The 288,358-nt window shown below is 34.1% G+C and overlaps 1 long non-coding RNA gene and 4 pseudogenes across 1 annotated transcript; 4 read left to right on the top strand and 1 right to left on the bottom strand.

Moving 5' to 3' along the window:
• The first annotated feature begins 87,448 nt into the window (after positions 1 to 87,448).
• Positions 87,449 to 191,949, top strand: LOC126184078 (NADH-ubiquinone oxidoreductase chain 4-like; annotated as a pseudogene).
• LOC126184806 (NADH-ubiquinone oxidoreductase chain 4-like) lies at positions 181,464 to 182,686 on the bottom strand (annotated as a pseudogene).
• Positions 191,950 to 200,946: 8,997 nt separating the features above from the next.
• LOC126184811 (uncharacterized) lies at positions 200,947 to 222,527 on the top strand. The gene is made up of 2 exons (XR_007536884.1): positions 200,947 to 201,203; positions 222,417 to 222,527. It is a non-coding gene; the product is annotated as an uncharacterized LOC126184811 (long non-coding RNA).
• Positions 208,428 to 209,761, top strand: LOC126184805 (NADH-ubiquinone oxidoreductase chain 4-like; annotated as a pseudogene).
• Positions 222,528 to 225,892: 3,365 nt separating the features above from the next.
• On the top strand, positions 225,893 to 227,016 carry LOC126184807 (NADH-ubiquinone oxidoreductase chain 4-like; annotated as a pseudogene).
• The last annotated feature ends 61,342 nt before the right edge of the window (positions 227,017 to 288,358 follow it).

The following is a 288,358-nucleotide window of genomic DNA, read 5'->3' as shown; positions in this document are numbered from 1 at the left end:
ACAAATAAAATAAATATTGTTTAGCAAATAGAAAGAAAGAGTATTTGCAAAACACTAAATATGAAGTTTTATAAACGATTTCATACATTTTATTAAGGATTTGCGCCAACCAAATGGCTCAAATGGCTCTGAGCACTATGGTACATAACATCTGAGGTCATCAGTCCCCTAGAACTTAGAACTACTTAAACCTAACTAACCTAAGGACATCACACACATCCATGCCCGAGGCAGGATTCGAACCTGCGACCGTAGCAGCAGCGCGGTTCCGGACTGAAGCGCCTAGAACCGCTCGGCCACAACGGCCGGCGACACCTGGCTGAAAATTACTGACAAGTTCGGGGCGCCCACCATGGGTAACGCTGGAGAACTGCACTGACGAAAAATATCGATGTCGGTTGGTGAGGTCTGGCACAAAGTCGGCGTTCCAAACATCCCAAAGATGTTGCACAGGATTCAGGTCAGGACTCTGTGCCGGCCAGTCCATTACAGGGGTGTTATTATCGTGTAACCACTCCACCACAGGACGTGCATTATGAACAGGTGCTCGATCGTGTTAAAAGATGCAATCGCCATCCCCGAATTGCTCTTCAACCGTGGGAAGCAAGAAGGTGCTTAAAACATCAGTGTAGGCCTGTGCTGTGATAGTGCCACCCAAAACAACAAGGGGAGTAAGCCGCCTCCATGAAAAACACGACCACACCATAACACCACCGCCTCTGAATTTTACTGTTGCCACTACACATGCTGGCAGATGGCGTTCACCGGGCATTCGCCATACCCACACCCTGCCATCGGATCGCCACATTGTGTACCGTGATTCTTCACTCCACACAACGTTTTTTCCCTGTTCAATCGTCCGATGTTTTCACTCCTCACACCAAGTGAGGTATCGTTTGGCATTAACAGGCGTTATGTGTGCCTTATGAGTAGCCGCTCGACCATGAAATCTAAGTTTTCGCACCTCCCACCTAACTGTCATAGTACTTGCAATTTATCCTGATGCAGTATGGAGTTCCTGTATGATGGTCTGGATAGATGTCTGCCTATTACACATTACGACCCTCTTCAACTGCCAACGGTCTAACGTTTTTTCCGCTGTGTACTTTTTCTAAACAAATAATTTTTGTATGTGTATCGGCTAGATTTCTTTTAACAATAACATTGGGCAGCTTTTACTATCCATTTGTGGCCAGATTTTCTTTGTTTCAGATTCCTTGGGATACTTTATATGTTACATACCTTATTATGTACTAGCAATTCTTATGTAACGATTTCGTCGATTTTTTTATTTTGACATAATGCACACAACATTTGAGAATGACCGTTATGTAAAGTGCTTTGTACACATGGAGCCAAACCTCCAACTTTCGTGAACAGAAACAAGTATTTGGGAGTGCACAACGAAACAACCCAGCAATGGAATGGGAAAGTAACGTATTGCATTTTTTTCAATCCAGATACACTTAATGCAGAATATTGGGATTTCTTACAATCGACATCGTCATATTCGAGATTCAGACACTACGAAAGCCATACATAAGTACAAGAACCTTGGTCAGCTGAAATTAATAAAGAATGTAGTAGATAACTATAATAAAAATTAAATTGAGCCTCACGACGTGGCGGCGACGTGTGGAAGTTGCAGTCACAACCCTGAGGTGCATATGTTGACTGAAACACTACGAGAGGCCATGGCCACGGCCTGTAGTTTTGATTAACTTGTAAAAGTAAAACTTTATGTACGAAATTTAAGTACATAAATTAGCGAGAAAATAAAGTATGTGTATCCAATTGTGGGCATAAAGAGTAGCATTATTGCAAACAACTCTAATATGACAGTAGAGGTGTGCACTGCACGCCCTCTTCCGTTCTGTGCGGAGCAGCTGATCCACGCGGTGACGTCACGGCCTCGTATCGTCCGACAGCCTTTGCCCAGTGCGGTGTCAGCCCGTGGGCCGAGCCGATTTCAGGGGCTGACAAGGGAAACTCGCTATCGAGCTCCCGTCAGATTTAGTGGTAAGACGGCTCAGTGGACAGCCCGTCAAAAACTGGACACAGATGAAGCATGACAATGGGAAGAAGGTGTACTAAACTGTGAAAAAAGAAGAAAAATAGAAACAGTGGACGGTCCAAGCTCAAGATGTGCAATATTGAGCGTATTTGAATGGCAGCAGCGTCGTACCCCTTTTTTTGACAAAATTATGAACTGCCCAGCCGGTCATTGACTTGTCTATTCGCCGTATTCAAATTGTGTCTATGTCCTGGTGTAGCATACGTTTGGAACAGCGAAGTGTACAGAAGGGACCTCCAGACGTAGGTCCACAAGGGACCAAATTGGATCTCCAATTTGTTCAACACAAGTACCACATGTTATGAGTTGCGTTCCGTTTTGGAAGTTTTGACTCTTGAATTAATGAATGTATCATTAATAATTGGGCCGGCCTCGGTGGCCGTGCGGTTCTCGGCGCTCCAGTCCGGAGCCGCGCTGCTGCTGCGGTCGCAGGTTCGAATCCTGCCTCGGGCATGGGTGTGTGTGATGTCCTTAGGTTAGTTAGGTTTAAGTAGGTCTAAGTTCTAGGGGACTGATGACCACAGCAGTTGAGTCCCATAGTGCTCAGAGCCATTTGAACCATTTGAACCATTAATAATTGGACAAGGGAATACAACTCTAAGTATATCCTTGGGACATGTGGTTAGGGACAATAAAACAAAGTCAAGTTAGAACTTAACAGACATGACCAGTGACTACGTAAGCTATTAATTAGATGCAGATAGTACACTGCAAGGTAGGAACAAACACCATTAGATTCCAGAAAACGTGCAATGAAATCAACAAGCTGGATGTCTGATTTTAAGATTGGATACTCGGCTCCTGAAGGGGGCGGGTTAGATTTGTTCCTAAGCTGCTTCGGCAGCCATAACGGTGTGCCATCTTACCAATCGGGCAAGGCGTAAATAAACGGCCTGGCCGCAGCAGCAGCTGGAAGACGTGATGTCGGCTCCCCTTTTGCACTTAGTGCTTAAGCATAGACATCTTTTCTGCGGTAGAGAGGTTCGTTTCGTTCATCATCTCACCAGTCCTAACCTGAAGTGTTTATGCTCTACAAGAGCCTGAGAGGTGTTTGTACTCTACAAGAAATGGCTCTGAGCACTATGGGACTCAACATCTTAGATCATAAGTCCCCTAGAACTTAGAACTACTTAAACTTAACTAACCTAAGGACATCACACACACCCATGCCCGAGGCAGGATTCGAACCTGCGACCGTAGCAGTCCCGCGGTTCCGGACTGCAGCGCCAGAACCGCTAGACCACCGCGGCCGGCGTACTCTACAAGAGCTTGGGAGGAAGTATTTTATAAAATCGTAAATCAAAGTGAGTTCTCTAATAACTGTATTAAACTCAACTACCTTGCATTAGAACTTGAAATCGCCGCCAATGAGCACAGAGATTCCGAGTTCCGAGGAATGAAATAGTGTTAAACAATCTGCTACGCTTTTGTATTTCATTTTGTTTGAGCCAATCGCTCAGAGGTGGTTAGAGCCTTGAGTCTACTCCCATTCTATGAGATGATTCTGAAAAGGAAGAATGAAAGTCTCTGCATGGAAACACAGCGCAAAAGTGCGGGTTCTGCTGAAAATGACAGCGGAGGTTGTACTCTGAAGTTTAAACTGGACGTTCCTCCGAGGCATCGTAATGGACATTCAGCCGCCTCAAGAGAAACTACACCTGGATAAAAGAGCTCTGCGAGGAATTCGTTGTTTTCTTCGACAGAGGAATGTGTGTTCCCCGTCTCTTCTACAGCGGGGTCCGTGGGAACGAGAACGCCAGGCTTGCTGCCTGCGGCCGGGCGATTGTCTAGAATACAGCGGATTTCGAGCGGCAGATTCCTTTTAAGACGGACGCTCATACCGCCCATCCATTTTGTGAGCTTTCACGTCTACGAAACGTCCTCCAACAACATAAGAAACGCAGAAAAACACGCAGTGAAGCAAAAAACCGCCACTGATAATGCTAATCCAGATATGTAATTGCGGAGCGGTCTAATGAACGATTACTTGATCAAGGGAATTAGCATTTCACCCTCTGAAATATGTTAGTGTGAGACAAAATGGCCACGTTACAGTATCCCACCTTTCCTTATTATCAAAGATGCTGCTTACGTGTTGTGTATGATCGTTATCCTTTAGGTGTTTCGTCAAAGAAGTGTTACAAGTCAATAATTATGTATCTGCTTTAAAATAATTCTAAAAAGCTGTTATGAAACCTCGTTCCGTTGTCTTTCTTTTTTACATTAAGATTATTTTTTGCCGGTCGGAGAGGCCGAGCGGTTCTAGGAGCTACAGTCTGGAACCGCACGACCGCTACGGTCGCAGGTTCGAATCCTGCCTCGGGCATGGATGTGTGTGATGTCCTTAGGTTAGTTAGGTTTAAGTAGTTCTAAGTTCTAGGGGACTGATGACCACTGCAGTTAAGTCCCATAGTGCTCACAGCCATTTGAACCATTTGATTATTTAGTGTTTATTTTCATCTAAAATCTTCCACGAAGTCAAGTTTTCGTCCATTTTGTTCCATGTGCAGAATTTATCTGTCGTCTTCTTGTCGCTTAATGGGATGGTTCAAATGGCTCTGAGCACTATGGGACTTAACTTCTGAGGACATCAGTCCCCTAGAACTTAGAACTGCTTAAACCTAACTAACCTAAGGACATCACACACATCCATGCCCGAGGCAGGATTCGAACCTGCGACCGTAGCGGTCGCGCGGTTCCAAACTGTAGTGTCCATAACCGCTCGCCACTCCGGCCGCCTTTAATGGAATGGTCTGTTTCGTACTCATCGATCACAACAGCTGATCTGTCTCAGTTACTTTAACTGAATGCATCTTTATGTTCATTGCATCTGAAAAAAATGTTCTTCCCGCGTGTCCAATACACTTTGAATTGCGGGATGGGCAGTGTACTTTATAAATTGCCGACCTTCCTATCTTTATATGTTTTTGTTGACATGATTCTCGCTAGATCTTACTACTCATAGAACATTATTTGTCTAAAAAATTATTTTGACACGGTGAGGTTTAAAAGTTTTTGCGACCTTTCTCGAGAATGTTTCGTATTGCGTTGTAGTGACCTAATATAATTTTTCCTCATTAAGGTTACTGTTTCTTAACTCCCTTTTCTTTATTCTTCTGGCTCATTGGTCCATTCACTGGCCTGTGTACTGAGGTAAGAAAAGTAACCTCCTTATAAGCCTGTAGATGGCATTAGTGTACCGGGAATTAGAGTATTCGTTCTTATCAGTTTCCTTTAGACGGTAGAAGCATACTTATCCTGTACTGCCTCTTAATGTTCAACTCAAGGAAACGTAATTTGTTATGCATTTCGCACTCCGTGGAAAACTCAGGTTTCCTCTGGCACTCGCCAACCACATTTATTATTTCTCCTATATCTTCCTCGGAACCTTTGTCAACTTGACACACCTGAAGACCATAGTGAAACAGGAGGACACGGCCTGATGTGGTGTGCGGTGTCAAATGGGACGACTATTGACAGCAGTCGACGATTTTAATTAAAGACGAGGGCTCACGATCCGACGTGCAATTTTCTATTTTAATTTATGAAAGCCGCAAATGTGTTGATAAGCTTTTCAGCGGTTAACTTCGTGAGCTAAGTTTCAAAATATCGAGGTATCATTGTCTCTCCAAAGGCGTTATTGAGTCGTGTGTAGGACTAAAAACGGTTGAATGCTAACTTTTAAAAATGGCTCTGAGCACTATGGGACTCAACTTCTGAGGTCATTAGTCCCCTAGAACTTAGAACTAGTTAAACCTAACTAACCTAAGGACATCACACACATCCATGCCCGAGGCAGCATTCGAACCTGCGACCGTAGCGGTCTCGCGGTTCCAGACTGCAGCGCCTAGAACCGCACGGCTACTTCTGTCGGCTGATAACTTTTATAGCTGAACGTAATTCATACGGGAAAATGAGCAATTGATTTTGGTGCCACATGTAGCAGACATATTGATAAAGTGGAGCTACTTAATGAAACAGCTACTATCAAGTTCCGTTGAGACGGCTTCCCATTACGAAGGTTTTTTCAAACTAATGGTCAAAAAAAGCTTTTACGATCATCGATACAGCTATGAGAATATTTACGATAGCGCCAGTGATTGCAGAACCTATTGTGAACACAATTTCGACAAATTGAAGAACATAAAATACTAGTTAAGGTCCACTGCGAGTGAAATCAGAGAGTCCATTTAGATTTCTTAAGGACAGAACATAAAATACTAGTTAAGGTCCACTGCGAGTGAAATCAGAGAGTCCATTTAGATTTCTTAAGGACAGAATACGACGCAGCTGAGTAGCTGGACGTAAATGACGTAGTCAATGAGTAGGCTTCGCTAAAAGCAGACGTGCGATCTGAAGCGCCTTACCACGGTTCACGCAGCTCCCCCCCCCCCCGCCCCTCCCAATCGAAGCGAAGGTTCGAGTCCTCCCTCAGGCATGATGTATGTCTTGTCCTTAGTGTAAGTTAGTTTAAGTTAGATTTAGTAGTGTGTAAGCCCAGGGACCGATGACCTCAGCAGTTTAGTCCCACAGTAACTTACCACAAATTTCCAGTTTCCCCTCAAAGCAAGGAAATGCAAAGCAAAATCATAATAAAAACACACTTTCAGGAAAGTGATACATTCTTATATTTCTAGTTACTAATGTACAGGGTGTTTCGCAATTCATGATCAAAAAAATGTTGAAATGTGTGTGAATTCCTAAGGGACCAAACTGCTGAGGTCATCGGTCCCTAGACTTACACAGTACTAAAACTAACTTATACTAAGAACAACACACACACCCACGCCCGAGGGAGGACGCGAACCTCCGGCGGGAGGGGCCACGCAATCTGTGACATGGCGCCTTCAACTACGCGGCCATTACGCGCTGCAACAATTCATGTTACACTCTTCTAGAGGTTGTAGAGGGGACTTAGATCAAGTTTTACATAGGAACTCATATCGAGAAACGTCATCCAACGACGCTACAGAGCAACAATTTTACAAGCGCCGGCGCCTGTAGATGTATGTATATACAGGGTGATTCCGTGATGGTGTTACATACTATGAAAGATGATGGAGAAGGGTAAATATATCAATTTGAGACAAGTGTGCCTGTGCCGGAAAAGAACCATCGAAAGTTACAAGCGAAAACCGTTCTTATACCTCTGATAGTGGAATAGTTGTACTGATACTGTCGTTGCAACTTTCATATGTGGTGGTATAGGTGGTGGTATAGACCAGTGTAAGAAAAAATAGTAAATATGGGCCTAAAATACAAAGCTGAGGAACTCAGAGCACTTGTTCATCTTCGCTAATGTGAAACATGTCTGCTCTATTGAACAAGTGCTCATAACTCTTAAGCTATGCATTTTATAGTCCATGTTTACTAGAGATATTTTCTTGTTTTGGTACATAATATCACCTGTGGAAGTTGCGTATCCTACAACATTACCAATAACAGTACCGGTACATGTATTCCACTGTCTGAGGTATTAGAATGGTTTTCGCTTGTAACTTTTGACTCGTTCGTTTCCAGTACACGGACCCTTACCTCAAACTGATATATTTATTCTTCTCTATCATCCATGAAAGTGTATAACATCATCACGGGATCATTTTGTATTAACACACACTTACAGGCCCCGGCGCCTACAGCTTTGGCGCTCTGTGGCGTCGTTGTATGACGTTCCCGGATATGGGTTCCTATGTGAAATTTGATCTACTAAGTCTCCTCTCAACCTCTAGATGCGTGTGACATGAATTGTGAAACATTCTGTATACACTATTAACAATTTATGAGCAAATAAAAACTGTTCTTCATCATACTTCATACTATTACCAAGGTATAGTAGCTTCTATGAGCTATAATATATAGAATTTTTACTTTCAATTTTTTCAGAATATCTGTACAATTTTAAATTTATTTATTGCAATAATACATTTTATTTGTTGTGAGCAAAACATCTTGTCAGTGTACTTCATTCTCCAATATTTTCCTGTAAAGTCTGATTTTTATTAAATCTTCTAACAAAATTATAGCCTTACAGGACGAGAGGAGGGGCGCCATTATGACATTTCTGCCAGGGGTGCAGGTTAACCTCAGTATGCTCTGCAAAACATTAAAACAAAACATTATATACATAAATTTTATTTTTTTCGAGTTTATAATTAATTTTTTAACACTGCCTGCGACGTGTGTCCGAACCTATTTCGCTTTGGCCGGTTTCAGTACAGTGAGATGCGGAATGAAAGAGCGGACTATGGCGCCGCCCAGACCATACCCTCGGCACGCCTAATATCTGTGATTACCCTTTGGGATTCGAAGATGTATTTTGGCCACTAGCAGCTCACATCTGTGCAAACTGACGTTAGTTACTATACATTAAAAGAGAGGAGGTCAAATAAATTCGTACAATTTTCATTCAAATACTTTGTTCTTACTTCATGCACTGTTCATGCCTGTGCTGCGATCTATTGTTGGCGCTTGCGCAGTCACCACACCCTAGTAGCTCATTAGATATTTTAGGAAAATCACCATACTTTTTTGCCCCATATAGTGGTCAGCCCTCAAGATTTCCAATTAACGCTCTTGTTTTTCAACAACAGTTTCACTCGCATACTGTGTGGATGGCTTTTCATTTCCGCATATGGTGTTACATTGACGTTTCTAACATACAATGAAGCAATGTTACATCGCTTCCTCTTCCCACTTTTAGCTATATAACAAAATGAACTACAACCCATTCGAAATCGAGATGCAGAATCTCGAAATCTGTCACGTTTGCAAATGTCCTTGCAGTGACCGTCGAAATATAATTTATTGTCTCTTGAAATATCACAAACGTTGTTATGTCGAAGAAAATCTTGACATTGTGACTATCACTCACGTCAGTCTGGGTATTCTGAATGATACTATGAACCTATGCAACTTTTCGTAATTTGATAGTAAAATGAGGGTCATATATATTAGTTTCTGATCTGTTTTCCTTTCTTTTTCACTTAACGCCATCAAACTGTTCTCAAATTTGTGGAAGGCCAAATTTCAGTGCGTTTTGTTGCCTGTCCTTCGCCACAGTGTTGAGAGCGTTCTGCCTATTTGCCGCGACGAGTGACAGAATTCGAAGAATCGCCTTGTCATTACATCCTTTGTATTAAACTAGTAGGTGCCGTTTTGACTTTTTCATTAAATCTTCTAACAAAATTATATAATTTGCTATATTTGTGAAAAGAGTTGTTACTAAGCTTTTACGAGAACAGTTCATCGGATAATAAGTCAAAGTTAAGATTTTTTTGTCAACCTTGCTGACTAATAGCATACAATGTAGTAGCATGTAATACGGTTGCATGGGTTTATACAATAGAATTTGTGGCGCCTTATTTACTTCCAGGGTAGCGGCTAGGTTTGACTGCTCCTGTACTGAATTCCTCAGTTCCTCATATTGTTGCATTAGTTCAATAGCTACATTACGAATTTGTCCGGTGGTAGACAGAAGTTTGACCTCAATTTGAGCGAGCCACACACGCTGGCGTGCAAGGGTTTCACGGTGTTGGCCAGTAAAAGAATAGACTTGTGGAAGAGTTTTATCCCAACGACCAGCGTCAGCTTGCTCGGAGGTGCCGGATATTATTTTCATTACAGCACTGCCCTCGTTGAAGCAATCTGGCTTGGTGCGTTGCAGCGATACGGCGTCCGAAATGCTTCACAGTTGTCCCTGGGTGGTAACAAGCACCTGTTTAATGTGCCTTAAATGAAGCGTTTCGGCTTAGCCCTAGCTTCGCAAAATTGTTTCACATGCCATTCATCGATTGTTAATTTTTTGTAGTGCTACTTCTTCTTCTAAAACGGCCAAGTCCAAGTCAGCCACTATATTGACCTAGTGAGCGGTGTATAGCTTATTATCCAACGGCTCAAACATTAAACCTGATGACGATGGGTGGTTTTGGAACGGTGGAGCATTTTCAACACTGGTAAGTAGAGCAAACATAATACAGCACCTGTCGGTAAGAATCTACAGCAGCTGATTCAGAGCGCGACCGTGCTGAAGTGTCTCGGTGAATGTAGCTATCACTTGTTTATGAGGATTTAGTTACAGCACCGTCTGATACTAGTCAGGATGCATACAATAGTACACACCGTGTTACGTTAGTTCTATTACTATTTCAGTTAATGAGCTTATAACGCAGAAGATTTATTTCGCATAAGATAACTAGCAACGGGAAGAACGTTGGTATGTCGTTGAACGAATTGGTGAAGTATGCTGTGTGGACCGTGTCATCGTGAAACGCTGAACTTGGACAACAGCCAATAGAATGGGCCACGTTCATGTGTTAATAATAATACTCCCCGTCAACCCAGAAATGGAAAAGAGGAAGGAATTATATGGCATTGTGCGGACCTGATGGTTACCAATCACATGATTTGGTGTTCGTCTGTAAGCAGGTGTAAGCTGCATATGAAATTTAGCTAACATATTGAAGTTTTCTTTAGACTTTGTTAGAGGTCTCTGTCACCGATCTCGAGAAAACTGATCTGACTTAGCGCACTCTGCGATCGCTCCACGCCAGCGATAAAGCCAGAGTGAAATATCAACAACATTTCTCATATTTCATAAAAGGTTTGAGACATCCAAATGAAATTTTGGCAAATGATAGTACAAGAAGACGATGCATTTTGCCTTATAGTTATTATGCAAAACTTCATTATCTACCGTGTTATTTAACTAACTACAGTCTTTTTTGATGAACGAATGTAATTTTTAAGGGCTATTGATAGCCTGTGTTACGAGAAATGCTATTAGTTTTGGAATAACGTAAATGAGGTCACTGCATATTTTATTTTTCGTAAAATGCTGACTGTACCTTACCTCAGTTCCTCACCTGATGCTGGCCGCTGTGGCCCAGCGGGTCAAGGCTCTTCAGTCCGGAACCGCGCTGCTGCTACGGTCGCAGATTCGAATCCTGCCTCGGGCATGGATGTGTGTGATGTCCTTAGGTTAGTTAGGTTTAAGTAGTTCTAAGCTCTAGGGGACTGATGACCTCAGATGTTAAGTTCCATAGTGCTTGGCGCCATCTGTTTTGAACCTCACCTGATAAACTTAATAAACCACTGTTTCCGAATTCTCTCGCTACTGCGTCTGCACAATGTGTTAGTGAGGTGAGACTATAAAATCCGCTGAGTTTTGGCAAAAGAAGTAATTTTTAACATGACAACAAGAGAAACGTGTAGTTTTCACTCGAAATTGCCCACATATGAATCTTCTCTGAAAGTTACAAAATAACAAACTATGCGAAAATAAATCACTGGATTTTCGGCAGAATTCTTTTTAAATACTAACCAAAGAAGAGATGACAATTGTTTCTGAATGGTCACCATACAAGTGTGGCTGTGGAGGGGCCCTGCTTAATATTTACCAAAAATGTGATTGTAGGTTTCAGTTTAGAATGGCGATTCCCCTCCAGAGCTAGGCATTTCCCCTACAACGCACTGAACGACCCCCACCACTGCCGCTCTCCCATGCTTCCCCTGCCGACTGCGCATCTATTGGGCACGGCATTTTGCGTGCACTGTAGTATGGGAACCCATTATTAGATGTGTTCTAACCCTGAGGAGCCATAAATTCAATTTTATGTATTCTTAGAGGTAGAATTATAACAACAAAGCCAAATTATTTTCTCTGATCAAAGTTGTTAGTGTAAAGTGTTGTGCTGTGTACAAAGCATACTTGGTAGGGTACTAAGAAGTTAAACAGCGATGTTATTAATAGGATCACTCATCATAGTCTTCCCTTGTCGCAGGTGACTACTGCCATTTCTCATGGAAATAACCTACGCTAACTTCCGCTCAATTAGAATTGTTGCCGTAACCCAAATCAAAGGGCAATATGGCAATTCGCGTTAGAGTACGCGTATTCCATCTCAAATGCGCTTCCACAAGGGAAAATAGTAAATCACTGAATCAGTCACAGCAGTGGAAATGACGCTGACGTTAGAGGGAACCTTTCTCTTAACAATGTTATTAATAAATGAACTAATAAGAATTGCCAGACTTTACGTACTTTCATCAAGACATGTTCGCTCATACTAATTACATATAGCTGCAATAAGACAATTCCCTTATTTAATTATCGGCGTACACATGGCACAAAATGTACTTAAGTCTATGGCCAAGCTCAGAGGGTAGGAAAAACTGTCACTCTTTATATAACAAAATAATAAAATCTAATATACATAAAAACTGTGGGATGGAGATAAATAACCTTGTGCTAAACACAATAATCATTATTAGTAGCTAGAGCAGCGTGGACAGAGTCAACTCTTCCATTATCAATTCTGATGCAATCTCCAATATCTTTTATTTCTCAGTCTCTTGAACTTGTGAAGGTACTTTGAAAATTCTACCTCCTGTGAGGGTACTGATTGACGTCTTTTAATCTCGTGTTATCATTGCTCCTTGAGTCTTGTTATTAAAGAAAAACCGTTTCCTCTCATCTGTTTAAACTGTTACTGGCTCTCTCCTATGCTTACTTCTGGAACCTTCTATCGTCGTCAATGGTACTTAGAGTGCCACTATTTCAAATGTGAACCCTCATTTGTTTTGACACCTCAGTCACTTGTGATCAACTTACCTGCGACAATAATACACGGCTGTGCTGGATCGACGACTCTCGTAGGCACCATCGATAGTCCTTCGGTGACGAACTTAAGTGTGTAGATGCGTCCAGCAATGGGATCTCAGCAATAAAGGTGATATACGCAGTGTGGCTTTTTAAAGTAGCATTAGACTGGCTTGGTGCGAAATATGTAAGTTGTATGTGTCTTTAGGCGAATAAATTAAAATAACTTGCTTCATGAATATGTAGATCGTAATCCGTGTTCAAGTGCAGAGCGTGTCATGGTATTACCAATAACATGAGAATCAGTTTTTCACTATTGGGTTTACGTGTAGTGCTGCAACATATGATTCATCCTCAGGGTTTGCAGTGTCTTCTAGTGTCATATTGTACGATGTAATAGAGCAGAATGTACAAACGTAAAGTAGGATACATTGCTAATTATCAAAAATTTGTAACAGCTTTAGTACTGTGTTTCATCGCTAAAGGTCGACTATGTCTCCAAATTCTATATTCCAGTGTGTCGTACTAGTGTTCTTTCGTTCAAAAGGTCGATTTAACCCGACGAGATTGTCCAGTAGGGACTGAGTAATTCCGTCCGTAGGAGGCAGGTTCGCTATGGGCTCAAACCTCGTAAAACTTCTTTAGTCGTGGTTTCTGCTAGTAAATACAGTTCTGTAAGGCGTGTAGCAGTAAGCATATTAAGAAGGAATGTTGCATCACTTGAGTATTAAATAGTGTACAATGGCTTATATTATCAAAGTTCTTAAAGTCGATTGTAATGGGTGGAGCAGTTTGTTGCCTATCGGCACCTGGTATGTGCCATCGTTGCGGGGTCGAGTTGCGCACCCGCCCAGGCGGCTTGTCGCGGTGCGTCGCTTCAACTCCTCAGATAGTAGTCACGATGAATATTCACGGCAATATTCCATTTTATTAGGCTGCATCAACACCTATATTGATTCACAGTACACGCAGAAGGTATACGTGGAATTCCTGTTTGTGCAAATTCAGAAAGATACAATCAATATTTAGTAATTTCTAAGTTGAAAATCGATAGTCTCAGTGGCTTCGTAGACTGAATACACAAAATTGGTTCCGGAAGTTCAAAGTTTTAGTATGGAACTAATCAATACTCACACTGTTTCATCTTGGTTTGATTTCGAAATCAGAGATGTTAGTCTGGAATAAGTACTGGTTGGACTGTAGCTCGAATAAGATTTTATCATAACCGTAATTTTACTTATAATGCTGTTAAGGTCAACTGTTTCATTCATGGTTCGGACACTGGCTTATCTTTCTCTTAACAGGTGAATCACGAAGATGCACATAGTAGCAGGGTCCTTCCCAATATATGGATCTCTATTAATCACCCACGTCAAGATGATAGGTAATAAATACCAAGTCAAACGTTGGGGTGGCAATTAGGATGGAAAAGTTAAATTGACCATAATATTAGTTCCTGGGATTAAATCGTGAAATCATATTACTTGTGGAAACCAATAACATCTTTTCAAAGAGGCTTACAAGAAAGTCTAGAAAGAGCACTGAACGTCTCCAGAAATGAGCCATGAATAGTTTGTTCGGTATACGACTATGTAACAAGCTATTAATGTGATGCCTATGTGTTGAACATAGCTCTAAATTTGTGACTATTTCACCATTAAATATTTACCTTGTACTATTTATTTTCTATTCTTTTCTAAGAAGAACATTACGATGTAACTGTAATGGAATCGAAATCGTGTAAAAACACGAAATCGTGTTTTTCCTATCGGGTGGCAGGATTAGCCATGGGTGACAGGGTGACTTAAAGGTTGCTTCACAGTTTGTTTTCCTCGTAGTCGCACATGTGTGAATTTACGGCGTGGCCTAACAAATACGCGCGCCGTCCATTGTGTGGAGATTGGCTATATTCCGCGTGAAGCACACACGCTTCATGATGGCCGACTTGCGATAGAGAAGGGGGAAACAAAATGAAATGATCTTATGGCAATGTAGGCCGGTAGGCCCCATACGGGGAACTTCGGCCGCCAAGAGCGAGTCTTATTTCAGTCGACGCAGCATTGGGCGACTCTCGTGCCGGTGATGAGGACGAAATGATGATGATGACAACACAACACCCAGTCCATGAGCGGAGAAAATCTCCAACCCGACTGGGAATCGAACCCGTGCCCGCTGCATAGGAGGCAAGCAAGTTACTTTTTTTTTTCTTGTTGACATAATTTTCTTCATGGTTCAAATGGCTCTGAGCACTATGGGACTTACCATCTTAGGTCATCAGTCCCCTAGAACTTAGAACTACTTAAACCTAACTAACCTAAGGACATCACACACATCCATGCCCAAGGCAGGATTCGAACCTGCGACCACAGCAGTCCCGCGGTTCCGGACTGTAGCGCCTAGAACCGCACGGCCACCGTGGCCGGCTAATTTTCTTCATGATTGTTTGTTCTATTTGTTCGGGGCGGTTGTCCTATAACGCTTGTTCAAGTTCATCGCCGTTCCATTAACTCAGGTTTTTTTTTATTTTTATTATTACAAAGGGCGCCTAACCCAACATTCAGCTAAGCAGACGGACGGGGAAAGGGAGAACCCGCGCAATAGAAATTCTCGCTTGGTGTGACATACCTGTGTGGCGTCCCTCACGAAATTTATTGGTATTCTCGACATATAACTAGGTTACTGTGTCCTAGTGGGATATCATTATGACGTTCTCTAGGTAATCCATGGGTGAACAGCGCGGACACATATTCTCGTAAAATTCCTTATCGTACTTTACTACATCTCTAGGACTGGCAGAAGTAAACTTACCTAGGTTGAGTCCCTAATTCAAAAACAGGTTCCTATTATTGCAAAGACATGGATTACTGAGTGTGGAAAAATTGATCAAAATTGATTCCTTGCAAAACAACTCGTTAAAAGGGTGTAAAGTGGTTGACAATTATGTCACCCTCTTCAGAATCGGTTTTCTAAATAATTTGAACAAGTGTAATTACCTTACCTAGCAGTAGTTGTTTCAGCGACTGTACTTCAATTTAATTGTAAGTCCTCCTAACTGACGCTGCCATTTAGATGTTGCTGTCTGCATATCCGATTTATGAAATATACCAATTCAGCAATATAATCCAATTTTGTCGACGTTCTACTGTGTCCAATAGGTCGTTGCTTGCCTGGGTAGTCCATTAACTGGGTATGAATACTTAACTGTGCAGTGGTATAGTGTCACGCGTGTTCTATGTCAGTGGTACCAGTGTGGAAACTCAGCATCCTATCTTTCTGGATGAGTCTTATTCAACCAGTTCATTATAATACATTCGGTGAGTTTCACTTAGAACTACATGAAATTTAAAATCGGATACTTCCTACCAGAAAATAATTAATATCCTCTGCGCGTACACAGTCACTTAGGTAACACTCATATAGGACCTAAGTGTTATTGTGAAATAAATTACTGGTAAGCATGTGGAAGGCACTCCGTAACACTTGAGCAACTAATCTGTTTTGATTATGTTCATCAACTCTATCTAATATTTGTCTGTAACAAAATTGTATTGTTTTCAATTCAAAGTTATTTAAACTAAACGGCGAAAACGCAGTAAAACTTGTAAAAACCTATCTTCCTCAGTACGGAGCTTTGCTGCATACAGTCTTGGTCATTCATAGTTTAACAGTTGATATCCGTTTGACTGGACAGTTAATGTTCCCTAGGGCCTAATAGTACCTTCACAGTTTTTTCTCGACTACTTGGTACAAATTGCCACAACTGTAACAAATTTTACTGTTGAATAGTTCATCACTTTACTCTTTTTCTCCTTTAAATCTGCACAGTCCATTTTCCACTGCTCTAGTTACTAATCCTTAAAGCTACAACTTACTCTAAGGATAGCGCACTTACATGTGATAAAGTGGCGCAAGCGTCTTTTTCTATCGTTTTAGGGGCAGAATGTTTCTCTATTGCAGTTAAAACTGTCTGTCTCACACATGTTTGTACACGCAATTCAAATGACAATGCAGACTGGTGCTCCAGACTTCCTCATACCTGTACATAAATTATTCCCTTCCTCATAACTGTACATAAATTATTCCTCACATTTTTATACTCTAATTAATCTGACAATGTATTTTCTTCTCTGTTTACAGAACAAACCTAGTCCCTAGACCTTCTGGCATAGGGGTGCCTATTTCTTAATGCGTTCGAAATGGTTCAAATGGCTCTGAGCACTATGGGACTTAACATCTGAGGTCATCAGTCCCCTAGAACTTAGAACTACTTAAACCTAACTAACCTAAGGACATCACACACATCCATGCCCGAGGCAGGATTCGAACCTGCGACCGTAGCAGTCACGCGGTTCCGGACTGAAGCGCCTAGGACTGCTCGGCCACCGTGGCCGGTTCTTAATGCGTAATGAGGAGACACAGGCAGTGGTTTTTCCTTCATTTTCTTTACTTTTATTGCAGTAACACCTTTTCTTGGAGCAGTTCTAGGTGGTACCGCTGGCGGTGGCACAGCTGGGTCTTGGTACGGCTTAAGCCTGACAAAATGAACTATCACAGTAGGATCAGACAACTAAATCTCCTCGTTTACGGGGGATGTCACCCGTAAAACAGGGTAAGGGTCCTCATACTGACGAGTGAACTGTTTAGTTCTTCATTTTCTTACCACTAGATTTCAGAACAGCACAGGATCACCGGGTTTACTCTGCGGAAGTGTAGCACCATTGTTACTTCATTGGAACTTTGTTTGAGTAGATTTGCATTTTTCTGCTTAACGCGTTTGCGGATTGACTTAAGACTGCAGATCAATCCTTTTACTTCACTCATATTTACTCTAGCTGGGAGTTTATCGAGTTCAAACTGGAAGTTCATGGGCCTTCCGTAGATTGCCTCGCAGGATGTATACCCAGCTGATTCGTGCATAACTTCCTGCAATAGTCTGACAGATGGGGCACTGCTGAGACAATGTGTCATTTGCTTATTGTCCACTGATACGTTGTGGAGCTAGTCTGTAGTTTTTGAATGTGTAAAAGTGTGTTTTTACTTGAATTGTGGTGAAAGGCAGTATGAATTCCAAAGATCCGGGTATGTACCGTTATTCATAATTATTTTCATACATATTATTTATTACTTTTGTCAGTAATCATTATGTTTGTTACAGTTTAGGGTTTTTCCTTACAAATGTATTAATACAGTGTGACAGAAAAATTATTCCTCTACCGGAAATTTGAAAAAGTTGCCGCTGTGTAGTGCAATTTGATTTTCTACTATTCTTTTATGTTAATAGGTTACCACTTATAAAAAATGTCATTTACGAAATTAATTCTGAAAGAATTTTTTTATCCTAGGTCCTTCAAAAGTCAAAATTATGATAAGAAAGCGCCTCTATGACCTTATGAAGAGATGTTCTGAAAAAGAGTTTCTAAAAAGTTTGGACTTCATGGAAAATCAGTTGCTGCCATCCCTGATTAAGAAAAGAATGATTTTAAACGTAAACTGTCTTCAGCAAAGTCGCAATTAAAGAAATGATGGTGTGGTGTACAGAAAGTTGATAGCACTTTCTCAAAAAATAAGTATAATTAGCTGCAAGGTACCATTAAAATCCCATGTTGCAAAACTTGAGTTGCTAGGCCATCAAAATCGTTCATAGACTTGAGAGAAAGCAGTAAATGGCGTAAGACACAGGGACTGCGAAACAGATTTAGAAGCGCAGAATTAACGTATGCAAGTCAAATGAAGCTATGAGAATCTGGAAGTGGTGAGGTTTTCAAAGTAATTGAAGGCAGTACTTCATCTGCTACACGAGGAGCCAAATACAGACAAGCCCTATATCGGAGTCATAGTGTAAGTAGGCTGTTTAGGTTTTTATATTGGTAACGCCACGTAGCGCTCTGTATGATAATCACTGGCTGTGCTGTGTGCAGTCTGTGGCTGGTTAGCATTGTTGTAATATTCGCTGTTGTAGTGTTGGGCTGTTGGATTTGAACAGCGCGTAGCGTTGCGCAGTTGGAGGTGAGCCGCCAGCAGTGGTGGATGTGGGGAGAGAGATGGCGGAGTTTTGAGAGCAGATGATCTGGACGTGTGTCCATCAGAGACAGTAAATTTGTAAGACTGGATGTCATGAATTGATATAATTATATATTATGACTTTTCAACACTATTAATGTAAACACATTGTTTGTTCTTTATCAAAATCTTTCATTTGATAACTATGTCTATCAGTAGTTAGTGCCTTCAGTAGTTAGAATCTTTTATTTAGCTGACAGTATTGGCCTCGCTGTATTGCAGTAGTTCGAGTAACGAAGATTTTTGTGAGGTAAGTGATTCATGAAAGGTATAGGTTATTGTTAGTCAGGGCCATTCTTTTGTAGGGATTATTAAAAGTCAGATTGCGTTGCGCTAAAAATATTGTGTTTCGGTTTAAGCACAGTCATTTATAATTTTTCTAAGGGGACGTTTCATATGTCGACCCTTAGTCGAGAAGACCTCACTGGAATCTGATTTTTTCGTGTAGTTTGTGTAATTAGTGTGGCTATTGATTATTGCTAGCGCTTAATCATAGAGACAATTTACTTTGTAGTTGTCGTTTTTCATTGTCGTACAGTAAAACAGTTGTGGCATTCATGTAGATTTGTACCAAGTATTTCGCAGCTGCGCTTGCGATTAACTAGATATTTTCAGTGCTATGTTAATGTGTTTTCTTATTTTCCTCTTCAAATTGTGCTTTTCTGTGTTATCGTGTGAAATATTGTGACAATTATGGCGTGTGAAAAACGTAATACTAGGCTCCAAAGTAAACTGAGAAATGACAGTGAAGACGAAAGCAGTGTGTTAGCGCCACCGTGTAATGAATTAACTAATGTTCAACACAGTAATTTGGTAATTGAGCATAGGGAAATGGAGTGGGCGGCAAACAATGGTGTAGACAGTAAAACAATTAGTGAACGGGGAAGCATTATCGATCGATCGGTCGGCAAGAGCTCGCCACAGGAATCCGGAAGGACAGGACACAATCTTGCAAATACTGCAGATTCAGGTTTTGGGTCCTCACCGTTTTCTCAAATGAGTCAAGATACATTTTCTGCTTGTGAAAATGTGAATGTTGCCGGTGAAAATGCACTGCCAAAAACCATAGAGAAACAGATTCCAGACACTAATACATTATATTGCAATTAATGCAACAAATGAAACAAAATCAAAGACAAACACAGCAAAAGTTAGACACAATGGAACAAAATCTTCAAAAGTTAGATACAATGGAACAACACCAGAGACAAACACAGCAACAGCGTCAAAAGTCAGACTCAATGGAACAAACGTTTGAACAAACTCGTGAAGATTTAACTGCAGAGTTACTTAAAATCAAATACAAGTGTCGAAAAGTCTGTAATGACGCAAAAACACAAATTTGTGAGAATTTTCAACCTATTTTTTCGCGTCATGAAAATGCATTACAGAATCACGAAGTAGCCGTAAAAGAACTGCAAACTATTGTTCATGAAAATCACGACACCTTGCAAGCTAAAATTGACTCAGTTGCATCTACCGATTCGATTACGCAACTTGCAAAAACTCAGGAAAACTTAAAGGACACAGTAGATACGATTTCAACACAAATGGACACTCATCAACTTGGTTCAGAAAAATACACTGAAGAAATTAGTTCATTATCGGAGAAAGTAGCCGAACTTTCGGATTAGTTCACTAACTTATCTACAAAGGCAGATGATGATCTGAATGACAGAAGACCCGTAGCCTTCACTGACACAGAAGAGTATGAACAAGTTAGGAAATTCAAACAAAATCAAAATCAAATCAATACACAGTACAAAAGAGAAATCCGGGAATTACAAGATCAGTTGACACAGGTAATACAAGAATTACATATTTCACAGGACACTCGCGCTCCAATACGGGAAGAGGAACATAGAAATACGGAACAGCCACAAAATGATAACACAAGGCGCTTCGGAAATTATGAAAGAAATTGGCAAGATACACCGAATTTTGAGATGGATCCGCCGAAACGACGTAACAGTGACCGAAATACGACTCACCGACATGATGATTTTGACGATAAGCTGTTCATTATTACACGTAAATTCAAAACATTTAAGAATTCTGACAACGAGATTCAACCACAAGCATGGCTTCATCAATTCTCTCATTGTTTTCCTCCCAACTGGTCATTAGAGCACAGATTAGAATGTGTGGCTATTTAGAGAATGAACCATCTCTAAGAATGCGATCGGTCATTCACGATTGTCACAGTGAAGGAGAATTTTATCATGCCTTCCTCTCAGCATATTGGTCTCAAGCTACACAAGACCGAGTAAAACATAGCATCATAATGATGAAACATTTCGAACAATCTGAATTTTCAAGTCTTGTGAAATATTTTGAAGACATGTTGCACAAGAATCAGTACCTGTAAAACCCATACAGCCCCTCAGAACTCATCTGCATTTACTTAATCAAATTGCCTGAACATTTATGACACATTATTTTGGCAGGACGTTGCAAAGACGACATTGAAGCTTTTCAGGGACTCTTACAAGAATTGTAAATTGACACTGACAATCGTGGGACGCGAAAACAGGAACACAACAATTACATGTCACATCCGTCACAATTGCACGGTGACAGAAATAATAAATGGACACGACAAGGCTATTCTTACAACGTAAATCGTGACCAAAACAGACACCACCCAAATGACAACCGTTGGCAGAGTAGTAATAATTACAGGGAAAGATCACCTCTCTGCAGTAATGACCATCACAGAGACAATCAGAGAAACAGACAACATGGAAACCAAAATAATTATTATCAAGGGAGACAGAATACCTTCAGACGCAACGGTCCATTGCACAGTTACGATTCCGGGAGAAATTCTCCACCATATGACCGACAAAAAAGAAACTATGTAAACTACTGACAAAACGACAGACCTGAATTTCATCAGAACTGGCGGGATTCAAACAGAGCAAGGCCCTCTCGACAAGGTGAATTTGTAGAATTTAGATCTCCAAATCCCAATAACGACGCGTGCCAACAAACAGACTGACAATGACTCGCATCGCAGGCAGCCACGTGCGCCAGCTGGCTCAGAGAAAAATAACATAGACACTAACCTTGAGAAAAATTCCAGTATTCTTTAAGGTTTTCAGAAATTACTGCAACCAGTCGCCTTTTATGTAGATGTATTTTATTTAACCATGACCGGTTTCGAGCTGCCTAGCAACTCATCATCAGATGGTATATACATTTAGTGCTTTTTTGTACCCATTGTGTGGGTGGTTGAGTATCTGTGGAGATAAATCTTTCTGCAGATATATATATCTCTTTTAGGACGTATTTCACATCTAGTGAAAGTTTTAACTTGTGTAATTGTGAAAAACAAGACACAATGGTTTCAAAAATACGTCCTAAAAGAGATATATATATCTGCAGAAAGATTTATCTCCACAGATACTCAACCACCCACACAATGGGTACAAAAAAGCTCTAAATGTATATACCATCTGATGATGAGTTGCTAGGCAGCTCGAAACCGGTCATGGTTAAATAAAATACATCTACATAAAAGGCGACTGGTTGCAGTAATTTCTGAAAACCTTTTCACACCATAGTCGCAATGTTCCACATCCACAATGGATAAAAGCCCAGTATTCTTTACCGACGTGTACTGCATGATAATTGAGTTCAAGTTGAAACTCTGAGTACTATGAAGAGTAAAGGATTGCACCATATTTCACATGTAAAACCGTTCATTGAGATATAATCTGCTTCTTAGCTTAGCCTTTGCTATAAAATTTTTCACTTCACGTTACTAGTACTCTTTGTCACACTTAGAAACTGTTAACATGCAACTATGTTTTAAAGTTAACTATCCAGTCAAGAACCTAGGGAACTTATTTAGACAGTAATTACGAATGCATTGTTATAGTGAACAGACGACACAGTGTTGTCATTTCTACATTCTTGCTTGTTCATTGCACGATTACGTAACGACTACAAGGCTTACATACTTAGAACATATACTTCTAATGAGATTTTACTGCAACATTTTGGTTTACTTGAAAATACATTATGGATTTAAAGTGCTTTCTGAGAGATACCACAAGACACAGTGGTTAGTTTATTTGACAGCTACACGACTATATCATGACGCTACTAATGTGTGACACAATTTACATTGTTGCTTTTGTGGTGTATCTGTTTTATATCTGCACAGTTTTTCTGAATTCTTCTGGAAAGGAAAACATGTTTTAGTAATAACTTTTGTGGTATAGCTGCAATGAGACAGCCTTTTCTGCAGCACAACAATACGTTACTGTATAGTCCTTTCTTGATCACGGTACTGTACATAATAACTACGATATCTATATGCATAACATTTCGCATTTGTTCATTACGAGGTAAGTACATTGATTTCCATAGAACTTTGCTTACGGACGACGATAATTACGATACTTGGCATATTTTTTACCCTTAAGTAATGACAGAGATTATGTTACAACAAGACAAACAATTTAGCGCGGCAGTACACATATTTGAGTGATTGATTTTGTACTTAAAACATTTATGTTTAAAGATTAGCCGGCCGCTGTGGCCGAGCGGTTCTAGGCGCTTCATTCTGGAACCGCGCGACTGCAACGGTCGCAGGTTCGAATCCTGCCTTGGGCATGGATGTGTGTGATGTCCTTAGGTTAGTTAGGTTTAAGTAGTTCTAAGTTCTAGGGGACTGATGACCTCAGATGTTAAGTCCCATAGTGCTGAGAGCCGTTTGAACCGTTTTTTTTTTTGTTTAAAGATTTTTGAATTACAATGATACAAAGGTTTTCCGTGATACATTTCATTCCATTGCTGTAATCTGTAACACCTGAGGGTATAATTACATTAATCCTCAGGGGGGTACACGCTTACTTCGTGTACCATGTGTTTGGCAAGCACAAGGAGCCCTAGCTAATATGGTATTTGCTTATATAACTTTACACATCGGTACCATATTTCTCTAACACAGAATTACACAGCTATCTGATTATTTAACAGAGAAACAAACATTTTTTTTTTACTATGTCAGTGACACATGTTTACGCAATTACACAGTTGGATAATTTCACACTTATGAAATTGTATTTTGTCTGCACTTTGTGAACTGTTCATATTTTTTCGGAACCATTGTGATACTATGAGAGCTTTGAATGTCGTATTTGGTAAGGGAGCATGATTTTTGAAGTACGTTTGAGGCAGATGACTTTATTCAAGGTCTTGAAATTATTGAAAGAAGCTGTGACGATTTTGAGGTGTGATTGATCTGTTATGATGTTATTATTACGATGACGATGTGTATTATGCTGTTGAGGTATGTTTATGATCAATAAGATGATGCTACCGTATATGTGGGTTGTGAATATGAATATGAATAATGAGTAGTGGTTAGGGACTCTGATTTGTGGAAAAGGATGTTGGAAACCAAGAATTGTACTTTAAGAATTATGAAATGTGTGTACATGCGTGAATGTATCACAATGCCACCGAAATTTATTTAACACTGTTATATTTATAGAATTTTGTTTCTACACATTTGTAACGCAAATTCTCCACCTGTGAAATTTTTTTATGAGAATGTCACTGTAGCGCAAACTGCTGTCGTAAATATTTCGGTAAGAAAGCTAAGTAACCTTGACGTAATGCATTGAGGACGCCCAGTTGTGCCAGTCGCCTGAAAAAAAGAAAGCCATTAGGTGGAGAAAAAAAGAGGCCATTATCCTCACAATTGTCATTTCTTTGTAGGAAGCATCGCAAATATGACACGCCCAAACTTGAAAACATATGATTACACTGTGGAGCTCTTAATTTATGATATTTACTAAAATGCCTAATGAAATGATGAGAAACATTTCTACATCTATTGTCTTTCTAATTGAGAGATTTTCTTACTGCCTTTGGAGACGCCATTTGCCTAGTGAATGACGTTTCACGCATTGCTTTATATATACATTCGCCTATTTTGTTTAATATCTAGTTTCTATCTGCATTGCAGCATTGGTTAGATTAAAATTTAATAGAGGTACTAATATAGATATTTTATGCCAACAGACCCAGTAAATAATAATTTAATGATCTACTTCCGAAAAAAACGAGGGAGCACAAAAAGACATTTCCCTTCACAGGAATTGCATACATGATTTTTGTCAATGACTGGGTAACTTGTTTCGTAGAGTAAGTCAAGGTGATGCATCACTCTAGTGTTAAGATGTGACATAGGTATTAGACATGGCCATCTTTACTGTAATATTTTTCCTGCTTGAGTTTGTCATGTTTAGATATAAGTTATTGTATTTGCTGCTGCTGTTTGCCAGGCATAGTGCTACTGAATTTTAATTTGTATTACTCTGTTAAGCCACTTTTACTACTGATTTATTTTTCTTGTTGCTGCACATTGGCTCATATCAGTTGTAATGTTGCATTTTCTCTGCTAATTTAGATATACTGCTGCTTACTTTGCCAATTTGCATTTGTTTGGTATTCCTGTTTGTGTTAATTTGTTGTATGTTGCTGCATTGCTTCGTCCTTTAGTACATATGTCTGAGCTCAGTAGATTTAAGTTAGCTTAAGAGGGGGTAGACTATGTAAGAAACTAACTATGATGAATAGGGAAAGAAGGCATTGAGAAGTTATATGAAAAAGATTTGGGCAAAAATGAGTACTGTACAAGGAAAAATATTTATTTAACAGGGTTAGATAGGATTTATTTTTATTTTATTTTATTTTATTTTATTTTTTATTTTTTTTTTGCAGGAGCAAATGTTGAAACAAGAGGAAAGATCTATGTAATGAAGTTTTGGGTTGGACTGCAGCACCAAATGTTACACTGAAAACTAACCCTGTCTTTTTCCTTTTGTGTTATTCCGCTATGTGTTTGTGTACCCTTGTGTACTTGTGTTTTTCCTGTCTTTATTTATTTAGCTAATAAGATTTATGTTGTATAATTTTTCTAGTACTAAGCTACATTCACTATGATGAGGAATACTGTTATCCTCAAATATAATTTGCATTAATAATATGTTATTTTCTTTGTAAAGTTGTTTATAGACATTATTCTGTTCTATTTCAATGCTCATACGTGAAATTAATGTTTCGAGAACTATTCTCCTTATTTTATATATTTACTTATGTCATAATTCCTGTAACACTGATGTATATGTTTATTTCTATTCTTTTGTAAAGCCTGTGTTACTACAAATCTGTACTGTTATGTTCTTTAATGATGTATTTTGTACCTTTGTAATTGTATTCTTGTGTTGTAAATTTATAAGTGTATAGACACCAGTTCTTCAAATTAAGTTTCATTTCAGTGCACACATTTCTGTCAGTCATAATATATGAACAGTATGTGAGAAGTTGGGACTGTTAGTGCTTGCACGTGTGTTAATAAGTCAGCAAGGGACTGGTTAACAGCATTGCTGGTTCTAAGGACAATTCCAAAAACTTTGTGAGTGCACAAGTGGTGGTTATGGACTTGCTATATTGTCCGCAAGACTCTTCGATGGTGATTGGTCACCTGCACAGTCGCAACAGATGGCTGCTGGCCATCTCTACAAGGACTGCAGTGGGTCTGCACCTTTGATGACTCACCAAAACCATTATTTCTACAAGGACTGCAGTGGGACTGCACCTCTGGTGGCCCACCAATACCATAATCTCTACCAGAACTACAGTGGGTCTGCTCTGTGATGACGTACCTACCAATGTTCTTCAAAACTTCGAGTGACTCTGCTGTGGGTTTGATCTGTTGTGGCCCATTACCTGTCTGCATGTCAAGAGTCAGCACTGTCTTTCCCTTGGAAGGACAACACCACTTCTTCAAGACTGCATGGAAATCCACTACTTCCGTGTGCATTTTATTTTACAGCTAAGACTTCGAGAAAAAAAACACTGCAATTTTACTGTGATGAATGATAAGGACTGTCTTTATTAACTGTGAGAAAATTTTATCTTTTGACCAACAGTGCATCAATAAGTATGTGCATTTGATTTCTTTGTTATTGTAACTATGAAAAATTTTATCAAATCATTATTGGCCACTGTCCAAACCAATTTGTAAATTTTTTGTGGGGAGCATGGGGCTATGTAAGTTGGCTGTTTAGGTTTTTATATTGGTAACGCCACGTAGCGCTCTGTATGATAATCACTGGCTGTGCTGTGTGCAGTCTGTGGCTGGTTAGCATTGTTGTAATAATCGCTGTTGTAGTGCTGGGCAGTTGGATTTGAACAGCACGTAGCATTGCGCAGTGGGAGGTGAGCCGCCAGCAGTGGTGGATGTGGGGAGAGAGATGGCGGAGTTTTGAGAGCAGATGATCTGGACGTGTGTCCATCAGAGACAGTAAATTTGTAAGACTGGGTCCCATGTACTGATATAATTATATATTGTGACTTTTCAACACTATTAATGTAAACACATTGTTTGTTCTTTATCAAAATCTTTCATTTGATAACTATATCTATCAATAGTTAGTGACTTCAGTAGTTAGAATCTTTTATTTAGCTGACAGTATTGGCCTCGCTGTATTGCAGTAGTTCGAGTAACGAAGATTTTTGTGAGGTAAGTGATTCATGAAAGGTATAGGTTATTGTTAGTCAGGGTCATTCTTTTGTAGGGATTATTAAAAGTCAGATTGCGTTGCACTGAAAATATTGTGTGTCAGTTTAGTGATGATCAGAATAAGTAAAGAGAGAAATGTCTGAGTACGTTCAGTTTCGCTCAGCTGTTGAAAATCAAATAATGTGAGGGGTTTACCAGCACAGTAATTCACTTATTTTTCTATGGGAACGTTTCAATAGAAGCTTACAAGAAGAAAAAATGCTTTCACTTATCAAAGCCTTGTCAAACTTCGTGGAAGCCTCACTGGCCAGATGCAATACGAGATAATCCGAACAACTGAAAAGAAGGTCTGTCCCTGTTACAGCTTCCTTCAAAAGGCACCCTGTGACTGCCACATGAGATTCAACTACAAGCCTTGATTAATCACAAATGTGAGGGATTAATATTATATTTGGAAGTGGATTTAAATGATCTTCCAAATGATTACTTACCTCTTATCTCTAAACGGGGTTGTCGTGGAGCCGGCCGGTGTGGCCGAGCGGTTCTAGGAGCTTCAGTATGGAACCGCGCAATCGCTATGGTCGCAGTTTCGAATCCTGCCTCGGGCATGGATGTGTGTGATGTCCTTAGGTTAGTTAGGTTTAAGTAGTTCTAAGTTCTAGGGGACTGATGATCTCAGATGTTAAGTCCCATAGTGCTCAGGGCCATTTGAGCCATTTTGTTGTGGTGGATCACAACAAATTCAGTTTACACAAAAGTTTGAAACCACGCATTGCTGATTACTATGATAGATGCAAACGTCTGTAATGCAGCAAGAGAGTCATCATCGAGAATGAGATGCCACATTTACAAGGCTACTTCAAAAGACTTCAGCAGCCAAAGTGGTAAATACAGAAGCTCTTCATTTGCTTCTGTCTATACTCCATGCCCGAATTTTCGGATTGTTGTTGTAGTTTCCCTATAACGTAAACATCAAGAAGTGGCAAATCAGCTCAAAAGAGAAAAAGAAACTTGCTCAAGATAGGAAAAAATGTCACACAAGAAATGTTTAGAAATCTATTGGGATTAACTATAAATGTTCCCGAGCAAGAGTATGGAAATACCAATGATGGAAATACCAGTAGAAGAATTTTTGGAGACCTCGAAACATGAGCAGAAATAATACATGTAATTTTGTAACTCATCTATCGATTCGGGGATATTCTGAAAGCTATTTCCAGTGGACATAAGATACACACATTTTCTGCGTTAACTGTTTAAACAGCAACACTATATGTTGATTTATATCTATGGCATCCTATGTCTCCCACTGTGCACAAGATTTTGGTACATGACCCAACTATCAACGAACATGCCCTCTTACCCACAGGCAGTTTACCAGAAGAAGCAGCTGACGTCCAAAATAAGCAGACAAACAGACAAATGTTTGCCAGGAAATTTTCATAAGAAGAACGCAGTCTGGACATAATAAACAGGCTACTACTGACAACTGATCCATTAATAACAGGTATGAAGAAAACCAGCGAATCTTTGTTAAAACAATCATTACGTTTACTTACATGAATGTGTGGCGTCTGTTGTTTCAAACATGTCCGAAAGAACAGACACCACGCATTCATATAATTGATTCACCTAGATAGGCAGTGGATCAACCTACTTCAGTGTGAAAGAACAGATACGTCCGACCACCAGCGAGAATCTGTGAGTAGCGAGCATGAAGGAAATGGGCAAGGACTGTGGATAGGTGGCGCACAGTGGGAATGTGGATCGGCAGTCAGTCGTGGCAAGATAGTCCACGAAGGGACGAACGTTATTGTGTCACGTGTGGTGCAGTGGTTAACGCACCTGCGTTGTATGCAAGAGCACAGTGGTTCGAATCCTGATCTGGCACATATTTTCACTCGTCGCCGCTGATTCTGCGTAAAGTCCCGCTGCAGCTGAGATCAGCAATCCCTTCACTTTACTTTCTCTCCCCTCGACCTTAATTTTAAATATAATTGCATTTACTGCCCTCAAGCGAAGGATGGATCTGGCAGATTCCTCAAGCTTAAAATTACGATGAAGAGGAGTCTCCAACAAAACCAGACTGCTCCGATAAACAAGACTGGGAGGCATCGAGTGAATTATACATGTTATTGTCGCTAAGAAATAAAGAATGTAATAAAATGCCAATGACGTAGTTGGAATATATGGAACTCGAGATGCATATTTGACGTCGTGTTATCATTCATTTCAGTCTCACATACATGGACGAAATTTCACTAAAATAGAAACGGCGTAATATTGTTTCAGCATTAATGACGCGATAGTGTACTATGTACGACATAGATACGCATTTGAACTGATTATAAGGTACCACACTTAAGTTGTTTTTCCATATATGAATGTATAACATGAACAAAAAAACGACATTTTTCACATTTGACTGTTAAACAGTCGTTAAATTTAAAAGTAGCATACTCAGACCGTGAAGCAGAAACTATATATTGATCCGACAATCATAATTAGTTTTCAAAGCAGCAGTACACTTGAAAGGTATTCCTGAAGGCACTACGTATACCAACGAACATAACACATCATAGACTTGGTATTGAAATAATCATTTACAAAGTGAGAGAAATGCATTTATTCAATTACAGACATACATAGAACGCAACACCACACTCAACAACGACCTACGAGTGATTACTAATGATCATGTGTCTGTTTCGCATCCTGGGAAGTCATTGTCTGTCGCAGATGCATAACCTTCGACAATATTCTTCAGCATATCTGAATTGTTGTCTCGAAGGAACTTTAGTAGAAGCGAAGATATCTTTCTTCTTCGCATCTGTAATCCCAGGACGAGACGTCTTCGTCATCACCATATCCGTCTTCCGCACTGGCAATGTATATCCTCGTTTCTTTATTTCGGAAGGACTGAATGTTCCTGTGTAAGTAAACGAGTCGAAAAATGCGTTTCCGTTGTCATACAAAATGACACATTTCTATCTTCCAGGTAGTGTCTTTCCTTTGGGTTCTGTTACGTAGTATGGTGATAAAGGTGATGCCCAGTCTTTCATAAGGTCCACTCCCTTCACCACCTCAAAGGGTGCAGGGTTCTTTCTGAAGCTCTGAAGCACTGAAATATATTGGCGCACGTTCTCAATGTTTTCAATATTCCTTAGCATTTTTCCATATAAGACGAAGTTACGGTCTCATTGGAGATACGAATTCTATGGTTACGTTGTTTGTTTTTGAAAGCTAAGTACAAAATCGTACCACGCTCGTATTTTATTTTGTCCTCCATACGAATCCAATAGAAGTATAATAGTCTTAATATTGTTTAGCGCCTAGAGTTTTCTACTTATGAAGTCATATAAAAAGGAACAAATAGAATTTGAACTTTCTTCGCGGAGCCTTCGAGATACCAATAAAATGTACTTGCTTCGTCATTGTGACAGTGAACATTAAATACATAGAGCCACAGTAGTCTTTTACAGAATTGCGCAGTAACGCTCAGTTTAGGCTGTGGCATGTTCCGTGCGTAATCAAACTCTAGCATTAAGGTATCTGTGTTATCAAGTTTGGCCCACCCTAAATACTTGTCCTTGGGTTTATTGTACTCCGCAGCGTTTAGTTTGTGTTCTTCACAAACGTTTTTACTAGGATCATTTGCACTGACACTCAATATAGCTTCACACTCCCGATAAAAATCACAAGTATCAGTTTTTTACTTTCGAAACGAATACACTCTATTTTCTCTAAAGAACTTATAAAAAGATTTATACTTGATATGAAGTACCTATTCATTTAATGGAGAAATTGACCTCTGATCGAAGTGAATAATACTATAACACTAAGGTAATGGTTGTCAAAATATTTCCTTTTCGGCTTGCCTTGACAGCCTTCCCTCTTTTGTCATCAACTGTAGCAGCAGTAGCATTCAACGCCTATAGGACTGTTTTCAAACGGTTCTCGGTAACTTGCAAAACACTTTGGAATTGGGATTTAGAGGATATTGTCTTATTATTGTTGCATTTTCAATGACATATAAATGTGGAGTTAGGATTCCGACAGATCTACTGTATTAGATGTTCTAGACGGTGTTTTCTCTTCAATTAAACTTAACATGAATGTATCTTTTGTGTTCTTGTCACCTAAAGCCCAAAATCGTTCATGGGTCTCTTCTTGATCTGTTGGGCATATTATTAGATAAGATTCCTTTGCACAGCATTTCTTACTGACTCTAAAATTCTTACAACAGACTTCCTTACCGGTTTTCGGCCAAACATAACACTTCCCTGACTTCCTCTTCTTCTTCGCGACCTCTTTTTCCACTTCAGTTTCTGAATTTTTCGTTTCCTTCCAATTAGGTTCTTCTCATAATCACACTCCGTACTGGATATACGATCACAGTCACTTCCCATATTTTGTTTACAGTCACTGTTTACTTTCTATGTGACGTTGGAAAACGTAAATTCCACGTTACAGGCATCCCGTCTCTGACTACTACGTCTCAGCACGTCGCACATGCAGCAGTGATACGAGCGGCGTGGAAGTTGTCTAGAGGGTATGGCGGTCGCTGGAACAACGACTTGGAGCAGCATGGCCGTCAAATCATTCTAGAGAGCGTTGCGTCTGTCGGAGACTAATAATAATTTGTGAGCACAAAGACTGTTCGTACAGATGCAATTACTGCAGGAAACGGAAAATCGACTTAATGTACGTTAATTCGTTTTTCCAGGGAACGTCTCAATTATATAGATACATTATTATCCTACAAATATGTTCTCTAGGACCACACAGACAGAAAACTCCAAACAGTAATTTTGGCCAACTTTTAGCATGAAATTACCCTTATGAATCTATTGATTCACTACCATAAAATGTTGTGCTGCAAGTCTATATTCTCAGAAATTTCTTCCCCGAATTAAGGCCTATGCTTTTTTTCTTCTTCTTGATACCAGTAGACTTCTCTTGGTCAGGAATGTCCTCTCTGCCTGTGCTTGTCCCCTTTTTATGTCCTCCTGGCTTCGTTCTTCGTAGGTTATTCTGCTTCCGAGGTACTTCGTGATCACCGATTTTGCTGTAAAGTTTCTCAATGTTCTCATTCCTGCGCTACTTCTCATTACTTTTGCCTTTTTCCTGTTCACTTCCAATTCAAATTCTGTACTCATTAGACTGTTCATTACATACACCATATTCTGTAATTCTTCACTTTCCGGGAGGATAGTAATCTCATCAGCCAAACTAATCATTGACATCCTTTCACCTTGAATTTTAATCCCACTCTTGAACCTTTAGTTTATTTCCGTCATTGCTTCTTCGATATGTAGACTGAATAAGAGTGATGAAAGACTGTATCCTTTTCTTACACCCTTTTTAATCTGAACACTTCGTTCTTGACCTCCCAGTCTTATTGGCCCTCTTGATTCTTATACATGTTGCTTATTACCCATCTTTTCTTATAGCTTACTTCTATTTTTCTTAGAATTTCGAACATCCCCTACCATTTTACATTGTGAAACGCTTTTTATAGGTCGATAAATTCTTTGAGCATGTCTTGATTTTTCTTCAGTCTTGCCTCCAATATTAAGAACAACGTTGGAACTGCCTCTCTGGTCCCTTTACCTTTCCTAAAGCCAAACTGATGGTAATCTACTAGATCCTCAACTTCATTTTCCGTTCTTCAGTACATTATTCTTGACAGCAACTTGAATCGACAGCTGTTGTGCTTATTGTTTGATATTTCTCTCAGTTATCTGCCCTTGCCATTTCCGGAATTGTGTGGATGTTATTTATTTTTTTTAATGTCCGATGTTCCGTTGCCAGAAATTCAGTTGAAATGTTATCTATCCCTTCTGTCTTATTTGGTCTCAGCTCTTCCTGATCTCTTTGAGCTCTTCAAATTCCGACTCTAGTACTGGATCCGCTAAATTTCCCATATCGATTACAATTTCTTCTATCATTTCATCAGACATTTCCTTCTTATCATATAGGACTTCCTCTTACTCTTTTAACCTACACCCTCTCTCCTCTGCGTTTAACAGAGAAATTCACATTTCGCTCTTAATGTTGTCACTCTTGTCTTTAATTTCATTGAAGGTTGTTCTCACATTTCTGTATCCCGAGTAAGTCATTCCGACGATAATTCATTTTTCGATTTCTACACATCTTCCCTGCAGCCATTTCACCTTGGCTGGCCAGCACTTCGTATTTATTTTATTTTTAAGGCATTTATATAACTGTATTCCTGTCATTCCCTGAATATTATTCTACTTCCTTTTTTCGTTGCCAAACTGAATTTCTTTTGACGACCATTGTAACGGAACAATTATATCCAAACACATTAAAAATGTTTCTTTCGATACAGCTATCGATTAATCTTAAGACAATGTGTGGAGGTTCGCAATAGATGCATCTTTGCAATCTTGTAAAGTGTATTAATTTTTACATATGCTTTTATTTAAAATGATGAAAAGATGTAACATCTATTCTCTAATTGTAAGCGACGCCCCTACTCCAAAGATTTAGACAACAAGTTAATTAAAAGTAAAATTAATACCGAAAAATTAAAGTAATCGGATTGGACGATAGGCTTGGTGTGTACCGTTGTGACATGCACAATAGGAGACGTAAGGCAGACAGTTACGAGGCCTTGAGTAGTGAAGATGCTTTGTGGCTGCCGTGTATGTAAAATTGTTGTGGTGCTACATAGTGTGTCGAACCTTCATCTAAGTGGTGCGACTTTTCACTTACACTCTGTGAATACGTCTCTGAAATCATAAAATCATGCACAGAATAATTTCCGGACTTATGACGCTGTCAAAATCTGTGAGCCATGGCTGCTGCTGCAACAATGGCTCTGGGAAGTGTCACGTTGCTTGGCATGTTTTAATTTATCATACACGTGAAGAGGTCATAGATCGCTACCGTTCTAATGACGCAACCACCATCACACATCTGACGACGTGAGCTATGACAAGGCAAGATTTTCATTTTTTTTCAGTAAAGCAAAATTCTCAATGGAGTAACACTCAAGAAAGGGCAAGGTGAAACACCAGAAATTAATTGTACATTACAGTTCACTAGTAAGATCGACCATACTTTTAGTTGATTATTTGATCACTATTCTATTCCAAAAACTGTGTAACTTATTGTACATAATTACTCCCATAAAAACTACGATCTTTAGAATCGTAATATTGTTTTCAGAACATTGTACTTCAGAATACAAAGCTAACAATGCAGAACATTTAAACTCGAAAAATTTAAGCTTTACGCATTCGTCGCCTTAGTTTTATATTTGTTGACGAAAATTTGGTAATTGAAAGTTGACAATTAAATTAAGAATTTCAGTAATTCATTACGTAGAACAGTTCAGAGATGGCTGCCACAACATGGTATAAGAATTAATATGGCTTACTTCCATCTTAGAGTTTTGAGGATAAGTCACAGAAAATAGATTAGCTTTTAAATTCACAGTAAATTTCAAAGTTAATTATAACTAAAGTAGAGCCTTCAGAGTTTGGCGACCATGAGAATCTAGACGTAATATTTCTTTACTAAGGTGAGACTCAGTCATCTCTTTCTCTGCGCTTGCAGCGTAAGTTGTTCAATAGATGGCTGTATTTACAGAACCAAAACGATACTGAAGGTAGGCAGTGCTATGTTTAAGATAGGGGCTATATAACAGTGGGTGAATTTTACGATCGAGTCCCTGCGTCCATCAGTTACTTCGGAAATGGTAGTCGATCCTCTTAATTTTTCAATAACAATCCGTTTAGTGAGCACACGGTTCGGTTCATGAAGAAAGGTTTTATTAATTTTGTTATTTGTACAAATAAATAGAATGCAAATACTGTAGTGAGTGATAGCGCGAATTTGTGGACACTGATAACTTTTGCGAAGGCAAAAATTACGATCTGTGCTACAGTCAAGGTCACTCACCACGGCTGTGCGGACGACAGCTACAGTGTCCGATTTCGCGTACAGCAGCCGATGTCGCAGTACAATACCCCAGTGTAAAAGTTTTAACCACACTTGTTGAATTTAAATTATATTAATATATCCAACAAACATTTACAAGATTAACTGTTCCCAGAAACATGAGTTTTTTGGTAAGTGTCAAATAAGAAACGTGAAGCGATTTTACGCAGTTAGTTGCCACTTAAAAGCACAATGTGAATTTATGTAAAATCTCAAGGGTTCCCTCACACATAGCTTTCTTATGACAGGACTTACAAGAAACTCTGTGTCATAAACTGTGACGTAATAAAGAAAAAGTTCAGATGCTGCATTTGTCCTTGACAGGACATCCCTAAATTTTAATTGCATGAACAGACTACGTTTCGAAAAATTCCAGTCACATAGCCTGACGTGACGGAAAATTTCATTGCAAATCATCCGCACAAACAGGTGAGTGTTTAAACAAGACAAAATGTTTATTCTAGATTTCGATGAAGTGTAAGGACGTGAAGTTGCAAAATAGTGACGGCAAATTATTCCAAAACGTTGCGAAAAATTTTATTGTAGTGCATTTACGCAACAACACGCAGGAAAAAGAGTAACGAAACAGGATGCTAAACCGTGACGAAGACGTACGAAGTCAGAACCAATCATTCCACATCCAGTGGATATGCAACGGAACCTGAAACTCGCGAACCAAAAAACTGTTTACTAGACCAGAGCGTAATAGAGGGGCAACAACCTTTCAAGACCAAAATAAGGGAAATGTTTAGGCACCTGAGCGGTAATATAGATGTGTTAAACAGTTGTCTGCGTGTTTTACATAATTATTTCACAACAAACTTAAAAGAACGTAACAAGAAAGTGAAGGCTAATCTGAAAGAATTGTAAACTGATTTTTCTAGTTAGTTTAAAGAAAATAATAAGAAACTGGAAGACAAACTGAAGACGAAATTACCTAATTTGACGCAGCAAAGCAATAACCTCACAGAGCTTGATAAATCTATGAATTCAACGGAAATGAAATACACTGGCGGAAAACAATTTGTACAGCCTCTTAAAGATTTCCAGTTCACTCAAGATTTATTGTTGCAACCCTGTATATGGAGTAAATGATATGATAGCGTATACAGATCAATAGCACAATCTGTTCTTGAGTAGCATGTGTCGACCTGTGTGGTAACAACCATATTAGTACGTGGTGTAGCCTCGACATGCGACAATACAGGCGCTGACTCCGGCATCCGGTGGATCGTACAGACGGCAAATACTGTCCTGCGATACGTTATGCTACGCCTGCCCCACATCACATGCTCACTTAGTCGCTGGTTGACGAGTCGCACTAGTCACTTCTCATTCCATCACATCCCACACGTGCTTGATTGAAGACAAGGCTGGAGACCGTGCTGGCCAGGGAAGTTGCTTCACATCTTGCACAGCACGTTGAGTTTCACGGGCATAGTCCTACTGCTAATAACCGGTTCGCAAACAGTTTGTGTTGACACGTCTTGCTTGAGAAGCCATCGTAACTGTTCTCTGGTAGACATACGATCTGCCACTGCTGCCCTTATTATGCGACGAACCTGGCGGGCGTCTGTACTGCGTGGACATCCAGAACTTTGTCTAACGGTGTGAGAATGTTCACGTGACCACTGATACCAGCATCGTTGCACTGTTGACGCAATAGTCCAGCCTGGGTGACAGTTCTCCGAAAGGTTAATCCCGCCACGCGGAAGACCATAGTTTCACCCCCTGCAAACGTAGGAAGCACCAGTGCGATTCCGTGACATGGATACCTGTTTGTGTTACACGTTTGCACTAAACTGAGCCTTCTGGCTGTGAGCATTCCCTGTTACAGGGTAGACACAGACGGTGCTCTAGTAGATGTGCCACTACGTTATCTGTTGGCGGACGACGTTGAAACTATTAACAGTACATCTACCATCCCCCGGTGATGCATACCATCGTCGGATCAAAATCGAAGTCATATTTCCAGGTGTACTTTCCGGCAGTGTATCAGATGTTCAGATGCAGGTTACTGACATCGCAGCTAGATCTGATTCCGAAATACAGCGAATCAAAGAGAGGGTTGAACCGATGATACATGGGAATGATGCAGATATTAGTTCCGGTATTAAGAACTGAAATTTCTGCAAAAACTAATGTGGATATTTCATCGTTAAAAGACACAGTTTCGACTATTCAAATTTATTGTATACTGCAAGAGACATTAAGTAATGCTACCACAGACATTCACAATGAAGTGAATTCGCTGCGACAACTGTTACAGAATAAGACGAGCAATGTTCCACTAGTAGTACAAAAATCTGAACTACTGAGCACAGAAGGGAAGTATGACACACTGAAGAAACAGGGGGTTGGACCCCTTAGATTTTATAAAGAACTATGAACGAGTACTACCAAATGATGTGACCATTAGGGAGAAATTCAATATAGTAATTGATCCTCTAGTAGGTAATACAAAGAAGTGGCATTTTTAGTCTACCACCACCAAGATGACATTTACAGAGTTCAAGGGCAAGATTTTGGAAGAATCAAAAACAAGACAAATTGCGCCGCGAATTTGTCATCACACAAATGCCAAAAAATCGTGGTAGAGATTCCATGAAATGAGTTCGAAAACTCACATTCCTGAAAGACAGAAAGTCTGAATCTGAGATAGTGTGGGGTGTCTGGAAAAAAAACTTCCATATGACTCAGAACGTTATGTAGGGAGTAAACGTAAAAAAATCGACGAATTTTTGGAAAACTAGATAATGAGGATCACTGGCATGAAACTCTGGGCAACGAAATTTCAGGCAAGTGAATGTGTCTGACGGGGATGGCCGAAATGGATAACAAATTAATACAATGAGAGGACGCAGTAGAAGTAACTTCGCTAATCGTAGAAGAGGTAACTTCCATAGTAACAGAATGCACAATGATGAGGAAAACTAACTTGCATGTAGGTCGAGGGCCTGGTGGGTGCTGGTAAAAGTAGTCGTCCCAAACACGATAGGAAACCTACAATAAGGTGACAAAAGTCACAAAAGTGGCCATTAAGGAGCCACCACCAGCTGGCACAGTGGGGCTTCCTGGGGTCTGCGCCACACTCGAACCCTACCATCAGCTCTTCACAACTGAAATCGGGACTCATCTGACCAGACCAGGGTTTTCCTGTCATATAGCGTCCAGCCGATATGGTCACGAGCCCAGGAGAGACGCTGTAGACGATGTCGTGCTGTTAGCAAAGGCACTCTCGTCGGTCGTCTGTAGCCAGAACCCATTAACGTCCAAATTCCACTAACGGTCCTAACGGATACGTTCGTCGTACGTCCCCCATGGATTTCTGTGGTAATTGCACACAGTGTTACTTGTCTGTTAGCACTGACAGTTCTACGCAAACGCCGCTGCTCTCTGTCATTACGTGAAATGTCCTCGGCCACTGAGTTGTCCGTGGTGAGCGGTAATGCGTGAAATTTGGTATTCTCGACACAATCTTGACACTGTGGATGTCGGAATATAGAATGACCCAGCGATTTCCTATACAGTACGTCCAATGCACCGACCTCCAGGTACCGTACCACCTTTAAAGTCTGCTAATTCCTGTCGTGTGGTCATAATACATCAGAAACCTTTTCAGATGAATCACCTAAGTACAAAAGGCAGCTCCGCCAGTGCACTGCCCTACCTTGTGTGCGCGATACTGTCACCGTGTGCGTATGCGCATATCGCTATCCCATCACTTCTGGCGTCTCATTGTACGTATTTCCAAGTGGGGGAAGGACATAGCGTTGTCAGAATGGAAAATGGTTACCAAAGAGAAACTATTATCGGAATACAATAGATGTCCAAACGTTCGATGTAAGAACCAGTTCGAAAGAAGAAAAAACACATGGAATTTGAAATAGATGGTGATCAGCAGATTGAAGTAAGGGATCTGTATGATGATAAGCCGGAAGTACCGATAGAAATGCTCGTTGTCGTTTCGGGTGACAACTTCTGCCAGGTTCAAATTAGAGATGGGGGATCCGCTCCTGAACTGATTCATAGAGTTCAATCTCTCAAAGGAGTGAACAATCAGTGATTCAGAAAAAAAGAACGGTTGCTCCAAACGTTTACCACAACAGAGAGAGAGAGAGAGAGTCGAAGCAGATCAGCGGGGCCTCTGCTGGTCAGAGCACACTGCACGCCACACAACACAGCCAGCGCCCGCCTCTGCCCTGCTTCTGCCTTGGCTGCCTGCATTGTGCAGTGCCCCATTGGATTTTGTGTTTCACATATGGCGTGCCGTCTCTGTGCTTCCTCTGCCGCGTGCAGTGTCTGGCGCACCTTAACTTAGCATCGCACTCCATCGGCGATCGTTTCAGTTGCATGTCCTGCCCCCTGGGCAGTGATGCGAGCAACAGGACAGAGAGCCTCCTAGCGGAGAACATAAGAACTACTTGCAACAACATGCTCGCAAGAGAACGGACGATTTGTCTCCGAGCGGGTGACTGGTGGCCATTCACCGCTGCCCACACCCTCGGAACTCGCCCGCTCAACGCTCACCCCACCGTTCTCGACTCTAGCCAGAGCGTTGTGCAAAGCAAGTCAGGTGTCACTCTAGTCTCTGCGGTCTTAGCTCACGCAGTAATACAGCTCGTGGCTCGACCAGCTTGACTCAGCGCCTCTGCATCGGAGTTCGTCTCTACTGGATATTGTTCTTCGTAGTAATACTGGTATATATTTTACATAATTATGTTATGTATACATCATTTGTTTTTATTTTATTTTTATTTGGTTAAACTGATCAGATTAGGTTCCACACGACTCCCCTTACTATAGGATTTTCTATTATGGACACACAAATTTATGCTTATTACGAGCAAACCGATAAACATATCACACAATGTATACACCAATATTTTCCTTGTTTCGTGAGGCACTCAAAAGTGTCGTTATCAGCATGCTATTTTAGCTTTGTAGCCATTATCATGGGCAAAGGTGAAATATTTATTACATATCTGACATGTCTGAATGATTGTTGTCACAATATTACAATCATTCAGACATGTCAGATATTTTATGACTATTTCAACTTTGACCATGATAATGGCTAAAAAGCCAAAACCACGATAGTGCAAAATAAGTCAATAATCAAAAACTTTGTCATATCGTGGACATTTCAATAAACAATACAAAATTCTTACTCATTACCTGTGTTACTTCAAAATAGGATCAAACAAGATCAAAATACAGGTATACTACTGGAATAAACCAAGTTTAAAGGGCAATGTGCCTTCCATTTATTTTCTATTGTGAATGAGTGGTGAGTCATGAAAAAGAGCTAGTTCATTTCAGGGAGTAAACAGTTCTGATCTGATCTCTGAAAAGAACAGTTTGGCCCATCTCTAGTTCAAATGGCTCTGAGCACTATGGGACTAAACAGCTATATGGTCATCAGTCCCCTAGAACTTAGAACTACTTAAACCTAACTGACCTAAGGACATCACACAACACCCAGTCATCCTTCCGCCAGGTAGATGAGGTAGAAAGTATTTGTGAAGGAATTCGGTCAAAAATATGACATGTTTCAAAAATGGGCAAACGAAGAAGATAGTAACACGAAGGAAGCTCTTCTGCCATTATAAGGTAGTAATGACGGAGAGGGGCATAGCGCAGAGACGGTGGCAAAGATGATGTGCAGGAATCAGTCCCATTCACAGATTCTGCATCTGCGTGACTACTCTGCAATTCAAACTTAAGTGCTTGGCAAAGAAATCTTCTAATCATCTTCAGACTATTCCTATACTGTTCTACTCACTCACAGTAAGTGGGATCAATGAACATCTAAATCATACTGAACGAGCTCTGATTCCTCTTGTTTTATTATAATGATCATTATTCTCCAGATGTGATGGCGACAATAGAATATTTTTACATTCAGAGGAGAAAGTTTGTGATGCAAATTATGTGAAAAGTCCTCGCCGCAACGTAAAACGTATTTGCCCTAATGATGCCATCCCAACGCAGTTATCATATTCGTGTCACTGTCTCCCCTATTTCGCGATAGTACAAAACGAGTTCCCCTTCTCTGAACATTTTCGATGTCCTCCGTCAATCCTATCCGGCAATTATCCCCTTCAGCACAGCAGTACTATAGCAGACGACGAACAAGGGTAGTGTAGGCAGTCTCATTATCTTTCCCAATTTTGTCTTTGGCTTGCATTCCCCACAACATTTTTAAGTGTTCATTTCATCTTAAGTTGTTCGTAATTGTAAATCGTAGGTATATAGTCAAACTAGCAGCCTTTCAGTTTGTGTAATTTATAGTGTAACCGATGATTAACGGATATCGTTTTGTACTCATGTGGATGACATCACACATTTTCTTATTGAGAGACAATTTCCACTTTTCCCACCAGTCAGATAACGTGTCTGAGTCGTTTTGCAATTAGTTTTGATCTTCTGATGACTTTACTAGACGGTAAACGGCAGCTTCATCTGCAAACGATCTAAGAGAGCTGCTCAGATTATCTCCTAAATCGTTTATGTAGATTAAGTACAGCAGAAGCCCCATAGCGTTGCTTGGGAAATGCCGCATATCACTTCTGCTTTACTCGATGACTTTTTGTCGGTTACTACGTACTGTGACCTTTCCGAGAAGAAATCTCAGATCCAGTCACACATCTGAGGCGGCATTCCATAGGCACGCAATTTGATTAGAAGTCTCCTGTGAGGAACAATGTCAAAATCCTTCTGGAACTCTAGAAATGTGGAATAAATTTGAGATCCACTGTCGATAGCACTCATTATTTTGTGAGAATAAAGAGCTAGGTGTGTTTCACAAGAACGATACTTTCTGAATCCGCGCTGACTCTGTGTCAATAGACCATTACCTTCGAAGTAATTCATAGTGTTCGAACACAGTATATGATCCACAGTCCTACTGCAAATCGACGTTGGTGATATCGGTCTGTAATTCAGCGGATTACTCCTGTTTCCTTTGTTGAGTGTGACTTGAGCAACTTTCCAGTCGTTTTGTACGGATCTCTCGTCGTTGGAGCAGTTGTATATGACTTCTAAGTTTGGGGCTACCGAATTGGCGTACTCTGAAAGGAACCTTATTGTTATGACACGCGAACCGAAAGATTTGCTTTATTAAGTGCTTCAAGCTGTCCGCCGCTCGTGGTCTCGCGGTAGCGTTCTCGCTTCCCGAGCACGGGGTCCCGGGTTCGATTCCCGGCGGGGTCAGGGATTTTCACCTGCCTCGAGATGACTGGGTGTCTGTGTTGTCCTCATCATTTCATCATCATCCAGGACAGTGGCGAAATTGGACTGAGCAAAGGTTGGGTAATTGTACGGGCGCTGATAACCACGCAGTTGAGCGCCCCACAAACCAAACATCATCATCACTCTCAATAGCAAGCAAGCAAGATGCTTTGCCACACCGAGGAATCTACACCTAAGTTACTCATGCTGGCAGTTTTTCTCGATTAAAATTCTTGAATAGCTGCTTCCTCTTCTTCGGCGAGGAAATTTCGGAAAACTGTGTTTAATACTCCGCCTTAGTGGCGCTGTCATTTGGAACCTTACAATTGGAATAGCGGAGTGAAGGTACTGATTGTGTCTTGCCGCTGGTGTAGTTTACAGCCGGCCGGAGTGGACGAGCGGTTAAAGGCGCTACAGTCTGGAACCGCACGACCACTACGGTCGCAGGTTCGAATCCTACCTCGGGCATGGATGTGTGTGATGTCCTTAGGTTAGTTAGGTTTAAGTAGTTCTAAGTTCTAGGGGACTAATGACCACAGCAGTTGAGTCCCATAGTGCTCAGAGCCATTTGAACCATTTTTTTGTAGTTTACATACGACCTCAATCTCGTTGGATTTTCTGTCAGATTTCGAGGTAGAGTTTCATTGTGAAAGCTATTAAAAGCATCTCGCAGTGAAGTCAACGCTAACTTTCGATCTTCAGTAAAACATCGCACAATCTTGGAGATTTTGTGTTCCTTTACATTTGGTATGCTTTCTTCGTTGCTTCTGCAGCAGTGTTCTGACCTGTTTTTTATACCATGGGGGGGGGGGGGGGGGGGTTTCGCCTTAATCGCGCAAAACAATCCATCTCCTGCGCACACTCTTCAGTTCATAAAGAGGGGTTTTATTAATATAGTTACTTGCCCAAATAAATACAATGTGAATGCTTCATTGAGTGATAATGCGAATCTTTTGTGTACTCCGAAAACCTTTGCGAAGGTAAAGATTACAATCTGTGCTACAGCCAAGGTCACGCGTCACAGCTCTGCAGATGGCAGCTACAGATTTTGTGTGCAGCAGCCGATGACGTGGAACAACAGCTTTCGTAATTCAGTGTATAACTTTTGATCACACTAACTGCATTTACGTTTAAAACAACTATGAGACCAAATGAGCACAAAAATATCAGTTTTACAATAACTGTCAAATCAGAAACGTGAAGCGATGTTACGCAGTTAGTTGTCGCTTGAATGACAAACTGAATTTGTGTGAAATCGTGTGAGTTCGGTCACACCATGGTTTCTTCGCAGTCACTATCCGTGTACCTGTGTTTGTCTGTACAACATCTCTGTCCTTTTAAGAGATGTCCGCTCCAGTTCACCTCAGGTGCCCACCCTGGTATTCCTTATCGCAGTATCCACGTCCTTAACGCACGGTAAATGCATTTCGTTATTTCTCAGTACTTCAGTATCCCACTTCCTCTCACTCTCGTTCTTCCGAATGGTTCTCTTAATCTCCAATGTACTCTTCGTCATTGCTAAACTGTGATCTGAATCTATGTCTGTACGTGGAAACTTCATAATCGAATGACTGATTTCGGAATCTCTGTCTGGCCGTGATGTAATCCATCTGGAATCTACCCGTGTATCCGAGTCTCTTCCAAATATATCATCTTCTCTTGTGATTCTTGAGCACAATATTTGTTTTTACCATTTGTAATGTACTGCAGAACTCAGTTAGCCTTTCTCGTCTCTCATTCCTACTGCCAGTTCCATATTCTCCCGTATTTCTCTCTTCAGTTCAGTTCTCTACAGCCGTATTTCAATCCCATGATTATCAGATTTCCATCTTTCTTTAAATACTGAATTACTCGCACAAAATCGTAATATACTTTCTCTGTCTCTTCATCTGCTACTTGCGACGGTGGCGTGAATAACTGAACTGTCGTTTCAGCGTTGGTATTTTGTCGAATCTGGTGAGAACATCACTATCACTGAACATGTCTTACCCTAATTATACCGTTTTCCGCTGCAGTTGATGTTATACCGTATTTGTGTGGGTGGAAAGACTCATCTTTTATCCATTTCCATTCACCGGCCACCACCATATCCTGACTGAGGCTCTGCATTTCCCTTATCAGATTTTCTACCTTCTGCATTCAAACTTCTTTCATTGTAAGCTCCACCCCGTGCAACCTTATCCCGTTGTTGGCTATTCCATATTTTTCTCGTGATCAGCTCTCCATTTGTAATCCCCTCCCGGATACCCTAATATAGGACTAATATGGAATCTTTTGCCAATAAAGAAATCATCATGACACTTTTTTCAATTACAACCCACATTTGGTGTTGATAAACATAATGTGTATTTATTGCATTGGTTTCTACTGGCTTTTGCATCCTCATACCATTTAACATTGCTGATTCTTCCGACTTTTAGTGGCAGTTTCCCACGCCAAGGCAAGAGAGTGCATTGAACCTCTGTCTGCTCCTCTGCGCTCTTTGACATTGCCCATGGGGGTGACTTATTATGCTCGAAATCTTCGGCTACTGTTGCTGTTACTCAAAATTTAAGCAATATTTTAATTTGGTGTTAAAGATGTCATCAAGCAAAGTTTTAAATCACCCAGATTTAGATTTATCATGATTTCCCTAACGTACTTACGGGAAATCTTCCGATGATACAACTGTAAGGACACTGCCAGTTCTCTTCTGGATTCTTCCTGCCACATCTCCAACGATCTCGTTGTCGATGAGAATTTACATATTCAACTTCTTTATTTCTTTGCCCTTTGAAACCTGTCCGTTGGATATGATGAGTAATTCAGACCAAAACAATTCTCCTTGAATCACCACAAATGACACAATCCGCATTCACCGCCTAATTCCCTCCACCCTATCCGTCATCGGTTTCAAAAGCAAACAATATTATACGAATGTTAAACATTTCCATTTGGCGCACGATTTTCGAACCATAAACAATACTCTTTTTAACCATCAAAGGTGCAATATACGGTATGTCACCGCAAGTAATTCTTATAACCTTAAAAAAATGACACTTAATAAAAACACCTGCAGTAATCTGTGAGGCAACACACCGAACAAGAACGCTGCGAATGTATGCAGGAAATCTGCTTCTTTTTCAGAAAAAAACTTATTGTCGCAGTGCTGTTGTTACTACACGTGTTTCTCTCGGTTTGCCGAATATTTTAGCACTGAAAGTCAAACCACAATAATAAACAATTTTATGCTTACAAAGACATTATACTCTGGGCAGACGTAGCTATGAAAATATATCTTGGTCAATGAAGAACCGCAAAAGCTGTTAAATGTTACTTCATCAAACCGACCACTTTCTCATATTGTAGGTGCAGCTTTAGGTACATATCAGAGACGAAAAAATGGGAAAAATGTATCCCAAGTTAAACTATGATGTAATAATTAACGGCTTAAAATTCTCACAGTCAGTTCATATCAAATCCAAGCTGCGATTAAATCGATGACCCAACATTTTCAGTCAGGTCAAAATAAAACGTCCGTCGAAAGAGCGGTAGTCAGGTAATAAAATCGGCAGAACGATGGAGTCAACCACACCAAATATCAAGGGCTCCTGCAATGTAAACCAAGAGAACTGATAGGGTCTAAAATTAAAAGTTTGACAACGTGGAATTAGAATTACGGTAATTACTAAGAAGGGAATAAAGAAACTCAAAGTTGGGAGGGTAACAATATGACAATAGCATACGGTGGTATGCACACAGAAACCAGACGAGTAGCAACCGCAATAAAATTGAAAGCCTAAAATATAAAAATTGAGCATTAGTAGCCAACTAAGGTAGGTTGGGAGGGGGGAGGGGGAGGGAGTGGATATAGAGAAACACACTAACTAAACTAATACATTGTGTTCTGCTTACGGCAGATCTTGTCATGGGGGAAGCCTCGCCAGAGAGTTCCTCCGCATGAGCGTCTAGGGAAGTGATTCCATTGGTGGTTTCTAGTTGCCTTCCACTGATGATGATGAAGTGATAATGAGGGCAACACAACACCCAGTCCCTGAGCGGAGAAAATCTCCGACCCAGCCGGGAATCAAACCCGGACCCTTGGTGTGACAGGCCACCGCGCTGACCACTTAGCTATTGGGGCAGACACACTAACCAAAAGACACTGAGAAATTGAAGAAGGACGATATTAAAGGAATTAAAAGAATGTAAAACCCAGAAGCATGAAATCGGAAAAAAGTCAGGTGAGACCGGGCAGAACACTGAGCTTAGCGGCAAGGAGCCTGCCGGGTAGGTCAGGCACACGGACTTGGTAATAAGCGACAACACTCAAGCATGTTCGAAGTAATAACTGGTAGGATATAAGGGGACAGAGAAAGTTGGGTAGCTTTCTTACACAGCTGATTAATAGAAAGGTGACAAAATATAATAAAACCTGTAACATGAATAATCTTGATAGAATGTAAAATACATTACATACAGCCAGTATTCATAACCTTAAAATAATTATGAAAACTCATAATTATAGTGATGAGAGAGGCGAAAGGGATCACAAGAAGAGAGGGGTTGTAGGAAAATAAATTAGTACTAGGATAACACTGAGAAGATAAACAGGAGTGAACGGAGCATAAGTGGCAGGAGAAAGAAACACAAGGTCTACAGAACAGGACGAAAATATGTAACAAAAAATAGCGTTTCAATAGTAAAAATACGTATATAACTAAGTACCCTTACCTAGACAATCAATATTCGCAACAGGGTTGTGATGTCTCAATTCAGTTTCACTATTCAGTGCGCATTGTGGGAATCGATACTTAGAACGTATTATCTCCGGCTCATCCAAAATATTTAGGGTTTTACCTTCATTTCCACCGTATAAAATTTTCACATTGTTCAGTAGATTGGTAATGGAATGCCTTTGTTCACAGAAGTGTGTACTCGAAGCCGATTCTGAATTGGTTAAATTCGGATGTTCTCGAAATCTGATGTCGAAACCTCTTCCTCTGTGACCAATGTACTACTTGGGACAGTTGTCACATCGGATACAATATACACCTGTGGGACAGTATTTTTGGACGGTGATACACTATTTGCGTCTGTATCTGCTACGTATATTATTGGGTATAAAGTACGTAGGTTCATATATCTTCTCCGATATTGTACCGAACCTAATGATTTGCATTCACCAGCTTTATATAATCTCAGCTAGAACCACGAAAGATGGAGGGCTTTAACTTTATTAATATACCTTTGTTAATGTTATTCACAAAATTAGCGTGCTAGCCATTACTGTATGCTATGTATTGAAAGAGTTCATATTCTCTTTCTAAGGCTTTCTTGGACAAGTGGTTGTTGTACAGCATATAAAGCAGTGACCTGAATGAAGCCATTTTGTATGTTGAGAAATGATAAGAGGTATTGTGAATCACAGTACTGGTAGTAGCGGCTCTCTTGTATATGTCGAAATCAAGGTTAAAATTGTTTATCGTAATCAAAAGATACAAGTAAGGAAGTGATCTGCCTTTGCATTGTTGTATAGTGGAATGGATTTGGTGATGTAAACTGTTTAACTCATCCAAGAAATTGCAACTGTCATCCTTGGTTCCTTTGCATAAACAAAAATATTGTTCACATTTTTTTGGGATGATCTTACTCATCTTGTTCAAAGGTAGTCATAACCATAAATTTCACATTTTGTAACCTGTCTAAAAGAAAAAATTACAGATTTACATGAAAAGTAAATTGGCAGATTATGTGCCAATGACCACCATTTTCTTAGTTATGAGGTGGCCAACAAAAATTTTAAATTTTATCTGAAAGTACGAAATCTTACTGATACAGTTTTTAGTAGTGAAGAAATGTAATTATAGCAAAAAGGTTTACCTAGTAATGTACATGACAGCCCGCCCGGCCAGCCGTGCGATCTAATGCACTGCTTCCCGAGTGGGAAGACGTGCCTCTCCCTGACATGAATCCACGCGGTGGATTAGTGTCGAGGTCCGGTGTGCCGGGCAGCCTGTGGATGGTTTTTAAGGTGGATCCCCTTATTCCACCTCAGTTACACTAAGTCGGCGATTGCTGTGCAAACACTGTCTCCACCTCCACACCCACCATAATTACTCTACTATGCAAACATTTGGGGGCTACATTCATCTGGTGCGAGACGTTCCCAGGGGGGTGGGAGGGCGGGGGGTGCGGTGGGTGTCCACTGGGGGCTGAGCCCCACAATAACCCTGGGTTCGGTGTGGGGCGGCGGTCAGGTGAGTGGACTGCTGTAGCCTGTTGTGGGGCTGTGAACCACTGAGGGCTATGGCGGGGCGAAGTCCCTCCGTCGTTCCTGGGTCTCCAGTTCAATACAATACAATACAATGTACATAATAGGTTATTTTATCTATAAACAAGAATTTTCATTAACGTTAAACATTAATTATCCAGGCAGATAAAAGTAAAACTTCCATGATAACACAAGGGAACCATTATGTTGAATAAGTGCAATAGCTTTTAACTGAAAATCATATCCTCAGATGTGAAACTGATTTTACTGTAGAAAATGTAGTCAATTTAAACAAAGTACACAATAATATTAAAATTTTCCTAAAAAAATTTCGGGAAAGAGACTCATTCCAGTGACCCCAACAGCCCATAAGTCAAGGGAACAATTTAGCTTCATAAGAATAATCTGCTGTCAGACCTTTAAGTAATACAGAAAGGTTAGGAAATTGCATCAACATTTCTGCAATTACTATGTTCAGTACAGAGAGGATCTAATTGAAACCCTGTCAACTTATCCATTACGACAGGGACATATGTCACTGGACGTTCAGAATATGTATCCCAATGTTCCTTTAGACCAAGTACTGGACATCACTGTTTAAAATTTATATACAAAACTAATTCGCCCGCAGACGAGATCAATGACATCCTCACGTTACTTGATACTGTTTTTGAAATTTAACTACTTTAAGTTCGGTAATTATGCTTTGATTCTGAATCAAGGACTGGCAATGTAATCAGTATTGGCATGCTATCTGGCCAATATTTTTATGACTACCTTAGAATATGACGTTATGGCAAATTTTCCAAGTCATCCCAAAAACTTGTATTGTGGAGTAGATATGTGGACGATATCCTGGTTTTATATGAAGGGCCAAGGAATGATTGTTGAAATGCCGTGTATCAGTTTAACTGTTTACATAAGAAAATCCATTTCACAATCCAATATAACGAGAGTGAAACACTTCCTCACTTGTATCTTTTGAACACTATAAACAAAAAAATGGTTCAAATGGCCCTGAGCACTATGGGACATAGCTGCTGTGGTCATTAGTCCCCTAGAACTTAGAACTACTTAAACCTAACTAACCTAAGGACATCACACACATCCATGCCCGAGGCAGGATTCGAACCTGCGACCGTAGCGGTCGCGCGGTTCCAGACTGTAGCGCCTTTAACTGCTCGGCCACTTCGGCCGGCAACTATAAACAATTTTAACCCTAATTCGATATATACAGTATAGCAAGTACTATCGATCTTGTTATTCATACGGTTAAAGGCGCTACAGTCTGGAACCGCACGACCGCTACGGTCGCAGGTTCGAATCCTGCCTCGGGCATGGATGTGTGTGATGTCCTTAGGTTAGTTAGGTTTAAGTAGTTCTAAGTTCTAGGGGACTTATGACCACAGCAGTTGAGTCCCATAGTGCTCAGAGCCATTTGAACCATTTTTTGTTATTCATAACACCTGTACTCATCAATGAACATACAAAACGGCTACATTCAGGTCACTGTTTTATATGATGTAAAACTTTCCCTCGAAAAAGAACGCCTTAGGAAGGGAATATAGTTTCATTCAATGCATAGTGTACAGCACTGGCTATAATGCTAATTTTGTGAATAACATTAATAAAGGTATTTTTAAAAAATTAATGCCACCCACCTTTCGTGGCTCTAGGTGAGATTATGTAACCCTGATTAATGCAGACCATGGGATTGTGGATGAAGATATTTATTGTTGGTTTCAATACTTCAGTAGAATATCGGAGAAGATAGCTCCAACCACCATGCTGAAAATATAAAGCCCACCTGTTTCATAGCCGATAGTATCAGTAGCAGATACAGACACAAAGAATGTACCACGAAACGAAAATAATGTCCAAAATGTACACTGGCCAAACAGGAAGGGATTTTGACATCAGATTTCGAGAAAATCTGAATTTAACCTATTCAAAATCTTCCCTCGGGGAAGATCAGTTTGGATTCTATAGAAATGTTGAAACACGTGAGGGAACACTGACCTTATGACTTATCTTAGAAGGAAGATTAAGGAAAGACAAACCTACGTTTCTAGCATTTGTAGACTTAGAGAAAGCTTTTGACAATGTTGACTGGAATACTCTCTTTCAAATTCTAAAGGTGGAAGGGGTAAAATACAGGAAGCTAAAGGCTATTTACAATTTGTACAGAATCCAGATGTCAGTTATGAGAGTCGAGGTGCATGAAAGGGGAGCAGTGGTTGGGAAGGGAGTGAGACAGGGTTGTAGCCTCTACCCGATGTTATTCAATCTGTATATTGAGCAAGCAGTACAGGAAACAAAAGAAAAATTTGGAGTAGGTGTTAAAAACCAGGGAGAAGAAATAAAAACTTTGAGGTTCGCCGATGACATTGTAATTCTGTCAGAGACAGCAAAGGACTTGGAAGAGCAGTTGAATGGAATGGACAGTGTCTTGAAAGGAGGATATAAGATGAACATCAACAAAATCGAAACGAAGATAATGGAATGTAGTCGAATTAAGTCGGGTGATGCTGAGGGAATTAGATTAAGAAATGAGACACTTAAAGTAGTAAACCAGTTTTGCTATTTGGGGAGCAAAATAACTAATGATGGTCGAAGTAGAGAGGATATAAAATGTAGACTGGCAATGGCAAGGAAAGCGTTTCTGAAGAAGAGAAATTTGTTAACATCGAGTATAGATGTTAGTGTCAGGAAGTCGTTTCTGAAAATATTTGTATGGAGTGTAGCCATGTATGGAAGTGAAACATTGACAATAAATAGTTTGGACAGGAAGAGAATAGAAGCTTTTGAAATGTGGTGCTACAGAGGAATGTTGAAGATTAGGTGGGTAGATCACGTAACTAATGAGGAGGTATTGAATAGGAGTGGGGAGAAGAGAAGTTTGTGGCACAACGTGACTAGAGAAAGGGATCAGTTGGTAGGACATGTCCTGAGGCATCAAAGGATCACAAATTTAGCATTGGAAGGCAGTTTGGAGGGTAAAAATCGTAGAGGGAGACCAAGAGATGAATGCACTAAGCAGATTCAGAAGAATGTAGGTTGCAGTAGGTACTGGGAGATGAAGGAGCTTGCACAGGATAGATTAGCATGGAGAGCTGCATCATACCAGTCTCAGGACTGAAGACCACAACAACAACAAAATCAGAGTCGAGTGCCCACCTCCATGGATAAAGGCATTCCGTTAGCAGTCTCTCGAATAATGATATCATTTTATACAGTAAAAATAAAAGGGAACCCTGAGTATTTTGGAAGAAACTGAGATGGTACTTTCCAAGAATCATTTCCCACAACATACACTAAATGGTCCAGTTGATATGAGACATCGAAATCCTCCTCCAAATTTTGAGTGTCTTAATACAGTTACTTAACTTTATTCATATTTTTTCTGTTACAGTACCATGTTTTATATTTTCGCCCCATTTTCTATGCCTTTTGTTTCCTCCCTCCCACGCACGTTTCCTTCACTTGCCTTTCCCTTATCAGCATTATCCAATGACTGTTTCATCTTCTTCCACTTCTTGTGATATTCTTTGCGTTTATTACCACCTTAATCTTGAGTTTTCATCATTATTTTAAGCCAGTGACTATTGAATGGGTGTTAATTTTGTATTGTTGGTACGTTATTCATGTCCCACATTTTTTATATTTTGCTGTCTTTGTGTTAATCAGCTATATAAGAATGCCACCCATCTTTCCCTGTCCCATTACACCGTAGCAGTGATTGCGTCTGCCACATTCATGTACTGTCGCCACGTACTGCAGGCGTTGACCTTTCCGTCCAGCTTCTTGCCCAAAATCCTCTCATTGTTCCTCCCACTTTCACCTGAGTTTGTTCTGGCTAAGTGACTGTCAGGAATTTACATTCTGGAAATTTCTTTAATACCACCCTCCTTCAACTTTTCAGTGTCTTTTGGTTAGTAAGTTACTCTATATCTGCCTCCCAACCCCCTCCCCCCCAAACTGCCTTTATTAGCTATTAATGCTTCATTCTTATATTCTAAGTTCTGTATTGTATTTTGCTTGCTATCTGATGTGTTTTGCTGCATATTGGGTCATCGATTTAAGCCCAGTTAGGGTTTTATACGAATTGATTGTGAGTACTTTTATCCGTTATTCACTACATTTTTGAACTTAGGGTATATACAGTACTGTTTATTATAATTTTTTTCAGTTTTTCTACTCATATGTATGCTTGAAGATTCAGTTATAAGCTTCAAAACTGGTCTTTTAATATTGCATCACTTAACAATTGTTTTGAGTCTTCATTTATCAAGATAAATTTTATGCTTGTCAGTCCTAATGTTGCAACATGTGGTATTGCTGACAGGCGCGAAGCGCTAAGTATTGCCATCAGCTGGGCGAATGCTGGCTGTCATCAGGAGTCTGGTGGCTGTTGGCCATCACCTGTTTCATCGAGACCAACAATGGTTCTGATAACAGCAGGAGCCATGAGCCCTTACGTTAAACTGTTTTTTGAAATATCTTCATGTTTTCATCAGCCTGATACTTTTATAAGTCAAACTGTGGTCTGAAATGCAAAAGAAGTAGCCTGCTCGAACTCTCGACTTATTTCAATGCAGGTTGATCTTGTCCGAGTCTGTGTTTCTTTACACCATTTTTGTGGATTCAGGTGGTCTTGTGGACTGGTGCTTGCACGTAATATGAAGGTCTCGTGATCGACTCTCACCACTGCAACAAATTTTAACACTCATAAAAAGGTATCCATTACTTCCGGCATGGCCATCTGAGGTACACCAGGCTCGATCGTTGCTCAGAATTGATTGTATGACAATCTCGACCGCTGTTAACTGGGCTGATGTTGGTTTAGGTTAGACATCAAATAGGCGGATGGCACGGAGAACGAATATTCCTACACAAGGAATTGTTGTTTTTGTGACAGTATTGAAACATAAGTCATTTAAAAAAAACATCATCCTCTTTGGAACAGATGGCTTCGCCAAATTCATTAGGTGATACGCAGTTCAATGTTTCTTTTCTTAGCATTCACACTCATACAAACTTATGGAACAATACCGTGCATGACCACAATAATATTTCGGGCGTGGTGGTCTAGCAGAATCGAAACCCTCATCCCATCCTCTGCTTCACGGTGACGGTCGCGACATTTTGAACCCACTCTGACCCATATCTCCAACTTCATTGTAGAGTACAGCTATGCACATGTTGGCCTCCCGACCACGTGCCCACCGAGGACAATTGATTTTTCCCAGATGCTACTGCGAAATGTTCGATGTAATGACATAGAAGCCAAGCACCCAGAGGTACGATGGCCAACAGTGTGGCAGTCGATTCACATGCCCTTTCTTCTCACCACAGTCAGATCATTATGTTACCTTGTTATTAAGCACGAACTTGGGATGTAGCTACGTCTCCACAATATGAGACTAACCAATTCGCCTTTGTGCCAGAATTGTCTTCGTCTGTGTACTAACGAACACTGAATGACGTGCACAAGTGCGGAAATTGGTGACACATATCCTTGCATATTACCTTCGCTCTCCTACTGCAGTTGCTGAACCACAGATGTTTCCCTATCCAGCAGAATATCACTTCCCCCCGGCAAAACATAAGAAACTCACGTGGTTTAAATGAATTTCCGCTGTGTATCTCTTCCGGGATGAGAAGGAAACGGAACTTGGTTATTGGTAATATGTCCAGGACACCCACGACATCCTCAAACGCATGCCATGATACCGACACATCCCTGCCCATCCTTCTCCCCTAACCTCCTGGCAGACCGCTTTGTTCATTTTTGTGGAAAAAATAAAAAAATAGAAGGAGATAAGGATGAACGTTCCTAGAAATCGAGAGCTCGTGGGATCGAATCTCCGTTTGACAACGAATAGTTCTGTCTTAGTTTTAACCTCACTCTTACCTCTCAACGATGGGAAGAGTCGCCAGAAACGAGACGTGATTCGGACTCCACCTTGAACAGTAGACCTCGTCTTCCCGGTTGGATAACTGTAGCCGTTCTGAAGTAGCGCCAACTGAAAGACTTACAATAGCCCATTTCGCCATACGAAATAATTATTATTATTACCACAATAATTTCCATGTGATCCATCAGTATTATAACAATTACTTTATCATCTTTCATTCAGATAGCCACATCATATTGAACAGTGTGGAGAACTGCAACAAAAAGTGATAATGACAAGACACAAACCATCGGAATTTATTTTTATTGATAAATGTTACGTCAGCTGGTCAGAGTTACTAAGTAAGCGTAACTTTGCAGAACAGGTGACTTACTGGTCGCACTGTTGAGAAAACTAATTACCAGGGGAACTTGAGACTCAAAGGTTTGTTTTTGCCTGGCTTCTTTTATAACTACGTTTCCACATTGAGCCAAGATGCTTGGTAGGTTATTGTGTTGGTAATGTATTTATAAAAAATTATCATCAAACATATCACAGCTTTTATTTTTCGTAGATTTAAATTAATATTTTACTTACTGCATATACTGTAAGTTTTAAAGCGTAACTGAGATGAGAATTAGAATGAAACTGTTGTCGTCATCGTAGCGCCTGATAAAGGCAATGGGTGGATACTAAGGTGACCAGACAAAAATTAATCATCCCAGTACACACACACACACAGACGAATTGTAGAGCCTTTTCAGATGATGTAGCAATCAAATCACGTGCTCAACCATGTGAACAGTGCCCCTACATAAACCTAACGAAGTGGCGATCAGTGAGACATTTATTTTGCAAGTGGATATTGTATGTAAACATGGGCAAATGTAACGACAAGAAAGAGTGGCAAAAAGGACAATCATGTCTGGTGGTGCCAATGGTCTTTGGGTGTGTGAAGTAGCTGGACTTGTTGGCATTCCACGACGAACAGTCCAACACTTCTAGATGCTGTGGTGCACCGCAAGTGGCTACGAAACTCGACCTAAGAATTATAGTCAGAAAATGATACTGGCTGAGACTGACCAGAGACGCATTTCATGGCCTGTGATTTAGAAGCATTTCCAAATTCGATAGGCAGAGCTACATGCAGTGACCTAAGGCCCATCCCAAACTTTAGCAAGAGAACATTGCGACAATAACTGCTTGCAATGAACATTTGTGTTCGCCACGTCATAAGAGGCCACTGCTCACACAAGCACATAAAGCTGCACATCTTCAGTGGACTAGAAATCATTGAACATGGACAGTAAGTATTTCTAACTGACGAATCACATTTTTGCCTAGATTCAAATGATGCATGTCGTCGAGTACGCCAAAGGCCACATGAAACATTTCAAGCTAAAACTATATAAGGTCAGGTGCAAGCCAGAGGTGGGTCTGTGATCTTTTGTGGGTGTTTTTCTCACCATGAGTGGGACTCATTCACTGATGTGAGCACTGCCAGGTACCGAAATTTTGGTTTAAACGTTCTGAATGTTCAGGTGTTTCCTTTCAGTGAACAATTAAATGATAAGTATGCTATTGATACTCCCATTTCTCTAGACAACAATAGTGAAGTTCATGGGACTGAAAGAATATGTAACTGGTTCTTCAAACAGTCCCCCACCCTACTACATCTCCAACGTCCTACAAAATCACCTGACTTGAAAATCATCGAAAATCTGTGCAGCGTATTGGAATAGCGAGTAAGTCAACTGCATCAACATCTACATAATTTGGTGGAATTACGCGTTCAAATTCTCAGCGAGTGGCTTAACCTGGCTATGATGTACCTGCATAGCGTTACTGAGTCACTTCCCAACCAAATCCAGGTGTTTTCAAGTCCGGGGCCTAATTATACGGTATTTAATGACCCCTGTGACATGTGTGTAGCGCACATTGGAGTTTTATTAGGTCAGTGAACACGCCCTTCCCCGCCTCCCACTGGGAAAAGAGACGAATTGCCTGCCAAAATCAAGGTCTCAACATTGGTATCGCTTGTTGAAAGTTATGCTTTTCTAGTGGAGGGGTGGGGGGGTATCAACTTGCCCTAATATAGATTTGGAGAGTCATGCTATCAAAACTGGAGTCAAGGACAAGGATAGTTGTATATGTATGAGAGTTATGGACCAAAGAGAACATTTTTTAAAAATCTCTCAATATGAAATCAAAATTTTTCTGTTGCTGTCCCCATTTAAAACTCTATCTACATCTGTGAACGAGATTTTCATTTAATTGCCAAAAAAATGTAAAAATTCTAAAATTTATCAGATTCAATAACATGAAGTGAACCATCTTTATTTTGTTTTATACCTCAAAAAATAATATTTAATCCAACCATTTTCTCCAATGTACCATCATATTCTGAAAATACTTTAGTATAATGAACTGGAAATGTAATTTTATATTTCCCATCTGTAAGTAATAAAACTTTTTCAACATTTTAGTTATTAAAATTTCAGCTGTCGAAATACTGTAAGATTTATTTATTTTAAGTACTGATAATTTAGTGAAAACTTCCTCACAACCTTTACTATAACTGTTAAGTTTGCTTACTAGATTTTCTAAATTACCATTCTTGTTCGTTTTGTTTTACTTTTATTTATATACAAATATGTAAGTTTCCAAAAATTAAAATGTTTGATAAACATTTTACCTTCTGTATCACTCTAAAAATATTTCATAAGCAAATGTAAAATTCAAGATAACACTTTATAACTTTTTAAATTTTTTATTCATTTGTTGTTGTTGTGGTCTTCAGTCCACAGATTAGTTCAGTGCAGTTCTCCATGATACTCTACCCTGTGCAAGCCTGTTCATCTTCAAGTAACTACTGCAACCTACATCCTTCTTAACATACATACTGTATTCCTCTCTTGGTCTTCCTCTACGATTTTTACCCGCCACGCTTCCCTCCAATACTAAATTAGTGATCTCTTGATGACTCAAAATGTGTCCTATCACCCGATCCCTTCTTCTAGTCAAGTTGTGCCACAAATTCCACTTGTCCCCAATTCTATTCATTACCTCCCATTAGTTATGTGATCTAGCCATCTAATCTTCAGCATTCTTCTATGACACCACATTTCGAAGGCTTCTATTCTCTTCTTGTCCACACTGTTCACTATGCATCTTCCACTGTCATACATGGATACACGCCTACATATGTTTTCAGAAACTACTTCCTGACACTTAAATCGATACTCGATGTTAACAAATTTCTCTTCTTCATAAACGCTTTCCTTGCCATTGCCAGTCTATATTTTACATCCTCTCCACTTCAACCATCATCAGTCATTTTGCTTCCAAATAGCAAAACTCATATACTACTTTAAGGATCTCATATACTAATCTAATTCCCTCAGCATTGCCTGATTTAATTCAGCTACATTCCATTACCTTCATTTTGTTTTTGTTGATGTTCATCTTATATCATCCTTTCAAGACAGCTGCTCCTCCAGTTCCTTTGCTGTCTCTGACAGGATCACAATGTCATTGACAAACTTTATTCATTTATGTAATCAAAAATTTTCAGTTCAAACTTTATTTTCTGAATCATAAGTTAAATTATTTTTACCATAGAAAATTATACATGCAATTCTACCATCAGGTATACTTTCATTAAAAATGCACATAATTTCATTTTTATTTTTGAGGAATCAAAACATTCATTCTTCTATTCCTATTTATGACATACATAGGATAACTTTGAATAAAATGTAATGGATTTACGTTTACACTGTTATTTAATTGTGTAATTCTTTGTGAATCTGTAAATGTATCATGAGCTTTTAAAAAGTTTTTCAGAGGATCAAGATTCAATAATTCTTGATGCAGAATTTAATTTCTTCAATTTTTAATATAAATAATTTGTAATTTAACATGATCAAATCAATAAAGATCATTTAACTGAAATTTTTTTGGATTAGTTTGGTAAACAACGAAAATGAAGTAAGATTTATCAAATTCTGCAGAATTATAATTATTAGTAATATCTGGTTGAAAATTTCTTTTTCCATATAATACAATAAATTAAGTTGCTTGTAGTTCAGAGAAATGGTTGGAATTTTTGGGTTTTTAAGTCTTTCTTCTTCTAGGTCCAGTTTCATATTTAACAGCAGGAACACGAATTTCGATACTTTTTACAACATTTTTACATTCTTTTGAAAGTGTGCTATTATCATTATTAATAGTACATGGAAGAACAGAATCTTCTTGACCTTTTCTGGAACTCCAAGTGAAAAGTAGTCTAAAATCTCCTTCCCAAATAAATGCTTTAAACTCCTTAAAAATTTACCAATTAATTGTAATATATAAGGTACTTCATTCTGTTTGTTTTTACTTTCATCACAGCTAAGAATATGTCCTTCTACAGCTAATTCATTTGACAGAGATGAAGTTAATTGAATAAGAGTTAATGAAGAAATAAATGGCTGTTCTATTGCAGGTAAAATATTTTCATTTTTAATTGTAATAGCATCAAACAATTTTAACAGATATTGATCAATTAGTTTAGAGATTTGATTTAGCATCACATTCTGAGAAATCTAATCCATCTCTGTGAATAATATATTAATTTCTATTTTCGATAGGAAGCTTTAAATTGTTTATTGTTTTGCCATTAACAGGAAATGAGTAAAATTGATAACTCTCGATTTGATTCATGATTTAGAAAGGAAAAATTTATTAATTCATTTTTAAAACACCTTGTACATAAGCAAAATTGAAGTGAATCAAATTAGCATTTCCATCAGTGATAGTAATAATTCAATTTTGAATAGTATCAAATACTGGAATATTTTTTGGATAATTTAGTTCTTAAATTATTGGTCCTCCAAATTAAATGTTTGGTTTAAATGAAGAAATAATGTTATATTCTCTATGAAAATGATAATTACACTTAACAGTAAAATTTATTTTTATTAATTGGAATGCAATAATTTTAGGAAAGTTATTAACAAACAATCTGTCAATAGTTTCAATAATTTGATTATTAAATCCTAAAATTTTCACAATATAATCTTCTTTATGCATAAATAATTTAATATCACTTTCAATAATAACTCTATTTACAAATGTATCTTCTTTAATATGCATGTTAAGTTTTTTTGAGTGATCAACTTTTTCCACATTTCTTAAACTACGTTCACCAACAGAAGTTTCTATCATTTCTCCATTCATGTATAATTTATTACTTTTTGTTGCAATTTTACATTAAAAAGTTGAATAAGAAGCAACTACTGAAGCACTTGTATAAGTTTCTTTTATTGAACAGTATGTTACTTTTGAAAAGATGAATTATCACTCTATCAAAAAAATCTAATCATTTATATTAGTAAAAATTATGTAAAGAATTCCTGAAAGCAAATTAAAAAATAATCATTGTAAGCTTTTACCAAATTCTATTCGATGTTTAATAATAGGACTATGCGGTTGTGGGAAACCGACATTGATGATTGATAATTATATTCTAGCTCCAGGATGATTAAACTGGAAGAAATTAATCATTTGTACATTTATTCTAAAAGTTAAATCAATCAAAATGTCAAGATGTGAAACACTGAAGATAAAATTAAGGAACAAATTGAAACTTCCTGGAAGATTAAATCTGTGTGGCAGACCGAGACTCAAACTCAGGTTCTTTGTCTTTTGTGGGAAAGTGCTCTACCATCTGAGCTACCCAAGCACGACTCACACCCCGTCCTTACAGCTTTACTGTTGCCAGTACCTCGTCTCCTACCTTTAAACTTTACAGAAGCTCTCCTGCAAACCTTGAGGAACTACCAATCCTTAAAGAAAGGATACGTGGAGACATAGCTTAGCCACAGCCTAGGGGATGTTTCCAGAATGAAATTTTCACTCTGCAGTGGAGTGTGCGCTGATATGAACCTTCCTGGCAGATTAAAACTGTGTGCCAGACTGAGACTCGAACTCAGGACCTTTGCCTTTTGCGGGCAAGTGCTCTACCATCTGAGGAACAAATTGCTAATTTTACTGCAAATAATAATGAAAATATTCCATTAGATGTAAAAGACACAGTATACAAACGATACTAGTTAATGAATTAAATAATCAGCTAAAGCTGAATATACATTTTTTAATGCAGTTGAATAATTATGTCAGTAAAATGAATTTTACTCAGCCCAATAAAACTAATCTGAACGATTACTTTACAAAAAAGGAAATAGAAAAGTCTTTTTCACATTATTTCTCATAAATGGATTAACTCCATATTTAAACAAGTTAGGTAATCTTAAAGATAAAGTATATGGTAAACAAATTATTGAATTTACAATTGTGCCTGGAAGTGAACAAAAAATGCACAATTTAAAATGTATGTTATTTAATTTTTTTAAAGTTATTACTTTTGGTAAAAATGTAAACAGAAAGGTAATAATTATTTATTTTTATCTTTCAATGAGTGTTTTTGAGCAAATTTACAATCTAACTACTGATATCCAGTCAATAAAAGTAGTCCACAAATCAAATTTTCTAACTGCAGAATTCAAAGCTTCTGATAAAACTGTACCAGTTGATGTAAACTTAAATGTAATTGATGAAATAATTTAAATATTTTTTTATTCTATATAAATGGTTAACCAGCACCACATCAAACATTTGAAATGTCAATGTTTACCTAATCCTCATAGAGTAAAAACTAAAAATGGAAATCTATGTGATTTTTTCAAAATTGGCTTGCGCTATTCTACTCACAGATAAAACAGGTAAAACATAGTCCATTCTTTTGAATACTTCAGTCAATAGAATCAAAAATGTTAGAAATAGTCAGGGTACAGAATTTTATAATAAAAAATTTCAAGAATTAAAAAAAATAATATTAAACATCAATCAACTTTTGGTGAATTAACAGCATCTGTTCTTGAACAAGTAGGTTGATTAATAAATTTTATATGAGGATGAATATTTTTACATTGAAACCTTTCATTGTTTTTGAAATTTTCATGTTTTAAAATATTGATCCTTCACAAAATCTTTACAGCTTCTTGAGAACATTTAAACACTTAGATATCACCAACGTTATTTGCACAAATCCAAATTTTAGAGAACTTATTTATAAAGAAAAAATTATGAGATATTTTTTAATGAATGTTTGGTTCATGGATGTAGATAAATCCTTAAATGGGAGACAGGATACAATTTTCCAGGTGTTGGAGGGGTCAGTATCAAATATTTAGTGATGAGGATGAAGATGTGGCACCCAGATCGAAAAAATTCAAAAGTATTGTTCAATGTGCCTTAGACAAGTAAGTTCTGTGCAAGATCTTCAATGATGGGAAGGTCCCACCATACTGCAATGGCTGTAATAGAATACTTTACATAAACAAAGATGGTTGCATCGCAGATTCAAGACAATTCATAACCTAGCTGACAAGCAAAACCTGATAGAAGCAGTAATCAGTGTAAGGAAATCAATGAGAGAAGCGTTCAGTGACTTTGAAAGTAAAATGTTTTCAGCTGATCTGAGAAAAGACCCTAAGAGGTTTTTCGTCTCATGTAAAATAAGTAAGCGGTTCGAAATCATCTGTTCGTTCATTCAGATACTGTACTGGCACCGAAACTGGAGATTACAGACAGAAGGTCGAAATACTGAATTCAGTCTTCCAAATTTACTTTACCCTGAAAGATCATAACACAGTCTCTCCTCTCAATCTTCGTATGAATGTTTAAGCGACAGATACTGAGACATACGATCGCTGAATGGAAAAACAACTACAATTATTAGTGGTAAGGGATCAGGACTTGCTTCATCAAGCAGATGTTTATCGTAGATCGCTGGAGCAACAAAGGGTACCTAGCGACTGGAAAAAGGCACAGATCATTCCCACTTTTAATAGGGGTCATAGGATAGATGCACACAATTATAGATCTATATCAGTTTTTTCTAGGATTATGGAACATGTTTCATGCTCAAGAATTATGACGCTTTAGGAGAATGGAAATCTCCTCTATAAAAGTCAGCATGGATTCCGCAAAGAGATATCTTATGAAACTCAGTTCGCCCTATTCCTCCATGAGATCCGTAGTACAGTAGACTACGCACTCAGGCTGATACAGTGTTCCTTGACTTGAGAGAGGAATTTGACATCGTATCGCACTACCGTTTAGTTTAAAAATTCGTGCTTATCGAATATCGAACCAGATTTGACACTGGATTCAAGACATACATGCAGGTGGAACTCAGTAGGTGGTTCTTAACGGAACAAAATCGACAGGTGTATAGGTAACATCTGGAGTACGCCAAGGAAATGTGATAGGACCGTTACTGCTTACAGTAACACTGGGGGAATCGCACTGGTTATAAAAATGCCAAACTCTCGGTCAGGTACACACTGTGAAGAGTGCTCTGCCAGCCGAATGTAGCAGAGACGACAAGCGACAGCGACACAGCCCGTTATGTTATGCTGGTACGTTGGTACGTAAGTTCTTAGCGATTTTCAATAAGTTTAATGAAGACAATAGATACACATACTAGAGAATTTAGTCATCAACAGTATGTTCTCCATCACTGTTTACAACAGTGTGTAACTTTATAATTCCGCAACCGTTGAACTTAACGTGATTTAAGGCAATGAACCCGTCGACCTATGAATGGAGCGTATTTTCATCCGAAAAGGAGGTTCCTTAAAGGTTGTTCGATAGAGAACGGAAAAGGTGACAAACTGAGAGTACAATATCAGGTGAACAAGGTGGAGGCGGAATGATTTCATAACCCAACTCCTATATTCTGATTTTTTGTCAGTCTGGCAAAATGCAGGTGGTCGTTATCATGGAGTATCATCAACTCACGAGTCTCCTTGGTCGTTGTCCTCGAACTGTCTCTGCGAGACGTCTCAGTTATTGACAGTAAATGTTAGCAGTAATGATTGTACCTTGAGAAGCAATTCCTGGTACACTACACCATCGATGCTCCACCATACGCATAACATTTCCTTTTGTGAATGCGAGCAGGTTTTGTACGAGGAGTTGCTGTTTCATTTTGGGCTCATCCGTGCCTTTCTTTTACTGATGTTAGGATCAAGACTCCATTTCTCGTCACCAGTAACAATACAGGGTAGGAATTCCCAGCGTCGTTCACGAGTCAGTTGATGACGTGCAAGCAGAGAAGCACATATGGCCAGTTGCTAATTTTTGTGATTTGACTTAGAGCATGTGGTACCCATACATCCGAGTTTAGAACCTTCCACATTGCATGGACGTGTTGCACAATGGTGGTATGAACACAGTTCATCAGACTTGCCAGTGCTCGACTATACTGGCTTGGATCATAGTGGATTAATGCGAATAAATTATCCTCAACAAAACCTGAAGGTCTTCTTGAACGTAATAGTCACTAATCTCAAAACAATCCTCCTTAACATGAGAAAAGCACTTTCTGGTCGTGCTCTGTGCAATAGCATTATCGCCATACAATGTGCAAATGTTTCTGGCTGCCTCCGCTAGTGTCAGCCCTCTACTGAACTCAAACAGAAGGATATGTCGGAAATGTTCCTATTTTTACACTTGGCACTCTATTTTCTAAAGTCCACAGATCTACTCACTATCTCGACATTTACAAAATGTCAGTATGTAAATTCAAATAGCAACAGTGAATCACAGATAAAAACTGACAGTCGATAAATAAACCCATAGAAACCGGAATACCAACAGGCAAAGCAATATGCTTGGAACTTGTATACCAGACTAATAATAACGGTTATCTGTCTTACACGATCCACGTAACTCTTCACAGATTCTCCATGTCTTTGAGTTATCCCATTAAGGTTTTGCTGATATTATTTAGATGTGTCCCTTTTTTTATACCTTTCCACTAGTAATTCTTGAAAATTATGTATAATCTGGTATCATCTGCCAAATTACGTTAAGCCAAGCTTAACAACCTTCTTCATTGCAGTTCCATAACTTTGCAGCCGTATGTACATTATACAAAAAAAGAAGATGTCCTTTCTAGATATACCCCAGCGAAGAGTGACTTGTATTGTGGTGATTGCATCTAGGAGAGACGACGTTAGGTCAGGAAGTGACAGGTCCCTTCTTTCCTCTCTTACCCAGCACACCTCTCAAATTAAATCTTCAATTCATTCTGCATAACTGATTCGGCAGGTGCTGATTTGTTTCCTGAGTTGGCGCTTTTTCATTTACTGCCATTTTGCTTATCTCTTGTTACCATAAGCGTAAAATATAGCCCAGAAATGACGAAGAAAAATACAGGAAATTATCATACATATTTAAACAGAAAAAACGGAAAATCAGTACATACTTACGCAGTGCCGTAGAAAGCCACTGCTGTACTGCCACTGTCATTGCCATTATTGCAAGTCTCCAAAAAATCTTCTGACATCACTTTTAAAGGTGTGCGACAGACACTGACAGATGCCAGTGATTGTAGCTGAGAGGACATTATGTCGACGCCTAGCACATCCAGGCTGCATTTGAAACCCAGCAGGAAGTCCTCATCAGATGGAAGAAGGGTGTTTGCTACCACATGGCAGAAGCCACCACAGCAGATGCCAGTTCGAGCTCTCCCTGAGTCGACATGCCCAGCCTGTCTGGACAGCCTGCTCTTATACAAGAAAAGTCAGCCCCTGTTGTGTGTGGATGAGGTCATGTACACTACCTGCCAAGTGTCATCGGAATGTCTAGAAACTTCAGCTATTGCCCCAGTGCCCAGCTCATGATCGTGAAATTGTTGGCTTGGGGTAAGTGCTGAGCTTGTGGCTGCTGGGGAGTACTCACATTTCGGCACCAGGCCCCATCTTGTGGCAATGAAGCTACAACTGGAAGAAATGGGCAGCGTATTGGTTCATGATGGAGCATTGAAAAGGTGAGAAGCAAGCTTGGGCATCACTCAGAGGATGGAAGAAGAATTGGTAATTGTGTGTACGTCAGAGGATATCAACATACAAGAAACTGAGGATGTGGAAAAAGAGCAAGGTGCCTGCAGTGATTCAGAAGATGTCTGAAAAATGCACGATGAGATTAATATTTTGACAAGTCATTTACAATATATGGTGAACAAATGTGGAAGTGAGAGGCTCGAAGCAGAACAGCTATGTGAAGAAAACGATTGAAATTCAGGTGACCTGAGACAGAAAGGGAATTACAAAACAATAAGATGATGGTAGAAGAGTGGAGAAGAGAAATTTTCATGAACAGTACCTAGTAGAATAAACCAGAAACACTATTTCAGATGATATTATGCATAGTGCTGAAAGTGTGAATCGACAGTCAGTAATAGTGCAATTATAACTAGAACAAGAAGGTTTTTGTATTACTGCTCATAAGGAACACTTGGTAAGGGATAATATTTCAGTATCAAATCAACATGAAAGGAAGGTAATTTTCTGTCCAGTTATAATCATGAATGTGAATAAGATTTGCACTGAAGAACTAATGGACACAGCAAGTATGGCTTATGTCATTTCGGAAAAAGCTTTCTATAAATATGTAGAGGAGTGTTCCTGTCAAATAAATCCCCTCAGGAATATGAAGATAAAAAGTGTAATTTTGAAGAGAAGCATTGATTGAAGAAACAAGCGTTTGCAATGGTAGACTATTGTGGTCACATTACAAAACTATGTCTTTTAGTAGTACGGAACTTGAAATGTAGATATGACTATTCGAATGAATTACTTGCATGTGAATCACTGAACAATGTCAGTAAGGGCACCATTGAGCTGGAAATTGATATCAGAGTTATCGAATCAAAATCTGAACCAAGAGTAAAGTATCCAAGAAAGATGAAAGACTAACTTTCTGGAATAAATCTATGCTGAGCTTGCATTTAACTGCACGATACTATGAAGTGGAATTATCTGAGTGCTCTGGAAATTATACAGCTTTTTGCTGTTTTGGGTGGCGTTACCAGTTTGGCAGGGAACTGTTGGGAATCAGTATATTCACTCCGACGTTGATATATGTCCCGGATTTATTATTAGAGGAACAGCTCGAGAACAGATTTACTCTGTACATAAATGATTTAATCATCACTGGATGTAATTTAAACGAACATAATATGGTGATTGAAGAGATAATTTAGGCATTTGAGAAGATGGGCACAACTGCCAATATATGTAAGTCAGAATTGGACAAGAAAACAATAGAAATTTTAGGTCACATTATCTCTGAAGACATAATTGAACCAGATCTGTACAAACCAGATGCAGTCTGAAAGTTTCCATGTTCATGAAACGAGGAAGAGACACAAGCATTCCTATGAATGGCCAGTTTTTGTAGGGAATATTGTTATTGACAACATATTGATAGCACCACGTATTTGTTCACTAACCAGTGAAATGGGGATGACTGAACAGAATAAGAATTCCTTTGCAACTAATAATTCCTTTTGAAAGGACCTATACTGGCTCATTGAGGTGTATGTTACAAAATTTTTATCACAACAAACAGTTTCCAAGTTGGCATCAGCATGGAATTGTCCCAACAATCTGAAACAATTGATAAACTACTGCACTGAACGACTAATTTTGCGAAAATGTGAAAACAGCTATCCAGTATTACAAGTAGAAGCCTTGACCATCATTAGGGGTTTTACAGAATTTCATTACTATTTGTATCGGCATCATACAAAAGTCTATGCTGAGCACAAAGTACTGTAGATTTTAATGACCACATTGATGACGTTTGATCACCTTGCATGTTGCTGCTTCAGGAATATAGTTTTGAACCTACTTATATACATGGTCCAGTCAAAGTCACAACTGATTTCTTGTCGAGATTGTCAACTGGTGCAAGACGCTGTTACAGGTGGGGAGAAGAGGGAAGGTACAGATTAATTATGTGTTGAAGGTACCATTCTATAAATACATATACAATGTGTTCAAAAAATGTACACACACTTTTACAGCTAATAAACACACTTTTCCCCTTTTTCTAGTGTAACAGCTTGAAAAATGGATAAAAGCAGGCGAAATCTTGAGAAAAGAAAGTTCATTCTGAAATGCTACTGGAATACTGAAAACGTATGTAAATTGCAAAGACAGTTCAGAATAAAATGTCAACAAAATCCACCAACGCGGCTCACAATTACTCTATTGCAAGATACATTAAAGGGAGAAAGAGCTGTCCAGAATACACAAAAGGCCATTCTGAAAGACCACAATCATCCACCGGGCCAACAAGAGAAATAAAAGTTGTACAAAGGTTTCAACGACCTCATAGAACGTCCGTGCAGTAAGTGGCTCCTCGTGGAACAGTAGTTCCAAAAACAAGGGTCTATCGCATTTTGAAGCATGTCTAATGAAACAGATTTATTCCTAGATCACCTCACGCTTTGAATAAGGATGATCATAACTGGAGAATTGAATTTTGTGAATGGTATCAAGTAAGAAGAGCACAGGACAAAAAAATCCCATACAAAGTTGTTTGGAGTCATGAGACCACCTTCAGTTATATAGTTCAATTAATCGTCACAATTGTACAGTCGGAGACGTTGCCAAGGCTCTGGTCTTCCAGCCTAAGAGTGTTCCACCAACGTGCACACAATTTTCAAGTTCCACTGTTTACGTCAAAAGGGACTTAACAGATTTGCTGCAACTTTTCTATCGACTCTCTGTCTATGTACATCTCTATTTTGCTTTGACGCATCGTTAATCGACGTTTAGTATTATTATTTTGATAGTGTGTTCGATAGCCTTTTTGTGTCTGACATTGGCTATTCGGTCCACCGTTGGAGTATGTTTACAGATGTCTCACCAGTCTGCACGAGAGTATAGTGACATAAGTGTTAAACCTGGCGAGAGTTTCAGGAATGAAAAGAGAAAAAATAGTGCGAAATATGGCCTGTGCGCGAAATATATTTCGCTACTTTAGTTTCTTTGCCTGCTATCTGCGTTTGCGAGTAACGTGCGTTATTAGCAAGTTTCATCCTGTTAGCAATTTTCTTTTTGTTATGAGTGTATTATTCATGATTTCAGTGAGTTTTACTTTCTTGCGAATTACTGCAGCGTATCCTGAGTTCGGAAACAACACAATATGAATTCAGTTTACAATGTATCAGATAAAATCTTGGAACGTACGGTTGAGATGAAAGTGAAGGAAGTTGGAGCATCAAGACCCGATCTAAACACCAATCAGGGACAAAAACAGTGTTAATCCAGGCAAGAGTATACCCGCTATTTTAACAGAACATTGTACAATGCAGCCGACTAGTTGTGTGGTTGTGACATGAAAAGTGTATTTTTTCGTTTCACCTGTCTTGTAATAAGCAATAGTGATAGCGACCACAGACTTAAAGAATCTTCATGCAAATGTGAAAAAACACAATTCCAGTGAATAAAATTGAAATTGTTTTTATTGTATTTTCAGTGCTAGGGAGAGGAGTATGGAGTAAGCTGGTGACTGCATTAAATTTTGCTGCAAATTCGAGCTTGAGCCATGATGAAACATAAAACCCCAAGAATCCTGGAATTTTTCGAGGTCTGCTTGATCTGATTTCAGAACCGGACGGCGTTTTGAAGCAGCATATTGAATAATAATAAATCCTGGGTCTCGTTGGCCAGTCCAAAACAAATCAAAATGAATTACTGGAATCATTGTATGAGGTATGCCTTAATCCCATCAGAAGTGAACAGCCGAAGACAAATTTCCTCGTAATTGAAGTTGACAAAACCACTGGCTGTGCAAATTTGTCAAATTGTACATAATAATTCGGAAGGAAGATTGGGTTTAACGTCCAGTGGACATCGAGATCATTAGAGATGGAGTAACAATTCGATGTGCGTTACTAGGGAAAACATATGAAAGATTTATTTCCTTTGTACGACCAAAAAAGTTGCACTGCAGGTTATGTAACTGCAGTTGTTCTTAGTGAACTAGAGGAAAAAATGGAACACCTGAAAAACTGATAGCTGAGTGTTACGACGATGCTCCTGTTATGAGTGGCCACAAGGCCACAAATGTGGAGCTCAAATCAAAATTAAAGAGATGTATGGGAATACTCGCTTCATTCACTGATATACGCATTGGTTAAATTTATTCGTTGAACGTTGTGTGAGACAGGCAATAAGCAAGCGTGGAAATCCTTCAGAGACTCTGAAGCAGTTTCTAGCTTTTTTCCCAGTCTCTTAAAAGCACAGCCGTCCTTGACGAGATATTGAAGAAATTTTTTCGTGTCTATACTCAGTACATGAGATGGAATTCCAAATCACGGAGTGTAACTACTATATTTAAATACCAGGATGAAGTTGTTGAGGGCGAGGGAAAAATTATTGATGATATTAATGATTATAGGACAATAAACAAGGCTATGGGAGTGAAGGGTTTCGTGCAAGACGAAGATTTCCTATTCTTGTTATATTTTTCTTTTGATAAAGTCATGCCTCACTGTGACATTCTGTTCAGTCAACTACGGATGATGATGCAGTGAAAATGTTGAATTTTTGTATCACATTGCAACTTCTGTCCAGCAAGTTGCGGCCTCACTTGACACTGACGATCACTGGGGAGAGGCAGAACTACCTGCAAATCTGGGACATTTCAAAGAATCAAGAATTGTGTGTACACAACACTTCTGCAACTGCATCATGACTCAGATCTGCGATGGATTCACTTTTTAATGATCACTTGTCAATTGCACAATTGTCTAAACCGTCGTTGTTTTCGAAATATAATTTTTTTCCCAGTAGTTGATTGTGAAAGGGAAGGTAGATACAGTATGTAAACGTTTGGCTAGAATGTGGTCAAACTGATATATGTTAGTTCCGATCGATAAACGTTTCAGCCTTTGCCAGTATGGAAACCACGAGCCCAGCGTGCCCTCGCCTGTTTGTTAGGCTCAACTGCGACGCTTAGCTGTCTGCTTTGGAGCATAACAAGCTAGGAGACACAATGCAACCAACATACTGTCAGTCTCATGACTACCTTGTATATGTTACGCGAAATGAAAGCTGAGAGGAAAACAGTTCTTTACGAGCATAACAGCCAATAGTAACAACTTACGCGCTTCGCTTTGCGACATAAAGTGGACGTCGCAAATGCATTTTCAGACTACTTTGATTTTTTCCCACAATGTTTTCAGCTATTCACAATGCACATTATTTTCTCCATACCTTTTATCATAGTTTCAGTGAACGAAGACGACAATAGAAATTGAAATTGCAGTTCAGGAACATTATTGAGACTTTTGTGACACATTAGAATAAAAAAGCTGCTTACGTAACATGAAATTCAGTGAACTGGATGATTGGTAACAAATTGTCGACAGTATGTAGTATTTAAAGTAACCTTGATCATACCAGATCGAGTAGACAGACGTTTTGTGAGTGTTACACCGGCACACTTGCTGGCCTCATGCAACAACATTTATTCGTGACAGGACGAATAAAAGGGGTCCTACTATACAACTTCCGTTACGAATCTCTAGGAACCATAGTGTACCCCATGTTCGGACCGGCCGTGTGACGATTTCCGCCCACCAGATCTGTCGGGCGCTAGAACTCTGAAAACTGTATGGCATGGCGGATCGCTGGTGATGTTCCCGAAAGTGAAAATTTCATTGCAGTTGTCGTCTCCACTGGTTTTAACATTTTCGGTTGAGACTGCAAGTAAAATACTAATATAAATTGAACAAATATAAAATGGCTGTGTTACCACAAACGACATTTCCCTCAATACGTGCGTTGTTGATGTAAAATGTTACCGGGCGTCGTGGATCGATCTCGAAAAGAATTCTAACAGTACTCAAAGAAAAATAAACCACTGAGTTGCAGAATGCAGTGGCTTTTAATTTGATTAACAGCATATCTTAAGTGAATACGTAATAGAGAAACGAATTTTGTAGTTACTCGAATAAGAGTGGCTAACTCAAGTCCATTTCTTGTTTAGTACCCAAAGCTAAGAATTTCGACGATCGACTGTGACCCGTCGCAGCTGCAGCTTAATAATCAAAAGTCGCTATCTTCCTAAAATAATTAATGATCAGCGTACGATAACTTATTGGGGCCTAATGTTAGTATATACGATTATTTGAAACGAAAAATCACAGAAAAGAGCAGTGCCAAAACATAAGCTTCTCTATCAATACTCAGCAGTTGACATACCCCTGGTCAGCAAAAAGACGTCTCGAGTTCTGTTTTTTTCACATTGTTCTCTAATTTCATTATGTATATTCCTCTCGCAAAAACAAACGTATATAAAATTTTAACGAGAATGACTACCACAAACAATACGATGAAATTATTCTTGTGATTCATAGTCTTGTTTCACAACTATGAAACAATCTGACTATTAAGAAAAGAAATATGTGCAACAGAGGACAGTGTTGCAGTAGTTGAGTTTCTTGAAGCCATCGTATGCGATCGTATAATGATGATTCAATTCCTTATTTTTCAGTAATCGCACAAAGTTACATTTTGTGAGTAAATAATTTAAGGAATTTTAAACTGCCATGACATCTGCCTGTGCGACGGTCTAATCTAATCCATTTTCACGCTAGTCAGTAGTGGGAGTACATCATGTTTGACGAGACTTCTGAATATGTCCGGGCTCGTCTTTCTTCAGTTGGTATTGCCAGAGGTGAATGATGCCTTTTGGTGTGACTGAAAATTTTTGTCGCTGGTGTGCATCGATTTCAAGACTTCTCACTTCCTAAGCAAAAGCCAAGCCAGCAGACCACCCGTACTCGCCATGCCATTGGGCAGAGAGCCGACTTCTCGAGTATTACCTTATATTGAATTCTGACACCTTTTCTAAGAAGCAGGCATTAACTTGTGAACAGTGATCCAAAGAACTTGAATAACTTGTGAAATGTAAAATACCATGCCTAAGATTCAAATTTTCGTTTGTCTTCTTCTCAGTGGCACTCGTACTGTGTGAAAATTAGGAGAAATCGAAAAAAAATTAGGATTAAATGCTTCGTTCACCGATCTCTTCAATTTAGAAGCCGACACTTATTCTGGGACGAACGGTGATGTGGAAGGACAGCATTGTACTGAGGTGGGTCTCAGTTAGTATGCAGAAATCAAACGATGGTTTCTTGTCAGCGATCAAAGGATGCTATGTTCTTACAGAAGTTCGAAAATCGGTAATGACTTTCTTCTCATTTGAAGGAGGGTGGAAGTGCTCTCACCCGTTTGATCCATCATGATGCACACTTAAATTGGTCGAACATAAAATACCATTTTGGGCCAATCTGACGCAGATGGTATTCAATAATCATGGATGCTGTTTGTAATACATAATACCTTCCGATTATATTTGAGGATTCGTGGCGCAGGCCCACACACAATGATTCTTAAAATCGTGTCCCAGGATCGAGCCCATCTCCGAGTAGGTTTAACTTTTAATGTGCACACATGTGCTTGAGTAAAAGAAATTGCAGTCTGTATATTTGATATACAGAAATATATAAGTTATGTGTCCAATAACCACTTTTGAAGAGAGTATAGTGTCAAAGACTACTTGGCGCACCATATGCGGAGGTGCACTACCACCATGCAGGCACTCCTTGAAATCCTCAATCATAGAGACTGTGAGGCCACACGATGCACATCCCTAGCCCACCTTTGGGTGTCACGTGCATATATATGGGATGCATGCATTGTGGGTCTGAGTCACACAAACTGCACAGTCTGCCAGAAATTCACCTCTTCTTTCATCAGGCCAATACACTTCTTCTTCTGAGATGTTAAGCCATAAGTCTTATTAGCCATCTATCCAGACGTATCGAATTCCTCGAGATTGTAGCTAACTACTTCTTGTGCATTGTAGCCTTTCGCCCAGTAGATGAAGCTGTATGTACACATACAAAGTAACTTGACATAAACGAATTTGGATTTTGCGAACTCATAGTGGAGCGGTAGATGTGGAGTTTGGAGAGGCCCAGTGTACATATAGTGATGCAGACAGGCATTGTAAATCCATTGAAACCTTAGCCATCTCCATAATGACTTGTGTTTCATTGGAGATAGTGGCCCACTTAGAATTTGGCCTGATGATACACTACAATGGGCATCCCAATGGTAAACTAAATTAACTTCATTAATTTATAAAAATCCTTTCCAAAATCACACATTGCGGTAGCCCTCTTTCTATTATTAACATCAACATACTCCTTCAACCAAGGATGCTGGTTGAAGGACATGCCATGGATGGTTGTAATAAGTCTCATCCAGAAACTGAGACATTGCTTGGGGTTTCTGAATCTCTGCTAATTTGCCAGGATTGTCTTCAGATTGGGTTGAAACCATTTCGCAGAACTAGGTGCTCTGGACGCAGCAGGGAGTCGCTCTGCATGTCACGGGATATATCACATATATTTATGGAGCTCTGATCAAAACCGTATGTATCCTATATAGATGCAGGCGCCATCCAATTGCGGCCTAGGGATGTGCAATGTTTAGCCTCACAGGCTCTCACTATTGAGGATTACAAGGAGTGCCTGCACAGTGGTGGTGCATTTCAGCATACGGTGTGCCAAGTAGTCTTTCGATTGCAGCATCATGAGGTACATACTTGAGTGTAGCTGTCACACCATGTTGTATATGTGGATGGGATGGGAATCCTTCCTTTCTCACACTATTTGCTCAAATATGATTGACACCGCACACTGTTTGTACATATATGCCTGTGTGTGTGTGTGTGTGTGTGTGTGTGTTGAATGAAACTTTTGACATATTTCTGTTTATCTGCGTATGTATGTGAATAACTGAATTTGATGTGTGCTTCTTTCCAGCCTGCCGATTTTCTCTTTCAACAGCCATCAGAACCACACAGCAGCAGAGTTAGTTCTATGGCGTACCTGTAGACATTGTTAAACATCCAAGTAAAGGACTTAACTTGAATCATCACATGGCCTGTAGCTCTCCTCACTCACTCGCAGATCGTTTGCCTTTTGATACCTGTGCACACACTGGCAGGCCTCGCAATCCCATGTTGATAAAAAGCAACATACCAGGGTCAGTTAACAATTCGATGTTACATGCATTTTCTCACATTGTGTCACATAATAGCCCTGGTGAAATATAACAGAATGCAGGCTCCAGAAAGTATGTTCTCATCTGTACATTCCAGAATTTCTCAGAAGTGTCTGCAACCAAGTGCACATCTGTACAATTTACCATATCCCTCTAAATGAAAGGTGTAGAACTATGGCCAAACGTTCACTTCCTGTGTGTACTCTGCATCAGTTATAGCAGTACTTTCAAGTTTGCTGGTGAATGGAGTTATATCAATCTATGTAGTTTGTGTGGAGTCTTCACACTGAATATTTGTAAGGATAGATCCCTTTCTTTATCACAAGCTGAAACTTCACATCATCAGGCTATGTGGCTCTCATGATATGCATATCATCCTGATGCATTTCTTTGGCAAGTTTCAGAAGAAGCGTGTGCATGAATCTTAATGAATTCAGGAAGTGGAGCATTATACACAGTGTAATTCACTTGGATAATGAAATGTAGTTTCCTACATTCTCTGGTATGACATTAACCTTAGCACCCTTCAATCCAAAATCACCCAAATGCTGAACAAGAAGGTATGCATCATACCCACTCAAATTAAGGAAAAAGATGAATATGTTTCATGGTAGATTATATTTAAAGTTTCATGCATTGTGAGCTGCAAAATGGAACTTACTCATTAGATGAACTTTTATACCCAATGGAAAAACACGAATACGACGTTCAGCTGCCTGTTCATAGAAGATATCATTCTCCTGTGACTAGGTCATTGAAATTCTGTTGTTATAAGCAACATCATCACTCAATGCAAGGTTTTTAGGCTAAGGGAGCAACAAATTCACAGGATTATCAATTATGTATAATTCAAATTTCCTGAGATTGGAGTCATATGAGCATACGACTAAGTATGCTGCCACATAAGGAACATGCATTCTGTGAATGTGGTGTCAGAGTCATCGGGATGACTTTCACATAGTGCCACAGGAACTAGTAAGCACTCAGAGTCATTGTATACAACGAAGGGTCAGCATTCCTAGTGGTGAGCATTCTTAAACTTCAAGAACTTTTATCCACAAAGCACGTTTTCACATGTACCAGCTCCTGGTTTGAGCAGTAAATAAGGTATCTATGTAAATACTCACACTCAGTGAAAGAGCTGAGGCTTCTATGCTTCTATGCCTTGCCCCATTATATTTCGACAGTTGGGGGGAAACTTGGCAGAACATGTTTTTGATCCCGATATAGTGGTGCTTCTCACCTTTGGAAAATAACAGTAACGCTACATATCTTGGTAGCGGACTGGCTACTTTGGAAAGGTAGAGTGTCCCAACCACATTATGTTTTACATCTCCTCGCTCGCTTTTTTCACACCTGCAACCAAGTCTTAGACATGAATACCATGATCTGGTTTCTGCATTTAGAATTTTCGTAGGTCTGGATTTGTGATAGAGAATGAGGTGCCTTTGAAGTTATAATATTTGCGAACATAAGTTGTTTCATATCCATAAGATCCACGTGTTTTAGGTAGATTCAGTTGCAAGTTAGGAGCGACCATTCAGAGCAATATCCATCGCCCTTTTTGGGATTCTGCAGATTAATGCATGCCTTTTTTTACCGACAATACCATCGAGAAGAGAGATGAAACTGTTCCCCCCCCCTCCTTAACTGTATCACAAAAATGTGACTGCACATAAAGGTGGAGTACCCCACAGAGTGCCGTATCATACCCTCTTTCCTGCATATCAGAAAGAACCCTTCATTATGACATCCTTGATAAAAGTTCCATACTGTTTTGCAATGACACATGTTCTGATATCATTCCATCCTTCCCCCAAATTTTGACAATGCTTTCCTCCTGAGCATTACTGCTTTGTTTGGCAGGTGAGTCACCTCACAGTCCTGAACTGCATTGCACCTAATGGCAGGATACCACACGTTATTAATTATTATGGCATCCTCAGCAGTACTGTTCAGTATGCATGTAGAGGATCTTGATACCTCACTTAAGTGATTTCAATGTGGGATTACAAGGTTCTGTTCGAGAAAGCACCAGCAACCACAGAGTAGTGCATATGGTTGCATGATATATGTGGTAATCCATAACAGAGCAGGCTGAATGACAGTTGTTACTGCTAGGCCCAGGATGTTGCCATTCTGATAGATTGAAAAGTGAGCACAGCAGACAGGATGCCTTAGGCAGGGGTGACAGGGTTGCATGTAGTGACCATGACATATGTGATGGTCCAAGGTGGGGCGATGACTTCAGGTGCAGTGTTTGCAGTTCTGGTTATGGGGTTGCAAGCAATGACCACAATGAGTGTGAGGACTCAACCCATGGTGACAAGGCTACAGCATGCAGTGTTTGAGGCTACCAGTTTCATGGCCTAGTCTGAGGTGGCGATCAGCACATCATAGGTCTGAACTAGAATGACGATTCCGCACATGATGCCCACAGTGTGAAGACCTGGGATGCGACTTATGTGGCTGACAGTTCCACAGCCCAGGTTGAGGAAATGATGATGAGCACATCATCGTCATCAGGTCCAGCTGCAGTGAGGAAAATCCACATCGAGACTGCTGCAACACTTCTGCAAAGGAAGAAATGACATTGATAAGTATCTCTCTCTCTCTACCACTCACTCACTCGCACTCGTACACACACACACACACACACACACACACACACACACACACGCACACACACACACAAACGCAATAGACATATACATCTATCAATAACACTAATTTATCATACTTATGTGGTGGTTGAACAATGGCAATAAGTAATTTTGTCACTCATCATACTCTTTTATTCACCATGTTAAATATAATTCAATACTTTTTTGCTAAATAAAGCTTTCAGATTTGTGGTTTTTTTTAAATTATGTTCATCTAAAAAATAAGACAAGTCCACCCTAATCACTCTATGCAATGGTAAATTACAATAATAATAATAATAATAATAATTGGTGGGCAGAGAGCAGCATTAAGTTCTTCAGGTGAAGACCATTGTCTGGAATACATCTTTGGCTAGTTCATAGACTGTACTGGAGGGTCTAGGACATAGATTCACTACAGTATCATGATCATGAAATCGAATACTATTACTGTGAATGCCATAGAGCCCAATGATCAACAAATGACGAGATCTGGAGAGCTGGGATATTTTAAGGGAGCTGGCATGAGGCTATGACGTAATGCTCGGTTCGTAGTGGCCGCATGTGTCCTCCTTATTTTTCTATATTTCTTACCAGGCTGTCAATTGCCGTGTCAATTCCTCTGTCTCTGACATGACTTGGGTTGGCTTGTGACAATGCGAAAGAGTTTCAAATTTTTTTCTTATTTCTACCCATTACAATTATGTGCCGTAACAACATTTACATTCTTGGAAATCTTTCTCAACAAAACCATAGTTTCATTGTCAAAGACGGGTGACGGTTTGTCACCATCACCTGTTAAATAAGGACACTAACCCGTAACATCACCATTAGCATTGTCAGACTGACTCTTCATATTCCAACTGTAGTCATTAATGATGATCGAACTGAAGTAGGCAAAAACCATTCACGCCGTTTCTTTATAGAGGGCAGCAGCATTCCTTTTCAAGCTTCTGATGATGCAACTACCTGCTTCTGCCTAGTCTTGCGATAGGAATTATGTACAGGTATAAATGTGTGTAATAAGCAAATAATATTACGCTATTGCCAGTCCCAACTCACTGTCAGGACAGTGATGGTGATGCAACTGCCAACTTGTGCCTATTAGCAGAGTGTCCCTGAAAAGCATGTAATGTTTCACCACCATCGCTTGGTGGGCATGCATAATAAACAGATATAAAATTACACTGACGGAACATGCAGTATTCTCTGTGTGTGGGCGAAACACATAATATTTCACCAGCAACGCTTACTTTCACATGCGAACAGAAGTTGTCACATCACACATCAGTACGACACTGAAGAGCCAAAGAAACTGGTACACCTGCCTAGTGTCGTGTATGGCCTCATCGAGCTCGCGGGAGTGCCGCAACACGACTTGGCGTTACCTCGACTGATGCCTAAAGTAGTGCTGGAGGAAACTGATACCGTGAATCCTGCAGGGCTGTCCATAAATCTGTAATAGAACGAGGGGGTGCAGACCTCTTCTGAACAGCACGTTGCAAGGCATCCCAGATATACTCAATAATGTTCAATTCTGGGGAGTATGGTGGCCAGTGAAAGTCTTTAAAGTCAGAAGAGTATTCCTGGGGCCACCCTGTAGTAATTCTGGACGTGTGCGGTGTCGCATTGCCCTGCTGGAATTGCTGAAGTCCGTAGGAATGCGCAATGGGCATGAATGGATGCAGGTGATCAGACAGGATACGTACGTACGTGTCACTTGTCATATTAGTATCTAGACGTATCAGGGGTCCCATATCATTTCAACTGCACGCGCTCCACACCGTTACAGACCCTCCACAAGCTTGAACAATCTCCTGCTGACATAGAGCGTCCATGGATTCATGAGGTTGTCTCCATACCCGTACACGTCCATCCATTCGATATAATTTGAAACGAGACTTGTCCAACCAGGCAACATGTTTCCAGTAATCAACAGTCAAGTGTCGGTGTTGATGGGCCCAGGCGAAGCGTAAAGCTTTGTGTCGTGTAGTCACCAAGGGGCACACGAGTGGGCCTTCGGCTCCGAAAGCCCATTCGATGATGTTTCGTTGAATGGTTTGCACGCTGACAGTTTTTAATGGCCCAGCATTGAAATGTGCAGCAATTTGCGGAAGGGTTGCACTTCTGTCACGTTGAACGATTGATTCTCTTCAGCTGTCGTTGGTCGCTTTCTTGCAGGATCTTTTTCCGGCCACAGTGACGTCGGAGATTTAATGTTTTACCGGATTCCTGATAGTCACGGTACACTCATGAAATGGTCGTACAGGAAAATCCCCACTTCATCGCTACCTCGGAGATGCTGTGTCCCATCGCTCGTGCGTCGACTGTAACATCACCTTCAATTTCTCTTAAATATTGATAACTTGAAATTGTAGCAGCAGTAATTGATCTAACTACTGCGCCAGACACTTTTCGTCTTATATATGTGTTGCTGACAGCAGCGCCGTATTCTGCCTGTTTATATATCTGTATATTTGAATACGAATGATTATACCAATTTATTTGGCGCTTCAGTGTATATACAACGTTACGATGATAGATCACTCTGTCTTTTTCTGAGAGTGTGGGGAAAACATGTACTATTACACTGTCGCCGCTCCATTGCAAATGTGAAGTGAAGTAGTCATGTATGATTCACATATATAATATTACATTAATAGCTTAGGTGTCCTTTCTTTATGTGGAATTAATGATATGCATACGTGAAGTTGCTGTCGTGTGTCGTGCGCTGCTTGCTGATACACGTGCCGCTGGCGTCTGTTGCTTTAATGGTCTGTGCTTTGGGACTGGCCAGCCACCAGGTAATGTAGCAGGAGCGATGCACCAAATCAGTACATATTAATGCATGTTACTCTTAGCAACAGTTTCTTAAATATGAAGATATGTACAGTGAGAGCTGATTAAATAAACACAGGTTTTAGAAGATAAAATTATTCATTGATAATCCTATTTAAAAGTGTTTGTACATGTTCGGAAGCACACATGTAACTGCTTCTGTACCGAGCAGTCAGCCTTAGGCGTTTGCACTAAACACATGTTGCGTGTGCTTGCGCCTGCCAGCATCGAGCATCGAGGTATGCAAAGAGTGTATTAACTCACATATTACATGAATAAAAAGTTCTCAGGTTTCCAGCCTGGTCGAGTAATTAACATCACATGGGTTTTCGGTCAAGCTCTCCTTGCCCAGTGTCAAGTGACATGACAGCGAGTGGGCTCCTGGTAAGCCCCTTATACACAATGACTGCTGGTTGTGACTTCACTGGTGCCCGCAACATCGACGTATACAGGTATAAGTTGACTCGGCATTTGACGCGCCCGCTACAACGGCGCGATCGCTGGATCGCACGCCGTGCTGAGCTGCAGGCCACCGTCCCTATTTTGAGTGTTGTCGATGATTTTTATTTCAATGGTTTCTTTAATTATACAATCCTAGAAGTTGTTACGGGACAATGAGTGTCACGCAGCATTCCTCCAAGGAATGACCTGTAAGGCACATGATTTTATCACTGATTTTACTGTTATTGCAAATGTAGACCCGTGAATGGAGACAGGCAGTGCTATTTAAACATGGCTAGATATTCATATCAAATACGTTGAATTCTTGCTTAAAGACCACGTGACTGCTTGCACAATAAACAACATTGTCTGTGTAAAATTTTACGCCCCGACTGACGATAGGCAGGTAAGAAGGCACTTTTGTACTCAAGAACTTTGTCAACTTTTGCACCGCAACGATGACCAAATTGTCATCGGTGGTGATTTTAATGCAGTGTTCAGTGATATCAATCAAATGCCACGGCCAAACCAATCTACCGAGCGTTGTGCTCTAGTCGACATTTTCCGGCCTAAAGACATGTGGCTTATCTTGAATCCAGACATAAGCCACTATACCTATTTTTACAACATAGGCCATAGTCGGCTAGACTGGATGTAATTCTCGCCTACACTTCGCCACAGAAATCATACCAGTCATCTTCTCGGGTCATTGCAGTTACTTTTGCCAAATAACGTTGCCTCGTGATCGGCCCCCATGTTGCAAAATCACCTGGAAGCTTATTGTAGTCTTTTGAACGACGTCATTTTAGCTGAAGAGTTTAACATCACGTGGAAAAGATTACTCCATGAGCAGCACTGTGCGACGTGTAGACTTGAATGGTGGGTCACAGCAGCCATGTCTACCATCGAATGTTTCTGATCAATTACAGTCGTCAGAAAGCTCACTTGCGCAGGACAACAGTTCAGTTTTATCGGAGCCGTTTACAAGTTCTAGTTCAGCAGGTTGCGGGACAAACCTATCTACTTCTGGTTTTTAAGGGATTTAAATCTCAGATTTTAAACGACGTGAGGTCCGTGAGGAGTGGTTACAGTCACTAGCGGTCAACCCGTTTGTGCTGTACATGGGGAGTCGCTCTCCATATATCATTTGTACGGTGAACGCAGGCGTCGCGAAAAGTTATACATAAAAGACTGAAGGAAAATGGACGGTCGGAAAACCCGTGAAATGAAGGAGATGCGGCGAGAAATTTGCACTTATTTTGAACTTCTTTTGAACTTCTTTTTCGCGCCACCGACGTAACCTCCGAAGCGTTAGCAACTGTTCTGCAAAACGTTCCCCATGTTTTAACGAGGGCTCGCCTATTACACATCAACGTGATTTCTACACACGTCGACCTGGAGGATGCAATCAAAGGGAGTCCCAGGGAAAGCCTTCAGGACTTGATGAGATCCCTGTTGAATTTTATGCTAAATATTTTAACACCTTAAGTGACACTGTCATCCACGTTGCCAATGAAGTCCAGAATGGAATCGAAATACCACCAACATTTAAGGAAGGCTGCATTACGCTCGTTCCACAGTCAAACGCGACGCTGAACATTAACAGTCTATGACCAATCGCATTGCTGAACAGCAACTATAAAATAATGGTGCGGTGTGTCGCCAGTAGTTTGAAGCATGTACTGCCAAAGTTTGTCAGTCAACACCAAACGTGGGCAATAGGGATGAAAATACATTCGAGGCTGTTCTGGCATACAGACACTGTATCGAATATGTCAAAAGTGAAAGGATGAGAAACGCAGCGATCTTACTTACCGACATTCAAAATTCGTTTGATAGAATTAATCACTCTTATCTGATGAAGGTAATGACCGGACTGGGATTTGGGATGAAGTTCATGACCGTTATTCAGAATATGTTTGGGAATGTCATTGCGAGAGTCATCGTCAATGGCTGCCCTAGTGACAAAATCCCGATCTTAGGTCAATAGGGCGAGGATGCCCACTGTCGATGCCTTTGTACGCCATAGCATTAAATCCGCTTCTCCGACATATATTCCACGAATGCCAGAGGATCACGATAAGCAACGACCAGTTGATTTGCAGGGAATATGCCGATGACCTCGCCGTTTTCGTGGAACAGCTAGCAGATGTAGACAGGCTATACACTATAATCCACCAGTTTGAGAAGGCAACAGGAGCGATGGTAAGTCCTACAAAGACAGAGTTACACCCCCTCACACGTCGCGGGTGGTATATTCAGCGGAACTGGTTCTGTGCCCGGACACAGCACCAAGTCTTCGGAGTGGTAATGACGGATAACCCGCGGAGAATGGAGGCGCTCAAGTGACGTACCACGCTGCATAAAATCAGTGCGGTAGCCGGAATACACTCTGTCACAACATTGGAACTTCACGAAAGGGTGGAGATCATGAACACCTATACCATAGCGAAGGCCTGGTATCAGGCTCAAGTACTGCCCGTGTCCAAACAAACTGCGTGTGCGATTAAGCAGAACATGTATTGGATGCCGTGGAGGGGGAACATCTTCGAAGTTTCTGCTCAAACTTGCACCCTGATGCAAGCTGGAGGGCTGGGGTTAATAGACTTACATGCCAAATGCTCAGTGCGTTTCATCAAACGTACCAAAGCCATGTCTGAAAAAGGTTCTTGCAGTCCAACAGCAACATTATTTCATAAATTCCAGCCAAAATCACCCGATGCCCCAGTCCAAATCAGTAGCAACCCCTATATGCTGAACTTCCCGCGTCGGTTTTACCTCGACACCAGCTACCTTCTACATGGTGACCTGAAAGTGAACAGAGTCAACGATATCGCTACCACACTTCGTGGGTCTCCAGTCGGGAGTAAAAGAGTGTTGAACGGTCATAGTACTACTGGAAAACTGTGTGGGAAGATCTAGCCTCCAAAGATCTATCTGGGAGTGTACACGCAATGTGGTAAAAGTTCATAAATCGCCCTATTCCGACAAACTCTAAACTCTATTCAATCCACCTACTCCGATCAAGTGACTACGACATACGAGGTGTTTTTGGAAAGTTTTAAAAATGGGCTTGTAATTGTTCAATGGTGGTACCTACATGATACCTACATGCTACTATCCTAAGATTATTGATTCATATTAGTACGAAAGGACCATATGGTTAAAATATTTTTTATTTTATTGATTAATATTAATTAAATTACTATTTTGACAGATTAATGTGTTGAATTTAGAATTCATTTATGTAGATTTTTTCTACAAATAGTATTGATACTTTATGATTTATTTATGTTTATTTTGAATTTTCTTTTATTAGTTATTTGTGTTTTAATTAGTGTTGCTTTTTTAACTTTATTAGAGTGTAAGGTTTTAGGTTACATCCAAATTCGAAAGGGTCCAAATAAAGTAGGTTTTGTAGGAATTCCTCAGCCCTTTAGTGATGCTATTAAGTTAATTTCTAAGGAGCAGCCAATTTCTATTGTATCTATTTATTTACTTTATTATTTTTCTCCTGTTTTTAATTTAATAATTTCCTTGGCTGTTTGAGTAATTTTCCCTTACTTGACTTATATGTGTTCTTTTTCTTATAGATTTTTGTTTTTTTTATGTTGTACTAGATTAGGTGTTTATACTGTTATAATTGCTGGTTGGTCTTCTAATTCAAATTATTCTTTATTAGGTTCTCTTCGTTCTGTTGCTCAAACAATTTCATATGAAGTTAGTTTGGCTTTAATTTTATTATCTTTAATTATTTTAATTGGTAGTTTTAATATGTTTGATTTTATAAATTACCAGCTTTATTGTTGATTTATTATTATTTCTTTTCCTTTAGCTTTAGCTTGTGTTGCTTCTTGCTTAGCTGAAACTAACCGTACTCCTTTTGACTTTGCCGAAGGTCAATCTGAGTTAGTTTCAGGTTTTAATATTGAATATGGTGCAGGTGGATTTACTTTAATTTTTTTAGCTGAGTATACAAGAATTGTTTTTATAAGAATATTATTAGCTTTAATTTTTTTAGGTGGTGATTTTTATTCTTTTATATTTTTTATTAAGCTTGCTGTAATGTACTTTGGGTTTATTTGAGTTCGGGGAACATTACCACGTTTTCGTTATGATAAGTTAATGTACTTAGCTTGAAAAAGTTTTTTGCCTTTATCTTTAAATTTTTTTATTTTCTTTGTCGGTTTAAAGATTTTATTTATTTCATTTATTTAGTGAAATTTTTTAAGAAAAGTTAATAGAAGAGTTAAACTTCTAGTTTTATGTTTTCAAAACATATGCTTTTCCTAAGCTAATTAACTTATTATTCCTTAATTATTTTAACTCATGTGTTTGCAATATGTACATTAATTAAGAAGTATGTAAAGTAGATAATTGTTAAGATTTGTCCTGTTATAATGTAAGGTTCTTCAACAGGTCGTTTACCAATTCATGTTAATAAGCATACAACAACTACTATAATTCAGAATAAAATTTGATTAATAGGATAGAATTGAATACCTCGAAATGGTGTTTTATTATAAAATGGCAAAATTATTAAGATTCTAATTGATAAGAATAGTGCAATAACACCCCCTAGCTTATTAGGGATTGATCGTAGAATTGCATATGCAAATAAGAAATATCATTCTGGTTGGATATGGACGGGAGTTATTAATGGGTTAACAGGTACAAAATTATCTGGATCCCCTAGAAGGTAAGGATTAATCAAGCATAATATAATTAATAATGGTGTTATTAATACAAATGTAATAGAGTCCTTGAAAGTAAAGTATGGGTGAAACAGGATTTTTTCAATATCTCCATTTAGTCCTAAAGGGTTATTAGACCCTGTTTGGTGGAGGAAAAATAAATGAATTGCTGCCATGGCAGCAATAATAAACGCTAGTACAAAATGGAATGTAAAGAATCGGTTTAATGTTGCATTATCAACAGCAAACCCTCCTCATACCCATTGAACTAAATCTGTTCCTAAATATGGAATTGCTGATAATAAATTAGTAATTACTGTCGCACCTCAGAATGATATTTGAACTCAAGGTAAAACGTATCCTATAAATGCGGTTGCTATAACTAAGAATAGAATTACTGTACCAATTATTCAGGTGTGCATGTATATGTAGTATCCGTAGTAAATTCCTCGTCCTACATGTAAATAAATACAAATAAAAAATATAGAAGCTCCATTTGCGTGTAAGGTTCGAATAATTCAATCCTTATTTACGTCTCGGCAAATGTGAACTACACTACTAATCGCTATTTCAATATTTGATGTATAATGTATAGCTAAAAATAGTCCGGTTACAATTTGAATTACTAAACATAGTCCTAGTAGGGACCCAAAATTTCATCAAAATGAAATATTTGTTGGTGCAGGTAAATCAACTAAAGAGTTATTAATGATTTTAATTAAAGGATGTCTTAATCGTAAGGGTTTATTCATTAGTAAATTATCTTATTTTACGAATAGGCCCCTGGTTAATATTGGTGATTTTAACAACTGCTAATAGTGCCAAAAATAAATAAATTATTATTATTATTGTAATAATAAATGTTGGTCTATTATATAGTTTTTCTAAAGATATTGTTATTTCTTGATAATTGATTGAATTATCAATATTTATAGTTTCAGTATTTTTGAAAAAGTCTATAAATATTGTTATATCTAGAATAATTAATATTGATATAATAAATACTCATATAGTTAAGGTAATAATTATCGTAATTGCTTCAAGTTGAAATACTTCGTTTGATGCAATTCTCGTAATATAAATAAATAGAACTAATATACCACCAAGAAACGTTAAAAATAAAATATATGATAATCAATATCTTTCCATTATTGTCCCTGTTATTAGCCTGACTAAAAGTTTGTAGGATAATGAAAAGCATTGTTGATATTGGGTGTCTTAATTTAATAAAATTAATATTTATTACGTTTGATAGTGATATAATTATTATTTTGATCATTTCAGGGGTTAGTTTATTAAAATATCGGTTTTGGGGACTGATGATGGAAAGCTTTTCCACCTCTGAAGTTTTAAAAGTGGGGGCTGAACTTATTTCCAGTTTACAAGACCGGCGTTTTTTTTAAACTATTAAAACTAATGTTTATATTCTCTGTCTTTACTTCTTTATTGATTTATTTTGCTGGTGTTTATGTTTTTTCCTCTAAACGTATGCATTTATTAATGGTTCTTTTCAGATTAGAACATATTGTTCTTTCTTTATTTATATTAATTATTGTTTTTCTTATTGAGTTTGATTATGATTTTTTTTTCCAGTTATTTTTTTGGTTTTTTCTGTTTGTGAAGGTGCTTTAGGTCTTTCTATTTTAGTTTCAATAATTCGTTCTCATGGGAATGATTTTTTTAATTCTTTTGGTCTATCTTTACGTCGAAGTATTTATTTATAACTATTTTTTTGATCCCTCTTTGTTTGGTTAATAATTGTTGATGATTGGTTCATTCTTTAATGTTTATGTCTAGTTTTGTTTTTATGGCTTGTGTTTATTCATATGCGGATTTGAATATGATTAGATATTATTTTGGTATTGATTATTTTTCTTTTAGTTTGATTTTGCTTAGTTTTTGAATTTGTTCTTTAATAATTACTGCTAGAGGTTCAGTTTATTTAAGTTCTTATCATTCTAATTTTTTTGTCTTTATAGTCTTAATTTTAATGATTATGCTTTATTGTTCTTTTGCTAGATTGAGTCTTCTTTCTTTTTATATTTTTTTTAAAGGTAGATTAGTTCCTACTTTACTTTTGATTTTAGGTTGAGGTTATCAACCTGAACGTTTTCAGGCTGGTGTTTATTTAATTTTTTATGCTCTGGTTGCTAGATTGATTTATTATTAGTTTTATTTAGGGTTTATGATTGTTCTAATACTTTGTATTTTCCTTTATTGGTTGATTTTGGTTCTTATTATTTTATATTTTATGTGTTTATAATTCTTGCCTTTTTAGTTAAGATGCCGATATTTTTGGTTCATTTATGGCTTCCTAAGGCTCATGTTGAGGTCCCTATTTCAGGTAGAATGATTCTTGCTGGTGTCTTTTTAAAGTTAGGTGGTTATGGTATTTTTCGTGTTATGAAGGCTATTTCTTATTTGGGTTTAAAGTTTAATTATTTTTGATTGTCTTTAGGCTTATCTGGTGGGGTTACTGTTAGATTTATTTGTTTTCGTCAGGTTGATTTAAAGTCTTTAATTGCATATTCTTCTGTTGCTCATATAAGAATAGTTATTGGAGGATTGATGACTATGAATTGATGGGGTTGTATAGGTTCTCTTTCTTTAATGGTTGGTCATGGTTTGTGTTCTTCTGGTTTATTTTGTTTATCTAATATTATTTAGGAGCGTTTAGGTAGACGAAGATTATTAATTAACAAGGGTATAATTAATTTGATACTAAGAATGGCTTTATGATGATTCCTTTTGAGCTCTTCTAATATAGCTGCTCCTCCTTCTTTAAATTTGGTAGGTGAACTTAGATTATTAAATAGAATTATGTCTTGATCTTCTTTTAGATTTTTTGCTTTAATTTTTTTGTCTTTTTTTTGGGCTGTTTATACTTTATACATGTATTCTTATTCTCAACATGGTAATTATTATTCTGGTGTTTATACTTGTTCTCTTGGTTATTTTCGTGAATATCATCTTTTACTTTTACATTGATTGCCTTTAAATATTCTTTGTTTAAAGGGGGAGTATTTTTTCTTTAGGTTGCTTAAGTATTTTAATTAAAAATGTTGTTTTGTGGAATCAATGATATGAATTTTTTCATCTTAGGCCGTGAATTTGTTTTCATTTTGTTCTTTGAGTTTTTTTTCTTTATTTTTTTCTAGAACTGTAATTTTTATTTTGGGTATTTATTATTTAATAATTGATTATAGAGTTTTTGTTGAATGAGAACTTTTTAATTTAAATGGTTCTTTGGTTGTTATGACTTTAATTTTGGATTGAATGTCTCTTATTTTTATGTCTTTTGTTATGTATATTTCTTCTTTGTTTATTTATTATAGAGAGGACTATATATCGGGAGAGAAAAATATAAATCGTTTTATTATTATTGTTTTAATATTAATTCTTTCTATAGGTTTTTTAATTATTAGTCCTAATTTGATTAGAATTTTATTAGGATGGGATGGTTTAGGTTTAGTTTCTTATTGTTTAATTATTTATTACCATAATGTGAAATCTTATAGTGTGGGTATATTAACTGCACTTTCTAATCGTATTGGTGATGTTGCTATTTTAATTTCTATTGCTTGAATATAAAATTTTGGTGGTTGAAATTACATTTATTATTATGATTTTATTTCTAATTCTTTTGAAATAAAGCTTATTACTATATTAATTGTTTTAGCAGCTATAACTAAAAGAGCTCAAATTCCCTTTTCTTCTTGGCTTCCTGCTGCTATAGCTGCTCCTACTCCTGTTTCTGCTTTGGTTCATTCTCCTACTCTTGTTACTGCTGGGGTTTATTTATTAATTTGTTTCAGACCAATATTAGATATAATTGTGGTTGATTTTTGCTTTTAATTGGTTGTATAACTATATTTATGGCTGGTTTAGGGGCGAATTTTGAATTTGATTTGAAGAAAATTATTGCTCTTTCTACTTTAAGACAACTTGGTTTAATAATAAGAATTTTTGCTATGGGTTACCCCAAACTTGCATATTTTCATTTATTAGCTCATGATTTATTTAAGGCTTTATTGTTTATGTGTGCAGGTTCAATAATTCATAATTTAAAGGATTCTCAGGACAATCGTTTTATAGGTTCTATTGTTAATTTTATGCCTTTAACTTCAGTTTGTTTTAATGTTTCTAGTTTGTCTTTGTGTGGTATACCATTTTTAACTGGTTTTTATTCAAAGGATTTAATTCTTGAAATGGTTTGTTTAAGATGAATAAATTGTTTTATTTTTTTTCTTTATTTCTTTTCTACTGGCTTAACTGCTTCTTATTCTTTTCGTCTTTTTTATTATTCAATGTCTGATGATAATAATTTTTATTCTAGATTTTCTTTTGATGATAAGGGTTATTATATTTCGTTTGGTATAATTGGTTTATTATTTGTTGCTGTTTTTCGTGGCAGTCTTTTGTCTTGATTAATTTTTCCTATTCCTCATGTTATTGCTTTGCCCTATTATTTAAAGTTTGTAACTATTACTGTAGTTGTTTTGGGTGCTTATTTAGGTTATCTTATTTCTAATTTTGATTTTTCTCAAAATTTATTTTCTTTAAGTATACTTTCTTTTGTCAGATTTGCTGGTTCTATGTGGTTTATACCTTTTCTTTCAACTAAGTTTATTAGATATATTCCTTTAAAATAGGGTTATTATTCATCTAAATTATTTGATTATGGTTGGGGTGAATTATTTGGTGGTCAAGGTTTATATAGACTATTTATTTATTTAATTGGTTATATACAAGGTTGATATGATTCTTATTTTAAGATTTTTCTTTTAACTTTTATTTTTTGAATGTTTATTTTGGTGGTATTATTTTTCGTTTACTTAAATAGCTTATGATTAGAGCGTAACACTGAAGATGTTAAGGAAGTATTTTTACTTTTAGGTATTTATAAATATACATATATTATTTTCACAGTGAAAATGTAATGTTTTATTTAAACTATATAAATTTTAGAAATGTTAACGGAATTTAACCGCTAATATAAAAAGTTAGCAGTTTTCATATTGACTTTACATTTCCTTAGTTGGAACTTTATAGTTCAATTATATTATTAACAGTAATACGCCTCTTTTTGGCTTCAATTAATAAGAATAAGGGTATTTTATTTACCAACCTTCCAGCGCGAAACTGACTGCAATATATCGCTTCTTATTCTATTTAAGGTTGATTGATTATATCAATACTTTTTGAATGCAACCCAAATGTTATAGTTAACTACAACCCTTTATTCTGCTCATTGTAAAGCTCCTTAATTTCATTCATGATATAGTCCTCCTAGTAACACTATAATAAAAAATATAGTTGATATTGTTCAGATTATAATATCTGAAGTTTTAAAAATAATTACAATTGGAAGGATTAGTGCGATTTCTACGTCAAAAATTAAGAAAATTACTGCAATTAAGAAGAATCGAAGAGAGAAGGGTATTCGTGCTGATCTTATTGGGTCAAATCCACACTCAAATGGTGATCTTTTTTCTCGGTCATTAATTAATTTTTTTGATAGTGTTGTTGCAAGGATTATAACAATTATCGGATTAATAATTCCAATAAAAATTCTTGTAGATAAAATTACGATTGTTTTCATTGATTAATATCAAGGTTTTTGATTGGAAGTCAAATGTACTATTTATACTAGAAAAACAATTATCTACCTCATCAATAAATAGAGATGTATAAGAATAATCACATACGTCCACAAAGTGTCAATATCATGCTGCTGCTTCAAATCCAAAGTGGTGTCTTGGTGAGAATTGGTTTATTGAATGTCGAAGTACACATGTTGATAAGAAGATTGTTCCAATAATTACATGTAGCCCATGGAATCCTGTTGCAACAAAGAATGTTGATCCATAAACTGCGTCTGCAATGGTGAAGGGTGCTTCTCAATACTCATATGCTTGAAGTATAGTGAAGTATAGTCCTAGTAATACTGTGAAGAATAGTCCTTGTAATGCTTGAGTATGATTAGATTCTATTAAACTATGATGTGCTCATGTTACTGTTACTCCTGATGCTAAAAGAATAGCTGTATTAAGTAATGGAATTTATATAGGATTAAAAGGTTGGATTTCTATTGGAGGTCATAATATTCCTAGTTCAATAGTAGGTGCTAGTCTTCTTCTAAAACATGCTCAGAAAAATGAAACGAAGAATAGGACTTCTGATGCAATAAATAAAATTATCCCTCATCGTAATCCAATTGATACAAATCCTGTATGTAGTCCTTGGTATGTTCCTTCTCGTACTACATCTCGTCATCATTGGATTATAGTTAGTAAGGTAATTCCAAATCCAATTATGAATAAGTTAATGTTAAATAGGTGAAATCATTTTACTAATCCTGATACTAAAACTATTGCTCCAATTGCTCCTGTTAATGGTCAAGGTCTGTAATCTACTAAGTGGAATGGGTGGTTTGAGTGAGTTGTTAACATAGGTTTAGTACACTTCTCTAGAGTATAAAGTTCTTAAAATTGAGAAAACATAAGCTTGAATTATTGCAACTGCTGATTCTAGAATTAATAGAAGTATTTGTCCAATAATTAATAGTGAAATTAAGTTTATTTCTATAGATGGTCCTGTATTTCCTAGTAATGTTAATAGTAAGTGTCCTGCAATTATATTTGCTGCTAGTCGTAGTGCTAATGTACCCTGTCAAATGACATTTCTAATTGTTTCATTAATACTATAGATGATATTAATGCAGGCGGTGTTCCTTGAGGAACAAGGTGTGTAAATATATGATTGGTATGATTAATTCATCCAAATAACATAAATCTTAATCATATAGGTAGAGTGATAGCAAATGTTAATGCTAAATGTCTTGTTCTAGTAAAAATGTAAGGGAATAATCCTATGAAATTATTAAATAGTATTATAATAAAGATTGAAATGAAGATGAATGTTGTTCCATTAAATGATTTTGGTCCTAGTAATGTTTTAAATTCATTGTGTAAGGTTAAGTTTAGTTTATTTCAAATAATATTAATTCGTGATGGTGTAAGTCAAGACATTGATGGGATTAATAATAATCCTAAGAATGTTCTAGTTCAATTTAATGATAAATTGAAGATGTTAGTTGATGGGTCAAATGTTGAAAATAAATTTGTTATCATTTTCAATTTAAGTTTTTTATATCAATTGTTCTTTTTTCTGCTCTTTTAATAAGATTTGGTTTAAATGATAAAAAGTTTATTTGATTAAATAAAATTAATGTAGCCGAAAATATAATGAATAGGGAGAATCATATGAGAGGGGATATTTGAGGGATTTGGATTAAATTTCCCCATCAGAAGTAGTCGTTAATTTACTATTTTTTGGTTTAAGAGACCATTACTTACTTTCAGTCATCTGATGTATTTCAAGGTGTACTAATTGTTTAGTTATTTTAGATTGCCACTCTAATGTTATATATTTTAACTAACTCCTTAGATTATCTTAGATAATCACATGATAAATAAGTATACTGAAGTTCTTTCAATTACAATTGGTATGAATCTGTAGTTCGCTCCACAGATTTCTGAGCATTGTCCAAAGAACAATCCAGGTCGGATTATTGTAAATGTTCCTTGGTTTAGTCGACCTGGCGTTGCGTCAATTTTAACCCCTAATGCAGGTACTGCTCATGAGTGTAGAACGTCTGATACTCTTGTTAATACTCGTACTTCCGTATTTATTGGTAGAATTGTTCGGTTATCTACATCTAGGAGTCGAAATCCGTCATTTTCTAGGTCTTATTCTGGTGTTATATAAGTGTCAAATTCTACATCTATAAAGTCTGAATATTCATATCTTCAGTATCATTGTCGTCCAATTGTTTTAATTGTGATTATTGCATCTACTGAATCATCAAGTAAATATAGTAGTCGTAATGATGGGAGTGCAATGAAAATTAGTGTAATTGCTGGCAGTGCTGTTCAGATTGTTTCAATTAAATGTCCGTGAAGTATGTTTCGGTTTGTATAGGCAATAAATAATATATAACTTAGAGCATAACCTACAATTACTGTAATTAATAATAATACTACTATAGTATGATCATGGAAGAATGATAGTTGCTCCATTAATGGGGAAGCTCCATCTTGAAGGGATAAATTTGATCATGTTGCCATTAATAAATTTTCTAATAAAAGGTCAAACCTTTATTTGTAGAGCTTAAATCTACTGCACTAATCTGCCATATTAGAATCTAGAAATTAATGGTAGTTCTGAGTAGCTGTGTTCTGCAGGCGGGTTATTTTGTAATCATTCTGTTGATTTTCTTATATTAGCTCTAAATATGATTGCTCGGTTTGTAACCATTCTTTCTCATATAATTACAATAAATATAATAATTCCTACAATAGAAATTGTAGATCCAATTCTTGACACTACATTTCATGATGTATATGCATCTGGATAATCTGAATATCGTCGTGGTATTCCTGCTAGTCCTAGGAAGTGTTGAGGGAAGAATGTTAAGTTTACCCCAATAAATATAATTGTAAATTGGATTTTTAATCATGTATTATTTATAGTTAATCCTGTAAATAATGGGTATCATTGAATAACACCTCCTATGATTGCAAATACTGCTCCTATAGATAATACATAATGGAAGTGGGCTACTACATAATATGTATCGTGTAATACAATGTCAAGTGATGAGTTTGCTAATACTAACCCTGTTAGTCCACCAATTGTGAATAGAAAAATAAATCCTAAAGCTCATAATAGTGGTGGATTGAATTTGAATTTAGTTCCATATAGTGTAGCTAATCATCTGAATACCTTAATTCCTGTAGGTACAGCAATAATTATTGTTGCTGATGTAAAGCAAGCTTGTGTGTCAACGTCTACTCCTACTGTAAATATGTGGTGTGCTCATACAATAAATCCTATTAGTCCAATTGCTAATATAGCATAAATTATACCTAGTGTTCCAAATGATTCAATTTTTCCTCTTTCTTGACATACAATGTGAGAGATAATTGCAAATCCTGGAAGAATTAAAATGTAAACTTCTGGGTGCCCAAAGAATCAAAATAAGTGTTGATATAGAATTGGGTCACCTCCTCCCGCAGGGTCAAAGAATGATGTATTTAAGTTTCGATCTGTTAGTAGTATAGTAATCGCTCCTGCTAATACTGGAAGTGACAAAAGGAGGAGAAGAGCTGTAATAGCTACAGATCATACAAATAAAGGTGTTTGATCTAGAGATATACTTTCTGATCGTATATTAATTGCTGTTGTAATCTTTAAGATTACGTTAAAGTTCATTATTTTTTATTTTGATTTTATAATTATTTTAGGTTTTTTATTAAGATTATTTATTTAAATTTAAAAGTTTTGTAATAATGATAGAATTAGTATATTTATTTGTATATAATTGTTACCTTGTGAATTTATTATGGAATGAATGGCTTGACGAGAAATCAACAGTCTCTTAATAAATTTTTGAATTTAACTTTTGAGTCAAAAGGCTTAAATTTTTCTTTAGGACGAGAAGACCCTATAGAGCTTAACATTTTATTTTTATATAGTTTTTTGTTTGTCTCTCTATATTTAATGATGATGTTTTGTTGGGGTGACATGAAGAATAAATAAACACTTCATTATTATATCATTTATTTATGTTTGTTGTTTTGATCCATAATTTATGATCATAAGATTAAGTTACCTTAGGGATAACAGCGTAATTGTTATTGAGAGCTCACATGAGTATTGAGAAGCACCCTTCACCATTGCAGACGCAGTTTATGGATCAACATTCTTTGTTGCAACAGGATTCCATGGCTACATGTAATTATCGGAACAATCTTCTTATCAACATGTGTACTTCGACATTCAATAAACCAATTCTCACCAAGACACCACTTTGGATTTGAAGCAGCAGCATGATATTGACACTTTGTAGACGTAGTGTGATTATTCTTATACATCTCTATTTATTGATGAGGTAGATAATTGTTTTTCTGGTATAAATAGTACATTTGACTTCCAATCAAAAAGCTTGATATTAATCAAGAAAAACAATCCTAATTTTATCTACAAGAATTTTTATTAGATTTATTATTCCAATAATTGTTATAATCCTTGCAACAACACTATCAAAAAATTAATTAATGACTGAGAAAACAGATCACCATTTGAGTGTGGATTTGACCCAAAAAGATTAGTACGAATACCCTTTTCACTTCGATTCTTCTTAATTGCAGTAATTTTCTTAATTTTTGATGTAGAAATCGCACTAATCCTCCCAAATGTAATTATTTTTAAAACTCCAGACATTATAATCTGAACAATATCAACAATATTTTTTATTATAGTATTACTAGGAGGACTATACCATGAATGAAATCAAGCAGCCTTACAATGAGCAGAATAAAGGGTTGTAGTTAACTATAACATTTGGGTTGCATTCAAAAAGTATTGATATAATCAATCAACCTTAAATAGAATAAGAAGCGAAATATTGCAGTCAGTTTCGACCTGGAAGGTTGGTAAATAAAATACCCTTATTCTTATTAATTGAAGCCAAAAAGAGGCGTATTACTGTTAATAATATAATTGAACTATAAAGTTCCAATTAAGGAAATGTAAAGTCAATATGAAAGCTGATAACTTTTTATATTAGCGGTTAAATTCCGTTAACATTTCTAAAATTTATATAGTTTAAATTAAACATTACATTTTCACTGTAAAAATAATATATGTATATTTATAAATACCTAAAAGTAAAAATACTTCCTTAACATCTTCAGTGTTATGCTCTAATCATAAGCTATTTAAGTAAACGAAAAATAATACCACCAAAATAAACATTCAAAAAATAAAAGTTAAAAGATAAATCTTAAAATTAGAATCATATCAACCTTGTATATAACCAATTAAATAAATAAATAGTCTATATAAACCTTGACCACCAAATAATTCACCTCAACCATAATCAAATGATTTAGATGAATAATAACCCAATTTTAAAGGAATATATCTAATAAACTTAGTTGAAAGAAAAGGTATAAACCACATAGAACCAGCAATTAAACTTTAAACCCAAATAAGAAATAACCTTCATAACACGAAAAACACCATAACCACCTAACTTTAATAAAACACCAGCAAGAATCATTCTACCTGAAATAGGGGCCTCAACATGAGCCTTAGGAAGCCATAAATGAACCAAAAATATCGGCATCTTAACTAAAAAGGCAAGAATTATAAACACATAAAATATAAAATAATAAGAACCAAAATCTACCAATAAAGGAAAATACAAAGTATTAGAAAAATCATAAACCCTAAATAAAACTAATAATAAAGGCAATCTAGCAACCAGAGTATAAAAATTTAAATAAACACCAGCCTGTAAACATTCAGGTTGATAACCTCAACCTAAAATCAAAAGAAAAGTAGGAACTAATCTAGCCTAAAAAAATATAAAAAGAAAGAAGACTCAATCTAGCAAAAGAACAATAAAGCATAATCATTAAAATTAAGACTATAAAGACAAAAAAATTAGAATGATAAGAACTTAAATAAACTGAACCTCTAGCAATAATTATTAAAGAACAAATTCAAAAACTAAGCAAAATCAAACTAAAAGAAAAATAATCAATACCAAAATAATATCTAATCATATTCAAATCCGCATATGAATAAACACAAACCATAAAAACAAAACTAGACATAAACATTAAAGAATGAACCAATCATCAACAATTATTAACCAAACAAAGAGGGGAGTTTAAAAAAAATAGTTATAAATAAATACTTTAACGTAAAGATAGACCAAAAGAATTAAAAAATCATTCCCATGAGAACGAATTATTGAAACTAAAATAGAAAGACCTAAAGCACCTTCACAAACAGAAAAAAACCAAAAAAATTACAGAAAAAAAATAATCATATTCAAACTCAATAAGAAAAACAATAATTAATATAAATAAAGAAAGAACAATATATTCTAATCTCAAAAGAACCATTAATAAATGCTTACGTTTAGAGGAAAAAACATAAACACCAGCAAAATAAATCAATAAAGAAGTAAAGACAGAGAATATAAACATTAGTTTTAATAGTTTAAAAAAAACGCCGGTCTTGTAAACCGGAAATAAGTTCAGCCCCCACTTTTAAAACATCAGAGGTGGAAAAGCTTTCCATCATCGGTCCCCAAAACCGATATTTTAATAAACTAACCCCGGAAATGATCAAAATAATAATTATATCACTATCAAACGTAATAAATATTAATTTTATTAAATTAAGACACCCAATATCAATAATTTTTTTCATTATCCTACAAACTTTTTTAGTCGGGCTAATAACAGGAACAATAATGGAAAGATATTGATTATCATATATTTTATTTTTAACGTTTCTTGGTGGTATATTTGTTCTATTTATTTATATTACGAGAATTGCATCAAACGAAATACTTCAACATAATCAATTACGATAATTATTACCTTAACTATATGAGTATTTATTATATCAATATTAATTATTCTAGATATAACAATATTTATAGACTTTTTCAAAAATACTGAAACTTTAAATATTGATAATTCAATCAATTATCAAGAAATAACAATATCTTTAGAAAAACTATATAATAGATCAACATTTATTATTACAATAATAATAATAATTTATTTATTTTTGGCACTATTAGCAGTTGTTAAAATCACCAATATTAACCAGGGGCCTATTCGTAAAATAAGATAATTTACTAATGAATAAACCCTTACGATTAAGACATCCTTTAATTAAAATCATTAATAACTCTTTAGTTGATTTACCTGCACCAACAAATATTTCATTTTGATGAAATTTTGGGTCCCTACTAGGACTATGTTTAGTAATTCAAATTGCAACCGGACTATTTTTAGCTATACATTATACATCAAATATTGAAATAGCGTTTAGTAGTGTAGTTCACATCTGCCGAGACGTAAATAATGATTGAATTATTCGAACCTTACACGCAAATGGAGCTTCTATATTTTTTATTTGTATTTATTTACATGTAGGACGAGGAATTTACTACGGATACTACATATACATGCACACCTGAATAATTGGTACAGTAATTCTATTCTTAGTTATAGCAACCGCATTTATAGGATACGTTTTACCTTGAGGTCAAATATCATTCTGAGGTGCGACAGTAATTACTAATTTATTATCAGCAATTCCATATTTAGGAACAGATTTAGTTCAATGGGTATGAGGAGGGTTTGCTGTTGATAATGCAACATTAAACCGATTCTTTACATTCCATTTTGTACTACCGTTTATTATTGCTGCCATGGCAGCAATTCATTTATTTTTCCTCCACCAAACAGGGTCTAATAACCCTTTAGGACTAAATGGAGATTTTGAAAAAATCCTGTTTCACCCATACTTTACTTTCAAGGACTCCATTACATTTGTATTAATAACATCATTATTAATTATATTATGCTTGTTTAATCCTTACCTTCTAGGGGATCCAGATAATTTTGTACCTGCTAACCCATTAATAACTCCTGTCCATATCCAACCAGAATGATATTTCTTATTTGCATACGCAATTCTACGATCAATCCCTAATAAGCTAGGGGGTGTTATTGCACTATTCTTATCAATTAGAATCTTAATAATTTTACCATTTTATAATAAAACACCATTTCGAGGTATTCAATTCTATCCTATTAATCAAATTTTATTCTGAATTATAATTGTTGTATGCTTATTAACATGAATTGGTAAACGACCTGTTGAAGAACCTTACATTATAACAGGACAAATCTTAACAATTATCTACTTTACATACTTCTTAATTAATGTACATATTGCAAACGCATGAGATAAACTAATTAAGGAATAATAAGTTAATTAGCTTAGGAAAAGCATAAGTTTTGAAAACATAAAACTAGAAGTTTAACTCTTCTATTAACTTTTCTTAAAAAATTTCACTAAATAAATGAAATAAATAAAATCTTTAAACCGACAAAGAAAAAAAAATTTAAAGATAAAGGCAAAAAACTTTATCAAGCTAAGTACATTAACTTATCATATCGAAAACGTGGTAATGTTCCCCGAACTCAAATAAACCCAAAGGACATTACAGCAAGCTTAATAAAAAATATAAAAGAATAAAAATCACCACCTAAAAAATTAAAGCTAATAATATTCTTATAAAAACAATTCTTGTATACTCAGCTAAAAAAATTAAAGTAAATCCACCTGCACCATATTCAATATTAAAACCTGAAACTAACTGAGATTCACCTTCGTCAAAGTCAAAAGGAGTACGGTTAGTTTCAGCTAAACAAGAAGCAAAACAAGCTAAAGCTAAAGGAAAAGAAATAATAATAAATCAACAAAAAAGCTGGTAATTTATAAAATCAAAAATGTTAAAACTACCAATTGAAATAATTAAAGATAATAAAATTAAAGCCAAACTAGCTTCATATGAAATTGTTTGAGCAACAGAACGAAGAGAACCTAATAAAGAATAATTTGAATTAGAAGACCAACCAAAAAAACAAAAATCCATAAGAAAAAGAACACATATAAGTCAAGTAAGGGAAAATTACTCAAACAGCCAAGGAAATTATTAAATTAAAAACAGGAGAAAAATAATAAAGTTAATTATTAGATATAATAGGAATTGGCTGCTCCTTACAAATTAACTTAATAGCATCACTAAAGGGCTGAGGAATTCCTTCAAAACCTACTTTATTTGGGCCCTTTCGAATTTGGATGTAACCTAAATCCTTACGCTCTAATAAAGTTAAAAAAGCAACACTAATTAAAACACAAATAACTAATAAAAGAAAATTCAAAATAAACATAATTAAATCATAAAGTATCAATACTATTTGTAGAAAAAATCTACATAAATGAATTCTAAATTCAACACATTAATCTGTCAAAATAGTAATTTAATTAATATTAATCAATAAAATAAAAAATATTTTAACCATATGGTCCTTTCGTACTAATATGAATCAATAATCTTAGGATAGAAACCGACCTGGCTCACGCCGGTCTGAACTCAGATCATGTAAGAATTTAAAGGTCGAACAGACCTAATCACTGGGCTACTGCACCCAAAATTTTTTTTAATCCAACATCGAGGTCGCAATCTGTGTTGTCGATATGAGCTCTCATTAACAATTACGCTGTCATCCCTAAGGTAACTTAATCTTATGATCATAAATTATGGATCAAAACAACAAACATAAATAAATGATATAATAATGAAGAGTTTATTTATTCTTATTGTCACCCCAACATAACATCATCATTAAATATAGAAAGACAAACAAAAAACTATATAAAAATAAAACGTTAAGCTCTATAAGGTCTTCTCGTCCTAAAGAAAAATTTAAGCCTTTTGACTCAAAAGTTAAATTCAAAAAATTATTAAGAGACAGTCGATTTCTCGTCAAGCCATTCATTCCAGCCACTAATTACGAGACTAATGATTATGCTACCTTTGCACGGTCAAAATACCGCGGCTCTTTATAAATCTGCTCAGTGAGCAGGCCAGATCTCAAAGTATTTTCAAGAGGACATGTTTTTGATAAACAGGCGAAAATCAATTTTGCCTAGTTCCTTATAATAAATTCACAAGGTAAAAATTATATACAAATAAATATACTAATTCTATCATTATTACAAATATTTTAAAATTAAATAAATAATCTTAATAAAAAACCTAAAATAATTATAAAATCAAAATAAAAAATAATGAACTAAAACGTAATCTTAAAGATAGCTGGTTTAAAGCTCACTATTATATTTTATAAAACAAATTATAGGTTATTAACTTCAAAGCTTATCCCTTAAAGAATAAATAAGTTAATATTTATACTTAAAAAATTAAATAAAAACAATTAACTTCAGAAAATTAAATTTTTTCTTAAGAAACTAGATATCTTGGGAAACTATTAACATCTCATTTCTATAAATAATTTAATAATAATTATGATACATTAACTATAAATTATTTATAAATCAACCCAAATCGAGACAAGTAAAATAAATACTAAAATTTTGATATACCCTGATACAAAAGGTACAATAACTAAAATCTACTTTTAAAAATTTAAAATAATATTTCATAAAACAATTACATTACCAATAAACTATAATCTAAAAAATCAATTCTACAAAATATACTAAGACAAAATTCGACAAAATTATTTTTATTAAATAATTAAATAAACAAAAAATAAATATAATAAAATAAATAATCAAGATATCCTGATTTGCACAGAAAAATTTTCAGTGTAAATGAAACACTTTACTAATAAGTTATATCTTGAAACTCTTACTAGATACACTTTCCAGTACATCTACTATGTTACGAATTATCTCATCTAAATTGAAGCTAAATTAAAACAATAAAATAGAATAATCAATAATGAGAGCGACGGGCGATGTGTACACACCTCAGAGCCAATATCAGTTAAATTAAATAAATTAAATTACTATCAAATTTTCCTTCATTAACAGTATTTCACCATCAAATCCGTTATAAACAAAAATCTATTGTAACCCACCTCCTTTTAACTATAAGCTGCACCTTGACCTGAAATATTTTATATTATAAATCTTGAGAATTATAACTCTAAAAAGATTCTCTGATAATGGAGATATACAAACAAATAAATCAAGTAGAGTAAATCGTGTATTATCAATCACGGGGTATGTTCCTCTGAATGGAATGAGATACCGCCAAATTCTTTGGGTTTAAAGTCCTTAACTAATAGTACCCTGGTAAATATAATTAACATTTAAAATAATAGGGTACCTAATCTTAGTTTATTATTTAAATTTCACAGATTCATAAAAAGTGCTATAAATAAATTTTAACATTTCACTTTACAAATTTATATTTTAACACTAAAAATATAAACAACTGTTTTAACCAATAATATTCACTTGTATCAATCGTATAACCGTGGCTGCTGGCACGAATTATGCCGATACTAAATCAATTGCTAAATCCAAAATCACTTCATATTTAAATCAAATTACTGCAAAATAGAACATTTAGTTTAACAAAACTTACATATAATACAAAGAAAAAGTGAATAAATAAGCAAGAATAAAACTTTTGGAAACAAAATAAGGAATTCAAAAATTTTAAAAATTAAGAAAAAATAAAAGATTCAAATATTTAAAGAAAAAAAAGAAAAAAACACAAATAGTGAAAAAAAAGAAACGCGCCCTCGTATGATCACAATAACTTCTCTATTATATATAAATAAAGATTAATATGGAACATTTATTGGTATACTTGTTTGCCTTAAATAAAGCATGAGCTAATAAATGAAAAAATGCAAGTTTGGGGTAACCCATAGCCAAAATTCTAATTATTAAACCAAGTTGTCTTAAAGTAGAAAGAGCAATAATTTTCTTCAAATCAAATTCAATATTCGCCCCTAAACCAGCCATAAATATAGTTATACAACCAATTAAAAGCAAAAATCAACCACAATTATAAGTACCTAATATTGGTCTGAAACGAATTAATAAATAAACCCCAGCAGTAACAAGAGTAGAAGAATGAACCAAAGCAGAAACAGGAGTAGGAGCAGCTATAGCAGCAGGAAGCCAAGAAGAAAAGGGAACTTGAGCTCTATTAGTTATAGCTGCTAAAACAATTAATATAGTAATAAGCTTTATTTCAAAAGAATTAGAAATAAAATCATAATAATAAATGTAATTCCAACCACCAAAATTTAATATTCAAGCAATAGAAATTAAAATAGCAACATCACCAATACGATTAGAAAGTGCAGTTAATATACCCGCACTATAAGATTTCACATTTTGTAAGTAGGCTGTATATGTTTTCTTGTTTATGTTTTCTTATTGGCAACGTTACGTAGCGCTATGTATGAAAATCACTGGCTGTGCTGTGTGCAGTATGTGGCTAGTTTGCATTGTTGCCTGCCATTGTTGTCATGAACTGCTATAGCTGAATGTGAACAGCGCGTAGCGTTGCACAGTTGGAGGTGAGCCGCCAGCAGTGGTGGATGTGGGGAGAGAGATGGCGGAGTTTTGATAATCTGTAAGACTGGATGTCAATTATGAATATTAAGGTAAATACATTGTTTGTTCTCTATTAATATCTTTCATTTGCTAACTTTCTCTATCAGTAGTTAGTGCCTTCCTTAGTTTGAATCTTTTATTTAGCTGGCAGTAGTGGCGCTCGCAGTATTGCAGTAGTTCGAGTAACGGAGATTTTTGTGAGGTAAGTGATTTCTGAAAGGTGTAGTTTAATGTTACTCAGGGCCATTCTTTTGCAGGGATCTTTGATAGTCAGATTGCGTTGCGCTAAAAATATTGTGTGTCAGGTTAAGCACAGTCTTGTATAAATTATTCCAAGGAGACGTTTCATATGTCGACACTTAGCCTAGGATACCTCACTGGAATCTTCTGATTTTTTCTTGTAGTTTGTGTATTTAGTGTAGCTTTTGTTTATTGCTAGCGCGTAATTGTAGAGAGAATCTTCTTTGTAGTTGCAGTCTTTCATTGTTGTACTGTAAAACAGTTGTGGCATGCATGTAGATTTGCACCAAGTATTTCGCAGCTGCAATTAACTAGATATTATTTTCAGTGCTATATTAATGGGTTCTCTTATTTTTGCTATTCAAATTGTGCTTTTCTGTGTTATCGTGTGAAATATTGTGACAATAATGGTGTGTGAAAAACGTAACACTCGGCTCCAACGTAAATTGAGAGATGACAGTGAAGACGAAAGCAGTGTGTTGGCCCCACCATGTAATGAATTAACTAATATTCAAAGTAGTAATTTGGTAACTGTGCATAGGGAAATGGAGCGGGCGTCAAATAATGGTGTAGACAGTGAAACAGGTTGTGAATAGGGAAGCATTATCGATCGATCGGTCGGCAACAGCTCTCCTCAGGAATCCGAAATGATAGGACACAATTTTGCAAATACTGTAGATTCAGGTTTTGCGTCCTCACCGTTTTCTCAAATAAGTCAAGACACATTTTCTGCTTGTCAAAATGTGAATGTTGCTGGTGCAAATGCACTGCCAAAAAGCGTAGAGGAACAGATTCCAGACACTAATGCATTGTTATTACAATTAATGCAACAAATGGGACAAAATCTTCAAAAGTTAGACACAATGGAACAGAATCAGAGACAAACACAGCAAAAGCTGCAAAAGTTAGACACAATGGAACAGAATCAGAGACAAACACAGCAAAAGCCGCAAAAGTTAGACACAATGGAACAAAATCAGAGACAAACACAGCAAAAGCTGCAAAAGTTAGACATAATGGAACAAAATCTTCGGAAGTTAGACACCACACTTGAAAAACAGCCTATTTTTTCGCGGCATGAAAATGCATTACAGAATCACGAAGTAGCCATAAAAGAGCTGCAAACCATTGTTCATGAAAATCATGAGACCTTGTGGGCTAAAATTGACTCAGTTGCATCTACCGATTCGGTTACGCAACTGGCAAAACTCAGGAAAACTTAAAGAACACAGTAGATTCGATTTCAACACAAATGGACACTCTGAAACTTGGTTCAGAAAAACACACTGAGGAAATGTGTTCACTATCGGAGAAACTAGCTGAACTTTCGGATCAGGTCACTAACTTATCTACAAAGGTAGATGATGATCTGAATGACACAAGACCCATAGCCTTCACTGACACAGAAGAGTATGAACAAGTTAGGAAATTCAAACAAAATCAAAATCAAATCAATACACAGTACAAAAGAGAAATCCGGGAAGTACAAGATCAGTTGACACAGGTAATACAAGAATTACGTATTTCAGAGGACACTCGCGCCCCAATACTGGAAGAGGGACATAGAAATACGGAAAAGCCACAATATAATAACACAGAGCATTTCGGTAATTATGAAAGGAATTGGCAAGGTGCACCGAATTTTGAGATGGAACCGCCGACACGACGTAACAATGACCGATATGTGACTCGCCGACATGATGATTTTGACTATAAGCTGTTCATTACTACACGTAAATTCAAAACATTTATGAATTCTGGCAACGACATTCATCCACAAGCATGGCTCCATCAATTCTCTCATTGTTTTCCTCCCAACTGGTCATTGGAGCACAGATTAGAATTTATGTGTGGCTACTTGGAGAATGAACCAGCTGTAAGAATGCGATCGGTCATTCACGATTGTCACAGTGAAGGAGAATTTTATCATGCCTTCCTCTCAGCGTATTGGTCTCAAGCTACACAAGACCGTGTAAAACATAGCATCATAAAGATGAAACACTTCGAACAATCTGAATTTTCCAGTCTTGTGAAATATTTTGAAGACATGTTGCACAAGAATCAATACCTGTCAAACCCATACAGCCCCTCAGAACTCATCCGCATTTGCTTAATCAAACTGCCCGAACATTTGAGACATATTATTTTAGCAGGACGTTGCAAAGACGACATTGAAGCTTTTCAGGGACTGTTACAAGAATTAGAAATTGACACAGACAGTCGCGGGATGCGAAAACAGGAAAACAATCACTACAGGTCACATCCGTCACAATTCCGTGACGACAGAAACGATAACTGGACTCGACAAGGCTATTCTCACCACACAAATCGTGACCAAAATAGACACCACCCGTATGACAACCGTTGGCAGAGTAGTAATAATTACAGGGAAAGATCACCTCTCCGCAATAATGACTATCACAGAGACAATCAGAGAAACAGACAATATGGGAACCAAAATAATTATTATCATGGGAGACAGAATAACTTTAGACGCAATGGTCCAGCGCGCAGTTACGATTCAGGGAGAAATTCTTCACCACATGACTGACAAGAAAGAAACTATCGAATCTACCGACATGACGACAGACGATATGATCGTAACGACAGACCTGAATTGCATCAGAACTGGCGAGATTTAAACAGAGCAGAGCACTCTCGTCACGATGAATTTGTAGAAGTTAGGTCTCCAAATCCCAATAACGATGCGCGCCAACAAAGAGACAATAGGCAATGACTCACTCCGCTGGCAGCCACAATACGTACTTATGAAACTGACGACGCAACTGCCGTAGCTAGTAATTACGTAAAAATGGAAGACATTAGGGACATCTTACTCCAGGAACACGACGTAAAACATAACAACATTGCATATCCTGTGATTCACATTACTGTAAATGACGTAAAATTTACGGCAGTACTTGACTCTGGCAGTCCCATTTCAGTAATTAGTGAAACAGCTTTTAGCAAATGCAACAAATCGAACGATTGCCCCACACTTCCGTCACGTAAAATTAAATTACAAGGTGCAATCTTTGGAAAAAGTGTAGATGTACGTCAACAAACCAACTTAGAATTCTTTTGTCAAAGCCACAGCTTCTCTATGAACTTTCTTATTGTTCCATTATTGTCGACGGAAATTATACTGGGAGTAGACTTTTTGAATGAATACAAAGCAATCTTAAGCTTTCACGATGCTGAAATAAGTTTAGAGAAAGAAGGTAAGTCAATAGCTTTGAAATTTGAAGATTGGCTCTCAAACCATGACGAGGAAATTAATCGGCTTTACCTTCTGTTAGACAACAGTTCGGAATTTTCTACGGAACTAGACACTAACAATCACTCTGCAAGTACTGACAGGGATGATATCGACGGCATGTTTGAAATTAATGAGTTAATTCAGAATAAAATTCAAACAATTGAGAATTGTAATGACACTGATAGGCAGGACCTTTTTGAGATTTTACAAGCACATTCCACAGTTTTTACTCACAAAACAGGAACAATCAAGGGATTTCAATACCAATTTCGTGTTCGTGAGCATACTAAATTTTGTGTTAGACCATACGTAATTCCGGCGCATTATAGGGACCGTGTTAGAACAGAAATACAATCTATGCTTAATGAGGGCATTATTGAGCCTGCAGTAAGCTCATACAACAACCCATTACATGTTGTTGAGAAGAAAAATGGATCGATCAGGCTTGTTTTAGATTCGAGACAAATCAATACTATCATCATTCCTGAAACAGACAGGCCGCAGACGATGGAAGAACTTCTTCAAAATTTTAATGGTGTAAAAGTGTTGTCTTCCATTGATCTCAGATCCAGCTTTTATCAGATCGAACTTCATCCAGAATGCAGAAAATACACAGCTTTCCTTTGTTTCGGCGTTTGTTATCAGTTTCTGAAACTTCCTTTTGGTTTGAACATTTCTTCGGCAGCATTCATTCGCGGGTTAAATTCCATATTACCTGAGTTCTTAAAACGTCACATCACCTTATATGTGGACGATATTCTAATAGCAGAAGCTTCATGGGAACAACATAACCGCATCCTCGACAGTTTGTTACGTATTTTTGCAGAATCTGGAATTACAGTTAACTTGGAAAAGTCTGAATTCGGTAGGTCAAAGGTGAAGTTTTTGGGACATATTATTTCTTCTGAAGGCATTCAGCCGGATCCTGAAAAGTTAGAAGCAATCAGAGCCATTCCTGTTCCATCCACAAAAAGACAAGTCCGCAGTTTTCTAGGTCTCGTAAATTTTTACCGTCGTTTTCTGAATATGCAAATTCTTGTTACACCAAAACTTTGTTCTCTCACTGGAAAAAATACTATTTGGAACTGGGACGAACAACCACAGTTGGAATTCAATTCTTTGAAAGAAGCGTTACTTCACGCGCCAATACTAGCTCATCCAGATCTGTCACAAGATTTCTACCTTAGCACGGATTCTTCTAAAGTCGGTCTTGGTGCCCATTTATTTCAAGAAGCCATAGAAAATGACACTACCATTCAGAAAACCATTGCTTTTGCTAGCCGAGTGCTAACAAAATCTGAAAAAAATTATTCCATTACTGAATTAGAAGCTTTAGCTATCGTTTGGGCATTTAACAAATTCCGTTTCTTTCTTTCTGGTAAGCACGTAAAAGTATACAGTGATCATCATGCATTACAATTTCTTATGTCTTCAAAATTAAATCATGACAGGCTAAAACGTTGGGCATTGTTTCTGCAAGAATTCCGCTTCACAATAGTCTACATTCCCGGCAAGGAGAACATTGTTGCGGACGCACTGTCACGCGCACCGGCTGGACTTGAGAAAAGTAACACAGAAGGCAACCTCGAGAAAAATTTCAGTATTCTTTACATTCAGAAAGTCGCCTTTGAGAACTTCATCACCACATCTTTAAAGGACATTGCTCATGAACAAGATAAAGATCCGATTTGGAAAGACATCAAAAGTAAATGGCATGAAAAGACACACACTCAGATTCGGCATTATTACCTGGTTAGAAACAACATACTCTTCAAACGCTGCACTGTTGATGACAAGCTATGGGTACTTTGCATTCCAGACGATTTTGTTAATAAGCTCATTTGGTACATTCATTTCAACTACACACATTTTGGTCCACGAAAATGTTATCATATTCTTCGAACGACTTGTTATTTTAACAATATGGAAAAGAGAATTCGAAGAGTCTTGTCTATTTGTAAACTTTGTCAAAAGGCGAAACCATCTACTGTCTCACATCGTGCTCCGCTGTTTCCTATCATTCCTTCTAAATTAAAAGAATTTGCTGCTGTTGATCTCTTGGGACCGCTTGTCAGAACATCTAATGGATTTGCGTACGTTCTAGTCGCTGTTGAACTTACTTCAAAATTTGTTTCTTTCACTCCGTTACGTAAAGCCACTGGACGGTCTGTATCCAACGCCTTTATTAAAAATTTCTTACGTGAAGTTGGACACGTTAGTAAAGTCATTTCAGATAACGGACCGCAATTCAGATCTGCTGTTTGGTCACGCATGCTTCGGAATCATAAAATCAAACCTGTTTTTATTTCATTGTATTCACCACATTGTAACCCGTCTGAATGGATTATGAAAGAAATCAATAAGCTTTGCAGACTTTATTGTCACAGAAAGCATCAGAATTGGGACAGATATTTAGGCTTATTTCAAAATGTGCTGAATGAAATGCCTCATGATTCCACTGCTTTACCTCCTACTCTTGTACTGAAGAATGTAGAACCTCCGAACAGAATCAGAGAGCTTGTACCTTTCCCGAATACTCGTAAACTTCGACACAAAGACATAATTGATTTGGCTCTTAAAAATATAAAATCTGCAGCAGACAAAAGGAGAAAACTAAACGGTAAAGCAAATGCAAAGAAATTATGTATTGGTCAGAAAGTTCTCATTAAAGCTCATTCATTGTCACATAAGAAGAAACACTTGAGTCACAAATTCTTTCTAGTTTAGAATGGACCTTACAGAATCCGGCGTATACCACATCAATTGCGTTGAAGTTGAAACTCTGCGTACTAGGAAGAGTAAAGGTTTACACCACATTTCTCATGTAAAACCATTTATTGACAGATAATCTGCTTTTTAACTTAGTCTTTGCAATTTTCACTTCACGCTTCTTGTACAATTTGTCACACTGAGAAACTGTTAACATGCAACTATGTTTTAAAGCTAACTAACCATCCAGTCAAGAACATAGGTAACTTAGACAAGTAATTGTGAATGCATTGTTATTGCGAATAGACGACACAGTGTTGTTATTTATACATTCCTCCTTGTTAGTTGCACGATTACGTAATGAATATACGGCTTACATACTTAGAACATATACCAGCACTGCTAATGAAATTTTCATGCAACATTTTGGTTTGCTTGAGAGTGGATTCTGGATTTGAGGTGCTTTCTGTGAAATGCCAGATGACACAGTGGTTAGTTTATGTGACAGCTACACGATTTTATCACGACGCTGCTAATGCGTGACAATTTACAATGTTGCTTTTGCGGTGTATCTGTTTTATATCTGCACAGTTTTTTCTGAATTCTACTATAAAGTGAGACATGTTTTAGTGGTGACTTTTGTGCTATTGCTACAAGGAGACAGCCTTTTCCGTAGGACAACAATACGTTACAGCACAGTACTTTCCTCATCACGGCAATAAGCGTAATAACTAAGTTATCTATACGCAAAGCATTTCACTCCTCTGTATCATGAGGTAAGTACATTGACTTCTGCAGAACTTAGCTTTCGGAGGACAATAACTACGACACTTCCCAGACATTATCTTACAGCAAGACGCATATTTAGCGCTACAGGACACGTATTTGAGTGATTAATTTTGTACTTAAAACATTTATTTTTAAAGATTTTTGAATTACAAAGAAAGTTTTTCGTGATACATTTCATTCCATTGCTGTAATCTGTAACACCTGAGGGTATAATTACAATAATCCTCAGGGGGGTACATGCCTACTTTGTGTACTATGTGTTTGGCAAGCACAGGGAGCCCTAGCTAATATGGTATTTGCTTATACAACTTTACACATCGGTACCATATTTCTCTAACACACAAATTACACAGCTATCTGATCATTTAACTGAGAGAGACAAACTTTTTATTACGTCAGTGACACATGTTTACGCAATTACAGAGTTGAATTACTTCACACTTAAGAAATTGTATTTTGTCTGTACTGTGTGAACTCTTCATATTTTTTCGGAACCATTGTGATACAATGAGAGCTTTGAATGATGTATTTGGTATGAGATCATGATTTTTAAAGTACGTTTGAGGTAGATGACACTACTGAAATGAGCAGAGAATTTTGTTAGGTTTTGAAATTATTGGAGGAAGCTACGACGATTTTGAGATTTGACTGAGGTGTTATGATGTTATTATTACGACGACGATGTGTATTATGCTGCTGAGGTATGTTTATGATTAATAGGTTGATGCTATATGAGTTATTTGATTATGCTACTTATCTGTTATGATGCAATATTGAAGAAGTGTCGACGAATAAGGTAAGGAGTAATGAATAGTGGTTAGGGACGCAGACTTGTGAAAAAGGATGTTGGAAACAAAGAATCGTACTTTAAGAGTTATGAAATGTGTGTGTAAATGCGTGAATGTATCACAATGCCTGCGAAAATTTTTTGGACACTGTTATATTCATAGGATTTTGTTTCTACACATTTGTAACAAAAATTCTTGACCTGTGAAATATTTTTATATGAGACTGTCACTGTAGCGGAAACTGGTGTCGTAAATATCTCCGTAAGAAAGTTAAGTGACCACCTGCACGTGCGTCGTGGGCACACAGCTGTGTCAGACACCCAGAGAACAAGCCTTTCCAGAGGCACAGGTGGAAGAGAAGGACAAAGGGAGGCCATTAAACTCGCTGTTGACATTCCTTTGTAGAGGGCATCGCTAATGCGACACGCTCGTTACTTGAAAACATATGATTTTTGTAATGCGTTGTGGGCACACAGCTGTGTCAAACACCTGGAGAACAAGCCATTAGGGTGTGCCTTTCATCGCTAATGCGACACCCTCGTTACTTGATTACTCGCACTTTGTGCTAATTACTGAAATGCTTATGAATTGATGGGAAATATTCGTACATCTGCACACCTGATTATGACAAGTGTCTTTCTCCGAGAGTTGAGTGCTACTGACTTACGAAATGCCACATGACTATTGAATGATATTTTTATGCTTTGCTTTTCATAGTTGCTTATTTCATTTGATGTCTGGTTTCCAGCTGTGTTGCAAAATTGCTTTTATAAAATGAAATTCATTTGCTAATGTGAACACTTTCTGTCAACAGATCTATTAATTAATTATTTTATGATCCATATTCTTTAAAAAAGGAGCACTTGGAAAGGAAAGAACAATAAGAAGGAACTAGTAACAGTAACACATAATTTTCTTTTCAAGTACATGGTAATATTTTTTTTACAATAAGTTATTGTGGTGCACCACTTTAATTACATAGACATTAAGATGTGAATATGCATTTCCCTTGTCTGCATTATTGTCTTTAGAGTAATGTTTTTTTATGCTTGAGCTATGTCATGTTTAGATATAAGTTATTTCTGCTGCTGTTTGCCAGGCATAGTGCTGCTAAATTTAACTTTGTATTACTCTGTTAAGCTTTTCTTGTTGCTGCACATATTAGTTGTAATTTTGCATTTTATCTGTTAATTTAGATTTACTGCTGCTTGCTTTGCAAATTGGCATTTTTTTCCCTTGTGGTTTGTGTTAATTTGTTATGTTCTGCTGCATTGCCTCGTCCCATAGTTTAGCATCTGAGCTCAGTAGATTTAAGTTAGCTTAAGAGGGGGTAACCTATAAGACAATGAGTTATGATGAATTGGAAGAAATGCATTGAGAAGCTATACGAAAAAGGTTTGGCAAAAAAAAAGGGTAGTGTACAGTGGAGAAAAACTATTTTTGACAGAGGATGTGAACTGAATACAGAAAGCAGGCTTAGATAGGACTTTTTGAGAATAATGATGAACGAAGGGAGATCTCCATGCAAAATACTGCAGTAAAACAAACCCTGTCCTTTCCTTTTGTGTCATCCCTCTATATGTTTGTGTACCCTTGTGTATTTGTGTTTTTCCTGTCTTTATATGTTTATCTGATAAGACTTATGTTATAGAATTTTTCTAATACTCAGCTACATTCACTATGATGAGGAATACTGTTATCCTCAAATATACTTTGCATTAATAATATGGTATTTTCTTTGTAAAGATGTTAGACATTATTTATTCTGTTTTGTTTTAATGCTCATGTGTGAAGTTGATGTTTCGCAAGTTATTCTGATCTTTTATGTATTTACTTATGTCATAATTCCTGTAACACTGATGTATATGTTTATTTCTATTCTTTTGTAAAGCCCCTATTACTACAAATGTTATCTGTATTGTTATGTTTTTAATGATGTATTTTGTATCTTTGTAATTGTATTCTTATGTTATATAATTGTAATTGACGCCAGTTAATCAAATTAAGTAACTTGTAAGTTACATTTCACTGCACACGTTTCTGTTGGTCATAGTATATGGACGAGAAGTAGGGACTGATAGTGTTTGCACGTGTGTTAATAATTCAGCAAGGGACTGGATAACAGCATTGCTGGTTCTAAGGACAATTAGAAAAAAAGAAAAACTTTGTGAGTGGACAAGTGGTGGTTTATGGACTTGCTATATTCTCCGCAAGACTCTTCGATGGTGAATGTGCACCTGCACAGTCGCAACAGATGGCTGCTGGCCGTCTCCACAAGGACTGCAGTGGGTCTGCACCTCTGGTGGCCCACCAATACCACAATCTCTACAAGGACTACAATGGGTCTGCATCTCTGATGGCCCACCAATACAATTATTTCTACAAGGACTGCAGTGGGTCTGCACCTCTGGTGGCCCACCAATACCACAATTTCTACCAGGACTACAGTGGGTCTACTCTGTGATGACCTACCTACCAATATTCATCAACTTCGACTGACTCTGCTGTGGGTTTGCTCTGTTGTGGCCCATTACCTGTCAGCATTTCAAGAGTCAGCACTGTCTTTCCATTGGAAGGACAACACTACTTCTTCAAGACTGCATGGAAATCCACTACTTCTGTGTGCAATTTCTTTTACTAATGAGACTTTGTGAAAAACAAAAACTGTAATTACTATTATGATGAACAATCTGGACTGTCTTTATGGACTGTGAGAAAATTTTAGCTTTTGACCAACATTGTATAAATAAGTGTGTGCATTTGATATCTTTGTTATTGTAATTATGAAAAATTTTTTCAAATCTGTATTGGCCAGTGCCCAACAACATTTGTAAAATTTTTTGTGGGGCGCATGGGGGCTATGTAAGTAGGCTGTATATGTTTTCTTGTTTATGTTTTCTTATTGGCAACGTTACGTAGCGCTCTGTATGAAAATCACTGGCTGTGCTGTGTGCAGTATGTGGCTAGTTTGCATTGTTGCCTGCCATTGTTGTCATGAACTGCTATAGCTGAATGTGAACAGCGCGTAGCGTTGCACAGTTGGAGGTGAGCCGCCAGCAGTGGTGGATGTGGGGAGAGAGATGGCGGAGTTTTGATAATCTGTAAGACTGGATGTCAATTATGAATATTAAGGTAAATACATTGTTTGTTCTCTATTAATATCTTTCATTTGCTAACTATCTCTATCAGTAGTTAGTGCCTTCCTTAGTTTGAATCTTTTATTTAGCTGGCAGTAGTGGCGCTCGCCGTATTGCAGTAGTTCGAGTAATGGAGATTTTTGTGAGGTAAGTGATTTCTGAAAGGTGTAGTTTAATGTTACTCAGGGCCATTCTTTTGCAGGGATCTTTGATAGTCAGATTGCGTTGCGCTAAAAACATTGTGTGTCAGGTTAAGCACAGTCTTGTATAAATTATTCTAAGGGGACGTTTCAATTTTGGTAATAAATAACTAAACAATAAGAAACTAAACCTAAACCATCCCATCCTAATAAAATTCTAATCAAATCAGGACTAATAATTAAAAAACCTATAGAAAGAATAAATATTAAAACAATAATAATAAAACGATTTAAATTTTTTTCTCCCAATATATAGTCCTCTCTATAATAAATAACCAAAGAAGAAATATACATAACAAAAGACATAAAAATAAGAGACATTCAATCCAAAATTAAAGTCATAACAACCATAGAACCATTTAAATTAAAAAGTTCTCATTCAACAAAAACTCTATAATCAATTATTAAATAATAAATACCCAAAATAAAAATTACAGTTCTAGAAAAAAATAAAGAAAAAACTCAAAGAACAAATAGAAAACAAATTCACGGCCTAAGATGAAAAAATTCGTATCATTGATTCCACAAAACAACATTTTTAATTATAATACTTAAGCAACCTAAACAAAAAAATACTCCCCCTTTAAACAAAGAATATTTAAAGGTAATCAATGCAAAAGTAAAGGATGATATTCACGAAAATAACAAAGATAACAAGTATAAACACCAGAATAATAATTACCATGTTGAGAATAAGAATGCATGTATAAAGTATAAACAGCTCTAAAAAAAGACAAAAAAATTAAAGCAAGAAATCTAAAAGAAGATCAAGACATAATTCTACTTAATAATCTAAGTTCACCTCCCAAATTTAAAGAAGGAGGAGCAGCTATATTAGAAGAGCTCAAAAGGAATCATCATAAAGCCATTCTTGGTATCAAATTAATTATACCCTTGTTAATTAATAATCTTCGTCTACCTAAACACTCATAAATAATATTAGATAAACAAAATAAACCAGAAGAACACAAACCATGATCAACCATTAAAGAAAGAGAACCTATACAACCCCATCAATTCATAGTCATCAATCCTCCAATAACTATTCTTATATGAGCAACAGAAGAATATGCAATTAAAGACTTTAAATCAACCTGACGAAAAGAAATAAATCTAACAATAACCCCACCAGATAAGCCTAAAGACAATCAAAAATAATTAAACTTTAAACCCAAATAAGAAATAACCTTCATAACACGAAAAATACCATAACCACCTAACTTTAATAAAACACCAGCAAGAATCATTCTACCTGAAATAGGGGCCTCAACATGAGCCTTAGGAAGCCATAAATGAACCAAAAATATCGGCATCTTTGATAAAAACTGAACCTCTAGCAGAAATTATTAAAGAACAAATTCAAAAGCTAAGCAAAATCAAACTAAAAGAAAAATAATCAATACCAAAATACTATCTAATCATATTCAAATCCGCATATGAATAAACACAAACCATAAAAACAAAACTAGACATAAACATTAAAGAATGAACCAATCATCAACAATTATTAACCAAACAAAGAGGGATCAAAGAAATAGTTATAAATAAATACTTTAACATAAAGATAGACCAAAAGAATTAAAAAAATCATTCCCATGAGAACGAATTATTGAAACTAAAATAGAAAGACCTAAAGCACCTTCACAAACAGAAAAAACCAAAAAAATAACAGGAAAAAAGTAATCATAATCAAACTCAATAAGAAAAACAATAATTAATATAAATAAAGAAAGAACAATATATTCTAATCTCAAAAGAACCATTAATAAATGCTTATGTTTAGAGGAAAAAACATAAACACCCGCAAAATAAATCAATAAAGAAGTAAAGACAGAGAATATAAACATTAGTTTTAATAGTTTAAAAAAAAAACGCTGGTCTTGTAAACCGGAAATAAGTTCAGCCCCCACTTTTAAAACTTCAGAGATGGAAAAGCTTTTCATCATCGGTCCCCAAAACCGATATTTTAATAAACTAACCCCTGAAATGATCAAAATAATAATTATATCACTATCAAACGTAATAAATATTAATTTTATTAAATTAAGACACCCAATATCAATAATGTTTTTCATTATCCTACAAACTTTTTTAGTCGGGCTAATAACAGGAACAATAATGCAAAGATATTGATTATCATATATTTTATTTTTAACGTTTCTTGGTGGTATATTAGTTCTATTTATTTATATTACGGGCATTGCATCAAACGAAATATATCAACCTGAATCAATTACGATAATTATTACCTTAACTATATGAGTATTTATTATATCAATATTAATTATTCTAGATATAACAATATTTATCGACTTTTTCAAAAATGCTGAAACTATAAATATTGATAACTCAATCAATTATCAAGAAATAACAATATTTTTAGAAAAACTATATAATAGACCAACATTTATTATTACAATAATAATAATAATTTATTTATTTTTGGCACTATTAGTAGTTGTTAAAATCACCAACATAAACCAGGGGCCTATTCGTAAAATAAGATAATTTACTAATGAATAAACACTTACGATTAAGACATCCTTTAATTAAAATCATTAATAACTCTTTAGTTGATTTACCTGCACCAACAAATATTTCATTTTGATGAAATTTTGGGTCCCTACTAGGACTATGTTTAGTAATTCAAATTGTAACCGGACTACTTTTAGCTATGCATTATACATCAAATATTGAAATAGCGTTTAGTAGTGTAGTTCACATCTGCCGAGACGAAAATAATAGTTGAATTATTAGAACCTTACACGCAAATGGAGCTTCTATATTTTTTATTTGTATTTTTTTACATGTAGGACCAGGAATTTACTACGGATCTTACATATACATGCACACCTGAATAATTGGTACAGTAATTCTATTCTTAGTTATAGCAACCGCATTTATAGGATACGTTTTACCTTGAGGTTAAATATCATTCTGAGGTGCGACAGTAATTACTAATTTATTATCAGCAATTCCATATTTAGGAACAGATTTAGTTCAATAGGTATGAGGAGGGTTTGCTGTTGATAATGCAACATTAAACCGATTCTTTACATTCCATTTTGTACTACCATTTATTATTCCTGCAATGGCAGCAATTCTTTTATTTTTCCTCCACCAAACAGGGTCTAATAACCCTCTACGACTAAATGGAGATATTGAAAAAATCCTTTTTCACACATACTGTACTTTCGAGGACTCTATTACATTTGTATTAATAACATCATTATTATTTATATTATGCTTGATTAATCCTTACCTTCTAGGGGATCCAGATAATTTTGTACCTGTTAACCCATTAGTAACTCCCGTCCATATCCAACCAGAATGATATTTCTTATTTACATATGCAATTCTACGATCAACCCCTAATAAGCTAGGGGGTGTTATTGCACTATTCTTATCAATTAGAATCTTAATAATTTTACCATTTTATCATAAAACACCATTTCGAGGTATTCAATTCTATCCTATTAATCAAATTTTATTCTGAATTATAATAGTTGTTGTATGCTTATTAACATGAATTGGTAAACGACCTGTTGAAGAACCTTACATTATAACAGGACAAATCTTAACAATTATCTACTTTACATACTTCTTAATTAATGTACATATTGGAAACGCATAAGATAAACTAATTAAAGAATAATAAGTTAATTAGCTTAGGAAAAGCATATGTTTTGAAAACATAAAACTAGAAGTTTAACTCTTCTATTAACTTTTCTTAAAAAATTTCACTAAATAAATGAAATAAATAAAATCTTTAAACCGACAAAGAAAATAAAAAAATTTAAAGGTAAAGGCGAAAAACATTTTCAAGCTAAGTACATTAACTTATCATAACGAAAACGTGGTAATGTTCCCCGAACTCAAATAAACCCAAAGGACATTACAGCAAGCTTAATAAAAAATATAAAAGAATAAAAATCACCACCTACAAAAATTAAAGCTAATAATATTCTTATAAAAACAATTCTTGTATACTCAGCTAAAAAAATTAAAGTAAATCCACCTGCACCGTATTCAATATTAAAACCTGAAACTAACTCAGATTCACCTTCGGCAAAGTCAAAAGGAGTACGGTTAGTTTCAGCTAAACAAGAAGCAAAACAAGCTAAAGCTAAAGGAAAAGAAATAATAATAAATCAACAATAAAGCTGGTAATTTATAAAATCAAACATGTTAAAACTACCAATTAAAATAATTAAAGATAATAAAATTAAAGCCAAACTAACTTCATATGAAATTGTTTGAGCAACAGAACGAAGAGAACCTAATAAAGAATAATTTGAATTAGAAGACCAACCAGCAATTATAACACTATTAACACCTAATCTAGTACAACATAAAAAACAAAAATCCATAAGAAAAGGAACACATATAAGTCAAGTAAGGGAAAATTACTCAAACAGCCAAGGAAATTATTAAATTAAAAACAGGAGAAAAATAATAAAGTAAATAATTAGATATAATAGGAATTGGCTGCTCCTTACAAATTAACTTAATAGCATCACTAAAGGGTTGAGGAATTCCTACAAAACCTACTTTATTTGGGCCCTTTCGAATTTGGATGTAACCTAAAACCTTATGCTCTAATAAAGTTAAAAAAGCAACACTAATTAAAACACAAATAACTAATAAAAGACAATTCAAAATAAACATAATTAAATCATAAAGTATCAATACTATATGTAGAAAAAATCTACATACATGAATTCTAAATTCAACACATTAATCTGTCAAAATAGTAATTTAATTAATATTAATCAATAAAATAAAAAATATTTTAACCATATGGTCCTTTCGTACTAATATCAATTAATAATCTTAGGATAGAAACTGACCTGGCTCACGCCGGTCTGAACTCAGATCATGTAAGAATTTAAAGGTCGAACAGACCTAACCACTGGGCTACTGCACCCAAAATTTTTCTTAATCCAACATCGAGGTCGCAATCTGCTTTGTCGATATGAGCTCTCAAAAACAATTACGCTGTTATCCCTAAGGTAACTTAATCTTATAATCATAAATTATGGATCAAAACAACAAATAAAAATAAATGATATGATAATGAAGAGTTTATTTATTCTTCATGTCACCCCAACAAAACATCAACATTAAATGTAGAAAGACAAACAAAAAACTATATAAAAATAAAATGTTAAGCTCTATAGGGACTTCTCGTCCTAAAGAAAAATTTAAGCCTTTTGACTCAAAAAATAAATTCAAAAATTAATTTAGAGACAGTTGATTTCTCGTCAAGCCATTCATTCCAGCCACTAATTAAGAGACTAATTATGCTACCTTTGCACGGTCAAAATACCGCGGCTCTTTAAAAATCTGCTCAGTGAGCAGGCCAGACACCAAAGTATTTTCAAGAGGACATGTTTTTGATAAACAGGCGGAAATCAATTTTGCCTAGTCCCTTATAGTAAATTCACAAGGTAAAAATTATATACAAATAAATATACTAATTCTATCATTATTACAAAAATTTTAAAATTAAATAAATAATCTTAATAAAAAACCTAAAATAATTATAAAATCAAAATAAAAAATAATGAACTAAAACGTAATCTTAAAGATAGCTGGTTTAAAGCTTACTATTATATTTTATAAAACAAATTATAGGTTATTAACTTCAAAGCTTATCCCTTAAAGAATAAATAAGTTAATATTTATACTTAAAAAATAAAAATAGAAACAATTAACTTCAAAAAATTAAATTTTTTCTTAATAACCTAGATATCTTGGGAAACGATTAACATCTCATTTCTATAAATAATTTAATACTAAGTAGGATACATTAACTGTAAATTATTTATAAATCAACCCAAATCGAGACAAGTAAAATAAATACTAAAATTTGATAAACCTGATACAAAAGTTACAATAAATAACATCTACTTTTAAAAATTTAAAATAATATTTCATAAAACAATTACATTACCAATAAACTATAATCTAAAAAATCAATTCCACAAAATATACTATTTTTATTAAATAATTAAATAAACAAAAAATAAATATAATAAAATAAATAATCAAGATATCCTGATTTGCACAGAAAAATTTTCAGTGTAAATGAAACACTTTACTAATAAGTTATATCTTGAAACTCTTACTAGATACACATTCCAGTGCATCTACTATGTTACGACTTATCTCATCTAAATTGAAGCTAAAATAAAACTATAAAATAGAATAATCAATAATAAAAGCGACGGGCGATGTGTACACACCTCAGAGCCAATATCACTTTTTATTTATTAGTCCTAATTTGATTAGAATTTTGTTAGGATGGGATGGTTTAGGTTTAGTTTCTTATTGTTTAGTTATTTATTACCAAAATGTGAAATCTTATAGTGCGGGTATATTAACTGCACTTTCTAATCGTATTGGTGATGTTGCTATTTTAATTTGTATTGCTTGAATATTAAATTTTGGTGGTTGAATTACATTTATTATTATGATTTTATTTCTAATTCTTTTGAAATAAAGCTTATTACTATATTAATTGTTTTAGCAGCTATAACTAAAAGAGCTCAAATTCCCTTTTCTTCTTGGCTTCCTGCTGCTATAGCTGCTCCTACTCCTGTTTCTGCTTTGGTTCATTCTTCTACTCTTGTTACTGCTGGGGTTTATTTATTAATTCGTTTCAGACCAATATTAGATACTTATAATTGTGGCTGATTTTTGCTTTTAATTGGTTGTATAACTATATTTATGGCTGGTTTAGGGGCGAATTTTGAATTTGATTTGAAGAAAATTTTGCTCTTTCTACTTTAAGACAACTTGGTTTAATAATAAGAATTTTGGCTGTGGGTTACCCCAAACTTGCATTTTTTCATTTATTAGCTCATGCTTTATTTAAGGCTTTATTGTTTATGTGTGCAGGTTCAATAATTCATAATTTAAAGGATTCTCAGGACATTCGTTTTATAGGTTCTATTGTTAATTTTATGCCTTTAACTTCAGTTTGTTTTAATGTTTCTAGTTTCTCTTTGTGTGATATACCATTTTTAGCTGGCTTTTATTCCAATGATTTAATTCTTGAAATGGTATGTTTAAGATGAATTAATTGTTTAAATTTTTCTCTATTTCTTTTCTACTGGCTTAACTGCTTCTTATTCTTTTCGTCTTTTTTATTATTCAATGTCTGGTGATAATAATTTTTATTCTGGATTTTCTTTTGATGATAAGGGTTATTATATTTCGTTTGGTATAATTGGTTTATTATTTGTTGCTTTTTTTCGTGGCAGTCTTTTGTCTTGATTAATTTTTCCTATTCCTCATGTTATTGCTTTGCCCTATTATTTAAAGTTTTTAACTATTACTGTAGTTGTGTTGGGTGCTTATTTAGGTTATCTTATTTCTAATTTTGATTTTTCTCAAAATTTATTTTCTTTAAGTATACTTTCTTTTGTCAGATTTGCTGGTTCTATGTGGTTTATACCTTTTCTTTCAACTAAGTTTATTAGATATATTCCTTTAAAATTGGGTTATTATTCATCTAAATCATTTGATTATGGTTGGGGTGAATTATTTGGTGGTCAAGGTTTATATAGACTATTTATTTATTTAATTGGTTATATACAAGGTTGATATGATTCTAATTTTAAGATTTATCTTTTAACTTTTATTTTTTGAATGTTTATTTTGGTGATATTATTTTTCGTTTACTTAAATAGCTTATGATTAGAGCGTAACACTGAAGATGTTAAGGAAGTATTTTTACTTTTAGGTATTTATAAATATACATATATTATTTTTACAGTGAAAATGTAATGTTTTATTTAAACTATATAAATTTTAGAAATATTAACGGAATTTAACCGCTAATATAAAAAGTTAGCAGCTTTCATATTGACTTTACATTTCCTTAATTGGAACTTTATAGTTCAATTATATTATTAACAGTAATACGCCTCTTTTTGGCTTCAATTAATAAGAATAAGAGTATTTTATTTACCAACCTTCCAGGTTGAAACTGACTGCTATATTTCGCTTCTTATTCTATTTAAGGTTGATTGATTATATCAATACTTTTTGAATGCAACCCAAATGTTATAGTTAACTACAACCCTTTATTCTACTCATTGTAAAGCTCCTTGATTTCATTCATGATATAGTCCTCCTAGTAATACTATAATAAAAAATATTGTTGATATTGTTCAGATTATAATATCTGAAGTTTTAAAAATAATTACAATTGGAAGGATTAGTGCGATTTCTACGTCAAAAATTAAGAAAATTACTGCAATTAAGAAGAATCGAATTGAGAAGGGTATTCGTGCTGATCTCTTTGGGTCAAATCCACTCTCAAATGGTGATCTTTTTTCTCGGTCATTAATTAATTTTTTGATAGTGTTGTTGCAAGGATTATAACAATTATTGGAATAATAAATCTAATAAAAATTCTTGTAGATAAAATTAGGATTGTTTTTCTTGATTAATATCAAGCTTTTTGATTGGAAGTCAAATGTACTATTTATACTAGGAAAACAATTATCTACCTCATCAATAAATAGAGATGTATAAGAATAATCACACTACATCTACAAAGTGTCAATATCATGCTGCTGCTTCAAATCCAAAGTGGTGTCTTGGTGAGAATTGGTTTATTGAATGTCGAAGTACACATGTTGATAAGAAGATTGTTCCGATAATTACATGTAGCCCATGGAATCCTGTTGCAACAATGAATGTTGATCCATAACCTGCGTCTGCAATGGTGAAGGGTGCTTCTCAATACTCATATGCTTGAAGTATAGTGAAGTATAGTCCTAGTAATACTGTGAAGAATAGTCCTTGTAATGCTTGAGTATGATTAGATTCTATTAAACTATGATGTGCTCATGTTACTGTTACTCCTGATGCTAAATCAATAGCTGTATTAAGTAATGGAATTTGTATAGGATTAAAAGGTTGGATTCCTATTGCTGCCATGGCAGCAATAATAAACAGTAGTACAAAATGGAATGTAAAGAATCGGTTTAATGTTGCATTATCAACAGCAAACCCTCCTCATACCCATTGAACCAAATCTGTTCCAAAATATGGAATTGCTGATAATAAATTAGTAATTACTGTCGCACCTCAGAATGATATTTGACCTCAAGGTAAAACGTATCCTATAAATGTGGTTGCTATAACTAAGAATAGACTTACTGTACCAATTATGCAGGTGTGCATGTATATGTAGGATCCGTAGTAAATTCCTCGTCCTACATGTAAATAAGTACAAATAAAAAATATAGAAGCTCCATATGCGTGGAAGGTTCGAATAATATATTTCCCATAATTAAATTATTTATTTAATTAATATTTAAGTTAACTTAATATAAAGTTAATTTTATATTAATAACATATTACATTAATTTACATAATTGTATAAAATATATTTATTATATTATTTAATCTTTCTTTATTATTAGTGAAAAGAAAGATTAAATAAGAAAGAATATAATACATTTATTGGTATACATGTTCATATTAATCTTTATTTATATATAATAGAGAACTTGTTGTGGTCATTCGAGGGCGCGTTTCTTTTTTTTTGTCACTATTTATGTTTTTTTTCCTTTTTTTTCTTTAAATATTTGAATCTTTTATTTTTTCTTAATTTTAAAAATTTTTGAATTTCTTATTTTGTTTCCAAAAGTTTTATTCTTGCCTATTTATTCACTTTTTCTTTGTATTATATGTAAGTTTTGTTAAACTAAATGTTCTATTTTGCAGTAATTTGATTTAATTATCAAGTGATTTTTGATTTAGCAATTGATTAGTATCGGCATAATTCGTGCCAGCAGCTGCGGTTATACAATTGATACAAGTGAATAGTATTGGTTAAAACAGTTGTTTATATTTTTAGGGTTAAAATATAAATTTGTAAGGTGAAATGTTAAAATTTATTTATAGCTCTTTTTATATTTCTGTGAAATTTAAATAATAAACTAGGATTAGACAACCTATTATTTTAAATGTTAATTATATTTACCAGGGTACTATTAGTTAATGTCTTTAAACCCAAAGAATTTGGCGGTATCTCATTCCATTCAGAGGATATCTTGATTATTTATTTTATTATATTTATTTTTTGTTTCTTTAATTATTTAATAAAAATAATTTTGTCGAATTTTGTCTTAGTATATTTTGTAGAATTGATTTTTTAGATTATAGTTTATTGGTAATGTAATTGTTTTATGAAATATTATTTTAAATTTTTAAAAGTAGATTTTATTATTTATAGAAATGAGATGTTAATCGTTTCCCAAGATATCTAGTTTCTTAAGAAAAAATTTAATTTTTTGAAGTTAATTGTTTTTATTTAATTTTTTAAGTATAAATATTAACTTATTTATTCTTTAAGGGATAAGCTTTGAAGTTAATAACCTATAATATGATTTATAAAATATAATAGTAAGCTTTAAACCAGCTATCTTTAAGATTACGTTTTAGTTCATTATTTTTTATTTTCATTTTATAATTATTTTAGGTTTTTTATTAAGATTATTTATTTAATTTTAAAATTTTTGTAGTAATGATAGAATTAGTATATTTATTTGTATATAATTTTTACCTTGTGAACTTATTATAAGGAACTAGGCAAAATTGATTTCCGCTTGTTTATCAAAAACATGTCCTCTTGAAAATACTTTGAGATCTGGCCTGCTCACTGAGCAGATTTTTAAAGAGCCGCGGTATTTTACCGTGCAAAGGTAGCATAATCATTAGTCTCTTAATTAGTGGCTGGAATGAATGGCTTGACGAGAAATCAACTGTCTCTTAATAAATTTTTGAATATAACCTTTGCGTCAAAAGGCTTAAATTTTTCTTTAGGACGAGAGGACCCTATAGAGCTTAACATTTTATTTTTATATAGTTTTTTGTTTGTCTTTCTATATTTAATGATGATGTTTTGTTGGGGTGACATGAAGAATAAATAAACTCTTCATTATTATATCATTTATTTATGTTTGTTGTTTCGATCCATAATTTATGATCAAAAGATTAAGTTACCTTAGGGATAACAGCGTAATTGTTTTTGAGAGCTCATATCGACAAAGCAGATTGCGACCTCGATGTTGGATTAAGAAAAATTTTCGGTGCAGTAGCCCAGCGATTAGGTCTGTTCGACCTTTAAATTCTTACATGATCTGAGTTCAGACCAGCGTGAGCCAGGTCGGTTTCTATCCTAAGATTATTGATTCATATTAGTACGAAAGGACCATATGGTTAAAATATTTTTTATTTTATTGATTAATATTAATTAAATCACTATTTTGACAGATTAATGTGTTGAATTTAGAATTCATTTATGTAGATTTTTTCTACAAATAGTATTGATACTTTATGATTTATTTATGTTTATTTTGAATTTTCTTTTATTAGTTATTTGTGTTTTAATTAGTGTTGCTTTTTTAACTTTATTAGAGCATAAGGTTTCAGTTTACATCCAAATTCGAAAGGGCCCAAATAAAGTAGGTTTTGTAGGAATTCCTCAGCCCTTTAGTGATGCTATTAAGTTAATTTGTAAGGAGCAGCCAATTCCTATTATATCTAATTATTTACTTTACTATTTTTCTCCTGTTTTTAATTTATTAATTTCCTTGGCTGTTTGAGTAATTTTCCCTTACTTGATTTATATGTGTTCTTTTTCTTATGGATTTTTGTTTTTTTTATATTGTACTAGATTAGGTGTTAATAGTGTTATAATTGCTGGTTGGTCTTCTAATTCAAATTATTCTTTATTAGGTTCTCTTCGTTCTGTTGCTCAAACAATTTCATATGAAGTTAGTTTGGCTTTAATTTTATTATCTTTAATTATTTTAATTGGTAGTTTTAACATGTTTGATTTTATAAGTTACCAGCTTTATTGTTGATTTATTATTATTTCTTTTCCTTTAGCTTTAGCTTGTTTTGCTTCTTGTTTAGCTGAAACTAACAGTACTCCTTTTGACTTTGCCGAAGGTGAATCTGAGTTAGTTTCAGGTTTTTATATTGAATATGGTGCAGGTGGATTTACTTTAATTTTTTTAGCAGAGTATACAAGAATTGTTTTTATAAGAATATTATTAGCTTTAATTTTTGTAGGTGGTGATTTTTATTCTTTTATATTTTTTATTAAGCTTGCTGTAATGTCCTTTGGGTTTATTTGAGTTCGGGGAACATTACCACGTTTTCGTTATGATAAGTTAATGTACTTAGCTTGAAAAAGTTTTTTGCCTTTATCTTTAAATTTTTTTATTTTCTTTGTCGGTTTAAAGATTTTATTTATTTCATTTATGTAGTGAAATTTTTTAAGAAAAGTTAATGGTTCAAATGGTTCAAATGGCTCTGAGCACTATGGGACTCAACTGCTGTGGTCATAAGTCCCCTAGAACTTAGAACTACTTAAACCTAACTAACCTAAGGACAGCACACAACACCCAGCCATCACGAGGCAGAGAAAATCCCTGACCCCGCCGGGAATCGAACCCGGGAACCCGGGCGTGGGAAGCGAGAACGCTACCGCACGACCACGAGATGCGGGCAAAAGTTAATAGAAGAGCTAAACTTCTAGTTTTATGTTTTCAAAACATATGCTTTTCCTAAGCTAATTAATTTATTATTCCTTAATTAGTTTATCTCACGCATTTGCAATATGTACATTAATTAAGAAGTATGTAAAGTAGACAATTGTTAAGATTTGTCCTGTTATAATGTAAGGTTCATCAACAGGTCGTTTACCAATTCATGTTAATAAGCATACAACAACTACTATAATTCAGAATAAAATTTGATTAATAGGATAGAATTGAATACCTCGAAATGGTGTTTTATTGTAAAATGGTAAAATTATTAAGATTCTAATTGATAAGAATAGTGCAATAAAACCCCCTAGCTTATTAGGGATTGATCGTAGAATTGCATATGCAAATAAGAAATATCATTCTGGTTGGATATGGACGGGAGTTATTAATGGGTTAGCAGGTACAAAATTATCTGCATCCCCTAGAAGGTAAGGATTAATCAAGCATAATATAATTAATAATGATGTTATTAATACAAATGTAATAGTCCTTGAAAGTAAAGTATGGGTGAAACGGGATTTTTTCAATATCTCCATTTAGTCGTAAAGGGTTATTAGACCCTGTTTGGTGGAGGAAAAATAAATGAATTGCTGCCATGGCAGCAATAATAAACGGTAGTACAAAATGGAATGTAAAGAATCGGTTTAATGTTGCATTATCAACAGCAAACCCTCCTCATACCCATTGAACTAAATCTGTTCCTAAATATGGAATTGCTGATAATAAATTAGTAATTACTGTCGCACCTCAGAATGATATTTGACCTCAAGGTAAAACGTATCCTATAAATGCGGTTGCTATAACTAAGAATTGAATTACTGTACCCATTATTCAGGTGTGCATGTATATGTAGGATCCATAGTAAATTCCTCGTCCTACATGTAAATAAATACAAATAAAAAATATAGAAGCTCCATTTGCGTGTAAGGTTCGAATAATTCAAACATTATTTACGTCTCGGCAGATGTGAACTACACTACTAAACGCTATTTCAATATTTGATGTATAATGTATAGCTAAAAATAGTCCGGTTACAATTTGAATTACTTAACATAGTCCTAGTAGGGACCCCAAATTTCATCAAAATGAAATATTTGTTGGTGCAGGTAAATCAACTAAAGAGTTATTAATGATTTTAATTAAAGGATGTCTTAATCGTAAGGGTTTATTCATTAGTAAATTATCTTATTTTACGAATAGGCCCCTGGTTAATATTGGTGTTTTTACAACTGCTAATAGTGCCAAAAATAAATAAATTATTATTATTATTGTAATAATAAATGTTAGTCTATTATATCGTTTTTCTAAAGATATTGTTATTTCTTGATAATTGATTGAATTATCAACATTTATAGTGAAAGGGTACAGTACCGCCCGACATTGAATATAGGTACAACATACTTCAGTATTTTTGTCAGAACAACACTTTTTTTTGTAAAATAACTCAATTTCAATTAATACAGAGAAGCCGGATACCAGTGTAGGAAAGAATGACAATTTATTTATTTAATTTATCATATGTGCACTCCCACAAAATAAATCCCTACATCCAGTTTGGTGAGATCTTTTGAAATGAATGAATGTATGGTCGTCTGCTAACCACAGATAGTGAATGTGAATATATGATCACCTTTGAGTCGATCCTTTGGCCACCTTTGGTGGAACCAAAGAGATGAAATTTACCAGAGCTTTGAGCGCCTGAAATGTAGCTGGCCAATAGGGTAGTAAGGTGCTCCCCCACTTCAGCAGAGGTGGAGAGGACCTCGAGAACGGCCATGTTTTAGGCACTCTGCCGCTGGATCCTGTGCTGTTAACACCTGTTTTAGTTGTGCTACGTAATGACGAAAGAATGGAGGCATGGTATGCATGTGGAATATTTAAGAGTAGTTTGAAATAATAATTTCTCTATTTCAGGAACTTTTGTGGGGAGAATTAAATGTCAGGCAGGTAATATTAATGGGATTGTAGTAATCTTCGGAAGTGACCAACGGTCACAAAGAAACCACGTGTAGCAATAAGTTGAAATACTTCCGTGTGCTTAAGCTAAGCTGAATTACTAGCGTGTGTACAATAAGTTGAAATATTTAAGAAATAGCGTGTGTACCATAAGTTGAAATATTTAAGAAATGGCGTGTGCAGGACTTGAAATTAGAGACGAGTACTTCCACGTGGTGAGTACTGTGTGAGTCTCAATCTGTGTATGAGACAAAGGATAATGAGAAGTACTCGTCCATGGCATCAGTTCGCGTGTGTGATGAATACATTAATACTACATTGCGTGTGACGCTAGATTCAAACTCTGAGAGAGAAGTAAGGTGAGTCGGCCGTCTATCCAGCAACGCCACATGGCTTGCATTGCACAGGAAGACGTGCATTTATCTCCAGAGTTCACAGTAGGAAAGTAGAATTACAAAGTGGGGCAGTGTCGTGTGAAACTGGGATCAATATTAATTGAAGTGGGAAAGCTGAAAGTGATAATGTTGTAACCATTCTCTGTGTAGTATTTCATATTGTTGTGTAGTGTATGTCATGTAATTTGGGTATGTGTGGTTTCCATGGGTGTGTAGCGAAGTAGTTTCAAAAGATTAGTGGGTTATGCTTGTTCCTTCTGTACCGCTCGGTCTGGAGGAAAGTTTCGTGATGATGATTGTGAGAGTCGAAGTGTGAGAGATAATAAAAGATCCACCATCCTATCCAGAAAGTGCACTGTAGCGTTAAATAAATTACGAGACCATAATATAGAGATTCACTAATGTAAAGCCATGCCCACTGGGCGGAATTTATCATATGTTATTCTTGTAGGTTATAGAATTTGTGTGTTTAGGTTAGGGAATTTATCAGAATAAATCAGATAGTGAAAAGAAAGAGATTGGTAGACTATTCCTTCAAATTGTATGTTGTCATAATGTCCCGAATTTATGTGTGCGCCATTCATATTCAGTGGGATGGCCACGTGTTAATAAAAGCCGTCAAATAAAAGACAAAAAGAAAATGTGGTACTGCCAGTGCGTAGTGTACAGTCAGAGTTCTGTAAATCACTGATAGTCAGATATGCGTTTCCGTTGCGTAGTAATCATATAGGAGGATAACTTGTAACTTAAGTGAGAGTACTAGAGCTAATATTACTCGATAACTAAGAATGAATCCACTCGCTTGGCAGACCACTCATCTTGCAGGCCTGACTGCTTGATGCCACAGTATGAGCAAGGCATGTGGGTGCCTCTCATAATTTCCAGCTTCATGTGTTATATGGTTGAGTATAAGGGAGCGAAGGTATGGTATGTTGTCGTGAGAGTGGTGGTGTTATGAGTATAAGGGAGCGAAGGTATGGTATGTTGTCGTGAGTGTGGTGGTGTTAAGGTTAGCTGACTTCTAGACCTATTCTGTTAGTGTATTAATGGATTGAATGAGAAGGAAAATGTGATGTCTGGTGAGTGAGAGTCGTAAAACTTAGTGTGATAAATGCGCACACTCATGTAAAGGGGATGCTACCAATCCATAACTAAAACATTATTGTGTTTTATTGTTTGATTGGGATGAACCTCGATGGCAGGTCAGGATCTGATATGTGGATGGTACATACGTGTCCTAGAAATGTTGTTATATATAATAAAATGTAAAATATATAAAGAGATACTAATTTCAGTCTGTCACATGCACAAAGGTGCATTGTATGCTGTAGATTTAGAGTCATCAGTTTCTAAAATGTTTATTGTGTTAGGATGTTAAAGTAGTTTAATATTTAATAACCTGTGGTAGGTAATTGTGAGCTGTGTAGATTATTTCTTATTTTTTTGTTAGAACACTTTCAAGGGGTATTAATTTCAGTCTGTCACAAGCACAAAGGTTCATTGCATATTGTGGTTTTAGAATCAACAGTTTCTAATATTTTCACTGTGATAGGATGTTAGAGTAGCCTACTATCTGATATTGTAATTATGGGCTGTATAGATTGCTTATTATTCCTTTTGTTTTTTATTTTACACTTTCATGTTTTGTATGAGGGACGAGATAAATGTTGATGTTGTATGTGTAGAAAACTAGGGTGTATAATTTTATGTTTTTTAGAACAAAGATTCTTTTATTACCAATGTATCTAATAGATAATACATGTAATCAATGAGTATTTAAATAATGTAAGAATATCCTTTTGTATGTAATGTTGCGAGATGCACGGAAGGATCTGACTGATTGGGTGTCGTAACGCCCATACCGCTAGCGGGCCGAGCTGACGTTGCCATGGCGACGGGCGACAGAGCCGCGGCACTCCCCACTCCACTGCCGGTCGAGGTACACTCCACGCGCCCGCTACAGCAGGTCAACGGCCTGGGGCGACACGCACGTACCACTGGCCATTCATAAGTTCCGCCACCCTTTCGACTAGGGAAAGTATCCCGCGGAGGTTGCAGCGGGTGGTTTCTTCTGCTCAACGGGGCGCGCAGCGGCGCCACGGCAGAGTGGACGACGCGCGGGAGAGCCCGGCGGGCATTTGTTCCCAGCAACTATTAACTAGTACTGGACTGTGGAGCCGTGAAACAAGACGACTGCTCGTATGTCTCCATAAGGTGGAAAGTGAAGGACTGGTGTTTCCACGTTGTGAGTGGTGGAAAAGATTTTGTCTTTAGCAGACAGGACGATCGTTTTGTTTTGTCTTGACCACTGAACGGTGGGATCCATAAACTTTTGGCAGTGACTTGTTCAGTGTGCTTTGTGAATTGCATGTGGGACGCTTGGTATTCTTGAAGAGGACAGTTGTCGTTTGGTGACTAATTATTGTATGAACGCAAGAAACTAGAGTGGGACATTGACATTTGCGTTTGTAGTGGGAGACATTTCCTTAATTGGTGCGGGAATAAGTGCTGTTTGTTGGAACTTACGACTTTTAATTACACCATGAACTGAAAGGACAGAACCGTGGGTAATAGTAGTTGTAGGGCCATTTCTGGACGACCAGATTCGTGTGGATGGTACGCTGAGAGTGACTATGGCATTTGTGTTTAATATGAGATACAGTTTACTGTTCAGTGCGTGTTCAAAATGCCGATTCGAGTGACTTAAAGACTTTCGTCCGGGTAACCATGGGAGAGCTTTGACACCGAAACAGTCTTTCTAGGGAACCTGTCAGCAACTTTTTCGACCCCAAGAAAATCACAGAATGAAATGATTCCGTGTGACTCGCAAGATAGGGAATAATGTATTTGTACTTGTAATTGTGTAAATTTTTTTATATGTTTCATTCCTGAAGGGACAGCAAGTGTAATTGTATTTTATCAACATTTGTGTGTAGAATAGTTAGTGTGTGTTTTTTTTGTTTGTTTGTTCTGGGTTATCAAGTACACGTAACATGTTTATTAGAATATTTGGTACAATGATGCTGTAATTATTAGCCAGTGGCGCAATACTAACGTAGCGGCTCTTGTTGCATTGGTCAGTAAGGTTGTCACAGGGGACAAGGGTTTGCATGGCACAACAAATATCGGAATTAACTGATGCATTTTGATGTCGTGGACAGTATTGACCTTGTTGGTGTGTTGACTGAAGCCACTTATTTTCATTATCACAGTGGTGATATTTCACATTAAAGTGTAACGAAGGCTAGTCGAAATGCAAGTTCTTGTCGTCTAAATGTGTGACAACAGAGAAATGAGCAGTAGAGTAAGATACAAGAGCTACTGGTGGATTCAAGCACTTATTGCTAAACTATTTACTGCGTGTATTGATCAAAGTTGATGGACTGACTGGCTCAGCAGCAGGAATTTGTACTGGTGGATAAGGATAAGGTTAAACTCACAGTCGAGTAGTTGTGGCAATTGCCTAAGTGATGATAGTTAATTAGGTAGGACATGATGTCTTAGACGAACTATATTACGTAACCAGTATGTAACTTGTGGTATATTTCATTGTTTTTCTTCTCAGTTTTATTTCTCTGTAGGTTTGATGTATATTTTAGAGTAATGGTATGGAGCCTGACATTCTACATGTAACTAGTGTACGAAATTTTTTCTTTTGTTGATTTTGTTTTGTATTTAGACATTGCCGTGTAAAGATTATTACAACGCAATTTATGAATGTCAGATTACTTGTTCTGTGTTTGGACGGTGAGCTACTTAAAATTTCATGAGTACAATTAGTATTTTTTTATTTGTCATAGAATTAGTGAAGTTTGGATTACTCGTAAAAATAACGAAGATCCCAGTAACTAAGCAAATTTTTATCTCACCATTATTTTTTATTTGTATGATGTGATGTTTTATCTGTCATTTGAATTGTTGTAAATTTGTATGTGTACGTTACTCCGGATTGTGGAGAGTACAATAATGCAACAACTGTGTCAATAATTTGCTAATTTGGTCGTCAATTTGAGGTGACCAGGGGCTAGGGTCTCCTCCTGGTTACTTTGATGACTTGCTATGTTTGTTCTAATACAGTTTTCTTAAAAAAATGTTCGGAACTACCCTCGCATTGCAAGGATAGTACCGTGCCATTTTTTTCTGCATGGGTAGCCGGTGGTGAAAGGGTACAGTACCGCCCGACATTGAATATAGGTACAACATACTTCAGTATTTTTGTCAGAACAACACTTTTTTTTGTAAAATAACTCAATTTCAATTAATACAGAGAAGCCGGATACCAGTGTAGGAAAGAATGACAATTTATTTATTTAATTTATCATATGTGCACTCCCACAAAATAAATCCCTACATCCAGTTTGGTGAGATCTTTTGAAATGAATGAATGTATGGTCGTCTGCTAACCACAGATAGTGAATGTGAATATATGATCACCTTTGAGTCGATCCTTTGGCCACCTTTGGTGGAACCAAAGAGATGAAATTTACCAGAGCTTTGAGCGCCTGAAATGTAGCTGGCCAATAGGGTAGTAAGGTGCTCCCCCACTTCAGCAGAGGTGGAGAGGACCTCGAGAACGGCCATGTTTTAGGCACTCTGCCGCTGGATCCTGTGCTGTTAACACCTGTTTTAGTTGTGCTACGTAATGACGAAAGAATGGAGGCATGGTATGCATGTGGAATATTTAAGAGTAGTTTGAAATAATAATTTCTCTATTTCAGGAACTTTTGTGGGGAGAATTAAATGTCAGGCAGGTAATATTAATGGGATTGTAGTAATCTTCGGAAGTGACCAACGGTCACAAAGAAACCACGTGTAGCAATAAGTTGAAATACTTCCGTGTGCTTAAGCTAAGCTGAATTACTAGCGTGTGTACAATAAGTTGAAATATTTAAGAAATAGCGTGTGTACCATAAGTTGAAATATTTAAGAAATGGCGTGTGCAGGACTTGAAATTAGAGACGAGTACTTCCACATGGTGAGTACTGTGTGAGTCTCAATCTGTGTATGAGACAAAGGATAATGAGAAGTACTCGTCCATGGCATCAGTTCGCGTGTGTGATGAATACATTAATACTACATTGCGTGTGACGCTAGATTCAAACTCTGAGAGAGAAGTAAGGTGAGTCGGCCGTCTATCCAGCAACGCCACATGGCTTGCATTGCACAGGAAGACGTGCATTTATCTCCAGAGTTCACAGTAGGAAAGTAGAATTACAAAGTGGGGCAGTGTCGTGTGAAACTGGGATCAATATTAATTGAAGTGGGAAAGCTGAAAGTGATAATGTTGTAACCATTCTCTGTGTAGTATTTCATATTGTTGTGTAGTGTATGTCATGTAATTTGGGTATGTGTGGTTTCCATGGGTGTGTAGCGAAGTAGTTTCAAAAGATTAGTGGGTTATGCTTGTTCCTTCTGTACCGCTCGGTCTGGAGGAAAGTTTCGTGATGATGATTGTGAGAGTCGAAGTGTGAGAGATAATAAAAGATCCACCATCCTATCCAGAAAGTGCACTGTAGCGTTAAATAAATTACGAGACCATAATATAGAGATTCACTAATGTAAAGCCATGCCCACTGGGCGGAATTTATCATATGTTATTCTTGTAGGTTATAGAATTTGTGTGTTTAGGTTAGGGAATTTATCAGAATAAATCAGATAGTGAAAAGAAAGAGATTGGTAGACTATTCCTTCAAATTGTATGTTGTCATAATGTCCCGAATTTATGTGTGCGCCATTCATATTCAGTGGGATGGCCACGTGTTAATAAAAGCCGTCAAATAAAAGACAAAAAGAAAATGTGGTACTGCCAGTGCGTAGTGTACAGTCAGAGTTCTGTAAATCACTGATAGTCAGATATGCGTTTCCGTTGCGTAGTAATCATATAGGAGGATAACTTGTAACTTAAGTGAGAGTACTAGAGCTAATATTACTCGATAACTAAGAATGAATCCACTCGCTTGGCAGACCACTCATCTTGCAGGCCTGACTGCTTGATGCCACAGTATGAGCAAGGCATGTGGGTGCCTCTCAATAGTTTCAGTATTTTTGAAAAAGTCTATAAATATTGTTATATCTAGAATAATTAATATTGATATAATAAATACTCATATAGTTAAGGTAATAATTGTCGTAATTGATTTAGGTTGAAATATTTCGTTTGATGCAATGCCCGTAATATAAATAAATAGAACTAATATACCACCAAGAAACGTTAAAAATAAAATATATGATTATCAATATCTTTCCATTATTGTTCCTGTTATTAGCCCGACTAAAAAAGTTTGTAGGATAATGAAAAGCATTATTGATATTGGGTGTCTTAATTTAATAAAATTAATATTTATTACGTTTGATAGTGATATAATTATTATTTTGATCATTTCCGGGGTTAGTTTATTAAAATATCGGTTTTGGGGACCGATGATGGAAAGCTTTTCCACCTCTGAAGTTTTAAAAGTGGGGGCTGAACTTATTTCTGGTTTACAAGACCGTCGTTTTTTTTAAACTATTAAAACTAATGTTTATATTCTCTGTCTTTACTTCTTTATTGATTTATTTTGCTGGTGTTTATGTTTTTTCCTCTAAACATAAGCATTTATTAATGGTTCTTTTGAGATTAGAATATATTGTTCTTTCTTTATTTATATTAATTATTGTTTTTCTTATTGAGTTTGATTATGATTATTTTTTTCCTGTTATTTTTTTGGTTTTTTCTGTTTGTGAAGGTGCTTTAGGTCTTTCTATTTTAGTTTCAATAATTCGTTCTCATGGGAATGATTTTTTAATTCTTTTGGTCTATCTTTATGTTAAAGTATTTATTTATAACTATTTTTTTGATCCCTCTTTGTTTGATTAATAATTGTTGATGATTGGTTCATTCTTTAATGTTTATGTCTATTTTTGTTTTTATGGTTTGTGTTTATTCATATGCGGATTTGAATATGATTAGATATTATTTTGGTATTGATTATTTTTCTTTTAGTTTGATTTTGCTTAGTTTTTGAATTTGTTCTTTAATAATTACTGCTAGAGGTTCAGTTTATTTAAGTTCTTATCATTCTAATTTTTTTGTCTTTATAGTCTTAATTTTAATGATTATGCTTTATTGTTCTTTTGCTAGATTGAGTCTTCTTTCCTTTTATATTTTTTTTGAGGCTAGATTAGTTCCTACTTTACTTTTGATTTTAGGTTGAGGTTATCAACCTGAACGTTTACAGGCTGGTGTTTATTTAATTTTTTATACTCTGGTTGCTAGATTGCCTTTATTTTTAGTTTTATTTAGGTTTTATGATTTTTCTAATACTTTGTATTTTCCTTTATTGGTTGATTTTGGATCTTATTATTTTATATTTTATGTGTTTATAATTCTTGCCTTTTTAGTTAAGATGCCGATATTTTTTGTTCATTTATGGCTTCCTAAGGCTCATGTTGAGGCCCCTATTTCATGTAGAACGATTCTTGCTGGTGTTTTATTAAGGTTAGGTGGTTATGGTGTTTTTTGTGTTATGAAGGTTATTTCTTATTTGGGTTTAAAGTTTAATTATTTTTGATTGTCTTTAGGCTTATCTGGTGTGGTTATTGTTAGATTTATTTGTTTTCGTCAGGTTGATTTAAAGTCTTTAATTGCATATTCTTCTGTTGCTCATATAAGAATAGTTATTGGAGGATTGATGACTATGAATTGATGGGGTTGTATAGGTTCTCATTCTTTAATGGTTGGTCATGGTTTGTGTTCTTCTGGTTTATTTTGTTTATCTAATATTATTTATAAGCATTTAGGTAGACGAAGATTAGTAATTAACAAGGGTATAATTAATTTAATACCAAGAATGGCTTTATGATGATTCCTTTTGAGCTCTTCTAATATAGCTGCTCCTCCTTCTTTAAATTTGGTAGGTGAACTTAGATTATTATATAGAATTATGTCTTGATCTTCTTTTAGATATTTTGCTTTAATTTTTTTCTCTTTTTTTAGAGCTGTTTATACTTTATACATGTATTCTTATTCTCAACATGGTAATTATTATTCTGGTGTTTATACTTGTTCTCTTGGTTATTTTCGTGAATATCATCTTTTACTTTTACATTGATTACCTTTACATATTCTTTGTTTAAAGGGGGAGTATTTTTTTGTTTAGGTTGCTTAAGTATTTTAATTAAAAATGTTGTTTTGTGGAATCAATGATATGAATTTTTTCATCTTAGGCCATGAATTTGTTTTCTATTTGTTCTTTGAGTTTTTTTCTTTATTTTTTTCTAGAACTGTAATTTTTATTTTGGGTATTTATTATTTAATAATTGATTATAGAGTTTTCGTTGAATGAGAACTTTTTAATGTAAATGGTTCTATGGTTGTTATGACTTTAATTTTGGATTGAATGTCTCTTATTTTTATGTCTTTTGTTATGTATATTTCTTGTTTGGTTATTTATTATAGAGAGGACTATATATTGGGAGAAAAAAATATAAATCATTTTATTATTATTGTTTTAATTATTAGTCCTAATTTGATTAGAATTTTGTTAGGATGGGATGGTTTAGGTTTAGTTTCTTATTGTTTAGTTATTTATTACCAAAATGTGAAATCTTATAGTGCGGGTATATTAACTGCACTTTCTAATCGTATTGGTGATGTTGCTATTTTAATTTCTATTGCTTGAATATTAAATTTTGGTGGTTGAAATTACATTTATTATTATGATTTTATTTCTAATTCTTTTGAAATAAAGCTTATCACTATTTTAATTGTTTTAGCAGCTATAACTAAAAGAGCTCAAATTCCCTTCTCTTCTTGGCTTGCTGCTGCTATAGCTGCTCCTACTCCTGTTTCTGCTTTGGTTCATTCTTCTACTCTTGTTACTGCTGGGGTTTATTTATTAATTCGTTTCAGACCAACATTGGATACTTATAATTGTGGTTGATTTTTGCTTTTAATTGGTTGTATAACTATATTTATGGCTGGTTTAGGGGCGAATTTTGAATTTGATTTGAAGAAAATTGTTGCTCTTTCTACTTTAAGACAACTTGGTTTAATAATAAGAATTTTGGCTATGGGTTACCCCAAACTTGCATTTTTTCATTTATTAGCTCATGCTTTATTTAAGGCTTTATTGTTTATGTGTGCAGGTTCAATAATTCATAATTTAAAGGATTCTCAGGACATTCGTTTTATAGGTTCTATTGCTAATTTTATGCCTTTAACTTCAGTTTGTTTTAATGTTTCTAGTATGTCTTTGTGTGGTATACCATTTTTAGCTGGCTTTTATTCAAAGGATTTAATTCTTGAAATGGTTTGTTTAAGATGAATTAATTGTTTAATTTTTTTTCTTCATTTCTTTTCTACTGGCTTAACTGCTTCTAATTCTTTTCGTCTTTTTTATTATTCAATATCTGGTGATAATAATTTTTATTCTAGATTTTCTTTTGATGATAAGGGTTATTATATTTCGTTTGGTATAATTGGTTTATTATTTGTAGCTGTTTTTCGTGGCAGTCTTTTGTCTTGATTAATTTTTCCTATTCCTCATGTTATTGCTTTGCCCTATTATGTATAGTTTTTAACTATTACTGTAGTTGTTTTGGGTGCTTATTTAGGTTATCTTATTTCTAATTTTGATTTTTCTCAAAATTTATTTTCTTTAAGTATACTTTCTTTTGTCAGATATGCTGGTTCTATGTGGTTTATACCTTTTCTTTCAACTAAGTTTATTGGATATATTCCTTTAAAATTGGGTTATTATTCATCTAAATCACTTGATTATGGTTGAGGTGAATTATTTGGTGGTCAAGGTTTATATAGACTATTTATTTATTTAATTGGTTATATACAAGGTTGATATGATTCTAATTTTAAGATTTATCTTTTAACTTTTATTTTTTGAATGTTTACTTTGGTGGTATTATTTTTCGTTTACTTAAATAGCTTATGATTAGAGCGTAACACTGAAGATGTTAAGGAAGTATTTTTACTTTTAGGTATTTATAAATATACATATATTATTTTTACAGTGAAAATGTAATGTTTTATTTAAACTATATAAATTTTAGAAATGTTAACGGAATTTAACCGCTAATATAAAAAGTTAGCAGCTTTCATATTGACTTTACATTTCCTTAATTGGAATTTTATAGTTCAATTATATTATTAACAGTAATACGGCTCTTTTTGGATTCAATTAATAAGAATAAGGGTACTTTATTTACCAACCTTCCAGGTCGAAACTGACTGCAATATTTCGCTTCTTATTCTATTTAAGGTTGATTGATTATATCAATACTTTTTTAATGCAACCCAAATGTTATAGTTAACTACAACGCTTTATTCTGCTCATTGTAAGGCTGCTTGATTTCATTCATGGTATAGTCCTCCTAGTAATACTATAATAAAAAATATTGTTGATATTGTTCAGATTATAATATCTGAAGTTTTAAAAATAATTACAATTGGAAGGATTAGTGCGATTTCTACGTCAAAAATTAAGAAAATTTCTGCAATTAAGAAGAATCGAAGTGAAAAAGGCATTCATGCTGATCTTTTTGGGTCAAATCCACACTCAAATGGTGATCTTTTTTCTGTCATTAATTAATTTTTTTGATAGTGTTGTTGCACGGATTATAACAATTATTGGAATAATAAATCTAATAAAAATTCTTGTAGATAAAATTAGGATTGTTTTTCTTGATTAATATCAAGCTTTTTGATTGGCAGTCAAATGTACTATTTATACTAGAAAAACAATTATCTACCTCATCAATAAATAGAGATGTATAAGAATAATCACACTACATCTACAAAGTGTCAATATCATGCTGCTGCTTCAAACCCAAAGTGGTGTCTTGGTGAGAATTGGTTTATTGAATGTCGAAGTACACATGTTGATAAGAAGATTGTTCCGATAATTACATGTAGCCCATGGAATCCTGTTGCAACAAAGAATGTTGATCCATAAACTGCATCTGCAATGGTGAAGGGTGCTTCTCAATACTCATATGCTTGAAGTATAGTGAAGTATAGTCCTAGTAATACTGTGAAGAATAGTCCTTGTAATGCTTGAGTATGATTAGATTCTATTAAACTATGATGTGCTCATGTTACTGTTACTCCTGATGCTAAAAGAATAACTGTATTAAGTAATGGAATTTGTATAGGATTAAAAGGTTGGATTCCTATTGGAGGTCATAATATTCCTAGTTCAATAGTAGGTGCTAGTCTTCTTCTAAAAAATGCTCAGAAAAATGAAAAGAAGAATAGTACTTCTGATGCAATAAATAAAATTATCGCTCATCGTAATCCAATTGATACAAATCCTGTATGTAGTCCTTGGTATGTTCCTTCTCGTACTACATCTCGTCATCATTGGATTATAGTTAGTAAGGTAATTCCAAATCCAATTATGAATAAGTTAATGTTAAATAGGTGAAATCATTTTGCTAATCCTGATACTAAAACTATTGCTCCAATTGCTCCTGTTAATGGTCAAGGTCTGTAATCTACTAAGTGGAATGGGTGGTTTGAGTGAGTTGTTAACATAGGTTTAGTATACTTCTCTAGAGTATAAAGTTCTAAAAATTGAGAAAACAGAAGCTTGAATTATTGCTACTGCTGATTCTAGAATTAATAGAAGTATTTGTCCAATAATTAATAGTGAAATTAAGTTTATTCTATAGATGGTCCTGTATTTCCTAGTAATGTTAATAGTAAGTGTCCTGCAATTAAATTTTCTGCTAGTCGTACTGCTAATGTACCCGGTCGAATGACATTTCTAATTTTTTCAATTAATACTATAAATGATATTAATGCAGGCGGTGTTCCTTGAGGAACAAGGTGTGTAAATTAATGATTGGTATGATTAATTCATCCAACTAACATAAATCTTAATCATATAGGTAGAGCGAATGCAAATGTTAATGCTAAATGTCTTGTTCTAGTAAAAATGTAAGGGAATAATCCTATGAAATTATTAAATAGTATTATAATAAAGATTGAAATGAAGATGAATGTTGTTCCATTAAATGATTTTGGTCCTAGTAATGTTTTAAATTCATTGTGTAAGGTTAAGTTTAGTTTATTTCAAATAATATTAATTCGTGATGGTGTAAGTCAAAACATTGATGGGATACCCTATTATTTTAAATGTTAATTATATTTACCAGGGTACTATTAGTTAAGGTCTTTAAACCCAAAGAATTTGGCGGTATCTCATTCCATTCAGAGGAACCTACCCCGTGATTGATAATACATGATTTACTCTACTTGATTTATTTGTTTGTATATCTCCATTATCAGAAAATCTATTTAGAGTTATAATTCTCAAGATTTATAATTATAAAATATTTCAGGTCAAGGTGCAGCTTATAGTTAAGAGGAGGTGGGTTACAATAGATATTTGTTTATAACGGATTTGATGGTGAAATACTGCTAATGAAGGAGGATTTGATAGTAATTTAATTTATTTAATTTAACTGATATTGGCTCTGAGGTGTGTACACATCGCCCGTCGCTCTCATTATTGATAATTCTATTTTATTGTTTTAATTTAGCTTCAATTTAGATGAGATAAGTCGTAACATAGTAGATGTACTGGAAAGTGTATCTAGTAAGAGTTTCAAGGTATAACTTATTAGTAAAGTGTTTCATTTACACTGAAAATTTTTCTGTCCAAATCAGGATATCTTGATTATTTATTTTATTATATTTATTTTTTGTTTATTTAATTATTTAATAAAAATAATTTTGTCGAATATTGTCTTAGTATATTTTGTAGAATTGATTTTTTAGATTATAGTTTATTGGTAATGTAATTGTTTTATGAAATATTATTTTAAATTTTTAAAAGTAGATTTTATTTATTGTACCTTTTGTATCAGGGTTTATAAAATTTTAGTATTTATTTTACTTGTCTCGATTTGGGTTGATTTATAAATAATTTATAGTTAATGTATCCTAATTATTATTAAATTATTTATAGAAATGAGATGTTATTCATTTCCCAAGATATCTAGTTTCTTAAGAAAAAAATTAATTTTTTGAAGTTAATTGTTTTTATTTTTATTTTTTAAGTATAAATATTAACTTATTTATTCTTTAAGGGATAAGCTTTGAAGTTAATAACCTATAATTTGTTTTATAAAATATAATAGTAAGCTTTAAACCAGCTATCTTTAAGATTACGTTTTAATTCATTATTTTTTATTTTGATTTTAAATTATTTTAGGTTTTTTATTAAGATTATTTATTTAATTTTAAAATATTTGTAATAATGATAGAATTAGTATATTTATTTGTATATAATTTTTACCTTGTGAACTTATTATAAGGAACTAGGCAAAATTGATTTCCGCCTGTTTATCAAAAACATGTCCTCTTGAAAATACTTTGGTGTCTGGCCTGCTCACTGAGCAGATTTTTAAAGAGCCGCGGTATTTTGACCTTGCAAAGGTAGCATAATCATTAGTCTCTTAATTAGTAGCTGGAATGAATGGCTTGACGAGAAATCAACTGTCTCTTAATAAATTTTTGAATTTAACTTTTGAGTCAAAAGGCTTAAATTTTTCTTTAGGACAAGAAGACCCTATAGAGCTTAACATTTTATTTTTATATAGTTTTTTGTCTTTCTATATTTAATGATGATGTTTTGTTGGGGTGACATGAAGAATAAATAAACTCTTCATTATTATATCATTTATTTATGTTTGTTGTTTCGATCTATAATTTATGATCATAAGATTAAGTTACCTTAGGGATAACAGCGTAATTTTTTTTGAGAGCTCATATCAACAAAGCAGATTGCGACCTCGATGTTGGATAAGGGAAATTTTTGGTGCAGTAGCCCAGTGATTAGGTCTGTTCGACCTTTAAATTCTTACATGATCTGAGTTCACACCGGCGTGAGCCAGGTCTGTTTCTATCCTAAGATTATTGATTCATATTAGTATGAAAGGACCATATGGTTAAAATATTTTTTATTTTATTGATTAATATTAATTAAATTACTATTTTGACAGATTAATGTGTTGAATTTAGAATTCATTTATGTAGATTTTTTTCTACAAATAGTATTGATACTTTATGATTTATTTATGTTTATTTTGAATTTTCTTTTGTTAGTTATTTGTGTTTTAATTAGTGTTGCTTTTTTAACTTTATTAGAGTGTAAGGTTTTAGGTTACATCCAAATTCGAAAGGGCCCAAATAAAGTAGGTTTTGTAGGAATTCCTCAGCCCTTTAGTGATGCTATTAAGTTAATTTGTAAGGAGCAGCCAATTCCTATTATATCTAATTATTTACTTTATTATTTTTCTCCTGTTTTTAATTTAATAATTTCCTTGGCTGTTTGAGTAATTTTCCCTTACTTGACTTATATGTGTTCTTTTTCTTATGGATTTTTGTTTTTTTTATGTTGTACTAGATTAGGTGTTTATACTGTTATAATTGCTGGTTGGTCTTCTAATTCAAATTATTCTTTATTAGGTTCTCTTCGTTCTGTTGCTCAAACAATTTCATATGAAGTTAGTTTGGCTTTAATTTTATTATCTTTAATTATTTTAATTGGTAGTTTTAACATGTTTGATTTTATAAATTACCAGCTTTATTGTTGATTTATTATTATTTCTTTTCCTTTAGCTTTAGCTTGTTTTGCTTCTTGTTTAGCTGAAACTAACGGTACTACTTTTGACTTTGCCGAGGGTGAATCTGAGTTAGTTTCAGGTTTTAATATTGAATATGGTGCAGGTGGCTTTACTTTAATTTTTTTAGCTGAGAATACAAGAATTGTTTTTATAAGAATATTATTAGCTTTAATTTTTTTAGGTGGTGATTTTTATTCTTTTATGTTTTTTATTAAGCTTGCTGTAATGTCCTTTGGGTTTATTTGTGTTCGGGGAACATTACCACGTTTTCGTTATGGTAAGTTAATGTACTTGGCTTGAAAAAGTTTTTTGCCTTTATCTTTAAATTTTTTTATTTTCTTTGTCGGTTTAATGATTTTATTTATTTCATTTATGTAGTGAAATTTTTTAAGAAAAGTTAATAGAAGAGTTAAACTTCTAGTTTTATGTTTTCAAAACATATGCTTTTCCTAAGCTAATTAACTTATTATTCCTTAATTAGTTTAACTCATGCGTTTGCAATATGTACATTAATTACGAAGTATGTAAAGTAGATAATTGTTAAGATTTGTCCTGTTATAATGTAAGGTTCTTCAACAGGTTGTTTACCAATTCATGTTAATAAGCATACAACTACTATAATTCAGAATAAAATTTTATCAATAGGATAGAATTGAATACCTCGAAATGGTGTTTTATTATAAAATGGTAAAATTATTAAGATTCTAATTGATAAGAATAGTTCAATAACACCCCCTAGCTTATTAGGGATTGATCGTAGAATTGCATATGCAAATAAGAAATATCATTCTGGTTGGATATGGACGGGAGTTACTAATGGGTTTGCAGGTACAAAATCCCCTAGAAGGTAAGGATTAATCAAACATAATATAATTAATAATGATGTTATTAATACAAATGTAATAGAGTCCTTGAAAGTAAAGTATGGGTGAAACGGGATTTTTTTAGAGCTGTTTATACTTTATACATGTAATCTTATTCTCAACATGGTAATTATTATTCTGGTGTTTATACATGTTCTCTTGGTTATTTTCGTGACTATCATCTTTTACTTTTACATTGATTACCCTTAAATATTCTTTGTTTAAAGGGGGAGTATTTTTTTGTTTAGGTTGCTTAAGTATTTTAATTAAAAATGTTGTTTTGTGGAATCAATGATATGAATTTCTTTCATATTATCCCGTTAATTTGTTTTCTATTTGTTCTTTGAGTTTTTTTCTTTATTTTCTTCTAGAACTGTAATTTTTATTTTGGGCATTTATTAATTAATAATTGATTATAGAGTTTTTGTTGAACGAGAACTTTTTAATTTAAATGGTTCTATGGTTGTTATGACTTTAATTTTGGATTGAATGTCTCTTATTTTTATGTCTGTTATGTATATTTCTTGTTTGGTTATTTATTATAGAGGGGACTATATATTGGGAGCAAAAAATATAAATCGTTTTATTATTATTGTTTTAATTATTAGTCCTAATTTGATTAGAATTTTATTAGGATGGGATGGTTTAGGTTTAGTTTCTTATTGTTTAGTTATTTATTACCAAAATGTGAAATCTTATAGTGCGGGTATATTAACTGCACTTTCTAATAATATTGGTGATGTTGCTATTTTAATTTCTATTGCTTGAATATTAAATTTTGGTGGTTGAAATTACATTTATTATTATGATTTTATTTCTAATTCTTTTGAAATAAAGCTTATCACTATATTAATTGTTTTAGCAGCTATAACTAAAAGAGCTCAAATTCCCTTCTCTTCTTGGCTTGCTGCTGCTATAGCTGCTCCTACTCCTGTTTCTGCTTTGGTTCATTCTTCTACTCTTGTTACTGCTGGGGTTTATTTATTAATTCGTTTCAGACCAATATTGGATACTTATAATTGTGGTTGATTTTTGCTTTTAATTGGTTGTATAACTATATTTATGGCTAGTTTAGGGGCGTAATTTGAATTTGATTTGAAGAAAATTGTTGCTCTTTCTACTTTAAGACAACTTGGTTTAATAATAAGAATTTTGGCTATAGGTTACCCCAAACTTGCATTTTTTCATTTATTAGCTCATGATTTATTTAAGGCTTTATTGTTTATGTGTGCAGGTTCAATAACTCGTAATTTAAAGGATTCTCAGGACATTCGTTTTATAGGTTCTATTGTTAATTTTATGCCTTTAACTTCAGTTTGTTTTAATGTTTCTAGTTTGTCTTTGTGTGGTATACCAGTTTTAGCTGGTTTTTATTCAAAGGATTTCATTCTTGAAATGGTTTGTTTAAGATGAATTAATTGTTTAATTTTTTTTCTTTATTGCTTTTCTACTGGCTTAACTGCTTCTTATTCTTTTCGTCTTTTTTATTATTCAATGTCTGGTGATAATAATTTTTATTCTAGATTTTCTTTTGATGATAAGGGTTATTATATTTCGTTTGGTATAGTTGGTTTATTATTTGTTGCTGTTTTTCGTGGCAGTCTTTTGTCTTAATTAATTTTTCCTATTCCTCATGTTATTGCTTTGCCCTATTATGTATAGTTTTTAACTATTACTGTAGTTGTTTTGGGTGCTTATTTAGGTTATCATATTTCTAATTTTGATTTTTCACATAATTTATTTTCTTTAAGTATACTTTCTTTTGTCAGATTTGCTGGTTCTATGTGGTTTATACCTTTTCTTTCAACTAAGTTTGTTAGATATATTCCTTTAAAATTGGGTTATTATTCATCTAAATCATTTGATTATGGTTGGGGTGAATTATTTGGTGGTCAAGGTTTATATAGACTGTTTATTTATTTAATTGGTTATATACAAGGTTGATATGATTCTAATTTTAAGATTTATCTTTTAACTTTTATTTTTTGAATGTTTATTTTGGTGGTATTATTTTTCGTTTACTTAAATAGCTTATGATTAGCGCGTGACACTGAAGATGTTCAGGAAGTATTTTTACTTTTAGGTATTTATAAATATACATATATTATTTTTACAGTGAAAATGTAATGTTTTATTTAAACTATATAAATTTTAGAAATTTAAACGGAATTTAACCTCTAATATAAAAAGTTAGCAGCTTTCATATTGACTTTACATTTTCTTAATTGGAACATTATAGTTCAATTATATTATTAACAGTAATAGGCCTTTTTTTGGCTTCAATTAATAAGAATAAGGGTATTTTATTTACCAACCCTCCAGGTCGAAACTGACTGCAATATTGCGCTTCTTATTCTATTTAAGGTTGTTTGATTATATCTATACTTTTTGAATGCAACCCAAATGTTTTAGTTAACTACTATATACAATGGAAACTAAAATAGAAAGACCTAAAGCACCTCCACAAACAGAAAAAAACAAAAAAATAATAGGAAAAAAATAATCATAACCAAACTCAATAAGAAAAACAATAATTAATATAAATAAAGAAAGAACAATATATTCTAATCTCAAAAGAACCATTAATAAATGCTTACGTTTAGAGGAAAAAACATAAACACCAGCAAAATAAATCAATAAAGAAGTAAAGACAGAGAATATAAACATTAGTTTTAATAGTTTAAAAAAACGCCGGTCTTGTAAACCGGAAATAAGTTCAGCCCCCACTTTTAAAACTTCAGAGGTGGAAAAGCTTTCCATCATCGGTCCCCAAAACCGATATTTTAATAAACTAACCCCTGAAACGATCAAAGTAATAATTATATCACTATCAAACGTAATAAATATGAATTTTATTAAATTAAGACACCCAATATCAATAATGCTTTTCATTATCCTACAAACTTTTTTAGTCGGGCTAATAACAGGAACAATAATGGAAAGATATTGATTATCATATATTTTATTTTTAACGTTTCTTGGTGGTATATTAGTTCTATTTATTTATATTACGGGCATTGCATCAAACGAAATATTTCAACCTAAATCAATTACGATAATTATTACCTTCACTATATGAGTATTTATTACATCAATATTAATTATTCTAGATATAACAATATTTATAGACTTTTTCAAAAATACTGAAACTATTAATATTGATAACTCTATCAATTATCAAGAAATAACAATATCTTTAGAAAAACTATATAATAGACCAACCTTTATTATTACAATAATAATAATAATTTATTTATTTTTGGCACTATTAGCAGTTGTTAAAATCACCAATATTAACCAGGGGCCTATTCGTAAAATAAGATAATTTACTAATGTATAAACCCTTACGATTAAGACATCCTTTAATTAAAATCATTAATAACTCTTTAGTTGATTTACCTGCACCAACAAATATTTCATTTTGCTGAAATTTTGGGTCCCTACTAGGACTATGTTTATTAATTCAATTTGTAACCGCACTATTTTTAGCTATACATTATACATCAGATATTGAAATAGCATTTAGTGGTGTAGTTCACATCTGCCGAGACGTAAATAATGGTTGAATTATTCGAACCTTACACGCAAATGGAGCTTCTATATCTTTTATTTGTATTTATTTACATGTAGGACGAGGAATTTACTACGGATCCTACATATACATGCACACCTGAATAATTGGTACAGTAATTCTATTCTTAGTTATAGCAACCGCATTTATAGGATACGTTTTACCTTGAGGTCAAATATCATTCTGAGGTGCGACAGTAATTACTAATTTATTATCAGCAATTCCATATTTAGGAACAGATTTAGTTCAATGGGTATGAGGAGGGTTTGCTGTTGATAATGTAACATTAAACCGATTCTTTACATTCCATTTTGTACTACCGTTTATTATTGCTGCCATGGCAGCAATTCATTTATTTTTCCTCCACCAAACAGGGTCTAATAACCCTTTAGGACTAAATGGAGATATTGAAAAAATCCCGTTTCACCCATACTTTACTTTCAAGGACTCTATTACATTTGTATTAATAACATCATTATTAATTATATTATGCTTGATTAATCCTTACCTTCTAGGGGAACCAGATAATTTTGTACCTTCTAACCCATTAGTAACTCCCGTCCATATCCAACCAGAATGATATTTCTTATTTGCATATGCAATTCTACGATCAATCCCTAATAAGCTAGGGGGTGTTATTGCACTATTCTTATCAATTAGAATCTTAATAATTTTACCATTTTATAATAAAACACCATTTTGAGGTATTCAATTCTATCCTACTAATCAAATTGAACATGAATTGGTAAACGACCTGTTGAAGAACCTTACATTATAACAGGACAAATCTTAACAATTATCTACTTTACTTACTTCTTAATTAATGTACATATTGCAAACGCATGAGTTATCTAATTAAGGAATAATAAGTTAATTAGCTTAGGAAAAGCATATGTTTTGAAAACATAAAACTAGAAGTTTAACTCTTCTATTAACTTTTCTTAAAAAATTTCACTACATAAATGAAATAAATAAAATCTTTAAACCGACAAAGAAAATAAAAAAATTTAAAGATAGAGGCAAAAAACTTTTTCAAGCTAAGTACATTAACTTATCATAACGAAAACGTGGTAATGTTCCCCGAACTCAAATAAACCCAAAGTACATTACAGCAAGCTTAATAAAAAATATAAAAGAATAAAAATCACCACCTAAAAAAATTAGAGCTAATAATATTCTTATAAAAACAATTCTTGTATACTCAGCTAAAAAAATTAAAGTAAATCCACCTGCACCATATTCAATATTAAAACCTGAAACTAACTCAGATTCACCTTCGGCAAAGTCAAAAGGAGTACGGTTAGTTTCAGCTAAACAAGAAGCAAAACAAGCTAAAGCTAAAGGAAAAGAAATAATAATAAATCAACAATAAAGCTGGTAATTTATAAAATCAAACATGTTAAAACTACCAATTAAAATAATTAAAGATAATAAAATTAAAGCCAAACTAACTTCATATGAAATTGTTTGAGCAACAGAACGAAGAGAACCTAATAAAGAATAATTTGAATTAGAAGACCAACCAGCAATTATAACAGTATAAACACCTAATGTAGTACAACATAAAAAAGACAAAAATCCATAAGAAAAAGAACACATATAAGTCAAGTAAGGGAAAATTACTCAGACAGCCAAGGAAATTATTAAATTAAAAACAGGAGAAAAATAATAAAGTAAATAATTAGATATAATAGGAATTGGCTGCTCCTTACAAATTAACTTAATAGCATCACTAAAGGGCTGAGGAATTCCTACTAAACCTACTATATTTGGGCCCTTTCGAATTTGGATGTAACCTAAAACCTTACACTCTAATAAAGTTAAAAAAGCAACACTAATTAAAACACAAATAACTAATAAAAGAAAATTCAAAATAAACATAAATAAATCATAAAGTAACAATACTATTTGTAGAAAAAATCTACATAAATGAATTCTAAATTCAACACATTAATCTGTCAAAATAGTAATTTAATTAATATTAATCAATAAAATAAAAAATATTTTAACCATATGGTCCTTTCGTACTAATATGAATCAATAATCTTTGGATAGAAACCGACCTGGCTCACGCCGGTCTGAACTCAGATCATGTAAGAATTTAAAGGTCGAACAGACCTAATCGCTGGGCTACTGCACCGAAAATTTTTCTTAATCCAACATCGAGGTCGCTATCTGCTTTGTCGATATGAGCTCTCAAAAACAATTACGCTGTTATCCCTAAGGTAACTTAATCTTATGATCATAAATTATGGATCGAAACAACAAACATAAATAAATGATATAATAATGAAGAGTTTACTTATTCTTCATGTCACCCCAACAAAACATCATCATTAAATATAGAAAGACAAACAAAAAACTTTATAAAAATTAAATGTTAAGCTCTATAGGGTCTTCTCGTCCTAAAGAAAAATTTAAGCCTTTTGACTCAAAAGTTAAATTCAAAAATTTATTAAGAGACGGTTGATTTCTCGTCAAGCCATTCATTCCAGCCACTAATTAAGAGACTAATGATTATGCTACCTATGCACGGTCAAAATACCACGGCTCTTTAAAAATCTGCTCAGTGAGCAGGCCAGACCTCAAAGTATTTTCAAGAGGACATGTTTTTGATAAACAGGTGGAAATCAATTTTGCCTAGTTCCTTATAATAAATTCACAAGGTAAAAATTATATACAAATAAATATACTAATTCTATCATTATTACAAAAATTTTAAAATTAAATAAATAAGCTTAATAAAAAACCTAAAATAATTATAAAATCAAAATAAAAAATAATGAACTAAAACGTAATCTTAAAGATAGCTGGATTAAAGCTTACTATTATTTTTTATAAAACAAATTATAGGTTATTAACTACAAAGCTTATCCCTTAAAGAATAAATAAGTTAATATTTATAATTAAAAAATTAAATAAAAACAATTAACTTCAAAAAATTAAATTTTTTCTTAAGAAACTAGATATCTTGGGAAACGATTAACATCTCATTTCTATAAATAATTTAATAATAATTAGGATACATTAACTATAAATTATTTATAAATCAACCAAAATCGAGACAAGTAAATTAAATACTAAAAGTTTGATAATCCCTGATACAAAATGTACAATAAATAAAATCTACTTTTAAAAATTTAAAATAATATTTCATAAAACAATTACATTACCAATAAACTATAATCTAAAAAATCAATTCTACAAAATATACTAAGACAAAATTCGACAAAATTATTTTTATTAAATAATTAAATAAACAAAAAATAAATATAATAAAATAAATAATCAAGATATCCTGATTTGGACAGAAAAATTTTCAGTGTAAATGAAACACTTTACTAATAAGTTATATCTTGAAACTCTTACTAGATACACTTTCCAGTACATCTACTATGTTACGACTTATCTCATCTAAATTGAAGCTAAATTAATACAATAAAATAGAATAATCAATAATGAGAGCGACGGGCGATGTCTACACACACCAGAGCCAATATCAGTTAAATTAAATAAATTAAATTACTATCAAATCCTCCTTCATTAGCAGTATTTCACCATCAAATCCGTTATAAACAAATATCTATTGTAACCCACCTCCTCTTAACTATAAGCTGCACCTTGACCTGAAATATTTTATAATTATAAATCTTGAGAATTATAACTCTAAATAGATTCTCTGATAACGGAGATATACAAACAAATAAATCAAGTAGAGTAAATCATGTATTATCAATCACGGGGTAGGTTCCTCTGATTGGAATGAGATACTGCCAAATTCTTTGGGTTTAAAGACCTTAACTAATAGTACCCTGGTAAATATAATTAACTTTTAAAATAATAGGGTATCTAATCCTAGTTTATTATTTAAATTTCACAGATTCATAAAAAGAGCTATAAATAAATTTTAACATTTCACCTTACAAATTTATATTTTAACCCTAAAAATATAAACAACTGTTTTAACCAATAATATTCACTTGTATCAATTGTATAACCGCGGCTGCTGGCACGAATTATTCCGGTACTAAATCAATTGCTAAATCCAAAATCACTTGATAATTAAACCAAATTACTGCAAAATAGAACATTTAGTTTAACAGAACTTACATATAATACAAAGAAAAAGTGAATAAATAAGAAAGAATAAAACTTTTATATCGGTTTTGGGGAACGATGATAGAAAGCTTTTTCACCTCTGAAGTTTTAAAAGGCTTTATTGTTTATGTGTGCAGGTTCAATAATTCACAATTTAAAGGATTCTCAGGACATTCGTTTTATAGGTTCTATTGTTAATTTTATGCCTTTAACTTCAGTTTGTTTTAATTTTTCTAGTTTGTGTGGTATAGCATTTTTAGCAGGTTAATTTCAGTTTTTATATTTCTGGCTGAATAAATTTGGTTTATAAAAAATAGATTTATTTGCTTAAATAATAAGACCATAATTAGTCTTAATAGTAAGTAAATAAAAAAGTATAATTCTCAGATGTTTTCTCTAACTGTTAGAGATCTAATTATTCACCCTAAATGTCTAATTGAGGAATATGCTAGAAGTTGTCATAGAGACGTTTGATTTAAACCACCTATTGCCCCAATAATAATTCTTAGAATGATAACTGTTCAAACGAATATTCTTAGTTAAATACAGTAAGATAGCACCATTATTGGGGCAATTTTTTGTCATGTTATTAGTGTTAAACAGTTATTTCATCTTGAAGCTCCTATTACTTCTGGAAATCAGAAATGAAAGGGTGCAGCCCCGATCTTTAATAATAATCTAGATCTGATTATTATTGATGGAATAAGTTCTGTTTCTCATCCTATTGGATATTTTATTTGAATCAGCAAAATTGAAAATAATAGTATTGTCGATGCTATTGCTTGGACAATAAAATATTTAATTGATGATTCATTTATTATTATATTTTTATTTCTTGTTAGGAGCTGAATAAATGAAAGTAAGTTGATCTCAAGTCCTATTCAAACTCCAAATCAGGAGTTTGATGAAATGGACAGGATCGTACCTATCATTAATGTTGATAGGAAGAGAAGTTTTGTAGAGTTGTTGGTCATTAAAAAGGAGAGGATTGATACCTCTATAAATGGGATATGAACCCATTAGCTTGTTTAGCTTACCTTTTTACATTAAGGTGTATGATGCACGTTAGTTTTTGATACTAAAGGAGGTAGTTTAATTCTGTCTTATGTAATGTTTAATGAGGGTAATTTTTATTTACTTGATTTCCCCTATCAAGGTAACCCTTTAATCAGGCACTTCATTTATATTTAATATATAAATTAAAAATTTTTTTTAAAAATTTGTTTATGTATCATTTTCGTTATTTCTAATTAATTTATCTCGGTTCGGATAGTTTGAGTATATATTATATATAATAAATAATTTATATTAATATAATACATTTAATTAAATTTAAATTCCTATAATGTTTTTTTATTATTATTAAATAATTATTTTAATACATTTATTAACCTAGGATTATAGCTACTTATGTTTTTAGCTTAAAATAGGTTCTTATATTATCAATAATATAATAATATGTAAATAATATTAAATATTATTATAATTGGAAATAATAAATAAATTGATATTATTAAATATAAAATATTATATTAATATAAATAATTATATTAATTATAATAATATAATTATATATATTTTCTATAATTAAATTATTTAATTAATTAATAATTTGTTTAACTTAATATAAAGTTAATTTTATAATAATAACATATTACATTAATTTACATAATTGTATAAAATTTATTTATTATATTATTTAATCTTTCTTTATTATTAGTGAAAAGAAAGATTAAATAAGAGAGAATATAATACATTTATTGGTATACATGTTCCATATTAAACTTTATTTATATATAATAGAGAAGTTGTTGTGGTCATTCGAGGGTGCGTTTCTTTTTTTTTTGTCACTATTTGTGTTTTTTTTCTTTTTTTTTCTTTAAATATTTGAATCTTTTATTTTTCCTTAATTTTATAAATTTTTTAATTTCTTATTTTGTTTTCAAAAGTTTTATTCTTGCTTATATTATTCACTTTTTCTTTGTATTATATGTAAGTTATGTTAAACTAAATGTTCTATTTTGCAGTAATTTGATTTAATTATCAAGTGATTTTGGATTTTCCAATTGATTTAGTATCGGCATGATTCGTGCCAGCAGCCGCGGTTATACGATTGATACAAGTGAATATTATTGGTTAAAACAGTTGTTTATATTTTTAGGGTTAAAATATAAATTTGTAAGGTGAAATGTTAAAATTTATTTATAGCTCTTTTTATGAATCTGTGAAATTTAAATAATAAACTAGGAATAGATACCCTGTTATTTTAAATGTTAATTATATTTACCAGGGTACTATTAGTTAAGGTCTTCAAACCCAAAGAATTTGGCGGTATCTCATTCCATTCAGAGGAACCTTCACATCGCCCGTCGCTCTCATTATTGATTATTCTATTTTATTTTTTAAATTTAGCTTCAATTTAGATGAGATAAGTCGTAACATAGTAGATGTAGTGGAAAGTGTATCTAGTAAGAGTTTCAAGATATAACTTATTAGTAAAGTGTTTCATTTACACTGAAAATTTTTCTGTGCATATCAGGATATCTTGATTATTTATTTTATTATATTTATTTTTTGTTTATTTAATTATTTAATAAAAATAATTTTGTTGAATTTTGTCTTAGTATATTTTGTAGAATTGATTTTTTAGATTATAGTTTATTGGTAATGTAATTATTTATGAAATATTATTTTAAATTTTTAAAAGTAGATTTCATTTATTGTACCTTTTGTATCAGGGTTTATCAAACTTTTAGTATTTATTTTACTTGTCTCGATTTGGGTTGATTTATAAATAATTTATAGTTAATGTATCATAATTATTATTAAATTATTTATAGAAATGAGATGTTAATCGTTTCCCAAGATATGAAGTTTCTTAAGAAAAAATTTTAATTTTTGAAGTTAATTGTTTTTATTTAATTATTTAATTATGAATATTAACTTATTTATTCTTTAAGGGATAACCTTTGAAGTTAATAACCTATAATTTGTTTTATAAAATATAATGGTAAGCTTTGAACCAGCTGTCTTTAAGATTACGTTTTAGTTCATTATTTTTTATTTTGATTTTATAATTATTTTAGGTTTTTTATTAAGATTATTTATTTAATTTTAAAATTTTTGTAATAATGATAGAATTAGTATATTGATTTGTATATAATTTTTACCTTGTGAATTTATTATAAGGAACTAGGCAAAATTGATTTCCACCTGTTTATGAAAAACGTGTCCTCTTGAAAATACTTTGAGGTCTGGCCTGCTCACTGAGCAGATTTTTAAAGAGCCGCGGTATTTTGACCTTGCAAAGGTAGCATAATCATTAGTCTCTTAATTAGTGGCTGGAATGAATGGCTTGACGAGAAATCAACTGTCTCTTAATAAATTTTTGAATTTAACTTTTGAGCCAAAAGGCTTAAATTCTTCTTTTGGATGAGAGGACCCTATAGAGCTTAACATTTAATTTTTATATAGTTTTTTGTTTGTCTTTCTATATTTAATGATGATGTTCTGTTGGGGTGAAATGAAGAATGAATAAAATCTTCATTATTATATCATTTATTTATGTTTGATGTTTTGATCCATAATTTATGATCTTTTTCTTATGGATTTTTGTTTTTTTTTATGTTGTGCTAGATTAGGTGTTTATTCTGTTATAATTGCTGGTTGGTCATCTAATTCAAATTATTCTTTACTAGGTTCTCTTCGTTCTGTTGCTCAAACAATTTCATATGAAGTTAATTAGTCTTTAATTTTATTATCTTTAATTATTTTAATTGGTAGTTTTAACATGTTTGATTTTATAAATTATCAGCTTTATTGTTGATCTATTATTATTTCTTTTCCTTTGGCTTTAGCTTGTTTTGCTTCTTGTTTAGCTGAAACAAACCGTACTCCTTTTGACTTTGCCAAAGGTGAATCTGAGTTAGTTTCAGGGTTTAATATTGAATATGTTGCAGGCGGTTTACTTTAATTGTTTTAGCTGAGTATACAAGAATTGTTTTTATAAGAATATTATTAGCTTTAATTTTTTTAGGTGGTGATTTTTATTCTTTTATATTTTTTATTAAGCTTGCTGTTATGTCCTTTGGGTTTATTTGAGTTCGGGGGACATTACCACGTTTTCGTTATGATAAGTTAATGTACTTAGCTTGAAAAAGTTTTTTTCCTTTATCTTTAATTTTTTTATTTTCTTTGTCGGTTTAAAGATTTTATTTATTTCATTTACTTAGTGAAATTTCTTAAGAAAAGTTAATAGAAGAGTTAAACTTCTAGTTTTACGTTTTCAAAACATATGCTTTTCCTAAGCTAATTAACTTATTATTCCTTAATTAGTTTATCTCATGCGTTTGCAATATCTACATTAATTACGAAGTATGTAATGTAGATAATTGTTAAGATTTGTCCTGTTATGATGTAAGGTTCTTCAACAGGTCGTTTACCAATTCATGTTAATAAGCATACAACAACTACTATAATTCAGAATAAAATCTGATTAATAGGATAGAATTGAATACCTCGAAATGGTGTTTTATTATAAAATGGTAAAATTATTAAGATTCTAATTGATAAGAATAATGCAAGTCGGGCTAATAACAGGAACAATAATGGAAAGATATTGATCATCAATTTTGCCTAGTTCCTTATAATAAATTCACAAGGTAAAAACTATATACAAATAAATATACTAAATCTATCATTATTACAAAAATTTTAAAATTAAATAAATAATCTTAATAAAAAACCTAAAATAATTATAAAATCAAAATAAAAAATAATGAACTAAAACGTAATCTTAGAGATAGCTGGTTTAAAGCTTACTATTATATTTTATAAAACAAATTATAGGTTATTAACTTCAAAGCTTATCCCTTAAAGAATAAATAAGTTAATATTTATACTTAAAAAATTAAATAAAAACAATTAACTTCAAAAAATTAAATTTTTTCTTAAGAAACTTGATATCTTGGGAAACGATTAACATCTCATTTCTATAAATAATTTAATAATAATTATGATACATTAACTATAAATTACTTATAAATCAACCCAAATCGAGACAAGTAAAGTAAATCCAAAAATTTTGATACACCCTGGTACAATAAATAAAATCTACTTTTAAAAATTTAAAATAATATTTCATAAAACAATTACATTACCAATAAATTATAATCTAAAAAATCAATTCTACAAAATATACTAAGACAAAATTCGACAAAATTATTTTTATTAATATATTAAATGAACAAAAAATAACTATAATAAAATAAATAATCAAGATATCCTGATTTGCACAGAAAAATTTTCAGTGTAAATGAAACACTTTACTAATAAGTTATATCTTGAAACTCTTACTAGATACACTTTCCACTACATCTACTATGTTACGACTTATCTCATCTAAATTGAAGCTAAATTTAAAAAATAAAATAGAATAATCAATAATGAGAGCGACGGGCGATGTGTACACACCTCTGAGCCAATATCAGTTAAATTAAATAAATTAAATTACTATCAAATCCACCTTCATTAATAGTATTTCATCATCAAATCCGTTATAAACAAAAATCTATTGTAACCCACCTCCTCTTAACTATAAGCTGCACCTTGACCTGAAATATTTTATAATTATAAATCTTGAGAATTATAACTCTAAAAAGATTCTCTGATAACAGAGATATACAAACAAATAAATTAAGTAGTGTAAATCGTGTATTATCGATCACAGGGTAGGTTCCTCTGAATGGAATGAGATACTGCCAAATTCTTAGGGTTTAAAGACCTTAACTAATAGTACCCTGGTAAATATAATTAACATTTAAAATAATAGGCTATCTAATCCCAGTTTTTTATTTAAATTTCACAGATTCATAAAAATAGCTATAAATAAATTTTAACATTTCACCTTACAAATTTATATTTTAACCCTAAAAATATAAACAACTGTTTTAACCAATAATATTCACTTGATTCAATCGTATAACCGCGGCTGCTGGCACGAATCATGTCGATACTAAATCAATTGCTAAATCCAAAATCACTTGATAATTAAATCAAATTACTGCAAAATAGAACATTTAGTTTAACAAAACTTACATAATATAAGCAAGAATAAAACTGTTGAATACAAAATAAGAAATTCAAAAATTTATAAAATTGAGAAAAAATAAAAGATTCAAATATTTAAAGATAAAAAAAAAAACACAAATAGTGACAAAAAAGAAAGAAACGCACCCTCGAATGACCACAACAACTTCTCTATTATTTATAAATAAAGATTAATATGGAACATGTATACCAATAAATGTATTATATTCTTTCTTATTTAATCTTTCTTTTCACTAATAATAAAGACAGATTAAATAATATAATAAATATATTTTATACAATTATGTAAATTAATGTAATATGTTATTATTATAAAATTAACTTTATATTAAGTTAAATTAAATATTAATTAATTAAATAATTTAATTATAGAAAATATATATAATTAAATTATTATAATTAATATAATTATTTATATTAATATAATATTTTATATTTAATAATATCAATTTATTTATTATTTCCAATTATAATAATATTTAATATTATTTACATATTATTACATTATTGATAATATAAGAACCTACTTTAAGCTAAAAACATAAGTAGCTATAATCCTAGGTAAATAAATGTATTAAAATAATTATTTAATAATAATAAAATAACATTATAGGTATTTAAATTTAATTAAATGTAATATCTTAAGATAAATTATTTATTATATATAATATATACTCAAATTATCCGAACCGAGATAAATTAATTAGAAATAACCAAAATGATACATAAACAAATTTTTAAAAAAAATTTTTAATTTATATATTAAATATAAATGAAGTGCCTGATTAAAGGGTTACCTTGATAGGGGAAATCAAGTAAATAAAAATTACCCTCATTAAACATTACATAAGACAGAATTAAACTACCTCCTTTAGTATCAAAAACTAACGTGCATCATACACCTTAATGTAAAAAGGTAAGCTAAACAAGCTAATGGGTTCATATCCCATTTATAGAGGTATCAATCCTCTCCTTTTTAATGACCAACAACTCTACAAAACTTCTCTTCCTATCAACATTATTGATAGGAACGATCCTGTCCATTTCATCAAACTCCTGATTTGGAGTTTGAATAGGACTTGAGATCAACTTACTTTCATTTATTCCGCTCCTAACAAGAAATAAAAATATAATAATAAATGAATCATCAATTAAATATTTTATTGTCCAAGCAATAGCATCAACAATACTATTATTTTCAATTTTGCTGATTCAAATAAAATATCCAATAGGATGAGAAACAGAATTTATTCCATCAATAATAATCAGATCTAGATTATTATTAAAGATCGGGGCTGCACCCTTTCATTTCTGATTTCCAGAAGTAATAGGAGCTTCAAGATGAAATAACTGTTTAACACTAATAACATGACTAAAATTGCCCCAATAATGGTGTTATCTTACTGTATTCAACTAAGAACTTTCGTTTGAACAATTATCATTCTAAGAATTATTATTGGGGCAATAGGTGGTTTAAATCAAACGTCTCTATGACAACTTCTAGCATATTCCTCAATTAGACATTTAGGGTGATTAATTAGATCTCCAACAGTTAGAGAAAACATCTGAGAATTATACTTTATTATTTACTCAATATTAAGATTAATTATGGTCTTATTATTTAAGCAAATAAATCTATTTTTTATAAACCAAATTTATTCAGCCAGAAATATAAAAACTGAAATTAAATTTATAATATTTTTATCTCTTCTATCCCTAGGTGGTTTGCCACCATTCCTTGGATTTCTACCAAAATGAATTGTAATACAATCAGTAATAGAAAATAACATAACAACTATTATAACCATTATGGTTGTATTAACTACAATTACACTTTACTATTATATACGTATTAGATTCTCAGCCCTAATTATATCATACACAGACAATTCCTGATCTAAAAAAATAAAGTCTCAAAAATCAAGAATTATTCTCCCTATAGCAGTAACAATTTCAACAATAGGATTAATCTCAACATCAACCTTAATCTCATTATACTAAGGACTTAAGTTAACTAAACTAATAACCTTCAAAGTTATAATTAAAAGAATAATCTTTTAGGCCTTAGTAAAATTTCACACCTCTAGAATTGCAGTCTAGAATCATAATTGAATATAAGGTCTTTAAAATGGGAAGAGAGAAACATCTCATAAGTAGATTTACAGTCTACCACCTTAAATTCAGCCATCTTACCGCAAAAATGATTATTCTCAGCAAACCATAAGGATATTGGTACTTTATACTTCTTATTTGGAGCATGAGCAGGAATAGTAGGAACATCAATAAGAATACTTATTCGTGCTGAACTCGGCCAGCCAGGATCTCTAATTGGAGATGACCAAATTTATAATGTTATTAATACAGCACACGCATTTGTAATAATTTTTTTTATAGTAATACCTATTATAATTGGTGGATTTGGTAATTGGCTTGTACCATTAATAATTGGTGCACCAGATATAGCATTCCCACGAATAAATAATATAAGTTTTTGATTACTACCACCTTCACTAACCCTTCTTCTTACATCTTCTATATTAGATAACGGTGCTGGTACAGGGTGAACAGTTTAACCCCCTCTTGTAGGAGCTATCGCACATGGAGGGGCATCTGTAGACCATGCTATTTTCTCACTTCATTTAGCAGGTGTATCATCTATTCTTGGTGCAGTAAACTTCATTACAACAGCAATTAATATACGATCAGAAAGTATAACTCTAGATCAAACACCTTTATTTGTATGATCCGTAGCTATTACAGCCCTTCTCCTCCTTATATCGCTTCCAGTATTAGCAGGAGCTATTACTATACTACTAACAGATCGAAATTTAAATACATCATTCTTTGACTCTGCGGGAGGAGGCGACCCAATTCTATATCAACACTTATTTTGATTCTTTGGGCACCCAGAAGTTTACATTTTAATTCTCCCTGGATTTGGAGTTATCTCTCACATTGTATGTCAAGAAAGAGGAAAAATTGAATCATTTGGAACACTAGGTATAATTTATGCTATATTATCAATTGGACTAATAGGATTCATTGTATGAGCACATCACATATTTACAGTAGGAATAGACGTTGACACACGAGCTTACTTTACATCAGCAACAATTATTATTGCTGTACCTACAGGAATTAAGGTATTCAGATGATTAGCTACACTATATGGAACTAAATTCAAATTCAATCCACCACTATTATGAGCTTTAGGATTTATTTTTCTATTCACAATTGGTGGACTAACAGGGTTAGTATTAGCAAACTCATCACTTGACATTGTATTACATGATACATACTATGTAGTGGCCCACTTCCATTATGTATTATCCATAGGAGCAGTATTTGCAATCATAGGAGGTGTTATTCAATGATACCCATTATTTACAGGATTAACTATAAATAATACATGATTAAAAATCCAATTTACAATTATATTTATTGGGGTAAACTTAACATTCTTCCCTCAACATTTCTTAGGACTAGCAGGAATACCACGACGATATTCAGATTATCCAGATGCATATACATCGTGAAATGTAGTGTCAAGAATTGGATCTACAATTTCTATTGTAGGAATTATTATATTTATTGTAATTATATGAGAAAGAATGGTTACAAACCGAACAATCATGTTTAGAGCTAATATAAGAAGATCAACAGAATGACTACAAAATAACCCACCTGCAGAACACAGCTACTCAGAACTCCCATTAATTTCTAGATTCTATTATGGCAGATTAGTGCAGTAGATTTAAGCTCTACAAATAAAGGTTTGACCTTTTATTAGAAAATTCATTAATGGCAACACGATCAAATTTATCCCTTCAAGATAGAGCTTCCCCCTTAATGGAGCAACTATCATTCTTCCATGATCATACTATAGTTGTATTATTATTAATTACAGTAATTGTAGGTTATGCTCTAAGTTATATATTATTTATTGCCTATACAAACCGAAACATACTTCACGGACATTTAATTGAAACAATCTGAACAGCACTACCAGCAATTACACTAATTTTTATTGCACTCCCATCATTATGACTATTATAATTACTTGATGATTCAGTAGATGCAATAATCACAATTAAAACAATTGGACGACAATGATACTGAAGATATGAATATTCAGATTTTGTAGACGTAGAATTTGACACTTATATAACACCAGAACAAGACCTAGAAAATGACAGATTTCGACTCCTAGATGTAGATAACCGAACAATTCTACCAATAAATACGGAAGTACGAGTATTAACAAGAGCATCAGACATTCTACACTCATGAGCAGTACCTGCATTAGGGGTTAAAATTGACGCAACGCCAGGTCGACTAAACCAAGGAACATTTACAATAAACCGACCTGGACTGTTCTTTGGACAATGTTCAGATATCTGTGGAGCAAACCATAGATTCATACCAATGGTAATTGAAAGAACTTCAGTAAACTTATTTATCAAGTGATTATCTAAGATAATCTAAGGAGTTAGTTAAAATATATAACATTAGAGTGTCAATCTAAAATAACTAAACAATTAGTACACCTTGAAATATATCAGATGACTGAAAGTAAGTAATGGTCTCTTAAACCAAAAAATAGTAAATTAACGACTCCTTCTGATGGGGAAATTTAACCCAAATCCCTCAAATATCCCCTCTCATATGATTCTCCCTATTCATTATATTTTCGGCTACATTAATTTTATTTAATCAAATAAACTTTTTCTCATTTAAACCAAATCTTATTAAAAGAGCAGAAAAAAGAACAATTGATATAAAAAACTTAAATTGAAAATGATAACAAATTTATTCTCAACATTTGATCCATCAACTAATATCTTCAATTTATCATTAAATTGAACTAGAACATTCTTAGGATTATTATTAATCCCATCAATGTTTTGACTTACACCATCACGAATTAATATTATTTGAAATAAACTAATCCTAACCTTACACAATGAATTTAAAACATAACTAGGACCAAAATCATTTAATGGAACAACATTCATCTTCATTTCAATCTTTATTATAATACTATTTAATAATTTCATAGGATTATTCCCTTACATTTTTACTAGAACAAGACATTTAGCATTAACATTTGCATTCGCTCTACCTATATGATTAAGATTTATGTTAGTTGGATGAATTAATCATACCAATCATATATTCACACACCTTGTTCCTCAAGGAACACCGCCTGCATTAATATCATTTATAGTATTAATTGAAAAAATTAGAAATGTCATTCGACCGGGTACATTAGCAGTACGACTAGCAGCAAATTTAATTGCAGGACACTTACTATTAACATTACTAGGAAATACAGGACCATCTATAGAATAAACTTAATTTCACTATTAATTATTGGACAAATACTTCTATTAATTCTAGAATCAGCAGTAGCAATAATTCAAGCTTCTGTTTTCTCAATTTTTAGAACTTTATACTCTAGAGAAGTATACTAAACCTATGTTAACAACTCACTCAAACCACCCATTCCACTTAGTAGATTACAGACCTTGACCATTAACAGGAGCAATTGGAGCAATAGTTTTAGTATCAGGATTAGCAAAATGATTTCACCTATTTAACATTAACTTATTTATAATAGGATTTGGAATTACCTTACTAACTATAATCCAATGATGACGAGATGTAGTACGAGAAGGAACATACCAAGGACTACATACGGGATTTGTATCGATTGGATTACGATGAGGAATAATTTTATTTATTGCATCAGAAGTACTATTCTTTGTTTCATTTTTCTGAGCATTTTGTAGAAGAAGTCTAGCACCTACTATTGAACTAGGGATATTATGACCCCCGATTGGAATTCAACCTTTTAATCCTATGCAAATTCCATTACTTAATACAGCTATTCTTTTAGCATCAGGAGTAACAGTAACATGAGCACATCACAGTTTAATAGAATCTAACCATACTCAAGCATTACAAGGACTATTCTTCACAGTATTATTAGGACTATACTTCACTATACTTCAAGCATATGAGTTTTGAGAAGCACCCTTCACCATTGCAGATGCAGTTTATGGATCAACATTCTTTGTTGCAACAGGATTCCATGGGCTACATGTAATTATTGGAACAATCTTCTTATCAACATGTCTACTTCGACATTCAATAAATCAATTCTCACCAAGACACCACTTTGGATTTGAAGCAGCAGCATGATACTGACACTTTGTAGACGTAGTGTGATTATTCTTATATATCTCTATTTATTGATGAGGTAGATAATTGTTTTTCTAGTATAAATAGTACATTTGACTTCCAATCAAAAAGCTTGATATTAATCAAGAAAAACAATCCTAATTCTATCTACAAGAATTTTTATTAGATTTATTATCCCAATAATTGTTATAATCCTTGCAACAACATTATCAAAAAAATTAATTAATAACTGAGAAAAAAGCTCACCATTTGAGTGTGGATTTGACCCAAAAACATCAGCACGAATTCCCTTCTCACTTCGATTCTTCTTAATTGCAGTACTTTTCTTAATTTTTGATGTAGAAATCGCACTAATCCTCCCAATTGTAATTATTTTTAAAACTTCAGACATTATAATCTGAACAATATCAACAATATTTTTTATTATAGTATTACTAGGAAGACTATATCATGAATGAAATCAAGGAGCTTTACAATGAGCAGAATAAAGGGTTGTAGTTAACTATAACATTTGGGTTGCACTCAAAATGTATTGATATAATCAATCAACCTTAAATAGAATAAGAAGCGAAATATTGCAGTCAGTTTCGACCTGGAAGGTTGGTAAATAAAATACCCTTTTTCTTATTAACTGAAGCCAAAAAGACGCATATTACTGTTAATAATATAATTGAACTATAAAGTTCCAATTAAGGAAATGTAAAGTCAATATGAAAGCTGCTAACTTTTTATATTAGCGGTTAAATTCCGTTAACATTTCTAAAATTTATATAGTTTAAATAAAACATTACATTTTCACTGTAAAAATAATATATGTATATTTATAAATACCTAAAAGTAAAAATACTTCCTTAACATCTTCAGTGTCACACTCTAATCATAAGCTATTTAAGTAAACGAAAAATAATATCACCAAAATAAACATTCAAAAAATAAAAGTTAAAAGATAAATCTTAAAATTAGAATCATATCAACCTTGTATATAACCAATTAAATAAATAAACAGTCTATATTAACTTTGACCACCAAATAATTCACCCCAACCATAATCAAATGATTTAGATGAATAATAACCCAATTTTAAAGGAATATATCTAATAAACTTGGTTGAAAGAAAAGGTATAAACCACATAGAACCAGCAAATCTGACAAAAGAAAGTATACTTAAAGAAAATAAATTTTGAGAAAAATCAAAATTAGAAATAAGATAACCCAAATAAGCACCCAAAACAACCACAGTAATAGTTAAAAACTTTAAATAATAAAGCAAAGCAAGCGCATGAGGAATAGGAAAAATTAATCAAGACAAAAGACTGCCACCAAAAACAGCAACAAATAATAAACCTATTATACCAAACGAAATATAATAACCCTTATCATCAAAAGAAAATCTAGAATAAAAATTATTATCACCAGATATTGAATAATAAAAAAGACGAAAAGAATAAGTAGTTGAGCCAGTAGAAAAGAAATAAAGAAAAAAAATTAAACAATTAATCCATCTTAAACAAACCATTTCAAGAATTAAATCCTTTGAATAAAAACCTGCTAAAAATTCAATACCACACAAACACAAACTAGAAACATTAAAACAAACTGAAGTTAAAGGCATAAAATTAACAATAGAACCTATAAAACGAATGTCCTGAGAATCCTTTAAATTGTGAATTATTGAACATGCACACATAAACAATAAAGCCTTAAATAAAGCATGAGCTAATAAATGAAGAAATGCAAGTTTTGGGTAACCCATTGCCAAAGTTCTTATTATTAAACCAACTTGTCTTAAAGTAGAAAGAGCAATAATTTTCTTCAAATCAAATTCAAAATTCGCCCCCAAACCAGCCAAAAATATAGTTATAAAACCAATTAAAAGCAAAAATCAACCACAATTATAAGTATCTAATATTGGTCTGAAACGAATTAATAAATAAACCCCAGCAGTAAGGAGAGTAGAAGAATGGACAAAAGCAGAAACAGGAGTAGGAGCAGCCATAGCAGCAGGAAGCCAAGAAGAAAAAGGAATTTGAGCTCTTTTAGTTATAGCTGCTAAAACAATTAATATAGTAATAAGCTTTATTTCAAAAGAATTAGAAATAAAATCATAATAATAAATATAATTTCAACCACCAAAATTTAATATTCATGCAATAGAAATTAAAATAGCAACATCACCAATACGATTAGAAAGTGCAGTTAATATACCCGCACTATAAGATTTTACATTTTGGTAGTAAATAACTTAACAATAAGAAACTAAACCTAAACCATCCGATCCTAATAAAATTCTAATCAAATTAGGACTAATAATTAAAAAACCTACAGAAAGAATAAATATTAAAACAATAATAATAAAACGATTTATATTTTTTTCTCCAGATATTAGAAGATCTAAGGAATATAAGGAATATAAGGAATCATCATAAAGCCGTTCTTGGTATTAAATTAATCACACCCTTGTTAATTAATAATCTTCGTCTACCTAAACACTCATAAATAATATTAGACAAACAAAATAAACCAGAAGAACACAAACCATGACCAACCATTAAAGAAAGAGAACCCATACAACCCCATCAATTTATAGTCATCAGTCCTCCAATAACCATTCGTATATGGGCAACAGAAGAATATGCAATTAAAGACTTTAAATCAACCTGACGAAAACAAATAAATCTAACAATAACACCACCAGATAAGCCTAAAGACAATCAAAAATAATTAAACTTTAAACCCAAATAAGAAATAACCTTCATAACACGAAAAATACCATAACCACCTAACTTTAATAAAACACCAGCAAGAATCATTCTACCTGAAATAGGGGCCTCAACATGAGCCTTAGGAAGCCATAAATGAACCAAAAATATTGGCATCTTAACTAAAAAAGCAAGAATTATAAACACATAAAATATAAAATAATAAGAACCAAAATCAACCAATAAAGGAAAACATAAAGTATAAGAAAAATCATAAATCCTAAATAAAACTAATAATATAGGCAATCTAGCAACCAGAGTATAAAAAATTAAATAAACACCAGCCTGTAAACGTTCAGGTTGATAACCTCAACCTAAAATCAAAAGTAAAGTAGGAACTAATCTAGCCTAAAAAAAATATAAAAAGAAAGAAGACTCAATCTAGCAAAAGAACAATAAAGCATAATCATGAAAATAAAGACTATAAAGACAAAAAAATTAGAATGATAAGAACTTAAATAAACTGAACCTCTAGCAGTAATTATTAAAGAACAAATTCAAAAACTAAGCAAAATCAAACTAAAAGAAAGATAATCAATACCAAAATAATATCCAATCATATTCAAATCTGCCTATGAATAAACAAAAATCATAAAAACAAAACTAGACATAAACATTAAAGAATGAACCAACCATCAACAATTATTAACCAAACAAAGAGGGATCAAAAAAATAGTTATAAATAAATACTTTAACATAAAGATAAACCAAAAGAATTAAAAAATCATTCCCTTGAGAACGAATTATTGAAACTAAAATAGAAATACCTAAAGCACCTTCACAAACAGAAAAAACCAAAAAAATAACAGGAAAAAAATAATCATAATCAAACTCAAGAAGAAAAACAATAATTAATATAAATAAAGAAAGAACAATATATTCTAATCTCAAAAGAACCATTAATAAATGCTTACGTTTAGAGGAAAAAACATAAACACCAGCAAAAGTAAAGACAGAGAATATAAACATTAGTTTTAATAGTTTAAAAAAAACACCAGTCTTGTAAACCGGAAATAAGTTCAGCCCCCACTTTTAAAACTTCAGAGGTGAAAAAGCTTTCCATCATCGGTCCCCAAAACCGATATTTTTAATAAACTAACCCCTGAAATGATCAAAATAATAATTATATCACTATCAAACGTAATAAATATTAATTTTATTAAAGTAAGACACCCAATATCATTAATGCTTTTCATTATCCTACAAACCTTTTTAGTCGGGCTAATAACAGAAACAATAATGGAAAGATATTGATTATAATATATTTTAATTTTAACGTTTCTTGGTGGTATATTAGTTCTATTTATTTATATTACGAGAATTGCATCAAACGAAATATTCCAACCTAAATCAATTATGACAATTATTATCTTAACAATATGAGTATTTATTATACCAATATTAATTATTCTAGATATAACAATATTTATAGACTTTTTCAAAAATGCTGAAACTATAAATATTGATAATTCAATCAATTATCAAGTAATAACAATATCTTTAGAAAAACTATATAATAGACCAACATTTATTATTACAATAATAATAATTATTTATTTATTTTTGGCACTATTAGCAGTTGTTAAAATCACCAATATTAACCAGTGGCCTATTCGTAAAATTAGATAATTTACTAATGAATAAACCTTTACGATTAAGACATCCTTTAATTAAAATCATTAATAACTCTTTAGTTGATTTGCCTGCACCAACAAATATTTCATTTTGATGAAATTTTGGGTCCCTACTAGGGTTATGTTTGGTAAATCAAATTGTAACCAGACTATTTTTAGCTATGCATTATACATCAAATATTGAAATAGCATTTAGTAGTGTAGTTTGCATCTACCGAGACGTAAATAATGGTTGAATTATTCGAACCTTACACGCAAATGGAGCTTCTATATTTTTTTATTTGTATTTATTTACATGTAGGACGAGGAATTTACTACGGATCTTACATATGCATGCACACCTGAATAATTGGTACAGTAATTCTATTCTTAGTTATAGCAACCGCATTTACAGGATCCGTTTTACCTTGAGGTCAAATATCATTCTGAGGTGCGACAGTAATTACTAATTTATTATCAGCAATTCCATATTTAGGGACAGATTTAGTTCAATGAGTATGAGAAGGGTTTGCCGTTGATAATGCAACATTAAATCGATTCTTTACATTCCATTTTGTACTACCGTTTATTATTGCTGCCATGGCAGCAATTCATTTATTTTTCCTTCACCAAACAGGGTCTAATAACCCATTAGGCCTAAATGGAGATATTGAAAAAATTCCATTTCACCCATACTTTACTTTCAAGGACTCTATTACATTTGTATTAATAACATCATTATTAATTATATTGTGCTTGATTAATCCTTACCTTCTAGGGGATCCAGATAATTTTGTGCCTGCTAACCCATTAGTAACTCCAGTCCATATTCAACCAGAATGATATTTCTTATTTGCATCTGCAATTCTAGGAGGTGTTATTGCATTATTCTTATCAATTATAATCTTAATAATTTTACCATTTTATAATAAAACACCATTTCGAGGTATTCAATTCTATCCTATTAATCAGATTTTATTCTGAATTATAGTAGTTGTTGTATGCTTATTGACATGAAATGGTAAACGACCTGTTGAAGAACCTTACATCATAACAGGACAAATCTTAACAATTATCTACTTTACATACTTCTTAATTAATGTACATATTGCAAATGCATGAGATAAACTAATTAAGGAATAATAAGTCAATTAGCTTAGGAAAAGCATATGTTTTGAAAACATACTCTTCTATTAACTTTTCTTAAAAAATTTCACTAAATAAATGAAATAAATAAAATCCTTAAACCGACAAAGAAAATAAAAAAATTTAAAGATAAAGGCAAAAAACTTTTTCAAGCTAAGTACATTAACTTATCATAACGAAAACGTGGTAATGTCCCCCAAACTCAAATAAACCCAAAGGACATAACAGCAAGCTTAATAAAAAATATAAAAGAATAAAAATCACCACCTAAAAAAATTAAAGCTAATAATATTCTTATAAAAACAATTCTTGTATACTCAGCTAAAAAAATTAAAGTAAAACCGCCTGCACCATATTCAATATTAAACCCTGAAACTAACTCAGATTCACCTTCGGCAAAGTCAAAAGGAGTACGGTTTGTTTCAGCTAAACAAGAAGCGAAACAAGCTAAAGCCAAAGGAAAAGAAATAATAATAAATCAACAATAAAGCTGATAATTTATAAAATCAAACATGTTAAAACTACCAAATTAAAATAATTAAAGATAATAAAATTAAAGCCAACTAACTTCATATGAAATTGTATGAGCAACAGAACGAAGAGAACCTAGTAAAGAATAATTTGAATTAGAAGACCAACCAGCAATTATAACAGTATAAACACCTAATCTAGTACAACATAAAAAAACAAAAATCCATAAGAAAAAGAACATATATAAGTTAAGTAAGGGAAAATTACTCAAACAGCCAAGGAAATTATTATATTAAAAACAGGAGAAAAATAATAAAGTAAATAATTAGATATAATAGGAATTGGCTGCTCCTTACAAATTAACTTAATAGCATCACTAAAGGGTTGAGGAATTCCTACAAAACCTACTTTATTTGGGCCCTTTCGAATTTGAATGTAACCTAAAACCTTACGCTCTAATAAAGTTAAAAAAGCAACACTAATTAAAACACAAATAACTAATAAAAGAAAATTCAAAATAAACATAAATAAATCATAAAGTAACAATACAATTTGTAGAAAAAATTCTAAATTCAACACATTAATCTGTCAAAATAGTAATTTAATTAATATTAATCAATAAAATAAAAAATATTTCAACCATATGGTCCTTTCGTACTAATATGAATTAATAATCTTAGGATAGAAACCGACCTGGCTCACGCCGGTCTGAACTCAGATAATGTAAGAATTTAAAGGTCGAACAGACCTAATTACTGGGCAACTGCACCCAAAATTTTTCTTAATCCAACATCGAGGTCGCAATCTGCTTTGTTGATATGAGCTCTCAAAAACAATTACTCTGTTATCCCTAAGGTAACTTAATCTTATGATCATAAATTATGTATCAAAACATCAAACATAAATAAATGATATAATAATGAAGAGTTTATTCATTCTTCATGTCACCACAACAAAACATCATCATTAAATATAGAAAGACAAACAAAACACTATATAAAGCTTACTATTATATTTTATAAAACAAATTATAGGTTATTAACTTCAAAGCTTATCCCTTAAAGAATAAATAAGTTAATATTAAATAAAAACAATTAACTTCAAAAAATTAAATTTTTTCTTAAGAAACTAGATATCTTGGGAAACGATTAACATCTCATTTCTATAAATAATTTAATAATAATTATGATACATTAACTATAAATTACTTATAAATCAACTCAAAACGAGACAAGTAAAGTAAATACTTAATTTTGATAAACCCTGATACAAAAGGTACAATAAATAAAATCTACTTTTAAAAATTTAAAATAGTATTTCATAAAACAATTACATTACCAATAAACTATAATCTAAAAAATAAATTCTACAAAAATATACTATGGCAAAATTCGACAAAATTATTTTTATTAAATAATTAAATAAACAAAAATAAATATAATAAAATAAATAATCAAGATATCCTGAATTCCACAGAAAAATTTTCAGTGTAAGCGAAACACTTTACTAATAAGTTATATCTTGAAACTCTTACTAGATACACTTTCCAGTACATCTACTATGTTACGACATATCTCATCTAAATTGAAGCTAAATTTGAAAAATAAAATAGAATAATCAATAATGAGAGCGACGGGCGATGTGTACACACCTCAGAGCCAATATCAGTTAAAGTAAATTACTATCAAATCCACCTTCATTAATAGTATTTCACCATCAAATCCGTTATAAACAAAAATTTATTGTAACCCACCTCCTCTTAACTATAAGCTGCACCTTGACCTGAAATATTTTATAATTATAAATCTTGAGAATTATAACTCTAAAAAGATTCTCTGATAACGGAGATATACAAACAAATAAATTAAGTAGAGTAAATCGTGTATTATCAATCACGGGGTAGGTTCCTCTGAATGGAATGAGATACTGCCAAAGTCTTTGGGTTTAAAGACCTTAACTAATAGTACCCTGGAAAATATAATTAACATTTAAAATAATAGGGTATCTAATCCTAGTTTATTATTTAAATTTCACAGATTCATAAAAAGAGCTATAAATAAATTTTAACATTTCAGCTTACAAATTTATATTTTAACCCTAAAAATATAAACAACTGTTTTACCCAATAATATTCACTTGTATCAATCTTATTACCGCGTCTGCTGGCACGAATCATGCCGATACTAAATCAATTGCTAAATCCAAAATCACTAGATAATTAAATCAAATTACTGCAAAATAGAAAGAAGAAAAAAGAAAAATAACACAAATAGTGACAAAAAAAAAAAGAAACGCACCCTCGAATGACCACAACAACTTCTCTATTATATATAAATAAAGATTAATATGGAACATGTATACCAATAGATGTATTATATTCTTTCTTATTTAATCTTTCTTTTCACTAATAATAAAGAAAGATTAAATAATATAATAAATATATTTTATACAATTATGTAAATTATTGTAATATGTTATTATTATAAAATTAACTTTATATTAAGTTAACTTAAATATTAATTACTTAAATAATTTAATTATAGAAAATATATATAATTATATTATTATAATTAATATAATTATTTATATTAATATAATATTTTATATTTAATAATATCAATTACATTTATTATATCCAATTATAATAATATTTAATATTAATTTACATATTATTATATAATTTATAATATAATAACCTATTTGAAGCTAAAAACATAAGTAGCTATAATCCTAGGTAAATAAATGTATTAAAATAACCATTTTATAATAAGAAAATAACATTATAGGTATTTAAATTTAATTAAATTTAATATTTTAATATAAATTATTTATTATATATAATATATACTCCAATTATCCGAACCGAGATAAATTAATTAGAAATAAACGAAATGATACATAAACAAATTTTTAAAAAAAAATTTAATTTCTATTTTAAATATAAATGTAGTGCCTGATAAAAGGTTTAACTTGATAGTGTAATTCAAGTAAATAAAAATTACCTTCATTAAAAATTACATAAGACAGAATTAAACTACCTCCTTTAGTATCAAAAACTAACGTGCATCATATACCTTAATGTAAAAAGGGAAGCTAAACAAGCTAATGGGTTCATATCCCATTTATAGAGGTATCAATCCTCTCCTTTTTAATGACCAACAACTCTACAAAACTTCTCTTCCTATCAACATTAATGATATGAACGATCTTGTCCATTTCATCAAACTCCTGATTTGGAGTTTGAATAGGACTTGAGATCAACTTACTTTCATTTATTCCGCTCCTAACAAGAAATAAAAATATAATAATAAATGCATCATCAATTAAATATTTTATTGTCCAAGCAATAGAATCGACAATTCTATTATTTTCAATTTTGCTGATCCAATAGGATGAGAAACAGAATTTATTCCATCAATATTAATCAGATCTAGGTTATTATTAAAGATCGGGGCTGCACCCTTCATTTCTGATTTCCAGAAGTAATAGGAGCTTCAAGATGAAATAACTGTTTAACACTAATAACATGACAAAAAATTGCCCCAATAATGGTGTTATCTTACTGTATTCAACTAAGAACTTTCGTTTGAACAATTATCATTCTAAGAATTATTATTGGGGCAATAGGTGGTTTAAATCATACGTCTTCACGACAACTTCTAGCATATTCCTCATTTAGACATTTAGGGTGAATAATTAGATCTCTAACAGTTAGAGAAAACATCTGAGAATTATACCTTATTATTTATGCACTATTAGGATTAATTATGGTCTTATTATTTAAGCAAATAAATCTATTTTTTATAAACCAAATTTATTCAGCCAGAAATATAAAAACTGAAATTAAATTTATAATATTTTTATCTCTTCTATCCCTAGGTGGTTTGCCACCATTCCTTGGATTTCTACCAAAATGAATTGTAATACAATCAGTAATAGAAAATAACATAACAACTATTATAACCATTATGGTTGTATTAACTACAATTACACTTTACTATTATATATGTATTAGATTCTCAGCCCTAATTATATCATACACAGACAATTCCTGATCTAAAAAAATAAAGTCTCAAAAATCAAGAATTATTCTCCCTATAGCAGTAACAATTTCAACAATAGGATTAATCTCAACATCAACCTTAATCTCATTATACTAAGGACTTAAGTTAACTAAACTAATAACCTTCAAAGTTATAATTAAAAGAATAATCTTTTAGGCCTTAGTAAAATTTCACACCTCTAGAATTGCAGTCTAGAATCATAATTGAATATAAGGCCTTAAAAATGCTAAGAGAGATACATCTCATAAGTAGATTTACAGTCTACCACCTTAAATTCAGCCATCTTACCGCAAAAATGATTATTCTCAACAAACCATAAGGATATTGGTACTTTATACTTCTTATTTGGAGCGTGAGCAGGGATACTAGGAACATCAATAAGAATACTTATTCGTGCTGAACTCGGCCAGCCAGGATCTCTAATTGGAGATGACCAAATTTATAATGTTATTATTACAGCACATGCATTTGTAATAATTTTTTTTATAGTAATACCTATTATAATTGGTGGATTTGGTAATTGGCTTGTACCATTAATAATTGGTGCACCAGATATAGCATTCCCACGAATAAATAATATAAGTTTTTGATTACTACCGCCTTCACTAACTCTTCTTCTTACATCTTCTATAGTAGATAACGGTGCTGGTACATGGTGAACAGTTACCCCCCTCTTGCAGGAGCTATCGCACATGGAGGGGCATCTGTAGACCTGGCTATTTTCTCACTTCATTTAGCAGGTGTATCATCTATTCTTGGTGCAGTAAACTTCATTACAACAGCAATTAATATACGATCAGAAAGTATAACTCTAGATCAAACACCTTTATTTGTATGATCCGTAGCTATTACAGCCCTTCTCCTCCTTTTATTGCCTTCCAGTATTAGCAGGAGCTATTACTATACTGCTAACAGATCGAAATTAATATACATCATTCTTTGACCCTGCAGGAGGAGGCGACCCAATTCTATATCAACACTTATTTTGATTCTTTGGGCACCCAGAAGTTTACATTTTAATTCTCCCTGGATTTGGAATTATCTCTCCCATTGTATGTCAAGAAAGAGGAAAAATTGAATCATTTGGAACACTAGGTATAATTTATGCTATATTATCAATTGGACTAATAGGATTTATTGTATGAGCACATCACATATTTACAGTAGGAATAGACGTTGACACACGAGCTTACTCTACATCAGCAACAATAATTATTGCTGTACCTACAGGAATTAAGGTATTCAGATGATTAGCTACACTATATGGAACTAAATTCAAATTCAATCCACCACTATTATGAGCTTTAGGATTTATTTTTCTATTCACAATTGGTGGACTAACAGGGTTAGTATTAGCAAACTCATCACTTGACATTGTATTACATGATACATACTATGTAGTGGCCCACTTCCATTATGTATTATCCATAGGAGCAGTATTTGCAATCATAGGAGGTGTTATTCAATGATACCCATTATTTACAGGATTAACTATAAATAATACATGATTAAAAATCCAATTTACAATTATATTTATTGGGGTAAACTTAACATTCTTCCCTCAACACTTCCTAGGACTAGCAGGAATACCACGACGATATTCAGATTATCCAGATGCATATACATCGTGAAATGTAGTGTCAAGAATTGGATCTACAATTTCTATTGTAGGAATTATTATATTTATTGTAATTATATGAGAAAGAATGGTTACAAACCGAGCAATCATATTTAGAGCTAATATAAGAAGATCAACAGAATGACTACAAAATAACCCATATGCAGAACACAGCTACTCAGAACTACCATTAATTTCTAGATTCTAATATGGCAGATTAGTGCAGTAGATTTAAGCTCTACAAATAAAGGTTTGACCTTTTATTAGAAAATTCATTAATGACAACATGATCAAATTTATCCCTTCAAGATGGAGCTTCCACATTAATGGAGCAACTATCATTCTTCCATGATCATACTATAGTCGTATTATTATTAATTACAGTAATTGTAGGTTATGCTCTTAGTTATATATTATTTATTGCCTATACAAACCGAAACATACTTCACGGACATTTAATTGAAACAATCTGAACAGCACTACCAGCAATTACACTGATTTTTATTGCACTCCCATCATTACGACTATTATATTTACTTGATGATTCAGTAGATGCAATAATCACAATTAAAACAATTGGACGACAATGATACTGAAGATATGAATATTCAGATTTCATAGATGTAGAATTTGACACTTATATAACACCAGAACAAGACCTAGAAAATGACGGATTTCGACTCCTAGATGTAGATAACCGAACAATTCTACCAATAAATACGGAAGTACGAGTATTAACAAGAGCATCAGACGTTCTACACTCATGAGCAGTACGTGCATTAGGGGTTAAAATTGACGCAACTCCAGGTCGACTAAACCAAGGAACATTTACAATTAACCGACCTGGACTGTTCTTTGGACAATGTTCAGAAATCTGTGGAGCAAACCATAGATTCATACCAATTGTAATTGAAAGACCTTCAGTAAACTTATTTATCAAGTGATTATCTAAGATAATCTAAGGAGTTAGTTAAAATATATAACATTAGAGTGTCAATCTAAAATAACTAAACAATTAGTACACCTTGAAAAACATCAGATGACTGAAAGTAAGTAATGGTCTCTTAAACCAAAAAATAGTACATTAACGACTACTTCTGATGGGGAAATTTAACCCAAATCCCTCAAATATCCCCTCTCATATGATTATCCCTATTCATTATAATTTCGGCTACATTAATCTTATTTAATCAAATAAACTTTTTCTCATTTAAACCAAATCTTATTAAAGGAGCAGAAAAAAGAACAATTGATATAAAAAACTTAAATTGAAAATGATAACAAATTTATTCTCAACATTTGATCCATCAACTAATATCTTCAATTTATCACTAAATTGAACTAGAACATTCTTAGGATTATTATTAATCCCATCAATGTTTTGACTTACACGATCACGAATTAATATTATTTGAAATAAACTAAACCTAACCTTACACAATGAATTTAAAACATTACTAGGACCAAAATCATTTAATGGAACAACATTCATCTTCATTTCAATCTTTATTATAATACTATTTAATAATTTCATAGGATTATTCCCTTACATCTTTACTAGAACAAGACATTTAGCATTAACATTTGCAATCGCTCTACCTATATGATTAAGATTTATGTTATTTGGATGAATTAATCATACCAATCATATATTCACACACCTTGTTCCTCAAGGAACACCGCCTGCATTAATATCATTTATAGTATTAATTGAAACAATTAGTAATGTCATTCGACTAGGAGCAAATATAATTGCAGGACACTTACTATTAACATTACTAGGAAATACAGGACCATCTATAGCAATAAACTTAATCTCACTATTAATTATTGGACAAATACTTCTATTAATTCTAGAATCTGCAGTAGCAATAATTCATGCTTATGTTTTCTCAATTTTAAGAACTTTATATTCTAGAGAAGTATACTAAACCTATGTTAACAACTCATTCAAATCACCCAACCACTTAGTAGATTGTAGACCTTGACCATTAACAGGAGCAATTGGAGCAATAGTTTTAGTATCAGGATTAGCAAAATGATTTCACCTATTTAACATTAACTTATTTATAATTGGATTTGGAATTACCTTACTAACTATAATCAAATGATGACGTGATGTAGTACGAGAAGGAACATACCAAGGACTACATACGGGATTTGTATCAATTGGATTACGATGAGGAATAATTTTATTTATTGCATCAGAAGTACTATTCTTTGTTTCATTTTTCTGAGCATTTTTTAGAAGAAGACTAGCACCTACTATTGAACTAGGGATATTATGACCCCCAATAGGAATTCAACCTTTTAATCCTATACAAATTCCATTACTTAATACAGCTATTCTTTTAGCATCAGGAGTAACAGTAACATGAGCACATCACAGTTTAATAGAATCTAACCATACTCAAGCATTACAAGGAATATTCTTCACAGTATTTCTAGTATAAATAGTACATTTGACTTCCAATCAAAAAGCTTGATATTAATGAAGAAAAACAATCCTAATTCTATATACAAGAATTTTTATTAGTTTTATTATCCCAATAATTGTTATAATCCTTGCAACAACATTATCAAAAAAATTAATTAATGACCGAGAAAAAAAGCTCACCATTTGAGTGTGGATTTGACCCAAAAAGATCAACACGAATACCCTTCGCACTTCGATTCTCCTTAATTGCAGTAATTTTCTTAATTTTTGATGTAGAAATCGCACTAATCCTCCCAATTGTAATTATTTTTAAAACTCCAGACATTATAATCCGAACAATATCAACAATATTTTTTATTATAGTATTACTAGGAGGACTATATCATGAATGAAATCAAGGAGCTTTACAATGAGCAGAATAAAGGTTTGTAGTTAACTATAATATTTGGGTTGCATTCAAAAAGTATTGATATAATCAATCAACCTTAAATAGAATAAGAAGCGAAATATTGCAGCCAGTTTCGACCTGGAAGGTTGGTAAATAAAATACCCTTATTCTTATTAATTGAAGCCAAAAAGAGGCATATTACTGTTAATAATATAATTGAACTATAAAGTTCCAATTAAGGAAATGTAAAGCCAATATGAAAGCTGCTAACTTTTTATATTAGCGGTTAAATTCCGTTAACATTTCTAAAATTTATATAGTTTAAATAAAACATTACATTTTCACTGTAAAAATAATATATGTATATTTATAAATACCTAAAAGTAAAAATACTTCCTTAACATCTTCAGTGTCACGCTCTAATCATAAGCTATTTAAGTAAACGAAATATAATATCACCAAAATAAACATTCAAACAATAAAAGTTAAAAGATAAATCTTAAAATTAGAATCATATCAATTAAATAAATAAACAGACTATATAAACCTTGACCACCAAATAATTCACCCCAACCATAATCAAATGATTTAGATGAATAATAACCCAATTTTAAAGGAATATATCTAATAAACTTGGTTGAAAGAAAAGGTATAAACCACATAGAACCAGCAAATCTGACAAAAGAAAGTATACTTAAAGAAAATAAATTTTGAGAAAAATCAAAATTAGAAATAAGATAACCCAAATTAGCACCCAAAACAACCACAGTAATAGTTAAAAACTTTAAATAATAAGGCAAAGCAATCACATGAGGAATAGGAAAAATTAATCAAGACAAAAGACTGCCACCAAAAACAGCAACAAATAATAAACCAATTATACCAAACGAAATATAATAACCCTTATCATCAAAAGAAAATCTAGAATAAAAATTATTATCACCAGATATTGAATAACAAAAAAGACGAAAAGAATAAGAAGCAGTTAGGCCAGTGGAAAAGAAATAAAGAAAAAAAATTAAACAATTAATCCAACTTAAACAAACCATTTCAAGGATTAAATCCTTTGAATAAAAACCTGCTGAAAATGGTATACCACACAAAGACTAACTAGAAATATTAAAACAAACTGAAGTTAAAGGCATAAAATTAACAATAGAACCTATAAAACGAATGTCCTGAGAATCCTTTAAATTGTGAATTATTGAACCTGCACACATAACCAATAAAGCCTTAACTAAAGCATGAGCTAATAAATGAAAAAATGCAAGTTTTGGGTAACCCATAGCCAAAATTCTTATTATTAAACCAAGTTGTCTTAAAGTAGAAAGAGCAATAATTTTCTTCAAATCAAATTCAAAATTCGCCCCCAAACCAGCCATAAATATAGTTATACAACCAATTAAAAGCAAAAATCAACCACAATTATAAGTATCTAATATTGGTCTGAAACGAATTAATAAATAAACCCCAGCAGTAACAAGAGTAGAAGAATGGACCAAAGCAGAAACAGGAGTAGGAGCAGCCATAGCAGCAGGAAGCCAAGAAGAAAAAAGAATTTGAGCTCTTTTAGTTATAGCTGCTAAAACAATTAATATAGTAATAAGCTTTATTTCAAAAGAGTTAGAAATAAAATCCTAATAATAAATACAATATCAACCACCAAAATTTAATATTCAAGCAATAGAAATTAAAATAGCAACATCACCAATACGATTAGAAAGTGCAGTTAATATACCCGCACTATAAGATTTTACATTTTGGTAGTAAATAACTAAACAATAAGAAACTAAACCTAAACCATCCCATCCTAATAAAATTCTAATCAAATTAGGACTAATAATTAAAAAACCTATAGAAAGAATAAATATTAAAACAATAATAATAAAACGATTTATATTTTTTTTCTCCAGATATATAATCCTCTCTATAATAAGTAACCAAAGAAGAAATATACATAACAAAAGACATAAAAATAAGAGACATTCAATCCAAAATTAAAGTCATAAAACCATAGAACCATTTAAATTAAAAAGTTCTCATTCAACAAAAACTCTATAATCAATTATTAAATAATAAATACCCAAAATAAAAATTATAGTTCTAGAAAAAAATAAAGAAAAAAAAACTCAAAGAACTAATAGAAAATAAATTCAGTTAATAATTACCATGCTGAGAATAAGAATACATGTATAAAGTATAAACAGCTCTAAAAAAAGACAAAAAAATTCAAGCAAAAAACCTAAAAGAAGATCAAGACATAATTCTATTAAATAATCTAAGTTCACCTACCAAATTTAAAGAAGGAGGAGCAGCTATATTAGAAGATCTCAAAAGGAATCATCATAAAGCCATTCTTGGTATTATATTAATCATACCCTTGTTAATTAATAATCTTTGTGTACCTAAACGCTCATAATTAATATTAGACAAACAAAATAACCCAGAAGTACACAAACCAAGACCAACCATTAAATAAAGAGAACCCATACATCCCCATCAATTTATAGTCATCAATCCTCCAATAACCATTCTTATATGGTCAACAGAAGAATATGCAATTAAAGACTTTAAATCAACCTGACGAAAACAAATAAATCTAACAATAACACCACCAGATAAGCCTAAAGACAATCAAAAATAATTAAACTTTAAACCCAAATAAGAAATAACCTTCATAACACGAAAAATACCATAACCACCTAACTTTAATAAAACACCAGCAAGAATCATTCTACCTGAAATAGGGGCCTCAACATGAGCCTTAGGAAGCCATAAATGAACCAAAAATATTGGCATCTTAACTAAAAAAGCAAGAATTATAAACACATAAAATATAAAATAATAAGAACCAAAATCATCCAATAAAGGAAAATATAAAGTATTAGAAAAATCATAAACCCTAAATAAAACTAACAATAAAGGCAATCTAGCAACCAGAGTATAAAAAATTAAATAAACACCAGCCTGTAAACGTTCAGGTTGATAACCTCAACCTAAAATCAAAAGTAAAGTAGGAACTAATCTATCCTCAAAAAATATATAAAAAGAAAGAAGACTCAATCTAGCAAAAGAACAATAAAGCATAATCATTAAAATTAAGACTATAAAGACAAAAAAATTAGAATGATAAGAACTTAAATAAACTGAACCTCTAGCAGTAATTATTAAAGAACAAATTCAAAAACTAAGCAAAATCAAACTAAAAGAAAAATAATGAATACCAAAATAATATCCAATCATATTCAAGTCTGCAACTGAATAAACACAAATCATAAAAACAAAACTAGACATAAACATTAAAGAATGAACCAACCATCAACAATTATTAACCAAACAAAGAGGGATCAAAAAATAGTTATAAATAAATACTTTAACATAAAGATAGACCAAAAGAATTAAAAAAATCTTTCCCATGAGAACGAATTATTGAAACTATAATAGAAAGACTTAAAGCACCTCCACAAACAGAAAAAACCAAAAAAATAACAGGAAAAAAATAATCATAATCAAACTCAATAAGAAAAACAATAATTAATATAAATAAAGAAAGAACAATATATTCTAATCTCAAAAGAACCATTAATAAATGCTTATGTTTAGAGGAAAAAACATAAACACCAGCAAAATAAATCAATAAAGAAGTAAAGACAGAGAATATAAACATCAGTTTTAATAGTTTAAAAAAAAACACCGGTCTTGTAAACCGGAAATAAGTTCAGCCCCCACTTTTAAAATTTCAGAGGTGAAAAAGCTTTCCATCATCGGTCCCCAAAACCGATATAAAAGTTTTATTCTTGCTTATATTATTCCCTTTTTCTTTGTATTATATGTAAGTTTTGTTAAACTAAATGTTCTATTTTGCAGTAATTTGATTTAATTATCAAGTGATTTTGGATTTAGCAATTGATTTAGTATCGGCATGTTTCGTGCCAGCAGCCGCGGTTATATGATTGATACAAGTGAATATTATTGGTTAAAACAGTTGTTTATATTTTTAGGGTTAAAATATAAATTTGTAAGTTGAAATGTTAAATCTTATTTATAGCTCTTTTGATGAATCTGTGAAATTTAAATAATAAACTAGGATTAGATACCCTATTATTTTAAATGTTAATTATATTTACCAGGGTACTATTAGTTAAGGCCTTTAAACCCAAAGAATTTGGCGGTATCTCATTCCATTTAGAGGAACCTAACCCGTGATTGATAATACACGATTTACTCTACTTAATTTATTTGTTTGTATATCTCCGTTATCAGAGAATCTTTTTAGAGTTATAATTCTCAAGATTTATAATTATAAAATATTTCAGGTCAAGGTGCAGCTTATAGTCAAGAGGAGGTGGGTTACAATAGATTTTTGTTTATAACGAATTTGATGGTGAAATACTATTAATGAAGGTGGATTTGATAGTAATTTAATTTAACTGATATTGGCTCTGAGGTGTGTACACATCGCCTGTCGCTCTCATTATTGATTATTCTATTTTATTTTTCAAATTTAGCTTCAATTTAGATGAGATAAGTCGTAACATAGTAGATGTACTGGAAAGTGTATCTAGTAAGAGTTTCAAGATATAACTGATTAGTAAAGTGTTTCATTTACACTGAAAATTTTTCTGTGCAAATCAGGATATCTTGATTATTTATTTTATTATATTTATGTTTTGTTTATTTAATTATTTAATAAAAATAATTTTGTTGAATTTTGTCTTAGTATATTTTGTAGAATTGATTTTTTTGATTATATTTTATTGGTAATGTAATTGTTTTATGAAATATTATTTTAAATTTTTAAAAGTAGATTTTATTTATTGTACCTTTTGTATCAGGGTTTATCAAACTTTAAGTATTTACTTTACTTGTCTCGATTTGGGTTGATTTATAAGTAATTTATAGTTAATGTATCATAATTATTATTAAATTATTTATAGAAATGAGATGTTAATCGTTTCCCAAGATATCTAGTTTCTTAAGAAAAAATTTAATTTTTTTAAATTAATTGTTTTTATTTAATTTTTTAAGTATAAATATTAACTTATTTATTCTTTAAGGCATAAGCTTTGAAGTTAATAACCAATAATATGTTTTATAAAATATAATAGTAAGAAACTTCCTGGCAGATTAAAACTGTGTGCCCGACCGAGACTCGAACTCGGGACCTTTGCCTTTTGCGGGCAAGCGCTCTACCATCTGAGCTACCGAAGCACGACTCACGCCCGGTACTCACAGCTTTACTTCTGCCAGTACCTCGTCTCCTACCTTCCAAACTTTACAGAAGCTCTCCTGCGAAACTTGCAGAACTAGCACTCCTGAAAGAAAGGATATTGCGGAGACATGGCTTAGCCACAGCCTGGGGGATGTTTCCAGAATGAGATTTTCACTCTGCAGCGGAGTATGCGCTGATATGAAACTTCCTGGCAGATTAAAACTGTGTGCCCGACCGAGACTCGAACTCGGGACCTTTGCCTTTCGCGGGCAAGCGCTCTACCACTCTTTCAGGAGTGCTAGTTCTGCAAGGTTCGCAGGAGAGCTTCTGTAAAGTTTGGAAGGTAGGAGACGAGGTACTGGCAGAAGTAAAGCTGTGAGTACCGGGCGTGAGTCGTGCTTCGGTAGCTCAGATGGTAGAGCGCTTGCCCGCGAAAGGCAAAGGTCCCGAGTTCGAGTCTCGGTCGGGCACACAGTTTTAATCTGCCAGGAAGTTTCATATCAGCGCACACTCCGCTGCAGAGTGAAAATCTCATTCTGGATAATAGTAAGCTTTAAACCAGCTATCTCTAAGATTACGTTTTAGTTCATTATTTTTTATTTTGATTTTATAATTATTTTAGGTTTCTTATTAAGATTATTTATTTAATTTTAAAATTTTTGTAATAATGATAGAATTAGTATATTTATTTGTATATAATTTTTACCTTGTGAATTTATTATAAGGAACTAGGCAAAATTGATTTCTGCCTGTTTATCAAAAACATGTCCTCTTGAAATACTTTGAGGTCTGGCTTGCTCACTGAGCAGATTTTTAAAGAGCCGCGGTATTTTGACCGTGCAAAGGTAGCATAATCATTAGGATGAGAAGACCCTATAGAGCTTAACATTTTATTTTTATATAGTTTTTTGTTTGTCTTTCTATATTTAATGATGATGTTTTGTTGGGGAGACATGAAGAATGAATAAACTATTCATTATTATATCATTTATTTATGTTTGATGTTTTGATACATAATTTATGATCATTAGATTAAGTTACCTTAGGGATAACAGAGTAATTGTTTTTGAGAGCTCATATCGACAAAGCAGATTGCGACCTCGATGTTGGATTATGAAAAATTTTGGGTGCAATAGCCCAGTAATTAGGTCTGTTCGACTTTTAAATTCTTACATGATCTGAGTTCAGACCGGCGTGAGCCAGGTCGGTTTCTATCCTAAGATTATTGATTCATATTAGTACGAAAGGACCATATGGTCGAAATATTTTTTATTTTATTGATTAATATTAATTAAATTACTATTTTGACAGATTAATGTGTTGAATTTAGAATTCATTTATGTTGATTTTTTCTACAAATTGTATTGATACTTTATGATTTATTTATGTTTATTTTGAATTTTCTTTTATTAGTTATTTGTGTTTTAATTAGTGTTGCTTTTTTAACTTTATTAGAGCGTAAGGTTTGAGGTTACATCCAAATTCGAAAGGGCCCAAATAAAGTAGGTTTTGTAGGAATTCCTCAACCCTTTAGTGATGCTATTAAGTTAATTTGTAAGGAGCAGCCAATTCCTATTATATCTAATTATTTACTTTATTATTTTTCTCCTGTTTTTAATTTAATAATTTCCTTGGCTGTTTGAGTAATTTTCCCTTACTGAACATATATGTGTTCTTTTTCTTATGGATTTTTGTTTTTTTTATGTTGTACTAGTTTAGGTGTTTATACTGTTATAATTGCTGGTTGGTCTTCTAATTCAAATTATTCTTTACTAGGTTCTCTTCGTTCTGTTGCACAAACAATTTCATATGAAGTTAGTTTGGCTTTAATTTTATTATCTTTAATTATTTTAATTGGTAGTTTTAACATGTTTGATTTTATAAATTATCAGCTTTATTGTTGATTTATTATTATTTCTTTTCCTTTGGCTTTAGCTTGTTTCGCTTCTTGTTTAGCTGAAACAAACCGTACTCCTTTTGACTTTGCCAAAGGTGAATCTGAGTTAGTTTCAGGGTTTAATATTGAATATGGTGCAGGCGGTTTTACTTTAATTTTTTTAGCTGAGTATACAAGAATTGTTTTTATATGAAAATTATTAGCTTTAATTTTTTTAGGTGGTGATTTTTATTCTTTTATATTTTTTATTAAGCTTGCTGTTATGTCCTTTGGGTTTATTTGAGTTTGGGGGACATTACCACGTTTTCGTTATGATAAGTTAATGTACTTAGCTTGAAAAAGTTTTTTGCCTTTATCTTTAAATTTTTTTATTTTCTTTGTCGGTTTAAAGATATTATTTATTTCATTTATTTAGTGAAATTTTTTAAGAAAAGTTAATAGAAGAGTTAAACTTCTAGTTTTATGTTTTCAAAACATATGCTTTTCCTAAGCTAATTAACTTATTATTCCTTAATTAGTTTATCTCATGCGTTTGCAATATGTACATTAATTAAGAAGTATGTAAAGTAGATAATTGTTAAGATTTGTCCTGTTATGATGTAAGGTTCTTCAACAGGTCGTTTACCAATTCATGTTAATAAGCATACAACAACTACTATAATTCAGAATAAAATCTGATTAATAGGATAGAATTGAATACCTCGAAATGGTGTTTTATTATAAAATGCTAAAATTATTAAGATTCTAATTGATAAGAATAATGCAATAACACCTCCCAGTTTATTAGGGATTGATCGTAGAATTGCATATGCAAATAAGAAATATCATTCTGGTTGAATATGGACTGGAGTTACTAATGGGTTAGCAGGCAAAAAATTATCTGGATCCCCTAGAAGGTAAGGATTAATCAAGCACAATATAATTAATAATGATGTTATTAATAGAAATGTAATAGAGTCCTTGAAAGTAAAGTATGGGTGAAATGGGATTTTTTCAATATCTCGATTTAGGCCTAATGGGTTATTAGACCCTGTTTGGTGAAGGAAAAATAAATGAATTGCTGCCATGGCAACAATAATAAACGGTAGTACAAAATAGAATGTAAAGAATCGATTTAATGTTGCATTATCAATGGCAAACCCTCCTCATACTCATTGAACTAAATCTGTCCCTAAATATGGAATTGCTGATAATAAATTAGTAATTACTGTCGAACCTCAGAATGATATTTGACCTCAAGGTAAAATATCCTATAAATGTGGTTGCTATAACTAAGAATAGAATTACTGTACCAATTATTCAGGTGAGCATGTATATGTAAGATCCGTAGTAAATTCCTCGTCGTACATGTAAATAAATACAAATAAAAAATAAAGAAGCTCAATTTGCGTGTAAGGTTCGAATAATTCAACCATTATTTATATCTCGGATGATGTGAACTACACTACTACATGCTATTTCAATATTTGATGTATAATGCATAGCTAAAAATAGTCCGGTTACAATTTGAATTACCAAACATAACCCTAGTAGGGACCCAAAATTTCTTCAAAATGAAATATTTGTTGGTGCAGGCAAATCAACTAAAGAGTTATTAATGATTTTAATTAAAGGATGTCTTAATCATAAGGGTTTATTCCTTAGTAAATTATCTTATTTTACGAATAGGCCCCTGGTTAATATTGGTGATTTTAACATCTGCTAATAGTGCCAAACATAAATAAATTATTATTATTGTTGTAATAATAAATGTTGGTCTATTATATAGTTTTTCTAAAGATATTGTTATTTCTTGATAATTGATTGAATTATCAATATTTATAGTTTCAGTATTTTTGAAAAAGTCTATAAGTATTGTTATATCTAGAATAATTAATATTGATATAATAAATACTCATATTGTTAAGATAATAATTGTCGTAATTGATTTAGGTTGGAATATTTCGTTTGATGCAATTCTCGTAATATAAATAAATAGAACTAATATACCACCAAGAAACGTTAAAAATAAAATACACTCCTGGAAATTGAAATAAGAACACCGTGAATTCATTGTCCCAGGAAGGGGAAACTTTATTGACACATTCCTGGGGTCAGATACATCACATGATCACACTGACAGAACCACAGGCACATAGACACAGGCAACAGAGCATGCACAATGTCGGCACTAGTACAGTGTATATCCACCAATGCAGGGTGCTATTCTCCCATGGAGACGATCGTAGTGATGCTGGATGTAGTCCTGTGGAACGGCTTGCCATGCCATTTCCACCTGGCGCCTCAGTTGGACCAGCATTCGTGCTGGACGTGCAGACCGCGTGAGACGACGCTTCATCCAGTCCCAAACATGCTCAATGGGAGACAGATCCGGAGATCTTGCTGGCCAGGGTAGTTGACTTACACCTTCTAGAGCACGTTGGGTGGCACGGGATGCATGCGGACGTGCATTGTCCTGTTGGAACAGCAAGTTCCCTTGCCGGTCTAGGAATGGTAGAACGATGGGCTCGATGACGGTTTGGATGTACCGTGCACTATTCAGTGTCCCCTCGACGATCACCAGTGGTGTATGGCCAGTGTAGGAGATCGCTCCCCACACCATGATGCCGGGTGTTGGCCCTGTCTGCCTCGGTCGTATGCAGTCCTGATTGTGGCGCTCACCTGCACGGCGCCAAACACGCATACGACCATCATTGGCACCAAGGCAGAAGCGACTCTCATCGCTGAAGGCGACACGTCTCCATTGGTCCCTCCATTCACGCCTGTCACGACACCACTGGAGGCGGGCTGCACGATATGGGGGCGTGAGCGGAAGACGGCCTAACGGTGTGTGGGACCGTAACCCAGCTTCATGGAGACGGTTGCGAATGGTCCTCGCCGATACCCCAGGAGCAACAGTGTCCCTTATTTGCTGGGAAGTGGTGGTGCGGTCCCCTACGGCACTGCGTAGGATCCTACAGTCTTGGTGTGCATCCGTGCGTCGCTGCGGTCCGGTCCCAGGTCGACGGGCACGTGCACCTTCCGCCGACCACTGGCGACAACATCGATGTACTGTGGAGACCTCACGCCCCACGTATTGAGCATTTCGGCGGTACGTCCACACGGCCTCCCGCATGCCCACTATACGCTCTCGCTCAAAGTCCGTCAACTGCACATACGGTTCACGTCCACGCTGTCGCGGCATGCTACCAGTGTTAAAGACTGCGATGGAGCTCCGTATGCCACGGCAAACTGGCAGACACTGACGGCGGCGGTGCACAAATGCTGCGCAACTAGCGCCATTCGACGGCCAACACCGCGGTTCCTGGTGTGTCCGCTGTGCCGTGCGTGTGATCATTGCTTGTACAGCCCTCTCGCAGTGTCCGGAGCAAGTATGGTGGGTCTGACACACCGGTGTCAATGTGTTCTTTTTTCCATTTCCAGGAGTGTATATGATAATCAATATCTTTCCATTATTGTTCCTGTTATTAGCCCGACTAAAAAGGTTTGTAGGATAATGAAAAGCATTATTGATATTGGGTGTCTTAATTTAATAAAATTAATATTTATTACGTTTGATAATGATATAATTATTATTTTGATCATTTCAGGGGTTAGTTTATTAAAAATATCGGTTCTGGGGACCGATGATGGAAAGCTTTTTCACCTCTGAAGTTTTAAAAGTGGAGGCTGAACTTATTTCCGGTTTACAAGACCGGTGTTTTTTTAAACTATTAAAACTAATGTTTATATTCTCTGTCTTTACTTCTTTATTGATTTATTTTGTTGGTGTTCATGTTTTTCCCTCTAAACGTAAGCATTTATTAGTGGTTCTTATGAGATTAGAATATATTGTTCTTTCTTTATTTATATTAATTATTGTTTTCCTTATTGAGTTAGATTACGATTATTGTTTTCTGAGATTTTTATGGTTTTTTTCTGTTTGTGAAGGTGCTTTAAGTCTTTCTATTTTAGTTTCAATAATTCGTTCTCATGGGAATGATTTTTTTAATCCTTTTGGTTTATCTTTATGTTACAGTATTTATTTATAACTATTTTTTGATCCCTCTTTGTTTGGTTAATAATTGTTGATGGTTGGTTCATTCTTTAATGTTTATGTCTAGTTTAGTTTTTATGATTTGTGTTTATTCATATGCAGATTTGAATATGATTAGATATTATTTTGGTATTGATTATTTTTTTTTAGTTTGATTTTGCTTAGTTTTTGAATTTGTTCTTTAATAATTACTGCTAGAGGTTTAGTTTATTTAAGTTCTTATCATTCTAATTTTTTTGTCTTTATAGTCTTAATTTTAATGATTATGCTTTATTGTTCTTTTGCTAGATTGAGTCTTCTTTCTTTTTATTTTTTTTTTTTTTGAGGCTAGATTAGTTCCTACTTTATTTTTGATTTTAGGTTGAGGTTATCAACCTAAACGTTTACAGTCTGGTGTTTATTTAATTTTTTATACTCTGGTTGCTAGATTGCCTTTATTATTAGTTTTATTTAGGGTTTATGATTTTTCTAATACTTTATATTTTCCTTTATTGGTTGATTTTGGTTCTTATTACTTAATCTTTTATTTGTTTATAATTCTTGCTTTTTTAGTTAAGATGCCAATATTTTTGGTTCATTTATGGCTTCCTAAGGCTCATGTTGAGGCCCCTATTTCAGGTAGAATGATTCTTGCTGGTGTTTTATTAAAGTTAGGTGGTTATGGTATTTTTCGTGTTATGAAGGTTATTTCTTATTTGGGTTTAATGTTGAATTAGTTTTGATTGTCTTTAGGCTTATCTGGTGGTGTTATTGTTAGATTTATTTGTTTTCGTCAGGTTGATTTAAAGTCTTTAATTGCATATTCTTCTGTTGCCCATATAAGAATGGTTATTGGAGGATTGATGACTATAAATTGATGGGGTTGTATGGGTTCTCTTTCTTTAATGGTTGGTCATGGTTTGTGTTCTTCTGGTTTATTTTGTTTGTCTAATATTATTTATGAGCGTTTAGGTAGACGAAGATTATTAATTAACAAGGGTATGATTAATTTAATACCAAGAATGGCTTATTGATGATTCCTTTTGAGATCTTCTAATATAGCTGCTCCTCCTTCTTTAAATTTGCTAGGTGAACTTAGATTATTAAATAGAATTATGTCTTGATCTTCTTTTAGATGTTTTGCTTTAATTTTTTTGTCTTTTTTTAGAGCTGTTTATACTTTATACATGTATTCTTAATCTCAGCATGGTAATTATTATTCTGGTGTTTATACTTGTTCTCTTGGTTATTTTCGTGAATATCATCTTTTACTTTTACATTGATTGCCTTTAAATATTCTTTGTTTAAAGGAGGAGTATTTTTTATTTAGGTTGCTTAAGTATTTTAATTAAAAAATGTTGTTTTGTGGAATCAATTATATGAATTTTTTCATCTTAGGCCGTGAATTTGTTTTCTATTTGTTCTTTGAGTTTTTTTTTCTTTATTTTTTTCTAGAACTATAATTTTTATTTTGGGTATTTATTATTTAATAATTGATTATAGAGTTTTTGTTGAATGAGAACTTTTTAATTTAAATGGTTCTATGGTTGTTATGACTTTAATTTTGGATTGAATGTCTCTTATTTTTATGTCTTTTGTTATGTATATTTCTTCTTTGGTTATTTATTATAGAGAGGATTATATATCTGGAGAAAAAATATAAATCGTTTTATTATTATTGTTTTAATATATATTCTTTCTATAGGTGTTTTAATTATTAGTCCTAATTTGATTAGAATTTTATTAGGATGGGATGGTTTAGGTTTAGTTTCTTATTGTTTAGTTATTTACTACCAAAATGTAAAATATCATAGTGCAGGTATATTAACTGCACTTTCTAATCGTATTGGTGATGTTGCTATTTTAATTTCTATTGCTTGAATATTAAATTTTGGTGGTTGAAATTATATTTATTATTATGATTTTATTTCTAATTCTTTTGAAATAAAGCTTATTACTATATTAATTGTTTTAGCAGCTATAACTAAAAGAGCTCAAATTCCTTTTTCTTTTGGCTTCCTGCTGCTATGGCTGCTCCTACTCCTGTTTCTGCTTTGGTCCATTCTTCTACTCTTGTTACTGCTGGGGATTATTTATTTATTCGTTTCAGACCAGTATTAGATACTTATAATTGTGGTTGATTTTTGCTTTTAATTGGTTGTATAACTATATTTATGGCTGGTTTGGGGGCGAATTTTGAATTTGATTAGAAGAAAATTATTGCTCTTTCTACTTTAAGACAACTTGGATTAATAATAAGAATTTTGGCTATGGGTTACCCAAAACTTGCATTTTTTCATTTATTAGCTCATGCTTTATTTAAGGCTTTATTGTTTATGTGTGCAGGTTCAATAATTCACAAATTAAAGGATTCTCAGGACATTCGTTTTATAGGTTCTATTGTTAATTTTATGCCTTTAACTTCAGATTGTTTTAATGTTTCTAGTTTGTCTTTGTGTGGTATACCATTTTTAGCAGGTTTTTATTCAAAGGATTTAATTCTTGAAATGGTTTGTTTAAGATGGATTAATTGTTTAATTTTTTTCTTTATTTCTTTTCTACTGGCTTAACTGCTTCTTATTCTTTTCGTCTTTTTTATTATTCAATATTTGGTGATAATAATTTTTATTCTAGATTTTCTTTTGATGATAAGGGTTATTATATTTCGTTTGGTATAATAGGTTTATTATTTGTTGCTGTTTTTGGTGGCAGTCTTTTGTCTTGATTAATTTTTCCTATTCCTCATGTGCTTGCTTTGCCTTATTATTTAAAGTTTTTAACTATTACTGTCGTTGTTTTGGGTGCTTATTTGGGTTATCTTATTTCTAATTTTGATTTTTCTCAAAATTTATTTTCTTTAAGTATACTTTCTTTTGTCAGATTTGCTGGTTCTATGTGGTTTATACCTTTTCTTTCAACCAAGTTTATTAGATATATTCCTTTAAAATTGGGTTATTATTCATCTAAATCATTTGATTATGGTTGGGGTGAATTATTTGGTGGTCAAGGTTTATATAGACTGTTTATTTATTTAATTGGTTATATACAAGGTTGATATGATTCTAATTTTAAGATTTATCTTTTAACTTTTATTTTTTGAATGTTTATTTTGGTGATATTATATTTCGTTTACTTAAATAGCTTATGATTAGAGCGTGACACTGAAGATGTTCAGGAAGTATTTTTACTTTTAGGTATTTATAAATATACATATATTATTTTTACAGTGAAAATGTAATGTTTTATTTAAACTATATAAATTTTAGAAATGTTAACGGAATTTAACCGCTAATATAAAAAGTTGGCAACTTTCATATTGGCTTTACAATTCCTTAATTGGAACTTTATAGTTCAATTATATTATTAACAGTAATACGCCTCTTTTTGGCTTCAATTAATAAGAATAAGGGTATTTTATTTACCAACCTTCCAGGTCGAAACTGACTGCAATATTTCGCTTCTTATTCTATTTAAGGTTGATTGATTATATCAATACTTTCTGAATGCAACCCAAATGTTATAGTTAACTACAACCCTATATTCTGCTCATTGTAAGGCTCCTTGATTTCATTCATGATATAGTCCTCCTAGTAATACTATAATAAAAAATATTGTTGATATTGTTCAGATTATAATGTCTGAAGTTTTAAAAATAATTACAATTGGGAGGATTAGTGCGATTTCTACATCAAAAATTAAGAAAATCATTGCAATTAAGAAGAATCGAAGTGAGAAGGGTATTCGTGCTGATCTTTTTGGGTCAAATCCACACTCAAATGGTTAGCTTTTTTTCTCGGTCATTAATTAGTTTTTTTGATAATGTTGTTGCAAGGATTATAACAATTATTGAGATACTAAATCTAATAAAATTCTTGTAGATAGAATTAGGATTGTTTTTCTTCATTAATATCAAGCTTTTTGATTGGAAGTCAAATGTACTATCTATACTAGAAAAACAATTATCTACCTCATCAATAAATAGAGATGTATAAGAGTAATCACACTACGTCTACAAAGTGTCAGTATCATGCTGCTGCTTCAAATCCAAAGTGGTGTCTTGGTGAGAATTGATTTATTGAATGTCGAAGTAGACATGTTGATAAGAAGATTGTTCCAATAATTACATGTAGCCCATGGAATCCTGTTGCAACAAAGAATGTTGATCCATAAACTGCATCTGCAATGGTGAAGGGTGCTTCTCAATACTCATATGCTTGAAGTATAGTGAAGTATAGTCCTAATAATACTGTGAAGAATAGTCCTTGTAATGCTTGAGTATGGTTAGATTCTATTAAATTATGATGTGCTCATGTTACTGTTACTCCTGATGCTAAAAGAATAGCTGTATTAAGTAATGGAATTTGTATAGGATTAAAAGGGTGAATTCCTGTTGAGGGTCATAATATCCCTAGTTCAATAGTAGATGCTAGTCTTCTTCTAAAAATTGGTCAGAAAAATGAAACAAAGAATAGTACTTCTGATGCAATAAATAAAATTATTCCTCATCGTAATCCAATTGATTCAAATCCCGCAAGTAGTCCTTGGTATGTTCCTTCTCGTACTACATCTCGTCATCATTTGATTATAGTTAGTAAGGTAATTCCAAATCCAATTATAAATAAGTTAATGTTAAATAGGTAAAATCATTTTGCTAATCCTGATACTAAAACTATTGCTCCAATTGCTCCTGTTAATGGTCAAGGTCTATAATCTACTAAGTGGAATGGGTGATTTGAATGAGTTGTTAACATAGGTTTAGTATACTTCTCTAGAATATAAAGTTCTTAAAATTGAGAAAACATAAGCTTGAATTATTGCTACTGCTGATTGTAGAATTAATAGAACTATTTGTCCAATTATTAATAGTGAGATTAAGTTTATTGCTATAGATGGTCCTGTATTTCCTAGTAATGTTAATAGTAAGTGTCCTGCAATCATATTTGCTGCTAGTCGTACTGCTAATGTACCCGGTCGAATGACATTTCTAATTGTTTCAATTAATACTATTATTGATATTAATGCAGGCGGTGTTCCTTGAGGAACAAGGTGTGTGAATATATGATTGGTATGATTAATTCATCCAAATAACATAAATCTTAATCATATAAGTAGAGCGATTGCAAATGTTAATGCTAAATGTCTTGTTCTAGTAAAGATGGAAGGGAATAATCCTATGAAATTATTAAATAGTATTATAATAAAGATTGAAATGAAGATGAATGTTGTTCCATTAAATGATTTTGGTCCTAGTAATGTTTTAAATTCATTGTGTAAGGTTAGGTTTAGTTTATTTCAAATAATATTAATTCGTGATGGTGTAAGTCAAAACATTGATGGGATTAATAATAATCCTAAGAATGTTCTAGTTCAATTTAATGATAAATTGAAGATATTAGTTGATGGATCAAATGTTGAGAATAAATTTGTTATCATTTTCAATTTAAGTTTTTTATATCAATTGTTCTTTTTTCTGCTCTTTTAATAAGATTTGGTTCAAATGAGAAAAAGTTTATTTGATTAAATAAAATTAATGTAGCCGAAAATATAATGAATAGGGAGAATCATATGAGAGGGGATATTTGAGGGATTTGGGTTAAATTTCCCCATCAGAAGTAGTCGTTAATTTACTATTTTTTGGTTTAAGAGACCATTACTTACTTTCAGTCATCTGATGTTTTACAAGGTGTACTAATTGTTTAGTTATTTTAGATTGACACTCTAATGTTATATATTTTAACTAACTCCTTAGATTATCTTAGATAATCACTTGATAAATAAGTTTACTGAAGTTGTTTCAATTACAATTGGTATGAATCTATGTTTTGCTCCACAAATTTCTGAACATTGTCCAAAGAACAGTCCAGGTCGGTTTATTGTAAATGTTCCTTGGTTTAGTCGACCTGGCATTGTGTCAATTTTAACCCCTAATGCAGGTACTGCTCATGAGTGTAGAACGTCTGATGCTCTTGTTAATACTCGTACTTCCGTATTTATTGGTAGAATTGTTCGGTTATCTACATCTAGGAATCGAAATCCGTCATTTTCTAGGTCTTGTTCTGGTCTTATATAAGTGTCAAATTCTATGTCTATAAAATCTGAATATTCATATCTTCAGTATCATTGTCGTCCAATTGTTTTAATTGTGATTATTGCATCTACTGAATCATCAAGTAAATATAACAGTCGTAATGATGGGAGTGCAATAAAAATTAGTGTAATTGCTGGTAGTGCTGTTCAGATTGTTTCAATTAAATGTCCGTGAAGTATGTTTCGGTTTGTATAGGCAATAAATAATATATAACTTAGAGCATAACCTACAATTACTGTAATTAATAATAATACGACTATAGTATGATCATGAAAGAATGATAGTTGCTCCATTAATGGGGAAGCTCCATCTTGTAGGGATAAATTTGATCATGTTGCCATTAATGAATTTTCTAATAAAAGGTCAAACCTTTATTTGTAGAGCTTAAATCTACTGCACTAATCTGCCATATTAGAATCTAGAAATTAATGGTAATTCTGAGTAGCTGTGTTCTGCAGGTGGGTTATTTTGTAGTCATTCTGTTGATCTTCTTATATTAGCTCTAAATATGATTGCTCGGTTTGTAACCATTCTTTCTCATATAATTACAATAAATATAATAATTCCTACAATAGAAATTGTAGATCCAATTCTTGACACTACATTTCACGATGTATATGCATCTGGATAATCTGAATATCGTCGTGGTATTCCTGCTAGTCCTAGGAAATGTTGAGGGAAGAATGTTAAGTTTACCCCAATAAATATAATTGTAAATTGGATTTTTAATCATGTATTATTTATAGTTAATCCTCTAACCTCCTATGATTGCGTGTGCTGTAATAATAACATTATAAATTTGGTCATCTCCAATTAGAGATCCTGGCTGGCCGAGTTCAGCACGAATAAGTATTCTTATTGATGTTCCTACTATCCCTGCTCACGCTCCAAATAAGAAGTATAAAGTACCAATATCCTTATCGTTTGTTGAGAATAATCATTTTTGCGGTAAGATGGCTGAATTTAGGGTGGTAGACTGTAAATCTACTTATGAGATGTTTCTCTCTTACCATTTTTAAGGCCTTATATTCAATTATGATTCTAGACTGCAATTCTAGAGGTGTGAAATTTTACTGAGGCCTAAAAGATTATTCTTTTAATTATAACTTTGAAGGTTATTAGTTTAGTTAACTTAAGTCCTTAGTATAATGAGATTAAGGTTGATGTTGAGATTAATCCTATTGTTGAAATTATTACTGTTATAGGGAGAATAATTCTTGATGTTTGAGACTTTATTTTTATAGATCATGAATTTTCTGTGTATGATATAATTAGGGCTGAGAATCTAATACATATATAATACTAAAGTGTAATTGTAGTTAATACAACCATAATGGTTATAATAGTTGTTATGTTATTTTCTATTACTGATTGTATTACAATTCATTTTGGTAGAAATCCAAGGAATGGTGGCAAACCACCTAGGGATAGAAGTGATAAAAATATTATAAATTTAATTTCAGTTTTTATATTTCTGGCTGAATAAATTTGGTTTATAAAAAATAGATTTATTTGCTTAAATAATAAGACCATAATTAATCTTAAAGGTGAGTAAATAATAAAGTACAATTCTCAGATGTTTTCTCTAACTGTTAGAGATCTAATTATTCACCCTAAATGTCTAATTGAGGAATATGCTAGAAGTTGTCGTAGAGACGTTTGATTTAAACCACCTATTGCCCCAATAATATTTCTTAGAATGATAATTGTTCAAACGAAAGTTCATAGTTGTATACAGTAAGATAACACCATTACTGGGGCAAATTTTTGTCATGTTATTAGTGTTAAACAGATATTTCATCTTGAAGCTCCTATTACTTCTGGAAATCAGAAATGAAAGGGTGCAGCCTCGATCTTTAATAATAATCTAGATCTGATTATTATTGATGGAATAAATTCTGTTTCTCATCCTATTGGATATTTTATTTGAATCAGCAAAATTGAAAATAATAGTATTGTTGATGCTATTGCATGGACAATAAAATATTTAATTGATGATTCATTAATTGATCTCAAGTCCTATTCAAACTCCAAATCAGGAGTTTGATGAAATGGACAGGATCGTTCCTATCATTAATGTTGATAGGAAGAGATGTTTTGTAGAGTTGCTGGTCATTAAATAGGAGAGGATAGATACCTCTATAAATGGGATATGAACCCATTAGCTTGTTTAGCTTACCTTTTTACATTAAGGTGTATGATGCACGTTAGTTTTTGATACTAAAGGAGGTAGTTTAATTCTGTCTTATGTAATTTTTAATGAAGGTAATTTTTATTTACTTGATTTACCCTATCAAGGTAACCCTTTAATCAGGCACTTCATTTATATTTTATATATAATTTAAAACTTTTTTTTAAAATTTGTTTATGTATCATTTTGGTTATTTCTAATTTATTTATCTCGGTTCGGATAATTTGAGTATATATTATATATAATAAATAATTTATATTAATATATTACATTTCATTAAATTTAAATACCTATAATGTTATTTTATTATTATTAAATGATTATTTTAATACCTTTATTTACCTAGGATTATAGCTACTTATGTTTTTAGCTTAAAATAGGTTATTATATTATAAATTATATAATAATATGTATAATATTATATAATAATATGTAAATTAATATTAAATATTATTATATTTGGATATAATAAATATAATTGATATTATTAATTATAAAATATTATATTAATATAAATAATTATATTAATTATAATAATAAAATTATATATATTTTCTATAATTAAATTATTTAATTAAATAATATTTAAGTTAACTTAATATAAAGTTAATTTTATAATAATAACATATTACATTAATTTACATAATTGTATAAAATATATTTATTATATTATTTAATCTTTCTTTATTATTAGTGAAAAGAAAGATTAAATAAGAAAGAATGTAATACATTTATTGGTATACATGTTCCATATTAATCTTTATTTATATGTAATAGAGAAGTTGTTGTGGTCATTCGAGGGTGCGTTTTTTTTCACTATTTGTGTTTTTTTCTTTTTTTTTCTTTAAATATTTGAATCTTTTATTTTTTCTTAATTTTATAAATTTTTGAATTTCTTATTTTGTTTTCAAAAGTTTTATTCTTGCTTATATTATTCACTTTTTCTTTGTATTATATGTAAATTTTGATAAACTAAATGTTCTATTTTGCAGTAATTTGATTTAATTATCAAGTGATTTTGGATTTAGCAATTGATTTAGTATCGGCATGATTCGTGCCAGCAGCCGCGGTTATACGATTGATACAAGTGAATATTATTGGTTAAAACAGTTGTTTATACTTTTAGGGTTAAAATATAAATTTGAAAGGTGAAATGTTAAAATTTATTTATAGCTCTTTTTATGAATCTGTGAAATTTAAATAATAAACTAGGATTAGATACCCTATTATTTTAAATGTTAACTATATTTACCAGGGTACTATTAGTTAAGGGCTTTTAACCCAAAGAATTTGGCGGTATCTCATTCTATTCAGAGGAACCTACCCCGTGATTGATAATACATGATTTACTCTACTTAATTTATTTGTTTGTATATCTCCGTTATCAGAGAATCTTTTTAGAGTTATAATTCTCAAGATTTATTATTATAAAATATTTCAGGTCAAGGTACAGCTTATAGTTTAGAGGAGGTGGGTTACAATAGATTTTTGTTTATAACGGATTTGATGGTGAAATACTATTAATGAAGGTGGATTTGATAGTAATTTAATTTATGTAATTTAACTGATATTGGCTCTGAGGTGTGTACACATCGCCCGTCGCTCTCATTATTGATTATTCTATTTTATGTTTTAAATTTAGCTTCAATTTAGATGAGGTAAGTCGTAACATAGTAGATGTACTGGAAAGTGTATCTAGTAAGAGTTTCAAGATATAACTTATTAGTAAAGTGTTTCATTTACACTGAAAATTTTTCTGTGCAAATCAGGATATCTTGATTATTTATTTTATTATATTTATTTTTTGTTTCTTTTAATTATTTAATAAAAATAATTTTGTCGAATTTTGTCGAATTTTGTCTTAGTATATTTTGTAGAACTGATTTTTTAGATTATAGTTTATTGGTAATGTAATTGTTTTATGAAATACTATTTTAAATTTTTAAAAGTAGATTTTATTTATTGTACCTTTTGTATCAGGGTTTATCAAAATTTTAGTATTTACTTTACTTGTCTCGATTTGGGTTGATTTATAAGTAATTTATAGTAAATGTATCATAATTATTATTAAATTATTTATAGAAATGAGATGTTAATCGTTTCCCAAGATATCTAGTTTCTTAAGAAAAAATTTAATTTTTTTAAATTAATTGTTTTTATTTAATTTTTTAAGTATAAATATTAACTTATTTAATCTTTAAGGGATAAGCTTTGAAGTTAATAACCTATAATTTATTTTATAAAATATAATAGTAAGCTTTAAACCAGCTATCTCTCAGATTACGTTTTAGTTCATTATTTTTTATTTTGATTTTATAATTATTTTAGGTTTTTTATTAAGATTATTTATTTAATTTTAAAATTTTTGTAATAATGATAGAATTAGTATATTTATTTGTATATAATTTTTACCTTGTGAATTTATTATAAGGAACTAGGCAAAATTGATTTCCGCCTTTTTATCAAAAACATGTCCTCTTGAAAATACTTTGAGGTCTGGCCTGCTCACTGAGCGGATTTTTAAAGAGCCGCGGTATTTTGACCGTGCAAAGGTAGCATAATCATTAGTCTCTTAATTAGTGGCTGGAATGAATGGCTTGACGAGAAAAAACTGTCTCTTAGTAATTTTTTGAATTTAACTTTTGAGTCAAAAGGCTTAAATTTTTCTTTAGGACGAGAAGACCCTATAGAGCTTAACATTTTATTTTTATATAGTTTTTTGTTTGTCTTTCTATATTTAATGATGATGTTTTGTTGGGGTGACATGAAGAATAAATAAACTCTTCATTATTATATCATTTATTTATGTATGTTGTTTTGATCCATAATTTATGATCATAAGATTAAGTTACCTTAAGGGATAACAGCGTAATTGTTTTTGAGAGCTCATATCGACAAAGCAGATTGCGACCTCGATGTTGGATTAAGAAAAATTTTGGGTGCAGTAGCCCAGTAATTAGGTCTGTTCGACCTTTAAATTCTTACATGATCTGAGTTCAGACCAGCGTGAGCCAGGTCGGTTTCTATCCTAAGATTATTAATTCATATTAGTACGAAAGGACCATATGGTTGAAATATTTTTTATTTTATTGATTAATATTAATTAAATTACTATTTTGACAGATTAATGTGTTGAATTTAGAATTCATTTATGTAGATTTTTTCTACAAATTGTATTGATACTTTATGATTTATTTATGTTTATTTTGAATTTTCTTTTATTAGTTATTTGTGTTTTAATTAGTGTTGCTTTTTTAACTTTATTAGAGCATAAGGTTTTAGGTTACATCCAAATTCGAAAGGGCCCAAATAAAGTAGGTTTTGTAGGAATTCCTCAGCCCTTTAGTGATGCTATTAAGTTAATTTCTAAGGAGCAGCCAATTTCTATTATATCTATTTATTTACTTTATTGTTTTTCTCCTGTTTTTAATTTAATAATTTCCTTGGCTGTTTGAGTAATTTTCCCTTACTTAACTTATATATGTTCTTTTTCTTATGGATTTTTGTTTTTTTTATGTTGTACTAGATTAGGTGTTTATACTGTTATAATTGCTGGTTGGTCTTCTAATTCAAATTATTCTTTACTAGGTTCTTTTCGTTCTGTTGCTCAAACAATTTCATATGAAGTTAGTTTGGCTTTAATTTTATTATCTTTAATTATTTTAATTGGTAGTTTTAACATGTTTGATTTTATAAATTATCAGCTTTATTGTTGATTTATTATTATTTCTTTTCCTTTGGCTTTAGCTTGTTTTGCTTCTTGTTTAGCTGAAACAGACCGTACTCCTTTTGACTTTGCCGTAGGTGAATCTGAGTTAGTTTCAGGGTTTAATATTGAATATGGTGCAGGCGGTTTTACTTTAATTTTTTTAGCTGAGTATACAAGAATTGTTTCTATAAGAATATTATTAGCTTTAATTTTTTTAGGTGGTGGTTTTTATTCTTTTATGTATTTTATTAAGCTTGCTGTTATGTCCTTTGGGTTTATTTGAGTTCGGGGGACATTACCACGTTTTCGTTATGATAAGTTAATGTACTTAGCTTGAAAAAGTTTTTTGCCTTTATCTTTAAATTTTTTTATTTTCTTTGTCGGTTTAAAGATATTATTTATTTCATTTATTTAGTGAAATTTTTTAAGAAAAGTTAATAGAAGAGTTAAACTTCTAGTTTTATGTTTTCAAAACATATGCTTTTCCTAAGCTAATTAACTTATTATTCCTTAATTAGTTTATCTCATGCGTTTGCAATATGTACATTAATTAAGAAGTATGTAAAGTAGATAATTGTTAAGATTTGTCCTGTTATGATGTAAGGTTCTTCAACAGGTCGTTTACCAATTCATGTTAATAAGCATACAACAACTACTATAATTCAGAATAAAATCTGATTAATAGGATAGAATTGAATACCTCGAAATGGTGTTTTATTATAAAATGCTAAAATTATTAAGATTCTAATTGATAAGAATAATGCAATAACACCTCCTAGCTTATTAGGGATTGATCGTAGAATTGCATATGCAAATAAGAAATATCATTCTGGTTGAATATGGACTGGAGTTACTAATGGGTTAGCAGGCACAAAATTATCTGGATCCCCTAGAAGGTAAGGATTAATCAAGCACAATATAATTAATAATGATGTTATTAATACAAATGTAATAGAGTCCTTGAAAGTAAAGTATGGGTGAAATGGGGTTTTTTCAATATCTCCATTTAGGCCTAATGGGTTATTAGACCCTGTTTGGTGAAGGAAAAATAAATGAATTGCTGCCATGGCAGCAATAATAAACGGTAGTACAAAATGGAATGTAAAGAATCGATTTAATGTTGCATTATCAATGGCAAACCCTCCTCATACTCATTGAACTAAATCTGTCCCTAAATATGGAATTGCTGATAATAAATTAGTAATTACTGTCGCACCTCAGAATGATATTTGACCTCAAGGTAAAACGAATCCTATAAATGCGGTTGCTATAACTAAGAACAGAATTACTGTACCAATTAATCAGGTGTGCATGTATATGTAAGATCCGTAGTAAATTCCTCGTCCTACATGTAAATAAATACAAATAAAAAATATAGAAGCTCCATTTGCATGTAAGGTTCGAATAATTCAACCATTATTTACGTCTCGGCAGATGTGAACTACACTACTAAATGGTATTTCAATATTTGATGTATAATGCATAGCTAAAAATAGTCCGGTTACAATTTGAATTACCAAACATAACCCTAGTAGGGACCCAAAACTTCATCAAAATGAAATATTTGTTGGTGCAGGCAAATCAACTAAAGAGTTATTAATGATTTTAATTAAAGGATGTCTTAATCATAAGGGTTTATTCCTTAGTAAATTATTTTATTTTACGAATAGGCCCCTGGTTAATATTGGTGATTTTAACAACTGTTAATAGTGCCAAAAATAAATAAATTGTTATTATTATTATTATTCACGTTTGGGCCCTACTGGACCACGCGAAGTACAATCACGGGGCATTCAGTTATTTTCTTTTAGACTTTCTCTCTGCCCAAATTGTTTTCATTCTCTCGGAATGAGCTCTTTTCCTTTCATCAGACCATGTGGTTCCAGTTTTCTTTGGTTTTTCAGCTTGACCAACTACCCAGTCATGAATTTTTTGCCTAAATAATTTTCTGTCTTGAATTTCATCTTGTTTTATATTTGCCTCTTTCATGTCCTCTTTTATAGCAGCCACCCATTTTATTGTCTCAAATTTAGCTTTACTTCGATTTTCGTAGAATTCCACTACTTGTTTAGTTAGTCTGGTAGCATCCATTCTTATAATATGCCCATAAAATTTTAATCTGCGTTTTTTCATATCCGAATATATGCTGGTGTATTGTTGAATTTCACTATTTGCTCTTAGCCTGTATGTTCCTTCTTCAGTATATTTTTCTGATTACTTTTCTTTCTCTTTTTTGGATTTCTTGAATGTCCTTTTTTCTGTTTAAAATTAGCGTTTCAGCTCCATAAAGGCACTCTGGTTTTATGACCGTGTTATAATGTCTCAATTTAGAGTACCTCGAGAGACATTTTTTGTTGTAGATGTCTTTTGTAAGTCTAAAAGCTGTCTCCATCTTTTGACAATGAATTTCATTTCCAATTTTTTCTAGACCAGTCTCTGAGATGTTTCACCTAAATATTTGAATTGCGAAACTCTTTTGATTTTTCCATACTTAGTTTCCAAAAGTTTGGGTGCCAGTTTGTTGCTAGTCATATACTGTGTTTTTTCAAATGAGATTTGGAGACCTACTCTTTCTGCTGTTTCTTTAAGAATTTCTATTTGTTTCTGAGCAATTTGGATGTCCTGCGTTAGAATAACCAAGTCGTCTGCAAAGGCCAAACAGTCTATTCGAATATTTGTTCGTCCTAATTTCACTGGTTGGTCAATTTTGAACTCCAATTTTCGTTGGCGCCACTCTTGTATTACGTTTTCTAGAACGCAGTTAAATAGCAACGGCGAGAGTCCATCACCTTGCCTCACGCCTGTTTTTATTTCAAAGGGTTCTGAAATTTCTCCTCTGAACTTTACTTTTGATTTTGTACCAGTTAGCGTGTCTCTGATAATTGCCGTGGTTTTAGGATCCAGGCCTTGTTCTTTCACAATTTGGAAAAGAGATTCACGATCCACTGAGTCATAAGCCTTTCTAAAATCTACAAAGGTACAAACTAGTTTTTTATTGTAAATTTTTTGATGTCTGAGAATTAGTTTGAGGACTAAAATCTGTTCTGGGCAAGATCTATTTGGCCTGAAACCTGCTTGATATTCGCCAATTTTCCATTCAAGTTGTTGTTGTGCTCGGTTCAGAAGACATTGAGAGAGGATTTTGTATGTGACTGGAAGAAGATATATTCCTCTGTAATTATTAACATCAGTTTTGTCTCCCTTCTTATCAAGTGGGTTAATCAAGGCGGTTTTCCATTCCTCAGGAATTTTTTCAGTTTGCGAAATGTTTTGCATGATTGAAGTAATTTCTTTAACGGTTTTTGGACCAGCTGCCTTTAAAAGTTCTGCAACAATTCCATCTTCACCAAATGCTTTGTTGTTTTTCAACCTATGAATTTCTTTAATGATTTCCTCTTCATTTGGTGCAAGTGAAACTGGATTGCATTGTTGGGGAATTTTTGGTGGAAATCTTTCTGTGGGCTCGGGGCAATTTAGAAGATTCTTAAAATATTTAGAAAGGTCTTTGCAATTTTCAGGGTTGTTAAGAGCCAACTGTCCATTTTCCTTCTTGAAGCAAAGATTCTGGGGTTGGTACCCCTTTATTTTGGTTTTAAAAGTTTTATAAAAATTTCTGGTATTGTATTTCTGAAAATCTTCTTCAATTTCTAAGAGTTGACTATTCTCATATCGTCTTTTTGTTTGTCTAATTAGTTTTGAAGTGTCTTTTCTAGTTGTCAGGAATGTATCATATGTGTCTTCTGTCTTGTTGCTATTCCATGCTTTAAATGTCTCTTGTCTGGCTTTGATTGCATGATCACAGTTTTCATTCCACCAAGCATGTTTCTTGTGTTTTCGTAAAGGAATTTGATCTTGAGCTGTTTTGATAATCTTGTGTTTGAGTTGTTCCCAATTTTGTGCACTTGTTTTGTCAAATTCGTCTGCTAATAATGATGGTTGGATTTTAATGGTGTCAAATTTGGGGATTAATGGTGTCCTTTTGTTGAAATTTTGGGGTTTTAGCTTTAGTTTCACACGGGTTAAGTAATGGTCTGAGTCAATATTGGCGCCTTTACGAACTTGAACATTTAAAATTTCTTTGTGACATGGATACGAGATTGCAATATGGTCAATTTGGAATTCACCTATGTCCTTGTTAGGTGATCGCCATGCCTTTATTTTGAAGGTTTTTTCTTAAAATGACTTGACATAATTTTGAGATTGAAATTTCTGCAAAATTCTACCAGCCTCTTTCCATTTTGATTGGTCCATATATGTGCAGGGAATTCACCGACCGTTTTTCTAAATTTTCTCTCTTTCCCTAACTGTGCATTAAAATCACCCATTAAAATCTTTACATAATTTTGAGGAATTTTGGAGACTGTATTCTGTAACACTTCCCATGACTTATTTACTTTTTCTGGATTTGTTTTATTCTCCTGGTTGATAGGCATGTGTGCGTTAATTAAACAGTACATTTTATTTGCACATTTCATGGAAATTGTCATTAGTCTGTTGTTTACTGGATTTACTTCGATTACGGAGCCAAGAATGTCTTGCGAAATTGCGAATGCAACACCCAGATGCAGAGTGTTTTTAAGAATTCTTTTGTCTGTTTTACTTTTAAACAATCGGTAGTTTCCAAAATCCATGGTATTCTCATCAGGTAACCTTGTTTCTTGCAGGGCTAATATTTTGATATTTTGTTCTTTTAGTGTGTCTCCTAATTTATAGAGTTTTCCTGGTGTCAAGAGATAGTTCCAAAAAATGTTTCGACCTTGGGCATGAGTTGGTCAAAAGACTTCGATTTCCTCTGGTTTGGGATATAGCATTTCAGCCTAGTCTCCCCAGAATCTGATAGACTAGTTGCGCCACTGATGGTGGAGGATTTGTTACCACCTGGGGTAATTTTGTAATTACTAAAACGCTCCATAATAGTACTTAGAATCAAAGGGTTGAGCTCAGAAAAGCTCAGTGGTTAAGACTGGAGTGGTTAGTTCCAGAATTTATATTACGGACGCACCTCTGGTGAACAGACGCCGACCACAATGCCGCTTGTTACAAGTCAGACGCAAGGTGGATTTATTGTATTATGTGCCTCTTCCGCTAGTTCCACCGTACCGAGATTCGTTCTCTCCGCTTTCACTACCGTTGAGGTAGTATTATTATTATTATTGTAATAATAATTGTTGGTCTATTATATAGTTTTTCTAAAGATATTGTTATTTCTTGATAATTGATTGAATTATCAATATTTATAGTTTCAGTATTTTTGAAAAAGTCTATAAGTATTGCTATATCTAGAATATTTAATATTGATATGATAAATACTCATATTGTTAAGATAATAATTGTCATAATTGATTTAGGTTGGAATATTTCGTTTGATGCAATTCTCGTAATATAAATAAATAGAACTAATATACCACCAAGAAACGTTAAAAATAAAATATATGATAATCAATATCTTTCCATTATTGTTCCTGTTATTAGCCCGACTAAAAAGGTTTGTAGGATAATGAAAAGCATTATTGATATTGGGTGTCTTAATTTAATAAAATTAATATTTATTACGTTTGATAGTGATATAATTATTATTTTGATCATTTCAGGGGTTAGTTTATTAAAAATATCGGTTTTGGGGATCGATGATGGAAAGCTTTTTCACCTCTGAACTTTTAAATGTGGGGGCTGAACTTATTTCCGGTTTACAAGACCGGTGTTTTTTTTAAACTATTAAAACTAATGTTTATATTCTCTGTCTTTACTTATTTATTGATTTATTTTGCTGGTGTTTATGTTTTTCCCTCCAAACGTAAGCATTTATTAATGGTTCTTTTGAAATTAGAATATATTGTTCTTTCTTTATTTATATTAATTATTGTTTTTCTTATTGAGTTTGATTATGATTATTTTTTTCCTGTTACTTTTGGTTTTTTCTGTTTGTAAAGGTGCTTTAGGTCTTTCTATTTTAGTTTCAATAATTCGTTCTCATGGGAATGATTTTTTTAATTCTTTTGGTTTATCTTTATGTTAAAGTATTTATTTATAACTATTTTTTTGATCCCTCTTTGTTTGGTTAATAATTGTTGATGGTTGGTTCATTCTTTAATGTTTTTGTCTAGTTTTGTTTTTATGATTTGTGTTTATTCATATGCAGATTTGAATATGATTAGATATTATTTTGGTATTGATTATTTTTCTTTTAGTTTGATTTTGCTTAGTTTTTGAATTTGTTCTTTAATAATTACTGCTAGAGGTTTAGTTTATTTAAGTTCTTATCATTCTAATTTTTTTGTCTTTATAGTCTTAATTTTAATGATTATGCTTTATTGTTCTTTTGCTAGATTGAGTCTTCTTTCTTTTTATATTTTTTTTGAGGCTAGATTAGTTCCTACTTTACTTTTGCTTTTAGGTTGAGGTTATCAACCTAAACGTTTACAGGCTGGTGTTTATTTAATATTTTATACTCTGGTTGCTAGATTGCCTTTATTATTAGATTTATTTAGGGTTTATGATTTTTCTAATACTTTATATTTTCCTTTATTGGATGATTTTGGTTCTTATTATTTTATATTTTATGTGTTTATAATTCTTGCTTTTTTAGTTAAGATGCCAATATTTTTGGTTCATTTATAGCTTCCTAAGGCTCATGTTGAGGCCCCTATTTCAGGTAGAATGATTCTTGCTGGTGTTTTATTAAAGTTAGGTGGTTATGGTATTTTTCGTGTTATGAAGGTTATTTCTTATTTGGGTTTAAAGTTTAATTATTTTTGATTGTCTTTAGGCTTATCTGGTGGTGTTATTGTTAGATTTATTTGTTTTCGTCAGGTTGATTTAAAGTCTTTAATTGCATATTCTTCTGTTGCCCATATAAGAATGGTTATAGGAGGATTGATTACTATAAATTGATGGGGTTGTATGGGTTCTCTTTCTTTAATGGTTGGTCATGGTTTGTGTTCTTCTGGTTTATTTTGTTTGTCTAATATTATTTATGAGCGTTTAGGTAGACAAAGATTATTAATTAACAAGGGTATGATTAATTTAATACCAAGAATGGCTTTATGATGATTCCTTGTGAGATCTTCTAATATAGCTGCTCCTCCTCCTTTAAATTTGGTATGTGAACTTAGTATATTAAATAGAATTATGTCTTGATCTTCTTTTAGATTTTTTGCTTTAATTTTTTTGTCTTTTTTGAGAGCTTTTATACTTTATACATGTATTCTTATTCTCAGCATGGTAATTATTATTCTGGTGTTTATACTTGTTCTCTTGGTTATTTTCGTGAATATCATCTTTTACTTTTACATTGATTGCCTTTAAATATTCTTTGTTTAAAGGGGGAGTATTTTTTTGTTTAGGTTGCTTAAGTATTTTAATTAAAAATGTTGTTTTGTGGAATCAATGATTTGAATTTTTTCATCTTAGGCCGTGAATTTGTTTTCTATTTGTTCTTTGAGTTTTTTTTCTCTATTTTTTTCTAGAACTATAATATTTATTTTGTGTATTTATTATTTAATAATTGACTATAGAGTTTTTGTTGAATGAGAACTTTTTAATTTAAATGGTTCTATGGTTGTTATGACTTTAATTTTGGATTGAATGTCTCTTATTTTTATGTCTTTTGTTATGTATATTTCTTCTTTGGTTATTTATTATAGAGAGGATTATATATCTGGAGAAAAAAATATAAATCGTTTTATTATTATTGTTTTAATATTTATTCTTTCTATAGGTTTTTTAATTATTAGTCCTAATTTGATTAGAATTTTATTAGGATGGGATGGTTTAGGTTTAGTTTCTTATTGTTTAGTTATTTACTACCAAAATGTAAAATCTTATAGTGCGGGTATATTAACTGCACTTTCTAATCGTATTGGTGATGTTGCTATTTTAATTTCTATTGCTTGAATATAAAATTTTGGTGGTTGAAATTACATTTATTATTATGATTTTATTTCTAATTCTTTTGAAATAAAGCTTATTACTATATTAATTGTTTTAGCAGCTATAACTAAAAGAGCTAAAATTCCTTTTTCTTCTTGGCTTCCTGCTGCTATGGCTGCTCCTACTCCTGTTTCTGCTTTGGTCCATCCTTCTACTCTTGTTACTGCTGGGGTTTATTTATTAATTCGTTTCAGACCAATATTAGAAACTTATAATTGTGGTTGATTTTTGCTTTTAATTGGTTGTATAACTATATTTATGGCTGGTTTTGGGGGCGAATTTTGAATTTGATTTGAAGAAAATTGTTGCTCTTTCTACTTTAAGACAACTTGGTTTAATAATAAGAATTTTGGTTATGGTTTACCCAAAACTTGCATTTTTTCATTTATTAGCTCATGCTTTATTTAAGGCTTTATTGTTTATGTGTGCAGGTTCAATAATTCACAATTTAAAGGATTCTCAGGACATCGTTTATAGGTTCTATTGTTAATTTTATGCCTTTAACTTCAGTTTGTTTTAATGTTTCTAGTTTGTGTTGGTGTGGTATTGAATTTTTAGCAGGTTTTTATTCAAAGGATTTAATTCTTGAAATGGTTTGTTTAAGATGGATTAATTGTTTAATTTTTTTTCTTTATTTCTTTTCTACTGGCTCAACTACTTATTCTTTTCGTCTTTTTTATTATTCAATATCTGGTGATAATAATTTTTATTCTAGATTTTCTTTTGATGATAAGGGTTATTATATTTCGTTTGGTATAAGTGGTTTATTATTTGTTGCTGTGTTTGGTGGCAGTGTTTTGTCTTGATTAATTTTTCCTATTCCTCATGTGATTGCTTTGCCTTATTATTTAAAGTTTTTAACTATTACTGTCGTTGTTTTGGGTGCTTATTTGGGTTATCTTATTTCTAATTTTGATTTTTCTCAAAATTTATTTTCTTTAAGTATACTTTCTTTTGTCAGATTTGCTGGTTCTATGTGGTTTATACCTTTTCTTTCAACCAAGTTTATTAGATATATTCCTTTAAAATTGGGTTATTATTCATCTAAATCATTTGATTATGGTTGGGGTGAATTATTTGGTGGTCAAGGTTTATATAGACTGTTTATTTATTTAATTGGTTATATACAAGGTTGATATGATTCTAATTTTAAGATTTATCTTTTAACTTTTATTTTTTGAATGTTTATTTTGGTGATATTATTTTTCGTTTACTTAAATAGCTTATGATTAGAGCGTGACACTGAAGATGTTAAGGAAGTATTTTTACTTTTAGGTATTTATAAATATACATATATTATTTTTACAGTGAAAATGTAATGTTTTATTTAAACTATATAAATTTTAGAAATGTTAACGGAATTTAACCGCTAATATAAAAAGTTAGCAACTTTCATATTGGCTTTACATTTCCTTAATTGGAACTTTATAGTTCAATTATATTATTAACAGTAATACGCCTCTTTTTGGCTTCAATTAATAAGAATAAGGGTATTTTATTTACCAACCTTCCAGGTCAAAACTGACTGCAATATTTCTCTTCTTATTCTATTTAAGGTTGATTGATTATATCAATACTTTTTGAATACAACCCAAATGTTATAGTTAACTACAACCCTTTATTCTGCTCATTGTAAAGCTCCTTGATTTCATTCATGATATAGTCCTCCTAGTAATACTATAATAAAAAATATTGTTGATATTGTTCAGATTATAATGTCTGAAGTTTTAAAAATAATTACAATTGGGAGGATTAGTGCGATTTCTACATCAAAAGTTAAAAAATTACTGCAATTAAGAAGAATCGAACTGAGAAGGGAATTCGTGCTGATCTTTTTGGGTCAAATCCACACTCAAATGGTGAGCTTTTTTCTCGGTCATTAATTAATTTTTTTGATAATGTTGTTGCAAGGATTATAACAATTATTCGGATAATAAATCTAATAAAAATTCTTGTAGATAGAATTAGGATTGTTTTTCTTGATAAATATCAAGCTTTTTGATTGGAAGTCAAATGTACTATTTATACTAGAAAAACAATTATCTACCTCATCAATAAATAGAGATGTATAAGAATAATCACACTATGTCTACAAAGTGTCAGTATCATGCTGCTGCTTCAAATCCAAAGTGGTGTCTTGGTGAGAATTGATTTATTGAATGTCGAAGTAGACATGTTGATAAGAAGATTGTTCCAATAATTACATGTAGCCCATGGAATCCTGTTGCAACAAAGAATGTTGATCCATAAACTGCATCTGCAATGGTGAAGGGTGCTTCTCAATACTCATATGCTTGAAGTATAGTGAAGTATAGTCCTAATAATACTGTGAAGAATAGTCCTTGTAATGCATGAGTACGGTTAGATTCTATTAAACTATGATGTGCTCATGTTACTGATACTCCTGATGCTAAAAGAATAGCTGTATTAAGTAATGGAATTTGTATAGGATTAAAAGGTTGAATTCCTATTGGGGGTCATAATATCCCTAGTTCAATAGTAGGTGCTAGTCTTCTTATAAAAATTGGTCAGAAAAATGAAACAAAGAATAGTACTTCTGATGCAATAAATAAAATTATTCCTCATCGTAATCCAATTGATACAAATCCCGTATGTAGTCCTTGGTATGTTCCTACTCGTACTACATCTCGTCATCATTGGATTATAGTTAGTAAGGTAATTCCAAATCCAATTATAAATAAGTTAATGTTAAATAGGTGAAATCATTTTGCTAATCCTGATACTAAAACTATTGCTCCAATTGCTCCTGTTAATGGTCAAGGTCTATAATCTACTAAGTGGAATGGGTGATTTGAATGAGTTGTTAACATAGGTTTAGTATACTTCTCTAGAATATAAAGCTCTTAAAATTGAGAAAACATAAGCTTGAATTATTGCTACTGCTGATTCTAGAATTAATAGAAGTATTTGTCCAAAAATTAATAGTGAGATTAAGTTTATTGCTATAGATGGTCCTGTATTTCCTAGTAATGTTAATAGTAAGTGTACTGCAATTATATTTGCTGCTAGTCGTACTGTTAATGTACCTGGTCGAATGACATTTCTAATTGTTTCAATTAATACTAATAATGATATTAATGCAGGCGGTGTTCCTTGAGGAACAAGGTGTGTAAATATATGATTGGTATGATTAATTCATCCAAATAACATAAATCTTAATCATATAGGTAGAGCGATTGCAAATGTTAATGCTAAATGTCTTGTTCTAGTAAAGATGTAAGGGAATAATCCTATGAAATTATTAAATAGTATTATAATAAAGATTGAAATGAAGATGAATGTTGTTCCATTAAATGATTTTGGTCCTAGTTATGTTTTAAATTCATTGTGTAAGGTTAGGTTTAGTTTATTTCAAATAATATTAATTCGTGATCGTGTAAGTCAAAACATTGATGGGATTAATAATAATCCTAAGAATGTTCTAGTTCAATTTAATGATAAATTGAAGATATTAGTTGATGGATCAAATGTTGAGAATAAATTTGTTATCATTTTCAATTTAAGTTTTTTATATCAATTGTTCTTTTTTCTGCTCTTTTAATAAGATTTGGTTTAAATGAGAAAAAGTTTATTTGATTAAATAAAATTAATGTAGCCAAAAATATAATGAATAGGGAGAATCATATGAGAGGGGATATTTGAGGGATTTGGGTTAAATTTCCCCATCAGAAGTAGTCGTTAATTTACTTTTTTTTGGTTTAAGAGACCATTACTTACTCTCAGTCATCTGATGTTTTACAAGGTGTACTAATTGTTTAGTTATTTTAGATTGACACTCTAATGTTATATATTTTAACTAACTCCTTAGATTATCTTAGATAATCACCTGAAAAATAAGTTTACTGAAGTTCTTTCAATTACAATTGGTATGAATCTATGGTTTGCTCCACAGATTTCTGAACATTGTCCAAAGAACAGTCCAGGTCGGTTTATTGTAAATGTTCCTTGGTTTAGTCGACCTGGCGTTGCGTCAATTTTAACCCCTTATGCAGGTACTGCTCATGAGTGTAGAACGTCTGATGCTCTTGTTAATACTCGTACTTCCGTATTTATTGGTAGAATTGTTCGGTTATCTACATCTAGGAATCGAAATCCGTCATTTTCTAGCTCTTGTTCTGGTGTTATATAAGTGTCAAATTCTACGTCTATAAAATCTGAATATTCATATCTTCAGTATCATTGTCGTCCAATTGTTTTAATTGTGATTATTGCATCTACTGAATCATCAAGTAAATATAATAGTCGTAATGATGGGAGTGCAATGAAAATTAGTGTAATTGCTTTTAGTGCTGTTCAGATTGTTTCAATTAAATGTCTGTGAAGTATGTTTCGGTTTGTATAGGCAATAAATAATATATAACTTAGAGCATAACCTACAATTACTGTAATTAATAATAATACGACTATAGTATGATCATGGAAGAATGATAGTTGCTCCATTAATGGGGAAGCTCCATCTTGAAGGGATAAATTTGATCATGTTGCCATTAATGAATTTTCTAATAAAAGGTCAAACCTTTATTTGTAGAGCTTAAATCTACTGCACTAATCTGCCATATTAGAATCTAGAAATTAATGGTAATTCTGAGTAGCTGTGTTCTGCAGGTGGGTTATTTTGTAGTCATTCTGTTGATCTTCTTATATTAGCTCTAAATATGATTGCTCGGTTTGTAACCATTCTTTCTCATATAATTACAATAAATATAATAATTCCTACAATAGAAATTGTAGATCCAATTCTTGACACTACATTTCACGATGTATATGCATCTGGATAATCTGAATATCGTCGTGGTATTCCTGCTAGTCATAGGAAATGTTGAGGGAAGAATGTTAAGTTTACCCCAATAAATATAATTGTAAATTGGATTTTTAATCATGTATTATTTATAGTTAATCCTGTAAATAATGGGTATCATTGAATAACACCTCCTATGATTGCAAATACTGCTCCTATGGATAATACATAATGGAAGTGGGCCACTACATTGTATGTATCATGTAATGCAATGTCAAGTGATGAGTTTGCTAATACTAAACCTGTTAGTCCACCAATTGTGAATAGAAAAATAAATCCTAAAGCTCATAATAGTGGTGGATTGAATTTGAATTTAGTTCCATATAGTGTAGCTAATCATCTGAATACCTTAATTCCTGTAGATACAGCAATAATTATTGTTGCTGATGTAAAGTAAGCTCGTGTGTCAACGTCTATTCCTACTGTAAATATGTGATGTGCTCATAGAATAAATCCTATTAGTCCAATTGATAATATAGCATAAATTATACCTAGTGTTCCAAATGATTCAATTTTTCCTCTTTCTTGACATACAATGTGAGAGATAATTCCAAATCCAGGGAGAATTAAAATGTAAACTTGTGGGTGCCCAAAGAATCAAAATAAGTGTTGATATAGAATTGGGTCGCCTCCTCCCGCAGGGTCAAAGAATGATGTATATTAATTTCGATCTGTTAGTAGTATAGTAATAGCTCCTGTTAATACTGGAAGCGATAAAAGGAGGAGAAGGGCTGTAACAGCTACGGATCATACAAATAAAGGTGTTTGATCTAGAGTTATACTTTCTGATCGTATATTAATTGCTGTTGTAATGAAGTTAACTGCACCAAGAATAGATGATACACCTGCTAAATGAAGTGAGAAAATAGCCAGGTCTACAGATGCCCCTCCATGTGCGATAGCTCCTGCAAGAGGGGGGTAAACTGTTCACCCTGTACCAGCACCATTATCCACTATAGAAGATGTAAGAAGAAGGGTTAGGGAAGGCGGTAGTAATCAAAAACTTATATTATTTATTCGTGGGAATGCTATATCTGGTGCACCAATTATTAATGGTACAAGCCAATTACCAAATCCACCAATTATAATAGGTATTACTATAAAAAAATTATTACAAATACGTGTGCTGTAATAATAACATTATAAATTTGGTCATCTCCAATTAGAGATCCTGGCTGGCCGAGTTCAGCACGAATAAGTATTCTTATTGATGTTCCTAATATCCCTGCTCACGCTCCAAATAAGAAGTATAAAGTACCAATATCCTTATGGTTTGTTGAGAATAATCATTTTTGTGGTAAGATGGCTGAATTTATGGTGGTAGACTGTAAATCTACTTATGAGATGTTTCTCTCTTACCATTTTTAAGGAATTATATTCAATTATGATTCTAGACTGCAATTCTAGAGGTGTGAAATTTTACTAAGGCCTAAAAGATTATTCTTTTAATTATAACTTTGAAAGTTATTAGTTTAGTTAACTTAAGTCCTTAGTATAATGAGATTAAGGTTGATGTTGAGATTAATCCTATTGTTGAAATTATTACTGTTATAGGGAGAATAATTCTTGATTTTTGAGACTTTATTTTTATACATCATGAATTTTCTGTGTATGATATAATTAGGGCTGAGAATCTAATATGTATATATTAGTAAAGTGTAATTGTAGTTAATACAACCATAATGGTTATAATAGTTGTTATGTTATTTTCTATTAATGATTGTATTACAATTCATTTTGGTAGAAATCCAAGGAATGGTGGCAAACCACCTAGGGATAGAAGAGATAAAAATATTATAAATTTAATTTCAGTTTTTATATTTCTGGCTGAATAAATTTGGTTTATAAAAAATAGATTTATTTGCTTAAATAATGAGACCATAATTAAACTTAATAGTGAGTAAATAATAAAGTATAATTCTCAGATGTTTTCTCTAACTGTTAGAGATCTAATTATTCACCCTAAATGTCTAATTGAGGAATATGCTAGAAGTTGTCGCAGAGACGTTTGATTTAAACCACCTATTGCCCCAATAATAATTCTTAGAATGATAATTGTTCAAACGAAAGTTCTTAGTTGAATACAGTAAGATAACACCATTATTGGGGCAATTTTTTGTCATGTTATTAGTGTTAAACAGTTATTTCATCTTGAAGCTCCTATTACTTCTGGAAATCAGAAATGAAAGGGTGCAGCCCCAATCTTTAATAATAATCTATAGTCTATTCACCGAGAGCTGGGACGAAACATAAACAGTGTCACGTGAGCGACTACCCTCGTTTCCAGAGAAAGCATTCGGTGTTCACGTGATACGTAGGGGTGTGGAAAATCCTTGGCGCACGCTTTGCAGCTGGCGGCGTTCGGCTGGCTGCCGAGCTGTCACAGCGGACCGTGAGAAACCTGGGCAACAATGTACGAAATAAATTTAACAATAATGTTAAAATAATGCTAAACTGAGTCATTCTGTCGAAGCAGATTTATTTTCATTCAGATTTCTAACAAAACGCTCCATTCAAACACAATTAATTGTAAATTGTAATAACAATAGCAGTAATAATAATAATAATAATGATAAAGAATGAAACAAGGTTCACTCTGCAAACTTGAACTGTTTTCATTGAGGTTTATAACAAACCGCTCCTCTCTCTCCACTATAATGCAGTCTAATTTCCACCTTTGAGTTTCCACTTTTTCTACGACATGGAGGACACACTTGTTCCAATCCTCTGCAGTCACTGTTCTTACTGCTTCTTCTAGCAGTACTTTAACTTCCGGCATTTTGTAGGAATTCTGAGAAAAGTTTTCCCTGCATTCTTCGCCATTTCATCTATTGCGTATTCGCTGTGCGCTGTTCTGTGATTTTTAACTATATCTAAAAGTTCTTTCTTCAACATACCGTCTTCAAAATCGATGTTTTTAGATTTTTGCCTCTCTGATATTTCGTGCTTATTGGAATTCGCATTGGGAACTTTTTGTTTTCTCCGAGAATGGTACGGCGCGTTATCAAGAACAATAACTGCATTTTCCTGAAGCCGAGGAAGAACATCTTGAAACCACTTCTCGAAGGTTTCGGCGCACATCTCCTCATGATAATCTTCAATTTTCTTGGATTCTAAAGTCCACAAACATCCTTCAACGAACCCTGCTTTGCTGCCAATGTGTGCGATAATCAGACGTTTCCCTTTACCTGATGGGCCCTTGCTTCCGGTGGATAATTCGGACAGAAACGCTTGTTTTGAGGAATTTATAGTGTCGTCTACCCAGACGTAACTTCGGGTATGTCCTGCGTTCACCCACGTCTCGTCCAACTAGTAAATGGGTCTGCCTTCATCTCTCAACTGTTTAATGGTTAGAAGATAACGCCGCCTCCATAAAATGATGTCATCCCTGTCTATTAGCATGCTATCGCGCCCACGCCGGACATATTAGAAATTCATTTCTCTAAATAACTTATAAAATGTAGTTCTCCGAAATATCCCATATCTGCATCTTCGTTCACGACTTTCCTTCGTACCGCATTTCTATCGAAGTCATCAACACTTTCAGAAAGTTTGTGTCGTAATTTTCCTTCCTTGGGAGACTTAAAAGAGTGTATGGCCTTGTACTCACTTATCACACTATACACCGAAGAACGTCCAACACCTGTAGCTGCAGCTGTTTTCGAAACAATGTCACTCATCGACTGTTCTGGATGTAACAGTTCCGATTTATACACATTAAGCACCATGTACTTCTCAGAAGAACTTAATGATTTCTTCTTTGCTCGCTTCTTTGGTGGACTCAGAACTGACACGTCGACCTCGCTCGCTGAATCCGTGGTTGACATAATGAGGACAGCCGTATGTGATGCTAATGACATAAGTGAATATATAAAATAAGAAACCATGCGATGCTATTGGATGCGCACATAAACAGTGAATCCTCAGCGTGACTACAAACGCATATACTTACTCTAATAATAAACAACCAGTCTTTCAAGCTTCTTTACAGATGAACTTACGATAACCTCAAATCGCCGCTGTACAACACCCACTAACGAGGTCACATCTGCAACTGAGACGGCCACAGTGACTGAGCGCCGCGCTTGCGAACCGCACAATGCATCGCTCATATTGGACAAATGGTTGCACTCATCGCATTCGAACAAACTACAAAATTAAATTCAAACCTTTCTGAAATTTTTCTCGCTTACACCCCCACAAAAAAATTTAAAGGGGAAAAGTTTGTCGCTTACTATATTTCAGATGATGATTTGGTAAAAGTTCTGCATCAGACGTGAGATTTTAATTTATCACTTCACTATTACTGACTCTATTGGGCAGAAAATTTGCAGACGGCATCAACATATAGTACTGAAGGCAATTATAAAATTATTTTGCTGTGCGACACACAGTTTAGGAGATATGACGTGGTAAATATAGAGTAACGCGAAAAAACAACTTTTCCTGAAAGCTTAAATATTTCTCTTTTTCAGTGACAATAAATTTTAATGTAATGTAAAAAAGGTGTCGGAAGGTAGTTCTCGGATCACTTTATCATGTTAAGGTGCCAAATTATAAAAAACACGACTTTCATTTTTTAATTTCTGCCGCCCCTGCCTTGTACACCCCTCGACGGCACCGCTGTGATCACGCGCCTTGCCGTGTTTACAGTACGTCTCTTGTTTCGGTGAATGGAGTATAGATCTGATTATTATTGATGGAATAAATTCTGTTTCTCATCCTATTGGATATTTTATTTGAATCAGCAAAATTGAAAATAATAGTATTGTCGATGCTATTGCTTGGACAATAAAATATTTAATTGATGATTCATTTATTATTATATTTTTATTTCTTGTTAGGAGCGAAATAAATGAAAGTAAGTTGATCTCAAGTCCTATTCAAACTCCAAATCAGGAGTTTGATGAAATGGACAGGATCGTTCCTATCATTAATGTTGATAGGAAGAGAAGTTTTGTAGAGTTGTTGGTCATTAAAAAGGAGAGGATTGATACCTCTATAAATGGGATATGAACCCATTAGCTTGTTTAGCTTACCTTTTTACATTAAGGTGTATGATTCACGTTAGTTTTTGATACTAAAGGAGGTAATTTAATTCTGTCTTATGTAATTTTTAATGAAGGTAATTTTTATTTACTTGATTTACCCTATCAAGGTAACCCTTTAATCAGGCACTTCATTTATATTTTATATATAAATTAAAATTTTTTTTAAAAAATTGTTTATGTATCATTTTGGTTATTTCTAATTAATTTATCTCGGTTCGGTTAATTGAGTATATATTATATATTATAAATAATTTATATTAATATATTACATTTAATTAAATTTAAATACCTATAATGTTATTTTATTATTATTAAATGATTATTTTAATACATTTATTTACCTAGGAATATAGCTACTTATGTTTTTAGCTTAAAATAGGTTATTATATTATAAATTATATAAAAATATGTAAATTAATATTAAATATTATCATAATTGGATATAATAAATATAATTGATATTATTAAATATAAAATATTATATTAATATAAATAATTATATTAATTATAATAATAAAATTATATATATTTTCTATAATTAAATTATTTAATTAATTAATATTTAAGTTAACTTAATATAAATTTAATTGTATAATAATAACATATTACATTAATTTACATAATTGTATAAAATATATTTATTATATTATTTAATCTTTCTTTATTATTAGTGAATAGAAATATTAAATAAGAAAGAATATATTACATTTATTGGTATACATTCGAGGGTGTGTTTCTTTTTTTTGTCACTATTTGTGTTTTTTTTCTTTTTTTTCTTTAAATATTTGAATCTTTTATTTTTTCTTAATTTTATAAATGTTTGAATTTCTTCTTTTGTTTTCAAAAACTTTATTCTTGCTTTTATTATTCACTTTTTCTTTGTATTATATGTAAGTTTAGTTAAACTAAATGTTCTATTTTGCGGTAATTTGATTTAATGATCAACTGATTTTGGATTTAGCAATTGATTTAGTATCGGCATGATTCGTGCCAGCAGCCACGGTTATACGATTGATACAAGTGAATATTATTGGTTAAAACAGTTGTTTATATTTTTAGGGTTAAAATATATATTTGTAAGGTGAAATGTTAATCTCCGTTATCAGAGAATCTTTTTAGAGTTATAATTCTGAAGATTAATAATTATAAAATATTTCAGGTCAAGGTTCAGCTTATAGTTAAGAGGAGGTGGGTTACAATAGATTTTTGTTTATAACGGATTTGATGGTGAAATACTATTAATGAAGGTGGATTTGATAGTAACTTATTTTATTTAATTTAACTGATATTGGCTCTGAGGTGTGTACATATCGCCAGTCGCTCTCATTATTGATTATTCTATTTTATTTTTTAAATTTAGCTTCAATTTAGATGAGATAAGTTGTAACATAGTAGATGTACTGGAAAGTGTATCTGGTAAGAGTTTCAAGATATAACTTATTAGTAAAGTGTTTCATTTACACTGAAAATTTTTCTGTGCAAATCAGGATATCTTGATTATTTATTTTATTATATTTACTTTTTGTTTATTTAATTATTTAATAAAAATAATTTGTCGAATTTGGTCTTAGTATATTTTGTAGAATTGAATTTTTAGATTATAGTTTATTGGTAATGTAATTGTTTTATGAAATATTATTTTAAATTTTTAAAAGTAGATTTTATTTATTGTACCTTTTGTATCAGGGTTTATCAAAATTTTAGTATTTACTTTACTTGTCTCGATTTGGGTTGATTTATAAGTAATTTATAGTTATTGTATCATAATTATTATTAAATTATATATAGAAATGAGATGTTAATCGTTTCCCAAGATATCTAGTTTCTTAAGAAAAAATTTAATTTTTTGAAGTTAATTGTTTTTATTTAATTTTTTAAGTATAAATATTAACTTATTTATTCTTTAAGGGATAAGTTTTGAAGTTAATAACCTATAATTTGTTTTATAAAATATAATAGTAAGCTTTAAACCAGCTATCTCTAAGATTACGTTTTAGTTCATTATTTTTTATTTTGATTTTATAATTATTTTAGGTTTTTATTAAGATTATTTATTTAATTTTTAAATTTTTGTAATAATGATAGAATTAGAATATTTATTTGTATATAATTTTTACCTTGTGAATTTATTATAAGGAACTAGGCAAAATTGATTTCCGCCTGTTTATCAAAAACACGTCCTCTTGAAAATACTTTGAGGTCTGGCCTGCTCACTGAGCAGATTTTTAAAGAGCCGCGGTATTTTGACCGTGCAAAGGTAGCATAATCATTAGTCTCTTAATTAGTGGCTGGAATGAATGGCTTGACGAGAAATCAACTGCCTCTTAATAAATTTTTGAATTTAACTTTTGAGTCAAAAGGCTTAAATTTTTCTTAGGACGAGAGGACCCTATAGAGCTTAACATTTTATTTTTATATAGTTTTTTGTTTGTCTTTCTATATTTAATGATGATGTTTTGTTGGGGTGACATGAAGAATGAATAAACTCCTCATTATTATATCATTTATTTATGTTTGATGTTTTGATCCATAATTTATGATTATAAGATTAAGTTACCTTAGGGATAACAGCGTAATTGTTTTTGAGAGCTCATATCGACAAAGCAGATTGCGACCTCGATGTTGGATTAAGAAAAATTTTGGGTGCAGTAGCCCAGTAATTAGGTCTGTTCGACCTTTAAATTCTTACATGATCTGAGTTCAGACCGGCGTGAGCCAGGTCGGTTTATATCCTAAGATTATTAATTCATATTAGTACGAAAGGACCATATGGTTGAAATATTTTTTATTTTATTGATTAATATTAATTAAATTACTATTTTGACAGATTAATGTGTTGAATTTAGAATTCATTTATGTAGATTTTTTCTGCAAATAGTATTGATATTTTATGATTTATTTATGTTTATTTTGAATTTTCTTTTATTAGTTATTTGTGTTTTAATTAGTGTTGCTTTTTTAACTTTATTAGAGTGTAAGGTTATAGGTTACATCCAAATTCGAAAGGGCCCAAATAAAGTAGGTTTTGTAGAATTCCTCAACCCTTTAGTGATGCTATTAAGTTAATTTGTAAGGAGCAGCCAATTCCTATTATATCTAATTATTTACTTTATTATTTTTCTCCTGTTTTTAATTTAATAATTTTTTTGGCTGTTTGAGTAATTTTCCCTTACTTAACTTATATATGTTCTTTTTCTTATGGATTTTTGTTTTTTTTATGTTGTACTAGATTAGGTGTTTATACTGTTATAATTGCTGGTTGGTCTTCAAATTCAAATTATTCTTTACTAGGTTCTCTTCGTTCTGTTGCTCAAACAATTTCATATGAAGTTAGTTTGGCTTTAATTTTATTATCTTTAATTATTTTAATTGGTAGTTTTAACATGTTTGATTTTATAAATTATCAGCTTTATTGTTGATTTATTATTATTTCTTTTCCTTTGGCTTTAGCTTGTTTTGCTTCTTGTTTAGCTGAAACAAACCGTACTCCTTTTGACTTTGCCGAAGGTGAATCTGAGTTAGTTTCAGGGTTTAATATTGAATATGGTGCAGGCGGTTTTACTTTAATTTTTTTAGCTGAGTATACAAGAATTGTTTTTATAAGAATATTATTAGCTTTAATTTTTTTAGGTGGTGATTTTTATTCTTTTATATTTTTTATTAAGCTTGCTGTTATGTCCTTTGGGTTTATTTAAGCTCGGGGGACATTACCACGTTTTCGTTATGATAAGTTAATGTACTTAGCTTGAAAAAGTTTTTTGCCTTTATCTTTAAATTTTTTTATTTTCTTTGTCGGTTTAAAGATTTTATTTATTTCATTTATTTAGTGAAATTTTTTAAGAAAAGTTAATAGAAGAGTATGTTTTCAAAACATATGCTTTTCCTAAGCTAATTAACTTATTATTCCTTAATTAGTTTATCTCATGCATTTGCAATATGTACATTAATTAAGAAGTATGTAAAGTAGATAATTGTTAAGATTTGTCCTGTTATGATGTAAGGTTCTTCAACAGGTCGTTTACCAATTCATGTTAATAAGCATACAACAACTACTATAATTCAGAATAAAATCTGATTAATAGGATTGAATTGAATACCTCGAAATGGTGTTTTATTATAAAATGGTAAAATTATTAAGATTAAGAATAATGCAATAACACCTCCTAGCTTATTAGGGATTGATCGTAGAATTGCATATGCAAATAAGAAATATCATTCTGGTTGAATATGGACTGGAGTTACTAATGGGATAGCAGGCACAAAATTATCTGGATCCCCTAGAAGGTAAGGATTAATCAAGCACAATATAATTAATAATGATGTTATTAATACAAATGTAATAGAGTCCTTGAAAGTAAAGTATGGGTGAAATGGGGTTTTTTCAATATCTCCATTTAGGCCTAATGGGTTATTAGACCCTGTTTGGTGAAGGAAAAATAAATGAATTGCTGCCATGGCAGCAATAATAAACGGTAGTACAAAATGGAATGTAAAGAATCGATTTAATGTTGCATTATCAATGGCAAACCCTCCTCATACTCATTGAACTAAATCTGTCCCTAAATATGGAATTGCTGATAATAAATTAGTAATTACTGTCGCACCTCAGAATGATATTTGACCTCAAGGTAAAACGTATCCTATAAATGCGGTTGCTATAACTAAGAATAGAATTACTGTACCAATTATTCAGGTGTGCATGTATATGTAAGATCCGTAGTAAATTCCTCGTCCTACATGTAAAAAAATACAAATAAAAATATAGAAGCTCCATTTGCGTGTAAGGTTCGAATAATTCAACCATTATTTACGTCTCGGCAGATGTGAACTACACTACTAAATGCTATTTCAATATTTCATGTATAATGCATAGCTAAACAGTCCGGTTACAATTTGAATTACCAAACATAACCCTAGTAGGGACCCAAAATTTCATCAAAATGAAATATTTGTTTGTGCAGGCAAATCAACTAAAGAGTTATTAATGATTTTAATTAAAGGATGTCTTAATTGTAAGGGTTTATTCATTAGTAAATTATCTTATTTTACGAATAGGCCCCTGGTTAATATTGGTGATTATAACAACTGCTAATAGTGCAAAAATAAATAAATTATTATTGTTATTGTAATAATAAATGTTGGTCTATTATATAGTTTTTCTAAAGATATTGTTATTTCTTGATAATTGATTGAATTATCAATATTTATAGTTTCAGTATTTTTGTAAAAGTCTAGAAATATTATTATATCTAGAATAATTAATATTGATATAATAAATACTCATATTGTTAAGATAATAATTGTCGTAATTGATTTAGGTTGGAATATTTCGTTTGATGCAATTCTCGTAATATAAATAAATAGAACTAATATACCACCAAGAAACGTTAAAAATAAAATATAAGATAATCAATATCTTTCCATTATTGTTCCTGTTATTAGCCTGACAAAAAAGGTTTGTAGGATAATGAAAAGCATTATTGATATTGGGTGTCTTAATTTAATAAAATTAATATTTATTATGTTTGATAGTGATATAATTATTATTTTGATCATTTCAGGGGTTAGTTTATTAAAAATATCGGGTTTGGGGACTGATGATGGAAAGCTTTTTCACCTCTGAACTTTTAAATGTGGGGGCTGAACTTATTTCCGGTTTACAAGACCGGTGTTCTTTAATAATTACTGCTAGAGGTTCAGTTTATTTAAGTTCTTATCATTCTAATTTCTTTGTCTTTATAGTCTTAAATTTAATGATTATGCTTTATTGTTCTTTTGCTAGATTGAGTCTTCTTTCTTTTTATATTTTTTTGAGGCTAGATTAGATCCTACTTTACTTTTGATTTTAGGTTGAGGTTATCAACCTGAACGTTTACAGGCTGGTGTTTATTTAATTTTTTATACTCTGGTTGCTAGATTGCCTTTATTATTAGTTTTATTTAGGGTTTATGATTTTTCTAATACTTTATATTTTCCTTTATTGGATGATTTTGGTTCTTATTATTTTATATTTTATGTGTTTATAATTCTTGCTTTTTTAGTTAAGATGCCAATATTTTTGGTTCATTTATGGCTTCCTAAGGCTCATGTTGAGGCCCCTATTTCAGGTAGAATGATTCTTGCTGGTGTTTTATTAAAGTTAGGTGGTTATGGTATTTTTCGTGTTATGAAGGTTATTTCTTATTTGGGTTTAAAGTTTAATTATTTTTGATTGTCTTTAGGCTTATCTAGTGGTGTTATTGTTAGATTTATTTGTTTTCGTCAGGTTGATTTAAAGTCTTTAATTGCATATTCTTCTGTTGCCCATATAAGAATGGTTATTGGAGGATTGATGACTATAAATTGATGGGGTTGTATGGGTTCTCTTTCTTTAATGGTTGGTCATGGTTTGTGTTCTTCTGGTTTATTTTGTTTGTCTAATATTATTTATGAGCGTTTAGGTAGACAAAGATTATTAATTAACAAGGGTATGATTAATTTAATACCAAGAATGGCTTTATGATGATTCCTTTTGAGATCTTCTAATATAGCTGCTCCTCCTTCTTTAAATTTGCTAGGTGAACTTAGATTATTAAATAGAATTATGTCTTGATCTTCTTTTAGATTTTTTGCTTTAATGTTTTTGTCTTTTTTTAGAGCTGTTTATACTTTATACATGTATTCTTATTCTCAGCATGGTAATTATTATTCTGGTGTTTATACTTGTTCTCTTGGTTATTTTCGTGAATATCATCTTTTACTTTTACATTGATTGCCTTTAAATATTCTTTGTTTAAAGGGGGAGTATTTTTTTATTTAGGTTGCTTAAGTATTTTAATTAAAAATGTTGTTTTGTGGAATCAATGATATGAATTTTTTCATCTTAGGCGGTGAATTTGTTTTCTATTTGTTCTTTGAGTTTTTTTTCTTTATTTTTTTCTAGAACTGTAATTTTTATTTTGGGTATTTATTATTTAATAATTGATTATAGAGTTTTTGTTGAATGAGAACTTTTTAATTTAAATGGTTCTATGGTTGTTATGACTTTAATTTTGGATTGAATGTCTCTTATTTTTATGTCTTTTGTTATGTATATTTCTTCTTTGGTTATTTATTGTAGAGAGGATTATGTATCTGGAGAAAAAAATATAAATCGTTTTATTATTATTGTTTTAATATTTATTCTTTCTATAGCTTTTTTAATTATTAGTCCTAATTTGATTAGAATTTTATTAGGATGGGATGGTTTAGGTTTAGTTTCTTATTGTTTAGTTATTTACTACCAAAATGTAAAATCTTATAGTGCGGGTATATTAACTGCACTTTCTAATCGTATTGGTGATGTTGCTATTTTAATTTCTATTGCTTGAATATTAAATTTTGGTGGTTGAAATTATATTTATTATTATGATTTTATTTCTAATTCTTTTGAAATAAAGCTTATTACTATATTAATTGTTTTAGCAGCTATAACTAAAAGAGCTCAAATTCCCTTTTCTTTTGGCTTCCTGCTGCTATGGCTGCTCCTACTCCTGTTTCTGCTTTGGTCCATTCTTCTACTCTTGTTACTGCTGGGGATTATTTATTTATTCGTTTCAGACCAGTATTAGATACTTATAATTGTGGTTGATTTTTGCTTTTAATTGGTTGTATAACTATATTTATGGCTGGTTTGGGGGCGAATTTTGAATTTGATTTGAAGAAAATTATTGCTCTTTCTACTTTAAGACAACTTGGTTTAATAATAAGAATTTTGGCTATGGGTTACCCAAAACTTGCATTTCTTCATTTATTAGCTCATGCTTTATTTAAGGCTTTATTGTTTATGTGTGCAGGTTCAATAATTCACAATTTAAAGGATTCTCAGGACATTCGTTTTATAGGTTCTATTGTTAATTTTATGCCTTTAACTTCATTTTGTTTTAATGTTTCTAGTTTGTCTGTGTGTGGTATACCATTTTTAGCAGGTTTTTATTCAAAGGATTTAATCCTTGAAATGGTTTGTTTAAGTTGGATTAATTGTTTAATTTTTTTTCTTTATTTCTTTTCCACTGGCCTAACTGATTCTTATTCTTTTCGTCTTTTTTATTATTCAATGTCTGGTGATAATAATTTTTATTCTAGATTTTCTTTTGATGATAAGGGTTATTATATTTCGTTTGGTATAATTGGTTTATTATTTGTTGCTGTCTTTGGTGGCAGTATTTTGTCTTGATTAATTTTTCCTATTCCTCACGTGATTGCTTTGCCTTATTATTTAAAGTTTTTAACTATTACTGTGGTTGTTTTGGGTGCTTATTTGGGTTATCTTATTTCTAATTTTGATTTTTCTCAAAATTTATTTTCTTTAAGTATACTTTCTTTTGTCAGATTTGCTGGTTCTATGTGGTTTATACCTTTTCTTTCAACCAAGTTTATTAGATATATTCCTTTAAAATTGGGTTATTATTCATCTAAATCATTTGATTATGGTTGGGGTGAATTATTTGGTGGTCAAGGTTTATATAGACTGTTTATTTATTTAATTGGTTATATACAAGGTTGATATGATTCTAATTTTAAGATTTATCTTTTAACTTTTATTTTTTGAATGTTTATTTTGGTGATATTATTTTTCGTTTACTTAAATAGCTTATGATTAGAGCGTGACAGTGAAGATGTTAAGGAAGTATTTTTATTTTTTGGTAGTTATAAATATACATATATTATTTTTACAGTGAAAATGTTATGTTTTATTTAAACTATATAAATTTTAGAAATGTTAACGGAATTTAACCGCTAATATAAAAAGTTAGCAGCTTTCATATTGGCTTTACATTTCCTTAATTGGAACTTTATAGTTCAATTATATTATTAACAGTAATATGCCTCTTTTTGGCTTCAATTAATAAGAATAAGGGTATTTTATTTACCAACCTTCCAGGTCGAAACTGACTGCAATATTTCGCTTCTTATTCTATTTAAGGTTGATTGATTATATCAATACTTTTTGAATGCAACCCAAATGTTATAGTTAACTACAACCCTTTATTCTGCTCATTGTAAAGCTCCTTGATTTCATTCATGATATAGTCCTCTTAGTAATACTATAATAAAAAATATTGTTGATATTGTTCAGATTATAATGTCTGAAGTTTTAAAAATAATTACAATTGGGAGGATTAGTGCGATTTCTACATCAAAAATTAAGAAAATTACTGCAATTAAGAAGAATTGAAGTAGAAGGGTATTCGTGCTGATCTTTTTGGGTCAAATCCACACTCAAATGGTGAGCTTTTTTCTCGGTCATTAATTAATTTTTTTGATAATGTTGTTGCAAGGATTATAACAATTATTGGGATAATAAATCTAATAAAAATTCTTGTAGATAGAATTAGGATTGTTTTTCTTGATTAATATCAAGCTTTTTGATTGGAAGTCAAATGTACTATTTATACTAGAAAAACAATTATCTACCTCATCAATAAATAGAGATGTATAAGAATAATCACACTACATCTACAAAGTGTCAGTATCATGCTGCTGCTTCAAATCCAAAGTGGTGTCTTGGTGAGAATTGATTTATTGAATGTCGATGTAGACATGTTGATAAGAAGATTGTTCCAATAATTACATGTAGCCCATGGAATCCTGTTGCAACAAAGAATGTTGATCCATAAACTGCATCTGCAATGGTGAAGGGTGCTTCTCAATACTCATATGCTTGAAGTATAGTGAAGTATAGTCCTAATAATACTGTGAAGAATAGTCCTTGTAATGCTTGAGTATGGTTAGATTCTATTAAACTATGATGTGCTCATGTTACTGTTACTCCTGATGCTAAAAGAATAGCTGTATTAAGTAATGGAATTTGTATAGGATTAAAAGGTTGAATTCCTATTGGGGGTCATAATATCCCTAGTTCAATAGTAGGTGCTAGTCTTCTTCTAAAAAATGCTCAGAAAAATGAAACAAAGAATAGTACTTCTGATGCAATAAATAAAATTATTCCTCATCGTAATCCAATTGATACAAATCCTGTATGTAGTCCTTGGTATGTTCCTTCTTGTACTACATCTCGTCATCATTGGATTATAGTTAGTAAGGTAATTCCAAATCCAATTATAAATAAGTTAATGTTAAATAGGTGAAATCATTTTGCTAATCCTGATACTAAAACTATTGCTCCAATTGCTCCTGTTAATGGTCAAGGTCTATAATCTACTAAGTGGAATGGGTGATTTGAATGAGTTGTTAACATAGGTTTAGTATACTTCTCTAGAATATAAAGTTCTTAAAATTGAGAAAACATAAGCTTGAATTATTGCTACTGCTGATTCTAGAATTAATAGAAGTATTTGTCCAATAATTAATAGTGAGATTAAGTTTATTGCTATAGATGGTCCTGTATTTCCTAGTAATGTTAATAGTAAGTGTCCTGCAATTATATTTGCTGCTCGTCGTACTACTAATGTACCCGGTCGAATGACATTTCTAATTGTTTCAATTAATACTATAAATGATATTAATGCAGGCGGCGTTCCTTGAGGAACAAGGTGTGTAAATATATGATTGGTATGATTAATTCATCCAAATAACATAAATCTTAATCATAGGGTAGAGTGATTGCAAATGTTAATGCTAAATGTCTTGTTCTAGTAAAGATGTAAGGGAATAATCCTATGAAATTATTAAATAGTATTATAATAAAGATTGAAATAAAGATGAATGTTGTTCCATTAAATGATTTTGGTCCTAGTAATGTTTTAAATTCATTGTGTAAGGTTAGGTTTAGTTTATTTCAAATAATATTAATTCGTGATGGTGTAAGTCAAAACATTGATGGGATTAATAATACTCCTAAGAATGTTCTAGTTCTATATATATATATATATATATATATATATATATATATATATATATATATATTGTACTAAACTTGTAAAAAATGCTATGACGTTTGCAAAAGACACCAGTTGGTGTCTCCATGCAAAAAAAATACAATAAATAAAAAGTAAATAAATAAAACTAACATAGGTTTGCTTCTGAAAAGAACATTTTTTATTCAGTTAAGTTAGCAGACTTTGCTACACAAACATATTCTTTCAGAGTCTCACATAAATTATCTGATATTCCTAGATTTTGAACAAGTAACTGACAGTGCTTGCTTTCTATCTCTGTTGCTATATCGTCTGTTATTGAGGAAGATTGTTTGGTCACTCTCGTTGGACAGTTTATGAGTGTTGTTATGCTAGGGATGCAGAGGATATTCAGCTATGTACTACTAACATCGTATGATTTTATTTTGTTGATATTTAAATTCCCAAATGTGAGAATGTTCATTTTTATGCTATATACCTTGTCTAAGCTCTGAGTTTCAACAAAAAATTATCCGTATTACCACTGGGGCATTTATACAAACAAAATAAAATAATTTTTTCTGGAATGCTGTTTACTGATATTTGTCAATGATAATTCAAAATATTTGACTTTACTTAGTTCTAGGAGGTCTTTTCTCATTTTAAATGTACAACTTTTTTCACATTAATACAGGAACCCCCACCTTTCATGGAAATTGTACTACAGGAACAGGCCAGGTCATATGATGTTAATGGAAAATATAGAGTTTTATTTTCCTTACCCCAGTGTTCAGTGATAAATACAATGGTACAGCCTGGTGTTTGCAATTCTAATTCTAGGTGCTACACTTTATTATTTATGGATTGTATACATTCATGAAATACTTTTAAACATACAGATGGGCATGCAGTGACAGCATCCTCATCCTCAGCATCATCTGGTAAAGAAGGATTTAGCAGCTCTGTATTGGTCTTGACTGTGTACAATGATTTACATGTGTCTCTTTCTGATGGCAGTGCAACAGTGTCACAGCTCTCATTTCTATAATGAAAACTTCCCGAAAACACTTTAATTCTGTGGCTCAGTAATGATCTGCCCCTTTATTCAGATGCATGTCATATGCTATAAAATTATTTCTTACCAAATCATCTATGCTGAGAAAAGAAGCATTTGGACTGGACTGGTAAATATGTCTGTAGATCATGTTGGCCTTTTAGATCTCTTCATTTATAACAGAAGTATCCACAAGATCAAACTTGCATGACATTCCTATCACAATTGCCATATGAACATCTATTTTAGTTAAAATATATCCCAGAGCTGTGCTTACATTCATTTTTGTACACATCGTTTGCACCACCTACAACAATGAGATTGATTTTGTAACATACAACTCTTGTTTTTGTAGTCCTTCAAGGAATCCCCCAGTTCTGCTCCAAGTTTCATAATACTGATAATATTTACCTTCTGATGGTAGCTAAGCATTCCTGCAATCCCTCTGCCTTGACTGTTAGCAAGGAGAACTGTCTTATTATTTTTTGTCATTTTCATATCACTATTAAATGGTTTGTTGACCTTTCTTTTAAAACAGTCAGGTTCTGTTAATGTGCTCTGATCTTGCTGGTAGTTTGAGCTTATTGTTATTAGTGATCCAAATTGGGGTGCTTTATCTGTTTTGCATTTCTAAGCAGTTTTATGTTTTTAGCCTAAATGTAAATTCCAGACTCTGTTTCCTGAAGGATGCTTCAGTGTTTCTGAAACAGATTTAGATTTTGTATGTTTGGATTCACTGTATGTTTAGATATGTTTTCCAGCAGCATGATGTGTACTTTGGATGTTTTTGAAGTATTCCTGGAATCCTTCTGGTACTTTAACTTCACAGTTTGTGTCTTCTGGCACTTCAAGTTCACAGTTCATGTTACACCTTCTGGTTGAGGTAAAATGACCACACTGCAATATCATATTTATCCAACAATTTTAGGCAAGTGACTTTCAATTAAATGTCTCCCCAGTATGAGAACATACATAATGAATGTATGAATGCAGGAGGTATACACGGGGCTGATCAGAAATGGATATTTCTTTCTGACCACAAAGCGTGCTTGGGTTGCCTAATGGTAGGGTGACTTGGCATGGTAAATGGCAAATCAAGCCTCAAGTCCTGGTTCAGCACAAATTTTTACGGCCATCATTTTATTATATAGCTGATGGTTGTTGATATTCACATTTAAAAATGCATTTCATTGTTTTGAAGTTTCATCAACAGAAGTAACCATAAATAAGGGTACTAGTCAGTCTAGAAATTCAGTGTCTATTTTCGGTACACAACTGAAATTACAAGGTACAAGGACAGCCATTGTGAGGATAATTGAGCAAATTACTAAATCCTCCAATGTGTGAGTCCACATAATTATTTCGATGAAAACCCATAGGTCATAAGGATTTTAATGGAGAGTGGTTCCTCTGTAGCATCATTCACATATGCAGCGAGGAGAGGAGAAAACAACAGTGGTACCGGACGTACATGGTAGCTCACTCAGCACGATGGTTTGCAAGTACTCATGTAGATCTTTAATGACCTGCCAGGGTAGCCAAGAGTGCTAACGAGCTGCTTCCTGGGCTCGGGTAGGCAAGCTTGCCCTAGATCAAATCCGCCCGGCAGGTTAATGGGGATGGCCGGTGTGTCCGCCAGCCTGGATGTGGTTTTTTGGCAGTTTTCCGCATCCTACTAGGTGAATACCAGGCTGGTCTGCACGTTCCACCTCAGTTACTCGACTTGCAGACTTTTGAAAAACATTCACACTATTTCACAATTTACACTAGACGCAGACAGCTCGGGTTCACTAATTCGGTCTCAGGGGGTGTATGGGAGTGGCGGTAGGAAGGGCATCCGGCCACCCCTTCCAATTAACCATGCCAAATTTGTACTTAACCCTACCAACCCTGTGCACAATGCGAGATAAAGGCAGTAGCAATAGAAAGAAAGAAAGAACGAAAGATACGAATTTTTAATGACCTTCAACTTTAAATAATACATAAATAGTATGTGAGACAACCTCAAAGGCCATTGATGATTTTAATTGATCCAATTATGTGTTTTTGGTGAAACATTACATATTGTATTAAATAAACAAAATAATTTTTAGACTTATTCCCAAAACTTCTTTATTACTTACAGCCTAGGTTTCATGTTATAAGCCTGTTTTCTACTATATAATTGATCCCAAACATAAAAATCAGGTACATATAAACATAACTTTTGGATCTATTGTTTCCTGTCAAACTGTAAATGTTATCTCTGTTGACAGTTTTGACAAAATTACACAATGATTTACAAAATTCTTCAGAACGAGATTAACAATAACTATGGCTAAACGTACAGAAGAACAGTGCTACATACAGGATTGAAAATTTCCTTTGTTCTTCTATGTAGGGGTTTCACTATTAGCTAAAATGGGTGAACAGTTGCACTGAGTTTGTTCATAGAAAGATAAATATGGGGATACCCACATTTGTTTCTTAATTTCTAAGATTTCTATCTGAGTGAGATTTGCACCCTTTCCTTCTGTGTGTAGACTTCTACATCTATTACGTATTCCTGGTTTTCATTTTCCGTGACGTAACTCTGTCTTGGAATCTGGCAGAAAACCCAAAGACATTCTGGTCATACGTAAAGCACACCAGTGGCAAGATGCAGTCAATACCTTCACTGCGTGATAACAATAGTTAAGTCACTGATGGCAGTGCCACTAAAGAAGAAGTATTAAACATGGTTTTCTGAAACTCCTTCACCAAAGATGATGAAGTAAATAGTCCTGAATTCCAATCAAGAACAACTGTGAAGATGAGAAATGTTGAAGTAGATATCCCTGGTGTAGCAAAGCGGCTTAAATCAGTTAATAAAGGCAATGCATCCAGTCCAGATTGTGTAGCAGTTAGGTTCCTTTCAGAGTATTCTGATGCAATAACCCCACATTTAGCAATCATATACAACCATTTGCTCACAGAAAGTTCCGCACCTAAAGACTAGAAAGTTGCTCAAGTCACACCAATGCCCAAAAGGGAAATAGGAGTAATCCACTGAATTATGGGCCCATATCACTAATGGCGATTTGCAGTAGGATTTTGAGATATATACTGTATTCGAACGTTATGAATTACTTTGAGTAAAATGATTTATTGACACACAGTCAAAACGGATTCAGGAAACATCATTCTCGTGAAACACGATTAGCTTATTATATTCATGAAGGTGTGAGTGCTATCAACAAGGGATGTCAAATTGATTCAATATTTTTAGATTTCCAGAAGGCTTTCAACTCCATTCTTCACAAGCATCTTCTAGCCAAACTGCATGCCTATGGAATATAGCCTCAGTTGTGCAACTGGATGATTTCCTGTCAGAAAGGTCACAGTTCGTAGTAATAGAAGGAAAATTATTGAGTAAAACAGAAGTAATATCTGGCGTTCCCCAAGGAAGTGTTATAGGTCCTCTATTGTTACTGTTTTATGTTAATGACATAGGAGACAATCTGAGTGGCTCTCTTAGATTATTTGCAGATGATGCTGTCGTTTACCATCTTGTACAGTCATCAGAAGACCAAAACAAATTGCAAAATGATTTAGATAAGATACCTGTGTGGTGTGAAAAGTGGCGATTGACCCCAAATAAAGAAAAGTGTGACATTATTCAGATGAGTACTAAAAGAAATCCGCTAAATTTTGATTATGTAATAAGTCACACAAATCTGAATGCTGTAAATTCAACTAAATATTTAGGGATTACAATTACAAGTAACCTAAATTGGAACGATCACATAGACAATTTGGGAGGAGAGCTAATCAAAGACTCTGATTCAATGGCAGAACAGTTAGAAGGTGCAACAGATCTACTAAAGAGATTACTTACACCACACTTGTCCACCCTATTCAGGAGTACTGCTATGCATTGTGGTATCCGCATCAGGTTGGACTGACAGATGCCATCAGAAAAGTTTAAAGACATGTGGGTCATTTTGTATTATCACAAAATAGGGGAGATAGTGCCACAGACATGATACTTAAATTGGAGTGGCAGTAATTAAAACAAAGGCATTTTTTGTTGTGATGGGATCTTCTCACAAAAGTTCAATTACCAGTTTTCTCCTCCAATTGTGAAAACATTCTGTTGGCACCTACCTACACAGGGGGAAATGAACATCATGATAAAATAACAGAAATCATGTGGTTTACTGAAACCTCTGCTAGACACTTAATTGTAAATAGCAGAGTAATCACGTAGATGTGGAAGTATGCAGTCTACACCACATCAACAGTTTAATCACTTTAATGATCAGACTTCACTATCAATATTCTGAGAGCATATATTCTGAGTTTGGCAGGTAAAACATTACTTCATCCAAAACATTACTTCTAGAAGTGGTAAAGACAAGAATATCTGACAAATTACAACCCACAAGAGAGTTGTCAACAATTGTTTTTGTATGTACCATTTGCAATTTTATCTGCAGTAAGTGATGACAGTCGTAGAAACAGAAGTTCTCTCCAGTACACATTATTTAGCTGGCATGTGGAGTATAGCCACATGTTTTCAATGTTCTTTAACATAACTAACCAAAAGCAAGGAGCTGAAACTAGCTCAATGTCAACATCTATTCCCTGTACATGTGTAACTTCCCAAATTACAAGAGAATAATTTCCAGCAATAATTGCATAATGGAGTATAGATACATGTTTCACATGCTCTTAAAGAAAAGTAACTGTAAACATGGAGATACTGTCTCAGTATCAACCGTCCATCCCATGTACATGTTTAACTGCCCAAACTACAAGAGCATACTGTCCAGCAATAGTTGTATAAATTATTGCAGTCTCTAATATGTGGGTCAATGAAATTATCATGCCCTAGATATGTGAGGAAATAATAGTATTGACAGAAGTACCCTGCCTTACACACTGTGAGGTTGTTTTCAGAGTACTCCAGTAGGTCATTAATTTATATCAATATTATTATCCACATAGGAGGTAAATTTGACAATCTCAGACTTCATCATTAATTAAATGAAAATTAATATCTAGCAATATTCTGCGAACATCCATTTCAAGACCGTTCAGTCTAAAAATTACTTCATCCTACACACTGCTCTTAGAAGACATACAGACAAGAGCATCTGACAAATCAGAGCCCTCAAGGAGGACTGTTAACAATTGTCCTCCTTTGTAACATTTGTGATATAATATGGGATAAATGGAAATGGATGTTGGACCCAGGCTTCTGCCCACTGCACAGTATTAAGTGAAGTATAGACATATGTTTTTAAATTTTCTTAACAGAAGTAACTGTAACAATTACATGTTTTTAAATTTCCTTAACAGAAGTAACTGTAACAATTACATCACACCATCTCAAAGTCAAGTATTTGATTACATACATGACTGTCAAAATTGTTAGAATATATTCCCCAAGAATACTTGGCAAAATATTACATCCTCCAGTACATTGGCCTATTAAATGACCATGTTGTAATAATCAGAGCACATAAAGAGTTTCCTTGACAGAGTTCCTTCATGTACAGCCTATACAGATGCAAAAGGATGGGAGTAAAATTGTGGTTACATAAGCACTCTCCATGACATACTGTGAGGTGGGTTTGCTGAGTAATGTTGATCTTTGATGTCCATAAGCAACAAGTAAATCTGGTGACTATGCATTATCCATTTCCTGTCCAAATTCAGAGAACACACTGAGTGAATATAGAATAGTTGTAGGTAAACAACTAGAATTCTCTCGAATACAGATATATACACACTTAGCTTCTACACAGATACAAGTCCGGAGGCTAACACCCATTAGCGTCCAACATCCTCTCCAAAGCTCCCTCCTCAAAGATAGCACACTTACGCAAAGAACAAATATCGATATTTATGGCGCTCTACGCCACATAAACCCCCCCCCCCCCGCACAGTATGGAGTACGTCCCTGTGAATGGTGGGGGGGGTGAGAAGTTAGGAAGGTAACTCACAGTTCTTCTGCGTCAGGCGGAAGCGGTCGACTGGTAGGAGACCGGGGGGAGAAACCCGGTACGTCGACGGTGAAGTCAGCAAGCGACGCCGGCGGCTGAAGACGATGTCCTGTCCTGGAGTGAAGGTGTAGCACTTCGTCAACCAGCAGGCGGAGAATCACCTTGCCAGAAGGCCTAACAAAGGCACGCAAATTGCCACACACAGCACTTCTGCTCAATTTAAAGCGGTACACCACATGAGATTCTGCACTTCCTCCCTCAATATTGTCACACACGAGTACCACACACACCGTATCGCCATCTACGACAACAGATAATTTATGTATGTCATCAGGGTGCACATGTGTTGTGAATTCTTGGATGGCACCTGTACGAGCAATGGTAGGGAGGCAGGGAGGTGTGGGAAAGCCATGGCAGGGGGAAGCATTTGCTAAGAGGGGGGGGGGGGGTGGCAGGTGCACTGGACTGCGCAGGAGACAACCTCGGGCGATCAGCTGACAGACGAGGGAGCGTGACCGAAGGCAATGAGGAGCCAGCGTCGATTGAACTGCGTGACAAAAAGCTGTCACACAAAGATGGTAACACAATGGTAGAATCCGAGTGGTTGGCAGTTCGGCTGCGAGGGCTGTGAGGAGTGAAGCCCCTAAAAGATTGCCCACTCGAATTAGATGAACGCAGAGAAGGAGCAGTGCTCGGCAGAAAAACACGCTGTGGAGAATCAATACCCAAATGCATGGTGTGGGAAGATGGATGGCCACTCGAAGCAGGAGTGGGAGAAATGGGGGCAGAATCATGGAGGTTCACCTGAGGCTCAATGAAAGCTGGTTTCACTCGGTTGAGTGAGACTGTGGTTACAGAGTCTTTTATGATGAGATCCTTGTTATTCTCAGAGCGTTTGACGACCTTGTAAGGAGCTGTGTAGGGCGACTGAAGCATGGCTTTGACTGAGTCATTTCTGAGAAACACGTACTCACAAGAGTCTAGCGTGCGCGGTATGTACACGCGCAGAGGTGTATGAGCAGCCGGAGGTGGCGGCTGAATTTTGCTTCAGTGCAAGTGCATCCGCTCGAGAAGTGAAGGGAGTTCCAAGGGCTGTAGAAGTGGGGTCGGAGTGACTAATTCTCCAGGCAAAACCAGAGGTTGGCCATACACAAACTCGGCTACGGAACCCTTGAGGTCTTCCTTGAAAGTCGCACGAAGGCCAAGAAGCTCGAAGGGCAATGCCTCTGCCCATAGTGAGTCATGGCAACGCAGGGCAGACTTTAGGGTACGATGCCATCGCTCGACAAGCCCATTGCTTTGGGAGTGGTATGCAGAAGTATGAATTTTGACAATACCACACATTTTACATAAGTCAGAGAAAACTGAAGACTCGAATTGTCGCCCCTGGTCAGTGGTGAGGTAAACAGGTGAGCCAAATCTAGAGATCCACGAATCTAAGAATGCTCGACTTACTGTCTCAGAGGTAATGTTCAGAATAGGCACAGCCTCAGCCCACCGAGTCATCCTGTCAATAGCTGTAAACAAGTAACGGAAACCCTCAGAGGGGGCGAAGGGCCTATGAGGTCGACATGAACATGGTGAAACCAGCCTGGCGGTTGGGCAAAACAGCCAAGGGGTGGAGAAGTGTGCCTGGAAACTTTGTTCTGTTGACACACCATGCATGCCCTTGCCCAAGACTGACAGTCATGGTGCATGTCTCTCCAGACAAACCGTTCAGCTACCAGACGGGTGGAGGCTTTGACACCGGCGTGTGCTAATGTGTGTGGTTTGTCAAAGACCTGGCGTTGAAGGGGCTTAGGAATGAATGGCCACAACGTACCAGTCCATTCATCACACCACACTAAGTCAGATATGCCAGGGAAAGTAGAGCGTACTGGTTGGAGAGAGGAACTGTGGTCTGAAATTAACTGCATGGTATCGGGGTCTGCCGATTGCAACCGAGGTAGGTCCGTTAAGTCAATTAAGGTTGTGACAGCACCAACACGCGAGAGAAAATCAGCGACCACATTGTCTGCTCCTCGGATGTAGCGAATGTCATTTGTAAATTGCAAGATGTAAGCGATGTGACGAAAGCGTCGTGGGGGCGGATCAGCCGCAGGATTTTTTATGGCAGGAACCAACAGCTTGTGATCAGTGAGCACATAGATATCTCGTCCCTCAACATCAGTTCTGAAGTGTCTTATGGCCTTGTAAACTGCAAGTAATTCTCTGTCGAATGCTGAGTATTTCTTCTGTGCGTTGTTTAGCTTTTTTGAGAAAAACTGCAGGGAGGTCTTAACATTGTTGTATGTCTGACTCAGTACTGCGCCGATAGCATTGTCACTAGCGTCAGTAGTGATAAACATTGTGACGTCCGCCCGTGGGTGAGCAATAGTGACAGCAGAGGCCAACAGCTGTTTGAGTTCATTAAATGCCTTGTCCATGTCTGGTGTCCATCGTACCTGGCGGGTGCCAGAAGTTTGTGGGCCAGCGAGAGCATCTGTGAGAGGAGCCTGCACCACAGAAGCGGCTGTCAAATGTTTCCGGTAATAATTAACTGTTCCGATGAACCGGCATAATTCCCTATAGGTCTGAGGGCTTAGCATCTCGAGAACAGGCTTGATCTTGTCCTGTTGTGGTGTCAGACCGTCCGATGACACAACGTAACTTAGGAATGTGACGGATGACTGATGCAATTGAGTCTTTTTATTGTTCAGTTCAATACCAGCGGCTGCTAAAATATCTGTCACGACTTGAACACGCTCTTCACTCTGTTCCAAAGTAGAAGCAAAAACCAATATGTCGTCCATGTATACGAAACGAAAGTCTAGATGGGATAAAGTTTGATTGATGAAACTCTGCCACATTTGGGGGGCGGTTTTCAACCCAAACGGCATAAATTTGTATTGGAACAGCCCGAAGGGAGTGGTTATGGCAGTCTTTTCAATGTCCTCCAGAGCCATAGGAATCTGATGAAATGCATGCTTACAGTCCAAAACAGAGAAGTACTTTGCATCTGCGAGCGCATGATTGAAGTCTGCGATGTGTGCGACCGGATATTTATCAATGATGGTGCGGGCATTTAAACACCCATAGTCTCCGACCATACGCCAAGTACCGTCTTTCTTTTGGTCAAACAGGATAGGACTAGCGCAGCAACCGGAAGAAGGTTCAATTATTCCCTTTTGTAACAGATCGTCCAATTGTTCTTTTGCAATTTTCATAAATTCCGGCTTGAGACGGCGTGGGCATTGCGATATGGGTGGCCAATCAGTTAGACGTAACCGATGAACTGTGCCGTTAGTGACTACTGCAATACGTGGCGCGGCACAACAGTCAGATGTCCGTGAAGCGGAGCAGGCAATGGCGGACGGGCCAAGCTGTGGTGCTGAGGGCACGGAAGTACAGGTGTGCCACCCGCTCGTAGGCTGCGTAAAGGCTGCACACGTGTTAACATGGGCGAGGTTGGTACACTGGTTCTTGGTAGCGATCCATGCCACTACGAGCGCTGTAGGCACGAATGGGCGTGGCCGAACAGCAGATGGTCGTAGTTCATTGCCACGAGCTTGGCAAGTTAATTGTCCATTCGGAACGCAAGGAGCATGAGCACTCGGGCATACCCTATCATTACAAAAGGGGGTGCTGACACAGTTTACAGAGTTCACAACATTGTCGTTAACGTGTGCGGGCACGGGAACACCAGATTGGCACGGACTGACCTTGTCTGTAGCTGACGAGTCGTCTCCTTGTAGTGCCGTGAGGCGTTGTTGTGTGGAGGCCAACTCGTGGCGTATGTCACAGAGATGCAGCAGCATTTCCATATGTTCCATCCGCAACTTCGAAGACTTGGCGCACTCCACTAGCCACTTCTTTGTCCAAGATTGCAGCTCCAAGGATAGGTTTACACACTTCTTAGCACAGCACACATGTTTGGTGTTAGCCGAACTGTCACTCGGCGAAGCGAAAGGAATATGTTTGTTAAGGGGGGGGGGGGTAAAACACAGTATTTTGCACAAAATCTAGTGATAACTGATAGTGCTTCAGGAAATCAATTCCGAGAATAGGTTCTTCAATTGTTGACACTAGAAACGTCCACTCCACCTTGCACTCTGGCGAAAGTTTCACTGTATACAAAGTGGAACCCGAACACTGTAGGGTAGACAAGTTCACTGCACGAAGTACTGTTTTGTGTGGTTGCACTTTATTGGTTGCTAGGCGAACCAGCAGCAAAGAGACGTCTGCGCCAGTGTCTACCAGAAAACATACACCTGATCGTAAATCGCGAACATAGACTCGACCACACTTACTGTTATTGTCCAAAACGGAGTGCAACGTTGTTTACATCGCAGGAGGTGGCGCCGTAGCCTACCTGCGGTTGGAGTTTGGGTAAGAACACGGTGATTGGCATTTGCGAGCTTGCTCCCCGAATCTCGCGTGGAAGAAACAATAAGGTTGGGCGGGCCTGTGCTCCTGTGGGTAGTTGCTAGGTGACGGAGTATGTGCCACAGAGTCTTCCACAGAGGCCGATGCACTGACGTTGCAGGGAGTTGCAGGTGCAGGCAGGGCGGCTAGTTTAACAAACTTGTTATTAGCAGCACCAGACAAGGGCGTGGCGTCAGAAAGCGTCTTAGTGCGGTCACGTCCAGAATGCAGTGCACGGAGCTCACGTTGCCTGGCGGATTATGCTCTGTCGGCGGCGCGTAAACGTTCCTTTACTGGCCTATGTTCATACGCAGAGATTGCAGTATGGACAGGCAAAGGCAGCTTTTCAGTCCAGATTTCTGTGAGCATGTTATCAGGCATAACTTGCTCATCGACGAGAAGACGGATGCACCACCACAGCTGGGACGGAGACCTGTCGCCGAGACGCTCTTCGTAGATGAGCTGTCGCACATTTTCTCTCCTGGTTTTTGAGATGCGCTCTAGTATCGTCTGTTTCGCCACAGCATACTTCCCTGCTAGGGGGGGGGGGGGGTACTTTGACCAGATCTTAAATTAAATCGATGCGGTCGTGAAGATGGTTCATGAGGCAGGCGAAGCGTGCATCGTCGTCCAAAGCCCAGACATTGAATGTTTGCTCAACCAGGTTAATCCAGAACTCCGGGTGAGCGGGTTTGAAGTCTGGTAATTTCGGCAGATTCGGCACTGCAGTCACTGCGAGGGTGCGCCTATTACTTCGGACGGAAGTAGAGCATGCAGAAGACTGCGAGTCCAAATTATTGGCGTCCCGTAATGCGGAAATCGCGAAATTCACTTGACGCCGGGGGGTCGGCTGAGAAGCAACGGATGCTTGAACGGTGTGAGGATCGTAGTCAAAATGTGCATTCTCATTGACGTGGTAGCTTGGAGAGAAGCCACAAGTGCTTAAGTACGCCAGTGAATGTCCGTTATGCACACAGTATTCACTCGACCGTGAGTGGTGGGGCTGGTTGTAGATGTCGGAGTTATTACTGTCCAGCACAGAATTGTTGACTTGATTAGAAGCAACACAAGGATCCCACACACGTCCACTAGGATGCACACTCGGTGTGATATTTGCTGTTTGGAGAGCATTGAACACCTGTTCACTAGCCAGCGCGGAAGGATACACACGTGGTGGGAACTGATTCGAGTTTGAATTTACTACTGGATTTTCCAAAGTAGCAAAACCTCGCTCAACACCACGAACTGTATTGAATTGTGTGTTCGACACCGGAGTAGGAATGTTCTGACCAACACTCTGTGGAGAACACGTGGGAAGGTCCAGGCTAACAAAGCCAGAATCCGCGACCGTTGGCGGTTGGAAGAAACAGGGCACTCGATGAATTCCACTGCATGTTCTGGCTGAAGGATTCCGAAGATTCTTGTGGCATGTCCATTACGATGGTAAGAGTGCTGGAGAGATGTTGCTGGAATCCGGGCGGCGGTGAATGCTGAAAGGCCATTGTCTGGAGCTGAACAAAGGCCCTCGCGATCGCGGAGAAACCCGACGCGGTAGGCGCGTAAATAACCTTCGGGCGGTAACTCGGATGCGTATTACACAAAAACGGGGTCACCAGTGAGGGAATATAGAATAGTTGTAGGTAAACAACTAGAATTCTCTCGGATACAGATGTATTCACACTTAGCTTCTACACAGATACAAGTCCGGAAGCTAACTCCCGTTAGCATCCAAAATCCTCTCCAAAGCCCCCTCCTCAAAGATAGCACACTTACGCAGAGAACAAATATCGAAATTTATGACGCTCTACGCCACAATACAATCCAAGATTGGTCAGGAAACAATTTCTTCTTCATAGCATTTGCTCCTAAAAGTGAAAAAGATTAGAGCGTCTGAAATATTAGAGCTCATAATGAGCATTATCAACAAGTTTACACTATTTACCATTAGTGGTGGATTTGAAATGGAACAGACTGGGAAATGAAACAGAAATACTCTCTTATCACACAGTATTGAGCTGGCTTGTGGAGTATACATTTATGATTCCAATGTCCTTTGATCTAAGAAACTGATATGACTCACTGCAAAATTCTGAGAACATATTTTCCAAGGTTTGGCTGGCTAACTATTACTTCCTCCTATAAACTGCTCTTATAACTTATAGCAGGGAGAAAATGTGACAACGTAGAGCCCATAAGAATGACTGTGAACTGTACGTTTCCTGTGTATTATTTGCGATTTTACATGGTATAAATGTAAATGACTGTAGAAGCAGAAGACCTCTCCACTGTACAGCATGAAGCTGGTATATGGAATATAAACATATGTCCTCAAAGTTCTTTAACAAAAGTACCTATAAACTAAGAGCTCTGACATGCTGAAAGTCAAGTACCTATTTACCTTGTATAACTCACTGTCTGGATTATGAGAGCATACCTTCTGAGGAAGTTAGGGTAAATAGGTACATTGTCCAGTACATGCTACCATGAAATTATCATGATGAACAAAACATAGCTCATAAGGATTTTTGTAGAAAATGGCCTTCTAGGACTGTTCAGATGGATTTTAGTTTATTATGGTTTTTTCCAAGCACCATTCGTAAATGTCAAGGATGGGAGGAAATGATAGTGATATCAAAAGGATCCCTTGTCACTCACTTTACGAGGGTTTCTTCAGTACACATGCAGATCTGTAGTTTTCATCAACATTATTAACCACATACGAAGTAGATATGATCAAGTCAAAGTCCATTTTCAGTTAAATGAAAATGATTTAGAGACAAAATTCTGAGAACGTACATTCCAACACTGGGTGGTTTGAAAAGTTCTATGACCAGAATAGAAAAAAGTACTTACATCACTGGAACTTTATTTATTTTTCAATGTAGTCTCCTTGTAGATTAATGCACTTGGCTCAACAAAGTTCCTGTGCCTTGATCCCACAGGCCTGCCAAATAGTTGTCAAGTCCAGCTATCAAGTCTTCGTTTCAAGTGAATTTTCATCCACCATGAAAAATTATCAGTTTTAGGAAGAGATGGAAGTCTGACAGAGCCATATCAGGTGAATGAGGTGGGTGTGGCAACCATTCATACGTTTGTTTCTGTCATTTTTCCACGGCAGCGGCACATGTGTGCGGGTGCGCATCACGAGTTGCTACACCCAGCTTGCAGATAATTTTTTCATTGCTAATTCTTCAGTTAAAATGTAATATACCCTTTCAGGTGACATCTGGCAAGCATGAGCAATTTTATGCACTTTCAATCGGCAATCCTCCATGACCAATTTTTCCACTCGTGCAATAACTTCTGGAGTAGTGGCACATCTTGGCAGATCACTGCACAGATCATCATCTAAGCTCTCCTGACCAAATTTAAGTTCATTTGTCCACTTGCCAACAGATGAATATGAAGGAACACTGGCCCCCAGTGTTTTATGGAAATCAGCTTAAATATCCTTTGCTTTCATGTCACCACCACAGCTCTCTTCCAAGAGCATTGATGTTGCATGTTTTTGCAGGCAACAGTATAATGAATATCATGTGAACAACTCGCTGCGCCAGTGTTGACCTCTCGTGGTGATTCTGAAATATTTTTAAACCACCCTCAAACTTTCTCCTATACATTGCTATTAGAAGTGACAGAGACAGAAGAATAATTGTCAACAAGTGACTTCCCATCTATAACTCATGACTGTATCTGGAATATATGGAAATGGTTGAGGAACCAGGACATCTCTCCACCAAAATGCATTGAGCTGTGATATGTGTGTGTGTGTGTGTGTGTGTGTTTGTAATTTCTGGGTCCATAGAGTTACCATGATGAAACAATCAATGCTGATGCAGATTTAAAAATATAGTAGTACTTCACACCATTCATAAATGGAACAGGGATGTGGAAATAATTGTAGTGTTGCCAGACGTACCTCCTACTACACATTGTGAGATGATTTGCTGAATACCCATATAGATCTGTAAAGTTCATCAAGACTGTTAAACATCAAGCAAGTTGACCTGACAACCTCAAAATCCATTCTCAGTTAAATGAACATGAATTATTGGCACAATTACGAGAACATGCATTCCAAGTTTGGGCAGGGTAAATATTACTTCCTCATACACATTGCTACATTCGGCATTTAGAATTCATGGTTTTATCTTGTATAAATTCAAATGGTTGTGGTATCATCACTTCTCTCCACCAAACAGCATTATATGGGCATGTGGTGTATAGATGTATGATTTCAATATTCTTTAACACAAGTATCCATAAACAAGGAGACCTTCTTTAACAGAAGTAACCAAAAACAAGAAGATTAGATAATTACAAAGGTGAGTATCTATTTACTGTACATCACCAACTACCTAAATTATAGGAGCATACATTCCAGGAATAGCTGTGCACAATATTACATCCAATATTACGTGGGTCCAAAAAATCTGCATCATAAAAAAGATTTTGTCATTATACAGATGTGAATCGACACTGGTTCTTCACATGCACCATTTAAAAATGCAACGGTGGTGAGAGGAGATTATAGTGGTACAAGAAGTGTTCTGCTGTGCACATTGCAGATGCTTTGTAGTTTACTCTTGGAGATTACTCATGTTCATCTATGTTAACAACCACAGGGCAAGTAAATGATACAACATCACAGTCCATTGTGAATTTATTGTGCATGATAAACTCTCAGAATCCCAAGAGCACACATTAAAAAATTCATTAATTAAATTATCAATTCTGCCAGCACATCCTTCCAAGACATGGTAAAAAGAAGTACTCCTGACAAGTTAGAGCTCTTAAAATGACTATTGACAGTACTCTGCTGATATACCATTAGTGTTTGAATGTGGAAAGAACACAAATGATTGTGGAACAAAATGTATCCTCCACTGCACAGTACTATCATTGTATGTAGAGGATAGACATGTTTTCGCAATGTTCTTTAACCAGTTACAGTAAACAATGTTTTCTGGCAGCATACATTCCAAGAATGGTTGGGCATATTGTTACATCCTCTAATACTTAGGTCAATGCAGTGAATTTGATGAAAAAAATCACAACTCACTAGGTAATCATGTCACCCAACATTGAAAATTCTGAAATTATTAACAGTACTCTCCCTGTATAAAAATGACATTATCGTTTTTTGTGTACCAATTTAGAATCTTGGAAGGAGAACTGCTTTGATCACATTTATAATACAAGAATTAAATTAAAGTTTATGCTCTTTCTCATCCTTTAACTTATATGGTCAGACTCCCCACTATATAAGAATGAAAATGTAACTATTTAAAAGCCAAGAACATTTTGAGTATGAATCTAGATTCATTGAAAAGAAACCTATATGGTGCTCTGTTTCAGTGATGATACTACTCAGTTCAAGATTCCGTGAACAATGAACTGAATATCTGTGCAGGATGTAGTTTATAAACTGTCTTGTTATCTGAATGTGTGAAGGTATCTTTTCACAAAAAAGTTGCATTAATTTTTAAACAGAAATATTTCTTTTCAACTGTAGCTTTGTATCAGTGAAATTGTGTTAACAATATTTTGATGTGTCTCCTGTATTATAGTCAAATAATTAGTATATATATGTTATGAGACAAATAATTCACAATTCAACAAATTAATTCAGCTCAACAGTGGTTCTTTCCACACACCATTCAGAAACACAACAGGGATGAGAGGAATGTTGCAAAAAATACAACCTACCACACAATAAAGGCAGTTTGCAAAGCACCCATGTAGATCTTTTCTGTTGATCAATATTGTCAATTAAATGAATATGATTCACAAATTACATTCAGAGAAATTACATTCTAATGGTCATCAACATTATTAAACATGAAGCAAGAAGCTCTAATAACCTCAATGTCCACTCTCTGTTAAACTGGCTCTGTTCACTAACATTATTCTGAGGCCATACATAACTAGAACATTGGTGCAAATAATACTTTCTTTTGCATGCTGCTCCTAGAGTATAAGGAATACTGTCATCAACTGTATTCCCATTTACCATTCATCTTACTATTTGAAATAAAAGATGTATGTGTTACCAGAAATTCTCTCTACAACACAGCTTCATGCTAGAATGTGAATTATATATGTATGTTTTCAATGTCCTTTAACAGAAGTAATGGTCAATGAGATCAGTCAGTCTCAAATTAAATTATCAATACTGATGGGCCAAACATAGGATGAAAGTAACTTTTACATGATTCATCATGGGCAGATTAGACAACTCACTGAAACTGGGACCATACATAGAAAGAATTGCTCTAGTATAGTATGGAAAGTAACTGATAGAAAATCACAATGGGACAAACATAAATGATTTATTTATTTACTTAGTTCTTTGATCATCTCTAGTACAAGATGACATGGAACTAACTCTAAGGAGTTTTTGTGGTAGAATGTTCCAGACCTTCTCCAATGTTCCTGACAACTTGTGGATGGTCACTGGTGCATGTGGATGCACTGCAATACATATTCACCAATGCATCCCACACATTGTAGATGGGATTAAGTTGGGGGATTGAGTAGGCTAGTCCATTTGCTGAATATCCAATCATTCCAAGAGCTCCTCCAGCTACACTATTTGATGGAGTCTTGCAACTTCATCCATAAAAATGAAATCAGGGCCAAGTGCACCCCTGAAAATACACATGTGGGGAAGGAGTAAAGTGCCCCAATGATGTTGACCAGTGAGTATAAAGTTTTCAAAGAAGTGATCTACCCGCATATCGTGAGAGGTTGGAATGCATAATACACCCATAATCATTGACAAATATGATCGTTTTATTGTTCTATGGTTTGTGTTGTGGGAATGTATTTTGTTGCATGGCTGTACTGACCTCCAACTCATTGGACATAGTACACTCACCAATCATAGTAATTGCAACACTGTGTTATTTCCCAGTGTGGTTTTTTCAGCAGTTCATTTGGCCACAACCCCATTTCCAATAGTACATGTGGGATGTGTTGGGGAGACATATTGCAGCATGTCCAAATTCATCAATGACCATTCAGCAGTTGACAAGTGTGCTGGTGGGGAAATGGAGTGCTGTACCACACGAGCCCTTTACCAACCTGGTGGACAGCATGGGGTGACATTGCAGAGCTTTTGAAGTCATTTGGGGGTGATCAAATATCCTATTAAGAATCATGTCCAGGATAACATCATGAATTATGGTGATTTCAATGCAATTACTGTCTTCGAATAATAGTACCATCTATTGGTCTCATTATGAATTTCTGTCTATAAAGATCAGTACTATACTTCAGCAGTTCTCTCAAAGTATGATCTGAGTTAGAACAAGCTATATTACATAGCAGTGACCTATTATGTGAAACTAAATTTTGTACTTAAGTTTAGCACACCAGTGTATTTTACACACACAATTGATTGTCCAAATTACGAGAGCATACAATCCAAGAATAGGTAGGCAAGTTATTACATCCTCCAATACATGGTTCCACTAAATGACAGTGACTGAAAAATTAGAGGTTACATGCAGTATTTTTTTGCATGTACGATTCACAAATGCAGCAAGGATGAGAGATTTATTTTTTATTTATTTATTTATTCATCCGTGGAACAATAAATATTGTATGGATGTCGTCAGTTTACAACACATGAGCACACATTTACATTTACAATAAAACAGGTTTCTCATATTTTGTGTAGTTTTTATAACTAGTCATACACACATTTATAATTACATAATATTTTGGTGATAATGTCATATGTTGATAATAATCTACATCTATGTTAAATATTCTTTTACAGTATAACAACTTTTACTTACTAAAAAGGTTTTAAGCTTTTGTCTGAAAGTGAGGGGCTCATTTATTTCTTGTGGTAATTTGTTATACAGTTTTATCCCATTATAAAATATACTTTTTTGTGTCTTTGCCTTGTTCTTTCTATCTAGATGGAGCTGGTGACAAGCTCTTGTTTCATGGTCATGTATTAGGCTGTTTGTGTTCTACATGTTGAGATTTTTCTTAATGAACATTATGTTCTGAAAGATATACTCACAAGAAACAGTTAGAATGCCTAGCTTTCTAAATAATTCTAGACAGTGGGCCCTGTTGTTGCTGTTTGTTACTATCCTTATGGCTCTTTTTTGTACTTTGAACACAGTTTGTATGTTACTGGCACTTGTTCCCCAAAACATGATCCCATAGCTAAGGACTGAGTGTAGATATCCGTAATATGTTATTTTAAGACAGGTATTATTGCATACCGGTGCAAGGATTCTAAGAGCATAGCATGCTGTGGATAATTTCTTTGCCAAAATGTTGCCATGGTTTGTCCATTTCAGTTGACTGTCTACATTCATCCCTAAGAATTTGGTACTTGTTACACATTCTAATACATTATTATTAACTTTTATTCTAGTGGCATTGTGTTTTTTGTTCAATTGGAAGTTAATATAGTTAGTTTTCCTTACATTTAGGGTTACTTTATTTTTTAATGACCAGTTGTGGACATCACTGAGAGCCTCGTTTGCTCTTTCTGACAGTTGTGTTGGATTTTCACCTGTTATTACTATGTTGCTGTCTTCAGAAAAAAGTATTTTTTTCTCCATGTCTGATACTTTGTGGGAAGTCGTTAATGTATATAAGAAACAATATTGGGCCTAAAACACTTCCCTGTGGGACGCCTATATTCACATTTTCTGGGTCAGACAGGTGTTTTATAAGGGAATTGTTTGAAACATGTGATATATCAACTCGTTGAACTCTGTTTTCCAAGTATGATTTGAACCACTTCTTTGTCACACCTCTTATTCCTATTTGCCCTAATTTATGAAGTAAGATTTTGTGGTCAACTGTATCAAAGGCCTTGGACAAGTCTAAAAAGATACCACTTACATTTTCACCTTTGTCCAGTGCTTCTAAAATTACTTTAGTGAACTGTGCTATAGCAGATTGTGTGCCTTTTACGGGCCTAAAACCAAATTGGTCATTGGAAAGAAGATTATATTTATTCAGGTAATTTAGCAGTCTCTTTTTGACTAGTATTTCCATTATTTTAGAAATGATAGACAGTATAGAGATCGGCCTGTAGTTCTCTACATTTTCCACATCTCCGTTTTTAAGGATAGGTATAACTTTTGCTTGTTTTAGGTAATCTGGAAAGTATACAGATTCGAAAGATTCATTAATTATGTCTGTTAATGGGCCCTTTATGGAGTCTATATGATCTTTAATTATGCAGACTGGGATTTCATCAAGTCCTACTGAAGTTTTATTTTTTAGTTGGTGTACTACTAGTGCCACTTCCCTTTCTGTAGTTGGCAAGAGCACCATTGAGTTTGTTGACTGGTTCTGAGTAGGTAAATCATACGTATCTGGATATTTCTGCTATAATTTTTTTGCAATACTACTGAAATATGAGTTTACAAAATCAGCTAATTTTTTAGGGTCACCTACTGGTACATCTTTGTTTTTAATATGTGAATTGAGGTCCTTTTTAGCAGAGTTAGATGTTTCCTGTTTGATGATGTTCCAGGCTGCTTTGCTCTTGTTTTCAGCTTCAAGTAATATTTTGTTGTTTGAAAGTTTTTTGCGGCTAGCAACACCTTTCTGTATATTTTCCTGTACTTTTTGTAGAATTGCAGAACTTCTGGGTTAGATTGATTATTTTTTATGGAGTTGAGATATCTAAGAGTTTCTGAGGATTTTTTGATACCTGTAGTCACCCACTGATTTCTCTTTGTAGTTTTAATTGGATAAAGAGTTTTGGGAAACATCTCTTCAAATCTGAGTTTAAAAATTGACATGAACTGGATAAATTTCTGATTTGCACTGGTTTCTGCATAGACTTCCCTCCAATCTTCATATTCTAGCTGGGATTTAAACTGATACAGGGCTGATTTGGAAAACATTCTTTTGTATGTACAAAGTTTAGGAGGAGTTTCTAGATGAATGTTAGTTTTTAAGATCTGGCAGAGGTGGTCTGATAGGCCCAGGTTTTGGACAACAATATGACATTTTTTACTATCAGTATCTGTAGCTACATGATCTATAGATGAGGAGGATTCTTTCGTTATTCTAGTTGGACAATTAACAAGGGGGGATATTCCATAACAGCTTAGAATATTCACATAAATGTTGCCAGCCTTATCAGGCTTCATCATATTAATGTTTAAATCACCACAGATAACTACATTTGCTTTTGGTCCAGAAACCTTGTCTAAGCTTTGATTCAGTTTTGAGAAGAATATATCAATGTCTCCACTGGGAGAGCAGTGCACACAAAATATGACTAATTTTTTTGCTATGCCAGGTCCTATTATTTCAACAGCGGAAAGTTCGAAATGTTTGTCCTCACCTAGATCTAAAAGATCATATCTAACTTTAAATGACATACCTTTTTTTACATAGATACATGAACCTCCACCATTCATTGAGATTCTGCTATAGTAACATGCAAGGTCAAATGACGCTAATGCAATGTGTTCAATTTCCTTCCTTTTGCACCAGTGTTGAGTGATACACAAAATTTGGCTATCAAAATTTCCAATTCTACTTCTAGCTATTACACTGTAACACTGTTACTAGAAGTATCACAGTTAACAATGGATCATCCCACATACCATTCCTATATGCAACAGGGTTGGGAGGAAATAACAGTGGTAGCAGAAGGACCCTCAAGTACACATTGTTAGGTGGATTCCTGGTACTCACATAGATCTTTTAAGGTTCATCAGCAAAATTAACCACATATGAAGTAGGTCCAACAATCCCAAAGTCCATTATCTGTTTAAAGACAATCATTCATTGAGAAGATTCTGAGGACATACATTCCAAGATTGGTCAGGCTAAATGTTACTTCTTTTTAAACATTGTTCTTATAAGAGATACAGACAAGTTCAACAAATAAGAGCCTATAGCAAACATTGATCATAATTACCTTCCCATCCACCATTAAGCTGGCATGTGGTGTAGAGATATATTTACTCAATGTCCTTTAAAAGAAATAGCCATAAACAAGACCAGACAGTCTCAAAAGTCAAATGACTAACTGTCCAAATCACAAACAGATACACTCCATGAACAGATTCAGATATTATTACATCTTCCAATACATGGGTCCACATAATTACAATGTTGAAAAAGATCAGACCTCAGAAGGAGTTTAATTGACAGCACTACTTCCCATGCATCATTAGGAAATGGAACAGGAAATGGAGGAAATGCTAATGCTAGTAGAACTATACTCTAACTTACATTGTGAGTTGGTTGCCAAATACACACACAGATGTTTAATTTTTATAAATATTATTACCATGAAACAAGTAAATCTAACATCCACAAAATCCATCATCAATTTACTGAAAACGAACTTTTGTCAAAATTTCAAGATCAAATGTACTGAGTTTTGTCAGGCTAAGTATTATTTCATTTCACACTTTGCTCCTAAAAGTGATAAAGACCAAAACATCTGACAACTAAAAGTTCATAGGGAAGATCATTGACACTTACCATCATATTTACCATTTTTGATTAAACCCAGAAGAAAACAAAATGATTACTGGAACACAGAAGTAGTACTCTCTCTCATAGAGCGTGAAGGTGGCGTCTGGAGTATAGATACAGGATTTGAATGGCCAACAGAAGTAACAGTCAAGCAGATAGATCCAACAGTCTCAAAGTCAAGTATCTATTTACCATAAACAATCAAATGTCCAAATTTCAAGAAAATGTATTTCAAGAATATGTGGACAATTTATTATGTCATCCAATACATGGGACCACTAAAAGAGGATGATGATGAAATCTAAGATCATAAGGAATTCAAATGATGCTAGGTTATGACATGCACCATTCACAATTACAACAGGGATGGGAATAAATAATCCTAACACCAGACTTACACTGTAAGTTGGCTTGCACAATACTCTTGTATATCTTTAATATTCATCAACATTATTAATCACATGACAAGTACATGTGACAATCTGAACATCTATTACCAATTTGCTGATCATGATTAATTCTCAGAATTCCAAGACTATACATTCAAAAGTTGTTCATACTATTCCATCCAAATAAACATTGTTCCTGGAAGCGATAAAGACATCTCACAAAATAGTGCTTATTGGGAGGATTAGTGTCACTTGTCTTCTCATATACCTACCTGGAATGTCGCTGGAATCAAAGAAAGTGGTTGTTGTACCAGAAGTACTGTGTACTTTATAGTATTAATGAGATATCTGGAGAATACAATACTGATTAACAAAATCAACCATCAAAAAAGATGAACTAACAATTTCAAAATATCTACTTACCAAGCGTTCCTAAATGTACATATATAGATGTATGTATTCAATGTCCAGCAACAGAATTAACCTTAAAACAGGCAGATATGTTAGTGTCAGAGTGAAGTATCTGTTTACCATATACAGCTAACTGCCAGATTCTGAGAGCATATATTCCAAGGAAATGACTGGTAGTTATACAACGTGCCCTCCTCCATACATCATATGGTGGCTTGCAGAGTATCACTGTAGATGTAGATGTACATGCAGAACAATTGGGCAACAGTCCAGAAAATGACCATGATAAGGAAAACAGAGCCCATAAGGAGTTTAACAGATAGTAGTTCTCCCATCCACCACTTCAAATGGAACAGGGTAGGGAGGAACTTACAATGCTACTTCAAGTGCTCTTCACACAAACCATATAATATAGGTTTTAATATAAAGATTCAGATTTTCTGTTATGATTAACAGATTTACTATCAAACAAAAAGAATGCTAAAGTCTATGTTAGGTATCAATGTGTTGTATGAGTCTTATTTTTGAAATTCCTAGAGTGTACATTCCAGGTACAGCAGACCAATACACTATTTACTCACATATGGTGCACCCAAGATGACCACCATGACATGATTAGTGTAATTAGAATATGTGTGCAGGTTTATCAATAGTAGTTCTTCCTGGGCACAATTCATAGATAGACTATGGACGGGATAAAACTATAATGGTACTTGAAATGCAGTCTACCACACACCACAAAGTCATTTGAGGAGTATAACATAGCTAAACAACATTCATGAAATAGAGTTTACCATCGAGGAAAGATAATAGTCAATGTCAAAACAAAATATCAATTTTAACTTCCAACTGTGCCCATAACCATAATCATGGACATTGTGAATGTCAATTAGAATATCTCAGGTGGAGTTAAAATAGTATTAGGCAATTAGTTTGTGTTTCTAATGGTATTAGAATATTATGCTGAAGAACGTGGGAACTGTACATAATATGAGGTACACATACAACAGAGTTGCTGAAATTGATCACAAAGAATCCTACTAATAATAAGAAAGGATAGTATTGCCAGGTGGGAAGTATAGTTTACACTGAGAAAATAGAGAACAAATGCAGCAAAACTAGAGTCTTGCAGTTAGTTGTCGAAGAAATATTATGGGAGTATACTGGTACTCAGAATAGTACTGCACACAAACTCCTTTCCAGAGATGAAGGGGAACTACTATGAGATCGAAACCAGTGGTATTACAGAAATTAGTTATGCCAGTGACACATATTTGACACCTTGGCCTTGTCAACAGTTAAGTACTCATTCTGAGCATGTTGTACTTGGTATCAGAAACTTATTAATGGGTGTTCAGTTCTAGAGAGAAACCTGGAAAATGTAAACCATGGCCAAGGAAGTTAAAAAACATGTGAATTAAACCACTATTCACATGTGGAGCTAGTGATTTACAAACATACTGGAAGGGACACCAGGCCACATGGTGTCTACTTTGAGAAAACAGGAGAGGAGGTGAAGCTTTACTGCAGGTTAGTAGTGTACAAATACTGAACCAGACGAGAGTACACATAACGACTGGAAGATGCACCAACTACATGAGCTTCAAGTCCCCACCACACAACTGCTGCCATCAAGCATTTCATAAATGCAGCCTTGACTGAGACTGCCATATTTTAGTACTAAAATTCTGTGTTGCCTTTATAGGGGCAGTCAATGACGTCTGCCTAAAGATAGTAGCACCAAAGTTACAACTCATTCATTCACAGTCTGCTTTTTGATTCCAAGGAACTAAAATTCTGTGAAAAGTTGTTATTTCATAAGCCAAGTTGTATGTCACACACTTAACATTGACCACTGATTTCTCTCCTTGAAACAAATTAACTGACTTTTAACTTTATGAAATACTGTTTATGTTGTGTGTGCAGCAACTGCTGTTGGGAAATAAATGAACACTTAGCATCATCTTATTACATTATCATATAACTTCTTTTGAAGAATGTGTAAACAAAATCCTGTTTTACATTATGGATAAACCAAATGACACAGAAGTGGATAAAGGCAGACTGGCTGAGTATTTGTCCCCTCCCTCCTAACTGAGATTCACAGCACTCTCTTGTGTACCTCCCTGTTGTCTGATCTGATAAGCTGACATTCAAGTACATGTCAACCTGCTTAAAATACTTATGAATGCAGAAAGCCACTGTCTGTGTTGGGTACTGAGCAATGGAAGTTAAAAAGCTTTGAATACAAGCCTGAAATTTGTAAGCAAACCCCCGTACTTCTCTTTACATGATGTTATGTGTAAACATTTTTGCCCCCATCAAAAATGGTCACTTTATGTTATTTAAACACACTCAAAGGAATGTAATATTTAAAAGTACACAGGAAAATAAGATATTCAAAGTAAGTACTAAGTGCATGGGAGCTACAGAGATACTTCTTATCCACATGCAACCAAGAGTTATATTATCAGCCCCATTACTCAAGTTAGTCACTCGTCTCCATGAAATATGTTCTGGAAATAAAATCAGTCAATCAACTTTTAACTGACTACTTAATTATTGTGTCTCTTTGACTGCTCAATCTAGCTGCCATTAGACTGACACTTGTAAATTTACACACTAATCTAACTTAAAAGGAAGAACAAGAACATGACAGTAGCCTGGTCCTGCAAAATAACCTATCTTCCAATTTAACCACAGTGTCACTACTTTGGCTGTAGTAAAGTACCGGACACAAGTCAACCATAAAAAGCATGAATTACTATTACACTGTAATGCACACATGGGATCACACCACAAGAAGACAGCCCAACATACAGATCACAGATGTGCAACCATCTATCAACCATATCTACCAGGATAATAACATGAAAAACTGGTGTTACAGCTCATGAGGTCAGGCCACCAAGTACCTGCTAGTAAATGTACACTCGGTGGTCATTCTTTTCCATACTTGTGAAAATGACTGCAGTGTATTTGAGTTATGGTCAGATTTCTTATGCACTCTATATCTGATGGCACTCTCATCAGGCAGCTTGTAAATGAGTTTTTCTCTTTACATATTGCTATAGGATTTGAAAGTCTGTGTCCAGATTGCAGTCTCCTAAAGCAGTACAAAATAATTTTAAAAAAAGAAAATAAACAATGTTGGCTGTAAATTTGAGATTAATTCCAAGTCTTAAGTGGTGGAATACAATTCACACATGTTATTGAGATGCCTATAGCTGAACATACAGTGGTGAAGGCTGATAGTGGAACAGTCTCTGGTTTGAATCTCCATTATGGCAATTTTTTTACTGTTCTTTAAGTCCTATATTTTTGACAAGCATAAATTAAAATAAATACGGAATCGTAATTTTCCACTGAAAATAACATTATCTTATTTTCAAATATGGCTAACATGAAATAAATTATAACTTGAAACAGACATGTGAAATGACTTATATACATCACCAATGCTCCAGAATGAATTTTTATTCTGCAGAAGAGTGTGCACTAAAATAAAACTTCATCACAGATTAAAACCAGAGTAATGTGCCTGGAAGTTTCATCAATAATACCAATCTGTTTCATATGCTCATTTCTACACAGAATGAAGAAAGAAGAAATTAGTGGGCATTAGCAGTAAGCAGAGGAGGTATAGAATACCCAGGAAAAGTGCCTTTGCTGTTGACCAGCAGATCTCTCTGTAGATACTGCCCAGCCTTTTGAATTTTTATGTACTAGAATATAATAGATAACTATAGTGAAGCATGCCTGTCACAATAATTGTTAGCAAAAAGCAAACTTTACTCACAATGGCTCTCATACTTATGCGTTACCATATGAGTTGGTTTCTGTAAACATAATTCACTCAACTAAGTATGGAAACATATGCATTTTTGATAGACTATATTTCTTTCTCCCAATTCTTTCTGGTGGCAAAGTTTCAGTCTCAGTTTTATCACGATCCAGGACACCAAGATTTGTCTTGGTTTTGTTGGTGTGGATAAATTGTGAGCAGTTGTTTTTCACTAGTGTAGTTGGTTGCTGTAGCATTGTTTGTGGTGAACAACTATCTGCTTGAAGGTATATAGCTGTGCAAATCCCCTTGACAGTACTTTACCATAAAGACTGCAGTCTCATGACATAGCACATAGGCACTTTTGTTGTCTACATTTTGACATTAATCTCTATTCTGAGGTTTATCTTATGTGGCATGATGTGTGTTTGGACTTTAGCTTCCTGCAACTCACATGGAAAACAAATCTTACGACATCTTAATTTGTAATCTATGTTCTTGTTAGTTTAGCAATTTATCTCCTGAACAAATGAAAGCAGGTACATGTGACATGATGGTGGAGAGTTTATTGATGCACCATGATATATATTAGCATAAACAGCACTAGAGAGATGTATTATTGCTCCAATAAGAATAGAATAGTTCAAAACACATTTACTAGCATATTTTCCACAATTTTAACTTATGGTTTTGCCTCAGTGACAGAGCTATAAATGTGGAGTTGGCACTTGGTTTTTAACCATGTGTACTTAGTGCCACAGACAGAAACATGGCTGCCATAGAGGCATTCGACATTTCTCTCTAAAGACAACTCACTGAGTTTTGTATCTATTGGAAGAACTAGGTACCTGTGGCATCACGTCATGAGTTCTAATGACCAGAAAGCTCAGGATTTAATGTTTAGTTGGTGAAAACACACTCCACTCAATCAAGGAAGTCACTATCGCATCAACTGCTATGGACACACACACCTTCCCATTACTGGTTGGCATGGAGTGCTATTCTCCTCACTTTTTGTGTTCAGGTCTGGTTCACAGAAACTTTAGCAAATTAAACTGTTAAGGAAGTCAACATAAAAACCAATAAATGAAAGTGTATGATTAAAAAGCTCTAGCTGACTCATCTGCTTGTGTCGTAATTAAGGTGGGTGATGTTACATAGCTGGCCGTTGTGGCCGAATGGTTCTAGGCGCTTCAGTCCGGAACCGCCTTGCTGCTAGGGTCGCAGGTTCGAATCCTGCCTCGGGCATGGATGTGTGCGATGTCCTTAGGTTAGTTAGGTTTAAGTAGTTCTAAGTCTAGGGGACTGATGACCCCATATGTTAAATCCCATAGTGCTTAGAGCCATTTGAACCATTTTTTTGCTGTTGCATATAGAAAGCATGTGAATCTAGAAATCTCCTCTCACTTCAGAGAGGTCACATGCAAAGCATATTTTACATTCTTACTGTACACATGAAGTGTATCATTCCTTTAACAGAGTTTCTTCATATCTATTTATTATCCACCATTCTGTAACACATTTTATTACAACCAAAAGGAAATAAAGGCTGAGTCATACCCCAAGACAGTATGAAGGTCATTCAATAAGTAACACTACATAATACTTTTCTTGGCCAATTTCAGTTGAAAAATGCTGAATTTCTTATGGGTATCATGAAATAGTACCACTTCAGCCCTATAGTTCATGAAGTTCTGATAGGTGGTAGCATTCCAAGCAGAATGCCATCAATGAGTTTCTTTTAATGGACAACCAGAGCATTGCATTTGCATTTGCAGAATATCCACAGAGAGTAGGCAGTGAATGAAAGCATGGTGAGTCATTGGGCAAGGTGTCTTGACATCACAACTAGGTTGCACAACAAACCTGTCCAACCTCCCATGTGCCGGTTGACCACACACAAACGTGGCTATTGCATTGTTGGTGCATGTGGACATTGTAATTCAATGTTATCAATGAATCACAATCAAACACCTCACTGCTCAGCTGAATGAATTTCATTGAACTGTTCTCCCTCATCTACCCTACTCCTCAAATTTTGCACCTCCTGACTTCCATCTGTGTGGCCCAGTGAAGGATGCAGTCATCAGGAAGAGGGCCTGGGTGATGAAGTGGTTATTGATGCAGCAAGACATTGACTCCAACATTAACCAATAAAGTGGTTCCTTGCAAGCATACAGGCTCTCTCAGTATGATGGCGTAATGCCTCAAAATGAATGGAGATTATGTTGAGAAATATGGACTTGTAGCCAAATGAACGGGGAATCATATGGTGCACAGGAATCCTGAATAAAACCAACCTGCTTACAGAAAAGCACACCTCTTTGTAAATAAAAGATTTATAAATAAGGGTCCACTTGCAGTATAGATGATTATAGAGAACATCTTATGACAGCCTTCACAAGATGTGCACAACACAGCCCTTGATTGACAAAGCAATGCTTATTCCACAACCAATCATTACTTTTTCTAATTGTTCCTACCAATTTAAATATCACAAGCAGAATAAAAGTACCAGTGAACAATTTCTTTAGATAAATAATGGTACTGGTATTACTATATGATCTCAAAGGGAAAGATAAGTGAAACAAAATGGACAACCATAGCCCAAATACTGATATTCATGGAAAAGAACAGTGTGAAAGGCAAATGTCTAATGGTGCATACTAAAATCATGTGTTACTGATATGAGGATAAGGAGTGCTCAGGATACTGCGGTAAACTAACTCCTAACCAGAAATGAAAGCAATGCCTGTATTAAATCAAAACCAAATGGTTTAAATTATCCAGTGTCTCTGAATAGCTGTGACACAATTGCAGGCCTTTATTCTGATGTGATATCTTCTAAATAGAAGGGATCGGTTGGTAGGACATGTTTTGAGGCACCAAGGGATCACAAATTTAGCATTGGAGGGCAGTGTGGAGGGTACAAATCGTAGAGGGAGACCAAGAGATGAATACACTAAGCAGATTCAGAAGGATGTAGGTTGCAGTAGATACTGGGAGATGAAGAAGCTTGCACAGGACAGAGTAGCATGGAGAGCTGCATCAAACCAGTCTCAGGACTGAAGACCACAACAACAACAACATCTTCTAAATGACATCATATTAAAAACTGCAGTTAGGTTCAGCACCCATCGTGGTTGTAACATGTAAAAATTAATCAGTGTTCAACTCTGGCGAGGGGCATGAGAAACAGTTACCATTGCCACATGTGCACAAATTACCAGTAATAATTATAAAAATTGAAAGGTTAATGGTGCATTAAAAACCTGAAAAATATTTAATGTATGTTTCCTGGTATTAGTTAAAAAGTGAAATCAAAATTTTATTAGTACAGGTATACATCAGAAGTTTTACAACCCAGTGTTCAGAAATAGCTCTAGTTATATTACATGCTGATGCAGAAAAATATAAAGAAGAAAACTGAACAAATTGTTTAAAAAATGAATAGACACAATCTATCAAGGTGGGTACTATACAGCAGTGAAATGCTGAGTTATCAAACTGGTGATTTTATCATTTGTGATATTAATCTGGTCATTAAAGCACTGTTTGTGAACATTACTTTGCAAAAATAAAGAAATGTATATAAGAATTTAACCTCTTTCAGTTCCAGTTTGCTTGCACTACCAATGAAAAGTTGGCCACTATAACTATCAGTCTCCTCTCTGATTTCAGAATGGTTGTTTTGTTTATTACCATTTAATAATGTCCCAAGGAATTATATTATGGTGTTACTCACATTTAAGAAATAAAAGGTATCATTATGGAAAAAACATGCTGTATCACCACTAGAAGGGAGTAACCCACACTAATTTTACAAGCATATGTTTAAGGACTTTGGCATTTTAGCTACTGCTTTTCAATACACATAGTCACTCATGAAAACTGAAGCAACTGATAAAATTGCAGTTCAGAAAAAAATATGATGGCCATAAGTAGAAAATTAGTACAAGAAATAAACTCCATTAAAACTGACTTTAGAATAGAAAGTAGCAAATAATGCTCATGTGTGCTTTTCTCAGATTACATAAAGTGACTACACGTACTGAAGCTACATTTGGAAGTAAGCTAAACAAATAAACTTGTGTAATTCCTTCTATACCACAAAATACTATACAGAGTGTCTCTCCTAAGCATTATCAGGTACATTTTCTCTGATGTTCCACAAGGTATTTGTGATTTTGTTTTTGTAGTGTGTGACTAGACTCAGCCCAAACATGTGCTGCTCATCACATCTTTCAGATGACTGGAAATGTCAATGGAAAGTGCCAATTTGTTAGAAACAAAATTAGTTTGATAGCAGAATTTTTTTGTGCCCATTCAAAAGGGTAGTCCCAAAGTAGACTAGTGTGATATTTGTTTTATTGATATGTATGAAAAGAAGTATTAAAACATGATGAATAACCAATACTCCAGGAGCAACTCATATGCCACCATGGCATGTGCTGATCACTACCACAATGCACCAACTCTTTTGGTTGTAAGGGGAAACAAACTGACCCTTTCAATCAACACCATTAGGTGCATGAAAGACGTCACAAGCAGTATTTGTTTGGGATGAGTCATGTTAAACACTGAAAATACAAAACTGCAAAAATCTGCCAAAACACCATGGAGAACGTACCTGATGACTCATAGGAGAGAACTCCAGTATATTACATCAGTTGCTACACATGTAAAGTAATCTGTAAACAGTCAACATGCAGTCATATTAAAATATTAATATTGTTATGTGCCATGTAAAGTAAATTATTCATTTATTCTATAACATTTCAGTACATAGTATGACATCAATGAGTCACATAATGTGTAAATAACTTATCACAGTCATTTTGCAGCTTCCATTTACAATAAGCTTCCACTATAAATGAAAAAGGTTGTAATAAAACTGACATTTTCAAATTAAAGTTGGAAGACTTCCTTTAGGCATTCCCTTTAGACACTCTCTATAGACATCACCTGCAGCAATTTACAGATTTTAAGATCTTTACATTTTTCTCATTTTTAGTCCATGATTAAGTAGCTTTAGCTCAGATGATTCCACAAACTCTAAGAAAATAAGTAAAGAAGTAAACATGAGTCTTAGACTTCCAAAGCATCACACAGTGTAACATATTTAAAGATTTCCCTCAAAATATATTCTTGTCTCATGTATGTTGGAAGAAGTTCTTCCAATGACTGAACTATAATACCTTCTTACTTTTACAAGCCATACATGAAAAGAACTTGAGTGTTAATTTTACATTTGGAGTGTAGAGTTGAGGCATCTTCTTAGTAGGATGTTCAATCTTTTTTCTCCTTCAGAAAGTGGTATTTCATGTATGGCACCCCAATAAACTAGAGATTCAGTGGAATGAGTTGGTCCAAGATACCATACTTCATAATAAATGGTCATACTAGCTGCAAGAAGTGTCCCACTAATATTAAGCATCACAGCATTTGTCTGACATTAGGTACCAGTTAGAGATCTCATACAAGTCCTCTAAAACAGTTGGATAACAAAATGGCTACTGAAGTCTCAAAATAATTGTATTGATTCCTATGTACCACATCATGAAAACATGTGAGTGAAAATTAATCATGAGTAGGTCCCTCCGTCATGTAAAAGTAAGGGAAAATGTGGCTATAGCATGCATCTGTTTTAAATCCTTGGTGACCCTGTTTTTATGGGATTTGGCCAAGGTCTAAGGAATGTTGTGCCTAATGTTTCATCTACTACTAAGAATCACAGGAGCAGAAGCTATAAAAATGTAGTTAGTTAATTTTATAATGCAAACTTGTTTTGTCAGACAAATTTTTCAAAAATTAACTAAATATATATTTTATATCATCTGAAAATATTTCCCGTGGTAGGTGAAAAATCACTAGACACAGAAAGAGGCTTTATACCACAGCTTAATGTCCATAAAACCAATACCACCATGGGAAGGTTATGGATACAGGCTGTGAGAGCCTGGATTGTATAATCTAGTTTTATGTCATGTAAGTATTCTGCAAATTGTGTTCTTGCCAGACACCTGATGGCAGACATCACTATGCCATTAAAACCAACCTATAAAGTTTTGAGAACCAGTATCCAGCGAGGTATCTGGGGACATATATATGTCTCCAATAAATTACTCCAGCAGGGATGGCAAAGCAAGATTACACTAATAATGGCACATAAAGAGACACTTAAGAACACATTATTCCTGATCTTGACACACAAATGGAACATGGGAAAATATTAATAGGTGGTACAATAGGATGTAGCCTCTGGCATGCATGTCACAATGGTTTGCTGAGTACAGATGTAGATGCAGATTTAAGTGAATGGGCTACACCAAAGAATGTAGTGGATTCATATATTGGAACAATTTGTAACAGTAAATAGGATGTAAAAGACACTTATAACTGCATTATCACTGAAAATTCTCAACATTACTACTGAAGAAAAGCACACAAGAAGGGTAGCAGTAATATTTGACAATAGTTTCAGTCATATACTATGACAAACAAAATACTTACGTCCTAAAAAGAAATCAAAGGATGAGCAGAATATGTTTACTATTTACCACTGAATGGTTTCTGTTTCTCATGAAGACTGTCATTATAGTTACAAAACCAGACATTACATTTGAGCAACATTGTGAACTACTAAGTCATAATCACATTATGAACAGAATCATTCATAAAAGTTAATTTGAAACTGAATGTCAGCAACAAATTCTTGTATATAAAATTATACTTGACATTACAGTTATCAAAGATATGAACCTTCCACTGGCCATACACAAAAAGATGAGCAAAATATAGTAACTATTCCTCTAAATAGCATACCAGAAGTAATCAGTATAATTGGAGATCAAGTTAAAACATTCGACTCGACAGACATTTTATCAAATCATTCTAGTATATGCTGGGATGAAATAATTTGCCAGTCCTCTTGACTTTTGAACCCCAGTGTGGTACTATATGTGAACGAATGAGAGTAAGTGCAATACAAAACTACTCAAAATGCTGATTCTAAGACAGACCTCTAGGTAAAATAATTATGTTCCTTTGATACTGTAATGACTATAGAAATTAGAATGTATTAAAATGAATTCATTAAACAGATGGTCCAGATCTACTTCACAAAATTTATTTTTTGCCATCATGTCACCGTTTATGACCAGATAAGATGACATCTCACACAATATTTGTTGTTGATTTTCCAGCATTGCCATTAGTAGCAAAATCTCTGTCACATAATGTCTTCAAGGAAATAGAACCCAAGTTCTTCATTATTGTTTCCCATACCAGATCTGAAAAGAAAGATGACCATAGCAACACTTTTAGTGCCAAAACAGAATCGTGTTATGCAGTGAAGGGTTACTTACGTATCCTTTCACACATACTACAAATTCCATGCTTCAACAGTAACAGACAAAAGAAGAAGAGGTATTAAGTCACAGATGGGGACAACGAAAAAGGATACTAGAAATATAATAGTTTTCTGACAAAGTCCTTCTTCAAAAGTTTCACAAGGGCAACCGATGCATGCATGGACACTGTCTCTGGCTCCTAATGTACACAGACAATGGCCATGTATGCATAATACCTGTGAATTTTCTACATCTCAAGAAGGACTTTGTTCGAAAGATGAAATATGTCATGTATATTCTTTTCATTGTGCCTGTCTGTAATTCAACATCTGCTCTTTGTGGTGAATATGAGCCTATCATTTCTGCAGTGTTGTTATTCCTACCTAGTCCTTTACTGATTGAAAAAAGAAGAAAGCATATTGAGATAGATTATGTCCTGCCATTAACAACACATGCCTATTTATTTTATTATTATACAGTTTAGTGTGGTGTATGTAGCACTAATAAGCTGGAACAGCCTCTTAATATTGTGAGATGTAGCAATGTCAATTATTTCTGTGAGTGCTAGAGATTTAATTACCAAGATAATACAATTCATCACTTATACTTGCAAAATGTTATGGAATCACATTTGAGGTTTCTTATGGTGGTATTGCACTTATATTCTAGCTATATGTAAAATGTTTGTTTATTAGCTGTTCCATTGATTTCCCTGAACATATAAATCACTGTATGTATCATGTAAGATCACTTATTTTCACCATAGTAACAGTTTTTATAATTATCACAGTAGGGTCTACAAGCCAATGTAGTACAATTATGCACACTGCTTAACAAAACTAGTGATTCACCCAAAAGACATGGTCAGATGCCAAAGTATCTTCGTAAACATACACATCATCAGTTACTACGAAAATGACTGGAGTTGTTAAATTTTCTGCAGCATGTAGAAAGGCCAACAGTGTGCATTAGTGATGTTACCATGCCTGGTTGGGTATAAGGTGGTCAGACACAGCAACAGATGTTGAGCAATCACTGTGAAGCACACAGAGATGCCACGTACTGTAGTCAATTGCACTTTGAGCACATGACAGAATTTGAAAGGGGGCCCACTGGAGTTCTCCATTTCGCTACTTGGTCAAACTGTGCAATATCCATATTTGTGACTCACGTAGATGTGACAATGCCTCATGCTTAAATGTATGGGAACATGAAGGCAGCAGATATACTTCTTGTTAAGGTCCTGGTCAACCATGTCTGATCACAAGAAGGATGGAACGCTTGCATTGGGCACCAAGCACATTGTGACCCCTTCACATCTGTGCCTGCCATATGTGCACTCCTTACAGAATTTGTCACCCTGCAACCATTGGTCAGAGACTAGCAGCAGCCAAATTACAAAATTAGTGTTCCATGCATAGACCGCCGTTAACACCACAACACTAATGGCTGCATTTGGAGTTGTGCCATGACAGGCAACCTGGACTGCTGAGGTAAGGGACCATAATGTATTCAGTGATGAATCATGGTTCTGCACTACATCCATTGCCCTTTGTTGATGGGTATGGTGGCAGACTGAAGGGAGGTCTAACACTTGCAATATTTTGCAGAGGCACAGCAATGTTACTCCTTATGTCATGGTATAGAGAGCCATGAGGCGTGACTTCAAATCATTGCTTGTAGTGCAGAGGTAACACTGATTACAAAAAGGAACATCACTGAAATCTTTTCTTACCTCTCGTGCGCAGCTTGGAATCCCAAGTGTCCACTTGTGTCAGTTGGGCCTTAAACCAGCCCTGACGATGTCATACTCATAAGTGGGGTCACTGCCAAGTTCTTTGTAAATTTTACTGAATTACATAATCATTGAAATAAAGTTACATACCCTCTCGACTCATGAAATTTCATTTCATTCCTTCTTTTCCCTGTGATTCCTCACTTTTTCTCAGACACTGTGATAATATTACACATGTTGCCCAATTAAACAGTTCATTTAAAGTTGATTGGCAATCTCCCTATAACTCCCACCAAGTAGCAGTTTAAAATGTGTCAATGTATGTGTGAGGATAGACTATTATACTGTCTACTGCCCCAGATGATGTTGCTGCTTGCCATTGGTGGTGCAATGCAGCAGCACTTTTTCTGTCTTGTGAGTGCACTGGTGGACATAGAAATGACAGCGTCAAAGTAGACAAGCATTGTCAGTGATAGACAGTGTGGTTTCTATGAGAGGAAGGAATGACTGCTTCAGACATTCACAATGAGGCTAGGTGCCATATGTGGGGAAATAGTACAAAATCACACATCTGTATTTCAATGGGTATCAGAGTTTAGCGATGCAAGAGGCTCTGCTAAAATTCACATAAGCGCTGGGCATTCAGCAACTGCACAGAAACCAACAATACCAACCGTGTCAATGACTTGATATTGGGCACAGGCAAGTCAGTTTAGATGAACCAGAGAAGGCAACAGGTCTATCACGGAGAACTCTGCACACTATCATTCATAATGATTTGAAGATGAAGAAGGCGTGTGCATAATGGATGTCCAATACCCTCACCACTGTACAGAAACAGAAATGTATGGAGATATGCCAACTGTTGGTGCAAAAATATGTTGCAGATCCAGCAGAGTTCCTTGAGCATGTGGTCACCATCAACGAGTGATGGCTCTTCCTTGAGACTCCAGAAAAGAATGCCAGTCTGTTGAGTGGAAGCACACTATAAGCTCTGACCCCAAGAAGTCACAGCTGGGCCTATTCATGCAGAAACAAATGGCAACTCTCCTGTGATCAGGAAAGGATAGTACCGGTGGATTGGTTCTCTCCCAATATGACCCTCAACAGAGATCAATACTGCAGTTCACTCCACCAACACAACAATGTGCAGCCAGATGACAGTCGCCAAGCTATTGCCACCACACAGGACTTATTGTTTACTGTGCTGCGACACCACCCATATTAGCCATATCTGGCTCCTAGTGACTATGACCTAATCTATGAACTTCAAGAGGTCCTGTGGGGTAACAAGTTCTCCACCAATAACGAACTTCAATTAGGTATCCTCCAGTGGCACGGGGATACCCGCAAAGAAAGGTTTGCTATGCAAATACGGAAGCTGCCACAACAATGGCCAAAGTGCAGACACTTGTGAGGAGTACCAGTAGTATATACTGCATTTGTTTGTTCAGTAAATTGTTCCTGCAGACACAAAAACATTGTAGTAGCAACCATTTTTGAATGCTCCAAGTATTTGTGGTGCAACCTCCACACTAACAGATGAGGATGTAAGAAATAATATGGTGCCCATGCTTTACTGATATCATTACGAAGCAGCTATATGGTAAAATTTGTGAAAGGTAACTTCACAAAAAGGTGGCAATTGTTTAACTACCTTTAAGGATGCAGGTGCTATAATGTTGCATCATTTAAATTATTTCATTATTATGCCCCGTTATGTGTGAGGTGACTCTATATTAAGCGATTTCTGAACTACTAACTCACAGTTTCTTCCCCTTTTTCATTACTTTATTCCCTACACAGCTATTTTATCTATTTGTTGTGCTTCTAACTTACTTATATCTCTGATTTCTCCTACTATGAAACCTCCAGATTCATTCTAACAGTCTTTATAATAACACTGTAACCTCCATTAATTCGTAAGTCATAACATGACATTTCTGTAATGTACCGTAGATTATGAGGTTGGGTCTCTGGGACCCCTAAGTTTAAATTGAGGTTTAATGAGCATCATTAGAAAATTTTAATTTACGTTAATGGAATACAAGATTTATTTTTACATTTATTTGAATATTTTTTAAAGTTTCTTTTTTATTTTATTGCACTAAATGAAGCCTACAGTACAGTATTTTACTTTTTCTCAAATAAAATCACATGCTTACATATGTTTTTTTTAAATAGAAGATATACACTTAAATGAACTGTTAGAGAACTGAATTTTACATTCTGTAAAATTATGGTATCTCTGTAGCAAGTAAATTTTCACATGAAACCAAATTCTGGGGTTTGAATTTGCACAGCGAGATATCACTCGATAGACAGAAAATGAAAGTCTGCCAAATTGACGTTCAGCACTGATATAAACATTTTTCTTTACCACTACTCAAAACACATTTGATTTTAACTAACATTTTAGATGTTTTATTGGAGGAACATAAAGGTTCGCATCAAGTTCCCCATCACATTCTTCCACTGAACAATCCTCTTGTTCACTAGCAGAGCTGTGATGAGTGGCTATTGCAAAATTGTCATGTTTTTCATCTGTTTCTTGATTTATTCCACTGACATCTTTGTCATCCACTGACTAACAATTTCATCAAGTCATCAAATGAGGATTGTTAAAACTGACACATGATTGCAAATAGTTAGTTAGTTGTTTGCGTGTTCCGTTGATCCATCACACAGTATGGAAGCCATTGTGATGTGTATCTTGTCAAGTGCACAAGAAAGATTTAAAAATATTAAGTGCCCTCTGTTTGTACATCTATGAACTGACTATTTTTGTATATAGTAACCCTATGTTGTTCACAGACAAGAATTTTAAGCATCAATACAGCACTAGGAATAAGGCAAACTTCATGCGTCCTATTCATAGGTTAAAGTTATATGCCCAAACCCCAGAATATATGGGCATGAAAATCTAGAACATGCTAAAAAAGAAACAAACAAACAGCATGGAGCTAGGGCAACTGAAACCAAAGATACACAAGTTATTAGTGGAGAAATGTTATTACTCCATAGAAGAATTCATGAATGATGATGTGGAAGTCTGAGTAAGGAAACATCACCTGTAAATTAAGCTTAGCAGTTTTGTGTCAAATAAATGATTGTAAAAATATGTTCACTGTGTAAACACTGTTGTTATATATTACTTTGTAATACATGTAAACATGAGTGTTGATATATTGTTTTTGTAATACTGTATATACAAATTGTAATTGCAATATAAATGTAATGTTGACAAGTCCCCAGTACATCAGATCTGTGATTTGACTTTGTACGTTATGGGATAATAAAAAATTCTGATTCTGATTCTGATTCTCTTTGCAAGCATCACTGTTGTTGCAAAAAGGTCTTTTTCATCTAATATTTCTTTCCCAGACATAAGATACCTTTTTGCTTTTCTTAGCTATTTGAAGTGCACCACTTCATAGTCATACCAAATATGCACAATTCCAATAGTTGCAGGTGTTGTACTAGTTCAAGCTTCAGTGTAGTGTTGAAAGTTGATTGGAATCTACCCAATACTTTCTGAACACCATTGAAGATTTTGTTCATATTTGTATTTCTTCTTGTAAGCATAGTCTGGGAAACTGCCAATTCTTTAAATGCCTGCAGCCATCCCATATCGCTGCTGGTAACAGTATATATAGCCTGCTGCATCTGCAACACATCCCAAGAGTGTCTAGACAATTTCCTTACTTTATTACCTGCCATCTGAAATTAGCATATGTAATTTAATCAGATTTGTGAATGATAGCATATTTATCAGTTCATGTTTAATGTTTCTCTTAATTTATTTTATTATAGAATGACCTACTGCTGTACTTATTAAATTTAAACAGATATGTGAAATAAATATCTTAATTAACATCAAAGATCACACAGAAAAGAACTAGAGTCCACATTGAGGAAAATGAACTATTGTGCCATTTTACTCTGATACATGTTATGTTTTTGTAGCCTGACACACCTCCCTTGAACCGTTTGAGAAACTTTCAACTTCTGTGTTCTCTAGCAGAACCTCCTACTTCTCAAAACATAACTTATACTTTTCTCAAACAACTAATTACTACAACACTAATAAATGCATATATGTGAATAAAAGTAAAATGTTGGAGACTTACCTATAAGTTTTTCGTTCACAGTAGCAATGCTAAAGCTGGCAGCTCTTCACCGTATATGGAGGAAGTGGGTTGACTGTCGACCTTTTTACACTGCTTAGTGCAGGTGTCACTGCTCATCTGGTTTTGTCCATGGCCTTGCTATGTCATTTTACCTGGGTATGTCATTATTGCCTGACTTCCCCCAATACAAACTGTTAAAGGGAGATATAAAAAGATATTGAACTATGGGAGTACAGATATGTTAAACAAATGTTTTCTATTGTCTCACTGACATGTAACATTTTTATGTGTTTGCATAGTTAGTGATGCTTCAGATCACAGAAAACAATTCTTGAAAATTTTTCTACAGTAGCAGCAGTAAGAAAGATCTCTTGTATAATATTGTCACAGTCCAGATTGTAATCAGCAATTGTTATCTGTGAACAATTATGTCTTGAGATCCTCTGATCTTCTATTGCCTAGTGACACATCATCCCTAGTCCCAATTATGATGGTAGATAGCAGTTGTTACTTGAAAATCAGCACTGCAATATCCATGTTTCATTGCCAATAACAATGGGGTCCAGGAAACATTCACTATCCTTGAAATACCATTCCAGATGATTCAGTGAAGACATAATTTGCTTAAGTTTCATCACATCATGGACCCACCGATGTGAAACCTCCCGGTATCTTAAGAACTCATGAAAAATGTTGTAAGCACTCCCGCACAATACACCAAGCTCCAGAGAAGTGGCTGTGATGTGCACATTCTGATCAGCTTTTATCATTGGAGCCACATGGGAAATATTGTCATTAGCCAGCTAGAAACGTGGTCTCCTCAACTGCTCATTGTCATTAAAGACTTCACGGTCTTTGTCGAACTCACAACACCACCACCTCACAGTTCTCTAAGCAGGAGAGTTTTCCTCATACGTGGGCTGCGTTTGCCTTTAGATGTTGATGGGCATTCATCCCTTGCTCCATATAAAATGAATCACATTTCATTGTTCTGATACCCTGGACATGTGAACCACAACCACCACTTTTAAAAAGTGACAGCAATAGCATGTGTGAGAGCAACATGTGGATAAGATCAGCACAAACCAAGAAAGGCCCAGTGCTGCAAATATATGTGTTACTTTACATTTACAATAATAATTTAGCTAAAATGACACTCTGATTTGCCTTTGCATAATGTCGTAATCTAGATTCACAGACACTAGCACTATCAACTCCCTTTATTGGCTGTTAGAAAAAAATCTGCTGCATTTTCAGATATATATTGCAAGACTGTAAGAGTTGACCTTGTTGTTTCACATGTATTGCAACAATAGCCTGAATTCCAACCTTATTCTATTTCATTTCCACAAATTAAAAATGCTTATCACATCCATTCCCTCATTGCAGGGTCCCCATTAATAAATATAAAACGAATACAGTTTTACATTTTATCTTGTTATATCCAATGCAATACGGTGCAATAGCTTGTCTTTGTTATTTGTGAATTTATGAAATATTGGGGTATGTGTGTGAGAGAGAAACACTGAGTAAGCTATGTATCTTGACATACTAAATTTCTAAGATAAAGTGTCATTAAAATGGTGAAACAGCTTATGTAAAGTCTACTATGTAAGGTAACCATCCACATTTCTGTGCAGTCAATGTAACTGACAGCTATCCCTGCAACTTGAGTTTCATTCCTCATACATCCAAGGAGCTGGGGGCTGGAAGGGAGTGCAGTGAGCCTCATCATGCCAATGTAACTCTCCACTAACATACTGGAATAGAGAACAAGCAGTATGTTAGTGGAGAGTTCCTTGATCTTGAAAAAGGTCTTGGTTGTGCAGTCATCACCATATTACTTGACAAACTGTAGAACATGGTTATTAGAGGATCTGTGTCTTAATTCATAAAATGATGTGTGAGCAACAAATAATATAAGTGGCAGGTCATTTAAATCAAAACTTAGTAATGTAAAACACGGTGAGTCTCAAAGTTCCATGGTGGTATGTACTGTTGTCTTAATGTATAGAAGTAGTATATTGTGCTGTTCTTGTGACACTGTATTGTATGATGGCAGTAGATCAACTGTGTGTCAACTCAAAGCTTGACCGGCAGAATATGATGTTCAGCAAATGTGTAACTGTTTTTTTGGTTGTGTCTGTCAGCAACTCAATGTGTGATCCTTAGGGTAAGCAGTAATTAGACATATGCAAGAAAGAGTATGACAAATATGGGTAAACCACTTACATTAGTCTCCTTCTGCATACTTTTGTGTCTTCCTCCTGAAAAGGTAATTATTTAGTAAGAGATGTTCATTTTGTATGACACTGATTTTCATATCTTGGAGACACATACCAATAATGTTTCCTACCTTATATTTTGATCTCAATTCTTATAAGACAGATGTATTTTTCATGATAGTTAAGAGTTTACAGGCATTAAAATTATCCCCAGATATTTGAAGAAATTTGCTACTTCCATAAGAGTATTCTAGATACTGGTGAGTGGGAAGTGGTTGCTTCATACTTGATATAACAAAAGCATGGATTCAAACATGCCCCATTCTCACTGTACTGTTTATGAATTCACATTGTTACCATTCTCTTATAGCATATTCCTCAAGATTAAATAAATCTGCAGCCTATTTTTACACATGATCTTAAATATGAATGGTGTGATAATTTGTCTTTGACACTTGTGCATAGATAAAATATTGACACATGGATATCAAACACATATCAGTTGGATTTATTATATGATATTTTTTCAGTTCTGAGAGACATATTTTGTAAAATCTACCATATCATGTTTTAATCTGTTTATGTAAGAAGATATAGTTATAGATCACACATTAGTGTGTCAGTCTGATTCTATGAATTGTTGTACAAATGGAAACACTTTGTCAGTGTTCATATCAGTGACTTGTGCTTCTTAATATTTAAAGTGGAGCTCTATATTCCCAAAACGTTCTACATAATTCCTCTTGAGAAATAATCAACAAATAACTCAAGACCTATTGTTTTACAGTTGCCCATATCATCTGGAAATACAATCTTCCAACCATGCCCATTATCCATTTCCTTTTGTCAGTTGAGACAACTTTCTCTCCATTCACTCATCCAGACAGACAGGTAATACCAGCAGGTAATGGGAGATATAAGATATTTTAATAGGTGAGTAGAGATATGAAAATCAAATGCTTTCTGTGGTCTCACAGAATGTAATACTATTATGTGCTTCCATAGTTAGAGATCCTCCATATCTCTGAATAAAGTGCTTGAAAATTTTCTCTAGAATACCAGCAGTAAGAAAGATTTCCTGTATACCATTGTTATAGTTCAGGTTGTAATCAGCAATTCTTAACTGTGCACACTTACGTCTTGAGAGCCTCTGATTCTCTCTTGCCTAGAAACACAATACCCCATCGCCTGACTATGCTGTAAGATAGTCAATGGTTACTTGGAAGATTGGCATTGACTGTTGTCTCTAAATCGCCAGTGACAACTCAGTTTTTGACATCTAAAGTATTAGATACAGTAAAGAGATGAAAGCCGCATACATCTGTAGCAGTGTTGAATATCACACTAAGACCTGAGCAAAGAGTGATCTCTTGTTGTACACCTAAGGACAAAAGTGTCAGTACTTCTGTTGGTTTCTTTATGAAGAGGTTTAGTATTTTATACAGTGTCACTGTATGAGTCTTAATTAGTGACAGAATGATAGTAACTTCAAAAGAATATCAATTTAGAAACAGCTTAATTTGGTACCTTCTTTGTATGATAAAGGCTATTATTGGCAGATTAGTATCACAACAATATTAGTGTATATCAACCATTCCTTATTTTTCACATCAGAACATAAACATATTCCCACATGCAGAAATCACAAATTTTGTAATAGGCTCCTGTAAACTACTCTTCAGTTACACTATTCCATTTGTTTTAGTCTCAAGTACCTCTTGTTTGCAGACTGCGAAAGACAGTAATTCCATGTTATAAAACTATTAAGAATATATGTATTTTACTGTGTTTCGAGTTTACTCTATGCTACCATGGACAACATTGAGATTAACTATAAGTGTCAGTGTGTGTAAATCACAAGCATTTGTCCACTGTAATTCCTCTTGGATGCTCCCTTAAGGATTTTCTTGTTGTATTGTCTGTTCATGCAGTAGTAAACCTTCATTCAGTACACTAACCATTTTTATTTCTTAGAAACACAAGGTGTTAATAATTTCTATTTTATATTAGGTTAATTTTAAACTGAGAATGATATATTGTCATTGGTTATTCTAGGTTCATGGACACTAATAATGTCAACTTCCTTCCCTGGCTGTTTAAAATAATGTGCTGCATTTTCTGCCAGATATCTGAGGTCTCCAAATTGGGACTTTGGTGCTTCATACTGAGTGTAAATATAGCCTTAATCCAAAAAATTTTCTGTTTCATTGTACAAGTTAAGAATGCAGACCATTTCTGTTCTCTTTTTTCAAGCTCACCATGGATAAATTTATATGCAATCAACATTTTTTATATTGATATATGTGAAGCAATATCGTGCAATATCTTGCTTTTCTCATTTGTGACTAGATGATACATTTGAGGATGGGATTAACAAACAGTAAGTAATATCCTTATCTTGAGGTGCTATATTTCTGAGATGTAGTGTTATTAAAATTATAGAGAGATTATGTATAGTATGCTGCACTGTATCTTCATCACCACATCTGGGTGGTCAGTGTTACTGAAAGCTATGTTTAGGACTTGAGTTCCATTCCTGATACTGAGAGAAAATTTTTGTTGATGAGGGGACTTGAATGGAATACAGTCAGCCTCATCATGCCAACTGAGAAGCTACTTAACTTCAGTAGCTGCAGTACAGTTGCGTTGGCAAAATAGTAACTGCAATAAAGAACAAGCAAAATGTTAGTGGAGTGTTCCTTGATCTTGATAATTGCTTAGACTGTGTCATTGTCACCATATTAGTTGACAATCAGTGGAACCTGGTTACTAGAGGACTGTGTATGAACTCATAAAATCATGTGTGAGCAACAGGAAACAATTTGGGTTACTTAAACAGTATGGTGGGTCGTTTAAATAAAGCATGGTGTGCATCAAGGTTCCACAGTGACATCTCTTTTTTTCTTAATTTATGTAAGTAGTATAATGTACTGTTCTCATAACTTTAAAAAGGTATTGCATGTATTGTATGGTGATATTACATCAATTACGTTCAAATGCAAAGCTTGACAGTCTGGAGATGATGTACAACAATTCTTTAAGCCTTATAGTTGTGCATTTCACCAGCTCAGTGTGTCTTTTTTATGGTGAGTAGCAGTTTATTCTTTCTGTGATATTATTGCTAATCCAAACTTGTTTTAACATTGTTTAATGCATTGTCCTCATCAATTATGTATAGATGATGTGAATAAAGATGGATAACACCCACGAGACTGTACAGTCTCATCACAGTTATATAACGTTTTGAGATGTAATTTTATCTTTATTGAGGCTCAATTATTCTAAAATATTCCATGTTGTATACATATCTGCATATGTAAGTAGATATTTTGGAAATTTGTGGTAAGGTCTTATGGGACCAAACTGCTCAAGTCATGAGTCACCAAACTGCTGAGGTCATTGGTTCCTAAGCTTACGCACTACTTAAACTAACTTATGCGAAGGATGACGCACAGACCCATGCCCATGGCAGGACTCAAACCTATGAAGGAGGGAGCCGGGAGGGGCCGTGACAAGGTGCCTCAGACCGCACAGCTACGCTGAGTGGTTGTGAATAGATAGCATGAAAAATCTGGCATTAATAAATTAGTGGATATTAATTGGAATGAAATGGGAGAAGCTCTGGCAGCATTCCATGTGTGAGGGTTCTGAGACTTAATACATAAGCAGGATTTTCACATCTCCTAACCATTTTAAGTGATACAAGTGACAGAGGTTATTTTGTTACATTAAACTGTAGAATCCAAAAGAGAGATGCTGTTCAGCTTCTAATACATCATATTTGCAAATGAGTTGAGCATCTTCAGTGTCCACACAAACATGTGCACGTCAAATGTAATTCTTCTTGGTTTCCAATAGCTCCTACTCTGGAATATTTTTAGCTTGTATCTAGTTTTTGATAACAGTTCTTCTTAAGTTGAGATACTTCCTGGTTATTGGAATGCAGTAGAGTAATAATATAGAACATAGATTATTAGATACAGTGTTGATGAGATATTGTCAGTTAGACCAGTTTTCTCTCGGAATAGAATATTTGTTACTAGGTACATTACCATGTTGTACCTTGGAACTGTTTTTCACATTTCGAAAAATCCTACATATCTGGAGTAAATTTTGTAATATCAGGGAAGGAATGTATCACAGGCATAGCGAATAAGAATGTGTATTTAACTTCTGTTAAAGGACTGGCAAGAGGAAAGAGTGTGGAAACTGTTCCAAGCTACAACAGTCTTCACTGCAGATAATTCAATTCATTAGTTCATTGAGTCAAGAGAAAATAAAGCTTCTCTGTGTTGGCATAGATAGTGATGTTTCAGATAACTGAATAAGATGACTGAATCGATACCTGAATTTCCTGTCAAACATTGCCATTGTGCATCTGGAGATCAAGATGTCATAAAAGTGTATTTTAATGAGTTATGCCCTCCTTCTTTCCTGCTGCCTAGTGGCGTGCCATCATGTCTGAAGGAACTACAACTATGCAGGTAAATGTGAAACTTTTGATTCTAGAACCAACTGTGTTTGGCATCATCTAAAAGGTCAATAATAAATCAGCTTTTTGCATTTGAAGTGTCATCTGTAATAAATTGGTCTAAGAAAACTACATCAGTTTCAATGTTAAATATGAAAAAGCGTCCTGTGCTCAGTGACTTCTAGTGAAACCCCTTGAAACAACATCTCAGTAATTGTAGTAGATTTGCATGAAAATATATAGTACACTGTATGCTCTTGTTCTAAGTGTTTGTTAGGGATAGAACAAGTGTAACATCAATGACAATACAGATTGCAGAAATATCGCTAGTAAGTTGCTACTATTCTGTCATTTGCGTCTGTATTGCTATGTTACTCTAAAACAAAATCTGTTCTGCATATCCTTTCTTTTCATATCAGTACATAACAGTATTCCTTCATACAGAAGCCATAGATTGCCTAATATTCTCCACTTGCCTAATTATAAGATAAATTATTCAAACGGTATCAGACTTAACTCTATCAAGGATGGAGTCATTGTAAGGCAGTCAATACTGTATTATAAAATTATTTTTAACATTCACCTCATATAACCTAGTTTCATTCTGAGTTCACTTTATCTGACGATAGATGAACATACGGAACAAATATTAAAGCAAATATATGGTAAACCACTTGTATGAGCCTACTTTTTCTTACTTTTGTGTCTTCACTCTCAGACATTCTACTTGAAAATTGAATTTCTTTGGTAACAGATGTTTATTTTGTACAACAATCATTTTCATGTGTTGGCAAACATACCAAAAATTTTTCCTACCTTATATTTTAATTACATTTCTCATAAGACAGATTTTTTTCCATGCTAGTTCAGATCCTAAAATTATCCTCTTCCTTCCCAAGGTGTATGAATAAGTTTGCTACATTTTGCATTGTATACTGGATACCTATAATTGGAGAGTTGGTTGTTTCGTACTTAGCATCTCAAAAGCATGTATACAAACAAGCCTCTTTCTCACTGCACTGTTTAAGAATACACATTTTCACTATTGCCTTGTTCCACAATCATCATTGTTAAATAAAACTACTGTCTGCTTTCACACATTACCTTGAAATATGTGAATTAGTGTGGTGTGATAATTTGTCTTTGTCATTTGTGCAGGGATCAAATATTTAAACAAGGATGTCAACCACCTATCAGAAAATACCTGATGGTGGTTATTTTGATTTATTAGAGAATATGTTGTCAACACTGAGAGGAAGACTTCGTAAAATTTACTGTGTCATATTGTAATTTATTTGTGTAGAAATGAAGGGTCATAACTTATCTATTAATACATTAGTGTGTCAGTCTGAAAGTATTAAGTGTTTTGGAAATGGAAACACTTGGTCAGCATTCATATCAGTCACTTGTGCTTCTTAATACTAGAAGTTGACCTTTACAGTCCAAAAAACTTCTACATCAGTCCACTTGAACAATAACCCACAAAGAACTGAGAACATATTCTTTCACAACTGCATTCATCACTTGTACCACAACTTCCAACCATGCCTAATATTTGTTTCTTTTGATTAGTTGAAACTACATTCTCTCTATTCACTCATCCATGTAATACCAGCTGTTAATTTGGGATGTAACAAGCTATTCCTTTGGGTGAGTAGACATATTTTAATCAAAATATTTCTATTGTCTTACAGACAACTAATGCTTTTAGGTGTTTGGAGAGATTGTGACACAACAGATCACTGAATAAAGTGCTTGAAATTTTTGTCTAGAATATCAGCAGTAAGAAAGATTTACTGTACAACATTGTCAAAGTTCAGGTTGTAATCAACAATTCTTAACTGTTTACAATTATGTCTTGAGATCCTCTGATCCTCTCTTGCCTAGTAACACACCATTCCATCTCCTGACTATGCTGGCAAATAGCAGTTGTTACTTAAAAAATCAGCATTGTTTAGTGTGCTGTAAATGGCCAATTAGAACTAAGCTTTTGACATTGTTAGTATATGATGAAATAGAGAAATATGAGAAGTCAGCATCCTTAGTCATGTTGAATATCTCTGTAAGATTTGAGTTAACTGCTTTCTGGTGTCATACAACTAAACACAAAAGTATCAGAACTTCTGTTATTTTCCTTATGAAGAGGTTTAGTATTTTGAACCCTGTCATTGTATAAGTCTTGATTACTGAGAGCATGAGTACAACCTTTCTATGACTTGTGTTGTTATTGGTTGTTTACCATAACAAAAATATTACGACACAATTATCATTTCCTCATTTTTCACATCAGAACATAATAGTATTCCCACATGCAGATATCACAGATTTTGTAATTGGTTCCTGTAACCTACTTTTCAGTTACACTGTCCATTTGTTTCAGTCCCAAGTATCACATGATTTCAGACTGTGTAAGGCACTAATTCTATGTTATGACATTGTTAATATGAGCTTTATATGTAATTTTTTTATATTTTGTGTTCACTCTATGTTGCCACAGACAAATGTTAGTACTGGATATAACTGTCAATGTGTGTGAACCATAAGCATTAGTCCCCTCTAGGTCCTCTTGTATGCTCGCTGAAGGATATTCATGGGGATCTTGTTGCTTCATAATTAGTGTAACCATATCCTACTTCACTGTACAAATTGAAAATGCACACCATTTCCATTCTCCCTTTGCAGGCTTCCCATGAATAAATGTAAATGAAATCTGTTTCTTTATTTTATTGTGTTAAATGTGAACTAATATGGTGCAATATCTTGCCTTTGTCATTTGGCAGTAGATGAAATATTTGATGATGGGTTTTAAAAACAGTCAGTATAAACTCCATCTTGAGATTCTATACTTCTGAGGTAAAGTGTTATTAAAACGTAGAGGCAGGTTATGTACAGTCTGCTATGTCTTATGTCCATCACCATGGCTGAGTGGTCAGTGTTAGTAATAGCTATGCTTAGGTTTCAAGTTCCATTTCTGATACTTCCAGGAATTTTTTCTTGATGAGGTTACTGGAACTGAGTGCAGTCAGCCTCATCATGCCAACTTAGGAGCCACTTCATTTCAGTAACTTCAATAGAATTAAATAGGCAAAATAGTAATCACTTCTGTGTATCATAAAGTTCCTTCTGTTTCATATCAGTACATAATGATATCCCTTTTTGCAGAGGTCATAAATTGCCTAATATTCTCCATTAACCTAATTCTCAGAAAAACTATTCAATGTATATCAGACTTAAGAACATTAGGATGCAGTCATTGTAAGACAGTGAATACTGCATTATAAAATTAAGTTTAGTATTTACCTGAGATGAGCCCACTTTTAATTTGAGTTCAGCTTATGTAGCAATAGATAAACATATGGAAGAGACCTTATGACAAAGATGTGTAACCACTTACCTTAGTCCCCTTCTGCTTACATTTCTGTCTTCAGTTTTAGACTCTCTTCTCAATAGCCAAGTCTTTCAGTAACTGATATTCATTTTTTACAGCAGTACTTTTGATTTCCTGGAAAAACAGGGCAGTAATGTTCCCAGCTTTATATTTGGATTTCATATATTATAGGACAGATTTATTTTTCATGCTGGTTCTAAGTTCACAGACACTAACATTATACTCTTCATCACTAAGTGTTTGGAAAAATTTTCTGTTTCTTTGAGTGTATTCTCCATATGTGTATGTGTGGAGTTTGCTGCTATCTGTTTAGCATATCATTTAAATGTATCAAAACCACTCCCTTCATCGCTGCACTTCTTAATAACACATATCGTTACTATTCTCTTGTTGTATATTCATCAAGGTTAAATAAACATGTTGCCTCCTGTTACACTTCATCACGAAATGTGTGTAGCAATAGAGTGAGTTAGTTTTCTTTGTCATTTGTACATAGGTGAAATATTGAAACATGTATATCAACCATTTATCAGAAAAAAACCCAGTCATGATGAATTCAATTTCTGAGATGAAATGTTATGAACAATGAAATAAAGATTTTGCAAAATCTACGGTGTCATACTGTGATCTATTTATGTAAGAAGACACTGCAATGGATGAGGCATCAATACATTAGTGCGTAAGTCTGATTGTATTAAGTGGAAAGCAATTAAAAAAACTTTGTCACTGTTGTATATCAGTGATTTGTACTTCTTAATAATGAAAATGAAGCAACACGTCCCAAAAAATTCAGTGTTCAGTTGCACAACAGCCTACAAAGAACAGTGGATGTATTATTTCACAAACACAAATATCACTGCTAGCACAACTCACAACCATGTCTTAACATTTGTAGCCTTTCATTGGCTGAGATAAAATGGTTTCCATTCACTCACTCACACAGATATGTAATACCAGCTGTTGATTGGAGTTGTAACAAAATATTCTAATATGTGAGTACTGATATGTTGATCAAATGTTTTCTTCTGTGTCAAAGATAAGTATAACTTTTATGTGTTTGCATAGTTAGTGACACTTCAGATCACTGAATAAAATACTTGAAAATTTGTCTAGGGTAGCAGTAGTATGAAAGATTTCTTGTCTAATATTTCCAACGTTCATGCTGCTGTCAGCAGTTCTTAACTGTGTACATTAGTTTGTTGGGCCCCGCTGATTATCTCTTACCTAGTCAAACACCATTGCATTTCTAGATAACTATGGCTATTCTGTTAGATAATCAGTTTTTTCTTGGAAAATCAGTTTTGTTGGGTGTCATCTAAATGGGCAGTGACTAGTCAGCTTTCGATATTTTAAGTATCTGACATAGTAAACAGATGAAAGAAGTGAACATCTGTGGCTATGTTGAATATCACTGGAAACCTGAGGTAAGTGCTTTTTGTTGTTACAGATATAACAAAAAATATCTTAATACTTCTACTGGTTTTTGTATGAAGAGCTTTAGTATTTTGTACACCATCATTGGATAAGTCTTAATTAGTGCCAGCATGATAGGCTAATAGCAGCAAAACAATACCAATTTCAGATACAGCTTAATTTTTCACCACCCTATATGATATTTGTTATCACTGGTAGATCAGTATAACAAAAATATTACTGCATACCAACAATTTCCTTATGTTTTACATCAGAAAATAATAGTATTCCCACATGCAGAAATCACTGATTTTGCAATAGTCTTGAGTACCATACTTTTCAGTTACACTATTCAATTTATTTCTCTCTCAAGTGTCTCATGTTTGTAGACAGTGTAAAACAATTATTCCATATTATAAAATTGTTGAAACTTCCTGGCAGATAAAAGCTGTGTGCCAGACCACGGCTTGAACTCAGGGCCTTCGCCTTTCACAGGCAAATGTTTTACTGTCTGAACTACCCAAGCATGACTCACGGCCCATCCTCACAGCTTTACTTCTGCCTGTACCTCATCTCCTACCTTATGAGCATGATATATAGACTAGATCCCAGGGTTATTTGTGGCAGCTCAAAGGGACACTGTTATGTGGTCCGACTGATGACAGACCCCAGGAGGATAAAAGAGTGCCGATGAATAGGTGATCAGTAAAACTATCGGCGGTATCGGAGGCACAATGATAGCAGCTGGGAATTGGGTGATGAGCCTCTGAAGACACTCAGACCTAAAGTGGTCTTCTTTGCCACACATGGAACAGGTCTTGGGTTGGCTATCATGCTGCGCAACAGCTGCTGAATTGCAGGTAAGACGGCACATGACAATGTAGATCAATAGTGATCCATCGTTCATCGTTAACAACGGGGTATGTTTGCAATTCCGTCCAGCGTTCAGCAATGTGACCTTGTACAGTGACATGGAGGAGGAGAGCATCTTCCACTGGGAGCTCGAGTGGTAGTTAGAAAAGTTATATCGTGCACACGGCCACGCCAGTGTAGTCGACAGTGACCACGCCGACGTTACCATCGACCTGGAAAAAGCGTAGTCCCTGTCTGGTGTTATGAAGTCATTGATGTCTTTGAAGTGCACCATACAGTTTAAGACGGACAAAAATATGCGCAAAATGTCGGAAGCAGGGATTTTAGCTGCGTCACGTAGGAATCGTTCCACTTCCAAAGCCTTTGGACGGGTGTAATGATTGCAGAAGGTTAATCGCAGTGCAGATTTTCAAAAACGGTTGGTCATGCTTTACCACTCGTAAATGACACGAAAGTGATGGTCGCTGATAGTAAACAAAAACGAGTGCGCGCGCCCCACAGGCGCAAACACAAATCATGTCAGCACTTCATGGCTACGAAAGCCGGATCCATTGCACTTTAACCTCTACGCCATTCTACCAATAACGTACGTCTCATTTACTAAATGGTATGATATGGTCTGTGATGTCATACCTTCTCCATGAAAGGAAATTATATACCTAGTGAAAGTCTCGCAGGGCGCCTTCGACGGAAATTCCATGAATGGAGTTATGAAGAGCATAATTGAAAGTGACACGGTATGTACTCTGCTAGATTTGATCAAACCTACGTATTTTGGCGATACATTGTATGGGATAGGTTGAGAAAATTAATAGCTGCTAACGCAAGTGTCTCAAAACTTCGTCACAGTAACTACGAAATTACTCATGTAGAAATTGCTCATGCAGAAAAAGAATTGAGAATCTTTGAATCATATAGTCTACCATTATGCTTGAAATGTACAGAATATGCAATTAAATTATATACTTCCATATCTGTCTTACAACGAAAGTTTTAATGTAACGAAAGAAGAATCTTTCTTGCAGTCACAGTTATGAAATGATTTAAGTGAATCACAAAGTAATTAAAATGTATATTTACAAGGAAAAAGTTTCTCTTCTGATGCAGATACATAAAAAAGAGGTGAAAAAGCTTGCAACTTTGCTAATCAGTATGTTTGTCACTTCCACATTTACCTGAGTATTCATTGCTTCAGCAACGTTTGTCTCGCGTGATGATCTCCTAAATGACAAACACCATACAAATTACTGTCATTTAAGAGTCCTGTGGAGCCTTTTCTGCACCTTTCTTGTGCTGCTTCTCAGTATTTTCAAAATAGACACTTCTGGTCACTCCTACAATGTACTGAGTAGATCATGGGCTTATAGTGAAGAGCTTGTTTTAGAATTTGGTCACTGAATTTCATCCTGGCCGGCTACAGATCGAATGCTGAAAACGAGAAAAAAAGTTAAAAGGTGCACTGTTTCTCCAGCAAGATCCAAACCGACTTGTATATCGACCAGCACATTGGAAATCGAGTGCATCACCACTGAGCCAACATGATACTGTTGTGGTATACTTATTTTCATGATGTCCATCTTTCCTAATGTAGATGAGGCCTTCTCGGAACTTGACAGAAAAGAGCAGTCAAAGCTTAGGAGCCAAACGTTAAAACTGGGCTCAAACAATGAATTTTACTTACTCACATACGAAACGGAAGGCATTCAGAATATTTCATCTAAATGAAAAGAAAGTACAATATCAGACATATAACGTGGCTGCTGGCCGGCCACCACAGAGATGAAGTCCGCGTCGTCCATTTAAGGCGAAAAATATGCCCGCCCGCACATTAGAATTGTAAGTACCGCCATATGCACGATCTGGCAACACTACGGGATGCGGAAATTTATGGAAGAAGTCTTCTCGAGGAGTTAAGGAAATGTATCTGCTTGTGGTCTAGTGAAGAAGAAGAAGATTCGAAGAAGAAGAAACGGTAAGTTTCGTGCTTTTGTAGATATAAAGTCGCGCGATCGGGTCTACTCGATTCTCTAGATTCTTTAAATCGCATATTGGATATCTGCTAACGTTATCAGTCTGATGGAACCGCAAACATGATTCGTTTAATTTTCTAATCCTCCTATAATCGCAATAAGTTCCAGAAACATGTCCAAGAGACAGCTCGTTGTTGCATCAAAATCAGCACAATTTACGTTCGAGAGTTTCCTCGCCTCACAGCAGCTACTGGCTACCTGCCATACGCAGCCCGCCGCCAACATTAGACGCCTCCGACCAGGTGAACGTGGCGGTGCGCAATGAGTGTATTTATTACGGTCGTTTTCTTGTTTGAAGTTATCCTATTTACCCCTCCCACAGTTGTTGTTGTCATGGTCTTCAATCCAAAAACTGGTTTGATGCAGCTCTCTAGGCCACTCTATCCTGTGCAGTCCTCTTCATCTCCGAGTAACTACTGCAACCTACATCCCTTTGAATCTGCTTACTGTATTCATCTTTTGGTCTCCATCTATGATTTTTACTTCCCATGTTTCCCTCCAGTACTAAATTGGTGATCCCTTGATGCCTCAGAATGTATCCTACTAACCGATCCCTTCTTTTAGTCATGTTGTACCACAGTTACGATTAGGATTTTGCGTATTTGAAACTTATGAATGTTGTTTAAGTGCGATAAATTAAAATTGCAAGTGGAAAAAGCTCTGACATCTGGGACATATTGTTCGATTTGATTTTAGCAGAGGGGTGAAGGCAGCAGTGGCTGCTTTGAATCTTGATATTGTGTGTGATGAGAGAGCTTTTGGGCAAAACACATTAGCAAAACATGTTTTTCCTTCAAGAAATATCGTTCTGGCATGAATGATTTTGCACATTCAAGAAGCCTCAATAACAGACACCCGTGACGAAGTGCGACCATTTTACCGTCGTGCGACATTTTCACTCAGTAGATAAGGTTCAAAAGTCGGGAGCAGGGGTACCGTATGCTCTATAGTAAGACAACGAAAGCGTTGACTATTACTGCATTTTTGATTGATCGTCATTAGCTGGCTCAGTGAGGATTCCAACGCAATATTCTTACTAGTTACTCGTTATAACGCCTTTACAAAAACACCTTAAGAAGAATTAATGACCGAGCCCTAAAACAAAAACTCGATAAAATGGCAGTGTGGACATAATATTTTGCCTTTGGTGACTCGGAAACTCTGTGGTGCATTCTGAAAACCTCCCCAGCGTTGATTATACCGCATCTGGTATTTTTTGCCAACGACGAAAACACGTATCGATCGCAGTGTAAGAAAAAACGACGTACAAAATTCCACACTTCTTGGTATTACACGATAACGCGCTCTGCCGGCTTTACTAACAAAACTATCCAGGAGTTTCAAAAGTGATCCCTCACGCACTTATTCTTCTGACCTTCCCCCTCAAATGTTTACCTTCCTAGCGCCTTATCGAATAAACAGTTCTCTCTGGTTTGACAACATCTTTAACTGAGATCCATTAGGTTGCTGCAGGCAGGGAATTGGTAAACTGCCTTAGCGTTTAAGACCATTTTAAACAAAGCGAGAGAAGATACTGTTGACGATTAATTTCCCTCAAATATTTCCTGATGATGATGATGATGAAGTCCCATACTCCTTTACAGAGCGTACGGGAACGATGTGGGAGACCCGCACGCCGTACTAGGTCCTAGTGGAGGTGGTTTGCCATTGCCTTCCTCCGACTGTAATGGGGATGAATGATGATGATGAAGACGACACAACAACACCCAGTCATCTCGAGGCAGGTGAAAATCCCTAACATCGCCGGAAATCGAACCCGGGACCCCGTGCTCTGGAAGCGAGAACGCTACCGCGAGACCACGAACTGCGGACTAATATTTCCTACTGTGTTCAATTAAGTAACGGGAAACGCTTTTAAAATATGTGCCGTGCTAATTCACATGAAATTCATATTACCACGACATCCGTAAGATGAAAGTCTATTTCAATAAAACATAAGGTATCTGTAACAGGAGCGTGCCTAATCACCACAAATTAGAAAGATATTACTCATTCTGGATTTAGAAACAGTTTACTTGCTGTGTTATGTCACAATGAAGTAGTATCGAAATGTGCATTTCATAAATAAAAATTTCGTAAATAAAACAAACGAAATTTCCGTATTGATTACTGATCAGACTGCTTGTAGCTCTGTCACTAAATGGGTAATAATGTGTAGTTCAGCGAGACTGGAAGGGGGAACAAATGC

Source organism: Schistocerca cancellata, chromosome 4 (genome assembly GCF_023864275.1).
Source record: "Schistocerca cancellata isolate TAMUIC-IGC-003103 chromosome 4, iqSchCanc2.1, whole genome shotgun sequence".
Classification (NCBI taxonomy): domain Eukaryota; kingdom Metazoa; phylum Arthropoda; class Insecta; order Orthoptera; family Acrididae; genus Schistocerca; species Schistocerca cancellata.
Note: the sequence above shows the minus strand (reverse complement) of the source record. Positions and strands in the feature narration are given on the sequence as shown.